Genomic DNA, 217,910 nt, shown 5'->3' on the forward strand with positions numbered 1-217,910 from the left:
TTAGTTTATGTTTCTAGTACCTGCAGGGCTATGTGGCCGTCATCTTATGGGAACCAGGGAGAATTTTTCTTTTTATCTTTATGTCTAGAATGGACCTTTTGGGTCATTTTTTGTTTAAGATTTTATTTATTTATTTGACAGAGAGAGATCACAAGGAGGCAGAGAGGCAGGCAGAGAGAGAAGGACGCAGGCTCCCTGCCAAGCAGAGAGCCCGATGTGGGGCTCAATCCCAGGACCCTGAGAACACGACCTGACCGAAGGCAGAGGCTCAACCCACTGAGCCACCCAGGCGCCCGGGTCATTTTTTTTTTTTTTTTTTAAATGAAGCACAATGTGTGCTTGGGGCAGAAACACAGCCCATGCTTTCAGGTTCTGCTGAGAAATCCTGACCTTGGTCACGGTCAAAAAAGTGCAGCCTCCCTGCAGTCCGAGAGCAGAAGAGTCCCTCGACCAGGTTCAGCTAGGGCCGTGGGGCCGCAGGTGTGCTCCTTCCTGCTTTCCGCCGAGCCTGGGAGGCCTCTACTCCCTCACCTGGATCATGTGGGCCTCCAGCCTTCTTCCTCTGTGTCTTCACCCTCCCCATCTGAGGTAGGTGCCCTTATTCATCCCTGGAAATACACCCGTGCCCTCTCCTTCTCAAGGGTGATGACGGCTTTATGAAGGGCCATTAACACCTGGGCTTTCCTTCCTGGAAATACCAAAGTGGGCTAGAAAACTATACTTCTGTCTCTGAGAGCATCAGCCAGCGACTCTGTACCAGAGTGGACAGGGAGACGCTTGTCCAAAGCAAGCCCCCTCGCCCCCAAGCAGGGACTCTCCACATGGCCCTGCCCTGAAGACACCGTTGGTGTGGGAGGGGCCCAGGACCAGGGTCTTCACAGAGCACCCTGGGGGGTTCTGGGCACAGGTGCATGCCAGCCGTCGCTTCCCTCGTGGGGCGTCCAGGGGCTGCCGAAGCTCCCCTCCTCCGCCTCGGGGAGCCAGCAGCACCTGCAGCATCTGGAGCACAACAGAAACACAAGTGAGCGATGCGGACCTGCCAAGACAGCAGGGCCGGGGCCGCCCCAGTCGGCTTTACAAGCCCCCAGGACCCGGGGCTGAAGCTGGAGAACCCTACCTGCACCCCCAGTGACGGGTGGGAGATGAGAGACATAACCAGGGCGCCCCGAGCAAAGCCAGGGCACAGAGCGCCCGGCCTCACACTGACAAGTACTTGGAAGAAGTAGGAGTGTAGAGAATGAGCTCATTAACCTGCACGCAAGGCTGGTTTGAGGGTTTCCCTAGATCAGTGTTCCCAAACTTCTCATGCATCACATGGAAGTAAGGCACCCCGGGAGCCCAGAAAAGCCCCAGGTGTGGACTCTCTTGGGGCGGGGCCCCCCGGGGAACGGTCTTCTCTGAAAAGAGCCCAGGCATTGCCTTTTTGGTGGCAGCGGGTGCCCGCTATCGAGAGCCCACAGCTAGCTGCCCCCTGGGGGGTGGCTTCACCTCTGTCTTTTCCCTGTTTGGAAGATGAGGACTGATCTTTTGAGCCCGCAGCCCAGCATGGTCGGGGTGGCCTGGGGCTGGCTGGCCAGGGCACCATCTATTTCCCACATCCTCTGCCCATCCCCTTTGTCTCTTCCTGAAATTTCTCCAGCGTGTTGTCCCCTTCCTGCAGACCCACTGTCCAGCACGTACTGGAAAGCTCCTGGAGAAAACACGAGACAACCACCTCTTTTGGTAACGAGAAAATTGCTAGAAAGTAGCTCATCAGTGGGCCACAGGCACACTGGACTCGAGGTTCCCTAGTTCCAGCTGCGGCCCGGCCCCTTGCCTTGCCGGGAGCCCCTTCCCCATGGCAGCGGGGCTGGCCAGCGGCTGACTGTAGGAGGCGGGTGTAGGAGCCACAGCTTCTCCTCGTGAGGGGCTCCCTGGCCCACAAGTCGGGGGGTGTAGCAGAAGTGAGAGCTGCCGGCCAACCCTGCCTCAGCGCCCTGTTACACGGCAAGTCTGATAATGGCACCTGCCTCCCAGCGCCAAGTAAGGGAGCGGAAGGGCTTTGAGTAATGCCACCGCGCCCGGGGACGTTAGCAGGTTCTGTTACTGTCCCTCTGGCACCGCACACATTGCTCTAGTCTCTGCTTCCCCAGATGACAGGCGGGTTGTGTGGACGCGTTACCATTGGGCTATTAGTGGCTAACAGTGAGCGAGCCGAAACCCCTTGCCGCCACAGCTGGGTTCCAGTCGGGGAATTCTCAGCGACTGTCCGGTTGCTTCTGCCGGATCCTTACTGGATTAAGTGAAGTTAAGATTCTCATCTCGCAGCATCTTGCCCAACAGGAGAGTGAAGGGAGTTCATTCTTGGTTCACACCCGTCCAGGCATGGCTTCCCACGCTGCCTCCCATCTGCCAGGCTTGTCTCCAAGCCATGGTGTCCAGAGGCAGGAAGGGGGGCCTTCTCCTCTCGCACCCCCACTTCTCACTGGCCAAGTGCCCGTTTCTAGACCCTGGCAAGGACAGAGCTGCCTCAACGCCTTGGCTCTTAGGAGGGACCCGTGCTGCCCCAACTGGATTCTGGTTAGCAAGGGAGCAGGTAGGGGACCCCAGCACCCCCACTCGCTGGAATGCCTCAGCCCCAAGGAACGCATCGCGAACGGTGCAGCTACGAACTGGGGGATAAGCCCAGACCCTCCAGCGGCCGAGAGCTCGGAACCTCAGCAGTGTCATCTGCACCTGGGCGGCTGTGGGGCACACCCAAGGTTGTTCACGGGAAGCGCCACCTGCGTGGTCACGCCACAGTCAGTAGTAAATGCCAACTAGTGTGATTGTCACCTCCTCCTTCCCCCGGAGGTCTGCCTCTAGTTGAGCTACTTAGTGTAAATATTTCGGTGCTCAACTGCCTAAGTACTGATGGCCCTGATACAGCGTGCGGCCTCAGACCCCAAGGAGTCCGGATAACAGACTGCAGACCTGCGTATGTTTTCCCAAAGTGCTTTAGCGTAAAGAAGATGAAACGTTGTCTTTCTTTAACCACCGTATGAGAGCTACTTGTACACTTTTTCCGTTTCTTTTTCTGCAGCATTTTTATTGTGGTAAAATACACGTAACAGAAACCTCACCGTCCTAACCATTCTAGCATCCAGCTCAGTGGTACCCACACACCCCGCAGTGCGGCCGTCGGCGTCATCGTCCCCGGAATTCCTCCCATCTCGCAAAACCGGCCGTCTCTGCTCACGAGCCCTCGCTACACCCCACTCCCCAGCTCCTGGCACGGCCACATGCGGTCTCTGATGCCGGCTCCTCAAAGCACCTCGTGTCAGCGCAACCCTACGGGATTTGTGTTATTGTGACCTCATTTCACTTAACCTGACCGTATCCTGGCCAATACTTGCATTTTTTTTTAGTTTTTCAAAAATTTTAAATAACTATATTTTGTCACGAATATTTAGCAGAGAATATGGTTCCCAATGACCTCACATCACTTATTCTACATACAAGTTTCATATTGTGTGTGTCTGTGTTTAAATTCCTCCCCCGATGTGGGACTGGAACTCACGACCCTGAGGTCAAGAGTTGCATGCTCTTCCAACTGAGCCAGCCAGGGGCCCCTCTTTGCTGTTTTCTAAATAGTGGCCCCCTAATGGGTGTGAGGTGGCACCTCACTGTGGCTTTGACCAGCACCCCTGATGATGCACCTTTTTGTGTGGCTATTGGCCCTGTGTATAGCAGCTTTGCAGAGATTTCTATTCAAATCTTTTGCCTGTTCTTTAATTGAATTGTTCATTCGTTGTTGCTGCTGACTTGTAGGCATTCTTTGTATATTTTCAGTATTGATTAGTTATCAGATATATGATTTGCAAATATTTTTGCCCATTCTGTGGGTTGCTTTTTTACTGTGTGGCTAGTGTATCTGTGTGACATTTAAAATTTTTCATGAAACTTGTCTTTTTCTTTTGTTGCCTGTGCCTTTTGGTGGTATCTGAGAAATCATTGCCAAATCCAAAGTCCTAAATCTTTGACCTGTATTTTCTTTTAAGAACTTTATATGGTGAAGTCTTGTATCTATGGCTTTGACCCATTTTCAGTTGCATTTTGTACATGGTATGAGGGAAGGGTCCCATTTCCCCAGAACCATTTCTTGAAAAAATTCCTTCCCTGTTGAACGATCTTGGCACTCCTGTCAACAGTCATGTAAGCACATGTGCAAGGGTTTATTTCTGGGCTCCTGATTCCGTCAGTCGGTCAGTCTGCTTTTAGGCCAGAACCACAGTGTTTGATTACCGTAGTTTTCTGCAAAGTTTGAAATTGAGAAGTGTAACTACTCCAGTGTTTCTTTTCAAGATTGTTTTTGTTATTCAAGGTCCCTTGAGATTCCATATGAGTTTTAGGAAGGGATTTTCTCTTTCTGCAAAAAACATCATTGGATTTTGATAGGGATTGAACTGAATCTGTACATCCCTTTGGGTAATACTGACATTTTAACAATATTAAGTCTTCCCATCCATGAGCACAGGATGTTTCCATTTATCTATGTTTTGTTTTGTTTTTTTTTTTTTTTAGATTTTATTTATTTATTTTGACAGGCAGAGATCACAAGTAGGCAGAGAGGCAGGCACAGAGAGAGGGGGAGGCAGGCTCCCCGCCAAGCAGAGAGCCTGATGTGGGGCTCGATCCCAGGACCCTGGGATCACGACCTGAGCCAAAGGCAGAGGCTTTAACCCACTGGGCCACCCAGGCACCCCGTTTTAATTTCTTTGAGTAGTGTTTTGTAGTTTTTATTGTACAAATCTTCACCTCCTTTGTTAAATTAATTCCTAAGTATCTTACTCTTTTTAATGCTACTATAAATCAGTTGTTATAACTTCCTTTTCAGATCATTCATTGTATACAGAAATGCAACTGATTCTGTGTTGACTAAATACTGCTGCTTTTCAGAATTTGTTAATCACATCTAACAGCTTTTTGTGAAGTCTTTAGGATTTTCTACATTTATGACCAGATTATCAGCAAACAGATAGAATTTTACTTCTTCATTTCCAATTTGAAGGCCTTTTATTTCCTTTTCCTGTTTAATTGTCCTGGCTAGAACTTCCCACACTGTGTTAACAGAAGTGGTAAAAACAGGCATCCTTGACTCCCTCCTGATCTTCCAGGAAAAGCTTTCTTTCACCATTGTTTGCTGTTTTCTTTTCACATACGGCTTTTGTTAAGTAGTTTCCTTCTATTCCTATTTTGTTGCATGTATTTTTTTTTTCATGAAATGTTGAATTTTGTCAAATGCTTTTTCTGCATCAAGATGATTGTGTTTTTCCCATTTTGTTTGATGGGGTATATCACATTTATCAATTTTCGTGTGTAGACCCATCCTTGCATTCCAGGAAAAAATGCCTCTTGGTCCTGGTGTATGATTGTTTTAATATGCTACATTGCTTGCTAATTATTTTATTGAAGATTTCTGATCAATCAGTGATCATAAGGGATATTGGTCTGTAGTTTTCATTCCACGTAGTGTCTTTGTCTGGCTTTAAGAGGGTAATGATGACCTCCCAGTGTGAATTGGGAAGTGTTACTTCCTACATTTTTCTTTTATGAAGTCTGAAGACTGGTATTAGTCCGTAAATGTTCAGAATTCACCAGTAACCCATCAGGTCCAGGGACGTTTCCCTGTAGAGATTCCTGGTTATGGTTACTGACTTAATCTTACTAGTTTTAGGTCTGTTCAGATTTTTTATTTTATTTTAGTGACTTAGGCTTGGCAGGTTTTGTCCTAGGAATTTGCCATTTCACCTAAGTCATCCAATGCTGGTGTATGAATGTTCATAGCACTCATAATCCTTTTTATTTCTGCAGAATTGACCATTTCTCCATTTTCTTTTCTGATTTTAGTAATTTCAATCTTTTGTTCTTCATCTGAAGTTTTGCCAGTTTTGATAATTTTTAAGAACGTACATTTAGTTTATTGACATTCCCTGATTTCCTGTTCATGACTCCATTTGTCATAGCTCTAATCTTTATTTCCCTAGTTCTGCTAGTTTGGGGTTAGGGTTAATTTTTCTGTATTTCCTTAAACTGTAAAGCTGGGTTGTTGATTTAAGATCTTGGTTTTTTTTACTGTAAGCATCTGTATCTATAAATGTCCCTTCAGCACTGCTTTTGCTGCATTCCGTTAAGTTTTGACATGTTGTTTTCATTTTCATTCATCTCTAAGTATGTTTTAATCTCCCTATAATTTCTTCTTTGATCTATTGGTTGTTCAGGAATGTGTTGATTTAATTTCCACATATTTGTGAATTTTCCAATTTTGTTACTGATTCCTAACTTCATACCATTGTGGTCATAGAAAATGGTAGAACAGCTGTTTTTAAATTCATTGAGACTTAATGTGTGGCCTAACATATGATCTATCCTGAAAAATGTCCCCTGTGCCTCTGAGAACAATGTGTGTGCTCTTGCTGGGTAGTGTCCTGACGTCAGGGTTAGCTAGCTTATTCTGTTAAGTCCTCTATTTTCCTACTTCTGTCTGGGTTTTGTATCCATTACTACAAGAAGGATATTAAAGTCTCCACATAGGGGTGCCTGGGTGGCTCAGTGGGTTAAAGTCTCTGCCTTCAGCTCAGGTCGTGGTTCCGGGGTCCTGGGATCAAACCCCGCATCGGGAGCCCTGCTCAGCGGGGAGCCTGCTTCCTCCTCTCTCTCTGCCCGCCTCTCTGCCTGCTTGTGATCTCTGTCAAATAAATAAATAAAATCTTTAAAAATAAATAAATAAAAAATAAAGTCTCCACATATTATTTTAAAACTATTTCTCCCTTCAGTTGTGTCAAATTGTGCTTCATGTATTTCAATGGCCTGTCATTGGGCATGTAAATGTCTGTAATTATGGATCTTGTTTTATGGAAATTTTTGTTAACAGACAGTGCCCTCCCTTATCTCTTGGAATTTTTTAAAATTTAAACTCAATTTTGTCTGATATTAGTGTAGCCACTCCTGCTAGCAACGATTATTTGCATGGAACACATTTTTATATCCTCTCAATTTTCAATCTATGTCTTTGGACCTAGAGTCTCTTGAAGACAGCATGTAGTTGGATGATGGTTTTTTTTTTTTTTTAAGATTTTATTTATTTATTTGACAGAGAGAGATCACAAGCAGGCAGAGAGGCAGGTAGAGAGAGAGGAGGAAGCAGGCTCCCCGCTGAGCAGAGAGCCCGATGCGGGGCTCGATCCCAGGACCCTGAGATCATGACCTGAGCCGAAGGCAGCGGCTTAACCCACTGAGCCACCCAGGCCCTCTGGATGATGGTTTTTTATCCATTCTGCCAATCTCTCTTTTCGTTGGGGAGTTTAATCCTTTTATATTTAAGGCAATTACAGATAAGGAAGGACTTCTGTTATTTTGCTGTTATGTGCCTTACTGCTTCGTTTTGTCACTCATTTCTTGAATTACTTACTGTCTTTTGTTTATTTATTTTGGTACTGAAACATTTAAATTCCCTTCTCATTTCCTTTTGTGTATATTCTGTAGCTATATTCTTGTGGTTAATGTGGGGATTATATTTAACATCCTGAAACTGAAACACTCTAATCTGAATTTATACCAGCTTAATTTCAGTAACACTCAAAAACTCTGCTCCTTTAACATTTCTGTCCCCAGCCCTTTCAGTTGCTGATGTCACAACACAGAAATTAACAATTATGTTAAATGCACTAGTCTCTCACATCCCATAGAAAAAGAATGTGGAGATACCAACTGTTGTTACAATACTATGTTTTATGATCGGCTGTGTGCTTTTCTTTATGGAGACCTTTCTCCCCCACACAGCTTGCAGTTGCTGTCTACTGCCCCCCGCAATCACCCTACAGGAGCCCTTCACGCACTTCCGGAAGGCAGGACTAGTGGTAAAAGCACTCCTCAGCTTTTATTTACTGACCAACGTCCTAACTTCTGCCTCACTTTGAAGGACATTTTGCTGAGTACAGAATTCTTGGTTGCACGTTTTTCTTTCTGCACTTTGCACGCATCAGCCCACTGCCTCCTGAGCTCCAGTTTCAGATGGAAATCTGTTAACCTTACTTGTGACCCCTTGTATGTATTGACTTGCTTCTCTTGCTGCTTCAAGATTCTGTGCATTTGGCTTTTGTGTTTCTTACTGGGGGGTCTCTAAGTTCATCTTAACTTGGAGTTCATTGAGCTTCCTCAATGTTTCCTCAAACTGGGGAAACTTTCAGCCATTTCTTCAAATACTTGCTCTACCTCTCTCCTCCTTCTGGCACCCCCCATAATGCATAGATTGGTGTGCTTGGTGGAATCCCAGAATCCCTTTGGTCCCATTTACTTTTAATTTTTTTCTTTCTGTTCCTCTAACTCAAATTCCTTTGTCTTATATTACAATCCACTGTTTCCTTCTTGTGCTTAAAACCTGCCTCTGAATTCCTCTAGTGAGTTATTTCATTTCTGTTATTGTACTTTTCAGCTTCAGAATTTCTTCACGGTTTCTTTTTGCTTTCTCTTAATGGATGGTTCCATTTTGTTCATTGTTTTGCCGACTTTCTCCACATCTTTCGTTAATTGAGAGTCAAGGTAGTCGCTTTCAAGTCTTTGTCTAGTAGATCTGCCATCAGGTCTTTCTCAGGGACAGATTTTCTTTTCTTTTCAATGGGCCATACTTTCCTGTTTCTGTGTGCCTTGTGCCTTTTTGGTGAAAACTGGACGTCTGAATCTAACCATGTGGTAACTCTGGAAATCAGATTCTCCCCTTTCCCCAGAGTTTGTTTCTTCCTGTTGTAGGCAGTCTCTATGCCAAGGAGCAGCAAAATCTCTTCCCCAAGCCCTCTTTCAATTCTGACACCCTCATGGCCTCCATTTACCACAAATGCACAAAGACCCTGTAAGAGGAGCAGTGTTGTGACCCAGGGATCAGGACAGACTCCAAACCCAACTTGTTACCACAGAGCCTGGGGAGGGGGAAGGGTGTCTAGACACTGCCGTGCATCAGAACATTTTCAACATTATTTCATTACAGAAAAGGGTTAGAACCCTCCAGTGTGTTTCTACCCAAAAAAGTACCACTTTTTAACAATAGAGGACCTGGTCTTCAAATCCTGCCTCCTCCCTAACCTTGATGGCTTGGAGACTTCTTAAAATGGAGCCAAAACCACAAGACAAATGGCAATGGCAATGGCCAGATAGCCCTGTTATGATGTTGTGCCTTAAGACCTCACAGCCTGGGACTCCTGGGTGGCTCAGTTGGTTAAGTGTCTGCCTTCAGCTCAGGTCATGATCTCAGGGTCCTGGGATCGAGTCCCATGTCGGGCTCCCTGCTTGGGCTCAGCGTGGGGTCTGCTTCTCCCTCTCCCTCTGCTGCTGCTCCCCCTGCTCATGCATGCTGTCTCTCAAATACTGGGGGAAAAAAGACCTCCTAGCCTAATGGCTTGTGAACAGGCATTCACACATACATGCACTTGCACATGTGCAAAAAGAACTGCACACACAGGCCTTCAGACACGGGCACACTCACACATGCACACACGTTCAGTACAGTGCTGAGGCTGCATGTGGCACACTTCCCAGCTCTGCTGGTTTCTATCAACAGAATTCAGGCAACAATCTGCCACAGACCTTCTGCCACTTCTCACTGACATTCCTAATGATTCTTCCTCTGTTCTTCTCCTGGTAACTAAAATACACTCAATTACTTTTGGCTCTGTGACCAAGATTAACATGCTCTAAGAACACCTGCTTTGAAGACCCAGGAGCTGAGCATGGGGGTAGAATGAGGCCAACTGCCTCCTCACAAACCGTCCTAACCTTAATGACGCGTGTGTGATGCGGCCCGTGCACCAGTGTGCAAGCCCCAGGCCTGAGCAGGGACCAACCCCAAGAATTCAAAACAGAATCTGAACAGAAGGTCCAGCCCACACAACGCGGACACCACCATCCCATCAGGCACTCTGACTACTGGCTCATTTCTACAGAGCCTGCATCGGGCACATTCCCAAACCCGTGTGCGAGCGGCCTGCACACAGAATGGCGGCACGGAGGCAACTGTATGTTTGGGGCTGAGCCGAGAGGACTGACCGGACATCGGAGAGTTTCCTGCACACACATTCTTCCCCAAACAGCCTACTTCAAAAGGCCGTGCCTCATCTCATGGCTCATGGTGAGAGATGCTATCCTAAGTGAGCCTGAAGATACACAGAAAATGATGCTGCAGGGACACGAACTCTAAACAAAATGGTATAGGCTACAATGTTTTGTTCTGTCTCCAGTTACTGAAAACCTACTTTAAAAAATAGATGGAAGGATGATGCCTCAGTGGCTCAGTCAGTGAAGCGTCTGCCTTCGGTGCAGGTGGTGACCCCAGGGTCCTGGGATCGAGCCCCACGTCGAGGGCGGGGAGGGTCCTTGCTCAGCGGGGAGCCTGCTTCTCCCTCTCCTTCACTCGTTCTTTGTCTCTCATATGAAATCTTAGAAACAAACGGAAACTAGACTGCTCCCCTCTGCAGCAGGTACTCTGGGTTTGAGCTCAGTGGCATCTGCATCCAGACTGTGTGTCATCCCAGCTTATTCTGCATGACACGATCCACGTCCATCTCCCGGCACAGGCCGCACTGAGCTGAGACAGGCAGTCGGATCCCTGACGCCGTCTGGGACGGTGTGCGCCCAGACAGGAGCAGAGTGAGACACTGGATGCTGGGAGCCACGTGTCTGCTGCGTGTGGTCATCCCAGCAGGTGCCTGGGTAGCAGAACTCGTCCTTTTCCAGGGAAAGAAGCAGCATGGAAGCTGTGGCTTTTAAGTTTCACGGGACAAGTCCTGGGGAACTGGGTGCACCCATGCCCGAGGGACACAGAAAATCACTCCTGACATCTCACTTTGCCACAATCTTGCCAGGAAACAGGCGTATTTGTATGGTTCCTGTTCTAGGATGGGAAAACCAAGACCCTGGCACTCGTCTCACCCAGATCCAAAGTTCCAGAAATCAAGGCTCAGTGGCAGGACGGCCATCAAGATTCCTGCAGAAACCACAGAGACCGGCAAGGGCCGGGGGGCTGAAAAGGGAACTGCCCTGAGATTCAGGAAGTGCAGACAGCTGGGGCGACCACAACTGCCGCAGAGGAGGGGCTCCCGGTGGAAGCCGCAAAGACCCAGCTCTGTGGTCAGGACCTGGAAGATCCAGCATGCCCGTGTCCTCCCTGAATGCGTGAAACCCCTCGCAACCCTGATTTTCTGCTACAACCCCAGTGACCAGTGGCTCCTTTGCGGCCCTGTTTCCGGCCCTGTGCTCCGCTTTGCCTCAGCTTTTCTCAGGCCCAGAGTGAAAAGGGGCCCCAGGCTGTGCCTTCGTTTGCTGTTCATGTTCCCCCTGAGCCAGCAAGAACACTTGGCCGTGACCTTGGAGCAGACCCCAACAGTCCATTAGTCAGTCGAGCAACACGTGCCACACTCCGGCCTGGGAAACCTTGGGCGACAGGCACGCAAGAGGCTGATTCAGCAGTCCGGCCATGAGGCCTCAGCTGTGGGGACGCAGGGGGCTGAACCGAGACCTGGGGGTTCACAAAGGCTTCCCCAGGTAAGGCAGGAAAGGGGAAGAGAATGTGCCAAGATCCAGCCTGAGGAACAGGACTGAGTGTGGCAAGACACCAAGGAACGCCGTGGCACCTGTGGCGCCATCAGGTCCCGAGAGAAGCTGGCTGGGAGGCTGGTGCGGCCGGGGGCCGGGGCTCGTGTCTGAAAGGGGAAGGGGCGTCAAGTGTGGAAGGGGAACGATTAGCAAGGAACCTCTGACTTGAACAGAAGGAACATCGCGACGCAAACCCGCGGGGGCAAGTGGACTCTGACGGGGGGCTGGGGGTTGGGGGGGGCTGGGACTCTGCCCTGCACTTGGCGTCTGCAGCCCGGCCCCTGCTCCCTGCCAACACGGAGTAACCTCCCCACTGCGGGGGCCCTGCCTCCGCCTCCCCCACCAGCGCCCCCAGGGCAACCTTCCCCACTACAGGGTCTTCCGGGAACGCAGCTCCACAAACTGTGCATCGGGCACCCGCCATGGGCACCTGAGTGCGGGCTGGGGCCAGGCGCCCCTGCAGCCCCTGCAGCCACATCTGCTCCCAGCCACGCCCCGCAGCCGCGCCCCCCGCCAGCCGCCCCCGCAGCCACGCCTGCCCCCAGCTCCGCCAGGACAGGTTTTAAGCCCCATCACGGAACTTACGCCGATCCTGTCAAACTTCACTTGGTTGGTTTTGGTTCTTTCTCTCAATCTACCGAAAGGCAACTTGGAGTTCTGCTTTGTCGCACGACACGCCGTCCCCAGGGCTACACTTTACATAATTCCAGTGACTCTCAATTAAGAAACGAGCAAACTGGAGTGCCTGTGGGGGGGTGGCTAAGGCCTCTGCCTTGGGCTTGGGTCATGATCCCGGGGTCCATATCGGGCTCTCTGCTGGGCGGGGAGCCTGCTTCCTCCCCCCGCCCTTCCGCCCGCTTCTCTGCCTACTTGTGACCTCTCTCTGTCAAATTAATAAAAAAATCTTAAAAAAAAAAAAAAAAAAAGAAAGAAAGAAACGAGTGAACCCTGGGACACGGGGTCTCAGCACCCAGTCCCCACGCCTCAACAGGCTGGCGCAGTGCCAGGAGGCCCGGGACCACACGGGGCAACTAGGGCCCTATTTCCCTCGAGAGCTCAGATGCCCCCGTTCAGCTGCGGTGCCCTGAACTTGCTTTTTGACAAATACTTTTTATTTTTTGAAAAATCCCATGGATCACAAACTCCTGAACAGAAAAGATGCCATAAAAAAGCAGATTTCCAATTCTCCTGATAGGACCCAGAAGGCCAAGACGGCAGACGGAGACTGAGGAACTCCTGCTGGAGATCAGGGCGCTTCCAGAGACGGACAAAGCTGTCCCCGAGGCCCCCCTCCCACGGAAGCCTGTCACCTTTTCTCCCCATTAGGTGTTTCAGTAGCTTAACGGTCCATCATTTTCAGTCGCTCTCCTGCTACTCGTCCTTTCTAGGATCTCCAGTCGCTCCGCAGCAGGTGGGAGAGTGGGCTGTGGCCGCGGCCCGGAGCCCCGGTGCAGACCACCAGCTTCTTGAGCAGAGGAAACGGCAAGACCAGCCAGAGGAAGGGCTGGGGAGGGCGCCGGGCAGCCACGCCCACTCCCCAAACCTCTACACACACACCAACCCCGAACTCTGTGAACACACGTCAAGTAACGGGAACTCCAAGTCCTCTTAAAAGCATCAGAGGTGAGGGTCTCCTGGGGGGCTCAGTGGGTGCAGCGTCTGCCTTCCGCTGAGGTCATGATCCCGGGGTCCTGGGGTGGAGCCCCGACTCAGCGGGAAGCCTGCTCCTCCCTCTGCCTCTGCTCTGGCCCTCGCGCGCTGTCGAGTGAGTGAGTGTTTTGAAACAACCGTGCAGAGGGCTGCATGCCAGCTACGTCCCAGTCCCTGCCCACCCCTAAACCCGGTCCACGTGGCGCACTGCACCTGACAGGAAGTGCAGAGGCGGCCCTGCTGTCGTGCTCCCTGGCCCTCAAGAACACAAGTGCTGGCACTGCAGGGTTAGGGTCTGTCCCTGGAGGGCGTGTCCCTGGAGGATGTGTCTGTGGAGGGCCAGTCCGTGGAGGACACCAGCAGGCTCGACACCGCCACAGGCTGCTCCTGGCCTGGAAGCTCTATTCCTTCTGTCTCTGCTCCAGCCCCGGCCCCCGACCCCGCGCACATGCTGCAATGACAGGGGACAAGGAAGAGTGTGGAGCTCGGCTTCCCACGTCTGAAAACACACCTTCCAGCCACCAGTGACTTTTCAACAGAACTGAGCCCGAGCATGAGAGGGAAGAGAAAGACCACGCCAGCGCCCTGTGCCCCCTACCCTCCCTGTCCCCAGTTCTGAGATGCAGCAATGCCACCCTGACGTGTGCGCCACACAACGCACGACCTCACGATCCCGCTGGCCCCAGGGCCCGGGCACTTTGGGCAGCGTGGACGCACAGCGGCCATCAGTAAGCGGGCTGCTGGGTGCCGCAGGGTCCTGGGTTAGTTTCTGATGCGCCATGTTTGCGATGTTTTAACATCCTGGGGCCTTGTTGGTGGGAGGTGCTGCCCCCGCCCTCCCAGGGCAGACTCCCAGGGACAGTGACCAGCTGACCCCAGAGCTCACCTTGGTATGCGCGAACCCACCAACCCAGAGCCCACACTCCAGCCACCTCCTTTACCTGGTTCTTGCTCACCAGAGAGCACTTACTCTGCCCCGCATCCCCCAGGCCCAGCACCCACCCCCACAGCCCAGAGCCTGCTGACGCTGTGCTCCCCAGCCCACTCACTCCCGCAGAAGCCCCGGCTTCTCTCTGCGTCCTGACCAGCCTGGGGCTTCCCCGAGGAGCCCTGCGCGGTGCGGCACGTCTCCACCCCCAGGAAACACTGTGCGCGGCCCACTCTCCTCTCCAGGCAGCCGTCTCAAGGTCTGTCGCCCAGCACACCTGACTAGAGCCGAGCACACGTATTCTCAGACAGGTGCAGCCTTCCTCTGCACGTTTCTTCTCAGGTCAGAACAGGAGCCAAGTCAGCAAGTGCACTCCTGAGTGAAATGCTCGCTACGCGTGCCGCGGGACAGGTGGGCTCACGAAAAGCCCACCCCTATACCACCATGCCCAGCGCTTCTGAGGTGGTCCTGCCTGTGACCTGTGATGTGTCCCTTCCAAGGGGCCACTCTGCGGGCAAAGCCAGCACTTCCCGGGGCCACCTGCCTGCACATGGTGCACGGGCGGTGTGCCCGGACAGCTGGGGGACCGCACGGCTAGGGGGATGGCACAGAAGTGCAAGTTGTGCTCCCTAAGCAGCCAAGCCACCAGCGCCCTTGCCCCGTCTCACTCCCACGAGTCTGACTGTGCGAGCTCCGGGGACACCCCATCAGCATTTGACACTGAGGACACCTGGGAAAGGGAGGAGCCCCACACTCAGGAGGTCAGACTCGGTAAGGGTTTATTCTACGTCCTTCCGACAGCACACATCTGACAGGGCACGTCACGGAGCTCTTGCCCGGGGAAACTGGACGTGGGGCCATCCTTCAGCAGACTGACCGTGAGGACAGCGTTTGGGGCGCGAGCGGACACCCATGCAAACACGGTGACGATGCTTGGCCGTCCCAACCACGAACCCATGTGTGGGGGCTGCACAACAGCGAGTCCCCATGAGTCCCTCACACAATCCGCACAGGGTGTGCACATGCGGGCACTCATGAGGAGGACCGACGGCGGCCGGGGTGCTGACAGACTGTCCCACGATTCCCATGGCCACCGCCCTTCTCAATGCAAGGTCCAAGTGCACCTGTGTCAGGGACAGCACAGCCCCCGAGGAGCCCTGGGTTCCGTCAGCACAGCTGACATTCAGGACCCACCCCCTCCCCACCTCCCGCTCTCTGCCCCTGGCCGCCGCCTGCCCTGCCGCTTGGGACCCCGGGGGCCTCCCAGGTCAGGGCTGGGGTTGCCGCCCGCCGCCCCCAGCAGGTGATTCCCGGGGCAGAGGTCCCCATCTGCACAGGGTGCGGCTGCCACCTTCCCCTCTCTCATCTCCGCCGCCAGATCAGCCGTCATCCGCGACTCCTCAGGACTCACGGTCCTGCGCCCTTGCTTCCTCTTGTACTCCATAATTTGTTTGTTGAGTGCCTCATGATCGATCCCACACAGACTTGAGCATGTGGCAGAGGTCGGGGTGCCTCGCGGAGCAGGAGCGTCCCGGGCCCCGGGGCCGCTGGAGGGAGAAGAGGCACCCGGTGAAGCAGGAGAGGTGGCAGGACCGTGAGGGCCTAGGGCCACTGCTCCTCCCCTTCCCCCTCCACTTGCCAGTGGGCTGCCCACGTCCGAGGAAGCTCCCCAGCCCAGTGCCCCTCTGCTGGTGCTGCCGGAGCCCGCAGGCGGGGCAGGCCCACACCGTCCCACGCAGCCCTTCCGCGAGATGGGTTTTCCATCTCCTCCCCCAGTTAACCACGGCGAGTGTGCTGGGCCGGTTTCACAGAATTACCGCTGCGGCCCTTTTAGATCTCCCACGCCGGCTCCCTGAGAAACCAAAGGAAAATATCTGACCTGGTATGACCCTCTCAAAACCCAAATTTGGCCAAGTCATGCCTCTCACCCCTTTCCTGATCAGCTCTAGAAGGTCTCACCCCCACGGGCTGGGCTCCCCATGGCTTGGGGCCTTCACTCCTGCTCCATGCTCCTGAGGCTGGAGACTGGGAGCACCGCCCGAGGTCCTGACGGGACCCCAGACGCGGAGGCACCCGGCGTTAAGGAGCAGAGGCTGAGCGCCGGCTGGAGCTCTTCCCTCACCTGCGACGGCCCCCAACTCGATCGTCTTTCTCAGACCGCGAGGGCCTGACTGAAAACCAACGCTGCCCCCACCCACCCGCCCACTGATCCGCCAACCAGACCTTCCAGACCCACGACCGTCTGTGGCCCCCTGGAGGCCTCGCCCAGCAGAATGCGAGCTCCGAAGAGCCCACTACGTGTTCTGTTCCCGGACCCTGGGTGCTAGGACAGGACATAGTGCACCCAAGAAAACCGTGCTGAGTGGACAGAGGCTAAGGGAGGGACAACTGCCCTCCCTTGATGAGTCGCTGCGGCAACCACAAAGGCCTTCCCAGCCACCATGCTGAGGTGCCAGCAGCTGCTGCTACTGGGAACGGCCACAGGCCTCTGACAGGCTGGGGGCCCGGGCAGGTCGCAGGGCATAACGCACCTGCCGCAGGAACCAGCAGCCCCACACCCGGACATCTATCCGAAGAACCAAAGTCACGTCCCCACGTACCCGATGTCCTCTTGTACAGAGTCTTCTTTCTCATCCCGGGGTCCCAGATCGGCCACAGCCAGCAACCGCTCAACCTGAGGAGGACGGACAGAGGGTGAGCCGGTGAGCCACACCACCCCGCCCCGGGCATCAGAGCCCGGCTGTGGTGGGCCGTGTGCAGCCGCGCCGTGCTGACTCGGACCCGGGCCTCGGCCGACACCTCCCGGCGATGGTGCTTTCAAACATCGGCCACTACAGTCATGTGTTCTCTGATGACCAACAGGTGCCTTCTTCAAAGGGCACTTAAAGCCTGCGATCGTCGGACTTGTGAAAGTCAGGTAAGCGTTAGTGCGCTCAAATGCCTAACTCCTAAGGAAGCGCAGAATAGTTTGATTTTGCCACGGAATCTGTGTTTGTGGAAAGAAAGCCTCCCAGCCCAGCGACAAAGTCACAGTCACGCGACTCCCAGATCCACGGTGGCCGAGGGGACTCAGAGGAAATGAAAGCTCTCCTCAGTGGCGGCAGCGCACAGAGCCCGGCTCCCTGGACATGGAGGGCAGCTCACCCCCTCACCTGCCACCCTGCACGCCCAGGACGTGCGCCCGAGACCCCAGCCTGCAGCGCGGCACGCCCAGGAGAGCCGGGGTCCAGGACCAGGGCCCGCCATTCCACAGCAGCACAAAGCGCCATCACAAACCGAGGACCCATAAAACCACGAATGTGAAAAAGCAGAACCAGGAGAAAATGTCAGTCCACAGAAAAGACCAGACACAGGTCCAACAACGCCACAAAACGAGCACTAACTGACGTCTCCTGGACTACTGCTCGCACCTGCCAAGGGACCTGTGCTGGACACACGGGTGTTCTGCACAACTCCACACGGCGTACCTTCAAGAACGGGCCAAGGCCCGGAACAGACTCCACAAAACAAAGAACAGCCAACAGGCGCACGGCAAGACACTCCCCAGTCCGAGTCGTCACACACACGCACGTGTGGCCGCCAGAGGGGCCACCACAAACGCAGCAGGACTCCTGATGTCCGGCGGGAGCTCGCGGTGGCCCAGACAGTTCCGTCCGACCCACAGCTCCGGAAAGTCAGACACGCCCGCCGCTTCTACACACTGACCTAGACACGCAACGACGAACACTGTGTACACACGGTTCCCAACACCTTTACTCACCGTTGCCAAAGACCAGACGAGACCAAGGTCCACGAAAGGTGAATGGGTCACTTAGCAGGAGGGAACCACTTACACGTGAACGACGCGACTCTCAGAAACAGCAATAAAGCCCAATGTCTGCCTCTGTCTGCAGAGCTCCAGGAATCTGAACAGGAGAAACCACCTGACAGCCGCTGGCTGGGGGGCCCCGAGGGCAGGGGTGTGGGGGCAGGGGCGGGGCAGGGCACAAAGGCACGCAGCCACCATCCCTGCGCATGGCCTGGAAATCAGGCGTCACCAAAGCTTCTCTTTGAAGCCTTTACCCAGCACTCCATGTGAAAGCAACCAAATCGCGACGTGTCCCCTCAGGCTGCGGGGACGGGAGGCTCCGAGCTGACCTCTGAGACAGGACATGGGCTGCTGGTACGCCCTCTCCAGGGAAGGCTCAGGTGCGACTGAACAGGAGCTGGCAGCCCGCGTGGGCTCTCCTGACACCTGCTTCTCAAGCCGGAAGACAAGCAAACGTGTAATAAATCACAAAGCCACTATCGGAGTTTACGCGTTTCAAGATTTTACGTTTTTCCCTTTAAAATCATGGTAAGATCAACCTTTTTTTTTTTTTTAAGATTTTTTATTTGATAAACAGAGATCACGAGTAGTCAGAGAGGCAGGCAGAGAGAGAGGAGGGGAAGCAGAGAGCTGAGCAGAGAGCCCGATGTGGGGCTTGATCCCAGGACCCTGAGATCATGACCTGAGCGGAAGGCAGAGGCTTAACCCACTGAGCCGCCCAGGCGCCCCTAAGAACCTTTTGAAAACCCTCTAATTGGAATGGAAGACACGGGGAAGAACACCAGTCGTTTCGTGCAGAGCCCAGTGACACTTCACCAGTGGACTGCACCCCTGGGCGTCCCCAGCGTTCCAGAGACAAACCCCAGGAGCCTCTTCACGTCCCTTCTACTCACTCCCTTCCCCAGACGCGGCCACCAGTTTGACTCCCGTCACCAGAGAGGAGCCACACTTGGCTCAACGTCCTGGAAACAGAACTGCAGGGAACGTGGCCTCTTCTCTGGCTCTGCATCACCTGCGCGGTGAGGGGAGCTCGTCCGCCCACCCACCTGTGCCCGGGGATCTGACCCATACCCAGGGGTTCTGACGCGTACCCAGGGATCTAACCTGTATCAGGGAGCCTGACGCATGCCCGGGGCTCTGACTGAGGGACCCTGGCCGCCGGTACCCTGGGTGCGTCTCTGGGGCACACAATCAGTTTAAGTGGCAGCCTGAGCGTCCCCTCAGCTCCCACTGCTAGCGGCTCGGCCCACAGCACGGAGGGGGTCCCGCGGCGTCTCTCTGGCCCGCTCTGTCTGCTCACTAGTGGAAACCCCCTGGGGGAAGGGCGAGCCCAGCATCTGTGAAGTTTTCTGTGCCGCTGGGCACCGCTTCGTGTGCTTACCGGCACTGACACCGGCACCGCTGAGGGCACTTGGGGCAGAGCTCATTCCTGCTCTTCTCCCGAGTGTTCCAAGGAGGCAGAGTAAGCTGCCGCAACCATGGCCAGCCCCCCGCGCCTCCAATCACCGGCAACTTTTCAACATGTGCAACCAACACGAGACAGAAGTAAGCGGACGGGCACAGAACTCCAAGTTTCATCCAATACCCCCATTCCAATGGCACGTGTCTATCCAAACTTCTTTACTACGGGCTGACTTTAACCCAATTTCAAAACCCGCTGCACTGACTTATGCAGGAGCCGATCATGGCTGTGCCCTCAGTGAACCACCTGCCCTGGTCGGAGGCCCCCCACGCCCCTGTCCAGCCTCTGCTTCTGACTATAGAACACAGACACCTGAGGACAAGACGAGCAGAAGCCCGCCTAACCTTCTCTGACCCCAGCACAGCGAGGACACGGGAGGACAGGAGCTGGGCAGGCCCAGGTGGCAAACAGCCCACAGCACACTCTCTAGGGACAGAACGGCTCTGGGGTGCTCTGAGCACTCCCTGCACCTCCCTCCTTCCAACAACTTTTTCTACAAAGGGGCCCACAGAGCCAGACAGGCCCTACCTCCCCAGAGAGGGACCAGCCATGAGGGAGAGAACTCTCCTCGTCGCTGAGAGGTACCACCTTTGGCCAGCTCCACCAACCGTGCCTGGGTGAGTCCCGTGCGCGTATGGACTCAGCGCACCCCGCAGCCTGGATCCTGCCCGGCTCTCTGAAGCTGGCGCTGGCCACATCAGTCTTCTAGTGAGCAAAACCATGCCTCTGTCAAGGTCTTAACTTGTACAGTACCTTCAGTATTGGTTAAATAACGAATAACAAAAAATGAAAACATCCAGTTAGATTTGTTTTCCTCTGTGGATCTAAATACCACCTGGTCCTGGGGCGCCTGCGCACCTGACCCTCGGTTTCGGCTCAGGTCGTCATCTTGGGGTCATGGGACTGAGCCCCGTGTCAGGCTCCGCGCTCAGCAGGCAGCCTGCTTAGGATTGTCTCTCTCCCTCCAACCCTGTCCCTCCCCACCCCAGCTCACATGCACCTGCCCTTTCTCTCAAATAAATCTTTAAACTAAATAAAAAAGTAAAAACAAAGAAAAAGACACTATTTAGTCCTGTGGTGAGTAACCGCTACCTGGCCATACCATCACGACTGCTACTGACTGGGGTTTTCGTAAATTTTTTAAAAGTATAACACACCTTAGTAACTACCCAGTAACTACCACCCAGAAAGAAAGCACATGTAACCTTACAGCCTGTAACCTTCATAATTAACTTACAGTTAACAGAATGTAACTTCAGTGTAAGTAACGTAGCTCAAATCCGGAGAGAAAGGCAGTTTGTAAGTCAAGAAGCTGACACTTGGTTTCCTAGCTAGAGATTTAGTGGTAAACATTAAAGACCAGGAGGAGTGGTTACCGCTGCGGAGTCTGATCACTCCTTGTAACTAGACCCATGATCGTTCCAGCATTTGAAGATGAACTACATCATCTGACTCGTCGGGTCAGCTTGTGACTCGCAGGGAGTTTCTCAGAGCCATACCTCCGCCAGAGCCGCATTTCCTTTGTCCCGAATGAACACAATTGGCGGCACGTTCCTCAGGGTCTGCTGGGACATCAACAGGTGCCTGGAGAGAGATGGTGCAAATGGTGCAGTTTAGCAGACAAGAAAATACACGTTCATCTCACGGAATAAAACAAGGGATCTGCTATCACATTATTCAAACCCGAAAACGTCAGCACAAGATAGTCGTCCTTCGCCCACTGCCACACCACACCAGGAATACGGAACACATCATAACTGCTTCACTGCCCAAACGCAATTCCTGAGAGCCTTACGAGCACCTGATGTTGGCCTGGATGCCTCCTGGGCATCGCAGTGGCCATGGGCTGCGTGGTAGGGCGCGAACAGCTGGCCCAGGCCTCATTCCTCCGCTCGGTGGACATTCCCTGACAACAAGGCCAAGAAGTGTGCCAAGGACCTCAGGCTCTGAGGGGGACGCACAGCCCCGTGTGCACGGCCGCTCGTGCAGGCAGATGGACGCGAAGCAGCAGAATTAGCACCCGGTGAGGACACTGCTGGGACAGCCTCTCTGCAGTGACAACAGGTCCTGGGACGCAATTATAGCCAAGCCTTTAGTCTAAACCTCAGCTCAGCACAAGAGCCGGGAAAAGGGATGGTCTGTTCAGCTGGGTTTTCTGATGACCTAAAACTAATCAGAAAATAATACTGTTTTCGCCAACACTTGTTGGAAATCTTTCTCCTGTTACTGTTAACAAAGAAAAAAATCAAATGAGTGCTCTTTGATGTAAGAGACTCCTCGGGCCTCCTGGGATAGACGTCAGGAGAACTGAAGCAGACAGTACGTAAAAGAACACTGGTTCCACGCAGGACTCATCCCCTTCTCTGAAAAACGGAGTACGATGGACAAGGGAGAGGTGAGGGGGCAGAGAAAGGAGGGAAGCAGGGGGGAGAGCAGCAGTTCTGAGAGTGCTGGTTGGTTAGGTTTCTGCATTTCCTCAAACTGAGGAGGAAACAGAGTAACCCTTTACTACCGCCCAGCTCCGCGGTTCTCCAGACCTTTGGTCTCAAGACTTCTTCACACCGCTAAAGATCACCGAGGACAGCAAGGAGTTTCTGTCAACGTGCGTCGTATCTGTCCACGTCTAGCACACTATAAACTGAAACTCAGAATTTGAGGGACGCCTGGGTGGCTCAGTGGGTTAAGCCGCTGCCTTTGGCTCAGGGTCCTGGGATCGAGCCCCACATCAGGCTCCCCGCTCAGCAGGGAGCCTGCTTCTCTCTCTCTGCCTCTGCCTGCCTCTCTGCCTTCTTGTGTGTGCTCGCTCTCTCTCGCCAACAGATAAATAGAAACAAACAAAAAACTCAGAATTTGAAAAATATGCATTAGTTCATTTCAATAACAAGCTTACTAAGTGTTCACATGGATTTTTTTTTAAAGATTTTATTTATTTATTTGACAAAGATCACACGGAGGCAGAGAGAGAGAGAGAGAGAGAGAGAGAGGAGGAAGCAGGCTCCCCACTGAGCAGAGAGTCCGATGCAGGACTCCATCCCGGGACCCTGAGACCATGACCTGAGCCGAAGGCAGAGGCTTAACCCACTGAGCCACCCAGACGCTCCTCACGTGGATTTTTATTAAAGATTTTATTTATTTGTCAGAGAGAGCGAGCACACACAAGCAGACAGAGCGGCAGCAGAGGCAGAGGGAGAAGCAGGCTCCCCACCGAGCAAGGAGCCCGACGCGAGACTCGATCCCGGGACCCTGGGATCATGACCTGAGCCGAAGGCAGCGGCTCAACCCACTGAGCCACCCAGGCGTCCCTCAAATAAGTAATTCTTAAAAAAAAGGGGGAGGGGACTTGAATTTTATCACTGGCGACAAAACAGTCCATTGTTTTCCCTGAAGTGACAGTTTGACTTTGCTCATTTTAGAGGAAACGTCCGCCAACTGCCCCCGTCTGAAACCGCGCAGCGCGCTCACTTGTCCCTTGAGCGAGCGAGCGTCTGCTTCAGCTCGGGGCAACTGCGCCTTTTCCCGAGGTGACCGTGCCATGCCAGCACAGGCTAGCGGTGCTCACTCTCCGTGACACAGGGCACTGGGATGACACGTGCCCAAGGGTCAGGACGGAATGAATTCAGTCACTTCTGCTTATTCTCCAAGGATGTCCTTGCGAAAAACTGCGCTGCTTCTCCCCGCGAGCAGGTGGCAGGAAGCTACAAGGACATCGGCGGTCGGGCGCCCCCAGCGTCTGGTCCACACCTTGACAACCACCATCCTAGGTTATGTCCCGCGTGAAAACGTAAATTACGCGTGGAAATTCAAGAGTACGCTTCCTAGAGTTTGCTCAAAAGCGAAAAGACTCGGGCAGACTGGAGAGGCGAGCAGAAGCCAGCCGGCTGAGGACAGGGCGGACAGGGCGTCTCACCTCATGTGGGCGGCGCTCCTCTGCAGGACGGCCTCTGTGCTTGTGTTCCGCTGGGTGGGGACCTCAGTCCTCCAGTACACGCGGCAGGCAGAGAAGTCTGCGGTCAGAGACACCTGAGCCCCCCCCACCGCAGCCGCCGGTCACCTCCAGCTGCCGCGCTTGCCCGCACCCGGCACGCAGGAGCAGAACAGATTCAGGCACCCGCCACCCTCCTCCCCCCTCGCAGGTGCTCCAGCCCGTCCCTCGCCGCAGGCCACGGGCTCCTGCTGCCCGAATACAAATCCTCGGTGTCCCCAACCCGCTCCCACAGCGCACATCAGAAACGCCTGACCTGCGGCTTGCCGCCTCCGTGGGTCCCTCTGGCTAAACTCCAAGCGCAGGAAGGCAGGCACGGAAGCAGCCACCCCACGCACCCAACAACACTGTGGGTGCCCGCAACCCACACCCGGACACGCGCACCCTGTCTACACTACGTTAAGTGGTGACACTTAATGGGGCTCCTGAGCTCTAAGACCTCAGGACCGACGTGGGGCCTCCTCCCCAGGCACCAGGCTGCAGCCTCGCCCGGTCCCCACGCTCTGGCCTGAGTCTACCTTGGACAGCTGCACGTTCAGGTCACAGATTTCCTGGCTCACTTGCGGGGTGCACAGCAGATCCGTGAGCGCTTTGTAGAGGAGGCCATTCAGAGCCCGCAGGCGCACGTGCTCGTCCCTCCTGGTCTTCTTCGAGGTGCTCTTCGTTAGGAACTCCAGCCGGGTCGGCTTGTACATCTCCACGCAGAAGAGAAAGGGCAGCGTCACGACTGCGCATGAAACTTGCTCTAACTGACAAGAAGGGGGCTGGGGAGGACTGCACGCTTGCATTAACGAGAAGCCGGCGTTACTCTCAGCCGTCTCAGCTCATGACGATGCAGTCTACAGACCTGGCTCCTAGACGTTACCTAGCGTCCCCCCAAGTTAAAAGTACTATCAGTACGTGTATCTGCATCTAAAAAATCTTACATAGTATGACATTCTCCTTCTTAAACAATTCAGGGTTAACATACAATGAACTTTTTCTAACAAAAGCCACTTAGTACATAAACTCCCACAGTCTATCCGCACGCACGGATGCTAACACCAAGTGGACGTTTCCACGTTACTATTTGATAACACAGACGACATTCCAGAATACTGCAGAATAATTTTCTTTAAAGGGCCCCTGGTGACTTGGCTGAGCGTCCGACTCTTGGTTTTGGTTCTGGTCGTGACTTCAGGGTTGTGACATGGAGACCTGAAGTTGGGCTTGATGCGTAGCGGGGAGTCTGTCTGGGATTCTCTCCCTGTCTCTCTCTCTGCCCCTGCCCCTGCTCACTCACACTCTCTCCCCTCTCTCAAATAAATAAACTCTTCTAAGAAGTAAAAATTCACACTGGCAGTGTCTCTAGTACCACCCCCGCAGACCTGGAGTCCTCAGATGTGGAAATGGAAGGACTGCCAGGCTGGGGCTCTGCCCACTTCTGGAAGCCTACACCCACCAGAGCCTGAAGCAGCCCCTTGAAGCCGCCCGGCACTTACCAAGTGAGAGCCCAAGGAAGGACCTTCGTACCAAAACTTCTTTCTATGGGGAGAAACAGAACGATGACACTGGTGGCAAATTAAGGAAAATACGTGTCAACTCAACAGTACGATACCACCATCCTTCCAAAAGGGCTAAACTTGGCACAGAAATGGATGTTACCAGAGGACTAAGAAATTCCGAATTCTAATCAACAACAGGGACTGTGGGGGAGATGATTTTAAAGACAATTTTAGTTCAACCTTCTAGTGTTTACTCAAGGTCTACCTCCAATCCCGAAAGCGGAGAGAGCACCTCAGAACACCTGCGAAACCGCAGGCGAGCCCCATACGCGGGGTGTGCGGCCCCACACTGGCTGGGCTGGACGAGGACAGCGGGTGGTGATGGGGGAGCAGTCACTGCTTCGCTGAGAGATTACAGGTAAGCAAGGAAAGCTAGCTGCACGAGCCCTGGGTGTGGACTGGGGCTGGACATCAGTGTGGACTCCAGTGTCCCTGAGTATCTGACACATACAGAGACCTTTGCAGGCGAGAGTACGTGCAGAGTTAACAAAAATGCATTTTCTGCTTTGTCAGCTGACAAAGCCTAAGAGACAGACACCCCAGCTCTCAGGTTATCATTTTTTTAAATTTAAGATTTTATTTATTTATTTGACAGATCGCAAATAGGCAGAGAGGCAGGCAGGGGGGGGGGGTGGGAAGCAGGCTCCCCGCTAAGCAGAGAGCCCGATGCGGGGCCCGATCCCAGGACCCTGAGATCATGACCTGAGCCTAAGGTAGAGGATTAACGCACTGAGCCCGGCAGGCGCCCCCAGATGATCATTTCTGATGACGTCCAGCAGTAACAGAGCTTCTCAGAGAACTGCTGACTGCAGGGCTGGGAGAGAAACTGGTAAAAAAAATGTTTTTAGGGGCGCCTGGGTGGCTCCATCAGTGAAGCGTCTGCCTTGGGCTCAGTTCATGATCCCTGGTCCTGGGGTCGAGCCCCCTCGGGCTGTCTGCTCAGCGGGGAGCCTGCTTCTGCCTCTGCCCCTCCCCACCGCTCCCGCTCCATCTCTAACAAACCTTAAGGGAAAAAAAAGTTTTTAGACTTAAAAGCCACCACAAACCCCGAAACGATGAGTGTGGCAGAGTAGAGACCCTAACCAGAGAGCTCCTAGAGGTCAAAGACAACCCGAGCGCAGCAGGGTTACTGGCTGGACACGCGACGTCCACGCGCACGTAAGCGCCCGCAGGACAAGACCCGCTCCGCGGTCGCAGACCCGCACACACGCCGGAGCACGACCCACCACCCCATGCGGCTGCCTGCGGGGCGTCCCCTAGAGCAGATAGGGAGCCACGGGCTGGGGAGCTCGACACGGGTGCGCCCGACAGACGCGACCTCGGGCAGCCGCCTGGGCCCGAAGCGACCGCCCGACGCAGGCTCCGTGGCAGGAGCACGAGAAGTCCTGCAACCCCACACGCGGCGCGCGCGCAACCCCCCGGGCCGCGGGGCACCGAAGCCGGGTCCAGAGGGCCTGACGGCCGGCTCGGCGGGACGCGGTCCCGGAGGGGCCCTGCGGCGGGAACAGGGCTCCAGTCCCCGGGACGCTGCTCCCCCCACCGCCGCGGCCACCAGGAAGCCGTCTCGGAAAACCGGTCTGCGGCGGGAGAGGCCGCAGACGGCAGCGCAGGGACCCTCTCCCTTGGGACCCCCGAGCCCGCGCCAGGCGCTCCGGCGCACAGAGCCGCTCCCGGGCTCCCCTACGACGAGCCCCGCCCCCGCGAGAACTGCTCTCGGGAAGCAGGCGGGCGGGAAACCGGACCCGCGTCAAACAGCGACGAGCGTCATTACTGGCAGCTCTTCGGCCACCGCGACCCAACGAGCCGGAGCGGGGCTGCCGACGTGCGCCGACCCCGCGCCGCGACCGGGCTCCCGCCCCCGCGGACCCACCCCCGCTCCGCGGACCTACTCCCCCCACCCGGAACCCCGTCCTCGCCCCTGGACTCCGCCCCCGCCGCCCAAGCCCGCCCCCCGTGAGCCCCGCCCCCGCCCCGCGGACCTGTTCCCCCCGGGAACCCCGCCCCGCCCCGCGGGAACCCCAACCCTTACCGCGGGAACCCCGCCCCGCCCCGCGGAGCGTCCCCCTCCACAGTGGACAAATCCCCCGCAGCTGCGTCCTGCGTCCTGCCCCCCCCAACCTGAAGTTAGTCGCCCTCCGCCACAAGGGCACCGCCCCCTCCGCCACAAGGGCACCGCCCCCACCCCCAGCGCCCCCGCGCACGGTGCGCATTACTTGGTTTTCGAAGCGAATTTCTTGAGTAGGTTCTTGCCGCAGGAGACCGGCGAGCCGCGCAGGGCCCGCGCCCCGCCCGGAGGGAGAGCCACGTGGCCACCGCGGAGGAACGCCCGGAGCCCCTCGCGAAACCCGCACCGGCGGGGCGTGACCGCCCACATGGCTGCGGCGGCAGAGCGGGCAAGGGCGACGCGGGGCGGGGCTGTGGGACCAGGCGGAAGCACGCGGCGGGAAGTGAATGCGGCGCGCGGGGTCATCCGGCGCCGGGCGACCCGCGTACGCAGCGACGTCGGGGCGGGGCGACGACCCCTCACGCGAGGTGCGCACAGGGCGGGGCGGGGTCTAGAGGCCGGGGCGCGCGGGGCGACGTCGGGGGGCGGGGCCTGCAGGCCCGGAGGGCGGTGGGAGCTCCCGCGGGTCCGTCCGACGCGCGGCGCGGGGCAGGGCGGCTGCGGCTGCGGAGGGCGGGGAGGCGAGGTGCGGGAGAGCCAGGGCTCCCGGAGCCTCCGCAGCCGCCCGTGCGGCGGGAGGGAGGCAGCCCCGGGACTGCGGGACCCCACCCGGCTCGACGCCCCGCGCCGCTGCAGGCCGCACCCCCGGGGCCGCAGGCCCGGCGCGAACGTGACGCGCGGACGCTGGCGCCGGCGGGTCGGAGGATCAGGGACGCTGGCGCCCGCGGCAGGAGGGAAGGCGGCCCCGGGAGGTGCGGACCAGCCCGGGGTTCACCCAGCGGCGGGCGTGGGGACGGGACGCCGGCCGCCGGCTCTGCGGGGCGACCCCTCGGGAGCGAATGGCGCGCGGAGCAGGCTCTCGGCGGACCGCGCTCCCGTCCGCTTCCGTGACCCGCGCTCCCGCGGCGGCCGGCGTTACCGTCCCTTTCCGTGACCCCCGACAGCCTCCGACCGAGCCCGCCGGGCCCCCGCGGCCTAAAGAAAACCTAACCGGGCTGCGGGCCGGCTCCAGTAATGGCGCAAAAAAATTCTCCCTGAGCCGACCGCGCACTGACCAGCCCCGTAGAGCTTCGGCGGGCCCAGGAGGGCCACGGGGACGCTCTCGGCGCCCACGGGCGGCCCTCGGGGCGCGGCTTCACCGAAGGGCGCGTCCCTGGTTGCCGGGTGTCTCGACTCCACGTTCCGGTCGGACGGGAGGCTGTGGTGGTCTCAGGGCACCGCCCCTCCTCAGACCCCAGTACGTGGGGGCGAGCCCGAGCGTCCCGGCCACACCCGGGCTCTCGGCACACAACAGCTCGCCACGGGGCGGCTCCCACGACACCGGCCCGGCCAGCAGAAGAGGCCCTTGGGGTTCCGTGACGCAGGTGCTCGTCTCCCTGTGGCGAGTAGCGGCGTTCCTGGAATCAGACCTCGGAGAAGGGAGAGGAGGGGACTCAGCCCAGAGAAAGAAGGAAGTGTTCGAAGGGCAGCAGGGGGTCTCAAACACGGACGCTGACCCTAGCCACCAGCACGAGGAGAGGGCAGCAACCTGACCCGGCAGAGCCTCTTGGCTTTTTTTTTTTTTTTTTTAAGATTTTATTTATTTATTTGTCAGAGAGAGAGAGGAAGCACAGGCAGACAGAATGGCAGGCAGAGGCAGAGGGAGAAGCAGGCTCCCTGACGAGCAAGGAGCCCGATGTGGGACTCGATCCCAGGACGCTGGGATCATGACCTGAGCCGAAGGCAGCTGCTTAACCAACTGAGCCACCCAGGCGTCCCCTCTTGACTTTTTTAAAGATTTTTAAAAATTTTATGTATTTGACAGAGAGGGAGAGATCACAAGTAGGCAGGGAGGCAGCCAGAGGGAGGGGGAAGCAGGCTCCCGGCTGAGCAGAGCGCCCGATGCGGGGCTCCATCCCAGGACCCTGGGATCATGACCTGAGCGAAGGCAGAGGTTTTAACCACTGAGCCCCCCCCCGGCGCCCCACCTCTTGACTGTTTGAATACAAAGGCCAAAGCCCACACGCTGCAGTCAGCCTCCATCCTCTAGGAATCTTAGGGACCCCAAACCTGCAGAAATTCTCTGGGGACACTTGTAATTTATGTCAATGCGCCCTGACCGTCCTTGCCCCCAGGCCTGACCCAAGTGAGGCAGAGCCTGTAACACCCTTAGCAAGGGTGGGAACTATTCAGAAGAGCGCTCCTGCCCTGCCAGTGAGGAGGTGGGCCCTACCATCCAGCAGCACTAGTGGGACACCAGTCTCAGCAGGAGGTGATCCCACGACTCAGACTCAGAAGCACCGGAGTCCTGCAACAGGCCGCCCACAGAATTTGGTGTCAAGGCCAGACGAACCTGAACCGCACCAGCACAACATTGCAACAGCAGTGTTGTTGGTATTGAGGTAACAGGATGACACTGACGACCTTTGGGGTAGACCCCTGGACTTGCCCTGTGACTTGTTAGTGAAGCCACCAAAAAAGCTTACTCGCAGCAGGTGAGCCCCGAGCTTCTAGGTTTCTGAGTGAGTTGACAACGTCTAAAATGCTCGTGCTTCTTACGGGTTACTGACACTCTTCTGTTCTACACTAGTGGTTCTCAAACATTTGGTCTCAGGTACACTCTTAGGTCAATCTTTTTTTTTTTTTTTTTAAGATTTTATTTATTTATTCGACAGACAGAGATCACAAGTAGGCAGACAGGCAGGCAGAGAGAGAGAGGAGGAAGCAGGCTCCCTGCCGAGCAGAGAGCCTGATGCAAGGCTCAATCCCAGGACTCTGGGATCATGACCTGAGCCGAAGGCAGAGGCTTTAACCCACTGAGCCACCCAGGCGCCCCAGGTCAATCTTTTTTTTGTTAAATTTTCTTTTTCTTTTTTTTTTTTTTAAGTAGTCTGCATGCCCAGTGTGGGGCCTGAACTCAAAACCCTGAGGTCAGGAATTGCACATACTACCAACTGAGCCAGCCATGTACCCCAGGACTTCTTTATACACTTCTTTAAGTTTTTTAAGATTTTATTTATTTATTTGGGAGGGAACAAGTAAGGGGAAGAGGGAGAAGGAGACTCCCCACTGAGCAGGGAGCCCCACTGGGGCCCGATCCCAGGAGGCAGATGCTCAACTGACTGAGCCACCCAGGCACCCTTCTTTACACTCTTAAAACTGAGAACCACAAAAAACATTGTTTTTATGGGTTTTATCTGTCAACATTTATTGTATTGGAGATTAAAGAAATATTAGTAGAGCAACACGCATTGCATTAGTTGTCGGCGACGCTGCCCGCAGGTGCACTGAACCATCCATGAGGAGGTAGCACATACATTCAGTGAAGATAACGGCGACTGTACAGACCCCTCAGAGGGTCTCCAGACCACATTCTGAGAAAGCATGCTAAATAAGCTTTTTTTTCAGAAATGTAAGTTCTGTGGTCAGTCTTGGTAAAGTTAGGTATTAAATTTGGTTGTAACGTCAGACTTCCAATGGACAGTAATTTGCTTACTAGACACAAAGCTGGGGGAATCAAACCTGGGAACCGTCACCTTAACGAACGACACCAAGATTCAAGGTAAACGACATGACGAAGACCCCAGTCCCCGGTCACACACAGAAACATGAGCGCCTGCGTGGCTCCGTCGGTGGGCCCTGTGTGTACGTGAGGCTCCCTCTCTCTCCCTGAAAAAATAAACAGGGCGCCCGTGTGACTCAGTCGGTCAAGTGTCTGCCTGCAGCTCCGGTCACAGTCCTGGGGTCCTGGGATGGAGCCCCGCGTCGGGCCCCCTGCTCAGCGGGGAGCCTGCTTCCCCCCCTGCCCACCCCTCGCTTGTGCGTGCTCTCGCGCGCTCTCTCTCTCTGACAAATAACTAAAATCCTTAAATAAAAATAAAATGTCCTTAAAACAAGACACAGAAGCAAGTTGGGCAGAAATAAATGTAAAATTCCACACATAAAAGACAGTTGAGGGAACAATTTCGATTTTTGCTGACTAAAAACCTAACACGCTGCGTGCGAACGGGCCTGCCAGCAGCGCGGGCCGAGGAACGCGCTCGCGGGCTCAGACCACAACACGGCCGTGCGCGGGTCCCGGGGCACGTCCTCAGAGGACCTCCTGGACCAGAGCGCCAGAATCGCAGCCGTCTGGGCTGCAACGGAAGGACCTGAGACAAGCTCAGACGCACGGAGCCGGGGTGGCGGCTCTGAGGCTCCGGGAGGCAAACCAGGGCCACCGGGTAAGGCGAGGGTGCTCTGGCTGGACAGGAGCCAGGCCGGCCCGCCCCCCGCAGGGGCCGCCGCCCGAGAGCCCGGAGCCCCCCCACGCAGACGTCCGGCCTTCTGCAGAACCGGACCGGCTGGCGGAGGCCTGCCCGGGCCCCTGCACGGCCCAGACCCCCCGGTCTGTGGCTTAACGGCTGCCAGGGGCAGAGAGCAGTGACTGTGTGGAGCCTCGGGAGAGACGGCCGTCCTGCCCGGCTCGCTCACCGGGCAGGGGCTGCAGCGCGCCGCGTCCAGCGCCACCGCTTTGATGGCCCCGGTCTGGAGAGTTCCACCAGCGCATCCTGATGCACCGACAGACCTGAGTTAACGGGACGAGGCCTCTGCATCACTACGGTCGGGCAGGACCCGGGAGGGACGCTGTGGTCACCGTCACTGCTACTGCAGGCCCGTCTCGATCATGCCAGCGGCTGACCAGGAGCTTCATTCTGCTGGTTCCTCACCAGACGTGCGGAGCCGGCCCGGGGCCAGGCGGAGCACTGAGCCCCGCGCACAGCTCGCCCCGCGCACAGCTCGCCCGCTGAACCCTCCAAGAAGCTGGCAAAGCCTGTGCGTCTCACACGGGAGGAACTGAGGCCTGACGCCAGGCCACACAGCTCCTAACCGATCAACCCAGGTTCGTCTGTCCTCAGGCCCGGGCCGGTCTCACACTACACAGCGCCTCCCCAGGTCAGGGACCCAGCCCCAGGCTGCTGCAAACACACTTTAAAAACGAAGCCACCACAATCCACAACTGTCATTTCAAATTCAGAAGGGCAGAAGCTGAGAAGAAAACCTTTCCTAGAGGCAGAGACCAGCAAGGAGCCTGATGAGTGGCCTCCTGATGGCTGACCGTCGGGGCAGGCCCGAGGGTCAGGACACAGAGCGTCCCTGGTGTGCAGGGGCTGCGGCTGGAGAAGCCGCGTCCCACACCCTTTTCTGGGCTGTTTTCCCAGCATCTTGAGCACACTCACCAGCCTCTGACGTTGCGGAAGCTGGTCCTTCCTGTTCACCTAGAGGGTCTGAATTTTCATTGAACCCTCAAGCATATTAGCTCAGCCCCGTGCGGTCTTCTCATCTTCCGGCACCAGCTCTTTTAGGGTTCCTGGACCCAGTTCCTGCATGGGGTAGAGAGAGAGAGATTCCCACATGTTCAAGGCTAAGCAGTCTTTGGGATACCAGCAGGGTGTCGGAGAATTCAACTCAGTTTTGACACTGTCTACCTTGGACACAGCATCCGATCCCACAGGTTAAGGACTCAGTCCTGTAAGACGCCCTCCTGCCCCCGAATTCAGACACTCTTCGGAAGTCCCCGGCTGGGACTCGGGCTTCTGACCGACCAGCTGCAGACTGGCTATTCCAGTGACCTCCTCCTGAATCTGCTGCAGCGGCTCACAGAACGCAGGAAGGGCTCACGGTGACCTGCTGGTTAAAGGGTGAGAGTCAGCAGCCAGACAGAGATGTGCCCGGGGACAGGTCCGCGGGAAAGGGTGTGGCGTTTCCATGCCCTCTCCTGACAGCCGCTCATCTCAGTCTCTGAGAGTTTGCCAGCCCAGAAGCTTCCAAACCCAGTCCTTTTGGGTTTTATGGAGGCTTCTTTGCATGGCCACGATGGATTAAATCATTGGCCACTGGCTGATTGAATGCCCAGACCCTTTCCCCTCCCCAGAGGTCAGGCATGGGGTGGAAAGTTCCAACCCTCTGATCACATGGTTGGACCTCCTGGTAGCAGCAGCCCCCGCCCTTGAGTGACGGGGTTCCAAAAGTCACCTTCATTAGCAAAAGACACCTTTGTCAGTCTCAACACTTGGGAAGTTTGGAGGGTTTGGGGAGCAGAGAGCCAGGAACTGTGGATGAAGACCACAACTGAATGACCAAATACATATTTCTTATAAATTACAATCTCAGGTGGCAAACACTGTTCTCCTCATTTTACGGATGAGATGTGGTGGCTCTTGGTAGCCCCAGGTGTCACGTGTCTTCTGGCCCAGAGCCCCACAGAGGTGCCTGGCTTGCATGTCTGACAGCAGCACGGATCCTTGGTTCTTTATAATAAACACACACCTAACAACCTGCAGCACACGCAACCACATCTTGTATGGAAGCACAAAGCGCTATATAAATGTCAAAAACCAAACTAAGTTACTTATTTTTTAAAGTGAAGGCTTAGAAAATTCATCTTCATAAATACTGCTTAATTACACCTGGAAAACCAAACTGTAATGCCTCTCCCCGGAGGAGCTGTCCAAAGCGGGCTGTGAAAGCCATGACTGTATCATTCTCATCCTCTTGTTACTAATTCGAGTTTCAAAACCACATGGAAACAAAAATCAGAAACACCTCCGACCAGGAGGGAGACTCCCTCGCATTAGAACCCCCTCCGCCCCCGCAGTGTACGTGGACTTTCGTTCGCCGTGGCCATCAGGAGGAAAGCAGATCAGAGGTGCTGACGGCCAGGGTGTTTCTTCCCACATGACCGTCCAGCCCCGCAGCCCGCGCTCAGCAGAGACCTGTACCTTTGCCCACGCTGATGACCATGGCCGTGGGCTCCATCAGACTCAGCTCCCTCTTCCCAGCCAGCCTCTGGGTCTGGGACGTCAGGCTCATAGCCAACAGCACGGAGTCCAATCACCGAAGCAGGTCATCCAGACTCTCGATAAGTGACACCAACAGCTCCCTCCTCCTCTAATTTCCTATGAAGGGAACAAGGAAGAAAAACCATGTTCTCTAATCAGAAATTCATCACGTTGCCCCAGGAAGGAGTTTCTGAGGGAGCCAAGGATGCAGCCTGTCGCTGCTGGGTCCAGGATCCATGGGAACCCTGTGGGCATGTCCGGGTTCTCTGGGGGCAGGCCACGGGGCCTGTAGAATTTCATACCACACTGGGGCTCCCTGAAGCCAGGAGCTGCTTGTCCCTTGAACCCCCAGAGCCTGGTACAAGTCCGATGGTCCATCAGACATACGCTCGGTGACGACAGGACATCAATGAAGGGAAGTAGTTCCCAGTCCAAGTTATAGCACAAGCACCTGCTTCTGGGACCACAGAGCACCCCCATGTGGGCAAACGCATCTGGGTTTCCCAGAAAACATACCAACAGAACCGGAGGGTGCCTGAGAATGCTGCTTCTCACACAGGGAGCAAGGCCCCCAGGGTTTGATAGAGGGAACCTTTGTGTTTTGCTTTGGTTCAGTCCTAACCCTGCTCTGGTCCCCAAACAGCTGGCTGTTCAGAGGGATTCCAAGGCCCAGAGGTTATAGGTTCCCAGGCAGCTGCCACGGCGCTACAAACACAGAATTCCAAATTACCCAAATTCTCCCCTAATGTGTTTGGGTCAAGGGACAGCCCCGAGGAAGGATGGATACCGTGCCCACATCACACACTCCATCACATAAGATCCCTGGCGTCTCTCTCTGTGCCTGTGTTCATCGCCCCGAAGTCTCTTCGCTGTCTGTGGTGCAAACGCTGGCTGGACACACCATCTCCCAGCTCACCAGGCCTCCACGACTTTCTCACCAGCTGGGAATGTGGTCCACAGGCAGTGGGAGGCCACTGAAAGGTTGTAAACAACGTCCATCATCTGGCTGGTTTGCAAGGGGGGCCGGAGGTTAAAGAGCAGCAATGAGAAGCCCCATAGAATATGTATTTCAGGTGAGAAAGGACAAAGGACAGGGCCGGAGCCAGCGGCATTGAAGAAGAGAGAGAGAACAAGCAGGTCTGCCGCTGTGTGGAGGCGATCGTAAGCCCGGGCATCGACCGAGAAAGGAGCCCGCGCACGTCACGGAGGGCCAACACGACCTTCCGTATTAAAGGGATCAGGCAAGTTGCCCAGTGCTATGGACAGCTTCTCCCTTTCACTTCAGAAATTAAAGCCTCTTTTCTGATGAATGTTTTCAATTAAAAAAAAAAGGTCTCAGCCACATTCCCAGGTAAGCACAGCCGCTTTCTTGACCATCATTCTTATTTTTTGGAGAGAAAGAGCAGGGGAGTCTTGTGACTTATGGGGGGATCCTATATCCAAGCCATACGGAAGGCAGGGATGGTATGTTAGTTTCAGGTCCACTTTCTGAATGTTTACCTGCATCTCCTGTTGTGGTAGAGAATCCTCGTGTCGAACGCTCTGGCTCTCTGAGTCATCTTACAGCCACTGCTGCCCACGCTAACGATTCCCAGAGTGGCCCCGGTCACCTCCTAACCCATCCAGTTTGTAGAAAATGTCTCTGTATCTGGCGCACTGGCCAACATAGGACCTAAAATACACAGGGGACAGAATGAGCAGCGGGGACGGCACCACACACAGAAAGCCACCTTCCCACACCACAGACGAAGGCTTCCGCTAGGCTGAAGGGAGGGACAGATGGAAGTTTCCTCCTAACAGCACCGGAGCGTCCTGGTAGAGAGCTTTAAAACACCAACTTCTTTTACGTTAAGGAAGGCCTCCTGGTAGAAATATGTCAGTGTCGGCACGCGTGTGCTTACAAAGAGCCTGGTTCTCGCTTCCTCCTTCCTCAAGCGCCGTCACACCCAAGCTCACCAGGAGGATGGGGCACCCTCCCGGAGATGGCCAGGGGGTGCAGAGGCCCGGTCCTGCCTTCTCACTTGGAGGCCTTCACCCCAGGGCAGCATGCTGACGGACCAAGGAATGACCCCAAGGGCATTTCCACAGAGATGCTGAAATTACTTCAGCCGTCAAGGGAACGCGTGGAAGCTTGTGGGGGGCGGACATGGTGGCTGTTGGACAGACTGCCCGTGCCAGGTGCAGGCGAGCTGGGCTCGAGCCCCGGGTGGGCTGCCGAGAGTGGCTTCAGTTCCCAAGTGCAACAAAGCCCTGAGTTCGGTGTGAAGAAGTCAGGCCCGGCGCAGACTTGCAGTTTGAAGACAGGAGCACGTCATTGCGCCTGGTATTACGTGTCTGTCATGTGCACTCCTTGGAAAACCAGCAACTCCAGTGGCCGTTTCCCTGCCGCGACTCTGCGAGCTGCCCCCAGCAGTAAGGCCATCCCCATGTCGGCCGTGGGGCTGGACACGGCCAGTGGTGCGTCGGCCACCTTCACACCAAAGCTGGCCGCGAGCTTCAGGTCCAGGGGATCCAGACCTACTCCGCACACTTCCGCCCCAGATATACACAACTTGGATCTTTGGGCCAAACTGCATTTCATTTTCCAAAAATTCTTGCCCAGTAATGAGATTACAGTGTTTCTGCAGATGTCCAGCACGATCTTCACATACACCGTAGGGCCCTTCCAGTGCAGAGGGACAGGCCAGGCACGTCCTGACTCGCCACGGCCTGCCGGAAGACAAGCGCACGTCTGCGACCAGCGCGTCTTCAACAGAACAATCAGTGCTCCTCCACGGCCCTTTTCGGGTTCTGAGCGCCCAGTTCCCAACATGGTGCCCCCCAGCCCGCCCTCAATTCCACGCCGTCCTCAGGGTACCAGCTGAGTGTCTGAGTGTCCAAGGGTTCAACTCAGTTGTGACACTCCCTGCCCAAAGACGGCATCAGCTCCCGCAGAGGGCTCAGTCCTCCACGGCTGCCCCACCCCCACCTCCGACGCCCCGCACAGGCCCCAGGCCGCTCCCTGGGCTTCCGGCCGGGTCTCGGAGCTCGCGAGAGGCGCACAGAACTCAGGGACGCGGCCTCCTGCTTCCCAGGTCCGCAGGGGCTGTGACAGCGCACAGCGAGACTGAGACGCCGACAACCGAGTTTCTGTCCCCGTGGAGCTTGGGGCCGGCTCCCCGAGGAAGGGTTCTGGTTCCCTAAGCGTGGAAGGTCTCCAGAAAGGACCCAAAAGCCGACCTCTTGGGGTTTTATGGAGGCTTCGCTGCGGAGCGGGGACTGATGAAATCACTGGCCCTCGGCTGAGTCCACCTCCAGCCTCTCCCCAGGGGTCGGCGCGGTGGTCACGAGGGGCTTTACCCGACCTGTCGTCAGTGCCAGGCAGGCCCCGTCAGCCTCAGCGCGGCGCCACGGTGCCCCGGGGGTGCGGAGGGGGCAGCTGGCTGGGCGGACCAAGGAGGTCCCCACCCCCGTCCCAGGGGTCCCCTCTGTCCAGTCCCCACCACCGTCCCAGGGGTCCTGTCAGTTCGGACGCGAACCCCACCTCCTTGGTCCGCCCAGCCAGCTGCCCCCTCCGCACCCCCGGGGCACCGTGGCGCCGCGCTGAGGCTGGGTCTGTCCGACGGGGCCTGCCTGGGCCTGACGACAGGTCGGGTAAAGCCGGGCCCCTCCTGCCCACCGCGGCGCCTCCGAAACGCGAGCCCGCGGGCTTCGCCCCCGACCACCTACCGCACGCGCGCCGCCTGGAGCCCGGGGCCTCGGGTGTCGCGCGCCTCCCGGCGCCGGGCGCGCGCCCCCACGTCGGCGGACACGCGCACGCTCACGTCGGCGCGCACGCAGCGTCCGGCACGCGTCCACGCCCGGAAGGACTGCGGCGCGGGACGCTCTAGTCGGCAGAGGTGCGAGCGGCGGGAGCCGGGGGGCGGGGAGGGCGGCGGGGCGAGGAGGGAGGGGGCGGGAGCCGAGGAGGGCAGCCCACACGGGTTCTCCGCGCCGGGGCTGGGGTCCGCGGGGCGTCCGCGAGGTCCCGGCGCCCTTCCAGGGGTCGAGCTCGGGGGTCCCGGCGGGGAGCGGGGTCCCGGCCGCCCGCCGTGGGACCGAGCGCCGCGGGCGGGGTGTCGCGCGGCCCGCGCCCCCGTGCCCGGCAGCCCGCGGGAAGGAGCGGGTGCGCGCAGTTCTCCTCGCAGGCGCCCGGACCCGCCCCGAGATGTCGTACATGCTCCCGCACCTGCACAACGGCTGGCAGGTGGACCAGGCCATCCTGTCGGAGGAGGACCGCGTGGTGGTCATACGCTTCGGGCACGACTGGGACCCCACCTGCATGAAGATGGACGAGGTGCTCTACAGCATCGCCGAGAAGGTAGCGCGGCGCCCCGCGGTCGGCCTGGGACCCGGGCGCGGCCGGTCCCCCCGCTTGGCGCGCTGGCGGGGGGCTTGGAGGTGCGGTGGTCTCGTTCGCGCCCCAAGTTCGGGCGCGGTCGGCAGAGGGAGGAGGAGGTTCCCGGCCGCGTTCTTACCCTGCGGCCCCCGGGGGTGTCCTCACGAGCTTCCGCCTTTCCCGGGAGAAGCTTCGTGGTGTCCCGGTGTCGAGGGGTTGACGGTTCCTCGCCGCAGGGTCGCGAACAGGACACCCCTGGGGACTAGTGAGCTGGGTAGCTTCGCGGACGAGGACTGTGCGTTCCTGGTGCCTTGTTTCCTGGTGTGGGAGCCCCCGCCCTGCCGGAGCATGAACCCTGCCCCCTGCTCCCGGCCCTTCCGTCCACCCCAAGTGATGCTCTGCAAGTCGCTTGGCTCCTGTCTCCGAGCCAGCGCGTTGCAGGAGGCGACAGGAGAGGAGAGAATCGGGCTCCGGGTGTTTCCCATCAAGCATCCGGCTCGTGGGTGGTGGCGACGGTGCCGATGCCGGCCGGTTCTGTAACCGGGGCTCCGTGCTTCTCTGTAGCTTCTTCATGGTGGTTTGGAGGTAACTTTAATTTGGGGTTTTGCAATTGTAGCAACAAGACAAAGAGCCAATATTAGGCTGTTAATGAAACACCTAACTCACCGATATTCCAAAAGTAATTTGAGAGGCCACTTGAACGAAGAGTGAAAGTGATGGAAACATTGAAGCCATGTTTTGTCTCAGAGGATAAGGGGTTAGAGGAACGGATGTAAGAGCGTATCTTGCATTGAGGACAGGAAGACTGACCTTCTGGGACATCTCGTGGGCTCGTCCGTAGAGTGTGAGATCCTTGCGGTCCTGCATTCAAGCCCCACATTGGGTTAGTTTACTTAAAAACAACTGACCTTCCACTGCTAATTTTTACTATCTCTTACTTGGTAGGAGAGTCAGACCGCAGCAGGGGTGGTGGCACTGGGGACACGGGAGACTGTTCTGTGTCAGTCATCATGAGCGTCCCTTGGAATACTTGCTGAAGTGCGTCTCCAAGGTTCCCGTTCTGCTGGTCTGGGGTGAGGTCCAGAAACAGCCCTTTTCAGAAGCCGTCCTGGCAGTTCTGATGGGACTTTCAAAGCCCCTCAGCGGCAGTCAGGATCAGAGTAGGTGTGCTGTGGTTGCCAGCCGCTCCCTTCCTCCTCCAGCAGCTTGAGAGCGCATCCCGGAAACTCGGGAGAGCAGCAGTTTCCTGACATGGGAATCCTCCCAGCTGGGGTCCGAAGTCATCAATGAGGTGATGCCAGGACATCTCTCTTATGCCTTTGCTTAGGTTGTGGTGATCAAGGGCAGACACAGCCGAGGTCAGTGCTGCCTGGGAGCACCTCTCTGAGGAGCACTGGCTGTGGCCCGGCTGTGTGTTCTGAGTCCTGAGTTGCAGCTGCTGGTGTGAACACCAGGTGGTGACCAGCTCCTGCTGCCCTCAGCACAGGGTCAGGGTACTGAGAGATGGCAGGGTCGCTTCACGTCTGAGCAAAACCAGCAAAATGCTCTTAGCTAGGAGACAGATTTTGTGTGTTAATATAAGCTTTTATATTATATAACTGTGGAAGTCCACAGTTCTTTTCTCATCCCTTCCTGTCGGGTACAGACTGAATTCCTGTATCAGTGGACGCTCTCTTTTTTGGTATTGAACCTATTGATAAGAATAGCTTAACTGGGCTCACTTTGAGTGTTTTTCTTTGTTTTTTTTAAGATTTTTCTTTTTTGTTCAAAAATTTGGATTTCTGTTTATATTAATAAAGTTTTAGTAAAATATTACATAGTACAGTTATTAAAAATGCAAACTTAAAATGTATCCCAAGATTATTGCTTTATTTTTTTCTTAGTATAAAGGCAGAATATGAGTTTATGATTCTGGAAGCCCTTTTTGGGGAAGCTCAAGGGGAATTTTTGAAATTTAAGGTTTTAGTCCAAAGAACAACTTAACTCTCCATTTAAAAATCTCCCTCTGGGGGCACCTGCCTGGCTCAGTGGGTTAAGCCTCTGCCTTCGGCTCGGGTCATGATCTCAGGTTCCTGGGATCGAGCCCCACATCGGGCTCTCTGCTCAGCGGGGAGCCTGCTTCCCCCTCCCCCTCTGCCTGCCTCTCTGCCTACTTGTGATCTCTCTCTCTGTGTCAAATAAATAAATAAATCTTAAAAAAAAAAAAAAAAACCTCCCTCTGCAGAAATGGCAGAGAGTGGGGGATCTTCCTCATATTGTTACAAGCCCTGTTTGGATACCCCAGCTGTTGTAGAGTGAGTAAAAGTTCCACTGCTTAGGCTGGACTTGATGCGATCATTTCTCCTGGAACGTGGTGTGTTGACTTCTCGCCCCCCACCTCGTGCTGGGTGTTTTGAGCCACACTGAAAACAGAAGAGATCTGCGTGACGGTTTCACAGACGCCTGGAGTTTGGTAGAATGAGAATAACAAAGTTTCCTGTTCAGCTGGGTTTTTTTTTTCTTTAGGATTTTATTATTTATTTGCCAGAGCACACAAGCAGGTAGAGAGAGAGGAGGCTCCCTGCTGAGCAGAGAACCCGATGTGAGACTCGATCCAAGGATCCTGGGATCATGACCTGAGCCGAAGGCAGCCACTTAAGCCACTGAACCACCCAGGCGTCCCTGTTCAGCTGATTTTATGCACAGCCTCAAAGAGAGACTTTTTTGTGTACCTCTGTGCTGTCTTGCCATTTTTTTTTTAAAGATTTTATTTATTTATCTGACAGAGATCACAAGCAGGCAGAGAGGCAGGCAGAGAGAGAGAGAGGAGGAAGCAGGTTCCCCGCCGAGCAGAGAGCCCGATGCGGGGCTCGATCCCAGGACCCTGAGACCATGACCTGAGCTGAAGGCAGCGGCTTAACCCACTGAGCCACCCGGCGCCCCTGTCTTGCCGTTTTGTACTAACAGTTTGTCACAGCTCGTCCCGTGATGGGAAAGAATAGTTGGGACATTTAGATTTTTTGTGTTAAAAAAACTCGTACAAATGAGTTTAAAATATGCAAAACCTCAATGATATCATTGATTCGTGATCACACGTTCTCATGAAGTTGTAAATAGTGCAAATATATGTATGGAACTTTTAGAAATGATTTTAAACGATCATTCTTAAGCATTGCATAAAGTAAATTGAACCTTACTGGAAGTCGATGTTCAGTCAAATGAGAGATCTTATGAGTCAGGAAGAAGCTTATGTTTGCTGTGGATTTGCGTGTCTGGGTATGACGCCTTGAAGGTGGCAGCAAGCTCTGAGGGGCGGTGTGGAGTCTGGTTAGGAGCAGGGACCAGGCTAGCTCCTGCTACTTACTCCCTGTGTGATCTTTTTTTTTTTTTTTTAAAGATTTTTTATTTATTTATTTGACAGAGAGAGATCACAAGTAGGCAGAGAGGCAGGCAGAGAGAGAGAGAGGAGGAAGCAGGCTCCCTGCAGAGCAGAGAGCCCGATGCAGGGCTCGATCCCAGGACCCTGGGATCATGACCTGAGCCGAAGGCAGAGGCTTTAACCCACTGAGCCACCCAGGCGCCCCTCCCTGTGTGATCTTAAATAACTTGTCTCTGTGCCTCATTTTACTCGTCTGTAAGAAAGGGACAGTAGTGTCTAAGTAGGGTAGTTGTGAGGCTAGAATTACTAGAACGCGCTTCTGGAGCACTTTGGTCACACAGCCGGTCACGTATTCAGTAATCATGCACCACTCTTACAGCGTCATCATGCGCATCACAACATTTGCAGGAGTTGCTGTGATAGAGCTACTGGGGAAAATAAAGTTATCATGCAGGTTTTTAATGGCTTCTACATGAATGACCTAAGAATTGGTTCCTCGGAAATAAAATACAAAGTGGCAATTGACAGTCTAGAACATGTTTTTCCAGCATTTTACGTGGGTTCTTAGCTGGAGGAGGAGCTCTCTTAGAAGGCTGGAAGGGTGGTTGGTCTCCTGTGCGGTCCTTCAGTCTCCCTGATTCGAATGAGTGACTTTCACTTGTAGACGCATCCTGTAGAAGGGCTGCTGGACAGCTGAGTCAGTGACCTGCTGGAGGAGAAGATGTCCAGCAATAGGGCAACTGTTATAAATGATCAGCAGAATATATACACTAAGAAACAACTTGATAATAGAAATGAAATTTGTGCATAAAGTTCTTGGCTTTTAAAAAATGCTAGTAACAACCAATTAAAATTATTGCAAACATAGCAGGCAAAATATTACTTCAGATCTAGAAGACTTATGCAAATAAGTTTGAAGTACCATTTGAAAAGATGACTCCCATGGGTAGAGAGGCAAAGAACTTTAAAAAGAGGAAATTCTAATGGTTAAGTGAACTTGAGAGCCATGCACGTGAAAATAGTACACACTGCTACTTAGACTTCTCAGAGATGAGAAGGTATTTACTGTGGCGTGGGGAACGTTAATACTGATGATATTCTTTTGGAAAGCAGCTTGGCCTTGTTTGAAAAGCCTTAAGAACTCAGTCATCCTACTTCTTCAGTAGGCAAAGTTTTATGCTCCACAGGACTTTTGGTATCATTTCTAGCAAAACTGGGAGCAATGACCATGTCTAATGGTAGGAGAGCATGGTGATGACTGTAATCTCTGGTTTTTGAACATTTAGACCAGTCACCTTGTCTGGTGGGAAACAGACCTCAGCGTAGTTGTTGTGACGACCAATGAAGTAGGTGTGCCAAGTAATTTGTCCAGACTCGGAAATGGAGAGTTGGGATTTGAACGGGGAATGTCCTCTTCACCAGATGGAATACTATGTGGCCATTAAAAATGATTTTCTAAGCTTTTTAAATACTGTGGGCATTTGTTGATGACGTCAGCTCGAGAAAGCAGAACGTATGTGATTTCCTCATGAGTGAACATGTGGGTCTGGGGAAAGGGAAACACTTTTCACTGTAAGATACTCATACTCTGTTAATTTTATTTGTCATATATTTTTAAGTTACATAACTTGTTTGAAGAACACTGGGCTGGAGCACCTGGCTGGCTCAGTCAGAAGAGCACGCGGCTCTCAGTCTTGGGGTCGTGACTTTGAGTCCCATGTTGGGGGTAGACTTCACTTAAAAAAGTGGGCTGGTCACGTGACAGTGGATTTTCCCTTCCTTTTGTATTTTTCCAAAGTGAGCATTTTTTAAATGGAGAGAATATCGTAGACACCTAGCTCCTTTTCAGTTTTCTAAAAAATACACAGGGTTGTAGTTAAGCACGGATTCCTTAATGGGTGCGAAACGTTGAGTAGAAATAGTTCAGCTTTGACAAGCGGAGGCTTTTCCAGAGGAGGGAGACCGCAGGGAGGCAGAGGGTCGGTGGAAGGCCTCTGGGCGCCACCCGGCTGGGCCGTGGTCCCCGCACAGCGATTCCTCGGAGGTGGCACCGCACCAGCTCTGAAGGCCAGTCTCTCCGAGCCCAGGGTTACGTCGTTAAGCTCACGCTGTCCCAGAACACATTTTTAGTGACAATAATGTGTTCCTTGCATTTCGAAATACGAGTTTCTTGTTAGAAGTTCATGCAGCGAACATGACTCGTGCTTGTGAGTCGGGCTCTGCGTCTGAGGACACGTCGGTAAAGACAGACATGGTTCTGCAGGGCCATCGTGTAGTCCACACGGGGGGAGAGAAGAACTGAGTACCAGGGCACCACTTGGTTGTCTGCTATTGTTTTGAGAGGGCCTGTGAGGGAGGGGAGGGACGGGGGCATTCTTAGGCAGACCGCGCTGAGCTCTGAGCCTGCCGCGGGGCTCACAGCCTGAGTGAGATCAAGAGTTGGAGGCTCAGGCCAACTCTGCCACCAAGGCATCCCTGTCCCTTTTACTTCAGACGGAGCTACAGTTTTCTTACTCATCCTGGGAGGCAAGAGGAAATTGGGCCTCTCCTAAAGTCTCACTGTAAAGACCAGCATTTACAGTGTGAAAATTGTCTCATCCAGTTGGGGTCGCTGAGTGCCCTCATACATAAAATAGAAGCGATGTATCTTGATCACTTTTAGGAGGATGTGGTTTCTGGTGTCAGTCTCTGCTCTAACTTGGGAGGTTTGGAGGTTCCAGGAACCAGAACCCATTGGCTGAAGAATCCATGTCGAGCCAGAAGGCACCCGGGCAGGCGCTGGCTAGGCTGCTGGTGCCACAAGAGGCAGATGTGCGCCTGGTTACGCCGGGACGTAAATACCGTTCCCTGTAAGTTACGGTGCGCAAGGAGCGCTGCTGCCCAGGGGCCACGGGGACAGAGGCTGTTTGGACCAGTGCCGCACGGTGCACGTCACCGCACAGCCGCCTTCTCTTTCACCCGGAAATGCGGGCATTGGCAGTGGCAGGGGAGGACCTGCCTCTCCACCTGAGACCCTCGGTGACGTCCCTCTTTTCACAGCCAGGCTCTCTGCAGGGTCTGTCCGTCCTTCGTGCCTTGTGCGGGTTTTGCACGGTCACTGATGACCTTCCAGTAGCCAGAGTCACAGAACCACAGGCTTCGTCTGACATGAGCTCTCTGGTCCCTGACCCAGCTCCCTCTTGGGTGGTCCCTTGACTTGGTCTGTGAGTGTGCCTCTCTGGCCACTCCTGCTGCCCTTGGCCCTCCCGTGGGGCAGCTGGACTGGCCGCTGATGGATGCAGATGGCAGTGGTGCCCAGAGCACAGCCATGCCAGCGTTCCTTGTAAGTAAGCCCTTCTCCCTAGATGCTCCTCAGTTTTCCCAGGTCTCCAACCCCTCCTTGCTTGGAGACAAACAAGTAAATGACCTGAACTTGGGCCTCAAAGGGCCCTGTCTACGTTTCCAGGCTCACGTTCCACCTCTAACCCTGCATCCCGGCTGCTGCTGCTGCCCTTGCCTTGTCCTCTCCAGCATCGTCATCTCGCACACGCCGCCTTTCTAGCCTGGCCCATTCCCCGTCCCCCTCAGGGCCTCCTGCCCCCTTTGGGCAGCCTAATTCCTTCGAGACTTGGGTAGGAATCCCATCCAGAAGTTGCACTGTGGAGCCAGACAGGGTGAGTCTCAGCTTGGCCGCTTGCTTCCCGTGTAGCTTACGGTCTTTCTGACTCATTTCTTAGAGTCACTCTGTCTTCCTGAGTCTTACTTCATTAACTGTGTCTTCATTCGGGGGTTAGAGTTAGACGTAAGGAGTGAGGAGTACCTTGTAAGTGAACTGACATACTTTGCTTCTGCTAGAACTCAGAGTGGGGGTTTAGATAGATGAGATAGAAGGCAAAGGAGATCGAGACTTGTATCTTTTTTTTTTCTTTTTTAAGATTTTCATTTATTTGACAGACACAGTGAGAGAGGAAACACAAGTGGGGGGAGTGGGAGAGGGAGAAGCAGGCTTCCCGCCACGCAGGGAGCCTGATGCGGGGCTCGATCCCAGGACCCTGGGATATGACCTGAGCCGAAGGCAGAGGCTTAATAACTGAGCCCCCAGGTGCCCCAAGACTTTTCTTAGTCGCCTTCTGGTTGTGGAATGTTCATTGCTGTGAGTCCTTATGTTTTTAGAGTTTTTTGCGCACAGCAGTTTGTTGTGGCTCCCGGATTTGCCTCAAGCCCTAAAACCTCGCCCATTGCTTCATGCGTCCTGAGTGCTGTTGACGGATGCGTGAGGCAAGAGAACTTTGAAGTTTGCCGTAGTTTACGTTGTGACTCGGGAAGTCTGTTGTGTCGCGGGCAGGACTTCAAGTCCACACACAATACTGGGAAGTCAGTGAAAACCGGGCAGTAGCCAAAGTTCCCATCCTCGGGTGCTTGTGTGCTGAGGCTGACAGACCCTGGAAATGCAGTTTGAGGCCTCTGGGAGGGGCAGGGAAGAGGACGCCTGAATTTGCAAAGTGGCAAAGCGAATCCGTGGGACACAGATGCCAGAGTCATCTTGGAGGGAAAGTTTTGGGGACTGTGAAGTGGACGGCAGTAATAATTTGTAAATTATTACTAATCTTTTGCGATTCTTGGTTTCTGGAGAATTATCAGTAAAGCAAAACAAAGCAAGATTTTTTGCATACAATAAAAAGGACAAATTTATGATTTTACTTTTTTCTAAAGTACATAATTTATAACCCTGCCCATCTGATTTTTAGACTAACTGAATATTTACATGGCGATTCCCTAAGTTAATATTTACTCGCTGTTACTGGTATCTGTTTTGCGCATCAGTCAACAGAGCAAGGCATTGAAGGGATAAAAACGGGTCAGGGCTACTGCCTGACCACTTTGTGTATTTATACACACTGTTTTATAGTCTGAACTTCTGTGCTGCAGTTTCTGTTTTATTTTTAAATAAAATCAGAATACAGTTGATGAGTTAACCCGGAAAGTAAAACTGGGTTCTGGTGACCTGACCAGCATGTTCCCACTGTTGGCACAAGAGACCAGAGTTTCAGGACGGGGCTCGGCCACACGAAGGTGCTGCTTTAGGGCTTTCAGGACACAGTGTGTAGACCACAGCGCATGGCAGCGTCAGAGCCCTCAGGCAGAGAGCCGGGGCATGACGGTGTTCAGGGTCTCTCCCGACCAGCGCTGGGGCCGAAAGCAGTCCTTGTGAGATGCCAGCTTTGTTTGGTGTTGGTAGCTTAATTTTCGGTGTTAACTATTAGTTAATAGTTCCAAAGCAGAGAGGAGGGTTGTAGTGACCCCTCTGAGCCTCTCGCTCAGGTCCAGCAGTCCCTAGTACCTTTCAGTCTTCCGTCAGCTGGCCCCGGACATGTTTTACGCTGCAGTATTTAAAGCAAATCCCAGATACCACTTCATTTCATCTGCAAATTATATTCAGAATTTTAGAATTAGTTTTATATGCATTTCCTGGGGCTGTAGTAACAGAGCCCACAAACTGGGCAGAGAAACGAATAGAAGTCTGTCATCTCACAGTCTGGGGGCCGAGAGTCCCAAGCCAGGGTGTCCGCAGGTGCAGCCTCTGAAACCTTCTAGGGAGACCGCCTGGCGCGTCTTCCTGCTCTGGGGTTGTCTGCCGTCTTCGATGCCCTTGTCTTGTGGGTGTCTCCCGCCCTAAAAGTCAGCCATAGCCCCTTCTCTGAACAACACCGTCTGGAATGGCCAGTCTGATCCTAGCAACAACCTCCGTAAGGACCCTTTGCCGAACAAGGCCCCATTCTAAGCACTGGGGGTTAGGACTGCAGCGCGTCTCTTTCTGGGGGGAAGTAACTCAGCCCATAACATACAGGGTTGTCTAGCTTCCCGGAAGGCACCGAGACAGCACTTGTAAGTGTTTAAAATGTCATGTCCTTTGTTGTAGAGATTACATTTTAGGAGTTTATCTTTGGAAGTAATGAAATATGTACACAAACGGGTAGCAGTGTTCACAGGTGAATAATTGGTATTGATGAAAAAAATCTGAATTATTTTCATGAAAAATCGGGACATAATAGAAAACGTAAAATAATGACCTAACCGTTTGATAAAGCAATTATGTAGCTGTAAAAATTGTGTTTGGGGAAAATGTATAATTTGTGTAAGAGACTGTCCATAATTAAAGCAGGATATAAGGTACTGTGGTATGACCACATTTTACTTAAACAGCATAGACACGTGTATGTGTGTAACAGAAAAAGTGGTAAAGAATTTACTAAAAATCTACTTGTGGCAATTAACTCTGGTCATTGGGATTGGAGGTGATTCCATTTATTTATTTATTTAGTGATTCTGTTTTATGGACCATTTTCTGAGTTTTCTAAATTCTCCGATGCACTTAGAATCAGGGAGAAAGAGGAAGGTGTGTGTTGCGCGGCACCACTCACAGTGCTGGGCTCTTAGCACCGGCGGGTGTGCGGGGCCACGCGATAGGAGCGCCCGGCCGACGTCTCAAGGCCTGTTTTCCCGCCGCTCTTGGCGGAGCGCACACACTGTCAGGAGAAGCTGGTGTAGGTGGTTGTCGCCGCAGGGGTGGCGCGACCTGCTTTTCCGGAAGGGGTGCAGGGTGGGACCCAGGGGTCGGCGCCCGTGTGTCGGCGTTACTGCGGAACGACGTGGGGGAGTTGGTTTGGAAATTGTCCTCTTGCACACAGATTCTTGTGCTTGCTTTTCAGTGTGCTTTTGCAGAGTAAAAAACAGATGTGTTACTTTATAGGGCTTTTTCAATCTCTTACTTTTAGGTTAAAAATTTCGCAGTTATCTATCTTGTGGATATCACAGAAGTGCCTGACTTCAACAAGATGTACGAGTTGTACGACCCGTGTACTGTCATGTTTTTCTTCAGGTACGTTCTCTTAAAGCTCTCGTCTCAGTTGGTTATCGTTGGTCCGGAAGTTTGATGTAGTCCAGATGGCGTCACATCGGAGGGCATTTCTGTAATAAAGTTGGGTAACATGACTCAAAAAAAAAGTTGTGGAGATTTAATTCGGAAAGAAATCACCATTTGGCATTGTTTCTACTTGTCAAAATTTCTGTTTATTGTTAGTAGAAAGGCTGGTAAATGGCAGTATTAAGTCTTAGACATCCCCGGTGCCTGACAGGTGAGGGATGTCTGGGTGGGTTGTATGGGGCGGGTATTGGCTTATATCCTGTGCAACAGGTAACGCCATGTGAGTAGCTAAAAGCCACATTGATGAGCTCAGTGTTCTGTTGCTCCAAGTTTGGGTCGGCTCAGTGGGTTTCCTCTCGGGGTCTCACAAGGCCACAGTCACGGGCTGGGCCTTTTTGGGGCCGTCAGTCGGGGAAGAAGCCACTGGCTCATTGGGTTGTTGGCCGAATCCCATTCCCTGTGGTCACGGGCTGGGGCCGCTGACTCCTGGCCCGCTGTGTGCCGGGCCCTCCCTGCTGCCTGAGGCCCTTCAGTCTGCACAACCTGCACCATCTCTGCAGTTTCCTGTTCTGCTTCCCCGAGGCTGTGACCGGAATAGACCCACCAAATAATCCAGGATTATCTCCTTACTTTAAAGTCACTTGATGAGTAACCGTTGGGGCATCTGCCAGTCTCCGTTGTCTGTAGCGTCACTGGTGGCTGGCGTCTCATTGCAGCACAGTCCCAGGGATGAGGGCAGGAACTTTGCAGGGTTGAGTTTAGGGTTTTGTCTTCTGCCCTCTGCCCTCCGGCTCCAAAGACTCACATCCTTTGGGTGTACAAAAGCAGGTATGCATGAGGCTGCTTAGGCTGGTGGACACCCCTTACCTGTGGCCCCAGCTCTGCCAGCACACATCATGGGACAGCATTGCAAACAGGTCTGGTTTCTCAGGGGGATGTGAGGAGAAAGGGGCTGACTCCCCAGTGGGAAGGTCTGCCCAGGCTTTCCTGCCTTTTCTGGGAAAGGCGTGTGCAGCCAGGCCATTTTCCGCCGACTTCAGCAGGTAGCATTTTGGGGTTCTCCCGCCTCCTTTCTCTGCACCGTTGTCCTCTGCAGCCCGAGTGCCTGTCCTGGGCGTCCATGAAGACCCAGGAGGCGCGCCGCTCATCACTTGCGACTGAACATTCCGCCTGGGCTGCAGCACCAGGTCATGGGCCTCTTCCGTGCCCCCCGCGCCCTTCTGCGTGGCAGTGTCTTCTGCCGTCTGGAGGGGCCAAGAACTCCTTCTCTCTTTCCGCGGCTCTAACCCCGCGTCATCTGTCGTCACCGTCCGCAGCAGGGAGAAAGCAGGTGGCCGCTCCAGGGCTCAACAGCTCCTCAGGTGCACATCCAGGCGCATCCTGATGACTTCTGCAGGACCGTGTCCCCGAGGAACAGGGGCCCTTCCCTCCACCCCGGTGGTGTGCTCCTTCCTTCCTCCAGCACCTGCCCCGGCCATGCTCCTCCAGTCTGCGAGTCCACGAACAGGCTCTTCAAGGCAGTCCGGGCCTTTCCTGTCGTGCTGCTCGCAGTGCTCCCCACACCCTTAGGGTGCAACTCATGAGGGCCGTCTTGGGTCCAGCCTCCCACCACCAGTGGCTGGCCCGACCAAGGCACAGAGGACGCCGTGGCGGACGGGGCTGCAGAGAGGAGGATGGTGGGGTGGATGCCGGGGCGCTGGACTGAAGAGAAGACGAAGTGCCTTCCGCTCTTTCTGCGACGCCGGAATCCAAGACGGGGCGCCTCTCTGCTTGAGTTAATGTTTTCACCAAGTGCGTGTACTGAGTCCTGCCTGGTTTCGTGGTCTAGTGCCCGGACGTTAAGTCAGACAAGATGGTTCCTGCTGTCACCGGGCTTTGCAGATTGGCAGCAGCGGAGTAGATGAGCGAAGGCGAGCAGGTGTTTGTAGAGACACAAGTGCTGGGTCGGGGTGGCGGGGAGCTGAAGGACAGACGGAGGAAGTCTAGAATGAGCTCGTGCCTTTGCAGGGGTGGGCACGCGGGCGCGGGCGCGGACGGTCCGGCCATGGGGGGCAGACTGTAAGAGGCTGACAGGTGATGGGACAGGGAGGGACAGGGTCCAGGGTCCAGATTCCTGGGCCCGAGTGCAGATGTGGAGAGTTACAAGTAGAAGTAGATGTTTGCAGCAAAGCAGAAACGTTGCATCTGCCTTTTGGATGCTCCCTGTGGTGGGACAGACGGAGACTTGATGTGCTGCTCTTCATTCCTGTGGAAGTGAAAACTTGAATAAATGAAAACTGTCTCCAACAAACTTGGAGAGATCAGTGTACCAATGACAACAAGGGTTAGTATCTCTGTAAAGTGCACATATCAATTCATTTTTGAAAGTAGCCTCTTAAAAATAAATCTGTAAAGTATCACCTACTTCCCTAATTATAGAAATGCAGACATACTAATTTCACAGTTAGGACTTTGGATAAAGTGTACGCTAGGGTCAGGGTATTGTGTTTCCTAGGTAAATCGGTACAGCCCTTTGGGAAACAGTGTCACTTTCCAAGTGACTCACGCTGTGTCCTGTAGGACGTTTGTCCCGAGGGAGTGGCTTAGCCGTGCAGAGGGAGCTTGTGCCCTGCATGGTGTGTGCTTTTACACTAGTGTTCAACTGGTTCTCGTCTTCTAAATCGCGGTAGAGCCTCCTGACTGTGTGTTTTTGTCTTAACTGTTTTTTTTTTTTTTAAAGATTTTATTTATTTGACAGAGAGGATGACAAGTAGGCAGAGAGGCAGGTGGGGGGAGGGGAGCAGGCTCCCCGTTGAGCAGAGAGCCCGATGCAGGGCTCGATCCCAGGACCCTGAGATCATGACCTGAGCTGAAGGCAGAGGCTTAACCCACTGAGCGCCCCCGCCCCCAGGCGCCCTTAACTGATGTTTAACAAGAGCTTGTGATGGTGGGAAACAGAAGGCATGGAACATGGAACTCTTAGGAGACTGTGAACACTGACCCGTCTCCTCTTTGCAGGAACAAACACATCATGATCGACCTGGGTACGGGTAACAACAACAAGATCAACTGGGCCATGGAAGACAAACAGGAAATGATAGACATCATCGAGACTGTGTACCGGGGTGCCCGGAAAGGCCGCGGCCTGGTCGTTTCTCCAAAGGATTACTCCACAAAGTACAGATACTGAGCTCGGCCTGGTCTCCGTGCACAGGAGTGGCGTGGAGTCGTTTTCATGTGGAAATATTGGAAACTATTTAAAGCCTTAGCGCAAGCGTTTGGAAGAGAATATGAAGATCACAGGGTTGGTTGGAGGGTCCTTTCTGTAGGGGTTGCATGGCCTCAACTCTCCGCCTGCCTGGCTGTTGTATTTTTTTTTTTTAAGATTTTGTTTATTTAGTTGACCCAGGGAGAGAGAGAGAGACCACAAGTAGGCAGAGAGGCAGGCAGAGAGAGGGGGAAGCAGGCTCCCCACTGAGCAGAGAGCCCGATGTGGGGCTCCATCCCAGGATCCTGGGATTATGACCCGAGCCGAAGACAGGCACTTAACCCACTGAGCCACCCTGGCGCCCCTGGCCATTGTATTTTTATATTAGCAAATATCTGTAAATATCTAGCTGAAATAGATAAGATACTCAGTGATGGGGAAGTTGTAATTGCTTGTTCCTTACAAATTGCCATGCAGGGGCGCTGGGTGGCTCAGTGGGTTAAGCCTCTGCCTTCGGCTCAGGTCATGATCTCAGGGTCCTGGGATCGAGTCCCGCATCGGGATCTCTGCTCAGCGGGGAGCCTGCTTCCCCCTCTCTCTCTGCCTGCCTCTCTGCCTACATGTGACCTTTGTCAAATAAATAAATAAAATCTTTTAAAAACAATTGCGGTGCAGGTTACTGATTTTGGCAGTCAGAGTTCCTGGGCTTCTTTCCCATCGGAGTGGAATTCAAGTGTATGTTCTGTGGGACCCTGTGTTTGCTGCGCCCTGTGAGGGGTGCATGTGAGTCTCCCAGGGCTGCCATAGCAAAGTAGCCCAGACAGGAGTGACAGCAGACATGAGCAGTCTTCCAAATCTGAAGGCAAGAACTCTAGATCCATAGGTGGTCAGGGCTGGGCCCTCTGGGGCTGTGCTGGAGAATCTGTCCCCTGCCCCTCTCCCAGACCCTGCTGCTTTCTGGTGATCGTTGCCTGCTTTGGCTGATGCTTCCACCGATCTTGGCCTTCATCTTCACGTGGCCTTCTCCCGTGTGTGTGTCTGTGTCCACATTTCCTTTTCTTATAAGAACACTGGTCACTGGAGAGGGCCATCCTATCTCCAAATAAGGTCACATTGTACTGGGGATTGGAATTCCTGACGTAGGCAGGGTGCGCCTGGGCAGCTCTGTCGATGTGAAGTGTCTGCCTTCGGCTCTGGTTGTGATCTCAGGGTCCTGGGATCGAGCCCCGCATCAGGCTCCCTGCTCAGGAGGAGCCTGCTTCTCCCTCTCCCTCTCCTTCTGCCCCTCCCTCTGCTTGTGCTTTCTCTGTCAAATAAATAAAATCTGTTTAAAAAACTCCCGACATGGGAATTTATGAGGAGGCACAATTCAACCCACAGCAGAATCCGAAGGCTTGAGTTCAGAAAGAATACACTTGAGGAAGAAAGTGTCTTTTATTCTGGTTATAAAAACAGTGCAGTAGGATAATGATTCTGGGCGTCCTCCTTTTAAATGGGAAGAGTAAGTTGTTCCTCCTTCCTCTGAAGATGGAACCTCATGTACTCAAGCAGGCTGCATCTTCTGTGGAAACCGCGGTCCTGCCGCACGTGTAGCTGGTGTCCTCTTCTCAGGCTTGCGCCTCTCCTGCCCCACAGCTTGGCGGTGGGTGGGCGGTCGGGAACGTCCCTGGCACATCTCGTCCATACAGGCTCTGCTGCGACAACTCCCGTTTTCTCTCAGGTGAGGAGGTGGCGGTGTCTGCTGTCCCGCGTGTGTCTCAGAATAGAGCCTGGTGGGCCTCTGTGCAAAAGCCATGGCCAGATTGACCGTGCTTGAGACACGAGTGCAGACCAGCACATGCACACGAGGCACGCTTGAAGTAGATCTAAAACTCCAAAGCAGATTTACTGCATTGCTCCAGCCTTAATTTCCCACCTATGAAAGAGGGAGTACAGTGCCCTGACAGATGAGGGGTGAGTGGAAAACTCATCGTGACCCCAGGTACCTGGCACATAACAGACATTCAGTGTTCTACTTCTGATGTTTCTCCAAGAGAGAACAGCCGAGGATCCCATGACAAACTCACTGTTTTTTGGCATCAAGGACATGCAAATCAAAACCTGCAGGTGCCATTTCCCACCCATTGGAGTGGTGTGACTAGATCCAAAGGGTCTGATTTTTTTTTAAAGATTTTATCTATTTATTTGACAGAGAAGGGGAAGCAGGCTCCCTGCCAAGCAGAGAGCCTGATGCGGGGCTCGATCCCAGGACCCTGAGGTCACAACCTGAGCTGAAGGCAGAGGCTTTACCCACTGAGCCACCCAGGAGCCCCTAAAGGGTCTGATCATTGAAAGAGTCAAGGACATGGAGAAACTGGATCACTCAGACCCTGCTCGGGGAGAGGAGTACGGGCAACCCTTTGGAAAATGAGGAGATAACTTGCATGTCCATCAGCTGCAGAATGGGTAAACAAAATGTCCATCTGTACAATGGGATGTTATTTGGTGCTAAGACATGAAGTACTGATGTACAGTATGTTGAACCTTGAAAACATGAGGGTAAGTGAGAGACTAGGCACCACATATCGTATGATTCCCATTTTTATGAAATGCCCGGAATAAGCAATTCATAGAGACAGAAAGTAAATTAGTGGTTAGGGGGAGGGGGACAGAGGGAGGTGATAGCTGATGGGTATGGGGTTTCTTCCTGAGATAATGAAAACGTTCTAAGACTGGTTATGGTGATGGTGGCACACATCTGTAGATATACCAAAAACCACTGAATTGTGTTAATTGGTTAATTGTGTAGCATGTGAATTACATCTTATTGATAAAGCTTTATTAGCTGCCGAAAAATAAACAAAGAAAATTACATCCCACATTTGTAAACTTACCCTGTAGTAGTGCTGTAAATGTGTTGTTTTTCTAAGTTTATGTCTTATTTTGTATCTACTGTCTACCTCAGCCTGAACTAAGTGATTTACAAGCCATTTTCTCAAATCCTTCCAACCACCTGCCAGTAGCTAGTGTGCAGAGAAGGAGTAAAGGTTAGGTTGCTCAGAGGTCCGTCTCATCCAGAGGACGTGGCTTCAAGGCTGGATCTGTGCGGCTACCGGACCTGCCTCATTGCTGCACGCATTGCCTTATTCAAGTAGAAATTAACTAGTGCAGAAGGTGCACCAGTTCCCCCGGTTCCCTGAGCACTGAATGATTTCTGCTTCTCCTCCTCCCCAGGGCAGCTTGTGCAAAGTCCAGGAGCAGCTTGGCAGCTTACACAGAGGCAACAAGCCTAGAAGGTACAGCATATATTCAGGGGGGCAGTAAGTAATCAAGTACCCCGAGAAAACGGACACATAGGAGATAGGAAAGACTTCATTGCAGCATGACTGGAAACAGTCAAATGGAAAACAGAACTCAAAGGGTTACCACACAGCTATCAGTGACTGAAGCAGAGCTACACACACCAGCGTAGACAACTGTCCCGAAACAGAGCCGCTAGGTATGGCAGGCACCACGGCATGACGGCATCTACTTACAGCTTTCAGACATTTGAAACACAGCTCTGCAACATCGAAATAACCAGAAACCGCGTGTGTTTGCAGTAGATTGTTCTGTGTGGGTTCCTGGGGTAGACTGCCTCTTTCCTACTATTGTGAGCAGAGAAGCAAGGCTTTGGGGTCACTGATGGAGTCAAAACTACAACAATCCTAAAAACTGTCCCTGGATTTTAACAAAAACTGGAGTTTGGTTCCTCGGGTGGCTCAGTTAAAACGTAGGTTATCGAGGCAGCTTGGGGGGCTCAGTGGGCGAAGCATCTGTCTTCGGCTCAGGTCATGATCCTGGAGTCCTGGGATGGAGCCCCACGTTGGGCTCCCTGCTCAAAGGGGAGTCTGCTTCTCCCTCTGCCTCTGCCTCTGCCTGCAGCTGCCCCCGCTTGTGCCCTGTCTCTCTCTCTCTCTCTGTCTGTGTCAAATAAATAAAAAAGAGGAAGAAAATACAGGATGTGTCCATGGCCTCACCAGGTTTCTGATCTGAAAGTTGAGGTGCTAGTTGGGAAAGTCTGATATCTTGAAAATCAGAATGGGGGACTTTGGGAGAACTCACTTATATGGTTGCCATTTTGAATAGTTTTTCTACATCATCTTTACTAAAGGCTTTTAAAATACATCTAGTTTTAGTATTCTTTTGTGGCATTTTTACATTTATCATCAAAAGCTATACAAGGAACACTAATGGCTTCTTAATGAGACTTGTACTGTCTTGCACACTGTGTTGGGATGACATCCCACTAGTCTCCCCAACCACAGCTATAACCCCATCCTCCAACTGGGCTTTGATTTTCTTGTTTAGTAGAGTAGTTAAGCTCTCACACATCTCCATGGACAAAAAGTACCATATAAAGGATTGCAAAATTATTTTGAAACTCTAGCAATTCAATTATTAATTTATTTTAAAAATATTTAAGTAGTTCCTGGACCCGAGGACTGAGCAAAACCAGTCTGGTTGCTTGCTGCCTTGTGAAGATAACCAAATGATCATGTAAAAAGTGAAATTACGACTGTGATAGTCAACAGCAGAGTGCCAGGAGATCATATACCGAGTAGATCTGACCCAGATGGGGATTCAGGGAGAGAATCTCTGAGGAGATTATTTTCAAGCTGATATCAGATATTAAAAAGCTAACTATGTGGGTGTAGGGGTAATTGCATTCCAGAAGGGGACCTGCAGGAACAAAGGCCCATGGTGGGAGGGAGGCGGGCTCATCTGAGAACTGTGGTGGCTTAGGTGGAGTGGGCACAGGTGGGACACTTTGCCTTGGGAACCAGGTGTAACATGATCAGATTTTAGTTCTGAGATCTTTCTGTCCCCTTGGAAGAGCTAAAAGGGGATTGGGAAGAGAGTTGAACGTCTATGGTGATAGATCAGGCAAGAGACTGTAAAGAACGGAAATTAAACATGAGAATTTAAAACTTCACACAACTGCTTCTAGAGCTGCTGACTGACAGATTTAGGCCTTTATTATTAAACTTGAGGTTTTCATAAGTCCCTAATTTTGAGGTAAATGAGTTTTAAGTTACAAGTTTATGAATATAACATTTGATATTGAATTCACAACATTTACTTAAGTATTCTGTGAGTAAATTGCTTGCTGCTAAAAGTCATGTTTGTCTAGTTTATGTTTGAATAAGTGTGTTTAAGCACATTTAACTTCATCTACTACTTTCCCCCTTTTCCTTATGGAAGCATTTTGACTTCATTTAAATATATGTAACATGGAACTGGAAAATACCAATCCTTTAGGAATATGTTAGGGAACTAGATGAGAAAAATATGCAGCCAAGAATATTATATCCAGCTAGGCTGTCATTGAAAGTAGAAGGAGAGCGAAAAATTTCCAGGACAAACATAAACTAAAAGAATTTGCGATCACCAAACCAGCCCCACAAGAATTACTGAAAGGGGTCCTCTAAGCAAAGAGAGAGCCTAAAAGTAACAGACCAGAAAGAAACAGAGAGAATACACAGTAACAGTCACTTTACAGGCAATACAGTGTCACTAAATTCATATCTTTCGGTAGTTACCCTGAACATAAATGGCCTAAATGCCCCAATCAAAAGACACAGGGTATCAGATTGGATAAAAAACAAGACCCATCGAGGGGCACCTGGGTGGCTCAGTGGATTAAGCCTCTGCCCTTGGCTCATATCATGATCTCAGGGTCCTGGGATTGAGCCCCGCATCGGGCTCTCTGCTCATCAGGGAGCCTGCTTCCCCCTCTCTCTCTCCTCCTGCCTCTCTGCCTACTTGTGATCTCTCTCCCTCTCCCTCTCTCTCTCTCTGTCAAATAAATAAATAAATCTTAAAGAAAAACAAAAACAAGACCCATCGATATGCTGTCTATAAGAGACTCGTTTTAGGCAGAAAGACACCTCCAGATTGAAAATGAGGGGAGTAGAAAGCAGTTTATCATGCTAATGGATATCAAAAGAAAGCTGGGGGGCACCTGGGTGGCTCAGTTGTTAAGCTTCTGCCTTCGGCTCAGGTCATGATCCCAGGGTCGTGAGATTGAGCCCTGCATTGGGCTCCCTGCTCGGCAGGAAGCCTGCTTCTCCCTCTCTCACTCCCCCTGCTTCTGTTCCCTCTCTTGCTGTGTCTCTCTCTGTAAAATAAATAAATAAAATCTTTAAAAAAAAAAAAAAAGAAAGAAAGAAAGCTGGGGTGGCTATCTTTCTATTAGACAAATTAGATTTTCAACCAAAGACTGTAAAAAGGGATGAAGGACACTATATCATAGTTAAAGGGTCTATCCAACAAGAATGTCTAACAATTGTAAATATTTGTGCCCCTAACATGGGAGGAGCCAATTATATAAACCAATTAATAACAAAATCAAAGAAACACACTGACAATAATACAATAGTACAGACATTAACACACCCTTCACTGCAATGGACAGATCATCTAAGCTAAGGATCTACAAGGAAAAAAGGGCCCTGAATGACACACTGGACCAGATGGGACATCACAGATACATTCAGAACATTCCATCCCAAAATACACATTCTTCTCTTCTGCACATGGAACATTCTCCAGAGTAGATCACATCCTGGTTCCCAAATCAGGTCTCAACTGGTACCAAAAGATTGGGATCATTCCCTGCATATTTTCAGACCACAATGCTCTGAAGCTAGAACTCAGTCACAAGAGGAAAGTTGGAAAGAACCCAAATACATGGAGGCTAAAGAGCATCCTTCTAAAGAATGAGTGGGTCGGGACCCCTGGGTGGCTCAGTGGATTAAGCCTCTGCCTTCAGCTCAGGTCATGATCTCAGGGTCCTGGGATCAAACCCCACATTGGCTCTCTGCTCAGTGGGGAACCTGCTTCATCCTCTCTCTCTTTGCCTGCCTCTCTGCCTACTTTTGATCTCTGTTGGTCAAATAAATAAATAAAATCTTTAAAAAAATAATGGGTCAACCAGGAAATTAAAGAAGAATTGAAAAAATTCATGGAAACAAATGATAATGAAAACACAACGGTTCAAAATCTGTGGGATGCAGCAAAGGCAGTCCTGAGAGGAAAGTATATAGTGATACAAGCCTTTCTCAAAAAACAGGAAAGGTCTCAAATACACAACCTAACCCTACACCTAAAGGAGCTGGAGAAAGAACAGCAAAGAAAGCCAAACCCAGCAGGAGAAGAGAAATAAAGATCAGAGCAGAAATCAATGAAATAGAAACCAAAAGAACAGTATCAACGAAGTCAGATCAACAGATCAACGAAACTAGGAGCTAGTTCTTTGAAAGAATTAATAAGACTGATAAACCTCTGGCCAGACTTATCAAAAAGAAGAAAGAAAGGACTTAAATTAATAAAATCATGAATGAAAGAGGAGAGATCACAACCAACACCAAAGAAATACAAACAATTACAAGAACATTTTATGAGCAACTATATGCCAACAAATTAAGTAATCTGGAAGAAATGGATGCATTCCTAGAAACCTGCAAACTACAAAACTGAACCAGGAAGGAAGAACTAGAAAACCTGAACGGAGCCATAACCAACAAGAAAATTGAAGCAGTCATCAAAAATCTTCCAAGAAACAAGAGCCCAGGGCCAGATGGCTTCCCAGGGGAATTCTACCAAACATTTAAAGAAGAATTAATACCTATTCTTCTGAAACTGTTCCAAAAAATAGAAATGGAAGGAAAGTTTCCAGATTCATTTTATGAGGCGAGCATTACCTTGATGCCCAAACCAGACAAAGACCCCATCAAAAAGGAAAGTTACAGACCAATATCCCTGATGTACATGGATGCAAAAATTCTCACCAAAATACTAGCCAATAGGATCCAACAGTACATTAAAAGGATTATTCACCACGACCAAGTGGGAGTTATTCCAGGGCTGCAAGGCTGGTTCAACATCTGCAAATCAATCAATGTGATACAATACATTAATAAAAGAAAGAACAAGAACGATAGGATCCTTTCAATAGATGCAGAAAAAGCATCTGACAAATTACAGTATCATTTCTTAATCAAAACTCTTCACAGTGCAGGGAAAGAGGAAACATACCTCAATATCATTGGAGCCATCTATGAAAAACCCACTGTGAATATCACTCTCAATGGGGAAAAACTGAGAGCTTTTCCCCTAAGGTCAGGAACATGGCAGGAATATTTACTATCACCACTGCTATTCAACATAGTACTAGAAATCCTAGCTTCGGCAATCAGACAACAAAAAGAAATGAAGGCATCCAAATGGGCAAAGAAGAAGTCAAACTCTCACTCTTTGCAGATGATATGATACTGTGGAAAACCCAAAAGACCTCACTCCAAATCTGCTAGAACTCATACAGGAATTCAGTAAAGTGGCAGGATTTAAAATCAATGTAGGAAATCAGTTGCATTTCTTTACACAACAAGACAGAAGAAAGAGTAATTAAGGAGTTGATCCCATTTACAATGGCACCCAAAACTGTAAGATAACTAGGAATAAACCTAACCAAAGAGGCAAAGAATCTGTACTCAGAAAACTATAGAATATTCATGAAAGAAATTGAGGAAGACGCAAAGAAATGAAAAACCATTCCATGCTCATGGATTGGAAGAATAAATGTTGTTAAAATGTCTAATGTACCTAGAGCAATGTATACATTTAACGCAATCCCTATCAAAATACCATCAATTTTTTCCCACAGAAATGGAACAAATAATCCTAAAATATGTAGGGAACCAAAAACGACCCCGAATAGCCAGACACATGTTGATTTTATAGTTTTTTTTTTGTTTTTTTTTTTTTGTCAGAGAGAGAGAGAGGGAGAAAGCAAGCACAGGTAGACAGAGTGGTAGGCAGAGGCAGAGGGAGAAGCAGGCTTCCTGCCGAGCAAGGAGCCTGATGTGGGACTCGATCCTAGGACGCCGGGATCATGACCTGAGCCGAAGGCAGCCGCTTAACCAACTGAGCCACCCAGGTGTCCCCACATGTTGATTAAAAAAAAAAAAAAAAAGCAAAGCTGGGAGCATCACAATTCTGGACTTCAAGCTCTATTACAAAACTGTAATCATCTAAAGACAGTATGGCACTGGCACAAAGACACACAGATCAATGGAACAGACTAGAGAGCCCAGAAATGGACCCTCAATTAATCTTCAACAAAGCAGGAAAGAGTGTCCAATGGAAAAAAGACAGTCTCTTCAACAAATGGTGTTGGGAAAATTGGACAGCCACATGCACAAGAATGAAACTGGACCATTTCCTGACACCACACACAAAAATAGACTCAAATTGGATACAAGACCTAAATGTGAGAAAGGAATACATCAAAATCCTTGAGCAGAACACAGGCAGAAACCTCTTTGACCTCAGCCTCAGCAACTTCTTCCTAGAAACATCACCAAAGGCAAGGGAAGCAAGGGCAAAAATGAACTATTAGGACTTCATCGAGATCAGAACCTTATGCACAGCAAAGGAAACCATCAACAAAACCAAAAGACAACTGACAGAATAGAAGAAGATATTTGCAAATGACATATCTAGATAAAGGGCTAGTATCCAAAATCTATAAAGAACCTTTCACTCAACACAAAGAACAAATAATCCAATCAAGAAATGGGCAGATGGGGCGCCTGGGTGGCTCAGTGGGTTAAGCCACTGCCTTCAGGCTCGGGTCATGATCCCAGGTCCTGGGTTCGAGCCCCACGTCAGGCTTTCTGCTCAGCAGGGAGCCTGCTTCCTCCTCTCTCTCTGCCTGCCTCTCTGCCTACTTGTGATCTCTGTCTGTCAAATAAATAAATAAAATCTTAAAAAAAAATGGGCAGAGGACATGAACAGACATTTCTGCAAAGAAGACATCCAGATGGCCAACAGACACATGAAGAAATGTTCAATGTCACTCGGCATCAGGGAAACACAAGTCAAAACCACAGTGAGATCCCACCTCACACCAGTCAGAATGGCTAAAATTAACAAGTCAGGAAATGATAGATGTTGGCGAGGATACAGGGATAGGGGAACCCTCCTACACTGTTGGTGGGAATGCAGGCTGGTGCATTGGAGGTTCCTCAAAAAGTTGAGATAGGGGTGCCTGGGTGGCTCAGTGGGTTAAGCCTCTGCCTTGTGCTTGGGTCATGATCTCAGGGTCCTGGAATCGAGCCCCGAGTCAGGCTCTCTGCTCGGCAGGGAGCCTGCTTCCCCCTCTCTCTCTGCCTGCCTCTCTGCCTCCTTGTGATCTCTCTCTCTCTGTCAAATAAATAAATAAAATCTTAAAAAAAAAAAAAGTTGAAAATAGAGCTACTCCATGACCTAGCAATCACACTACTGGGTATTTACCCTAAGGATACAAATGTAGTGATCCGAAGGGGCACGTGCACCCGAATGTTCATAGCAGCAATGTCCACAATAGCCAAACTATGGAAAGAGCCTAGATGTCCATCAACAGATGAATGGATAGAGAAGATGTGATCCATATACACAATGGAATATTATGCAGCCATTGAGAGAAATGGAATCTTGCCATTTGCGACGACGTGGATGGAACTAGAGGGTATTATGCTGAATGAAATAAGTCAATCAGAGAAAGACAATTGTCATATGATCTCCCTGATACGTGGAATTTAAGCAACAAGGTAGAGGATCACAGGGGAAAATGGAACAAGACGAAACCAGAGAGGGAGACAGACCATAAGAGACTCAATCTCAGGAAACAAACTGAGGGTTGCTGGAGTGGAGGCAGGTGGGGGGATGGGGTGGCTGGGTGATGGACACTGGGGAGGGTATGTGCTAGGGTGAGTGCTGTGAAGTGTGTAAGACTGATGATTCACAGACCCGTGCCCTGAAACAAATAATATACTCTATGTTAATAAATTTAAAAATCTAAAAAATTAAATAAAATTGAAAAAAATGTTAGGAAGATGTTAAAACAGGAATGATATTATAAAATGCCAAATAACCTCTAAAGGCAGGTGTCTGTTGTTTGAGTAAATAATTGAGATATTAAATGTCAAACTATGAAAGGGGATCAGCTTGGAACTTTCCTTAGAAAGAAGTTAGTGTTTGGGAGAGTATAAATGTTTCTTTTTCATTTCTTTTTTTTTTTTAAGATTTTATTTATTTATTTGAGAGAGAATGAGTGAAAGAGAGCATGAGAGAGGAGAAGGTCAGAGGGAGAAGCAGACTCCCCAAGGAGCTGGGAGCCCGATGCGGGACTTGATCCTGGAAGTCCGGGATCATGACCTGAGCTGAAGGCAGTCGCTCAACCCACTGAGCCACTCAGGCGCCCTCTTTTTCATTTCTTAAGTAGGCTCCACACCCAATGTGAGGCTTGAACTCGTGACTCTGAGATCAAGACTCGCATACTTACCAGCTGAGCCAGCCAGGCACCCCTAATGTTTTTATTTTAGTTATTAACTAATAGAAGCTTTCTCCCACCCCCTTTTTAAAAGATTTTCTGTATTTATTTTGAGAAAGAGTGTGAGCAGGGGGAGGGCTGGGGGAGAGGGAGAGAGAGAGAATCTCAAGCAGACCCCCCTCTGAGTGCGGAGCCCATCTTGGGACTCAATCCTGTGTCCTCGAGATCATACCCTGAGCTGGACTCAAGAGTCAGATGCTCAACCGACTGAGCCCCCCCAGGTGCCTAGAAGCTTTCTTTTCTACGTACTTAAAAATCCTGGATTTTGAATTGTGGTCTGTGTTATTAATGAGGACTCAGATCGGTTTGGTTTACTTCAAATATCCACTTTAATTTCTGCTGAGATCATGACAGGAGCAGAGGTGCTTTGAGACTGTTCACATACTCCAACGGAGCTACTATGATTTTAAACCACCAAGAATACTGAATCTAAATGATGCCATTTTAAAACTTTGGGTTAAAAAAAGAAAGACATGGGGACGCCTGGGGGGTTCAGTCAGTGAAGTGTCTGCCTTCAGCTCAGGTCATGGTCTCGGGGTCCCGGGATTGAGCCCTGTGTCGTTCTTCCCGCTGATTGGGGAGTCTGCTTCTCTCTCTGCCTGCTGCTCCCCCTGCTCGTGCTCTCTCTATCTCTCAAATAAATAAAATCTTTTAAAAAAATAAAATAATAAAACGAAAGACATGCACCCCTTTTGGGAGTATAACATGACGCTCCCTTTCTTAGATGCGTTTGACTAAATGTACTTCTGACCCCAAGGAAATGTGCACAGAATTCATGGTAACAGCGCTCCCCACGGCATTATTTATAACAGCGGGAAAGTGGGGAGCAGCCTCAGTGTCCGAGGGGTATTATAGGAAAGTTCAGTTTATTACATACGATAGAATAGTAGTCAGACATTTAAAAAAAAAGGTATGAAAAGTGTATGAAATTCTCACAAAATGTTTATGATATGAAAAGAACAGGGTATGAAATTATAAACAACATGATCAAGCATATATAAAATAGTATATGCACAGAGAAGTGCTTACAGTGGTTAATTCTAAATTGTAGAATTCTGGGTAATTTTGACTTTTATATGAAGAATAAGTTTTATTTCATATGCAGGTATAAGGTTATTTTATACAATGAGAGCCTATTATCAACCCTATTTAATTTTTTTAAAAGATTTTGTTTATTTATTTGACAGAGATCACAAGTAGGCAGAGAGGCAGGCAGAGAGAGAGGGGGAGGCAGGCTGCCTGCCGAACAGAGAGCCTGATGCGGGGCTCGATCCCAGGACCCTGGGATCCTGACCTGAGCCAAAGGCAGAGGCTTAACCCACTGAGCCACCCAGGCGCCCTTAATTTTTTTTTTTTTAAGAATTTTTATAGGGGTGCCTGGGTGCCTTGGTGGGTTGGGCCTCTGCCTTCAGCTCAGGTCATGGTCTTGGGGTCCTGGGATCGAACCCCATGTTGGGCTCTCCACTCTGTGGGGAGCCTGCTCCCCCCTCTCTTTCTGCCTGCCTCTCTGCCTGCTTGTGATCTCTCTCTCTCTCTGTGTCAAATAAATAAATAAAATCTTTAAAAAAATTTTTTTAAAATATTTGACAGCACAAACGGGGAGCAGTAGAGGGAGAGGGAGAAGCAGGCTCCCTGCTTGGCAGGGAGCCTGGGACCATGACCTGAGCTGAAGGCAGATGCTTAACTGACTGAGCCACCCAGGGACCCTGAAAAAGAACTACTTCCAAAAAATGATTGAGAAGCTGGTGTTGTTTGCATAGTTACCACCTGCCAGCCCCTTTTTAGATGATCATAGCTCTATTTTACTTTAGCTTAGGCAAATCACACAATTACTTGATTGTCTCTCTATAACCTACGAAGTGCCCTGAAGTACGTCTGCTTCTCCTGGGTAACTACCCTCCAGTAGCCGGGCGGGCGAGGCTGACCAAGCTCCCGGACAAGCTGTTCTCTTGGGTTGGGTTGTGTCTGGAGAACACTGCTGACCGAGTCTGTTTGGACTGGACAGATTAAAATGAGTCTTCCTAAACACTGTGGGAGTGGAAAAGTTGTGTTGGAATGCAGTTATTTAAAAAGCAATCTCAATCAGAAAACAGCTTATGACGCTTTTTTTTTTTTTTTTTTAGATTTTATTTATCTATTTGACAGAGAGATCACAAGTAGGCAGAGAGGCAGGCAGAGGGAGAGGGAAGCAGACTCCCCGCAGAGCAGAGAGCCCAATGCGGGGCTCCATCCCAGGACCCTGGGATCATGACCCAAGCTGAAGGCAGAGGCTTTAGCCCACTGAGCCACCCAGGCACACCCTTATGACACTTTTTAAAAAGATCTATGTAGAACTTAATTCAGGAAAAAAACATTGACCTAATGTAGCTTATGCTTTTCTTCCATGATTTATAAATACAAGGTATGTATTGAAAAAAATTTACAACCATCTTTGTTAATCATTTTCTGAATTATGTTCTTCCTGGATTGTTCTTTTAATCTTTTTTTTTTTATTAGAATGAATTTTTAAATTAAGTAATAAAAGTCAGAACTCATGCAAATTATTATTTTAAAAGTACAGTTTTGACTTTATCACATTTTCAAGTGACTGGTCTACCATCCTCAGGTCTGTAAGAAAAAAAAAAAATCGAAAGAGGTAATGGTTGATTTATATACCAATCAATGTACAGTTAAATAAACAGGAAGCCAAAGCTTTCAAGAAAAATGCCTTAATTTCCTATAATTATTAAAGGATTTGTGGATAAGAAAAATTCAGTATATAGAAGAACAAACATGTTAAATGCTTTTCCTTTTCCACTGATGGAGTCAGTGCGGGTTCACGACGGAAGGTGAGGAAACAGTGTGTACTCTTGAAACAACAAAACACTGCTTCTCATCAGTGTCCCACTGCCGTGACCGACCCTCCCAGGCAGCCCGGACAGAAACCCCGTGAAGTACACTGTGTCTCTGCATGGAATTAACTGCAGGAAGGGGGCCACGGTGTCGTGCAATGGGGACACTGACAAACTGAGAACGTCTCCGACATTTTGGGTTCACCGACTCTCCCTCCTCCCACCACCCCTCCCCAGGACAGCAACACGGGTTTCAGAGGTGTGCAGAGTCCCCCCAAGTCCCCAGCACAAGCCCTCTGTGAACCCTGACCTAGTGCAACCAGCAGACCCAGATTTATCCAACATCTCTATTTAGGTCTTTCTGTTCGTCTCAGCAGCAGGACCCCTCTGAAACAAACTTGGGCGTCTGACCTCTCAGGCCGCAGGCGCCTCCAACAGGGAGGCTTCCACATCTACTCAGTCATTTAACTTGATGCCTAATAGTTCGTGGTTTTGACTAAATTTAAAACAGCAGCTGGATCTGGGTGACGAAGGGAAGGGCCCGGGTTCCTAGGCTGCCATCCCCAGCCTGCAGCGGGCAGTGTCCTCACGCCCAGTCTTAACCACCAACTCAGCCCAGCGGGAGGAGGGCTTGGCTGGGAGGCTGGGGGGCAGATGTGCCCTGAGTGCACCCTGCACACAGAGCGCCCCCTGCAGTGTTTTGCACGCCTGGGCAGCAGGGCACGGCCTCAGGTTACCGTTTTCCCCAGAAGAGGAGACACAGGTATTTCTAAGTCACTGGGAGCTGAACCAGCCCTGACTCAGCAGGTCAAGTACAGATCATTTGCCAGCTGACTGAAGATAACAATTGTTAAGGAAAATGGCAAAACAAAGGCACCTTAACTATTCAGTCAAAATTGGCTCAATTAATCAGAATATTTTGGAAACAAAATATGGGTCAATATCTTCATAAAATAAGGCTGTGTCTGTCCCCACGTCACATGGGCATAAATCTAGTCTGAGCCCTGAGGTCAAGCACGGGTTTGCATCTGCAGGTTAAGTGCAACGTTTCGCTGGACAAGAAATGTTTGCATTGTGCGGGCCGGCATGGGACCCTCAGGAACCACCATGAAACTGAGGGCTTAATGCACATGCATTTTCTTTAAATGGTCATAGAAATATATTGTCCCAACAGAAACTACTAGTTCTACGCCCCAGCCTCTACTCCGTCCTAACTTGTGCTTTGATTGAAGACTAATTTGAGGGGTAGTAGGGAAAAGTACTGTAATAAAAGCCAACTGTTAAATAACAGAGCCTGTGATTTAAAAATACACTTTTTAAGGAATTATGATGAGGAGCATTCCAGATGGTCTATTTAGAAAAAAACACTTGTAAATGTCTTATTATTCCTGAAGGTTTTCTGTGTAGGATAAAGGCAGTAATCCCCACAGTGAACAAATATGGGATCGTATTTTTGAAGATGAAAGCAATCAAAAGATAATGCAAAAGGCAAACATATTTACTTTCTTAATGATGACCTTACCATTTGTTCTTTAACAGAATTTTCGATCCCAGCTTGCACCATTAGGTCACTGACATTCTTCTGTAGATCCTCAATGCGATTTCCCATTTCTTCCAGTACAAGGTCAAGGAGACTTCAAACCACACCTACTCATCCAGGCGACTGAAGAAAACGCCCAAGGCTACTGATGCAATTTTAAACCGAGGGAATCACCTCTGGGTCAGCGCAAATTAACCATTTCCCTAAGGGTTTCGTAGTGTGTCTTTACCCTTTGTAGTGTGAGCTCGGTTCTGAAAACTTGGCTCCCTTTGTGTGGACACAGATTCAGACACATGAGATGGTCTTGTAGGTTTAACTATGTTTTAACCAAACTCTAATGAGTATGTATATATAATGGAAACTAATTCTCTTTAAAACCAACTTTCCTACAGTTTAATTTTACCATGTTTAAGGATTTTTTTTTTCCCTATGAGAACCCATCTACAGAATCAGAAGTTGAAGTAAATGGTTCCATATGCAAATACCTTACATATAATTGCTAAGGAATGACCTTAATGTTATAAAATGATCTCTAGCTCCCCAAGTCTTAGGGCAGAAGTTACCATTATCCAGGTTTGCTTGAAGTGGAAACAAACTTTCTATCCTAATTCTGTTTGAATTCATCTCTTAACAAAGCAGTAAGCTGACATTCGGTTATGTTTGCAAGTTTCTGATTGGTGGAGTACAAATGTCATTCATATTTATAGGGCTCCGTGGAAAGCCCCATCTGGGCAATATTGTGCATTGTGTCCTTGTATTTTATCATTGTCATACAAAATGCCCTGTTTTGCTGGTCAGGCAGGAAGTAATTACCTGTGAGTGGCAATTGCTACATCAGGATACCAGGGAGAGGCGCGAATGTAAACACCAGGCAATGCTAGGTCAATTATCCATTAGTAGCAGACAAAAAGATGTTCCATGATAATTGTAGAGTTCAAAAGCATCGCGGTATTTGTTATAAGATAGAAAAGGATATTTCTGAGGTTTAATGTTGCAGTCAGAGCTTGAAAATGTTCTTGAAGTTCCTGAAATAGATTTTCTGCCTGAAAAAATGAACCACAAAACTGAATGTAATATATATATGCTCTTGATGTCTGTAATTAAATTAGATCTATCGCCTTCCTTTTTTAAAGAATATTTACTCTAGATGTAGGACATTTTAGCCTCATGGAATAGAATCATCCTTAGTTAGTTGGTTAGATTTCTGACAAGGTGCCGAGGACTTTCCATTCAAACGGTAAGGAAACCCTTTCCAGATGCCGCTGGGACAAGGAGAGAGCCCAACGCGTAACAAGGTCACGCAGGCCTGCCCTCACCTCCCACTCCCCACATAAACTAGCTCGACAGGATCATGCACCCGAATGTAGGCGTTACAACTACCGATGGGCAGCAGGGGACGCGGGAGAATGTGACAACTCGCCCCCCCTCGCCGCGAGTCCCCGAGAAGCGCCGAAGCAGCCGCAGCACCTGCCCGCGGCCTCCCTCGGGCCGCCCTGAGCCGGGGTTGCGGACGGTGTCCACCCGCGGCAGAGGCGCGGGCGCGTTTACTGAGACAAGCCCTAGTCCTACGGGCTCCGGGGCTTGCAGACCTGCGTGCGCAATGCGGGGCGCGCGTGACCTCCGCGCGGGGACGAGAAAGCCCGGGCGGGGACCGTCTGTTCTCTGCATCTGCAGGTGGAGACGCTGCGGCGCCTTCCCTGCGGAGGGGCTCGCGTTCGTTCTTCCTCGCGTGGGCAGGATCACGCGGACAAGGAGGCGAAGACGAGCCCCGGGCCTGTCAGCCTGGCGTCCCGACGCGCGTCGGCCAGCGTGGCCGCGCGGGCTTTCCCGCGAATAGGGAGCGGGAAGGGGTGCGGCGCGAAAGGCTTGCAGGGGAGGGTGCGGGGTAGCCTGCCCAGTCCCCTTCCGCCACGCCCACCCAGGACCCGCCCTCAGTCCCGGAGGCGGTGCAGGTGCGGAGGGACGCGGAGGAGCGAAGGGAGGGGACCCCACTCACCGCGTCGCCCAGCGCGTCCCCGCCAGGGGTTTTAGGTCCCCGCGTGTCCATGTCCAGTGGGTCCCAGTGTCCCGGTGGGTCCCAGTGGGCCAGATGGTTCCGGGTGGACCCAGTGGGCCGGGTGGTTCCCCGCGGGCCCGGCGGCCCCCGGGCGTCAGCTGCGCTACACCCCGACAGGTCCCCGCGGCGGCGCAGGGCTGCTTGGGGGGCCGGTCGCCGGGATGCTCAGGCTGCGGGGGGGGGGGGCTTGGGGGGCCCTGGAGGAGCCCCGATGTAGGAGGCAGCGCAGCAGCTCGGGTCCCCAGAAGTGAATTCCAGGGCCGGCGCGGCCGCCTGTGCGGGGACAGGCAAACAAAACCGGGGCGGCACCCGGGACGAGGCCGGCGAGGTGCGGGCTCCTCCAGGCCGGATGGTCAGCTTCCCCGGGGAGGGAGGGGCCGCCTTGTGCAGGGAGGGGCCTGTGCACCTGCTAGGCCGGCGAGGCCAGCCCGGCCTTCTGGAGGACAGGACACACCTCCCCTGCAAGGGCGGGTCCCCTCGTGCAGGCAGACAGCCACAGGCCTTGCTCACCCTGCGAAGGACTGTTTGCTTTGTTTTCATTGCATCAGAGATGAAAGAGGAAGGCAGAGGGAGCGCCGCCTTATTACTATGGTAAAATGCACACAGTATCAACCTTACCATCTTAACCGGTCTGACGGGAGTCCAACTGGGGGTCCGACTGGGGGCCCGACTGAGAGTCCAACTGTGGGTCTGACTGAGGGTCCAGCTGGGGGTCCAACTGGTGTCTGGTGCGGCGGCCCTGAGCACATCCAGGTCGTATTGTGCCATGGTCCCCCCTGCCCGCCTGCAGGGCCCCTTCAACTCCCCAAAGTGGAGCTCTGCCCCCACTGCTGGTGACCTCCATGTTCCCCTCCGGGACCCCTGGCACCCACCATCCTCCCTTCTGCCTTTGTGTTTCCTGGTCACCTTTCTAAGGAGCTCGGGGAGGTCCAAGGTAGCTGAGCTGCTGCCCACACACAGTCCGAGTGTGCCCCCCCCAGCCCATAACCCCCCTCCAGGGGACGGCCATCTCTTTACGTTTCTGCCGTTCCTGTGGTCAGCCTTAAAACTGAGACTGTGACCAAGTCCTGGCACACTGCCAACACTCGCATCCCTGTTCTGATTTGATTGAGGGGCTGGAAGGAAGATCTTATGACCCATTCCCTCCTTCCAGTGCCTGTCAGGCCTGTCTGGATTGTGGCTCGTGGGTCACTTCCTGGGTGACCACCCCCCAGGACTCTGTTTTTAGCCGCTCCCTCAACAATAGGTGAACACCCAGGTTGTTGACTGTGTGTGTGAGACATGGTGTGCAAAGATGCCCAAAGTCGTTAATCATCAGGAGAATGCACATAAAACCACGGGGAGATCCCACTTGACACCCACTTCTAGGCTAGGATTGAAACAATGACGGGTGTGGGCGGCAGTGGAAAGTTCGAGCCCTTATAGGTTGCTGATGGATGGCAGCCAGTGTGGAGTTAAAGTTACCGTGGAACTTGAACTCCGCCTCTGGATATGTGCACAGGGAAATGGCAGCATACGCGTAACACAGATGTTCACAGCAGCACTGTTAGCAATAGCTAAAAGTGGAAACGGGCGCCTGGCTGGCTCAGGCCGTGAAGCATGGGACTCTTGATCTCAGGGTTGTGAGTTCGAGACCCCAATTCAGTGCAGAGATTTAAGCATAAAATCTGAAAAAAAAAAAAATGGAAACAGCCCAAATGTCCACCAATACATGACGCATGGACAAGCAGAATGTGGTCCATCGTCCAATGGGCTGTTACTGAGCCATGAGAAGGAGGCTGGATGGTAAGCAGGGATGAAGGTTGGGAACGGTATGCTGAGTGACAGGAACCAGTCACAAAAGGTCATGCACTGTAGGGTTCCGATTCCATGAAATGTCCAGAATCAGTGAATCCGGGGAGAAAGCAGACTGGTGGTTGCTGAGGGCAGGAGAGGATGGGCATGGGAGACACTGCTCAGTAGTTAAGGGATATCTTTGGGGGGGATAATCTAAAATTAGCTTATGGTGGTGGGCGCATAACCCTTGCAGTCAGCTACAGCTCACTGAATCGTGTACATTAAATGGGTGGGTTTATGGTATGTGAATCATATCTCAGTAAAGCAGTTATTAAAATAATAGCTTTTTAAAAGCATGGCCGTTTTGCTCCTTTTCATGTCTTTCCAAGCATCTTCCCTCTGAGAGGGGCTGAGGAGGAAAGGTGTGCAGTGTGAACACTGGGGTGTGGGAGATGGAGGGGGGCACCGTCTGGGTACTCCAGGGGGAAGAGAGGGTGCGGCAGGGAGGGTCGAGGGCTAAGCCCTGCGTGAGGGCTATACTGCTTCCGGCCTCCGGTTTCTCTTGGAAGAAGGCAGAGGTGGGGAACTGCCTGCAGAAGGAGAGGCCTCGTGCAGGGTGATCTGCGTCCTCTCTCAGCCACTGAGCACCCAGCAAAAACCTGCTAGGCCTGCGGGGCCAGCCCAGCCGTCTGGAAGACAGGGTGCACCTCCCGTGCAAGGGCGGGTCCCTCGTGCAGGCAGACAGCCGCACAGGGCCAGGCTGTGCGGCGCTGGGCACTGCTGACACCCTGGCCGGCTGACCTGGGGGTGGGCAGGCCTCGTGAGCATCCTGGGAGTGTGGATTGGGGGTGGGGGACTCTGGATGCTAATAACCGGTCCTAGCTGAGGTTCGTGTTCCTGCGCACCCCACGCTGGCTATGCCTTCCTTCCTTTTAATTACCGGCAGTAGACAGAAGGCAGTGAGCTTGGCCTGGCCCACGGGAGCCTGGGAGGGAAACACGGACAAGCAGAGGCTCTTGTCTCTGAAGCCACTGGCCTCCAGCCACTGGCAGGAGACCCTGCATGTGCTTCTCTTCCCCAAGGAGCCTGTCTGTGAGTCTGCCCAGCCGGGCCTTCGCTCATCTTTCAGTCTAAGCTTCCAGAACCCGGCTGACCGAGGCAGTTAGCACCCCTGTGCCCGGCAGGCCCCTGGGGAAGCAAAGATGGGGGAGGGGTCCCCTGCCTGACGGTGGCTGGAGGTCTGGGGGGTGGGTGGACCTGATACAGGTGGCCCAGGACCCCCTCCCCCCCCCCGCCATAGGAGGCAGAGCCTCAGAAACTCCCTTCAGAGTCCAGGGTGTTAGGCCTGGGAACCAGTCTCCTCACTGAGCTGGGAATGGTGAGAAATGGTGTGAGGTCTCCAGGACAGAGAATCCCTAGGTAGGTGGGAGGGTTCTAGAAGTGGAGCTGGTAGGGGGAGCGGGTGGCCAAGAATGGAGGCAGGAGTAACGGGTGGTGGGCGTTCAGAGCACACTCTCGGGTGGTCCTCCAGCCACAGCACCCACAGCCCGTGGTGCCCTTCCTGAGCCCAGGAGTCTGCGTTTCGGCAAACATATCAGTAATTCTTCCGTGCACCCGTGATGCGTGTGGTGTCGGGCCAGGATCTCAGTGGCCTCCACGGCTCCAGGACTTTTGGGGAGATGAACAGGAAGGCTTAGTCTTGGGGGGAGGGCGTCATAAACACTACAAAGTCCCCGCTACTCTCGGGTGTCAGCAGGACGCAACTGAGAGACAAAGCTGTGTCTGTGGACCTAGGAGGATAGGAGAAGCGTCATAGAAAGGGGACTAGCCAAACACTTTCTGGAAGAGATACTATAGAATATAGAATAAATATAGACTATTTAATACATAACATAATTTAATTAGCAATATAAAATAAATATAATATATAATAAGTAATAATACTTATTATTTCCACTTTTGTTCATTTCCCTGATAACCCACGCAAGGCAAATATTGTTACCCATTTCACACATGACCCTAAACTTCACTAAGTTGTTTGAGATCGTAGCGCATGGTCAGGAGCAGGGTGTCCGCACTGAGGACACATCAACAGAATGAAAGGGCAACCTAGAGAATGGGAGGAAATATTTGCAAGTCAGGTATCAGATAAGGAATCGATGCCAGAATATTTACACGGTTCCTAAAACTCAACAAGAAACAAGCCCATGACAGACTTGGGCACGGACTCGAGCAGACGTCTCTCCAACAAAGATGTGCATGTGAAAAGATGCTCCACGTTCCTGGTCAGAGGGAAATGCAAATCGAAACCCCAGTGAGGTCCATTTCACATTCATTATGATGGCTATTAGCAAAGACAGAAACGGCACATGTCAGGGAGGACGTGGAGAAATTGGAACTCTCGTGTGTTGCTGGTGAAAACTTAAAATCGGACAACAGGTCCTCAAAAGATGAAAACTAGAATCACCATATTAATCAGCAATTGCACCTCTGGGCATCTACCCCCAAAAGTGAAATCAGGGACTTGGAAGAGTATCTGTACACCCGTGTTCATAGCAGTGTTATTCTCAACAGCTGGACAAGGAAGCAGCCCATGTGTCCATGGACGGATGAGTGGATACAGAAAATGTGAGACACACCTGGGAATCTTATGCGGCCCTGAAAAGGAAGGGAACTCTGACACAGGTGCCACGTGGGTGAACCCAGAGGGCGTTATGCTCAATGAAAGGAGCAGTCACCACAGGGCTCGGCACCATGGGTGTCCCCTTCTGTGAGGCGCACAGACTGTTCCCATTCTCATGGACAGAAAGCAGAGTGGCGGGTGCCAGGGGCCAGCAAGAGGGAGAAATGGGAGCTGACGCTCACTCCAGACTGCATTTCGGTTTGGGAAGATGAAGTTCTGGAGATAGACGGTGGTGATGGCCGCCCAGCAGTGTGACTGTCCTTCCTGTTAATGGAGCGCTTAAAGATGGTGAAAATAGTAACATTTGACATTATATATATTTTACCACGATTGTTCTTTGCAGTACATTTTGCCAGCTTCAGGGGTGCCTGGGTGGTACAGTCGGTTGAGTCAGTGGGGGGTCTGCTTGAGATTCTCCCTCCCTCTGCCCCTTAAATAAATAAATAAGTAAAATATCTATTAAAAATATGTAAGAAAAGAAGGGTTCTTTTGGGGTATAGACTTGGGTACACAGATTTGAGTATAGAATTTTTTGCTTTTTATTCTAAAATAGTTGCAGTGTTTTCATAATTTTATTTTAACTTTTTAAAAGATTTTATTTATTTACTTGACAGAGAGAGACACAGCGAGAAAGGGAACACAGGAGGGGCAGTGGGAGAGGGAGAAGCAGGCTTCCCATTGAGCAGGGAGCCTGACATGGGGCTTGATCCCAGGACCCCAGGACCATGACCTGAGCCAAAGGCAAACGCTTCACTGACTGAGCCCCCCCAGGCACCCTTCTTTCAGTGTCTTTAAGACAGTTGCTCCAAGGGGATGCCTGGGTGGCTCAGTTGTTAAGCATCTGCCTTTGGCTCAGGTTGTAATCTCAGGGTGCTGGGATCGAGCCCCACATCAGGCTCCCTGCTCAGCGGGAAGCCTGCTTCTCCCTCTCCCACTGCCTCTGCTTGTGTTTCCTCTCTCTCTGTCTCTCTCTTTAAAAAAAAAAAAAAAAAAAAGAAGAAGAAGACGGTTGCTCTAAAGCCTGTCTAGTAGATCTGACTCAGGTCTTTTTCAGGGACTGACTCTGTTGAATTCTCTTTTTCCTTTCAGTGGGCCAGACTCTCCTGTTGCCTTGTGTGTCCTGTGATTTTTTTGGCTAACTGACCACTGGACGTTCAAGTCACATGGTGTGGTGACTCTGGAAATCGGATTCTCCCCCTTCCCCAGAGTTTGCTGTTTTGCTGTCGAAATTCTTTGGATTGTCGGCGGGCTGTCTCTGTGCCGAGAACCAGCCTGAGGTGTAAGCTGCTGTCTCCGGGTCTTGTCTGAGCCTTTCCGTGGGCACGCACAGTCCCTTCCTAATTCCCACCTATGCAGCTGTTTCTGAACGTCCTAATGTGTGGCTCCCAAAAGGGGGCCAAGGGGGCCCTTGCCCTTTCAATGCCCTTGGTGTCGCTAGCGCTGGAGCCGGAGGGGCGGCAGCGATGGCCGCCAGGCTCGGTGTCGGCACCTGTGTGATGGGAAGCCACCGTCAGTGTCAGAGCGTAGACCCTGCTACTGGGAGGACAGGTCCTTGCCCACCTGGCGTCTGCAGGCTGTTCCAGAAACACGTGCACAGCTGCCTACGGTGTGGCTGGGTGGCTGCGACCGTGCTGAGAACTCAGAGAGACCCAAACTGACGACTTCCCCTGGACAGTGGCAGGCTTCGGCAGACCCCACGGTCCCCAAAGAGTCCCATCAGACCCATCAGGTCTGCCCCTGGGGTCGTTGCCCGGGTGGGGAGAGATTCCTGGTGCTCCCTGCTCTGCCCTCTTCCCAGCATCCTCTCCAAGGTTACAAGTGATGTTGGAAAGAACGTTGGGGTTTGAAGATGATGGCCAAGAAAGAATTCTTGAGCCATTTTTTGGTGCAAAAAGGAGATTTTATTAAAGCATGGGGACAGGACCCATGGACAGAAAGCGCTGTACTGGGGTCCTGAGGAGGGGCCCACTATATACTTGCAAGTTGGGAGGGTTATAAGGGCATAAGTCTCTAAGGAATTTGGGAAGGAGATGTGCAGGACCTTGGGACTCGCCGGTGTTGGGAAAAGGTCATTTATTGCCTCTAGTAAAACCTTCGTCATGAGGCCCTTCAGATAGATGTGTATCAATGGACCATATGCTTGGGGGGTGATTACCAACACATATGTTGGGGATTTAGAGATAAAGTTAGTTTGCAAAAGAATTTTTATGTGTTAAAGTAGGCTCACAGGATTCTGGGGGTTGGGCTAAGATTGCCTTTTGCCCTCAGTGAGATGTCAGCATCGAGGCAGCTGAATCCCTAGAGGAGGGTCACTCTGCCTGTATCAGGGACTCGTCAAGGGGCTGTAGGTAAGAGGAAATTTAATCATTTTTCTTCTGCATTTCTTTCCTGCATCATTCCTCCCTGAACAATGTCGACCCTTAGATCGTCAAGGTTGCTGCGGGTGGACGGTCTCATCTTCCTGCTGAGTAGGGGCATGGAGATGGGTCCCCATCGGTCAGTCGGTCCGTATAGAGAGGGGAGTTACGAAAGGCAGAGGCACCTGAATCCAGGAGAGACCGCACGTGTGGCTCTTCCACACATGATCACCCATCGGCTGGAAGTTGTGTCGGCGAAGGCGTCTCAGCACCAAGTGGAGAGACGGGAGAAAATAGCCAAACCGGTTAGTGTAACAGAAAGATCAAGAAGCCGGCGCAGAGCCCTTTGACAGTTGACAAAAATCCTGTTCTGGTCCAGGAGTTTCACCAGTTGTTAAAGGACAGAGATGGGTCTTTTAAAGCACTGATTTGAGTATCCATGTCAGAAACCCGGAAACACTCTGTGACCATCGGAACATGGTGCGCATCGTATTTTGTTTTTAGGATCACACTCGTCCCACCTTGTGTAGCAGGTAGCACATCTAACACCGTTCTATTTCATGAAACTGCTTTGAGCATTCCTGTTACTTCGGTGTTTAGTAGACAGATGGTATTTTGAGTTTCACTTAGGGCTTTGACCGTGTACTTATTAAGTGCTTCCGTGTGCCTCCCTCCAATCCCAAAGAGGGAACAAAGAGGGATGTTAGGTGCTCAGACCAACGAGACACAGAACATGTCCACCATTGTTGTAAATCTGGAAGGTTGGCCGGGTTGGTCATGGTTTTAATAATGTGTCGGTGCATCCAGGGAAAACCCAGAGTCCAGTGGTCTCTCCAGCCTGGGGGAAGCCATGGCACGAGTTAGAGCTGCATAGCCACTGGGTCCTGTTAGGAGACCATCATCTAATTCTGGACCCTTTAACTCCAGTTGAGATGCCAAGGGCTGTTCAGTTTTGGAGGGCCGCATTTTGAATGTGTTACAAAAGACAGTCCATTGTCACTTTGTAGGGACCAAGGGAGTCCAAATCTAGGGACAGTTTCTCTTAGTGAACTTTTTGCCACCTCTGCGGCCTTTTTACCCAAATAAGTAGCCTGGTGTAAAGCCTGTATCGCTTTCCACTGGTTATTCTTGGGTATAAAGATTTTTCCTTCATTATTCACAAGCCAGTCCTCTGTCTTTCTTGGTCTGAGTAGGCTGGACTTGTGGACTTTACTGCCGGTAAAAGACTTTGTTCATTTTGTGCTGCCTACTTGGCTGCACAGTCTAGTGAATTGTTTCCTTCAGATTCTAAGGTCATATCCCTGATGTCCTTGACAGCTGCCTCCTTAGATAGGTGTGCCGCCATAGGAAGAGTAATAATTTCGGGCCCATATTTGATCGGGGAATCATGGCTTGATGAAAGTCCCCCTTTCTTCCAAATTGCTCCATGAGCATGCAGGACTGGGAAGACATATCTGGAATCAGCAGAAATATATATATATTTTTTACTTTTTAAAAACATTTTATTTATCTGAGAGAGAGTAAGAGTGAGGAGAAGTTCAAAGGGAGAAGCAGACTCCCTGTGGAGCTGGGAGCCTGATGCGGGACTGGTTCCCAGGCCTCTGGGATCATGACCTGAGCCGAAGGCAGTCGCTTAACCAACTGAGCCACCCAGGGACCCAGAAATACTAATTTTTAAGGCTTTGGGAATTGCAAAGCATGGGTGAGCACCAGGGCACACCCAGCTTTTCTTATTCCTTTTTTCAGGACACTATTGCCATCAGTAAACCGACTGTCATCTGTATTTTCAGTAGGGGCACCTTTTAAATCTCGTTGACAAGCATAAGCAAGATCAGTAAGTAGCCTCTGAAGAGTTATGCTCTGTGGAAGGACGACAGTCAGGCTCAGGCATGAGCGTAGCTGGTCTCACATCCGACAGGGGTCAAGCATTATTCCGGCGTATCTGTAAGCATAGCCAGGTATTTAATAAGCGTACCTCCATCATCTGTCAGTGGCCTTTGTCTCTAAGACATGAACCTGATGTGAAGTCATTGCAGCCATGGACCATCGCAGAGTGAGCCTGGAGGCTCCTTCCAGGGAGACTGCTGTGTGCTTGGCTCAAGCCTTTGCTTGCCGCTGCATCCCAGTAGAGGTGGCGATCAGTGTGACTAAGGGATGACACCACCGAGAAGCCCTCTGCGTTTGAGGCCCTGCGTCAGCAGTACCCTAATTACAGTGAATCACAGGCAACTGGGAGAAAACTTCTCTCAAGAGACAAGGGCATCCCCAAGTGCGTCACCCTATCCAGTCATAAAGAGAGTGGGGTCGTCCATTATCTCCACAAGACCGTAGCTGGCCCCGTAGAGTGGGGTGCACTCCAGCTTCTACAGAGCGATTTTGACATCCCAGCACAAAGAACTGGTCATGGCAATCACTGACTTATACGGCTGTTGGGGAATCTATCCCAGTTCCTGTTGTTCAAATAGTCATATGCCCATGGGGTCCTGCCATTCTCTCCACAGAACAACGAGCAGGGAGACGGTCTGTGCGTGAGCGACCGTGCCAGCTCCTCTGAGCTTTACCTCAAGCTGTCTAGCTTAGGCAAACAACAAACATTTACAGAGCATCAGATCTGGAATTTAACATCCACAAATGTGTTATTGAAACATAATTTTTCTCTCTAAGATAACCCTCATTTTTAAATCAGAGATAGCCAATTCAGGACTAATTTATCTTAAAAACAAGTGCAGTTTTAACAGACTTGGCCTAATCATTTCCATAAGCTCAGCAAGAACGGTGAGTGATCCTATAGATCTTTTAGAATCTGCTTTGCTGGAACTTTTTGTAAGGAACCTCTAGTTGAACTTTCAGTAGCCTCTCCGGGCCGGGAGCCAAGCCCCGTACTTGCCGTCAGACGTGCCTGATGTACCTGTAGATGTGGCAGATTCCTCTCCACAAGGTCCCCAGGACAGCACCTGGGAGGTCCTGCACCTGCCAGGAAGTGACATTCTTGACTCACCTGGTAAGGCTGCTGGGGAATCTGGAAACAGGTACCAGGCCAACAGTTCCAAGGGGCTTTATGGCCCCAGGTTTCATAAAGTCAACTTTAGTTCCTTAAAGCTGTTTGGTCATTTCTGAGTCTATGCACGTCTCTCAAATACGGCATTCCAGTCAAAGCCTTGGTAAAATGACCCATGTTTCCACTGACGTCCCATTACAAGGGAGAACAGATTCTTAGTGAACTTATGCAAATGACTATGATTGCCATGAAGAGAGAATACTTATTGAGACCTTTTGAATTTCAGAGGGCTCGGGAGAGAGAGAAGTTAAATGCTTCAATTTGTTCACAAATGAATACTTTGTTATGGTTCTGTAAGTCATAGATATCTTTTTTTAAAAGATTTTATTTATTTATTTGACAGAGAGAGAGATCACAAGTAGGCAGAGAGTCAGGCAGAGAGAGAGAGAGAGAGAGAAGCAGGCTCCCCGCTGAGCAAAGAGCCTGATGTGGGGCTTGATCCCAGGACACTGAGATCATGACCTGAGCCGAAGGCAGCGGCTTAATCCACTGAGCCACCCAGGTGCCCCCATAGATATCTTTTTTAAAAAGATTTTATTTACTTATTTGACAGAGAGAGATCACAAGCAGGCAGAGAGAGGAAGGGAAGCAGGCTCCCCGATGATCAGGGAGCCCGATGTGGGGCTTGATCCCAGGATCCCGGGATCATGACCTGAGCTGAAGGCAGAGGCTTAAAGACTGAGCCACCCAGGCGCCCCAAAATCCATTCATTTCAATCTTAGTCCATCCTGACCAAACCTAAAATTCCTTTCCAAGGATTTCCCTTCACAAGCCTTCTCCAACTTGCTTTGCATTCAGATTTTGTCCCAAGCCATTATTTAGGACAAAATCACCTTCTTTTACTTTCAACAAAAATGCATTCCCATTTCTTATATCTTTCTTACATGTCTCCTTCTTTTGTACATACAGAGTTGTTTCCCTTATTTCCATCAGTCTTAATTACATTTAGTAGAATTTTGCATTCTTTGAAAATCTTAGTCTCCAGTAAAAACTAAGTAGTAACCAGTTGTGAACTGTTAAACCAGAATTCTTTAGACGGCAAATTTATGAACCGATTAAGCACAAAGCATACCAACAGACCCAAACATTCTTGGTTTCTGTGCAGTAAGAAGTTGAAGGCACAAACCTACATCCAGTAACCAATGCTTTGCACTGTATCCTACTTGGAAAAGACCTACTTGTGCAACAAATTTCATCCCATTTATCATCCAAGCAAAGCTTTGAAGTTTCAGGTTACCAAAGACTTTGAAAACTCTGTTAACAATTACCCATGAACACTTGATTAATAAGTTTTAACAAGATTAACCATCATTTTAAGTCCTCTTTTTGCTAACAAACTGCTACAGAGATAACACGAGCTTCTCTTTGACCTTCAATAAACCTCGGTAGACTTAAGTTCCATGTTTAGCGCTGATAACATTAAAGACACGTCTATCTCAATTAAAACAACAAACTTAACTTAGTTCAAATACTGAATTATGTTGCTCCTGGGTCCTCCCCAGGATCATTTTCTACCCGACGCCCTGGCGGGGAAATCTGGAGTGGGTGGAGTGGGGCCCAGGGGGTGCTCCTTGGTGAGGGGAGCAGGCGCCATGGTGCCTGGGGTGTGGAGGATGGTCCAGGAGCCAGTCAGGCCACACCCAAGCCGTGCCCAAACAGGAGGAGGGGGAGACAGAAGAGGCCAAGCGGCCGAAGGTGGAGGAGGTTCCTGGTTCTAGCGCTCACGACCTCCAGTGAAGGAGCAGATATCGTGTTTTCCCGCCAGCAAGGGGGACTAGGCCGTCCATCTTGGGACAGGGAATCTCCCTGAAGCAAAGGGAGTTTCGGCAACTGCTTGGGAATATTCCCTAGAGTCCCCATCCGGAGGTAGACTGACACAGCTGGCTGCGATTACAGCCATTAACCCGGGAAATGAGGGAGAAGCCCCCACATGTATGAGGAGAGCAGTGAGACAGAGTCCCCTTTGCTAGGGACGGCCTGTGTGTCCTCCAGCAACGTGGGTCTACTGGGAGGAAGCCTGTTTAGATAATTATCCTCCCACGTGTCGGGAGGGAGTTCACCAGCCGCCGCACTGAGCAGACACCGTCTGCAAGACGCCCTCAGGTTGGGGTCCTTGTGTAGAGCAGCGACGACACCCTAGAGAGGGGCTCTCACTGACAGATCCCACCGAGGCCACGCAGGGTTACAGCAGCTCTGTCCTTTCCTAAATTTTGCAATCCGAATTGTTTCCAGTGGGTTTAAAGGGCACCCCAAGGGGAGCCGTGGGAACTGAGGAAAAGAGGAGGTCCATTACCTGCAAGACCCCCCCCCCTCCCGTGCCGAGGTTCCTCTGAGCGGCCCAAGGCGTCCCCCTGAACAAAGTCGCTGTGACCACTGCTGCTCATGAAGGCCCCTGCGGGAGGGAGGCCTGCCCTCCCCCCACTTCCCGGTCACATTCTAGACTGTGCCAGTATATGGACTGAAATGCCGAGGCTTGAGGGTCATGCCATGAAGGTCACACCTTATTTTACCTTGCCTTGAAGAACCTGCCACTTCCGAATCAGGGAGAACACTAGAAAAGTCTTACAAGGGGAAATGACCTGATTTTGTGATTTAAGCAGTTAGGGAAACAGTAAAGGAAAACAGCAAAGATGGAAATCCATCATGGTTTTAAGTGACACAGCAACACATGTGGTCCTTACAGCCAACTTCCCTGGAAAACAGTCCCCAGCTGGGTTTAATTCCATCGGGTACTGGTTTCGCCTGGCACCCAGTGGAGGTCCCTCGGGCAGAAGCCGCTAGGTGAGGGGTGTGGAGGGGATCACATTAGATCAGTCAGGAGGAAACATCACACGGGAGTCTTAAGACTGGCAGCTGTCCTTGTGACTTAGGTGGCTGTCCCGTGCCCAAGCAGACAACTGTGTATAAGAACAGCAATAAAGAGAGGGCTTGAAGTTTCTGGGTTTTTACCATTCCGGCTAGGGGATACTTCCAGCCAAAAGGCAGACCTTCTCCTCCCTGTAGAGTAGCCACGGGCTAGAGAATTACAGCCTGAGCAATGGACAGGAAAGCTTCCTGGTAAGACAGAGCTCTTTGAAGGGCCCCGGGAAGGAGGGGAAGGGAGAGGAGAGAAAGTACGTGCCAAGTTCGTGCCGCGGCTCCGAGTCCGTATGAGTCCGTGTGATATCCTGGACTCAAAGCCCCACGTTCAGACACCGTAGGACGCAGGAAGGAACGTTAGGAATCAAGGACAACAGCCAAGCAAGAATTCTTGAGACAACTTTGGTGCAAAAAGGTGATCTTATTAAAGTATGGGGCAGGACCTGGAGGCAGAAAGAGCTGCCCTGGGGTCATAAGGAGTGACCCGGTACACACTTTCAAGCTAGGAGAGGGGGTTAGGGATAAGGTAAGTCTCAAAGGAATTTTGGAAGCAAGGTTCCCAGGACCAGGCTAGCTGTTGTTGGGAAAAGTTCATTTATTACCGTCTAAAAAAACCTTAGGCATGAGACCCTTCAGATGTCGATCGGTGGGCCATATGCTTGGGGATGCCCGCCAGTGTGTATCTGGGGGTTGAGAGATACAGGAAGTTTCCAAAGGAATTTTTATATGTTAAAGTAGACTTACAGGATTCTGGTGGGGGGGGGGCTTGGGCTCGGATTGCCTTTTGCCCTTAGCAAAGCATGAACACCGAGGCAGCTGCGTCCCTAGAGGACCGCCACTCTGCCCATGTCAAGGACTTGTCAGTGGGCTGCAGGTAGTAAGGAAATTTAGTATTGTTTTCTGCCTCTGCTTCCCGCATCACGAGCACCTTGAAGAGCTTGTACTACATACTTTCATGAGTCCCCAGAAAGGTAGCCCCACACCTCCCCTTGACCAGCCTCGTGTCTGGTTTGCACTCCGCACCGTGCCCCTCCTGGGGGGCTTCAGCCCCTCTCCAAAGCCGCCCCCAGGAGCACAGACGGTAGAACAGCAGCACTGTGTGTGGAGTACAAAGTCGGCCCTGCTCCTTCCGCTCCTCGCAAACACAGCGCTTAAGAGACATCAGCCTTCCCACGTGTCTCGGCAGAAACTCTGGAGCTCTGGCTTGGCTTTTAAAGGCCACCGGCCCCTTCTCCCCTCAGGTAACCTCCTAGCCTGTCAGTGGGCTCCTGTCTGTGTCCCCCGCTTGCCTTGGGAACAAAACCGAAATCTGAGGAAAACAACATGAAGTTTCTTCACGTGACCCATTAACCAAGGCCCAGTCCTAATGAGGAAAAGCCACGGAAACAATCCGGCTGGGGTGTTCGCCTCCCTGGGAGGCTGGGGTGCTCATTCTAGTCAGAGTGTGGGGACCCCAGGAGAGGTGTGTGGAAGGAAGAGAGAGAAACCCGTAAGAATAGAGAGTCTTGGGGACTTGGTAACCAGTTAATAAACACTTGCTAATTAAACTTTCCTGGGGCACCTGGCTGCCTCCGTTGGAAGATCATGTGACTCTTGATCTCAGGGTTGTGAGTTCAAGCCCCATGCTGAGTGTAGATGTTACTAAAAAATAAATAAACTTAAAAAAAATTCTCTTTAGGGGCGCCTGGGTGGCTCAGTGGGTTAAGCCTCTGCCTTCAGTTCAGGTCATGATCTCAGGGTCCTGGAATCGAGCTCCGCATCGGGCTGTCTGCTCAGTGGGGAACCTGCTTCTCCCTCTTCTGCTCCCCCTGCTTGTGTTCCCTCTCTTACTATCTCTCTATCTCAAATAAATAAAATCTTTTTTTTTAAGATTTTTATTTACTTATTTGACAGAGACTGCAAGTAGGCAGAGAGGCAGGCAGAGAGAGGGGGAAGCAGACTTCCCACTGAGCAGAGAGCATGATGTGGGGCTCGATCCCAGGACCCTGGGATCATGACCTGAGCTGAAGGCAGAGGCTTAAACCACTGAGCCACCCATGTGCCCCTCAGATAAATAAAACCTTTTAAAAAATCTCTTTAGTATAACTTACTTTCCTTTTACCTTATGATTTTGCAAATAAAACAACTCTGCTAGTTTTTGTCACACTCGGGGCAACATCATAAAATTTAAAATACCTGAAGGAATGTGAATAAAAACAGAAAACTAAAGTTGCCTGGAGCATTTCTGGAGCCCATTAATTACCCTTTAACAAGTAGCCCACCCAGTAGGTGCGGCAGTAGGCCAGTAGGAAGAGGATCTCTGAGGGCCTGGAGCCGGGCTTCTGCTGGGCAGAGAATGGGTGTCCTTCCTCTCTGCTCCTGAAGTTTCAGTGTGGGCGTGAGACCAGCAGAAGAAACCAGATGCACAGAGACCCTCGTCGTAGGGTTCCATGCACAGGAAATATCCAGAATAGGTAAATCCCTAAAAGCAGAGAGCAGATGGGTGGTTCCAGGGAGGGAGGGGAGCAGGGGAGGCTGTGGTTTTCCTTGGGGGGTAGAGAAATGTCTGGGAGCCAGAGAGGAGAGGGGCTGGCCCAGCTTGCGAATGTACCAAATATCACTGAATCGTTCACTTCGACAGGGCTGAATTTGCGTTGTATGGATTTTGCCTCAATTTAAAGAATATAAGAAAGGGGGAGCTTCATAAGCAAAAGTGTGTATTTCTGGAGATGGATAGCCCAGTGCATGTTTGTCTGTGCAAGTGTCTGTGCACACAGTGCGTGCGCATGTGTGTGCACGTGTGTCTGTGCATGCAGTGCATGCACGCATGTGTGCACGTGTCTGTGCATGCACTGTGTGCATCGCGTGCAGGTGTGTGCGCACGTGTCTGTGCATGCCGTGTGTGTGTGCATGCGTGTGCGCACGCATGTCTGTATGCAGTGTGTGGATGTGTGTGTGTGCAGGCATGTGTGCACTACTTGGTTTAGCATGAAGCGTTGTCTTCGTCTGCCTTCCCGGTATGAATTTACCCCTCATGCCTGCGTCTTTTCTCCAGGAAGAGTTCTTGCTATGGGAGGAGCGAGCAGGGAGGCTGGCAGTTGTGAGCTTTCTCTTGCACGGTGACACCAGAGTCCCTACCGATGCATCAGTTGGCTTCCGCAGGCCTTCCTCCCCTTCTTCCGCACACCTTCCTCGGTTTCTTGAGTTCTGTCTGTAAGTTCTCACTTCCTTTGTTGCTAAGGAGCCTTGGGCTCATTCGCTATCATTGCTGCTCTTCCTGAAACACTCCGCTTTGTGGAGTCGTGTATTTCTGCAACGAGAGCTCATGCCAAAGCTCGACTCTTCGCGCTTCAAGATCTTGCATTCCTTTTTTCAGCGGGTTTTTATCAGAGAGTAAACAAGGGTTGTGCTCCAGTTTTTTTCGTCTTGTGTGGCTGGCATCTTATTACTCAGTTTGGATTGGAAATGGTGTCTATTCTGATTATTAGCAAAGAGTTTTGAGCAAGAGACAGCCTCATTTGCCTCCTCTTATCTCTCACATAACCTGCCACCCGGTCAGCAGGACAAACCACTTAGCCAGAACTTCCATTTCGCTTTGTGAAAAGTGAGTGAAAACTTTCGGAGGACTTGGAGGCCTCTGGTGTGAGGTCGGCTGTTCTCCGAGCTCTGCGCGTCACTGTGTCTGGGCTCTGCTTCTGCTGGCTAACACTGGGCTCATTCTGGTATTTTCTGTCTAGATTTGCTCAAATTCAAACTTTGTCTTCTCTTTACTCAGTGTAGTTTCATTGTGGGTTTTCTCTCTGAATGTGTTATAAATCAGTCCTTGAAAAATGTGTAGTAGTTAAAATCTTGTAAGAGTCCCACAGACCCTACCTCTTCTCTGGTACCGGACTTAGGAGAGTCCCACCTGCTCTGGTTCAGTTTCTTCACACCGCAGTTACGCCCTTCAGCGGCGTTTTCAGAGAGACCCCGGTTTTGTATGCGGTAACTTGTCCCTCACTCAGGGACAACGTCCCTGACAACATCCCTGACAACGATCTCTAACTGCAGGGTTCTGTCAGCTCCAGACACTGTGCGGTGCCCTTAGCTGCCGGCAGACGTCATTGTCATTCACGGTTCACCAGTCTTCCCAGGTAGAGTGTCTTTCCTCCTTCCTGTCTTCCTCCCCTCCCTTCGCTCCCTTTTTTCCTCCCTCCCTCCCTCTCTCCCGTCCTTTCCTTCCTCCCTCCTTCCTTTCCCTAATACTGTTATTGTCTGGCAAATTTTACGAATTGCATGTATTTCTCTCAAGATATTTTAAAACTTCACACACACTCTGTTGTTCAGTCACCGATACCTTTCACACTTTCTGGATACTGTCCAGAAGAAAAGCGGAAAGCACTCAGCTCCCAGCAAGGCAGTCGTGGCTCTGACCTCCCCGGGACCGGTGGAAACCAGGATCCTGCCTGATCCCTGGGCAGCATCACGGGAGCGCCGCCCCTCTCCTTTCCCCAGTCAGGCTTCTGGAGGCTTCGGAAATAGGATTCACGCAGGTAGTGTTTCGTGCTGTTGTTTTCTTTCTCTCTCTCTCCCTGTTTAAGATTTTATTTATTTGAGAGAGAGGGGACGAGCCCAGAGGCCGAGGGAGAAGCAGGCTTCCCGCTGAGCAGGGAGCCCAAGGTAGGACTCGATCCCAGGACTCCTGGGCCATGACCTGAGCCGAAGTCAGACGCTTCACTGACTGAGCCCTGGGTGCCCCCTACAGTTGTTTTCTCTTTTCTCTTGGTTGGCTGATGGAGCTTTTTAATAAAGATCTTATTTATTTATCTATTTATTTATTTTGCTTTAATTATTTTAATTTTTATTATTTATTTATTTTAAAGAGTACACACGCACAGGCTAGTGGAGGAGGGTCAGAGGCAGAGAGACAACAGACTCCCAGCCCAGTGTGGAGCCCATCGTGGGGCTCCGTCTCAGGATGCTGACGTCACCCCTGGAGCCGGCACCAAGAGTCGGATGCTCCGTGGATGGCACCGCCCAGATGCCCCCGACGGATGGGAATTTCAGTAGTTCTGGAATGTTCTCAGCACCAGCCTGTCCACTCTGCCCCCTGCTGCGAGTCAGGGGTTTCATTTTTGCACTCTGGGGGCCCCAGGGCCCACGCTCTCCGGGCTCTCCCTCCACCTGTGCCTCAGCGTCCTGCTTGCCTTGACTCATGCCGGACACTCGTCTATACCGCCAGGCGGTGGCCACCCATCGACTCCGCCGCTCAGTCTCTGCTCCCTCTGGATCTCACTGCGGGACGACTTGCCTTTCTGCTTACAGGGCTTTTGGGGGAGGGGCAATCCTTGTCGGGGCTGGGGGCTCTGCCTGGACCGGGTTAGCTGCCCCCCCACCCCCCACAGCTCCTTCTCAAGGGGAAAATCCATGCTGCTGCTGGGGCAGGAGCTAGACAGGAGCGCTGTAGGTCCACCCCCTTCTTTCCTGTTGCTCTGAATATGTCCTCCATTTTGTTGTCTTTTATCTGTTTTTGTAATTTGTCACTCAAAATCTGAAGTGCTAACAGTGTTCCTGCGCAGGGCTGCAGCGATCTGAGCAGGGATCCCCACACTCCAGGCTCTCAAAGGCAGGAGGAGGGCTGAGAAGGGTGGGAATATCTGTGACCTCTGACGACACCTCCGGAGCCTTTCCTGCGTCCAGAAGAGGCCAGAGAAAGGCCTGCAAGGACGGATCTCTGTTCCTCAGGGCGGGGGTCGTGGGGCGTGCTGTGGGTCCCGGTGCTGGAGCTTGGGTTTGTTGTCCCCACAGGCGGTCTTCATCCTAAGAACCATCATTGATGGAACTGACCGTGGAGCTGCTGTGTTTTCAGGGAATCTATATGGAGCGTTAACGAAAGGTGTCCTTGATGTCTGCTCTGGGTTTGGTTTGCGTGTGGCTGCGTGGAAGTCCCGGAGGGCTCACGGAGCCTCCTCTACTGGGAACAACACCGGTGTATGGGTTGGAAAGAGCAGAAGTGGGCTGCACTGGGTTTGTTGGGGCCCGTAGTCTGGGGACGTGTGCAGTGTGTCTGAGTGTGGTTAAAGGCCAGTGGGGAGGTGGTAAGGTGGTGGGAGTTTCAGAACCGGACTGTGCGTCACAGGAAGAAACGCTTGTCTGTAAGGAACAAACCCATTCCGGCGGCTGAGCCCAGTGACATTCTCGTGGATGTCAGGGCCTGACACTGCTAGGCTGCCATGGCGACTCCGCCCTATGCTGTCAGTCAAGCCTCCGGGATCATCCAGCCGGGGACCACGTGCCAGGCCATGTCCCGGTGGATTCTCCACTGCCCTGTTTGCACCTGGTCAGCAGGTGAAAGTGAGCACGGAGGGCCGGAGGAGACCCAGGGAGACGGGCCTGAAATGGCAGACGTCGAGTCCATCAGCCTTCACTGGCTGGTGCTCAGCCACTTGGCTGCTCCGAGATGGGGGTTGTGGGACTGGGGGCCAGTGGGGTCTAGCCTCGGCCGCAGCGGGTCAGCCTGCCCGAGGGAACGCGTGAGCTCAGAATGCACAGAAATACACGTTTGTCACACCCACTTCACGAGTGGAGGCTGTGGCTGGACTGTGAAGAAAGCCTCTGGTGGCAGGGGTGGGGGGGCTGTGGGGGAGGGTCAGCAGGGACGACCACTTCGGGCTTTGGAGCAGACTCTGGAAGTCCAGTATTCCTGCACTTTGCCACCCAAGTTCCAGAGTGAAGCCTCTGTCCAGTCTCCTTGCAGCTTCCTGAGATGAGGTGACAGCCACCTGGGGTCGGCCCAAAATGTCCCGACTCCTAGGACCAAGGTCACCTTGGTTTACATTTCATTTTAGAAATGCCGTTGGTTAGGCAGCTTCTGACAGGGCTCCTGGAGGAGTTGGTGGCTTTTGGTGGCACCCTCCCACGTGGGGGAAGAGCCTAGTGGCGTGGTCTTCCCCAGCAGCAGTGACAGGGTGGTCCTGCCTCTCTGGGCACAACTCCTACCATCTTGGGCCAATCCAGTCTTCAGGGCCACTTTTCCACATCTCTGCTCCGTCTTCACACAGTCTCCTCCGTGTGTCAAGTTTCCTTCCTTCTGCCTTCCTTCCTTCCTTCCTTCCGTCTCTACACAGGGCCCAGCCGGATAATCCTGGACCATTTCCCTAGAGCAAGACTCTGAACTTAATCACACCTGCATTTTCAAAAATATTTTATTTTTATTTATCTTAGAAGATTTTATTTTTAAGTAACCTCTACACTCCACGTGGGGCTCGAACGCACAGCCTCAGAGCAGGGGTCGCTCGTTCCACTGACCGAATCAGCCAGGGGCCCTGCATTTTTTTTTTTTTTTTTTTAATAAGGTAACATTGCCAGGTCCTGGGGGTGAGGATGATACGTTTGGGGGCTATTTTCCGTCCCAGCACAGCCTGGCTGGCTCCTTCTGTTTGGGACTACAGGAAGCCATGGGATGAGGCAGCATGTTGGATGAGCTGTCCTCCCTTCTGCTTGACTGACGGATGGTTCTAGGCCAGTGAGTACACCTCGGGACCCAGATGGTTGGTGTTTAAAAGGACTTAACAGTGAACTCTCCAGTCATCAGCTGGCCTTACTGGAGACCTTTGTGGGGTGCAGTCCTGGACCAAGGACGCCAGACTGTACCCACGCAGCTGGACTCTGTAGATACGGTCTGGTGTGGACGCTTCCCCTGACAGCCCTGATGGCTCCGAAACGGCCACGATGGCAACGATTGGCCCGAGTACGCCCGGATGAACAGGATCAGCAGCTGTGACTCCGGACGCTACAGTGAGAGTCAGGAGGAAGCTTCACTCCAACCCCCAGGACAGAGTGAAGCCTCCAGGGCCCCTGGAGCTCGGGGAGAGAAGGCTGGGTGGGAACACCCACTTTTCCCTCCTTGCCCTGCCACAGCAGCCTTGTCCGTGGTTGTGGTTGTGTTTTTCTCCCTCTACACATTCCTGATGTTTGTTTCCTGGGGATACTCTGAGTAGCCTCGACTCAGAGATCCCTAACATCAGCCCCGGGGATGGGAGGGGATTGAGAACGAGCCTGTGTTTTTCCTGCTCAGTGCACCAGACTTGTCTGGGCCTTAGTCTCAGGGAGGTTGGAGCTATTCCATGATTTCTCTGAGACCTGCCTGGTAGGAAGGAGGGCAGGCCGCACCTTGGAGTGGGAAGCTGGCCAGCCAGGTGTGTGGCCCCAGGACCACATTCCCTTTGGGGGTGTTTCAGGTCTGCTGTTGTGGAGATAGGAGCGTGAGGGGAGCTGCTCTGTAGACAGAGTCCTGGGGCCCTGCAGTTGGTCTTCTCCACGCTGAGTCCCAACTGTAAGGGTGCTGGGCACACGGGGCCGGCTGGCTTCTCACAAGTGTCCCCAGTGCCCCTCCATCCCACCGGGCCGTGGGCTTCACGCACGCCCAGCCCACCAGCATCTTTGTCCAGAGCACCTTCCTGAGGCCCCCGGGGCTCCCCTTGGTCAGGAAACTCTGGAATTCTTGTTTCTTTATGTCAGCGGACACCCTGTGAGTTCACCTCCAGGAACTGTGTGCCTCAGATGAAGCCCGGAGCACTTAGCAAGTTACAGCGTGGAGACACTCTGCGGCAGGCAGCCCCGGCTCCCGCCCTAAGTGACATCTTGGGCCTGGTTCCCCAGAAGGGCCGCCCCCTCAGCCTCACGGGAGACCAGGTTAGCCTCTGACATCTGCTGCTCGGGCTCGGCCTGCCCCTCGGAAAAGGGAGCCTGACACTGGTGTCAGAATACGCGGCCGTGGAAGGACCGCGGGGGTCCCCTGGGGGCGCTCAGGCACGACCTGCGGGGCGCAGACGCTGCCCCCGTCCCCACGAGAGGGGATCCCCAGGGGAGGAGGGCTCCGGGCCTCGCGCAGACCTCGGCCAGAGGCAGGCGCGGGTCCTCCGCTCTCGGGGGCGCGCCGCGTCCACAGGGCCCCTTGCCCCGGCGCAGGTGCGGACGCGCCCACGTGGGTCCCGGGCTCCGGAGGCGCGGCCTCGCCGGGGAGGTGCTTCCTGACCCCAGCCCGGGCGTGCGGGCGGAGCAACGTCGCCCCCGCGCCCCCGACGTCCGACCCTTCCCCCGCTGTGCGGTGCGCTCTAGGACCCAGCGCCGCTTGGCCCGGCGCCCGGGCGGGCGGGGCTCCTGCATTGTGACGTCACGCGGAGGCGGGGCTGCGGCGCTGGGACGGACAGACGGACGGAGGACGCAGGACAGACCGGGCGGGGCCGGCGCGGGCGCGGCCGCCGCGGGTGAGGATCGCGCTCCGGGTCCGCAGGCCGCGCGTGGACGCGGACGCAGCGCGAGGGCCGCCCGCCCCGGGGTCGCAGCTCGGGGATCGGCGCGGGCGGCGGGTCGCGGGACGGAGCCCCTCGGACCGTGCGCGCGTCCCCCGCCCCCGCCCGGCCGGGCGTCCCGCCGCCGAGCCGCCGGCCTCCCTCCCTCCGAGCGCGCTCCGCCCCGCCCGGGCCGAGCCGCCCCCCCAGACCCGCGGGCCCCGCCGTGCGCCCGGCGCCTCTGTCCCCTCGCGGGGTTGGCTCGCGCGCGGAGGGCTCGCGGGGGCTCCGGTGTCGGCGGGGGCTGCCCTGGCTCGGAGTTCTCAGCTCTTCTCTCCCGCCAGGCCCCGATGGCGGAGGGTCGCCGGGCAGCAGCCGCGATGCGGGGGTGACCGGCAGCGCGCGATCCGGGAGCCCGTGAGAGCAGCGGGGACCTGGGCCGGGGGGACGTCCGTCGGCGGGCAGGGCGACGCAGGTGTTCGGGATGGAAGCTGAAGGCTTGGACTGGCTTTTGGTCCCCTTGCACCAGCTGGTTTCCTGGGGGGCAGCCGGGGCCATGGTCTTCGGAGGGGTCGTGCCGTATATCCCCCAGTACAGGGACATCCGGAGGACTCAGAACGCTGAGGGCTTCTCTACCTACGTGTGTCTGGTGCTCCTGGTGGCTAATATTTTACGGATCCTCTTCTGGTAAGTTGGGGGCTTCCTATGGGGGTGCTTCCAGGGAGATGGCTTTCTCTTTTTGGGGTTCCGGAGTGGGGTGGGGCTGGTGGCAGGAGCTGGCCGGTTGCGCGCGATCATTTCCCAGGAAAAATGGGGGGCTGGAGTGGAGACTCTCAGCCTTCGTCTTCATTTCATGGCACTCATACCTGGGGAGAGATTTTCCCGCAGACGACTGGGTGCTGGGCGAGGTCCTTGAGCTCGGTTCCTTCCCTCAGGATTGCATGGGGGCAGGAGAGACGAAAGAGGGAATGAAGAAGAAATTAAGACTAACCAAAAGTGACGAGCTGTGGGAAGGGCATACCACTGACCACGGAGCCCCTCAGGAGGGGACATCAGAGCCCGGCAGGAAAGAGCTCAGGGGCTGGGTGCGGGGAGGGCCGTCCCCTCAGCCTTGTCTGTTGTGTGTGCAGTTTTGTTCCGTTCTGATAGGAAAGGCAATTTTCTGGGTACTACTTAAGAGACTGTGTTTTCCTTGCCAGTCCCAGTACCGCTTGCTCTTACTATCGTTTGCATTCTGGTGAGGAAGTCTGAAGTTAATTTTAATAGTTGCTAAAGCCACGCATGTCTGGGAGGGGGCATTTTTAGAGGAAATGAAATGGTGTCTTATGACTGCCTTTTTTTTTTCTTTAAAGAGAGGAAGAGGTGGCAGTTGGAGAAGAGGCAGAGGGACAGGAGACTATTGAGCAGACTGTGTGACCGGCGCAGAGCCGGATACGGGGCTTGATCTCATGACCTGAGTGGGGTCAGGTGCTTAACAGACAGAGCCAGCCAGGTGCCCCATTACAGCCCCATTCTAAGATGGAAGAGGTCTGGAACTTTCTTCTTGACTGTCCACACATATAGTGAGACAGGTTGCTCAGCCTGCTCAGGAGGAGGACGGCTGAGTGCAGAAGTGGGACAAGAGTTCCAGGCAACTGGCGTCCGGAGCTCTGCTTCTGGCTCCTCCTGTTGGCTTTTTGGTAATGGACTAACCACATTATTTGCTAATTCTTTTTTTTTTTTTAAGATTTTATTTATTTGACAGACAGATAGAACACAAGTAGGCAGAGAGGACCCCAGAGGGAGAGGGGGAAGCAGGCTCTCAGCTGAGCAGGGAGCCTGACGTGGGGCTCAATCCCAGGACCCTGGGATCATGACCCGAGCTGAAGGCAGCCGCTTAACTGACTGAGCCACCCAGGCGCCCTGCTAATTCATTTTTAAGTCAACTTTATGGAAGTATGATTTACATTAAATAAAACTGCCCATCATAAGTTCACAGTTTGAGGAGTTTTGACAATGTCCCCTTCCCATCATCATCACAACCCAGATAGGAGTTTTCTGAGCCCAGAGGTTTGCTCTCTCCTCTGTGTTCCATCCAGGATGGGGCCATCCAGTGGTGCCAGGCCCCAGGCTACCTTTGATTTATTTTCACTGTGTGTTAGTTTTGCCCTTGTCTGGGGCTTTTAAAAGGTGAGCCAGTAAGTCAGCCCCTCCAGGGAGAATTTGTCACATCCCCAGGTGTGTCTCTGGGTTAGGAGGCTACTTTGGAAGGAGGGCTCATGGGTGCTTATTTCTTTCTTTGGCACAAGTTGAAAACGCACATTTTGAAGATTCCTCCTTTCCCTCTCGCTGGGGGCAGAGATCACTCGCCTTACAGTGACATGTGGCTTTTTCTAAAGTGGCTTTAGGGGGCGCCTTGGTGGCTCCGCGATCTCGGTCAAATAAATAAAATCTTAAAAAAAAATAAAATGGCTTTAATCAAGTCTGAGGTTGAACAGAAGCCCCTCCTGAAATATAATTGTGTCTGACACCATTGTTAATCCCGAGTGCACTGGAGGGTCATTCAGGGGTCTCCCAGGCTGAGGTTGAGGAACAAGTTTTCTCTTGCACTGGGAGGAAAAAGATCAGTCAGGAGATCTCTTCCTAGTGTGCTTCTCCTTCACAGTTGCAAAAAGAGGATAGAATAGCTAATGTACATCCAAATACCTGGTTTGGAGAAGTCCGCAATTACACTAATTTCTTGAATGCCGAGTCTCAGGGCTTTTGGGTTTAACAGACATGTGGGCTGGAAGTCCTGTCCCCACTCCAGGGCCTGAGACTTTGGGAAGCAGAGTCTGGAGCTCTCCTAATGGAGCACTGGGCTTCTCAACTGTGGGCTTCTAAACTTCATCCACTGGCAAGTCTATTTCTATCCATCCAACTGGTCCTTTCCCAGAGTCAGCACCCTGTGCTGCCCCGGGTCACCCGAGCGGTTCTGTGGCGACATGTGAACACACAGGACTGCCCTCAGCCCACATTCCAGGAGACTGCAGCAGTGTGTGGGGTGGAAGGAGGGCTGGCCAAGGGCACTGGTCCCTCCTCCAGAGTGTCTCTGGCCCAGGGGTGTGCTTTTCCTGCATTTCACGCAGGACAGTCCTTGCGGTCACAGTGAAGCCCGGCAGACGGGCTGAGCTCTGTCCAGGACTTGGAGTCATGTGGGCTTCTCTGCCCACCAAGTCCTAGGCCCCACTCCTCGGAGAGGGGTGCACATCCTCCCTTTTATTTCTTCTCTGGAGCCTCTGAAACCCCCACTCCTGGGTCCTCCAGCCTTTACGGGTTAGCAGCAGCCCGTGGGTTAGCGGGTGTTGGAGGGTTTCCTGCGTTCCAGACCCTGGTCCAGATGCCATGGGGTTTGCATGTTAGCAGAAGTGCTGTGTGGGGTGTACCTTGTACACAACATGGGTTGTGGTGGGCTCCAGGTGAGACGGAAGCTGTGTCTATACTAGACCAGGGCTGGACTTAGAACTGAAGAGTGTGTTTCCCAAAGCCGGCTGAGACCACAGTCCTCAGAACTCTGGTCTGGGAAGACCCCTGCGGATTTGTGGTATGAGGGTTGTGAGTGGCTCGCAGTTGTGCGGCAGAGGAGAACTGAGCTGGGTAAACCCTGGGTTTTCCTTTTTTTCTTTTTTTTTTTAAACTTATTTTTTTAAAAGATTTTATTTATTTATTTGACAGTGAGAGAGAGAGAGATCACAAGTAGACAGAGAGGCAGGCAGAGACAGAGAGGGAAGCAGGCTCCCCGCCGAGCAGAGAGCCCAATGCGGGGCTCGATCCCAGGACCCTGAGACCATGACCTGAGCCGAAGGCAGAGGCTTTAACCCGCTGAGCCACTCACATACCCCAACATGGGTTTTCTAAAACTTGTGGAACTCTAGTGCCTTTCTTTCTTTTTTTTTTTTTTAATTTTAAAACTTTTTTTTTTCTTTTTAAGAATTTGAGAGAAAGCATGAGTGCGGAGGGGGAGAGAGAAGCAGACTCCCTCCAAGCTGAGTTCCCCCTCTGATGTGGGACTAAATCCCAGGACCCCGAGATCATGACCTGAGCCAAAGGCAGATGCTTAACAGACTGAGCCACCCAGGTGCCCCCTCTAGCACCTTTATTTCTTACAATTCTTATCATCCTTTCGCAAACGTAGCATTCAGCAGGTTATATTCTATGAAATGCTTACAGATAGTATTTTGAAGAGTGGCGTCAGGAGAAACCAGGCAAAGGGCTAAATGATGCCTCATGACTGATGTTTGCAGACTTGTGATTTTGTAGAGAAGGGCAGAATGAGGTGCAGGAGGCCGGGGTGCAGGTATCACAGGACCTTCCAGCCCTAGCCTTCTGCGTTCACAGAGCTGGTTCTCAAGCTCCATTCTAATTGGGTGAAAACACTGTAACAGAGACAGTAATGTGTTAGATGTTTAATAACATTGTATCAGAGATGCAGTGACATTGTATCAGAAATAAGGGAACACTAGAGAGGGCAACATCCTGTCAGAGATGTAGTAAGACTGTATTACATATGGTAACATTGTATCAGAGACGCAGTGTGCATCCTGCATCCTGCTCACATTGTATCAGAGATGTGGCCCTGTTGGGCACACAGTAACATTCAGCTAATGGTGTAGCAGTCAGTGTGACACGGGGAAGGAGATAGACAGCTTCTTTCTACTGGAGCTTTTCTGTTACTTGGAAGACATGAGAAGGTGTCCCGTGTAGAAACTTTTGCTCAGACTTGGTGAAACATCGCCTCTCCTGCAGTGTGTGTCTTCCTAGGGGGAAAGACAAACCCTTCAGACTGGCTTATCTGAGCAGCACGCCCTGCACTCATCGGGTGGGCTCTCCTATCATCTGCCCTCAGGAGAAGTTGTGCCAACACACATTCTCAGGCCAGAGAGGACAAAGTGCTGACATCTCTGTCAGTTTAGTTCTTAGATTTAAAGGAAAAAAAAAGTTTAACCAATTTGATAAGTAAAAAATGGTATCTTTCTATTTTAATTAGCCTCTAAAAGTTACTAATGACATTGATCCTCATTTCATATTTACTTTGTCTTTTGCATATTGCTTGTCGAAAGTTGTGCTTTTTGAAATTTGTATCTTGCTTAGCCTGTCTTTCCAAAATCAGTTAAATATTCACCTCTGTGCCCTCTTACTTTGCTTTAGATGGTCTTGTTTTTATTGTAAATACTGAGATCATCTGGATTCAGTTTTTGGTGTAGGGTTTAAGGGGAAGTGCAAACCTTGATTTCTTTGCCCACAGTTTTTCTGGTCATTGTTTCTGTTGAGAATTTAAAAAAAAGTGGCCTTTCTCACATAATGGCCAAAATTGCACATCTTCAGCCTCATAACTGGCAGTTAGCTTGGTGTGAGGAGCCCCAGAATACCCTGCTTTACTGGGGTCCTTCCCACCTGCTCAGGAAGCACTTCCTGTCTCCTTAGGCTGACACTGAACTTTTGCTGTCCCCTTGTCTGGCCTTCACCTTAGAGGAGTTGACCCCTGGGGTCAGCTGGGTAACCAGTGGGATCCAGTTCCTAGAAAGGACTAGAAGTGTCCTTAATGGCCTTTGGGGTAATAGCTGCCCTTTACGGAAGAGGCAAGGCCCAGAGGCGGTGGGTCCAGGCGCGAGGGCTGTGGAACCAGCCTAGGGTGGAGTCTGTGGGCTCTCCCGGTCTGTGCCGCTGGCTTCGAAAGCTCCAGGGCCCATTGGCCCTTTCTTGCTCTGACCATTTAGCATTTCAGCTCCTCTCCTGAAGGAGGGGTCCACACGAAGCAGCAGGATTCCCGGTGAGCCTAGGTGACATTTCCTGGGGAGGCAGGAGTAATCTCGTGGTGATGGAGTTGTCCTATCTGTGTCCTGGTTCCTCTGGGGCCCAAGGAGTGCGGGCCTGAGGCTTTGTGACCCCAGACTGCTCTGTCCTTTGCTCCGAGGACACAGGCCAGGCCTTAACCTCAGAAACCGTGCAGAATGCCGGTGCTGGAACTGGTGTCATGGTTCCCCGCTTCCCAGGGACTCTCTGGCTATTCCTGGTGACTGGACCTCCTGCGGGCTGGTGGCCTGGGTGCAGCCCGCTCCCGGTGGCCTGCTTTCTGCTGCTGGGCCAACTCACGCTGGCAGGGCAGACCCTGGGCAGAGGCATCCCCTCCGGAGAGGTGTGCGGGTTGTCTAGGACGCCGGCAGGGCGGTGCGTGCCCCAGACTCGGTCTTGGAGAAACTGACTCGCGCTGGAGTGGGGCCAGAGTCAGTGTCTCTGTGCGAAGAAGCATCATGTTTTCTCGACCGTGTAGGGACATGTTCTTGCTGTGTAGGCAAAGGTGTGCTCCTCGGCCAGGAGAGCTAATCTTGACCTTCACAACAAGCCCAGAGCTGAGTTTTTGTCTTCATTTCTCATTGGTTTGATGTTGGCGGTGTGGGGGAGCCCCAGCCCGTGCCCTGCCGGGAGCTCTGACCCAGCTCTGTGTCATGGGGGCGCCCCTGCCAGGCTTCAGTGGTCAGCTCTCGGTGACCGTCCCTCTCTGCAGGGCGCACGTTGTTGGCTCAGGCCAGAGTGAGGGAGAGGGCGGTGGGGAGGGGGCGGGTGGTTCTCTCCTCATCTTCTTTTCACGACCAGCTGGGAAGTCAGGCTGCCGTGCAGGGTCTCTTGACTCAAAGCTTGACAGCAGCTCAAGTTTTGGAGCTGCCCTCAGGCCGTGATGCAGCCAAACCTAGTGGGATTCCTGCTCCCCAGTAGCTGGGCTAGAATTGGGGTTGGGGCTTCAAGGGATGCCCTGTCCAGGCCTGGCCTTAGAGATGGGCCTGGGTCAACACTGATCCTCGTGGCCACGGCAGAGACCCCCTAGCTGGTGCACGGAGGGCAGCGCTGCTGTTCTCCGCCCCTGGGGTTTGGGGTCTGCTGACGGGCCCAGCTCGTGCTGGTCACTAGATCGAGGGTCTCACCTCCAGGAGCTTATGGCTCAGTTGGTGACACTTCACCACCAGGAAGACATCGGCAGGAAGGGCATGAGACCCGGGCAGGCTGGCGGGTTAGAGGAGAGTGGGCAGCGAGGCCTGGGAAGGGAGGGAGAGGGACAGCAGGCAGTGAGGCCTGGATGGGGGGAGTCAGGGCCTCAGGTTAGGAGTGGGAGGTTGTGCCCTCAGCTGCCTCCTCCTCTTCTCTGGTGGGAGGGACGGGGGGGTTCCCTGGCCCGCCTCTGCTCTGGCCTATTGACCCCACTCAGCCCAGGCAGGAGGCAGGACTTCCTGTCATTCCTGGATTCTGGTGTGAGTCTTCCCAGGGAATCAGGTGTTCTAGAAATTGGGCTTCGTGGGTGGCTGGGGCCTCTGTCCACGGGACGTCTGGCTGTGTGGTGAGGGAACCCGGGAGGCCCATCCCGCCCTCATTGCGGGTCCCGGGGAGGGGAGCGTGGCAGCCCTGCCCATCGTTCTGAGAGGTGCCCCTGCAGAGGGGCCGTCATGGTCCCTGGTCCTGCCGTCCCCGAGTGCTCCTAGCCCCTGCCCACCCTGCTGTGTCTCCCCACAGAGCCTGGAGGCCCAGGTGCTTGGGCCCGCAGCTGTGACGCATGTGTGAGTCCTTCTGGGGCTGCTCGGGAGGTGGCCACGGGGGCCATGGCAGGGGCCCAGGCAGGGAGAGGCGGTGAGGCCCTTGGTGCCCCGGGGCCCTCCTGACGCCGTGGTCTCTTTCCCTCCCCAGGTTTGGACGGCACTTTGAGTCGCCGCTTCTCTGGCAGAGTGCAGTCATGATCTTGACCATGTTACTGATGTTGAAGCTCTGCACTGAAGTCCGCGTCACAAACGAGCTGAACGTAAAACGCCGTTTCTTTGCAGGTTGGTGATCTGATCTGCGGCTTTGGGAACAAAGCACTCGGTCAGCAAGCAGAATTCACCCTGTGTGCGTGGGAGAGGCAGGGGCCGCTCCGTGTTGCCGGAGCCGTGCTCAGTTCACGCAGGGCACGGCAACGAGTGCCTGACGTCCGTGTTTCCCATGTGCTGCATGTTCCCTTAACACGGGGTCGTTTCTTCCCTGGAAGGTGGGCAAGTTACGAAGTAATCTTGACGTGTTCCTCTGCACCGTGGCTGTTTACCTGAGGGTTCTGATTGGGTTAGGACATACGTTTCGGTATCTTCTCTGGCACGGTCGGTTCAGAGGGGGATTTGCCCAACTGCAGTTTTCTTTCCGTGTGGGGCCGATGCCTCCCACATGCCCGTTCGGTGACCGTGTAGCTGCGGCTCGTTGCTAACACTGGGAGCTTCTTCTCATGCCTGGTAACCATTCACCCAATGTCCTGCTCCTGTGGGGCCGGCGGGGGGTCACCTGGAGCGGGCCCGCGGGGTCTGCGCGTCGGGCAGGATGAATTACACGCTCAGCCCACGCTGCTTCGTGACTTTGTGGCTCAGAAAATAGAAAATACTTCTTGTTTTTGCCTTTTCCTTTGAAAAAGCTCCTTCTGGGCTGATGTTCTGCGTGTGAACATACGGGAGCATTGTCAATGCTTTAATTCTGGTTTTCCAGTTACTAGACAGAACATAGCTCTCATTTGACTCTGTCTGAAGCGTGTGTTTCATCTCAGCTGTTGCTTAGCGAAGTGTTTTTGTGGGACTGTGTTTGGCTCCTGGGGACTTGAGGTCCTGCTCCTGTGTTTGTCCTGATGGTTACTTTCTCTCCATCGGAGCAGATCCTTCCCCCCGGTAGCTTCTGTTTTTAGAGATGAAGGTTTGCCAGTTTCAGTCTTTAAATAGGTCAGCCTCCAGCACTGATGGGCGGCCCGGACCAGTTCGTGTCACTCAAGTGGCCCCCACGGTCTGCTTCTGTTGTGGCTTTGTTCTCTCTCCCCCATTAACTTCTCTGCAATCTGTTCTCGGCTCTCACTGTTCACAGCTGAGGCTGTGCTCGTTGTACTGCGGGTCCTGCCTGAGAGCAGGGCTTCTCCGGCCACCTGGCCCTTAGCGGGGGAGGGGCTGGCCCGGGTTCTGCACACCACCACCCCCCACCACCGATCTGCAAACCTCGCCTTCAGTGTGGCCCAGGGTCTGCGCCCACCCCTGTGGGGGGAGGGTGGGGGTTGGTCAGTGGTCCCTAGAGCGTTCAGTTTCCGCTCCCCCAGGGAAGGACGAAAAGCAGGAGAAGACGCTTGGGGCCCACAGTTGCTCAGTGTTCCTATGCCTCACTCTGAAACGTGAGACCAGGTTTCATGATCTTGTTGGAAATAGTGTGAGGCTGTGCTGAGTAGGGTGCCACATACTGAGCAGGGGCGTGGGCCTCCAGGCCATGGAGCAGTCCTAGAGTCACCCTTCTGTGCCCTGCTTGAAAGACAGGCTGTTGGCTGCCCACACCTGCTGTCTTGCTTCCTGGAGTCACCGGCAGGAGGCCAGAGGCACAGGTGCGGCTGAGGGCAGGGGCAGACCTCGGGAGCGGGGAGTGGGGCCTCTTCCCACGGCCCTTTGGCGCCACGGTTCTCGCTCGTTCTGTCTTGACGCCTAGTGTTGTGTGTAAATTCTTCCACAAGGACTGTCTTTAATGCTGGTCGATTAGAATGGATTGAGTTAAAGTAGTGAATCCCAATTTCCAGGGATAAGGCCACAGTGTGAACTTTAACAAGAAGCCTCTCTGGGATGAGCAGATGAACGGAGCCCACACACGTCCACACCTGGGAGCCTGTGAGGGGCCATGTCAGGTGGTGTGGGGGCTGCAGGGGTGATGAGCGCTGAGGCCTCCCCGGGGGTTGCCCTGGACTGCCTGGGTGGGCCTGATGTCGGCAGAGGCCCTTAGAGTAGAAGAGGAGAGAGGACACGGCCGGGAGGGACTTGGGGAAGAAGTGGTTCTGGCGCTGGCCGTGGCGGAGGGGCAGGAGCGGAAAGTACCTCGGAAGCTGGCAGGGCAGGGACATGGGGAGCTCAGCCTCAGGTACACAGAAAGAAGAAAAGGAGGACAGCAGACACAAATCCAAACACATCAAAATAACATTAAATTTGAATGAATTAAACAACCCAAATCAAAGGGCATAATTGCCAGAGTGAATTTTTTTTAAGTTCTACTATATGCTGTCCGCAGGAAACACACTTTGGATTCAAAGATACAAGTAAGTTAAAAGTGGAAGAATGGAGGGACCCCTGGTGTCATCTGCCTTCGGCTGAGGTTATGATCCCAGGTCCTGGGATCTAGCCCGCATCAGGCTCCCTGCTCTTTGGGGGGTCCACTTCTCCCTCTGCTCCTCCCGCAGTCTCACAGCTGCGGTGGGCTTTGACCTTGCTTCTCGGAACAGCATCCCCCCCACCCCCAGGCCTGTCCCTGCCTGGCTGGCCTCCTCGCTGCAGTTCCGCTCTGGCGGAGGACGGACCGTGTCTCACGAGCCCTGGGCTCCTCCGGGGAGGTGGGGGTGCAGACAGCCTCAGACGGAGAGCCCATCCCCAAACTCCACATGGGAGAACACAGCAGGATGTGTTTGAGGGTTAGTGAGGTCCATCTCTAATTCTTGAATCCAATGAGATTTACGTATTTTTGTGTCTCCTATGTATGAGATACACAGCACACTCCTAAGGGAAACTTTTTAATGACGCGTGGTTTTCTCTCCTGTCCTCTGCCGGAAGTGGGAAGGTGGGGGACGGAAACACCGACTAGTTCAGGCTGGAAGCGCTAAGGTCCCATGACCACAGTGCCGGGGGCCTCCCCATGGAAGGCAGGCGGCCCCCACTTCCTGGTGGTTTTCTGCTGGGGCGTTGGGGTTGCCTGAGGAGGCTGGCCATGCACACCTCAAGTATTTCAGGAAGGAAATCTTTAATACCCCTGTTTCAGCGTTCTCAGAGGATAGAAAGCCTAAACAAATAACAACAACTTAAATGTTTTATACCTGTCTTTTGTAGAGGTTTTTAATTTTGAAGGTACTGGTTCATGTTGGAAGTTAAGAAATGGAATCAAAGAAGAAAAAGCAGGTTATTTACACAATTAAATATATAATTTCCTGTCTGATTAGAAGGAGCTGTACATGCTCATAGTCGACATTTTGGGGGAGGAGAGAGGAGTATGAAGTGAAAGCAAGTAGCTTTCCATCCAGCCACCCAGAGGTGACATCTGTGAACTCTGGGGACACTTCTGCAGTTTGTCTCCTATCACAAAACTGGGAGTATTTCAAAATGAGGCTCAAATTTTTAAAAATGTCTCCTTCCACTGGGGGTTCCTTCTGTGCCCTTGTTCAGACTCTGGTTGGGCTGGGGTGTGGGTCCCGGAGGTGGCTTTGGCCTCCAGGGGTGGCCAGACGCACGTGTTTAAGGAAGAAATCTTCCGGAGACGCTGCTGTTTACCCACCGCGTGAGTGAAGTCCGATGTGTCTTCTGTGCTGTGTTTTTCCTTCTCACCTGTCATGTTTTATTTGGAGAACGTGAGACATCTACAGACTCGGGGAGAGGTGTGGTCGTGCCCACCTCTGGCTGCTCCCCGAGGCCCTGTTCTCGTCGCCCGCCTGCAGTTTTTGAAGAAAATTCCTGACATACCCTGTTTGTGAATAGTTCACAATGTATCTCTTAAAGAGAAGGACTTTAAAAAAATACTGTCATGCCATTATCAGTCATAAAAAATGAGTTCCTTAATTATCTAGGACGCAGTTGCGGTGCAAGTTTCTAGCTGCCTCGTCACTTCCTCATTTTGGGCTGGTTTATCTCCTCGAGCCGGGGTCAGGTTACAGGCCGCACACTGCAATCAGCTGATGGTCTCTCTTTCTTTCTTTCTTTTTTTGGAGATTATTTTGGTTTGTTAGAATGTTTAAGCTGCAGAGGGGGAAATAGGCTCCCCGCGGAGCAGGGAGCCCAACGTGGGGCTTGATCCCACAACCCCAGGATCATGACCTGAGCCGAAGTCAGATGCTTAGCCAGGGGAGCTGCCCAGGCGCCCGCTGGTTGTCTTTCTCATCTGCAGGCTCTCCCTCCCTCCTGTCCTTCCGTGTGGCCTGTGTGCCATTACAGCAGGTGACCTGGTCTGCGGGTTGGTGGGTGGTGCCACCCCAGGCTCAGCCAGGGGCTGACAGCCCAGAAGTGTGCGGGGAATGCAGAGTCGAGAGCTAAGCCACATCCGCGCAAGGACGAGGTTCTTGCTGCTGCAGGGGACGTCCAGCCGCCCTGCACGGACGTGGTCCCAGCCTGGCTTCTGCTGGCCACACCCGTGGTGGTTGATTACATCTTCTTGTCTCTGGTGTGCCGTGTGGAAGGACACTGGAAAGAGATCTTTGGGTCTAGGGGTCTGGTCAGATCTAGGTTTAGTTCTTTCTGTTTTTTGCTGACTGTTGTGTTCTTCTACAAGGACACATGTATTGTTGGCTTATCTCTTTTTGGAGGTCAGTGGTGGCGATCAGTGGTCAGTGGTGGCGGGTGCCCGGTGCCTAACCCATGGGCCGTGAGGCTGCAGAGCGCTGATGTTCTGTCCGTCTCTGCTCACCTGTTACCTGGAGGGATTCTCTGAAGAAAAACTGCCCCTGTAAACGCTGTTCAGTTATCCAGTCTATAATTTATAAATGAAAGGCAGGTCATTGTTTCTCTTCTTTCTCTTTATTTGCCGGTTTTCAGAATTGGTTCCCCGGCATCTTGCAACCGTGATCACGTTGTTTTTCTGCTCTGAGTGTGTCGGTTTCAAATCCCATATTTGATGTGTTTCTCTGAATTGCCTTTTATTATATTTGGTGAAGGCCCCGTTGACTCCCGTCTGCCACTGGGAGCCTCTGCGGTTGGCTCCTGACCTTCTGGCACAGACGAGTGTCCCTCGGACTCGCGATCTCGTGACAAGAGGCTCCAGATGCTTGTCTCCTGTTTCTGCCGCAGGCCGAGAGCCGGTCATCTCTCCAAGGAGCCCGTGTGCTACGTGCGCGTGGCGTTTGGAGGCTGCACTCTGGTCCCGGGGACAGCTGTGGGACTGGGGGTGGTTTGGCTTTCTCAGTGGGCGGGAGGTTCTGTGGCAGATGGTGTGGTGAGACCTGTAGCCGACTCTGCCGTGCTTCCGTCTTGTCTCACGTCTTCCACCGGCTTCTCACGGACCCCGGAGCGAGACAGTGGCTGGCCTTCTTCCTTCTGCTCGCGGTGCTCTCCATAAGGAGTCTCCTGGAACGTTGTTTTCTTGGGGGTCCCAGGACGATATGTTCTTACCATCGATGACCTTGTGACCTTGTTCAGAGTCGCTGGGAAGAGTGGCTCCTTAGGGACGGGCACACACTGCTGGCTTCCTGGTTCCTTTTTATTGAAGAAAGAACCTCGTCTCTGGTTCAGAGTCAGGTGGTCGCCTTCATCTGACTTGGCCCCAGGTCTTGGCACTCCAAGCTCCAGGATGGAATTGGCTGGGGAAGTGGGTGGGGGAGGGTCACATACCATCCTTGAGAATGAAAGCTGAGGACCCGCCCCCCCACCAAGCCCCTGGAAGGTGTTTGTCTATGAGCCATTCTGCATTTCTCAGGGTTAATAGGTGTCCTCCTTGGACACGGGTCACACATCCTGTGTCTCCCCTGCCTACAGCCCTAACTGATGTCCGTCGAATCTCCATTTTGCTTGGACCCCCCTGGCGCCCTGGTCTCTGGGTCGTCCTGTCCATGGAACCCTCGCCCTCCATGGCCCCCATGCTCTGCTCCTTCCAACTGGTCTCTCCACATGCCTACTGCAGTGGCTCTCACACCACGACGGGGACCTGAAGCCCCTGGAAACCGCATGTGCCCTGGCTCGTGGCAGCTCCCAGCCTTCCCGCCCGCCATCCCCTAGCTGTCCTCTGGCGCTTAGGACAGCCAGTTCTCCTGTCTGAGCTCCTGCTGGAGTCTCTGTGGCTTGGGTCTCCTTCATTCTCTGTGTCCCTCCCTCCCTCCTTTCCTCTTAGCTTCTCACGTGCCTGGGGAGTCTGCTGGGACATGGTCATGTGGCCTCCTCACGTGGCCCATGCTTCCTTGCAACACGGCAGCCAGGCTTCAGGGGGTGGGTCTGGGAGAGAACCGGGTGGGAGCTGTGTCTTTCTTCTCATCTGGTCTTGGAGCCCATGCAGCATCATCTCTGTAGCCTGGAGTGGTCACGGTCCCCAGGAACCCAGGGGTGCATCCAGCGGGGAGCGGTGAGGCTCTGACGTCACTGTGGGCGCATTGCTGGGAGGCCTGGACCACGTGGGCAGCATGGACCGTGGGTCCCTACCTGGGCTCTCAGCTTCAGGACTGGCTCACCTCCAGTCTGTCCTGCACAGGGACGGTTCTCTGCTTTGTAGCCAGGAAACCTTAGGTGGCTTGACTCTGTCCTTGGGGTGAGTCTCCTCACCCTGACCCATGACTCCCTACCAGCTGCTGCTTTTCCTTCCCCCGTGGTGCTGCCCAGAGAGCCCGATGGGCCATGTTCTCTCACTCCTGGGCCTCCCCCTGGCCCCACCCTGCTCCCTGGCGTGCTTCCGAGCTCTGCTTGTCCGCTGGGCATGATGTGGCCTGAGTCAAGAGGGCAGATGGCGTGTGGGGGTCCGGCCTGCCCCCGGAGCCAACTTAAGCAGTGTGTCCTGTGTCCCCTTCGTCCCCTCCCGCTTGCACTTTGGAACCTGATCCTTAGAGGAAGTGTCAGTGAGTGGGGAAATCGGTCTCAGGAGAGAAATCGAATCACGAAGCTGAGGAACTCCGCAAAGCCTGGGTGTTCAAGGGCAGGAGCTGCCGGAGGGGAGTGGGGGAGGGAGTGGGTGCAGAGGTGAGGCGTGTGGCTGGGGCTGCTGGCCCCAGGGAGCCCTCATGTGGGCTGTGCAGCCACTACTTGTAAGCAGGGTCTGTGGGCACCTGCTCTCCCACGCACGGAGCCAGTCTGGCATTTTCTCCCAGCTGTTTGCTTGCAGTCTGTCCTTTTATGGGTGGAGCCTCATTACTTGGGGCAGGGGACAGGGAACTGGGCCCAGTGACTCTTCCCTCCGTCTTTCAGACTCCGTCCTGGGCTCCACTATGCAGGGACTCTGGCTGTGTGTTCAAGGGCTGTGGGCTGTTGTCTAGCAGCACCGTGTTGGGGGGTCTGCGGTGGGGCTGGGCTGCCGGAGGAGCGGGATCCCCCAGCACAGAGTCATCTCGTGCTATGTCAGGTGCAGCTGCCCTGACTCCTCCAGTTCCTCCCTGGTGGGGCGGATGCCGCATTGTCTCTGGGCCACACGCTTGTCAGGTTCTCGGATTGAACTGGCCCCATTCCCAGTGGGCGTTTCGTTGAGCGCGCTCCGGAAACAGCTTTCTGTGGCGGCCTTCTGAAGGCCGTGACCCTGGGACAAGAGCAAAGCTCGAGTATGGATGAGTTTTTAGGGGAGAATCGAAGTAGCATCTGCTTTCTCTTTCTCTCAGCCTAGCAGCCGTGCAGTGGCCTTTATGGCACCTCCGACCTTACAAATTAAGTGAAAATGTGGTGACTTTTCATTTTTCGGCCAAGATTTCCTCCTCCTGCTCCAGGCACTTCTACAGGAAGAGAATAGGGTAGGTTGGGGGTAAAATAGTTCAGGAAGTAAATTTCCTAAAACACAGAAGCCAAGGTCTGTCCTTCTGTTCCAATGTCTTTTGTTTTTGTTTTTGTTTGTAAAGAAATGCAAAGAGGGCTGGGAGCCACCGCTGCTGACCAGTGTTCAAACCAGTCTGTTTCTGTCTCTTCCTCCTTTCTGTTTCTCTTTCTTTAAATGTAGCTGCAGATAATAAGGATGAAGAAATCAAGGTCCCCCCCAGGCGGTCATATCTGGGTACGTACCACACCGCACAAGGCGGCCCCCTGGACCCTCTGCTTCATTCATTCTGTGCAGCTCTGTCCCAGCTCAGCCCTCACTGTCCTGCTGCTCCATGTGTGATTCATTTTACTAAGGCGGCCATGTCTCCCGCGAACTAACCAACCCCATAGCCTGCTATTTTTAAGCATGAGCTAGTTCTAGAAACCTGCCCATTTTGCACGCGTGCGTGCGTGTATGTGTGTGTGTGTGTGTGTTGGGGGGAACAGATGATCAAAGTACAAGTTTTGGAATGCTTTTGTTAAATTTGTTACAAAGTGTTCTATTCTTTTTGATGCTATGGTACATGGAATTGTTTTCTTAATTTCATTTTGGATTGTTCATTGCTATGTTGTAGGAATAAAATTGGTTTTCACATATTAATCTTGTATCCTGCAGCTTTGCTGGTCTCATTCTTTAGTTCTAAATTCTTTCTAGTACATTTTTTAGGGTTTCTCATCTGCAAGTCATCTGCAAGTAGAGGTAGTTTTACTTTTTCCTTTCCAATCTGAATGCTTTCTCTTTTTCTTGCCTAATTACCCTAGAATTAGGAATGGCTAGGAATGGTGGGCATGGGTATGCTTGTCTTGTGCCTGGCCTCAGTGAGAAGGCATTCTGTCGCCTTCGAGCCTGATGAAGTTGCACAGTTTACACAGATGTCTCATGTAGATGAAGCAGGAACCTTTCTGTTCTGAGTTTGTGGAGTGTTTTTTTTTTTTTTTTTTTTTAATCATGAAACGATGTTGAAGTTTGTCTAATGCTTTTCTCTGTCTTTTGAGATGATCATGTGGTTTTGTCCTTTATTCTACATTGATTTTTGTATGTTGAACCAACATAGCATTCTTGGGATAAATCCCATCTGATCGTGATGTGTAATCCTTTTTATAAGTTGCTGGATTCTGTTTGCTAGTATTTTTTTTTAAAGACTTTTTATTTATTTATTTGACAGAAGAGAGATCACAAGTAGGCAGAGAGGCAGGTGGTTGGAGGGGGGGGCGGGGAGAAGCAAGCTCCCTGCCGAGCAGAGAGCCCGATGCGGGACTCAATCCCAGGACCCTGGGATCATGACCTGAGCTGAAGGTAGACACTTAATGACCCAGCCACCCAGGCCCCACCTCCCCCCATTTTTTAAATTCTTGTGATGACTTTGGTTTTAGTATCAGGATAGTACTGGTCTTCTAAGTCAGGTTGTGAATGGGAAGTGTTCCCTCCTTTTCTATTTTTTTTTAAGATTTTATTTATTTATTGGACAGAGAGAGGGAGATCACAAGTAGGCAGAGAGGCAGGCAGAGAGAGAAGAAGGGGAGCAGGCTCCCCGTTGAGCAGAGAGCCTGATGCAAGGCTCAATCCCAGGACCCTGAGATCAAGACCCGAGCCAAAGGCAGAGGCTAACCCACTGAGGTGCCCCTTTCCTTTTCCATTTCAAGTTCATGAAGGATTGGTATCAATTCCTTGTTAATTAAAAAGATTTATTGAGGTGTAATTGACATATGTGGTTCGAGTATATAGTAAGTCTAGTTAACATCAGTCATTGTACTGACTGTCATTTGTTTCCTTAGATCCCACATATAAGCGCGATCATACAGTACTTGTGTTTTTCTGTCTGATTTATTTCACTTAGCATAATGCCCTCAGGGTCCGTCCATGTTGTTGCCAATGACAGGACTTTTTTCTTTTTTATGCTGAATAATATTCCGCTGTACATATACACTGCATGTTCTCTGTTCATTCAGCAGTGGACAGACTCTTGGGCTGCTTCCAGATCTTGGCTATGGTAAATAATGCTCCTGTAAACATAGGGGTGCATATATCTTTTTGAATTAGTGGTTTTGTTTTCTTTGGATAAATACCCAGTAGTGGAATTGCTGGATCATGTGGTAATTCTACTTTTAATTTTTTAAGGACCCTCCATGCTGTTTTCCACAGTGGCTGCACCAGTTTGCATTCCCACCAATGGTGCATGAGAGGCCCTTTTCCTCCACATCCTCGCCAACGCTTGCTCTCTGTTGTCCTTTTTTTTTTTCTTTTTAAAGATTTATTTATTTATTTGACAGAGAGGGAGAGAGAGAACACAAGCAAGCAGAGCAGCAGGCAGAGGGAGAGAGGAGCAGGCTCCCCACTGAGCAAGGAGCTCCATGCGAGGCTCAATCCTGGCACCCCAGAATCATGACCTGAGCCGAAGGCAGACGCTTAACCCACTGAGCCACCCAGGCGCCCCAGCTCTGTTGTCTCTTTGATTAAAATAGTCACTTGTGTGCTTTCGTGGTTTTCTTTGCTGTTCAGAAACTTTTTAGTTTGATGTCGTCCCACTTACTTATTTTTGCTTTTTTTCCTTTGCTTTTGAAGTTAGGTCCAAAAACTCATCACCAAGGCCAATGTCACGAGCTTACTGGCTATGTTCCTTTATGGCAGGTTTTTTGTTTTTTAATTGAAATATATTTGACCTATAGCATTATGGAAATTTAAGGTGTACATCATTTCACTTTGATACATTTATATATTGTAGTATGATTGCCGTCATAGTGGTGATTATCATATTACATAGTTAAAATCTTCATAGTGGTTAGAATAATTAAGTTTTAGTCTCAGCAGGTGTGATGGCCACAGTACGGCGTTGTCTGTGTTCGCCCCGCAATGCTCTCGGTCTCTGCGGCTTGTTTACTTCTCATCACAAGCTTATTGATTCTTTAAATGTTTGGTAGAATTGTCCTGTGAGGCTCTCTGGGCCTGGACTTGCCTTTGTGGAAAGTTTTAAAATTACCAGGTCAGTCTCTTCTTACAAGTCTCTTCAGACTTTCTGCTTCTTCCTCAGCTACTTTTCTTAGTGACTTTTACTTACTTAGTTACTTTTCTTAGTAACTTTTATTTAGTTACTTAGTTACTTTTCTTAGTTGCTTGGAATGTGTCCACTGAGTCTAATCTGCTGATGTGTACTTTTGTCTTATTTTTGTTTCTGGGCAGGTGGTTTCTCTTTCGTCCTTGACTTGAATAGTGTGAGTCCCCTTCTCTCTCTCTCTCTCTCGCTCTCTCTTTTGGTTGTTCTAGCTAAAGGTTTGTCAATTTTATTGATTTCCCCCCACAAAGAACCAAATTTTGGTTTTGTTGATTTTCTCTGTTGTGTTTCTATTCTCTCCTGTGTTTATTTTGATTCTAGTATTTCCTTCTCTCCTGCTTACAGCATTGGGTTTAGTTTGCTTTTTCTAGTTTCCTAAGAGTGGAAGGTTAGATTATTGATTTGAGATACTTTTTTCTTTTTTAGTATAGCATGTATAATCGTAAACTTCTAATAAATGCTTTCAGTTAACCCTGAAAGTTTTGGCATGTGGTGTTTTCATTTTCATTGGTCTTAAATACTTTTTAACTTCCTTTGAGATTACTTCTTTGACCCGTTTTTTAATTTATATATGTTGTGTCATTTGCACATATTTGTGAAATCCCCAGATTTTCATCTGTAACTGATTTCTAACTTAACCCATGTAGTTGGAAAATATACCTTATATCATTCCGGTCATTTTAAGCTGAGGTTGGTTTCATGGGGTCACAGAAGGTCTGTCCTGGAAATGTCCCACGTGCACGACACCCTTTGCTGGGTGGAAGTGGAGAGAGACTGTCAGTTTCCTAGAGCGCACGTCTTCCTTCGCCCTTTTGGTTGTTATACCCATGACTGAGAGCGTATATTGAAATCTTCCACTATTTTTGAACTACTTGGTTTTCTTTTTCACTTCTGTCGGGTTTGCCTCCTTTGTTTTGGAGGACTGTTGTTAGGCATGTCTGTGTTTGTTTATACGTTTATACTTTTATCTGACTGATGGATTGGCCCTTTATTATAAATTGTCCCCCTATTTCTAGTCATTTTTTTTGTTTTAAAGTCTCTTTCTTTTCTGATCTTAGTATAGCTACTGCAGACCTCCTATGGTTGCTGTTGTTTGATGAAAAATTTTCCCTTATTTCACTTAAAAAAAAAAGATTTTATTTGTTTATTAGAGAGAGAGAGGGAGGATACATCATACATGAGTGGGGCGAGGGCCAGAGGGAGTGAGAGAGGAAGAAGCAGGCTCCCCGCTAAGCAGGGAGCCTGGCTTGGGGCTCCATCCCAGGACCCTGAGGTCATGACCCGAGCTGAAGGCAGAGGCTTAACCCGCTGAGCCACCCAGGCGCCCCCCCCTTCATTCTTTTACTTTAAACTTACTTGTATCTTTGAATCCAAAGTGTGTTTCCCGTAGACAGCATATAGTAGAATTTAGAAAAAATTCGTTCTGGCAATTATGCCCTTTGATTTGTGTTATTTAATCCATTCGTATTGAATGTTATTTTGATGTGTTTGGACTTGTGTCTGCTGTTCTCCTTTTCTGTCTTCTATGTCCGCGTATGTCTTCTCCTTTCTTACTGCTTGCTTCTGGATTAAGCAGATGTTTCCTAGTATATTAATTCTTTTGATGATCTTTTATTTTTTAAAAAAAGATTTTATTTATTTATTTGAGAGAGAGAACAGGTGAGAGAGCACAAGCAGGGGCAGGCGCAGAGGGAGAAGCAGACTCCCCACCGAGCACTGGGGTCCTGGGACCGAGCCCCACATCCGGCTCCCTGCTCAGCAGGAAGCCCGCTTCTCCCTCTGCCACTTCCCCTGCTCTCTCTCTCTCTGTCAAGTAAAATCTTAAAAAAAAAATCTAGTGTTAAGCTTCTGTAGTGAAAATTTTTTTTCTTTTTTTTTTTTTAAGATTTTTATTTGTTTATATGATAGAGGTCACAAGTAGGCAGAGAAAGAGGAGGAAGCAGGCTCCCCACTGAACAGAGAGCCCGATGTGGGGCTCGATCCCAGAACCCTGAGATCATGACCTGAGCTGAAGGCAGAGACTTTAACCCACTGAGCCACCCAGGCGCCCTTGTAGTGAAATTTTTATTTCAGTTATTGTACTTTTCAATTTCTGAATTTCCATTTGGTTCTTTTTTATAATTTCTATCTTGTACTGCTTTTCTTTTTTTTTTTTTTTTAAAGATTTTATTTATTTATTTGACAGAGAGAGGGTGAGAGAGGGAATATAAGCGGGGTGGGTGGGAGAGGGGGGAGCAGGCTTCCCGCTGAGTGGGGGGCCCAATTCAAGGCACTGGATCCCAGGACTCTGGGATCATGACCTGAGCTGAAGGCAGACGCTTAACCCACTGAGCCGCCCACATGCCCTTGTACTGAAGAGACGCTGTCATTATGCTCTCCTTTACTCCTTTATGATTTTCTTTGGTTCTTTGAAATACTTTCAGTGACTGTTTTGAAGTCATTTCTGCTCAGTCCAGGGGCTGTGCCCCTTCAAGAACAGTTTTGTTTCCTCTTATTTTTCTTCTGTGTATCGGCCACTTTCCCATTTCTTTGCATTTCTCAAACATTTTTTGAAAACTGTGTGTTATAAAATACTGTAGCAACTGCCTCCTGGATCCACCCCGCCCCCACGTTGGTGGGGGGGCTTGTTTGCTGATGTGCCAGTGGGCTTGTCTGGTGCCATCTCTGAACCTGTCCTCCCCCAGGCAGGGCTGTGGGTCTCACTGTCTTTGACCCTCCTGGGTCCCCCCTGTTGAGCTTCTGGGTGGCCGGCCTCCGTCGGAATCACACTCCCCTGTGCGCCTCTGCCCATGGCTAGCAGAGCAGCTGCCCCGGGCGGGTCGATGGCTCTATTGGGTGGGTAGCGCCAGGGGGGCACGAGTGGCTCATCAGGTGGGGGGATCTCGAGGGCAGTCTCCACGGCTGCTGTGCCCCAGGAGGGCTGTTTTTGTCTGATGCACGCGGAGCAGGTCTGCTGGCTCACGAGCACCAGCTTCTCTGGGGTGACGCCCCTGTTCTTCTGCGTGTGGGACTGAGGGGACGGTTCGGCCCTCCCAGTGTGGGACCTCAGTCCCAGGAGCAGGTTGGGGGGGACGGTGTTCCCTGCAGCCTCTGTCGCTGAGTGGTTGGGGAGTAGCGCCCTGCGGGCTCTGCGTGCTTGCCTGGAGCAGTCAGCTGAGGGCTGGGAAGTGCTGGCGGCTGCTGCCCCTGGAGAACCCGCAGCACTGCGGGGCTGGGCGCGTAGTGGCCGCCCCCCTGGAGTGGTGGGGGCCGCGGGCCGAGTCTCAGATGCTCTTCTATTAAACAGAGGTTAGGACACTTCCCGGGACGCGGGCGGCCAGCTGTGTTGTTTTGCCGGGGAGGCGACAGCCTTCCCGTCGTGGAGGAGGTTTCAGGCCGGGAGAACAGGGAGCTTCTCTGGTTCTGCTTAGAACTGCCTGAAGGTGCACCTGCCCGTCCACGGTTGATTTTCTGTTCAGTGGGGGATAGGGCAGGACGTTCACCTAAACAGAAGGTCATGTCCTCCGGTAAGGATTTAGAAGCAGCCTTAAAACTTGAACTGAAGTGCTGTTTTGATTTGGGGAGAAGCTGCGTTTCCGGTGCTCGGCCTCTCTGCTACTCTTCCTGCTGCGTCCAGCACAGGGGCCTCGAGCACCGCCTGCGGCTCCGAGGGCCTGAGCCAGCAGCCTGCCGTGGAGGCCAGTGCAGGCCTCTCAGCCTGGGCCCTCCCGTTGCCCAGGGCAGGGAGCCCCGCTGAGCACAAGTCACAGCACAAAGGACTCCCAAGCCAACAGAGTAAGAAGGAAGGGTCCTGCAATTCAGGGGTGCCGAAGGCCAGCCCATCTGCTCAGAGGTCAACTCCGGGGGCATGGCGGGCCCCCCCTAGGACAGCGTTTTTGAACAAGGGCTGGTGTTCCTACTCACTGGTTAGTCATACTCCGCTCCCAGGGGGGCGCTCTGGGGCCTTTGGGTCCCCGGATCGCCCCCTCGCAGTGGTGGCCTGCCAATCGGCAGGCCTGCCCGGCAAGGCTGGTGTGTGGGTGGTCAGGGAAGGTGGGTCAGTGCGGTGAACCCCGTGGCCCACAGTTCTCTAGTCCTGCAACTGGATTGCATGGCCCTTTGCTAACCCGCTGCATCCCTTTCGGGCAGAGGTTAAGCTGGAGTGGGCTTGGAGGGTTGGGCAGAGTGGCCGTGGAGAGCCAGCTGCCTCCTGACCAGCCCCTCCCTCCCACCAGGAGCCTTGCAGGCCACCCACCCCAGGCTTCCTCTGGTGACCCCTGAGGCACTATGTGTTCCCCCATGGGGCCTGGCACCCCGTCTTCCTTGTTGGAGCGTGAGCCCGCAGATGTGGGGTTGGAGATCGGGACGGTGGCACCAGATTGAGCAGGTGCTCAGCAGTCACAGATGAGCAGTCGTGCCTGGGCGGGGGCGTGTGACCAGAGCTGCGTGTTAGTCTGATCCAGGGTTTTGAAGGAAGGAGTGAGGGTGGCTTTGTTTTCATGAAGACTTGATTTTTAAACATTTGCATTTTTTTGAAAGGCCACAAAGTTAGGGTGGGAGTGCACAGCTTGTTCTCAGCTATTTGCGAGAAAGTGTCTGACTTGTTCCCTGGTGACACCAGACCCTCCAGTGCTGGCTCTGGAAAGCAGGATTCCAGCGTCTGTGGGCCACAGTGAGGTTTGGCTCAGACCAGCCCACCAGCCTCAGCGTGCACTCGCCAGTGCAGGGACGGGTCCCCAGAGCCGCCCGTGTGCTCAGCCGTCCCATGCTCCTGTCCTGTGCTCACAGGGGTCAGTTCCAGACCTTCGTCCTGGGGATCCTGGGGGTCCTGGAGGGTCACAGGGGGGTGGTCCTGGGGGTTCCTGGAGGCTCCTCGGGGGTACTGAGGGCTCTGAGGCAGCTCATCTCATGGTCCCCTGTGCTCTCCCTCCACCAGGGGCCGTGTGGCGCCGTTCCTGGCTCCCACACCTCTCTCTGTGGTTTGTACCTATTTCTGGGGGACACTTGAAAGCTTGTGAAGATCCCACTCCTCCTCAGACTTCCACGCATCCCATGTTTGATGATAAGGGCAGGGATTCATGGCTTCTTGCCTCATTCAGTGACTAAACCCTGTGTCTGGTTGGGTTGCCAGTGGGTCCCTGCATCCTGCCACGATTCTTGGGGTGCTTCCTTGCATCCTGTCACCTCAGAAAGACCCGGGTGTGTCTGGGGCAGCCTCTGCCCCAGCAGCATGGACTCTGCCCCTGGGGAAGGGAGTGCTTTTGCAGACCTGAGTGGAGGGGGAGCCTGGCTGGTCCCCGAGTTCTGCTGAGTCTGGTTCCCAGATGGTGCGGGTCCGCTGCTGGGCTTGGGAATGGAGGACTTGTTGGGAAGCAGCACAGGGGGACTCACCCTGGAGCTGCGTGGGTACGTCTGCCCCCGTGTGGGCGGGGAAGACATGGACATGGTCCTCTGGCCACGAGGATTTCATGCAGTAGACTTTGTCATCGACGTAGCTGACACTGAGCGCTCGGTATGTGCCAGACGCTGTTTTTGTTTTTTTTTTTTTTTTTTAAAGATTTTATTTATTTATTTGACAGGGAGAGAGATCACAAGTAGACAGAGAGGCAGGCAGAGAGAGAGAGAGAGGGAAGCAGGCTCCCTGCTGAGCAGAGAGCCCGATGCGGGCCTCGATCCCAGGACCCTGAGATCATGACCTGAGCCGAAGGCAGCGGCTTAACCCACTGAGCCACCCAGGCGCCCCGCCAGACGCTGTTTTAAGTCTTTTACGAGAAGTTGGTTAATTTTCCCGTGGCCCGTGTGGAGTGTACGGAGATTCCTCCATTTTACAGATGCGGGGACAGGCCCAGAGAGGCTGGGTCGTTGTGCAGGAAGCCACACAACAGTAAGAGGCAGGCTGGGCCCTCTGATGGGTAGGCTGTCCCCGCAGGCCCAGGCCGTGCCCCACCCGGACCCCTCATCTTTTCCCATGGGGACCCTCGCCTGTGGGAGCATCCAAGCCTCCGGGGACTGGGGCTGACCACTCGATGCTAGGCTTGCTGCCCTGCCCGGCCCCCACTTCTGGGCAGAAGCTGCGTGGCGGGAGCCCCAGGCTGCATGCGGCACGAGGCTCTGTGGGCCCCGGCGGTGGGGGTGCCCGTTGGGACAGGCAGTGTCAGGGGCTACAGGAGGACGGAGGCCGGGGGGAGCTCGGCTTCTGGAGCAGGGGTGACGGGCCAGGGGAGTTCTTGGCTTCTGGTGCAGGGGTGATGGAGGCTAGGAGGGAGCTCGGCTTTTGGTATGCAGGGGTGACGGTGGCCAGGGGTGCTCAGCTTTGGTGCGTGATGTTGCTCTGGCTGCTGTGGCAGGCCCTCTTGGTACCTGCATTTCTCCTTGTCCTTGGGGAGTGGCCGGGCCTCACCAGGAGCCACCTGCTGCATGTGGCTGGGGGTCCTGTCCCGAAGGACAGAGCCAGCAGACCCAGTCCGGAGGCAGCCCCAGCTTGTCCCACAGCTCAGCCCTGGCTGTGCCCACGTCACTGGGCACTGTGTGTGTCGTGGACCGTGGGGCGGCAGCCCTCAGTTCACAGCTTCCCCCCTCCCCAGCTTCTGGGGACCTGGGGGCAGAGCTGGCAGAGACCAGGAGCCTGTGTCCAGGGCCAGCAGCTTCTGACAGACGGGAACAGCTATGGACCCCTGCACTCTCCGTGCTTCTCGGGGCACGTGGGGAGCCCGTGGCTATGTGGTGAGCCCGGACTCACCCTGCTTTCTCCAGCAACTTCTGGTTGTCACTTTGGGCCTGGGGAAGGGAGCACACCTGCCTCTTTCCGGCAGGTGGGACTCTGCCCAAACTGGCGGGAGTGGGCCACACGGGGGGTGCTCATGGGCTTCGAGTTCCAGGAGTTGGGTGGAAATCGCAGGAGCAGAAACCGCCCCGGGTGACAGAACTGTTCCATCACTGAGGGGTCCGCAGTGTAGCCCTGATAAGGACCAGCCAGCCAGGAAGTGACCTGTGCGGGCCAGGGTGTCCTCGTCCTCGGGGAGGGCCAGGGTCTCTGTGGCTCCTCCTCCTCAGGGGAGGCTGGGGACGGGGTCTTTTAGGGGCCAACTGATGCTACTGCCCTAGGGGTCAGGCTGCAGAGCTGGGGGCCAGCCATCCCCCCCGCGGCTGGGGCAGCACTTGGACTGGACTCGGCCTCACTCCCTGCCCGGCCAGGCCCTCTGCAGTCCCACGAGGCCCGAAGGCTCTGCGGGGAGGTGCCTAGGCCCCCTTGTAGGCACGCTGGCCTTCGCAGCTCTGCACAGAGCAATGAGGAGTGAAACCAAGTCAGTGCAACCCTGAGACAGCAGCAGCCTCTGGGCCCTCGACTCCCTCAGCCCTGCGGCCGCTGGCAGCTGTCCCTTGCCTGGTGGGGGCTGGGGGTTCCTGCTGTCTCTCTCTGCCTGGTGGGGGCTGGGGGGTCCTGCTGTCCCCCCCGCCTTGCATCCAGCCGGTGGCACTGCCCCAGTATCCCCCAGTGTTTGGTTTGGGGCGTTGGGAGCCGACACGAAGAGCCCTCTGGAGAGGGCGCAGCTCCAAACGGCACGGTTTCCTCCTGGGGGGCAGGCGGAGTCTGGGTGTGGCTCCGGGGTCCCCAATCTGGAGGGCATCTGCAGCTGTGCCTCCTGGACTCAGAGACGTGAAGGCTCCAGCTGAGTGAGGTGGGGGCTGGAGGGGCTCCAGGTCCCCAGATGCCGCCCCAGCCCCCGGTCGGCCCATGAGATGATTGAGAGCCTTCTCGGGCGTGAGGCTGTCCTGGGTTTCGGCAGCCCAAGGGGCTTCAGGCACAGTCAGCCCTGCTGTGTGGCCTCTGTGTCCTTAGAATGAAGGTGGTCAGTGATGACCCCCAGATGATTCCTTTGTGTGTGGGGCCCCCTCCCTCCCTTGAGAAAGAGGGTGCCCCATCTGATGGGGCATGGAGGGGCAGGGGGTCAGCAGTTGTAAGGAATGGCCGTGACCCCAGCAGTAGGGGATCTTTCCCAGACCACCTGTTCACGTGGAGCTGGCTTGGGCGGACCCTGGCTGTCCCTTGGGGACATGTCTGTGGGCCCTCAGGGGGCTGTGGTGAGGTGAGGGCCCAGGTGTAAGCAGGCTTCCCTGGTGAGGAGGGTTAGAAAGGCAGCAGAAAGGACTATAGTTTGCTCTTCAGAGTCTGCGAAAGGAAGGCAGAGCCTGGGGGTTTCCTTCACCTCTTGGACCATCAGCCGTGGGTGCGGTCAGCTCACAGGCCAGATTCCTTCAGGGACTGTGGGCCAGCTCTGGTCCCCCTGCTGGCGTGCTTCCCTTGTCCGCGTGGCTGTCTGAGCTATAAGGGGTCCCCTCCTTCAGCTGGACAGAGCTGGCCCTAATGCCAGAACTCTCGGCTGCAGAAGGAACGTCTGTGTCTCCTCCCAGCAGCCTGACGGACGGTGGTTAGAGTCTGTCCCCAAGAAGCCTTCGCTAACCTGACCTCCTGTCTCAGAGATGGGCTGGGGGACAGAGCACGTCTGGGGGACGGGGTTGGGGAACAGAGTCAGGCTTGGGGGAGAGAGGGGTTCTGGGGAAAGAAGGGGTGGGCGCAGGGGTTCCTGGGGATGGGGGAGCCTGGGGGACAGATGGCCCTGGGAGAGAAAGGAGGACTGGGAGACAAAGGGGGGCTTGGGGGATAGAGAGGGAGGGAACCAGGGGACAGAAAGGGGATTGGGTAAAAGAGAGGAGTTGCTGGGGATGGGGTGGCTGGGGGACAGGGAGGGACAGAGGGGATTGGGGGGCAGAGAGAGGGCTCGGGTTGGGTGGGAAGTGATGAGAGAATTGGGGAGACAGGTGGGGGTGGTGCTCAGGTCTGAGCTGGCCGGCGCTGTGCAGCGATCCGGGCCACTCTCACGCCCGCTGTTGAGAGTGCTTTTGGGCTCGGTGCATGTCACGGCCATCTGGGAACTCAGGCTGGGGACACGCAGCTCCTGTGAGGGCCTGCGCAGCGGAGCTTTCTGGGGGCAGAGTTGAGGGAGGGGGTCTGGCTGAGCGTCAGCCCCGTGTGGCACTGAAGGTGGGGGTGGCCTTGGGCGGGGCATGTAGGTATCTCCTGCTCTGAGGGTTTTGCGTAGCTCCAAACGGCACGGTTTCCTCCTGGGGGGCAGGCGGAGTTCTGGGTGTGGCTCCGGGGTCCCCAATCTGGAGGACATGGAGGCCAGGCCTCTTGGGATGGAAACCTGAAAACCCAGCTTAGGGTTAGGGCCTAGGGGCGTGGCAGGCCCGATCTGCCGGTGTGGAGGCAGGATACCCGGGGGTCTGAGTTGAGGACAGGGGTCACGTGGTGTGTCAGTCTCCGGGTTGGTGGCTGGGGGCGGCTGCCGAATTTGGGGGTGGCCTCAGGCAGGCAAGCAGGTTTCTCCAGGTCAGAGAGTTCTGTGCAGCTCTGGGGGGGCACTGCCTGGGCGAGTATGGGGAGGGGGTCTGGTGTGGCCGAAGCATGTAGTTGATGGGGGCTGGGGGGGCGGGCGTGAGCCGAGACGGTGACGGGGAAGGTTTTGCCACTCAGTGTGCACACCTGTTTTGTGGGTGGCGTCCACGGCGGGTGTGTGGGGCAGTCCGTGTCATCGTGGCCCCAGTGGGCCCTGTTCTCCCGTCTCCCAGGCAGAGTGCACCCCTGGGGCAAGCTGTGTATTCGTGTCTGAAGCCGGCGTGACCGTGTTCTTCCTGCACTCTCACTCCTGACTCAGAAACTCCCCCAAAGTCCCTGCTCTTTGCACGGTGGCTGCTCAGTGTCCTCCTAGAAGGACCAGCCTTCGGAGGGTGAAAGTGCACCTGATCAGAAACCAGGTCTTTCGCTCCCACGGGGGGACTGTCCCCTGCGCGCGTTCCCCAGATGGAGAAGTTGCTTCTGAATCTGGACGGCAGTGGACTGAGCGTGAAGCCTTGGGGGGCTGGTGGCAAGGGAAGGCATTGTGAATCCGGGGAGGCCACTGCCTTCCGACGAGTGGGGTTTTCGGACGTGTAAGTGATGAGGAAGTGTCTGTTCCCCTCTAAGAGGCAGTGGAAAAGCAGGAATCGCTGAAAGTGTCCTTACCCAGTCCCGGAAACCTCTGTTCAGGGCTAAACGCCTTGTTTTCAAGTCTTGTCTAGAAAACACGCTGCGTCTGAGTTCGGTGTGTGGGTCGTGAAAATACTGAGATGTGAGGTCCGCCGACCCTGTTGGGCACCTGGGGCATCCGTCCCGTCCTCGCCCTTCTGTTCCTGGAGCGCTGCGTCCTTCACAGCCACCTGCCTCTCTCTGGGGCACTGCCCCGGGGCGGGGGGGCAGGTGTCACCTAGGGGCTCCTGTGCCTAGGTGTAGCGCCAGTGTTTCTGGGAGGGAAGCCAGACTCTCTTCTCCCTCAGTTTAGTTTAAAAATATTTAACGAAGAGTCTTTCGACATAGGGATCTCTCAGAAGTTGGTTCCGATACAGATTGGGGATCGGTGCTTCTTACTAAGCATCTTCTTTCTCATTTCATGCCGTTTCATGCCTTCTGCATTTATCCAGTATTACCTCAGCTGACGTTTTTCTTATATAATTTCCACTTTTATATCCTTACTGCTTAATTCAGTGAAGTGTATCAGACACAGGTGATGGGCGGATGGGTTGCTGAGTTTATTTTAAATTGCCCAGGAAAAAAATGACAGCACCTTCTACTTAAAATTTAAGAGAAGTATTTTTAACTTTAGCATTAGAAAGTACACTTACTGAAGTGGATGTTTATATCTGTATCTCTCTGTATAAAACATTTTATATACGTTGAAACTGTTGTCCTCTACTAGATATTAAAATTTCTTCTTTCAGGTGTATTTCACATACCATAAACTTTACCCTTGAAGTCCTTTTGAGATAAATTTTGCATCAAATTCACCATTTTAATCACCTTGAAGTATATGGCTTAGTGGTTTTTAGTACATTCACAATGTTGTATAACCACCACCGCTATCTAATTATAGAGCATTTCTTGGGACACCTTGCTGGCTTAGTCAGAAAACCATGAGACTCTTGGGGTTGTGAGTTCAAGCCCCTTGAACTTCCATCCCCCCAAAAAGGAACCCTTTACCTCCCAATTTCTCTGTTACCCAAACCCTGGGAAACCCCTTGTCTGTGTTCTGTCTCCAGATTGCTAGGTCTGGACATTTCCTGTCAGGGAGTGACCCGTCTGTGAGGGAGTGACCTGTCTGTGGCTTCTTCCACTCAGCATAATGTTTTCCAGGTTCCTCCATGGCGCCTTCTGCCTTCCCGTGGCCGGGTGATTTTCTGTGGTTGACTGGTCCGTCACCCCACGTTCACCCCATCGTCCGTCGATGAAACCTTCGTGAATCCCATATAGCTGTGGATGTTTGTGTACAAGTTTATACGACGTGTGTTTCCGGTTCTTTGGGGACGTCTGTGGGGTGGGACTGTTGGCCGGGCAGCAACTCCACGTGAAATCATAGAGGGACTCCAGACGGTTTCCCAAAGGGCACCGTTCAGCCTTCCTGCCAGCTGCATGCCCACTTTCCAGTTTGCCCACATCTGCACCAAAACTTCTGTCTTTCTGCTCACCGTCGTGGTCGCTGCGAAGTGGGTCAGTGCGGCTGTGGCTGGCCCTTCTCTGATGACTGGTGCTGTTAGGTGTCTTTTCACGTGCTTCTTGGTCATTTGTGTGACTTCGAGAAAGTGTTTGGGTCCCTTACCCATTTTTTAATTGGGTTGTCATTTTGTTATAAACCATATATAGTCAGGAAGAATATTGCTTCTTGAGCTGTCCCAGGAATTCTAAATGATGCTTATTTTATGGATTGCTGAAAGTGTTGTTTCATTTCTCTTGGCCCTGCTGTCTTAGGGGATGGACCTGGACATGCGTCGTCTTCCCCACAGCGGCCGCAGGAGAACTGACCGGCTTGGTGTGGGGACAAGTCAGGTGGTGGGGCCCAACCAGGTCCTGGGAACCCCTCAGGGGCTACTGTCTGGGGTCCCCTGGTTCTGGCTGTGGCACTGAGGAGGAGCTGAGAACGTGTCCCGGTGGTGGTGTTGCTTGACTCCTGGAGTCCAGAAGGCAGAGGCGGTGGCGGAGGGGGCCCCAGAGGGAGCCCCTCTGACCTCAGGTCCTTCGTCGGGCAGCTGGGCCCCCGGTGAGCTCCGGAGCCTGACACCGGTGCGTGGCCCCTGCCTTCGCGCTGCGCTGGTCTTCAGCCCGGGCCGGCTGACCCCGAGGCGGCCCAACCGTCGCACACCCACGAGTGCGGCCCAGGTGGCCCTTGGCCACGGTGCGGGTGCGGTCTTGTGGGTGGGCGAGGCTGCCCGGAGAAGCCGGGCCAGGCCTCGGGGGGACATCGGGGTGGCGGGAGCGCCTTGAGCGTGGCTGCTGGGTGCACGGGGTGTGTCCTTCTCGCCTTCCTCTGTGCCATGTTTAGGGTTCCTTCGGCCTTGTTCTGCTTATTTTCTTAATGATATTCAAGAGAATAGTTGTCCTGTATTCTTGGGTGAAATTACTGACCAGGTTTAGAAATTGTCCTTGGGTTGCTTCTGTCATGGACAGAAGGTAGAGCCTTCCCGTTGGGTGGTGACCCCCCTCCCCCGCCCGGGGCAGAGTAGAGCTGTTGGGGGAGGGGCATTCGTCCGGGAAGGCTGCACTCAGGGGCTGAGGGTGGGCTGAGGTCTGTGACGACCTTCCGAGCTACAGTTCTGCTCCAGATTGGGACTTTGTGGAAATCCAGCCTTACGTCACTGACGGGGGATGGCTGGGTCATGCATCTGTTGGTGTTTCCTTGTTAAACCGGGAGAATCCGGGACAAATCCATGGTATTTGGTGTTCTGCGCTGAGGCACAGCCGCGGCGCTATTTGCAGAGACGTGTCACTGGTCAGGACTGTCCCGTGGGGTCCCTGGGCCATGGGCCTCTGCGGCTTCTGGGACTTCTGCGTGTGGGACGGTCACTTCCTACCCCGGCAAAGGACGCTGGCAGTCTCGAGTGGCACTGCCCCCCCCCCGAATTTCTGGTTGGGGAGGAATTGGGAAGAAGGGTGCCAGGTGGGCACAGGGAGTTTGGTGACGGGTGTGGTGTCCTCGGGGTCAGGGGCCAGACCTGGCTTCTGCTCTGTGGACACACTTTCCACAGTGCCATGCCCATGAGCACAGAGCTGGGAAAGCGGGTAGCTTGCCGCGTCCCCAGCTTTGCCGGCTGAGGCCCGTGTCACTTAGGGTACCTCTTGCACTTGGCCACGGGGCTACCCTCCCCACCCCGGAACCCCAGAGACTCAGGAACATCTCCCCCCAGAAAAGGTGGGGTCCGCAGTATGAGGGAAGAAAAGGAACTTGTGAACTGAGGGTTGTGTCCCACAGGAAAGGACGTCTGTCCTGTGGTCTGGGGAGTGTGTGCTCCTGAGAGCCCTGTGTGGCCAGAGAGCAGCAAACAGGGAAAGCCTGGATCATGGAGGCGGGGCTGCTGGGCTCCCCCAGTGAGCGGCTGTGTGGCCTGGGGCGAGCATCGAGGCCTGGCTGGGAGGGCGGGGAAGCTCACGGGATGTGCGGGGTATGTGAGGGGTGACAGGGTATGTGAGGGGTGACGGCCAGCCCAGACGGAGTGCCCGCAGGCTGTGCTGCGGGGGGAGGCACGTCCCTCCAGCCACTCGGGGTGGGGGATCAGGCCCGGGACCCTGGGCAGCAGCAGGGGTCTCAGCTGGGAAGGGGCTCTTCTCCACTTTTGTGGAAATCCCTAGGACAGCTGCCGTCCTGTGTAGTCGCCCCTGAATGTAGCTCGGGAGCCTGTGGTCTGGTGGTGTGGATGGGGCCCGGGGTGGCTCCTGAGCACTGGGGGCCCTTCTCCCTACTGTGTGGCTCCGTGGCTCCCCAGTCCCTGTGGGCCACCCCATGTTGCTGAGAGACAGTCAGCACACAGCAAGCCTGTATTAAGGTGTACGGTTTGGGTGAGTGTGGACGCATGCCTGTGACACCCTCCCCAGTGCGGTCTGAGAGCCCAAGCGTGCCTGCCCCCCCGAGTTCCCTCTGTCACCCCAGCTGCCTACCCCCAGCAGGCACCACTGATCGCTTCCCCTGCACGTCCACTTGCATTGACTGGACTTCAGCGTAGATGGAGTCGTCCCACGCGTCCCCTGTTCCGCTGGCTCCGTCCACACGGCAGAGCTGCCTGTACTATGTCCGAGCTGTGGCGTGAGCGGTCCGGTCCGCCCGTGCTGGTGTCGGTGGTACCGGGCCTTGGAGCTGTGCCGTGGGGCTGGTCCAAATAAGGCTGCTCAGAACATCTGTGGACGGGTCCTCCTATAACCGTGTGCCTTCTCTCCCCGGGGTACACGTGGGCGTGCACTGGCCGGACCTGACGGTAAGTAGGTTCGGCTTCCTCGGAAACCATCCACGGTGTCCGAGTGCCGCCCGGCGCCCCCCGCGGCGTGCGGTCTCCTGGCTGACACCTCTCACTGGTGATGGTGGGCACCTTGGCCCGGGCCAGCTGTCGTCTCTGCGTCTTTGCTGGTGAGGTGCCCCGATCGGCCGGCTGGAACACTGTTCTCACCGAGCTCTGAGGGGTTTTTTTTTCTTTAACATTTTTAATTTTAAGAAATCCACTTTACCAGTTTGTTCTTTTACGGGTGATGCTTTTGAAGTATCAGAAACCTTCGTATAACTGTAGTTTTGTCTTTTACACTTATTTATTTTAAAGATTTTATTTATTTATTTGAGAGTGAGAGAGAGTGGGCACACACAAGCGTGGGGTGAGGGGCCGAGGGCGACGCAGACCCCCACCGAGCAGGGAGCCCGACGCGGGACCCGATCCCAGGGCCCCGGGATCATATCCGGAGCCGAAGGCAGACGCCTCATCCACGGAGCCCCCCAGGCGCCCCTGGGTTCTACGTTTAGATCTGTGATCTGCTTTGAGTTCCTCTTTGTTGATGATGTGAGCTATAGCTACAGCCTGTGTCTGCATGTGGTTGTCCAACACCGACTTTTCTCTGCTAAATTGCCTTCGCGTGTTTATCGAAGATCAGCGTCTGATTCCTCCGTCCCTGGTCAGGACCACACTGTCTTGGTAATAAGTCTTAGAATCAGGTGTTGTTAGTCTTCAACTTTGTTCTGGATTCTGTGCATTTCTGTAGAATTTTAGAATCGGTCTGTCAATTTCTACAAAAAACATGCTAGGATTTGGGGATTATTTTGAGTCTTAGATTAATCTGGGGGAAACTGACATCTTCGCGGTAATGCAGAAGGTGTTCACACAGCAGCCTCAGAAGGGCCTGTGTGCGCAGTTGGCCCAGGGCTGGTGCCCGGATTTCTAGGAGACTTTGCCTCTGTCCCAGCACGGGGGCTGTGTGTGCCTGGCTGTGGGTATGACGGGGGATGTGCTGAACACCGGCTTCCTTTCTGGCGGTTGGGGCTGTGAGACGCACCAGGCAGGGTGTTTGCAGTAAGAACTCTGGGCTTTGAGTCTTCGGGAGCTTCCCTGGTGGAGCCTGACACCTGTTGTCAGTAGTTTGTTGCTGGAGGAGTTAAGCTCCTCCCGTGTCAGCCCTTCTAGAAAAATCACTGGACCCAGGGCTGGTCTGGGAACCCACACAGAGCACCGAGGCTTCCAGCCCATGAGCACCGTGTGTGTCTGAATTTCACTGTGTGCTGGTCTCACACATCACACTGGTCCCTGCGTGACTCACCCTCGGTAGTATCCTAGATGGTTTTGCTTTTTAAACTGTACTTTCTCGTTGTTCACTGCTCGTACGTAGAGACCCAGTTGGTTTTTGTGTGCTGAGTTTACCATCTGCAAGCTTGCTGAACTAATGGGTACTAGTGGATTCCTATCCACTAGTATTTGTAAAATAGGGTCATGATCACGTCACCTGCAAAGAGAGGTGGGGCTCCCTCTTCCTTCCCGGACAGATGTGTCTCATTTCTCCTGCTGCGTCGCTGTGACAAACTCTGGGGTAGAGTCGAGCAGCACTGGCGAGCCCTCCTGTCCCGATCCCGGTCTCAGGCTTCCCGGTCTCAGGGTGTCCGCACGAGTGTGGGATTAGCCGCAGAGTTTTTGTGTGTTTTGTCCTCAGGTCGTGGAAGTTCCCTTTATTCCTCCATTGTTCATCAGGACTACGTGTGGAGTTTCGTCAGATGCTTTTTCTTCACCTGTTGAGATGAGCGTATGTTTTCCTTTTTTAGATTAGTAAGATGTAGTGCATCGCGTGATTGGTTCCTGGGCAGTCATGCAGCCTTGTGCTCCCGGGATGAACCCTGCTCGGTCGCGAGGTGCTAACCCTTCTGTGTGCGAGTTTATTTGCTGCAGCCTCTTCCGAGTTCTTATGTCTGTGTTCACAAAAGCTGTTGGTCTGTGGTTTGCTTACGATGCCTTTATCTGGTGTTGGTGTCGGAGCGATGCCAGTGCCATGGAGTGAGCTGGGAGTTGCTCCGTACTTTTCGGTTTACTCGATGAGTTTGTAAGGTCCCTCGGGGAAGCCATCTGTGCCCGGAGTTATCTTTGTGGGAAGTTTTTAATTCACATTCAGCTTCCTGATGGGTATGTGGTTACTTGTTTTATTCATTTCCTCTTGACTCCTTTACAGTTTCTCTTTTATCCTGCCTAGAGATGGTGGGTCTCGTTTTGGTTTCACTGGTTTTCTCTTTTTTCCTGTTTTCTGGATATTGGTTTCTGTTATTCTTACTTCCTTTTATCTGTTCACTTTGGGTTTAAAGATTGATTGACGTGTTTTTGGAGGGAGCGTGAGCGGGAGGGGCAGAGGGAGAGGGAGAGACTTCCAAGCAGGCTCCCCACTGAGCACAGAGCCCGACGTGGGGCTCGATCCCACGACCCTGAGCTCACGGCCTGAGCGGAAACCAAGAGCTGGACGCCCCACCGACTGAGCCACCCAGGTGCCCGTTGCCGGTGGGTGTAACTTGACCTCCCCTGCGCTCCCGCACCCTTGCTCTCGGGCACAGGCACCGCGGCTGAGCCAGCGGCCAGGAGCCTCTTCACAGTGGCGCGGTGGACTTGGACGTTGCCTCCAAGTTCGTTATGTTCAGTGCAAAATACTTTCTAATTTCCTTTGCTGGCTTTAATTTCTCTTTTTCCGTATCCATTCATGGGCATTGGCTTGAGGCTTACAGTTGTCATCTTTCCCTCTGTCTGCCTGGGGGGACGCCCGGGCGCTGCGCGTGCTGCTGAGAGCCCGGCCCACGGCTGGGTCCCCTTGCCCCGTCTCTGCGGGCGATCGCTGGACGGCTCTCCTTTGCGTGTGCTGAACCCCTGCTCTTTCGTTCTTATTTTTGTTCGAGTCACTTATTAAAGAGAATGAAATTATGAGAAAAATATTGTATACATCCACGCACTTAGTTACCACGTCCTTGCCGGAGATGTTAGATCCGGATTTCCATCCGGTGCCGCGCTCCTCCTCCGTAACATTTCTAGCGCCATGGGTCTCTGGTGATGGATTTTTTAAGCTTTTAAATGTAAAAAAGTCTTTATCACCCACATTCATGTTGGAAGACATTTCCGTGAGGTCTGACAGTCTAAGCGGATGCGTTTTTCTCTCGGTCGGCGCAGGTGAGCTCTCACTGCCTGGGCTGCACGGGACAAGCGACCCGAGGTCGCGTTCTCCGTTCCTCTGCGTGTGAACTGTCTTCTGGCTGCCATCATCGTTCCCGTGTTATTACTCGTTTTGAGATGTGTCGTTACCATGACGCAGTTTTCCTCAGGTTTCTTGTGCTGCTTTGGTTTATGACTCACAGTGTCCATAAAATTTTGGAAAATTTTGGCCCTACTTCAACAATCTTGGCCCCTTTTTTCTGCCCTCCCCCACCCCAAAATTCAGGGTTCCATACCACACAGCTATGCTCTTTGAAGTTGTCCCACAGCTTACTAATGCTCTGTTAAAAAAATTCTCTTTTCTGTCATATTTTGCAGCTTCTCTTCCTTTGTCTTCAGGTTTCCTAATCTTTTCTTCTTTGTCTGATCTGATGTGAATCCCGTCCATATATTTTTCATCTCAGATCCCAGGTGGCTTTTTTTGGGGGGGTAGGTCTTAAAAAATGTGTATATGTGTAATATATATTCGGTGTGTACGTATGTTCTATAAATACAGGATTTTCTGTCTCTGACCTTTTGAGCATGTGTGGAACAGAGTTATAACGGCGGTTTTGATCGCCTTGTCAGCTAAATGCCAACATTCACGTCGGTTGTGCGTGTCTTTGCAGTCGGCCGATCTGTCGCTCCATCATAGGCCACGTTTCCTCTCCTTTGCCTGCTCCCCTGTGGCCGTCAGACCGCCCTTGGCGTCTGGGGCGTCCTCAGTTTCCACAGGTGCGTGAGCTTTGTTCTGGGGATGCGGTTAAGGAGCTTGGAAACAGTTTGGTCTTTTTAGGTCTTGCTTTTCTGATGAGTCGGCTGGGACCAGAGCGTTGCCCAGTCTGGACTGGTGACTCCCGGAGCACGTTCTGCCCAAAGCCCCGAGAATCGGGAGGTTCCCCTTCTGGCGGGCAGGGAGCACTCCTGGCCCTTTGCGGATGCTGGGCACGGTGAGCGCTCACCCACCCTGGTGGCTCTTTCCCCAGGCTTGTGGCCGGTGCTCCCCGAGGGCCTGGGCAGGACGCTCTGCAGAGCTCCGGCATTCTCCGTGCTGTCCTGCTTCATGGAGTTTTGTCCTGCCGACTCCAGCCGCCTTGTCACCTGGATGCAGCTCCGGGTTTCTGTGGGCTCGGCCTGGGTCCCCTGGAAACTCACTCTAGCCTGACCTGCGGTGGTCAGTTCTGGGCTCCCTTCACCTGTTTCCCATCTGCCAGAGGTCACTGTCCTTTCCTGCCTTGTACCCAGTGATCTGCAGACATACATTCTGCCCATTTCTCAGTTGTGTGGGGGAGTAAGGCTGGTCTCTGCGGCGACGGGAAAGGGGGTGGAAGCTCAGTTTTCCTGGTCGGGGCCTTCGCACGCCCCTCGCCTCCCGTGGCTGCTGCGTGTGGACACGCCTCTCACCGGGATCTTCCTCCCCCACAGCCCAGACTTCAGCAGCACGGAAGGATGCCTCAGCCCTCCTCCCAGCCGCAGCAGTGACGGTGGCGGACGGTGCCTTTTGCTTCCTTCGCTCCGGATTCGAATAGCTGCGCTTGGAGGCACGGGGACGCCGCTTCCCCTTCTTTTCTGTCCTGGGCTCGTTTCCCTCCACGTAGCGTCCTCCAGGTTCATCCGCGTTTTCACATGCTGCAGAATCTTCCGTTTCAAGGCAGACTAATGGTCCGTCGACGTGTCGGCCACCGTTTGCGTCTCCATCCACCTGTTGACGGACAGCAAGTGGCTTCCGGGTCCCGCTCCCGGGAGCCCCGCCGCTGGGACCCCGGGCGCAGCTGTCCCCGCGTCCCTGTCCCCGCTCTCGGGGCGCACAGCCGGGAGGAGAGTCCCAGCTCCTGCGGTGATTCCGTGTTTGCTGTTGCGAGGACGCCCTCTGCGCTTTCCGTGGGGGCCTCCACACCCCCACCAGCAGCCCGCGAGGGCCCCGTTTCGCCACGTCCTCACCCCCCGCCGACTTCTGTCGTTGGAAGGGTGAAGCGGTGGCGCCCTTGGTTTTGACTTGCGCTTCCCGAACGATGAGCGGCCCTGGGGACCTCCTCATGCGTTGCTGCAGGCCCTCTCGGAGACATGCCTGTTCGGCTCCTCTGACCCTTTGAAAATGGGTTGGTTGGCTGGTTTCCGAGCTGTGAGCCTTCTGTATATTCCACACACACGAGTTCCCCCTGGACCTGGGAGTCGCAGAAACCTTCTCCTGTTCCCTGGGTTGCCCTTCACTGTTGATTATGTCCTTTGAAACACAGATTTTTAAAAAAATTTAATGTTTTCAGCTCTATTGAGATAGTATTGATATATGACCATTTAAATTTAAGACACGCAGTGTGATGTTTTAATACATAGATATGGTGAACTAAGTGCATGGTAAGATTAAGTAATACTTCCACACCTTTACATGATTATTTTTATAATTTTTATTTTATTATATTTAAGATGTATTCTCTCAACACATTAAAACATTTTTTTAATTTTAATTTTAATTTTTTAAAAATATTTTGTGTATGTATTTGACCCAGAGAGCGTACAAGCAGGAGGAGTAGCTGACAGAGGGAGAGGGAGAGGGGGAGAAGCAGGCCCCGTGCTGAGCAGGGAGCCCGACACGGGGCTTGATCCCAGGACCCGGGATCATGACCCGAGCTGAAAGCAGTTAGTTGCTTAACCTACTGAGCCTCCCCAGGCGCGCAGCCTTTTTTTTTTTTTTTTAAGTTTTTTTAAAAACTCTGTACCCAGCGTGGGGCTTGAATGCATGACCCCAAGATCAGGAGTCACACGCTCCACGAGCCGAGCCAGCCAGGTGCCCCACCCGCTCTCAGGCATTACTTATAGGGTACGTTCTGTACATGAGACCCCAAACTGGAGGTCTGTACCCTGGGACTGACCTCTCCCCACCCCAGTCCTGGAAGCCACCGTTCTCCTCTCCGTTTCTCTGAGTTTGGCATTTTGGATTCCACATCTGAGGGAGAACATACAGTGCTTGTCCTTCTCTGATAGATTTTACTCACATAACGTCCTCAATTTCTATGTTGTCACTAGAGGCAAGATTCCATCCTCCCCGCCTTTTTAATGGCTGAACCGTTATCCCGTCCCCTCTCGACTGTCACTCAGGTTGTTGGCTGCTGTGAGTGACGCCGCAGTGGACATGGGGCCCGGATACCTCTTCCGGATGCTGCTTGCATTTCCTCAGGTTCTGTTCCAGAGGGGGCCACCAGAGCATAGGGTAGCCCTGCTTTCGACTTCTTGAGGAGCCTCTGTACCATTCCCCACGGCGGCCGCACCAGCCCGCCTTCCCTCCAGCGGTGTGTGCGGCCCCCCTTCTCCGCCTGCTCGCCCGCACCTGCTGTCCCTTGTCCTCCCGAGTCTCGCCTTCCGACAGCTATGGGGCAGTCTCTTCGAGGTTCTGATTTGCACTTCCCTGGCGCGGAGGGACTTGAGCATCTGTCCAAGTGTCCGTCGGCCATCGGAGTGTCTACTTGGGAAAAGACCTGGACTGCTAATCTAGTCAGTCCTATGACCGTTTTTTAACTGGATTGGCTTTTTAAACTTTTTCCCCTTTGTGTTGAATGAGTTTCATATGTGATTTGGTATAACCCCAGTAAGAGTGACAGTTCGCACATATTTTCTCCCACTCAGTAGGTCTCCTTTTCGCTTTGCTGGTTGTTTGTTTGTTTTGCTGTGTGGCTGCCGTCCAGTTTGATGTGGTTCCACTCATTCTTGCTTTTATTCCTTGCACATTTTTTTTTGAGATTTTATTCATTCATTTGATAGAGGCACAGTGAGAGAGGGAGCACAAGCAGAGGGAGCGGGAGAGGGGGAAGCAGGCTCCTTGCTGAGCAGGGAGCCCGATGTGGGGCTCCATCCCAGAACCCTGGGATCATGACCTGAGCCAAAGGCAGAGGCTTAATGACGGAGCCCCCCAGGCGCCCTATTCCTTGCACTTTTGATGTCATATCCAAAAAATTGTTGCCAAGACCAATAATGTCAAAGAGCTTTTCCTTAGGAACACAGAAGGCTCAAATTCTGATCTCACCACATTGAGTTTTGCTTTTGCTGCTACATCGCAGAGACCATCGAAAATCCAACACCCTGAAGCCTTCTGTATTTTCTTCTCAGAGTTTTGTTCCTCATGTTTAGGTTTTTGATCCATTTTGAGTTAATTTTTGTATATGTGAAGGTAAGGGTCTAGCTTCAGTCTTTTCCCAGAAGCTTCTGGTAGGATTTTCTGTTAGTCATTTGTTAACTGATGTGCTCCTTGAGAACCTGAAATAGAAAGGCTTCGGACAGACTGAGCTCAGGCCTTGTTTGCTCAGCTCAGGCCCCCGAACCGTCTCCCGCCGCTTAGCTCATCCCGGTCCTGGCCCCTGTCCTCGGCTCTGAGCATGCTCCCCCCACTCCCCGGCACAAGGGCAGGAACTCCCCAGGTCTGAGGTGCGTGTCCTTGCTGCATCTTCTCGTGATTCCATGTTTTCTGTAGGGGATGCCTCAGTGTCTGCCCCCAGCCTGGGCCCCAGGCCACCCCTCCCGGGCAGCGGGGCTTTGCTCAGGAAGCACAACCGCTCCCACTGTGCCCTGCTCTGGGACGTGTCGTCACACCTGCATACTGTGTCCACCCTCCTCTGGCCTCCTGCCCACACTCTGTCTGCTTTCTAGCTCAGACTTGGGGCGGTGTTCTCGTACAGAGTGAGGGAGTGGAGCTGGGCGGGAGGGCCCGGGGCGGGGAGGACAGGCACCTGTACGCGGGTTGGACATTCCCTTCAGGGTACTTCCCGGCCCCTGGGTGGCCAGCCCCCTAGCCCGCACCCTTGCCCACGCCCAGACCCTGCCAGTGAGGGCCAGGCCAGTCCTGGGGTGCATCATGCCCCCCCATGTTCTCTCTGTATTTGTCCCCATTTTCCTGACCTTCCCTGAAGCCATGTCTGTCCCCAGGGCCTCCCGTGTTTATCTGCCAAAGCCCAGGAACTTCATGTGGTTTGCTGATGGTGAGTGCCTGTGAGTTCGGTTTCTGCAGGACGCATCTGTCAAGCAGACGACGTTCTGTCAGTGATGTGTGTAGTGATGACAAGCACATAGCTTTGCTGGGCGCTTATGGGCTGGGCACTCTGTGCCCGGTTCAGAAGATTAACTGCTGAAACAACCCTAGGAGGGAGATTATATTCCTTTTTTACGTCTGAAGAAATGAGACGTGTGGTTAGCAGTGCAGTCGTGGAGGGAAGGGGCAAGGATTTCACCCAGGAAGAGGGTTCGGAGGCTCCAGTACGGTCCCTGCCTATGTCATCAGCGGATTGAAGGATTTTAGCGTCTTTACATTGAATTCATATCTGTATCAAGGCTCCCTCACCAGTGCCTTTGTCAAGAGCATATGGAGCCCCACAGCCCATATCTGTCTTCTGTACACTGACCTTGACCTCACTCAGTTCACATCCTGTCCTCATGCTGACCATGACCCGTGTGCCTAGTTTACATTTCTTTCTCCCTCTTGCCCTAGACTTTGACCCTCACCACTTCTGGCACTGGAGCAGCTTTGGGGACTATGTGCAGTGTGTCCTGGCCTTCACAGGAGTGGCGGGCTACGTCACATACCTGTCCATTGACTCAGCCCTGTTTGTGGAGACCCTGGGCTTCCTGGCTGTGCTGACTGAGGCCATGCTGGGGGTCCCACAGCTCTACCGCAACTACCGCCACCAGTCCACCGAGGGAATGAGGTAGGTGGGCCTGAGTCGCTCTCACTGCACCTGTTGGTACCAGTGTGCCGGCGTGTTTGGTAAAAACCAAATGTGTACAGACTTGGCTGCTGTGTTTTACGTTGTATCTGTGAGACGCCAGGTGGAGAGCAGACGTCTGGATGCGTGAGTAGACGTGTTTGTGTGGAACACGTAAGGGGATGCCGTGACCCCCTTGTGAAACAGATACGTGGTATAGGGTCTTCCGGGTTGAACCTGGAGCACTGTCGTGGGAGGATGTGTGGAGCACAGAGGATGAGAAGGGAGAAGGCTCTGCCCATGGAGCACAGGTGAGCAGAGGCGGCTCTGGTGCCCGGCGGTGGGGGTTGTGTCCCGAGATACATTCTTGGTGGTAGCCGTGTGTCTCCTCAGGGCCCTCCGTGTGTTCAGATGCCCTCCCGGTCACAGGAGGCCCGTGTGGAACGGGTCTCGAAGGCGCTGGGTGGAGCCCTCCACCAGCCTGTGAAAGTCGCCTGCGGCGTTGGAATAAGGTGTCGATGGGAATTCCAGGCCGTGGACGGGCTTGCTCTGTAGCTTTGTCATTCCTGCTGGGGGCTTCTCCCGTACTTACTTGCTTCCTGTGATGGGGAGCTTCCTCCCCAGGCATGAGGACCCCTGCACAAAGCTCTGCTCGAGGGCCCGTAGTAGCACCTGAACCTCTCTTGCCTTTTCCTCGAGATCCATGCAGCCCCTCAGCCCCTCCCAGGGTGGTCCTGTGTGTGCGAGGGCAGCATCGTGACCCCACTCCCCTGGGGGCCTCCTGTCTGTGCTGCTCTCCCTTGCTCTGTCGGCCGTCCATCCCATGATGGCTTACAGCCCCTTCCTTACCCAGTTCTCCCTGGGTGGGTCTGTTCGAGTGACGCATGACAGAAGTCTAGTGTGCAGCTTCAGATCGGAATGTGCTGTGGGAGACCTGTGCCGGGACTGGGGCAGGGTATCCCCTCCCTGGGGAGCCTTGGCACCTGCAGACTCCCGAGGCTAACCGCCTGGTCTGTGGCCACGGCACACGCTCAGAGTGAGCTCACACCACTCCTGTACCTACCGCTCTGTAGCCCACCTGTGTGTGCGGTGGCACCCGGGCTGCCACCATTCACTGGCTAGGTCCTGTGGCCACTCTTAGTATGTCCAGCACACACGGGACACCCTGGCAGTTGAATCTGACATTGTCTCAATTTTCCAAGTCTGAGCTGCTGTGATGGGGAAGGACTATCCGTGGGTCAGAGGTGGGTCGGAGTAGAGGCTGCTGATGCCTCTGGCTATAGACGATGGTCCATGGATGGAAAGCTGAGTTCACAGACGTCTCTAGAAGGCAGAGATTCAAGGTTTTTCTTTTAAGATTTATTTTAGAGAGCAGTGTGGGGGGGCGCAGAGGGAGGGGAGAATCCCAAGCAGACCCCCACTGAGCACAGAGCCCGGCACGGGGCTCCATCCCCGACCCTTTGAGCATGACCTGAACCAAAATCAACAGTTGGACCTCAGCAGACTGAGCCACCCGGGTGCCCCAGGATTCAAGCCTCGTAATGTAGGAAATGACGCAACAGCTCAATCCCCTGAGATGAGCAGAGCGCCAGGCAGTCAGGAAGTGACAACACTATCCCGTTCGTGGTGCTGTGGAGACTAACCAAGGAGGTAGCAGACTCGGGCAGTGGAAACTAGAGCAGTGTTGAAGGAACTTGAAGACATGAGTCCATGGGAAGACATTCCGCGTCCACAGCCTGGAAGATTCAGGACTGTTAAAATGTCAACACTTCCCAAGGCAACCTCAGGTTTAGTGGATCCCTTTCAAAATCCCAGTGACTTTTTTTTGCGGAAATAGAAAAACGTGTCCTAAAATTCACACGGAATAACAAGGGACCTGAAATAGTCAAAACAGTCTCAAAAAGGAACAAAACTAGAGGACACACCTTCAGATTTCAAAAATGGCTATGCAGGTGCCTCGAGGCTGTCCTGTTGGCGTACAGACAGACGCGTGGGGTAGAGCAGGAGCCCAGAAATGACCCTTACGTGTGTGGTTCAGTGGCTTTCGGCAGGGGTGCCAAGACCACTCAGTGGAGAAGGACAGTGTTCTCAGCCTGTGGTGCTGACAGTGGAAGGAGTTTGGCGCGCCCACAGAGCCGTGCGGCCGCCACCTCTGTGTCACGTTAGAACATTTTCCTCCCCCCACAGAGGAACTTTGTACCTGCTGGTCATCACCCTTCATTCGCTCCCAACCTCCCCCACCTCCGGCCCTTGGCTGCCCCGGACCGGCTGTCTCTGGGACGCTGGACGTAAATGGAGCCGTGGGGAAGCGGACCGCGCTCCCAGGCTCTACGGTGCACGACATATCCGAGCTCGGCTCCCAGGCCGGACCACAGTCTGGTCGTGCGGACGCACCCGCGCCTGTTCTTCAGCTGGCGGACATCTGGGTGTCCGGCATCCTTTGGCTGTTACAGGTAATGCTGCCGTCACGTACAAGTTTCTGCTGGACACTTGCATTCCTTTCTCTGGGAGCAGACCAGGTGGCACTATTGGGTTGGACGGCGGCTCTGGGTTTAATGATTTGAGGATGGTCATGCTGGGTCCACAGTGGCACGTGAGGGTTCCGACCCGGCATCTCACCGACGCCTGTTACCATGTGGCCTGTTGATTCTAGCCGTCCTCGCGGGTGTCCTGTGGGCTCTCCTGGCTCCATGCGGTTTTGGTTTGCATTTCCCTGTGATAATGAGGTTGAGCATCTTCTCACATGCTCTTTGGCCATCCTGTGTGTCTTTGGAGAAACGTCTGTTCTAGTCCTTCTGCCTGTTTTAAATTTGGTGGTCTGTTTTTTTATTACTGAGTTGTAGAGTTCCTTATGTGCACTGGCACTACAGCCGTATCAGGCGTATGATTCGTAATTTTTTTCTCCCCTCCGGTGGGTTGTCTCTTCACTTTCCTGATATTTTCCTTTTCAGCACAAAAGATTTTAAATTTGCTGAAGTTAATGAATTTGTGTGTGTGTCGGGGGGGGGGGGTTGCTGCTCATGCCTTTGTCATCATACCCAAGAAACCCGTCGGACCCAAGGTCACAAAAACCTGTTCCTTTGGGATGTGTTTTGGGTGGGTTTTGAATTACAGGAGAGCTTTTGATTCGTGGAAGGAAGAAGGTCTAGGTCTAGGCTGAGGGTAGCAGTGAGGGGAGGCTGGGGAGGCCACAGGAGTCGGCATGCCTAGTTGGGCTCTGGAGGAGGCTGGGCGGGCACAGGAGTGTGGCCATCATTTCTTGGGCACCAGCTGGGAAGACGCGTTCTGGACTGTAGGACAGGGCAAGGAGGTGGTGAGAGGAATCTTAGGAAGAGTTTGGGAGGAAAAATGCAGAAGTCAGGAATGAGGTAATAGGAGCCTGGATTAAAATGGTGGAAGAGGGCGGAGCGGGGGGTGCAGCCCCACCTCCAGCCAGGTGCAGGAGGCAGCCCCTGAATTGGCGATAGGCGGAGGGACCCAGCTCCCAGGCTGCCAGCCTGAACAGGAAGGCCACAGCTGGGGCCTGGGAGGGGCGGTCGGGGCTTCCTGTGGTGTTGGAGCTCTGGACTGGTTAAGATTACTCCATCCCAGGGGCCGCCTGGGTGGCTCAGTGGGTTAAGCCTCTGTCTTCGGCTCAGGTCATGATCCCGGGGTCCTGGGATCGAGCCCCACATCGGGCTCTCTGCTCAGCAGGGAGCCTGCTTCCTCCTCTCTCTCTGCCTGCCTCTCTGCCTGCTTGTGATCTCTGTTTGTCAGATAAATAAATAAAAAATCTTAAAAAAAAAAAAAAAGATTCCTCCATCCTGGTCCCCATTGGGGTGGGGACTCCAGGACTTCCCTGCACGTTGTGAACTGATAGCCCAGCTTCTGGGGCTCGTTCCTCCTTCCCATAGTTGTTGTGGGTGATGGGAATTCACAGCTTGTGGGGGCAGGGTGCCTCAGGGTCCTGGGGTAACGGCATGAGCTCGTACATCCCGAGCCCTTATTCCTGCACAAGAGTGCTCCTTCGTGATGAGCAGACCACCCAGGGTGGTGTTTGTTTCCTGCGCTTGGTATTTGATCCGGCGGCCATGCCCCCAACCCCGAGCCCCCCACCGAGGTGGCTGATGTGGGGCCGCCCTCGAGGCTGTCACATTTGTGACCCTGAGCAGAGGCCACATGTGCATTCAGGGCCTGGGGGAGGGGCTGTGACCGGGCACAGGGTGGGGGTCCTGGGACTGTCTCCAGGCCTTCATGTGGAGTGCCACCTTGCCTGGAGGGGCTGGCTTCCTGCAAGGTGGCCATTCCAGGGGGGCTGGGAGCACCGTAAACCCAGGAGCGGCCTGGCCCCGAGGAGCTGGAGACACTGGCAGGACCTTTCCAGGCTGTCTCGCTCCAGGCCTGGCTGCTCCCACCCAGGTCTGCTGCGAAGGCTCCAGCCCAACCCCCTGACGGACCCCGCTGCCAGGCCTAGAACCATCGCTGGGGCTTGTTAGGTTTTATTTGTGTTTGAGGGAGGTGTCTCCATCTCCTGCTAAAATGTGGGTGCCTCCGGCAGACTGTGTCTTGCACTGTTAATTCTGTAAGACAGAACTAGACTCCTCTGCTGGGCCCTGCTGCTTCCCTCCTTGTCCTCACGGCCTTTTGTAGAAACCTTGGTTGTTCTCGGAGCTTCTCCTTGAAATGCTTGCTGTGTGGGTGTGGGCTTTCTTTGGAAGAGCGCAGGGGTGAGCGTGGGAGCTGTGAGCAGCCCCTCCCGGGCAGGCTGGCCCCTCCACGGGGCAATCCGGTGGGCCATCTCAGCCTGGCAGGCCAGGTGCCTGCAGCCTGTAGGGGGGCCCCGGCCAGGTCCCCTGGTTGAGCTGCTTCCTTCCTTCCACTCGTTGCTCTGCTGTGTCCTTCTCTGCGGCCCCCACCAGCGCCGAGCATGCAAGTAGCCCCGCTCATGCCTGTGCTCCCCACTGTCCAGCCCCCAGGGGGCCCTTCTGCCGTGCTCCGAGTTCCCCTGCTGCTGCCCCAGACCAGGAGGTCCGGACCGAGCTGGAGGCACAGCCTTGGCAAGTGCAGGGTTTTTGGTCACCGCAGGCAGTGGATCCTGGGGGGACATCACAGCAACAATCACCATCCCTCTGCCCCGTCCGGGGCAGACCAGGCCAGCTATCCCCAGGGGCCAGTCTGGGGTGGCCAGTGGTGGAACGCATATGTTGTTCAGGGCCGTGGGGGCAAGCCCAACCCTCCCCTCGAGGGGCACAGAGAGCCTGGACAGGAAGCGCCCAGCAGCTGGGGGGACTCGACCAGGCAGCAGGAGGAAACCCCGGGAATGACGGACGTGGGTGATGCTGGTCTCCCTTCGGACCTGCCAGCCTGGAGCTCAGCACCGTGCCCGGGGCCGAGCAGGATGTGCTCCCAGCACAGCCCCTGCTGCTCCGTATGTGGGGAAGTGTGAGCTCGGCCCCCGCTGCTCTATGTGTGGGGAAGCGTGAGCTCGGGCCGCGGCTGTCGGTGTTCGCCTTGCCCTTCTTCCACGGACCCTAGGCAGGCCCCAGGCCCGGAGTCTCGGTCTTCAGAGCTGGTGGCAGCCCACGTGCCGCTTGACGATGACTGTGCCTATTGCAGCAGAAACCCGACGTTCCCACGGGGTTTGATGAGACTCGGAGTCTCGTTATGTAACGCTGACCGTGCCCAGGACACAGCGGAGGGAGCGTCAACACCAGCTCCGCAGCTCAGAGGAGGAGCCCGCCAGCCGACGACGCAGCACCAGCGAGGGCACCCGGGCCTGGGAATGGTCCCTGGGAAACTGGTCCAGGGAGGAGAGGAAACACGCTCGAAATGAATGGAAAACGGGACGTCTCAGTGAAGACGTGGAAGCTATAAAATTAAAAGAACGGAACAGAACATTTTAAATTAAAAAACACAGTAAGCCAGATAAAAATATATTCCGTGACTTCAGTAGTGGAATGCAGATGGCCTGGGAATGAGCCCGTGAACTTGACGACGGATCAATAAAAATACGTTCTCAACAGCAGAGAAAAACCAGGGGAAAAATAGCTTCAGGGAAAGTATCAGAAAATCTAACATTGATGTCGTCTGAGTCTGGAGGAGAGAAGGGGTGTGGAGCAGACAAAATATTGACAGAATGTCTGAAAACTCTCCAGCTTTGATGTCAGATAAACTTACAGATTTGAGAAGTTCCTCAGATCCCAATCATGGACCCCGTCACGGTTGGCCAAAAGCCGAAGTCAGATGTTGAAAGCAACTAGGAAAAGAGGGTCTGTCGTACACAGTGTGGATTTTAAAAATGCAGAATTAGTTACCAGCTCCCTCACAACAAAGCCTGAGAATACCATGTGAGCCAGAATCACAGGCCAAAGGGGACACATCTGGGGGCCTTTCCGGTCGTGGAGCGCCCGTCCGAGGAGAGGCTGCAGGGGCCCGCCAGGCCGCGGGCCGTTTTCCCCGTGACCATCCCGAGAAGCCTCAGGCAGCCCGTGTGCGGCAGGTCGGGAGGCCTCTCCGTCCCCGTCTGCGCCCTGCCGGCCGCGGCAGAGGAGGGGACGCAGAGCTACGTCCTCAGGCGGGGAGTTCCGGACACGGGGGTCCTCACCCTGGTTTTAGGAATGAGAACCAGCCTGGGGCTCAGAGGACTGTGTCCGTCCGCAAGCTCAGTGCCTGGGTGCGTGGCCCTTGGTCTGGTGCTGGCGGCTCTGGCGGCAGATGGCTCCCCGTCTGCTTGGGGATCCCCACGCCCCTTCCTTCATCTTCATGCCCCTTCCTGGAAGCAATTCTGCTCACACTCTGATCTGGCTCTCAGCTGGGAGAGGTTCAGGCCGCTGGTGGAAACGGGTCTGATTTAAATTTACTGGTAAGTTACCGGAAAACACAATAGTGCTTGTGCCTATGCCTTGGGAAGCCCGGGCGTTCAAAGCTGTCGGGGGAGACGTGGCAGTGACAGGTGCTCCCTCGTCACCCACTGAGGGCTGAGGGTCCCTGCCTCCCTGTGGACTGATCTGAAACATTGGAAGGGGGGTTGGCGTCGGCGACCAGAGACGGGATCACCCTCCAATTACCTTTTGAGGGAGGGGGTCTGGCCAGGCAGGGGTTCCCATGACCAGGGGTTCGCTCTGCTGCTGCTTGTGGCCTCCAGTTTCATCCTCAGCACGCCTGGGTGCAGATGGGGTCTGCCCGGCCAGGAAGAAGAAGCTCCTGGCAACAGGGCCTCCCCTCCTGGGCAAGGCTCCCATGGCCAGCCCGGCCCAGCCTGCCCATCCCCATGACCAAGTGCTGTTCTCCTGCAGTCCCCACCTGCCTCGGGGTCCCTGGGATGCCGTGTGGGAAGGGGTGGTCTCCCCTCTCCCGTCTGAGGCCACAGCACGCCTCCTGAGGGTCATAGCTTGCACACCTGCCGTCAGGAGGGACAGAACGCTCATGAGGCCACGTGAGCTGTGCCACGGTGTCCACGGTGTCTGCTTCCCTGCCCGGCAGCCACAGGGCCTGCCTGTCCCTACGGCTGTGCATGCCGTGGCCTCGTGGTGAGGACAGGAGGGGCGGGGGGGACAGGCGGGGGGGGGGACAGGTGGGGGGACAGGCGGGGGGGACAGGTGGGGGGACAGGCGGGGGCCTGGGAGGCCGCTGACTGCTGGCTTGTGTCTCCACAGCATCAAGATGGTGCTCATGTGGACCAGCGGCGACACCTTCAAGACGGCCTACTTCCTGCTCAACGGCGCCCCCCTGCAGTTCTCCGTGTGCGGCCTGCTGCAGGTGCTGGTAGACCTGGCCATCCTGGGACAGGCCTACGCCTTCGCCCGCCACCCCCAGAAGCCAGCCCCCCACGTGGCACACCCTGCCAGCGCCAAGGCCCTCTGAGGTGGCGGGGGAGGACACGGACGTGTGGCCTCCGCCGTGAGCACTGGCCCAGTCACCTGTCATCCCTGTGTGGGGCAGGTGGGCATCATGGCCCAAGGGGATGTCTGGGCCATCGGGATCTCGATCAGCTCTGTGGGTCTCGGGTGCACTGCCAGGGGGCCTGGGTGCCAACATTGATGCTCCACCCTGAGGACGAGTGTGAGTGGGCACTAGACCCCAGGGCTGGGCTGAGGCTGTTTTCCAGGTGATGGAGAAGCAAGTGTTCTCTTCTTTCCTCTCAAAAAACACTTGTCTGGAACGTGGAATGTGCTCACAGACCCAGGAAATGGCAGACTTCGGGCTGCTATGGGACAGGGCGCCAGGAAGCCCCTCTGGGACTCAGGCCTGCCGGGAGCCCCTGGGGCCTGCAGCCGGGCTCTCGGCAACCCTCGGCCTGGGCGGGTTGGGGAGCAGGAGTGAGCAGTGGCACCAGGAGAACCCGTGCACCCGGCGCACAGAGCCTGGTCTCAGAATGGCCCAAACGTGGACATCCTGGTGACAGCATGCGCGCGAGGGTGACTCAGAGCAGGGCCTGGGGTTTGAACACAGCTGATGCTTGTGGGAAGGAAGCTGTGGGGACGCACGTTACAAGTGCTCTTGGTGACCTGCCGGAGTCAGCCCTGTGAGGGCCACCTTCAGTGCGGCCACGTCACGGGACTCGGGACTTGGCCCTCAGCTTGGCAGTGGGGCCCAGAGTGTTCTGTGTACCCACGTACCTCATTTCTGCATTGGCTGCCTCCTGGGAGATGCCCGTGTGGACGCCGCTGGCAGGGAGGGGGCGAGCCTGTGTCCATGCTGGCTGGACGCTGCCAGAGTGAGCTCAGGGGTGTTAGCACCAGAGCCTGGAGTTCCCCATGAGTCCTGGGGGTATGTGGGGGGCACAAGTGGCCTGTGTGTGCCCCCAGGGAAGCTGGGGGCCTGGGACCAGGTCTGGGGGACGCACCCTCCGCGGAGGACAGGCGTGCTTCGGGCGTTCCCTCTGGGTTCCGGGAATTGCACATGCCTGCAGCCTGCTGCCCTGGACGTCTGTGTTCCAGGACGGCGATGGCCTGCGAGTCAGGCGAGGGGACATGTGATGCAGGTGTCCCCACGCTCCTCGGGCGTGGGGTGACGTGCCCGGGCGGGGCGTCCCTGGCCACCTGCTTTCCCCCCTCTCAGTTTTACAGGAGCATCTCCGCTGTGCCCAGCAGCCCTGGGCGAGCTCCCAGGCCCCAGCGCCTGAGTGTCCCAGCAGCCGTGGGGCTTCCCCTCTGCGGGGTGGAGGGCCGGCCCTGGGGCAGGTGTGCAGGGGCGGCACCGCTGTCCTGCTGCTCCAGCTGCTGCCTCCTCTGGAGCTTTGCTCACAAATGCCTGAATGTTTGAGTGAGGATCCTGCTTAGGCACTTGGGCTGTAAGACGCTTTGGAAATGTTTATTTTTAAACACAGGGGTGTCAGTAGCCGTAATTTCCTCCAGATTAAAGTGTCTCCCTCTGACTGCGGCCATGGCAGCATGTGCCCAGCGAGGGGAGCACTCGGGGTTGTCCGCGCTCTGACTTTAACCCAATAAACCGCTTGCGGATCTGTGTGGCCTTGTGAATGGAGTCCGAGCGGGTGCCCTAGGACACAGTGAATCATGGGTCCCCATCCTTCCTTCACTGTATGGGTCTTCAGGGAAGGGTGGGTGCCCTCTTCTTGGGGTCCAGCTCTGCCCCTGTGAGGCCCAGGCTACTGTCTTGGTCCCCCCACACGGACATACCAGCCCCCCAGACAGACCAGCTCCCTGGACAGACCAGCCCCCACCCCCCAGACAGACCAGACCACTCCCTCCCCCCAGATAGACCAGTTCGCTAGGAAAGACCAGTCCCCTGGACAGAGCAGTCCTCCCAGACAGACCAGGCTAGCCCCTCAGCACAGACCAGTGCCCCAGGACAGACTGGCCCCCAGGGCCAGACCAGTCTCCCGGGACAGACCAGCCTGGGCCAGATCAGCCCCTCAGCACAGACCAGTCCCCCAGGACAGACCAGCGCCCCCCGCCCCTTCAGATCAGCCTCCAGGGCAGACCAGCTCCCTGGACAGACCAGACCAACCCCTCCCCCAGGAAAGACCAGCCCCCTAGACATACCAGTCTCCTGGGACAGACCAGACCAGCCCCTCAGCACAGACCAGTGCCCCAGGACAGACTGCCCCCAGAGGCAGACCAGCTCCCCAGACAGACCAGCAGGACCAGGCCAGGGGAGGCCCTGACCACTGAATGCCTTGAAAAGGTAAGAGGTGTTTTGTTTAAAGAAAGGCCAAGGGAAGAGTTTGAAGAAAAGTGGACAGTCTGTCAAGCCTGTAGGGACGGAGCTGTGTGTACTGACCAGTTTTTTTTTTTCATGGAGACAATTTATATTTGGGGACAAGGTGTCAGAAATATCAAAGAGATACGGTGAAAGTACAAGGAAGTGATATTCTGAATTTTTGGATGGCCCCCCCAACCCCCTCCCGCACTGGCCCCGAGGTCCAAGAGTGAGTCTGGCCCGGAGCTGCTCCGTGTGGGTGACACCCACGCGGTCTCTCCGGCAGCCGGCATCCCCGCCTGGACCCTTGTCTTGCTCTGGGGGTGGATTTTTACTTTCTTTCTGATAATCAGTTCGTTAAAATTAACTGCTAATTCTGCATGCAGTAGAAATCCCGACGGCGAAATGAACACTGAAACACGTAGAGGCCTCTTTCTCCGTGAGCCCATCTCAGTTCTTGAAAAGTCACCTGTAGCCTCTTTCTTTGGTTCCACTCACAGCCACCAGGTGTGTGGGAAGGAGCTGGGGCCCCGTCGTCACACCGGCCAGCGGGGTTCAGGCTCCCCAGCCCCACGAGAAGTGGGGCTCTAATCAGAGTAGATGAAGGTCCCTTTCCGCAAGCTTAGACCTCTGATAAAGCTGTATGGCTTTTCCCCTCAGCAGGATAGTGGCGCGACTGCCCTGGCTGCTGGTGTGAGTGACATGGTGCGGCTCCCTGCGCTGAGCCTCTGAGAACTTGGAGCTGACGGAAGGTTGTCAGTGAAGCCGGCCCACCTCCAGCTGGGCGAGAAGAAACTGTGTGCATGTGTGCGTGCGTGTGTGTGCGAGTGTCGCAGTGGGACGCCCACGGTGGATGACCCTGCAGAAGCAGGAGCCCCCCCCCCAGACTGCCCACCGCGGACAGCTCCTCCAGGAGCTGCCCTGCCAAGGAGCAGGGAAGCAGAGGGTGCGGCCTGCAGACACAGGTGGCCTCCGGCATTTGCCACGGCCTTGGAATTTCTGGGCCAGGGAATCTGAACTCCAAAGGGAAGAAGGAGGAAAGAGGGAAGGAATGACCGGAAGCAGAGGATCAGTACCCCGCCCCCCCCATCAGGGCTGCGCCGGCTGGAGGGACGTGCGGCGGATACCGGGAAGGACCCAGGCCCCTCCACCCCGAGGTCGCCCGTGGGACGGGGCGGGGGGGCGGCGCTTCTATTCCTGAGGAAGCTCAGGAGGAGCGGCCTCTTGGGGGCCACAGTCGCGGCCACCCCCCCGCGCGGGGACCCCCGGTGTGGGCGGCTGCGGCGGGCCCCTACTGGCTGTCCTCGGTGGCCGGGGCCGAGCGCGCGCTGTCCTCGCGCAGGGCCGGCTCGGGGCTGGCGGCGCGCCGCCGCTGCTGCTCCTTGAGCTCGGAGTAGGAGCGCGAGAAGGTGTGGAAGATGGACGTGACCGGGAAGGCCACGAGCAGGACGCCGCTGAGGATGCTGCCGAGAGCCACCACCTGCCCGGGCAGGCTGCGCGGCACCATGTCGCCGTAGCCCACGGTGGTCATGGAGATGACGGCCCACCAGTAGCAGGCGGGCACGCTGGAGAAGTCGCGGCGCGCGCCCAGCTCGCGCTCGGCCAGGTGCACCAGCGGGGCGAAGAGCGCGGTGGCCACGCAGAGGAAGAGCAGCAGGAGCCCGAACTCGCGCGCGCAGCGGCGCACGGTCAGGCCGAGCGAGCGCAGCCCCAGCGAGTGGCGCGCCAGGCGCATCACGTAGAGGACGCGCAGCGCCCGCAGCAGCCGCAGCGCCAGCCCCGCGCGCTCCAGCAGCGCCGCGCCCCCCGCGCCCGCGCCCGCGCCCCCCGCCGCCAGCCCCGCGAGCAGCGACACGTAGAAGGGCAGGATGGCCAGGATGTCGATGACGTTGAGCGGCGTCCGCAGGAAGGCGCACTTGCTCTCGGCGCGCAGCGAGCGCAGCAGGAACTCGAAGGAAAACCAGGCCACACACACCGTCTCCAGCACGAAGAGGCTGCGGCACTTGGGGGAGCACTCGCCCTGCGGAGGAGAGGGGTGGGGTGCGGTCACGCCCGCGCTGCCCTTCCCCCACGCACCCCATCCTCCTCCCCCATGCGCGACTGCAGGGGGCCCGGTTTCCCTCCGAGGCAGGTTTCTCGCCTGGGAGCCAGGAAGAGCTCAGCAGACCAGCTCCCCGGCTCCCCGGCACAACTGGTGAAAGTCATTAAAAACAGCCATTAAAGCCTCTGGAAACAGGCCTAAGGGCAAACCGCAAACGGAACATCTATTCGAGCAAAGCTACAGAAATTCATTTTAAAAGGCGAGAGAAATACCACCGTCCCAGCTCAGTGAGGAGACCCTGCTCCAGAACACAGGCCGGGTCCCCCAGCTCCCCAGGACAGTGCAGCTTAGAAGGGGGCCCTTCTCCTGCCCAGTCCCCAGACCTGCTGAGGATGGAGGCTCCGCCTCATGCTGCTCTGAGAACACTGGGGTCCCCCGCCTCGCCTGGAGCCCTGGCTTGTGCTGGTGGTTTCACACCAGGAGAGGCAACCCAGAGGACCTGAGCTGCTCTGACCCCCTCCCCCCAGTTAGCTCAGAGAATGGGGTTCACCAGAGAAGCCAGGCACTGTCCCCACCCCCAGTTCCACAACCCTGGGGCAGAGGTTTTCCCCAGGGGAGGGGGAAGCAGGCTCCTAGAACAGTCATTTCTTGCCAAAGAAACGAAGTTCATTTGTAACTAAGTACAGAGTTGTTCTACCCCAGGGTATTCTCAACATTGGAGGTTGTCGTGAAGGAAACTGGGAGGAGAGTCATGGAGTTCATTCCAGGATGACTGTGGGTGTACCCAAGCTGTGGGTCCCTGAGGGGCAGCATCGGGGGCTAGTCCCGGTGTGCGGATGTGTGTGAGCATACGTGGGTGTGCATGTGTGTACACGTGCATGTATGTATCTGCACGTGTGTGCGCATGTGTATATGTGCACGCACGTATCCATGTACGCATGTGCACGCACATGTCCGTGTGCATGCGTCTGCGTGTGTGCATGCACGCGAGTACATGTGTGTACACATGCATGCGTGTATCGTGTGTTGTATTGTGTGCATGCATGTATCCGCGTGTACACGCATGTAAGCATGTACGTGTCTACTCACACATGTATCTGTGTGTGCGTCCATGTGCGCATGTGTGTATGTGCACATGTATGTGTCTATATACGTGTGTGCACGCACAGAGGGCAAGGACCCCTGCACTATAACAGGTAACAGGAGCGAAGCCCAGAGGAAAGGTCCATGTGACCCTGCGTCTTTCCAGTAAGAAACCCTGGAGCGGGCGTGGAAACCGTAAATTACGATCTCTGCCTCAGAAAAGAATCAGGAAATGGAAGCGACATTTGAGAGGACCAGATACCGGACTTTGGAGAAGCACCGTTGTGGAAATGTGCTCACAGACCAGAGGAAGATTGATGACGTAGAACTCGGGACGGCAGCCCATTGCACAGATGGGGATGAGCAATAAAGAGAACATGTTTAAAACGACCACTTGGAGCTTTTAGAGTTGAGACGTCACTGAGAACCAGTGAAGCCCCGGAGGAGCTCCGCAGCAGAGCCGAGCCGCCAGAAGGACGAGCTGGTGAGTGGGACCAGAGGCCGATCCTGCAGAGAGGCAAGAGAGGGAGGCCCGCGGAGTCTGAGCAGAATGTGGGCATGTTTGTGAAGCACTGGGGCCAGGGGTGCCCGGAGAGGGAGAAGGAGAAACACGTTCGACGCAACGATGGCTGGAAACTCACCAGATCGCCCGGCGCACCGTCACCCGCACAGCCGGGAGCACAGGGCAAATGTAGACTCTGGTGCGTGGTGGCAAGGAAGGGTCCGAGTGCCACTGGCCAGGCGGGAACAGCCCGTGGCCGGAGAAGGGATGCGCCTGAGCAGAGACGGCACAGGCCAGAATGCTGTGGGGCACGGACTCAGAACGTCAGAGAAAACGTCTAGCCAGAATCCCGTCTCCAGCAAAGCCATTGTTCCCGCAGGAAGGTGAAGCGCTTTCCCAGAGAAACAAAATCTGAAGAACTGGTTTCCGGGGTAGCTGCCTTGCAAACAGCCCCAAGGAAGCTCTTTGGTGAAAGCGGGGATCCCAGAATCTTCCTGACCTCGGATTTGGCAAAACATTCTTAGAGATGACTCCAAAAACATGAGCAAGCAAGATAAAATAGATAAGTTCAATCAAGATTTAAGACTTCTGTGCTTCAAAGGGCACTGTAAGGTCTGAATTGTTTTTCTTCAAAATCGTACATTCAAGCCCTAACCCGTGACCTCTCAGAAGAGGACTGTATTTGGACAGGGTCTTTAAAGAGGTGACGCAGGGACAATGAGGTCACACGGGTGGCCCTGGTCCAACAGGACTGGGGTGTCAAGACACAGACACACACAGGCATGAGGGCAAGGGCATCGATACGCCAGACAGAGGTCGTGGGAGAAACCGACCCTCCCGACACCTTACCTCCGACGTGTGATCTCCAGAACCCTGAGAAAATAAATTTCAATTTCAGGCCACACAGTCTGTGGCCCTTTGTTGTGGGAGCTCTGGTGAACCATTACAGACACCATCGGGGAAGGAAAAGACAGTCCACAGGATGGGAGGAAATACTGATAGTTGTTTATCTGCTGAGGGACTGGTATCTAGAACATATATAGAACTCCTACAACTCAACAGATGAAAACCCCATTAAAAGACAGGCAAGGAGGAGACATATCTGTGGAAAAGATACACAAATAGCCAAGAAGCCCATGGAAAGAGGCCGCCCAACCTCATTCATGAGGGAAATACAGATTCAAGCCACTGAGAGGAGCCACGTCGCACCCACGCTGGGCGGCTGGAGTGGGAGTGCAGGGAGGGTGCGGAGAAGTGGGACCCTTTCCCGCAGCTTCTGGGCCCTCCGGCCACTTTGAAGGAGAGTTGGGCAGCTCCTCACACAGACAGGGCATCGCCACGTGTCCCAGGGACCCCACACTGGGGGTGCACCCAAGAGAAGTGAACACACCCGTCCCCAAGGAAACCTGCCCCCGTGGGCCCCCCACACGAGATGCTCACGACAAAAGGTGGGAACACCCCACGTGTCCGCTAACGGGCTAATGGATAAGTACAGTCTTGTAATAAATGCACACAATGGGATCTCACTGGGCCATAAAAGGAACAAAGTCCCGGTTTGGGGTGCAGAGTGAAGGACGCCAGCCCCAGGGGGCACGCTGCATGACCCTGTTCTCACTGGAGTCCAGAACAAGGAAATGTATAAAGAGCAGGGCCTGGTGGGCGTGAGGGTGGGGACGAGGGCTGGTGGGACGGGTAGGATGAAAGGCACAGGTCTCTCTTAGGGTGATGGAAATGGGATGGTGGCACCGCCGCGTAATTATGCTAAAAACCATTGAATCTTCGCTCTAAATGGACAATCACACGGTATGAGAATTACAGACCAGTAAAGCTACTTTAACAGACTCCCCAGGCACATCTGTGAGCGTGGCCGCTGGGGCACAGGATGCATCGGACGGCCCGCGGGAAACCCCAGTGCAGGGCGTTTGGGGGCAGATGCTGACGGGAGAGAGTGGAACGTGCAGGCTTCTCCGTGTGCCTAGCTCCAGGCGGGTCCTGGTCGGGCCTGCCTTTGACCCCGAGCTCCCCGCTGGCCTGAACCTCCCGGGGGCTCAGCAAACTCCCCAGACTCAGCGGATGCTGGTGTGCACTCGCGGACCCCCTCTCACTGGAGGGGAGATGACCTGGGGGCCTTGGACTGCCCCCCCACCGGGCTCTCGTCCCTCTCGGCCTGTGGGGACAGACCCTCTTGCCCTCCCAGCTCCCGAGGCTGCTCCAGGGAGGGGCCAGCAGGATTGCGTCTCCGCCCCCAATGGACAGCACAGGGCTTCTCCCCAAGTGTGTCCTGCATGTCCAGATGCTAACTTATCTTGGTCTTCAGGAACCCGGGCCTCTGGGGCTCCCACAGACCTGTCTCCGCCATGCGCTGCTGTCCGGTGGCTCGCCTCCCCACAAATGAGCCGTTGGGGCCCAGGACCTCGGCTGCCGTGGTCATCGCCTGTTTTGTGCCCGGAAATAGTGGGCAGGTGCCGCTGCTTATCCCACATGCTCACATGCAGACACGGCCCGGGTGCAGGTGTCCAGACACAACGTGGCAGGTCTGTCCCCAGACAAAGGCAGTGGTGCCTCCACCCAGAGGAGGGGTTTTCAGACCCTCTGCTGGGGTGTGCGGACAACCTGGTCTAGGGTCTTCAGTGGCCTGTCTTCCCACAAGGCCCGATCCCCCCAGGGTCAGGGGTGGTGTGGCCAGTCCAGAGGCTTCCCAGCAGTCACCCGGCCCACCCTGCTACAGCTCCCAGCGGTGCGACTGTTCTAGAAAGTCCGCTGGTCTCGCTGCTGCCCTCGATTCCCAGACAAGCAGGGGCTGCAGCCTGACTGGAGGGGCCTGGTCTGCGGCATGGCCTGGGGTCCCGAGCGTGTCCAGTCTGTGCCTTTGTCCCTCTGTCCCAGAGCTGGCTCTGGGCCCCCAAAGGGTTAGGAGCTGCTGTGCGCAGAGCACTGTGGGGCTCCTGCCCCACCCGTGCCCTCGGGGGTACCTAAGCCTGTCCACCTGTTCCCACCTGCCAGCATCCCCCCTCCAAATCCCGGTTCCCTGGGGAACGCTGATGACATGGGGCCATCACCCACTCGACTCCTTGTGCGGCAGGCCGTTGGCTGCTCCCCTCCCTGTGGAGGCCACTGTGAGGGCTGGCTGACTCTGCTCATCCTGGGGCATCTGGCGGGTCACAGATCCTAGCAGGAGGGCTCCTGAGGGGCGAGGCCTGGCGACAGGACCGTGCACAGCCAGGGAGAGCAGCAATTGGGGCAGCAGAAGCACAGCAAGGACGCCTGCCACTCCCCCTTCTGGAAGGTTCCTTGGGACCAGGGCCAGCGCCCACTGATTTCCTTAGGACTGGTGTCCTAGGAGACCTGGGGAGCAGAGCTCAGTGCATCGCAGCTTTGGGCCTGACCGCGGCCCGAGTCTGCTTGTTCCATTGGTCTGTTGGTCTCCCCATGACGGCGTCCATGACAACCGGAGGTCAAAGCCCTGGGGCTCGTTGCTCGTGGAGGCCCCTGCCCCCAGGTGGTCCAGGTCTGGGGTTGGAGTTTTGTCCCAGCTCTTTGCTATAGGAGTGGAAATGCTTCTAGTCCACTCCTGGACCTTAGGGCGTTGGCCCGCCCTAGGGACTTGCCGCCCTTCCCCCAAGGATGGGGTCCCACCTCATCCGACCTGAAGCTGAGTCAGGCTCAGGGAGGCTATAGGACTCCCCCAGCGTGGTGCCTGACACCCTGCAGATTCCCGAGCCCCTGGTTGGGTCAGAGAGCCTTAGGGCACGGCAGCCCCAGCATCGGGGGTGACAGCGGGCAAACGGGGTTCAGGAGGAAAACCCCGGCTGATGGGCTTTCAGCAAAGAGAGGGCCGGGACCCAAGGGGCCGATGTCGTGAGACACCTGCAGGCTAAACGCTTCAGGACAGGGAGGAGGGGGGTGGGGGCCGGCCCAGCGCCAGGTCTGGGAGGTGACGGTGTCATGGCCCGGCTTCCCTTGCCCACTCCAGAGTCTGGTGGTCACAGCATAAAGAGTGTCACACCTGCCCCAGCAGCACCCATGTGACACCCTGTTTCCAGGCTCGCTGTGGCCCAGCTCCCATCATCTTGGCTAGGGGCAGCGGTGAGCCCCCATCTGGGCCCTGTCTGAGCACCGTGTTCAGAAGGAGGAGAGAAGGAGACCCCCTGGGGACGGCCGACCTTTGCCCCGGGCACAAGCAGGGACGCCAGTGCGCTCCCCTGGAGCCGGGCTGACCCTGGGGGCTCGAGATGAGGCGAGCTTGTCGGAACCACCCCAGCCCTGTGCCCGGCTGCCCCCTCCTGAAGACCAGCCACGGAGCTTAACTGGAAGAAGCTATTTCTGGAAATTTCAACGCAGAAAACAGACCCCAATTTATCAAAGTCTGACACATCTGGCCTGTTTGATCAAAATCAGGTCAGAAGTAAGTCTATGCTGGGCCCGGCTCCCCGGGGTCTGCAGGGCCCCCCTCCTCTAGCCGCTCGTCTGGCATTGGCCGGCGTCTCCGCACACATTGTTCATGGGCCACAGACGCCTCCTGTGGATACAAAGTGTGTTGTCTGCACACTGGCCTCGCTGAGTGGCCCCTACCCAGGCCAGTGGGGCTGAGGTCCCCAGACCCCACTCTGCCTGAGCCAAAGCCTTTTTTAAAAAAAAATTATTTTATTTATTTATTTGACAGAGATCACAAGTAGGCAGAGGGGCGGGGCGGGGGGGGAAGCAGGCTCCCCACTGAGCAGAGAGCCCCATGCAGGGCTCGATCCCCGGACCCTGGAATCATGACCTGAGCTGAAGGCAGAGGCTTAACCCACTGAGCCACCCAGGTGCCGAGCTGAAGCCTTTTAAACTCCATCTCTGCACAGGGCTGCAAGGCACCGTTTGTCTCCTGGTTGTGGTCACGGGTGCTCCCGTTTCGGGTTTGGGGACTGGCCTTCGGGGACTGGACGGGTGTCCTGCCGACGGTTTCTGCTTGTCTCCTGTCAGGGCAAGGGGAGAGGGTTCTGGTCCCAGGAGCTTGAAGGGGGGGTACACAGGGACTCCAGTATAGACACTTGTGGAGGGGCGGAGTGGACTTCCCACTCTGAGGTGGGCCTGGGCCGCGCCGGCGCCGGCAAAGCCCCCATGGGTTAGGGTTAGGGTTAGGGTTAGGGTTAGGGTTAGGGTTAGGGTTAGGGTTAGGGTTAGGGTTAGGGTTAGGGTTAGGTTAACCCTAACCCTAACCCTGTCCCACCCCCTCCACATTCCACGTGTGTTCCTGGGAGAACAAAGGGCGGGGCCTTTGTCAGCAGCACATCTCCCCCCACGAGCCCGGAATGTGCCCGAGAGCCCAGGCCACGTGGCCCCAGAACCTCCCCAGGGACCCCGAGCCCTTAGCTCGGTGCAGGAGATACGGAGGAATCATGACGGGAATCCCAGGAGCAGGAACCCTGGCCCGCCCTGTCTTGGGCCCGCAGCTCTGGGGGCAAGTACTGACTATAAAGAAAGCCTCTGTGGGTTCCCTCCAGCTCCATGTGCTGGCCAGTGCCAGGGGGCCGGGGACCGCTGCCAGGGGCGGGGGGATACCACAAGGGACAGTGACGGTGCAGGGCTCTGCATCGGGGTACAAGGGTCCAGCTGGGACCACACTCGTGTGTCGGGAAGGAGGGTCCCTTGCAGGTGGGCGGAGGTCCTAGAAGATGGGCGTCAAAGGGGAGGACGTCCGGGTGCCGTGGAGCTTCGGAGGGCTCCTATGGGTGGCGGCCCACGTGCAGGTGAGACGGGGGGCGGGAGGCCGGCTGGGGAGGGGAGGGCCCAGCCCTGCAGGGCCAGGAGAGAAGAGCAAGGTGGGAGGGCCAGGGTTTGGCGATGGAAGCTTTAGGGCCTGTGGAGGGGAGGGGACAGTCCCAGCCCAGACGGCTGGGGCAGTGCAGGGTGGACGCTCCCGCACACACATGACCGGGAGCTGCGAGCTGATGCTGTGCTCAGCGCTCGAGGCTGGGGCAGGCCCTGGGCGAGAACTCGGACGACTGCGGCAGGTGATGGGGGTGTGGGGAGCTGAGGGCCAGCGGAACAGAGCGTGGAGGAGACCGGGCCTTGAGGCCCAGAGCAGTGTGAAGCCAGGGCCAGAGGTCATGGCCGAGGGCTGGGAGAAGCCCCACACCCACCACCAGGAAGCCTGTTTGGCTGGGGGTGCTGGGGAAGGTTCCAGCAAAGGCTTTCCAAAGATGGTGAGGCCCAGTCAGAAGGGGGTCCACGCCAGCGGGGACAGGCCCGGGAAGGGACGAGCCCTGGGCCAGCGGCTGGAAGGGACGGCTGCGGGGCTGGAGTGGATGGGGCAGGGGGTGAGTCCGCACACGAGTCAACCAAATGCAGCAGTCGGGTCAGACAGGACGGAAGGGCCGGGGGCTCCCTGAGCTCTGGGGCAGAGCCTTTTGTTCCCAACTGCCAGGATCCCTGACGCCGCCCTTGTTGTGACCTCTCCTCCAGGATGAGCTGGGACTCCCTCGCTGGGCTCATCCCCCAGCCTCCCACAAGGTCCCACGGGCAAACCTCCCTTCTTGGGGAAAGGCCACAAGACACTGTGTGCCCTTCCCCAGTGACTGCCCGTGTCCTGGGTGCCGCCCTTCGTGGTCTGCACGGGGTGGGCAGGGAATGGAAAGGCAGCTCCCCAGGTATCTGAGCCCTTGGGCTGTGGGTCCCTCCCCTTTCTGTTTTGTTTCTGGAAGTGGGACCGGGCATCCTTCAATCACTTGTGGCTCCAGAACCAAAGGTCAGATGCCCCGAGGGAAGCAGGCTCAGTTAACGGTTACGTCTGAGCTGATTACAGACACACTCGTGAGGACACGGGGGTGGCCGGCCGCAGAGCCCACACCCCTTCACACCCCGTGTGTCCAGCCGCCGCTCAGCAGGATATCGGATTTGCAACATGTCTTTAAACCTCATGTAAGTGTTATCATTGCTGTTGCCGAAAACCAAAACCAAAACCAAACACAAGTGAATGAACCTGCTGGGAATGTTCTGCACACACACGCGTCAGAGCTGGTCTGGGGCCTTCCTGGGAGGGAAGGAACATTTTCATGCTGGTCAGGAATCTGAGCTGTTATCCTAACTAGCTCTACAGAGTTAACCCCCAGGCCAAGGATCTGGCGGTCTGGGCCGGTCCAGGCGGAACCCAGGTCACCAGGCAGAGGATAATGTGTACACGCTCTCACACGTGTATTTTAAAAGCCTTCACGTGTGTGTATGCTTGAACTGGAAATTCCAGTCTGGGGACCGGGCTCTCAAGAGACAGTGGATGCAGGCCACAGACTTCAGTAGGACAATGTGCACTCTTCTGCGCAGGCGTCCAGCCCTGTGACCGCCCCAAGGTCCCTACGTCCCTGTGCCGCCTCCTTGTAGCCAGACCATCCCTACCCTGACCCCGGCACTCACGGACCCTCTCGCCCCTTCCAGAACACCTCCCACATGGAAGTATGCTGTGTCTGGCTCTTCCCACTATGGTCTGTGCCCCAGTCACGCTGTCTCGGGTCTTGTTGCTTTGTCCTCGGTCTCCGATTAGCACCCTGGACGGATCTGTGTGCGGACACTGTGGTTTCCAGTTGGGCTGTTTCAGTACAAGTCTGTGAACAGACACACGGTCGTTCCTCTTGGGTGAAAACCTAGAGTGGATTGCGCTGCCTTTGGCTCCGGTCATGATCCCAGGGTCCTGGGACGGAGCCCCGTGTCAGGCTCCCTGCGTGGCCGGGAGCCTGCTGCTCCCTCTGCCTCTGCTGCTCCCCCGCCTGTGCTGCGCTCGCTCTCTCTCAAATAAAATCTTCAAAAAAACCTCCAAACTTGATGAATACTAAAAGGTTTACAGGAAAACAGAATACTCTCACCCAAGCTCTTAGCCCCAGAGGCAATAATTTTCAGCCCTGACCGGTTACACGGATAGTTCTTTCTGCCGCTCTAGACGACGCCCTCTCCGGTGACGTACGGGTGTCCTCACGGCACACGTCTCTGCCGACCTTGTGTGCCCCTGCCTCGCCCCACCTCACCTCACATCCTCACCTCCATGACCCCTTTCCCCCAAAACTAGTTCTGTCACACTTGGGGGTCAAGTCAGTAATTGATTTAAGGTAAACACTGCGCACTGCTGGCCCGGCTCGCGGTCTACAATCACACGTTTTCCCTCATAAGCGGTCCTGTTTTCCTGAGGTTTTATGGCTTCGCTCTAGAATGGCTATCGTGAATCACGGTGCATTTCTTCCAAACGCTCGGACACGTCTAACCGCCACAGGGTTGTTTCCTTTCCGCTTCCCTCCCCTGCGGGGACATCCAGCCGGCTGCCCAGAGCTGTGGTCTGGAGTTTCTCTGCCGGCTTTGATATCCTTGAACACGGAGTCTCCCCAGCACCGGCTGATTTATTCCATTTTTCCATCCAGAGCTTCTGAGAAGAGGCGTGTGGGGCACAGTCTCCAGCCTCTGCAGGTCCGGCCGGGTGTCTTCCCGCCCCATCCTGGACTGCGGTGACAGCTGGATAAGGAACGACAATTAGGGAATAGTCCCCGGCATAATCTTGACGGTGCTGCCCATTACGTCCAAGCTGTCTGTGTCACTCCTGCGGCTTACCATTCGCACGGAGAAGTGTGTAACTCATGTCCGTGCCCGTGCACACAGAGTGGACCACGGGACCCACGCAGAGACGGGGCCAGAGCAGCGCGGGCCCGGCCATCCTGAGGTCCAGCCTCGCTGGGCCCGCTCACCCTGCACGCACCACCCGGCTTGTCCCTCTCTTCCTATTAGAAGGACGTATCCTTTTTTTTTTTTAATTTAATTTTTATTATTAACATATAATGTATTATTAGCCCCAGAGGTACAGGTCTGTGAATCGTCAGGCTTACACACTTCACAGCACTCACCATAGCACATGCCCTCCCCAATGTCCATAACCCACCCCCCCTCTCCCTACCCCCCTCCCCCCATCAACCCTCAGTCTGTTTTGTGAGATAAAGAGTCTCTTATGGTTTGTCTCCTTCCCAATCCCATCTTGTTTCATTTATTCCTTCCCTGCCCCCCAAGCCCCACACGTTGCCTCTCAACTTAGAAGGACATACCCTTATTAACTTATTTACATTCATGAATGATGTTGTGTGCAGATTTTATCTTTAGCCTCCTGCAAGTGCCTGGAAGAATTGTTTATTAACTCATTTCACTATGAACTTAACAATAACTTGACTCTGAACTGAACTGAGATTCATTCTTTCCAATTATCTATGGAAAAAGCATCTTGCGCAAATAGAAAAGTGGGAGAACATTAAATACTTAAAAATAGCAGCCATTTACACAGAAATAATGAATGTACTCATTTCAGATTTTCTCCGCCAAAGCAGACTGTCAGGTCACTTGCCCGCTAACACTCCACGGACGAGTATCGTGCCGTCTCACGTGAGGAAGCAGATGCAGGGTGGTTATAAGCTGTCGCACACCTGGCCTGTCCCTCCTGCGCACCAGCCTGGTCTTCCAGCGGCCCCAGACCGATGTCTGTCGGCTTCTCCGGGAGCGACGTCCTGGGTCGGAGGCCTCGAAGGGTCTCCACACAGACGAGGGAACCCGGGACCCCAGCACCTTATGGTTTGTGGATGGAGACAGGGAGTGACAGCTGAGGACACATGCACGTCTCTGCACACGCGTTCATCCACTCGGCCGGCTTTGCTGGGCGTGTGCACGGGGCCAGGAGGCATGCGTGCGCCCAGCTGTGGTCCCTGCCCCATGTCCTTGGGGATGGGACCGGCAGGAGCCACAGACACACAGAGAGAACAGGGTAGCCGCACGGGACGGCACCTCCTCGGAACGGGCGGTGGGCGTCCATCTCAAGCAAGAGCAGCTCCAGACCATGGCTTTGACTTCTCTCCGAAGCCCACGCGTCGGAACGCTGTTTTCAGGCCGCGTCCTTATTAGGTTCGTGTTTTCCTGGTTGCTCTGCAGGGGTCCCTCTTGCCTCATGTGATCTTTGCCGGGGACAGATTTTCCCCTGAAGTCGGCTCTACCCTGCCTACCGCCTGACGCCGTTGGTGTGACGAGCTCCCATCCCTGACGGCGCCTCAGTCGGGGGACACTGACGCTGTGGCATTCCCCGTGGTTCTGTGGGGTACAGAGCGCCCTGACCAGCAACCCCAAGGGGTGTGCGGACCTGCTCCCTGACGTGCTTCTTCTGTGCTGTGGTTCCCACGTGTGACACCCGCACAGACACCCCAGCTCGGCCGCTGTCTTCAGACCCTTCGGCAACACCAGAGGGTGTCCTGCCAAGGGCCCTCAGGCACCCCGGGTGCGGCCGGTTCTTCCATCTCTGCTGCGGGGACCGCGGCGGTGCTTGGATGTGCGTCTCTCCCACAAAGCGAGCATCTCGTCCGGTGTGTGGGCCCTTGCTAATGTCCGCGTAATTCTGCGCTCACCGTCTTAGCCCTCCTCTGGACTCAGGTGCTGTTGTTTTCTTATTAATTCTTTGGAATTTCCCACGTATTAGGGATATTAGCCTTTCACCGTGTAGGTGTAGGCGGCTCTTCTGTTGTCAGACTTCAGATTGGTCACTGCCTGAATTTGGGTGGGGGGAGGATTCCATTAGTTTTAAGTTTTTCAGACACTCCCTTTCCTTGATGGTTTCTGGCTTTCCTATCAAACCTGGAGAGATTTGCTCATGAGACTGGCCATGAGATCTGCCTGAGGCCCCTGGACAGGCACAGGGGTGTCTCTGGACACCGTCGGAGAGGCCTGGAGTAGCTCCATGAGGGAAGAGCCGGCGGTCGTCTCCAGTGACCGCCGGCAAGACCCGCACACAGGCGAGCCCCGCTGATGCCTCGCCCACAAACCCAGCCACATGCCAAGCCACAGAAGGGCAGAGCCTAACCCACCGGGGTGTGGCATGCGTCGTGTCACAGGAAAAGGTCACTGATCTAGGGGTGCACACTTTTCGGACACGTCCTTCCTCGTTCTCCAGAATTCACGGGCTAATATTTGGTCTACATCTCTCTAGATTTCTAAGACTATTTTGTTAGGTTCTAAAACCCCCATTGGGATTTTATTGAGAGTGTAATAAATTTACATATTAATTTGGGGAGTAATTTTCTCATTCAGGAACATGATGTGTCTGTCTTTCCTTATTTAGCCAATTTTATGCCCCTCAGTAGAAGTACATCCCTTTTCTCTTTTATAGAGAGTGAACCTTTCTTAGTAAGGTTAGTAAAATAAATAAATTAATTTAAGACACTTCGTGGGCACCTGGGGGGCTCAGTGGGTTAAGCGTCTGCCTTCAGCTCAGGTCATGGTCTCAGGGTCCTGGGATCGAGCCCCGCATCGGGCTCTCTGCTCAGCGGGGAGCCTGCTTCCCCCTCTCTCTCTGCCTGCCTCTCTGCCTGCTTGTGATCTCTCTGTCAAATAAATAAATAAATAAATAAATAAATAAAATCTTTTTAAAAATAGACATTTCATGTTCTTGTTATGACAGTGACCAGATTTTCCACTAAATTTGCTATTACCGGTAACAGATGGAAAACTGACTGATGTTTGTGTATCTGTTTTGAAGTCAGCTTCCTTAACAAACTCATTTATTTATAATAACTTTTCAGTTAATTCTCTTGCGTTTTCATTCGATCTATGAATAACGCAGCAAATTAGATAATCCGGGGAGAACAGACAGCAGTCTCCACTGGGTGCTGGAGGGGCCCAGCGGCCCGGAGGACACCCACATGTCATGGCGTGGGCAGCGTGAATGCGGCCGGACTCGGAGGGTGGGAAGTGGGTCTGCTGCTCCCCTCTGTCCAGCTGTCCCAAAATGCACGTGCTCTCAGGGCCGCACGTCTGCGTGGCGGGACTGTCTCCACCTCGACACCCGTCGTCCCGGCACTTAGAACCGCGTGTGTCCAAAGAACACTTGTTTACTTTCTCACTCACATTTTACATTTTTTTAAATGAAGAACTTGTTTATGTCAATTTTACTAAAAGCTTATTAGAACTAAATGCTAAATTTTGAAGACTGTTTCTGCGGTTTTCCTTCTGTTGCCTGAGAATAAGAACAGAATCTGAGTGCCCCAGCCTGGTGACAGGAAGAAGGACCCCGGCTTCGGGGAGCCCGGGCTGGGCGGCCACAGTGAACTGGCAGAGCCAGAGAGCGAAGCTGGAAGTCAGACGAGCCGCACGCGGACGCCGGGCCACGAGAGGGCAGGAGCACACGCTGGGCCTCGCCCCTACGGTATGCCTGGCTGAGGGGCTGGCCCCACAGGCACCCCCAGCCGCACTCCGCCACGTCCTGCAGCCTCCCCTGCCCCCGCACGTCGGACCTTGGAACGCGTCCCGCGGCCGCTTCTGTGCCTATTGGGGCCGCAGTGGTGCGGTTCGCCATGGCCTGCCCAGGCCGCATGTTTCCTCGGGGAAAACGCCCGCTTCCAGATTCCCAGGCTGGCCGCTGGGGGAGGATGGCGGCGTCTCTGCCTCTCCCACTCACTCACTTTGCAGCGACCACGCACAGCTGGAACTCAGCAGCACCCAGCACGGCCCACCTTGTGTTTTACTCACAATGGACGCAAAAACGCCTCTTCACTGGGGGTCCCCGGTGTGAGGGAGGCACAGCCACACGTCAGGCAAGACCCAGCGCCTGAGGTAATTGAACAGGTGCAGAACAAGAGGCTTCGGCGACAGGGACAGTGTGGGAGGGCGTGTATAGAGGTGGCCGTGGGGGCTTGGCGGGGAGCAGCAGGAGGCCCGAAGAGAGGACACCTCGGGCACAGGAGGCGATGGAGCAAAGGATGGAGGGGCAGGGGGACAGGAGGACGGAGGCTGAGCCTGGGGCTGCTGAGGGCCAGCAGGGGAAGGACATGTGGGCAGGGGAGGACGTAGAGGGCTGCGTGAGGCCCCTGCTGGGACCCTTGTGGGGCTGAGACTGGCGGCAGGTCCCCTCGAGCAGTGTCTGGGAGCCTTCTGGGAAAACACTGGATGCACACAGACCAAGGGCAAGGCAGCCGCCCAGCGAACGGGGACGAGGAAGAAAGTCCTCAGCAGGATGAACAGCGTGGGAAGAGGTGGAAAGATGTCAGCCTCCTCTGGGTGGGGTGCGGATTCAGAAGCCAGGAGACGGCTCTCTGGAAGAGTCGGGCAAACTGGGGCGCCTGGGTGGCTCACTTGGTTGGGCGACTGCCTTCAGCTCAGGTCATGATCCTGGAGTCCCGCCTGGGGCTCCCTGCTCAGCGGGAAGTCTGCTTCTCCTTCCCACCCTCCCCTTCTCATGCTCTCTCTCTCTCTCATTCTCTCTCTTTCAAATAAATAGTCTTTTAAGAAAAAGAGTCAAGCAAACTGTTATAAGGACATGGCCCGCTGGCTGGGGACAGTCTGTGACGTGCTCACGTGGATCGCATGGCCTCCTCTGGGCGCAGAAGGGGGCTGGTGACGTCGCAGCACACTGGGTGGGCATACCCCAGGGTAATCCAGAGCAAGAGTGTTCATCCCGGCATGGCTCACTGCCAGGAGCCACAAACAAAGCAGGAAGAGGGACGACTTCAAGCTAGAAAGAGCCCGTTGGTTCGATGCTGCGAGGGTCTGGAGTCAGCACGCGGCTTTACAGTGTCATGGAGACACGTCAGGAAGCAAGGCAGGATGGCGTGTGCCGCTTTCCTAACGAGCAAGTGTCATGCCGTTAGGTTGGGAAGACACTTTTAAAGACGTGCATGTCCTCCGAGCTGGCTGGGGGCAGAGGGACAGGCGGCGTTATACCGGTGGGGCTGCGGGGGCAGCTGGCAGGATGCAGGGGTGAGGGGAGGCCCCGAGCTGACCCCATCCCTGGACAGGACACGAGGCTGGAGGACACGTTCCCCCAGCTCTGCAGCACGCCAAGGCCACAAACTCGTTCTCAGGGAAGCACCCAGCTTTCTTCTCCAGATGGACATTCCCGGGCCGGCTTGGAAAACAGCAGCCCTCCAGCCCCGTGAGTCCTCCCTGGAAGCCCTGCAGAGCCCCAGGTGGCGCGGGACATCGACATCACCCGTCAGAGTGCCCAGGACCTCCAGTGTACGGATTTCACAATGTATTTCCTTCCCGTGTCCTAACTCCAAACCCTTACCAACTGTTCACACGTGCCCACAAACTAACCCTTTGGTAAAATGAATGGCACAAACCCATTTGGAATAGCTCGTTTGCGGAGTTAGAATAGTTAGTGTCTCATTATCAAAAACGTCCCTTCAGGTCCTACTTAATATTTCAGGCTTACATGGAACCTAAAATCACCTGAATTCTCAGGTCTCTTCCCCCAGTCAGGGCAGTGCCTGATGAATTTGTGCTTGGATGAATTTAGGTCCCTTAAAAATACCGCTTGTAAGTCAAATAGTTCAGTCCTAGGACGGGAATGCGGGGAGGCAGTGGGGTCATACCCGTGGAGAGACCTTCCTATCTCCGCTATTTCCAATCAACCTTTACTGTTCTCATAGCTGCTCCCACGCAGGCAGCTTCAGGGGGAAGGAAGGGACAGCCAGACCCCTTCAGGATGCGCTCACAGTAACGCAAGGGATGTGCCCACATTCTCCCTCTCTGGTGGAGCCTTCTCAGGCTGCGGTGTGTGTGTGTGCGTGCGTGCGCACACGTGTGTGCTCCCGTGTGCGTGTGTGCCCCGTGTGCACTGTGTACCTGTGTGAATGTGCGCGTTTGTGTGTGTGCACGTGTTGTGCGTGCATGTGTGCGTGCATGAGCGCATGTGTGTGCACGTGTGTGCTCACGTGGGGGGGCGGCCTCTCATCTGCAGGCTGGAGGGGCTCCTGCTCGAGCTGCACCGTGGGCCACAGGCAGTCCCATGGATCCCCAGGGGTGAGGAGGGAGGGTGAGGACGCTTCTGCAGACAGCGGCTTCCCCACGGCGGGGCGGTCTCAGTCTCCCGAGTCCTCTGAGGAGAGGCAGAGGCAGTGGCCGCATCCTGCACAACACGGTCTCTGCTGATGGCCACGCGAGGTGGGCATCCGACTCTAATGGCCTCTTTGGACTGACGCTCCCTGCTGCTCTGTAGTCCGTTTGCTGAAACCGGGTTTTGGAGCGCTCACTGGCTGTTGCCCTCAGCCCTCCTGACTGTCCTCCTGCCACCCGACATGTCCTGCGCGATGTCAGCTTCCTCCTCATCCGCAAGAAGGTGAAAAGAGCTACGGCTTATTTAATTCTGAGAGCAAAGCACCATCCAGAGCAATTTCCACGAATGGCCCAGTTTCTTCTCAACAGTTCTGAAGTGTCTGCATTTACTAGAGGAGGTGACAGGCTGGGAAAGCTGACAGGAGGGTTTCAAGGCCTCGTGGCTGTCCTCCAGGCGGTGGGCCCTGGGCCCGGCTCCGTGTGCAGTGTCGCGAAAGTAACGAACAACCTGTTTGGCCTCTTACGATGCCCTTGGATAGACGATGGCAAAAAGAACCTCAGGACTGAGTCTCAGGTCTGCACCAAAGGGCTTGGGAGTCAGCACTGCATCCTAACAGAAGCCGGACAGACTGAAAACCAGCAGCTCTTCTCCAGTCTGAGGGGAACGACGCAGCCAAGTCCGCCCCCAAGATCAGAAGGACCATGGACCCAGCAGCCCCGCCAACGGGAGCACATCCTACGCTGGGAACTAGCGCCGGGGCAGGAAACCCCAGACTGTGTCGATAACTTGCTGGATGCTCAGTGTGGACAAGTGTGACACATAAAATTCCAGAAGGTCCAGCCATGGTGTGGCCCCAACATCTGTCCAGATTTACCTGCGGGAGCTCGACCATGTCCTCCAGGAGACACGCAGACGGCCAAAAGCCGAGGACGGGCTGTCTCGAGTTATATGTCATCGGGAAATGCTAATTTACTTTTTAAAAAAGATCTGTGTAGTTGAGAGACAGAGAGAGAGTGAGCGTGCGTGAGGGGAGGGGCGGCGGGAGAGAGACTCCCACGCAGACCCCCGCTGAGCGTGAAGCCCAATGTGGGGCTTGATCCCGCAACCCTGAGCTGGAACCTCGAGTGGGACGTTCCGCTGACTGTGCCGCCTTTGGGGAGACGCACACTGAGGTGACAACCAGGCTGCGCCGTGCCGGCCGGAAGGACCAAACTCCAACGGACCGACAGCGCCACGTTCTGGAGCCGGTGCGAAACCACAGAAACCGTTACCGACCGCCGTGGGTGAGGGTGCAGAATGGGGACGGTCGACGGCTCTTCACAACCAAATGTACCCACTGTTGGATCTCACAGTCATGCTCCCGTTCTCTCTGTGCATGAACTGAAACCGTACATCCGCACAAAGGCCTGCACACAACAGAGCGGCTTTATTCGTAATCGCCAGAGCTCGGAACCAACCGGTGTCCTTCAGGAGGTGAAGGGCAAACTGGTCGACAGACAACAGGACAGTGCTCAGCAGTGAAAAGGAACACGTGGTCGAGCCAAGAGAAGACAGAGAAACCTTGAGTGTGTGACACTAAAGAGAAGGAGCCAGTCTGAAAAGGCTACGTCCCGCGTGACTCCAGGCGTGCGGCATTCTGGAAAAGGCAGAGTCGCAGACACAGCACAGACCGTGGTGGCCGGGACCTGGGGATCGGATGACCAGGTGGACCACAGACCACATGAGTTTTCGGGCAGTGAAACCTTTCCATAAGATGCCAGTGGTGGACACGTCACTCCACATCTGTCCCAAGGCACAGAACAGACAGCACGGAGAGCAAGCCCTGATGCTGGCTGTGGCTTTGGTTGACGATGCCGTGTCCGTGTCAGTTCACCGACAGTGACAAGGGCACCACACTGGGGCCAGCGGAGGCTGTACGTGTCAGGACAGGGTCTACGGAATCTCTGCACCTTCTTCCCAGTTTTTCTGCGAGCTTGAAACTACTCTAAAAACTGGTTTTAAAAAAAGAAGAATCTTGTAGCCTCTGTTCTGGCCATTTGAGTACAACTCTTTTTTTCTTTTTTTTCAGGCTGAAGCACAAATCTAAAACACACCCCCTCCCCAGCACTTTTTTCCGTGCCCAATTCGTGCAGAAACGGAGGGAGAACGTCCTGACCTTTAAGTTCATCCCTTGGCCGTGCTGGCTGTTCCAGCGCCTGTGGCGGCCTCACTAAAGGGTCTCGCAGACATGGGGCTTGGACTGCCGTTCTGGGCAGAGGGGCGGAGCCTGGTGCCGGGCTGGGGGATGGGAGGAGCTGCAGCCGCGCCGCTGAGGAACCCGTTGGAGCGCCCGTCCCGCCCGGAGGCTCACCCGGCCCTTCTTAGAAGCCCTGGGCAATGATGTCCTCATCTCTCAGAAGAGGAAGGGAACATAGTGAGAGCCTGAACGGGCAGGCATGTCTGGCTCCCGAATGAGGCTTGGCTCACTGCACAAAATTTGCCACTGGATTTTGCCGATGATTGGATCACATCTTCGCAAACAGGAAAATAAACCAACCAAAGCCATTCTCTTTTTTGGGGGGGTGGGGTCCTGGAAGCCCCTAATCTTCCCTGCACCACCCCGCATCCCTGAAGCCCCGGGGAAGCCCCCAACGGTCTGTCAGGTCTGGCTGTTAAGCGCTGTCTCTCCTTCCTCCTTCCAGCAAGGAGCGAGCAAAGCTTCCCTTGGGCCTGTGGCCACCTGCCTGGGATGTGTCCCAGCCCCTGCAGCAGCAGGAGCCCACAGCACGCACGACACAGGCTGCTCACTGTGCAGCCATGTTTCCACAGGGAGCCCGGCTGTCCCCTGCAGGGGTGAGGTGGACACTGTGTGCCGAGCATGCCCAGTGGCCTGTGGCCCCTGCCAACCACCCCTGCTCAGAGGCCCTAACCAACGCTGCTTTCTCCTGCCACCATGGACTGGAGAAGCTCCTCTAGGAGCTCAAGATGAGAACCTTAGTCCCCTGCTCCGAACGGGGACCCCCTACCTGCCGTCTGTGCGTGAGGCCCGTGCTCAGGCCGTGCTCAGGCTATTTGCTGTCACAAGGTACCCCACAGTGGCGGCTGAAACCGTGCGTGTTACCCCTCATAGCTCTGGCCGCATGTCCAAGCCAGCAGCTTTGGCCTGTGGTGAGGACCCACCTCCTGGTTCACAGACAGTGTCTTCTCACTGAGTCCTCCCAGCGGAGGGCCTGAGGGGTCCCTCTGGGTCTCTTCTATAAGGACACGATCCCCTCACAGGGGCTTCGCTCTTGTGGCCTCATCACCTTCCAAGGCCTGACCTCCTAACACCGTCACCTCCGCCTCAACTTATGAATCTGGGGGGACAATCTTGTCCTTCTGACACGCAGGACACGCCTATTCCAACAGCCCAAAGTGTCATGTGTGCTAGCAGCAGCTCTGACATGCAAGGCCAAAGTCTCACTGAACCTTGACGAAGGAGACGTGGGTGATACTCCTGGTGTGACCCGTCAGAGGCAAAGTTCCCCCGCTGTGAGCCAGGGAACCAGACCTGTTGTGTCCCCCCAAATACAGTGGAGGGCTGGACACAGGACAGACATTTCTGTCCAGCAGGAAGAAAGGAGGAGAGGCAGGCACCCCACTTTCGTCGGTTCTGATTCTGTTTCTCCGGAAAACCCTAGCTCCCGAGCGAAGCTCTTGCTCTGAGAACCTGGCAAGACCCCACCCGTGTGTCGGGGGCCACACGCCTCAGAAGCTCGCTCCCCAGCTTTTGATGCTGTCACCAACACGTTCCTAGAGAATTCCAGGCTGAGCTCACAGCGGTGAAATATGGAGCTGATCATGCCGGTCTCGATTCGGTCGTGTGGGCTTTGAGGAGAAAAACTGACTGAGGCCAGGACCAGAGGAAGCGATGGCTTTGACAAGCACAGCCTCCCTGGGACACCCTGTCCTCCGACAGTCCGTGTGTGTGACCTGTCTCCACTGCCAGCCGCGGGGTCGCCGCTCAGCATCATCTCCCGGCAACGCCCCAGTGGCGGCCGCACAGAAGGGATGCAGCAGACAGTTCCTGTCCCCCGTCCTCCAGACAGTTCTGGGACCTCTCCACGAAGCACGGAGTCACTAGAACGGAGTCTCCCTTCGGTGTCGGACACCAGCCAACAGCTGGGCACGGCCTTAGCCTCTCCCGGCCACCTCGAGCATGCTGGGCCCCAGGGACACGTCACGTGGCCTTGTTTTCTCCAGATCCGGCGAGCCCTGATGATCCCACAATAATTAGGGCGTGTGATCACATGGGGCCTCCACGAGGGGTGGGGTGGGGTATCGAGGGCCTGTCCTCTCCTTCCCAAAGTCCCCCCCACCCCAAAGGTGAAGGCCACAGATGGCCTCCGGCTCAGGGCTCCTATAGCGACACGGAGTGGGAGCTTGGAGATGACCCCCGGCCGGGGGCCTGCGGTCTCCACCCTAAACAGTGGTGACCCCGCCTCACTCCGTGGGGCACACACCCCACACTCCGTCCGAGCACCTGGCATTAGAACATCAACCCACGTGCCGTGTGGAGCCCCTCCAGCGTGGTCACAGGGCGGCGGGGGCACCGCTGGGTTACCAGGCACCGAGGTGAAGTGAGTGTGCCTGGGTGTGTTCTGGCTTAGAGAGTACTTTTTGGTAATGAGGGAATTCATTGTACCTTTCTGTGGCCACAGATGGTTACATTGTTAACGTTTGTCCCTGCAGGCAAGCTGGCACCACTGAGCAGATTGGCCTGAGGCCTGTCCACAAGAAGTTTGGGGTTCAGGATGCCACCAAGATGCAGCGCTGGGATGAGCCCGGCTCACGGTGGGAGCACGGGGGAGCCGACCATGAGGGACAGGCTTTCTGGGACCAGGCAGTGTGAGTCCTGCAGATGGGACCAAGAAGCTGGCAGCCATGGGCCTGGGTGGGGGTACGGGGCATGGAGGGGAGGGGGCTGGTGCACCCCGAGACGCCTGGAAGCAGGGAAGCATGCCTCTTTCTTAGGTTCTAGAAAGCTGCTGGAGACACAAGGCCCGTGTCGCCCACGGATGATTTCAGATTGGAGTGTGTCCCCAGTGTTCTAGGCAGCTCTGTCTTCCTGCTACAGACACAGGTGTGTCAACAAGGTCTCCACCCCTACACGGACCGTCACCCCCTGAGCGAGATCACGGCTCTTCCCTGCAGACGCCGCAGGGGGCAGGTCTGACGACACGGCACTGAGGTACCACGTCTCACGGTTTCCAGGCCCAGAAGCCCTCACAGGAGGGGGGATTTCTCACGGAAAGAAGAGACATCTTACGACAGGTTGGTCTGAGATTGTGGCACACAGGCCAGCACCCCGTCCCCTGGGGACGGCCCTGGATCAGAGGCCCATAGTCATCTGTGTCCTCGGGAGAGGGAGGCCTGAGAGCCACAGGCAGAGGAAGGAGCCACAAGGAGGGCAGAACACCAGGGCTGGGAGCACGCCCGCCCTGACGGCTGGAAGGCCGGCAGGCAGACCACGGTGCCCTCCCGGGGTCCCGGCCAGGCCCACGCCAGGATCATGCGGGGAGATGTGTGGGAGCCTCTACCAGGCAGTCCGTGGCGTTTGCTCCAGTGTCGCCGGGAACACAGTGACCCACGATGTGGCTCCCGCCGGAGTCAGCGGTCAGGAGCTCCCGGGGACGGCACCTGCCGGCACAGGCTCCTGCGAGCAGCCTAACCGTGCACACGGCGACCCTCAGAAGGGCGGGTTTCCGTGGCCTGGGCTCAGCCCTGAGGGCGCTCCAGCCCAATGGCTCCGTGCTGGAGGAGACAGAGAAGGGCCCTCGGGTCCCTGAGGGCATTCACAGCCCGGGGGGTCAGGTGGGGGCACACACTGTGGGCAGAACGATACTTAAACTTTAAAAAGAAATCTTTTAGCCACTTTTAAAATCGGAAATCACATACAGAAAATATTGCAGCCCTGTGACTTTCAAGTTAAATTCTACTGGAAAAACTCCAACAAGAAAGTACTAAAAGGCTCCCAAGTTTCGTTTCTTCTGCTTCCACCCCATCTGCCTTGTTCCTGGAAAGAGTCAATGGTGTAGCCAATGCAGAAAACAGTAAGGAGGTTTCCCAAACAAGGAAACACAGAATTACGATATGATCCTGCAAGCCTACGCCTGGATGCTTACCCAAAATAATGAAGGACAAGGACTCAAGCAGGGGTTTTGATAACGGGGTCACGCCAGCATCCTGCGCCACGGGCCGGAGGGTTAGCAACCCGAGTGTCCACAGACAGATGGACGAATGAGAAAATGTGGTGTATGCGTAACAGTGAAATACTACTCAGCCTTAAGCAGGAAGGAAATTCTGCACCTGCTGGGACACGGGCGAACCTGAAGGACATATGTTCAGTGACGTAAGTCAGCCGCAAGCATAAATCCGGTGGGATTCCGCTTGTGTGAGGTCCTGAAGGAGTCACAGTCATAAAGACAGAGGGTAGACGGTGGGTGCCAGGCGCTGGGAGAGGAGGGGTCCTGTTTAATGGGGGTGGACTTCCAGTTTGGGAAGATGAAAAGGTTCTGGCCGTGGCGGTGGCGGTAATGACACAACGTGCATGCACTTCGTCGAGACGATGGTCGGCTCTGGGCAGGTTTCCCCTGAGACGGTGAGGAGCGACACCCGCTCTTTATGCAGCACCTGGTCTGTGCGGGGAGCCAGGCGCCCCACAGGTGTCTGTCCCCAGGCAAGGGCACACAAGACACAGTCCAGCATGTGCTCACCGACACTGGGATTCTTCTTCTGTAAACCCACAACTGACGGGATGAGGTGGTGCCTGGCCAGTGTGAAGTGATGTTTCAGGAAGTGGGGGGAGGGGCTGAGGGGCTCGAACTGGGGGAGGCACGGAGGCTGGCGGGCGCCCGAGGACTGCGCAGGGCCCAGCTTGACTCCCGAGAGGACGTCAGGAACGACACAACCCCGACTCCTCCAGTATCCCGACTCTACTACGTACATGGGTCCCCTCTGCGTACTGCCCGGGGTTACTATGGCTCAGAAAATCCAAACACGGCAAGTGGCTTTTTGAAGCAGAATCCGAAACTGGAGCTAAGACCCCTGGAAGCGACGGCTCAGGAATCAGACACCCAACTGCAAAGGGAACCGACCTCCTAAAATTCACGTTGAAATTGACTGTGCCGTCAGGGTCGCCATGCGCCCGGTCAGCCGGCTGTGTTTCAGGGGGAGGGCACTGGCCTTCAGCTCGTCACTGTGACTCTGGATAAGGGTGACCCCACCACCTGTGCTCCAGGCTGACCTCCTGACCTCTGAGGGGCTCCGAGGCTTTGATCTCAAGCTCTCTGCCCAAGGAAGGTGCTCGGAAGCCTCGGCCCAGCCCCTGGAATGGGAAAGCTGGGGACTGTGGAGGGTTTATAGCCTCCTGAGGAGGAAACGCTGGAATGCTCGACTCTGCCCTCTACACGCCGCAGGACCGTCTGTCTCGTCTTCCGGCGCCGCTGCCCCAGACACTCCAGGCCTTTCCGGAATGTCCCCTGGGTTTTCCACGGTGCGTTCAGTGCATAGATGCTGACACACGCTGAGCAACATCCAAACTGGGAACATTTCTGGCCACAAGTGCGGGCATTCTCACAGACCAAACAGGGACAGAGTATACCACTGTGCCCAGCCCCTCAGTACAGCCGACCCTGGGTTTGTCTGAGCAGACGCCGGGCCTGTCCCTCCTGAATGTGAGGTCGTGTCCCCATGGTTCAAGACCCAGGACTAGAGGTTAGAGCACACGACTCCCCAGGCCTTTATGATACTGTGTGCTTGGCTGCAAGTAGTCTGGGGGCTGCCGGCCTGCCCGCTGGAGAGGCTCCAGAAAGGGCTGCCCACCGAGGAGACGCAGCCCTGCGCTCTCCAGCTGTCTGATCCCGGCCCAGCCACCCGGCTGACGCTAGCGCCTCCTCCAGAAGGCCCACTCTGGGGGCTCCGGACCAGAGCAGGAGAGGATGGGCCCAGGTCCCGGGGTGTCAGCTCCCAACGGGGGAGGGGTTCCAAAACCAGCACGCCGCTGGCTCTCCCTTGGCCTAGCTGCCTCCAGGTCCCAGCTGTCCCCACCCTCCGCCCTGGCCACAACCAACCCTTCGGTGACCAGCAGCCCTTCCGCAGGCACATCTCCGCCCCCCGTGCCCCGCACCCTCGGGCCATCGCAGTCTGCCCCCACCTTCCCCCCATCCCCACTGCACCCTCCACTCCCCCACCCCCGACCGGCTCCCATCCCCCATTGCTTTCCCGGCCCCAGCCGCCCGCTCACCCGCTCCTCCTCCGCACGGATGTCCGGCATGGTGCTCAGGCAGAGGCCGACCGCCGTGGCAGCCACAAAGGCGACGGACACGCAGGCGAAGAGCTTGCCGGCGGGGCCAGAGCGCGGGTCGTCCAGCAGGTCCCGCAGGCGCCGGGGGGGCCCCGCGTCCCCCGGGCTCCCGGGTGGCCCGGCGCGCGCCTCGGCTGCCTCCTCCTCGCGGCGGCGCAGATGGCGCAGGCAGCAGCGCTCCAGCCGGGCCTCGTCGATGCCCCAGTAGGCCAGCTCGTCGCGGAAGGCCAGCGCGCAGGGGCCACGCAGCAGCCGCAGCTTGCCGGCCCGCAGCAGCGCCACGATGGCACGGAAGGCACACGGGCTGCGGTCGAAGAAGAACTCGTCGCGGCCCGCGTCATAGTCGTCGCACACGCGCAGGACCTCATCGCGGCCGCGGCAGGCCCGTAGGCGCTCCAGGCGCGGGAGGGGACAATGCACCAGCGCCGCCCAGGCCAGGCGCACCCTGCAGCCGCCCACATTGATGATGACCATGCGCCGGCCGCCCGCGGGCTCTGGGAGCCACGCCATGGCCCCCGGCGCCCGGCCGGATTGGGACGCAGGGCCTGCGAAGGAACAGAGGGGTCAGGGCGCGTGGGGGATCCGGCCTGGGAAGAAGCCTCGTTGTCCCACCTGCATGGAACCGGGGATCGGACACCTTCAGCCCCCGCAGGCCTGCTTAGGTGGTGCCCTAGTGTCAATTCACCTCCCCGGGAGGAGGGCAGTGGCCAAAGGTGGGCTACCAACCTGAGGCCCCGCAGGGGATCCTGGCCAGGCTCACTGGCTCCTCGAATAAAGGTCAAGAGGGAAAGACGGAGGGGATGTTTTCATCAAGCTGTGGGGCGGTGTGCTCTTGGGCTCTGGAAGGGGAGTTGGTGGCTGGAAGCGAGAGCCAGTGATCAAGTTTGAATCCTGTGTGTACTCGGCCGGCCGTCAGGGGCACGGGATGAACACGTGTGCCGGACACCTGACACGAAGGATGTGGCTCCTTGGAGTTCCAGTTTGGGGGACAGAGAGCCCAGCACCCCCGGCTGCAAGGTGAGGTCTATAGGAGAAATAAGAGGGTACTCTGGAGGGCACCCAGAAAGGTCTGGGAGAGCCAGGAGAGCCTCTCAGAAGCAAGGAGTTGGGGAAAAGTGGAAGCTGTGTTGAAGGAGCGAGCTTTCACTGGAAAGCAATCATCATTTGGGTCCCGGGAACTTGCTGCCAAGACTTCCTGTTGCTCCCCCAAATCGAAGACTCAGAGGGGTGCAGAGCTCTGAGAGTTCCCCGTCCCCCCACCCCGGGCTCCCGACCGAACCTCCTTCATGGGGTCACAAGGCACCTGCACTCAAAACGGCAGGAAACAGCAGCGATTTGTCAGAGAAGACTTGCAGGGGCAGCGTGTGGCCCTCACGGGGACACTGTCCCGAGAGCCTGGAGCCCCGTGAGGCTGACAGGCGTGGACTAGCGGCTGCAGCTCCCAGGAAGGTGCTGAAGGTCCCGCGCCCCAGAGGGAAGCACGGCACACCCTCCCCCGGGACTGCGGAACCCAAAGCAGTTTCTGCTGGGAATACTGGCATCCGGTCTCACCACGAGGGACAGAGAACTAACCCAGCTTACGTGACACGCACGTGCGGAAGCCTGTCTGGGCTGCCTGGGGCTTCGGTCCCTCCCCCTCACCCCCCTACACCCCTTTTGAGTCACATACTAAGTCCGTGGAATGGGATGAGGGAGTCGTTTTGTAGCTAAATCAGGTGCATGCTCCCAAGTGTCCATCAGTGCGTGCGCAGATGTTGAAAGATCTGGGTAATCCGCCGGACCCCGGGACTTCTGGAAACACGGTTCTGCATACATGTAGAACACACATGTTCTACAGAACGTGCATGTTCCCTCCAGAACGTACCTGTAGAAATAGAAGTATAAATCATCCCTCACTTTACAAGTGTTCTCAGTCGACTTCTTGCTCACTCGGGAGACCACCCTGTCACTTCCAAGCACCTTGAACACATCCCCACTCCCAACATAAACACAATAGTCCTGTAAGCGCAGCTGGTTTTAAGAGGATGGACGGCTCAATAGAAAAATGAGCAAAAGTCACAAAGTTTACAGGAAAGGAAAAAATAGCCTTTCCACATATGAAGAGATATGCAGCCTCATTCATAACCAAAGAGCTCTCCGGTCCCCACAAGGCAGCGTGTGGGAATGGATCAGGAAGTCTGATCTCTCTGTTGTCAAGGTGTGGGGTCTGTCAGACTCGTTCCCTTCTCACAGACCATCATTTGGTCCAACTGTTATGGCAGCAGCCGAGGGTGTGAACTCCGGGGACCTTAGCTAGCCCACGTGCTCAGGAAAAGGGTAAACTAGAAAAAAATCCATCTGCTGGTATGGGAAGACCATGAGATTTCTTGGCCGGGCTCTGGGTGTAGAATGAGAGCACGGACCTCAACGCCCACCGTCACAGTCGTTTGGGGCTGGGATTTCAGTCTGTGAAACTCGAAGCGCAGATACGATCACCCACAGAGGGTAGTTTCGGGTTGGCACTGTCCCCACGGCCCGTGTTAGAGCCGCACACCCTCCGTCCACAGCTGCGGTTCCAACCTGACACAGGTGGCGTTTGGTGGGGCTGGGGCCACTGTTTGCGCTAGTGACTGACAGCCGTGGGCGGAGAGCATGGGGGCTGCTGACCCTGGGATGCACAGGACGTCCCCAGAACCGAGGGTGGGAAGCAGCCCAGATGTCCACAGTGCCACGGCTCTCGCGGGACCAGCTCTCACGTCCAGCCTTGTGGGATTCCCACAGACGGAGCCTCAGTGACGATGAAGTCACAAAGCAAAATTACGAAACACACAGGGCTACAACCCTCAGAGCAAGAAGCAGCAGGCAGCTGAGGGGTAAGAGAGGGCCCCAGGGTCTTTAGATAATAGAGCTTCCAAACACACACAAAGACGTGAAAGAAGGGGTTAGAGACATCACGGAGAAAAGAGACCAGGTGGAGCGGAACAAGAAACAGCGGCCCTGGGCCCACATCCCCCTGGACCTATCTCTCCTTGTCCCCAAGTCTCCCTGGGCCCACATCCCTCTGGACCTATCTCTCCTGGTCCCAATGTTCCCCTGGGCCCTGGGTCTCCCTGGTCTCGTGTTCGCCTGGACCCCACCTCCCACGGGTCTGTGCCCACGCTGGGTGGACTCCTAGCTATCCGTGCCTGGGTATCTGTGCCTGTGTCCCCCTGGCCGCCGGGGCCCGCCCTGCCCGCCCTGCCGGCCCAGCACAGAACAAAGATGCTTGAGGCTCAGCGTCTGCAGGGGCACCTGTCACTAGGGCAGAGAGGCAGGAGTGAGGGGCCCCCAGAGCTCCCCAGTCCTGCGAGGGGCCTCCCTGGCTGACCTGCTCTGCCTTCCTCTCCTGGTCACTCGGGACTGGTGCTCCTGGGGTGGCTTCCTGGGGAAGCCTGGGGAGGCTTCTGCATCCCTTCCTCCAGGAACTGAGCTCAGACATCTGGGGAGTGTGAGGCTCTGTGTGTGGAGCCTGCGGTTCCCAGAACTTTAAAGAGCCAGGAAGATGCAAGGAACAGTGTCTAGAAGAGAATGTTATCAGTGGCTTCACGCGTGCACGCGTCCATGTCACTGATTACTCAAAGCCTCTGATGCATCAGACTCTTACATTCTAGAATGGAACCTCCTGCTTCTTGTAGGGAGAAAAGGGACTTAGAGCCACTATCTTGGGCTGCTTGACTATGTTTTTCCTTCTTTCTTTCTTTAAAAAGATTTTATTTGCTAGAGAGAGACAGAGAGAGTGAGCGCAAGCAGGAAAAGGTGCAGAGGGAGAAGCTGGCTCCCTGCTGAGCAGAGAGCCCGATGTGGGACTCGATCCCAGGACCCGAGATCAAAGGCAGACACTTCACCGACCGTGCCCCCCAGACGTCCCTCGACTGGGTCTTGCAGGGAAATTACTGCTCTTTTATGACACAGTCTCTGAACCTCACAGTGCCCACTTCTGCTCTGGCGATCACCTGCCTCCCCCACGTAATTTGTCATCCAAACTGGGACTCTTAGAAGGCACAAGGTGCTGTGAATGATGGTAGGGGACCCAGAGTCAACTGAGAGGGACGTTACCCTGTCCCAGAAGGGCAGAAATAGGGTCCCACAGGGGGCCCCGAGTGGGGACCGGCACCTGCTGGCCTTCACACCCCCACGGTCCGTCTCCCAGCTCCTCTGGGGACGGCTGGTGTGACAGCTCTGAGTCCCTAAGCACCTCTCCTGGCCATGACAACAGAAACCAGGACCAGAAGAGCAGGGTGGGGTGGGGAAGGGGGAGGAAGCCTGACCGGGGGGCACTAGGAGCTGGGGCGGGGTGTCCGCGGACAGGGACAGCCGCTCCGGTGAACGTCTGAGGGCCTGCCGGGTCTAGGGTTGCCATGAATCTTTTGTCACCGGTGGGCACCGACCCTCGGGGGCAGGTTTGAGGGCTCACTTTGCAGACTGCAAAGCACGTATCCCGGGGCAGGGTGCGGCTGCACTGCAGGGTCAAGGAGCCAGGGGGCTTGCTGGTCCCCCATACCCCCTTCCCTTCTGATTCCTGCTGACTCATGCAGAATGCAACAGGTCCTGCTAACCTGTCTGCCTCCGTCCGTTTGCCGGATCAGCCAATCTGGGATGGTGTTTGGCTGGGCTGGGTGCTCCTTGGGTGAAGTGGGAGTCCACAGCGCCGGCAGGCAGAGCCACATCTCCCCAAAGCACCATCGGGATGCGAGGGAGAGCCCCTCCTGTGTCCTGGCACTTCTGTGTTCACAGGGGCTGGGCTCGCCGCGGCCGGCCGTCCCCTCGGGCAGCTGTGAGCCCTCCCCTCCAGCAGGAGTGTGCCTGCTGCTCACGACTGCTTGGCAGGCAGACTCCTCTGGGTTCCTCCGGGACCTAGAGAGCCCGACCGTCCCCGAGGCTCCCACTGGTGTTCCTTGAGGTGACGGGAATCTGACTCCTTCTCATTTGAGAAGACAGTGCTTCTGAGACCGGAGAGCGCTCCCCTGGCATTCTGTGTGTGCTGTGGGACGGGTAAGACGACCTCCACCTCCTCGCTTTGAAGTCCACGTGTATTTCGGAACGTGCATAACAGGGCTCCCAGCTAGCGCATCTGGGGCCATGGGACAGTGGGGGCTGGGCTCTGGGTGAGGCCCAGATGGTGGGCGCTGCTGGGGTGCTCGGTGGCCGTCCTCGGGAGGCGCTTGGCCAGGGGCACTCCGCCACACCCTAACCCTAACCCTGATGCTGGTGCGATGCTCTATGATGTCACACGAGGAACCAGCACCCGCGACCTTCCACCCACGTCTGCACACACACTCCAAAGACTGACTTCGGAACCTAATGCCATTTGCTCACTGTGCACAGCTCACAGATTCCCGAGGAATGAGGTCTGAGTCAACCTCTTAGGGCATTTTGTATAACCAGACACACAAGGTCAGGAGCTGGATGAAGAGGACCCGTCTGCCCAGAGGCTCAGAGCGAGGCCAGGCTGGCTTCCCCGGAGCGGTGTCTGCCTGTGGGAAGGAACGCTGCATCTGGGCGCAGAAGAGAGTGAGTGCACGCTTGTCCCCAACCTCCTTGCCCATCAGCACAGAGCCAGCAGCAGCTCCACGCCGGCCGGTGGTCCCAATCCTGCGAACTTCTGAACCCCTCCAGGCTGACACCCGTGTCTGATGTTCTGGGGAATTCCCGACTCATGTGATGGGTGCAGTGTCCACCGCTGAATGGCTCTGGTCTGAGCCTCCATCCTCTCCCGCTGACGAGCCTCATCCTCTCCTGGCCGGTCTCCCTGCTTGTCCCCTGCACCCAGCACCAGCCAGGGAGGCTCCCGAGGCCTGGCCGTCATCCCTCCGACCACATCTCCCCTGGTGTCTGCTCCCCGGACGGAGGTCTGGCCCGTGTGGTGTCCTCCCCACCCCCCATGTCCTCCGGCCCCTCGCCTCCCTTGAGATCTGCCTCCATCCCTCAGCTCTCACCACACTATACACCCCGGCCTTCCCCGGCCTCCTGCCTGCCGAGGGCTTCCCTCCGCCCGTGGTGCTCTGCTCCCAGACGAGCAGGCAGTGTGCTCACTTGCTTTCGCCACTGATTGTTTTCTTTCTGCTCCTGCTGGGACAAAGGCTCCACGAGGGAATGGCTGCCATCTTGTGCCCACAGACGTATCAAACACCCCAACACGGTCCCTGGAGTGTGGCAGGTGGTCAGGTAGTCCTTGCCGAAGGGACAAGCTAGGGACGAATGGGCCTCAGACGTGCTCCAGATGTTGCCGGCCCATCTGCCCCACGCGTCACGTGTCTCCCGAATGGTGGCAAGGCCGGCATGAGTGTGGCTGGAGTGTGGTCTGGCCTGTGGCCTAGCACATAGGAGGTTTCTGGTGGAACTGGTCGGGGGGCCCAAGAACACTGATTTCCCCTGAAGAAACGGCCGGAGCCCAAGTCCTGAAGCAGAGGCTCAGGAAGACCGACTCAGGCTCGGCAGGCCAGGATGGCACCTGCGGCCCTGCTCCCGATCGCTCTGCCGTCCTCACGTCAAGCGTCCCCACCTGCAAGATGGCAGTCTGGCTCCAACGTGCCGTGGCCCACCCTGGCTCGCGGACCCCTCGTGGGTGTGGGAGGACCAGGGCGGCCATGTCCCTGTCAGGGACATGGCCGCCAGCCCCGGTGATCTGCCCGCTCCTCCGGACCGGCAGTCTGGGCAGTTGGTGCCTGCGACATGTCCTCCTCATTAACTAACGTCTGCCTCTCGGGGGTGACTCAGCACGTCCGGGCTGTACTCACCCTCCTGGGGGTGATTCAATGTCACAGAAACAGAGCAGAGACAACGCTGGATACAAGCCGTTCCTCAGGGAGCGAAGCGCTCAGACCATCCCGCTGAGTGCCAGGACCCCCGTGGCCCTGGCCGCAGCCTCTGGGAGGACACATCCTCTATGAGTCTTATCACTGAGGGACAGTCTGCTTGGTGGTAGCCATGGGGACTTGTGATCCCCTCGGTTCCAGCCCCAGCGTGGGACAGCGTGATGGCAGCCAGGCGGCAGGGCCGACACCGAGCTCCCGTGCCAAGAGCCATGCAAGCCCACGGAAGTCACAGATCCCACGCCCATGAACGGCAGCAGTGGCCTCGTAAGCATGGGAACATCCGTGTGAATGTGCAGGACAGTCTGGGCTCGGGAGTCCTCAGTCCGTGCCGACGCACGGCGTGTGTTCTCGGTGCCCTGCCCTGTTTCTGGGCCTTCCGGCTAGGGTCGCTGCGGCACCTGCTCTCAGCAAGGTGGACTTCCTGGTGGAGACAGTACCCCGGACGGAGGGCTGAAGCAGGAGGTGGACAGGACCCCATGTGTCCAGCGAGGCATAGTAGCGGAGGCTCAGCTATGCGGTCCCTGACAGGCCTTCCGCCAGTTCCCACCCTGTTGGACCCTCGCCATGGGGCCCGGTGCCAGGCCATGAGGAAGCCAGGATGACACAGGGAGCCACACGTGGCTTTCCGACCGCTGGACGTCGGGCAGGCCAGAAGCCCCAACTCTCACAGCCACCACAGCAGAGGGATGGAGCACAGACAAGCTGTCCACGTCAGGCCAGACAGACGTCAGTGCCATGTGCAGCTGTCATGTGCCCTGCAGAACCTGCGATCCCCACGCCGGGGACGGGAGGGCTTGGGGGCTCTCGGAGCTGCCATGAGCGCCGCACACTCACAGGCCTGCCCCGCTGCGCCTGGGTCCCCGTCTCTGGCTGGGTCGCGGCGCGGGGAGTGGCAGCTGGGGAGGGACACCTGTCTGCAAGCCCGGAGGGGGCTCCACTAACAGGTGGGCGCCAGGAGGCCAGGGCGGTGTCTGCTTTGCGTCACCGCCCATCCCCAGTGCCTAGAACACCACCGGCACTTGGCAGGTGCCTGTGAGCAGTGTCTGAGTTCTGGGGGAATGAGTGGAGGCCGAGGGTGGGCCGGAGGACGCGCGTCTGAGCGGGCCCGTGGGGTTTCGTGCCTGTGGCTGTGCGAGCAGAGCGAGGCCCCCTGGTCATCAAGGGCTCGGGGGACTCCGGGGCACTCACAGTTCTGAGCTGAGGTCACTCGGAGCTTCTGCGGGTGCTTGCGGGGGGACGCTGTGTACATGGCGGCCACCGTCCCCGTGTCCTGCCAGACCCCCATGGCCCAGGGATGCAGGCACCATCTGTGGGCATCGCACCGACAGCTGGAGGGGGGCTGCTCATCGCGCTCGGTCCGGGATGCCCACCCACCGTCGGTGGTGCCAGGGTGAGACCCAGCTCCAACCAGGCTCCTTCAGGCCACCACACGAGGGAAGTCGCGAGAAAGCCAGACACCCACGTGGAGCTGCAGGGGCGTCCACACCGCGGGGCAGGACACGGGGCGTCCTGGCGAGGAGGACGCTCTGAGCCGTGTGGTCTCCGCCTCACAGGCTCAGGGCCACACCGCAGATGCTGGAGGTCATTAATGCGGCGACCGCAGGCTCTGCTGCTCCCGCCTCCGTCTGGTTCCGGAGTCTTGGAAGAGCCGGCTCCCTGCTCCTCCCCGCAGGCCGCCGTGGCCAGTGGCCAGCAGTGTCTGTCCGCAGAGCGTCTGTCCAGCTCTCCCCCTCTCCCCTGCCGGGTCTTCTCCCAGGCACAGGCTCTGCTCTGTGGTGGAGACGCTTAGTCTCCGAGCGGGCCCGTGTCCACGAGACAGACCCGTGGACCCGGCCCTGGGACAACAGGGGAACGTGGTCCCAACAGAACACGCTCCCCTTCCACCAGCGGGCGCAGGGTGTACGGCCCACTCACCGCCCACCCCGAGTGCCCACAGGCCAGCGGCTGCTGCGGGTTCCCGTCTCAAACAAGCAGGATAGGAGGGACGGAGAAGACCACCCACAGTTAGAAACAGTGCGCCCGAAGTCAGTAATTTCAGGTAAAACATGGCTCTTCAGAGATTTTCAGTCTTAAAAATTAGTGCTCACTAGGATCATTCCTGTAATTCCTTTCTGGTTCTTCTGAAAGACTATTTATTTGAGAGAGTCAGAGGGAGCGCATGCGGGGGCAGCGGCAGAGGGAGAAGCGGGCGTCCTGCTGAGCAAGGAGCCCTTCATGGGGTCGATCCCAGGACCCCGGGACCACGGCTGGAGTCAAAGGCAGATGCTTCGCCATCGGAGCCCCCCAGGCGCCCCTGATTTTTTAAACTCACATGTGTTCAATTCTTTTGTTTTGAAATGGGTTTATTCTGTGCCAAAGCAGCATGAGCTCCAAGAGGCTTCTAACGCATGTATATGAACAGAACTGAAAATGTGCTGATTATACCCATTTTTAGCTGTGTTGTTGATAGAAAAATTGATAATTATTTTTGAGTTATGACTTACGGAAACCACATATAATCTCCAAACCTGTTAGACCTGGAATGTGGTAACTAACGGCCCTCACCCACAAAGCAAGGCATGTGCAGCGGAGTGTGCTTACATGTGCACGAGACCGCGGTGCGTGAAGCAAGGGTCACCGCTCACAGACTCTCCCTGCAGAGACCCCGGGTGCCCCTCCCCGGTCTGCTCCGCACACACCTGCAGCCCAGTCTCGCCACTGCCACGCCCGGGGCCCCTGACGCCCGCCCCCCTCCCGCCGCCTCCGTAACCCCAATGAACACCAACCCCACCCCGTCCTCTCCTTCGCCCCTCAACCCCCGTCCTCTGGTCAAACCCAGGAGTGGTGGGGGCGCCTGGTCGGCTCAGCTTGGGGCGCCTATGACTCTCCGTCCCGGGGTGATGAGCTTGAGCCCCCAACTTGCTTACATAAAGAAGTTAATAAACTTAAAAAAATCAGAACCCCAGGAGCGGCCTCTGGATGGACAGGCTGTGACCCTCCCGGACAGGTTCATCGGCTCTTCGATAGGCACTGGGCTCCTTACCTCTCCACATGCATTCCAGAATATGTTTCTCTTTATTTACAAAAATCACCTCACTGAGGACTTTGGAGGACCTGTATGGACCTCAAACCTGCTTTCAACCCAGTCAGACTCGACCCTGTCGGAGCTCCTGGTGCACACACGGAGCATGGCCATGTCTCCAAGCCTTGAGTCTCAGCCTCTCAAGTGTCCCTCTCTGCCCTGGCCTTCATGTCTGGCCCTTGTCTGCTTTATCAAATACAAAATACAGCCACTTCAGCTTCCCTTCGACGGGTGTTTGTGTGACACGTCAAACCCTTCCGTGGTCAGCCTGCTCCTGTCGTTATACGGAAGGGCCTTTCTTGCAGACAAATGCGTCTGGGTCCTGTTTTTCCATCCAGTCTGCTAATCTCTCTCGCCTTTTAACTGGTATTTGTTTTCTTTGTATCATTTATGCTTTAAAAAAAAAATCTCTTGTCTTTTTTTTTCTTTTTTTAATTAAGGAGCTCTACACCCAACATGGGGCTTGAACTCAGGACCCTGAGATCGAGAGTCATCAGCTCCCACTGACTGAGCCAGCCAGGGCCTTTATACCATGTAGGCTTCAAGTAATTATTTTTTAAGGGTTCGCTTGTTCATTTAAGGTGGGCAGAGGGAGAGCAGGAGGGAGAGAAGCAGAGCCCCACCCAGCGTGCGGCGTGGCGCGGGGCTGAGGTCATGGCCAGAGCGGGAAGCAGAGTGGGATGCTTCACGGGCAGAGCCCCCGGGCACCCCTGTGCCCGCGCCTCACACGTGCGCTGGAACTCTCTGTGGACGCGTCGCGGTGTTTCCGAGTGTTTCGGTGGCTGGTTCGGACCCTGCGCTATGTGCACACGACTTGTCAGGCGAGGGGGCATTCCTCCACAGCTGGCGCAGAGCATGATCCCCGACCATCCCCTACATGCCCAGGCCACACGGGGCGGACAGCTGTCCGCGGTCGTCCTCGAGGGGCTTTAGAAGCACACGGGCAGCTGTCCGGTTTTCTCTCCCGCCATCAAACTTCGCTTCGGAAGCCCCAGGCGCGAGGCAAAGCCGCCGCGTTTGCCCTGTGCTCACTCCCCATGCTCTCCCCTCGGGGCCCCTCAGCCTCTCCCTCTTCCAAGAACTTCTAGTCAGCGTGTGCTGGAGGGGAGGGGTCTGCTGGCAACAATTCTCTTAGTCCAGGTATCCTGAGAATGTCTTGATTTCACCTCAATCCCAAAGGTGTTTTTGCTGAATGTGAGATTCTGAACTGATACGAATTGTCTTAAACTAAGCCATTGAATCTCATCTCACTTCCTCTGGCCTCATGGCTTCCGATGAGAAATTTCCTGCCATTTGAACGGTTTCCCTCCAGGGAAGGCACGTTTTATCTCTACCTGCTTTCCAGATTTTTAGTTTCTTAGTTTTTAGAAATTTGATTACGGTGTGTCTTGGTGTGGACTTGCTGGTTGGTACTGTTTAGTACTCATTCAGCTTCTTGAATCTGTAGACTTGTGTCTTTTGCTAATTTTTTTTTAAAAGATTATTTATTTATTTATTTATTTGACAGAGAGAGATCACAAGTAGACAGAGAGGCAGGCAGAGAGAGAGAGAGAGTGAGAGAGGGAAGCAGGCTCCTTGCTGAGCAGAGAGCCCGACGCGGGACTCGATCCCAGGACCCTGAGATCATGACCTGAGCCGAAGGCAGCGGCTTAACCCACTGAGCCACCCAGGCTCCCTCTTTTGCTAATTTTTAAGTCATTATTTTCCCCAAGAACTTTCCGCCCCGCTGTCCTTCCCCTCCAGGACTCGGACGACGCCAACGCTGGGTCTTGTTATGGCAGCTCCGTCTCTGAGCCGCCGTCTGTGTTACCCTCAGTCTCTGTCCTCTCTGCCCTTCAGACGGCCTGGCTCGCCGTCCACAGACTCTTTCCTCTGTCCTTCTCGTTGGTGCTTGAATCTATCCACTGCGTCTTTTTATCATTTATTGTATTTTTCAGTTCTAAAATTTCTAGCTTCTTCTCCTTCATACCTGCTCTCCCTTCACTGAGACGCTCTGTCTTTGCTAAAGCTCAGCTCTCTTGTCTGTGTCAAGCATGTTTGTCATTGCTCGTTGACGTGTTTTTACGATGGCGGCTTAATTAATTCTAACGCGTCTGTCATCTCGATGTCGGTGTCTAATGCTTGTCCTCCGCTGGGTTTGAAACCATCTTGGCTCTTGGTATGAGAACTGATTTTCCAAAGAAACCTGGAGATTTGGGGCATGATGTTATGGAACGCTGGATCTTACTTAAACCTTCTGTTGTAGCCGCTCAGAACAGAACGGACACATCCAGCATATCTCCTAAGATCATACAGCTAAATACCCTCTCTTTCTAGGGAAAATGCTCTTAGCCATCAGGGACGGGCCCTTCCCACGTGAGCTGCATCTCGCAGGAAGTGCTGGTCCCCGAGGGGAGGCAGGCAGAATCCGGGGTGAGATCAACGCTTCGTGACCAGTGCTTCTGTGAGCAGCGCAGCAGTCCCGGGAAGCGGTGCGCGGGGACGGGTCCTACGGCCGACGCTGAGAGTGGACGTGTGACACGAGTGAACAGAGGCCGATGAGTCTGTAGAGATGCAGCAATAAAAGAGAGACATAGAGAAGAGGGAAAAACCTTTGCCATCCCCGGGGGACGGGCATCTGCCCGGCGCCGGCCACCCAGTCGCCGTGAGGGTGGATGTGGCTTTACCATGGGTGCCTTTTGGGTTCACCGGAGTCCAGCCACACAACGTGGCATGGCCCCGCTGACATCGTGGCCTCGAGCATGACGTGGTGTGCAGTGGCTGACACTGCCACAGCCACTGGGCTCTGCCCTGAGTGACGCGGAGACCCACGTCCCCGTGTCCAGAGAACCCGGGGGTGAGATGTGCTCGCACAGAAGCGTGAGCAGAGGCCACTCAGGAAAACTCCTTGGCTTCTTCGTGGAGTCAGTGACGTGGGAAATCAAAACGTGGAGGAATGTCCTAGAATCAGGGTTCAAATAGCTTGAGATAACCAACCGATGAGGTTGTAGACATGATTAATTTTATCCAAAACAGCAACAGGAGACAGTTTGGTGACAGCTGGGGAAATCTGCATTGGGACGCGATCCACTCACGATTGTTAATTTTCCGTAGTGTTACACATATTGTGGTCACAGAGGGAAGGGCCTTATTTTTTAGGAGACGCACAGTAACTGTTCAGGGATAAGATGCCTCGATCCCAGAGGCTGCTTCCAAGATGGGTCGTTATTTCTCATGTATGTGAACGCGCAGATGGCCGGGTTTTCACCGTGCGACTCCTTCAGCTTTTATGTGTGTTTGAGATTTTTCCCTTAAAAAAAGCTGGAAAACAATAGCAACAAACCCCGAGACAAAACTCTATGCCAACAAACGTAACTCTCCTGCTGCGACGCTGTGTTGGGCATCCACGGCCTGACCACCTGTGTGGCCCCCAGGCTGTCCTCCTCTTCCCGGGCCGCTCAGTGTGATGGCACCGGCTGCCACCGAGGCCTTTGCTAGGGCCTGGGCACCCTGGACGCTCTGACGGACGCGGGGCTGCTGGGTCGTGTCTCCGTCACAATGACCACACGGGGCTTGACCAAACTGGGCAGAGGAGTCTTTGTAAAATACATCGACACTGATGTGCCCGTTACTCACTCACGGATGCGGCACGCTTGGCCCGCTTGGCTCCCCGTCCATCTGCGGGGTGTCCTCATGGACATGCGCTTTTAAAACGACTGCAGCAGATTTGGGTTTTATTCTGTAAGTTCAGAGCTCCCGCTTTCTCAGTCCCCAAACACCACTAAGATGCGGGGGTTGGAAGGCAAACGGAACCGCAGGGGCCGTGCCCAGCAGCGCTAACAGCCGCATCAAAGTGCAGCGAGAGACCCAGGTCAGACTCCAAGAATCGTGGAGCCAGTCATGGAGGCTGAGAAACACGGAGACACCACGGCAAGGAAAACTCGCACGCTATCCCTCTCTGCCGGTTTTTATGGGAAATGAAGCTTCCACCTTCCCGGCCGGAGGGTGAATCCTGGCTCGCAGCCGAATGCCAACGAAAGGACTGGCCAGATTCTACACTGTAGCTCACGGCCGACCTGCCTCCGCTCAGGAGCCAGAGCAGGCACTCGGGGGCCATGAGGAGGGGGGACGTCCTTTGGAACCACACGTCTGAGTGTGCAAAGCTACTGGGACCGCTGTGTGCTGCACCCAACAGGACTCTGGGCACAGCGGCGGGAAAGCCCGAGGACTGAGTCGGGGGAGGGGAGGGTGTCCTGGTGCCCTTGGTGTGCGTCTGGGGCCCACCGCCCAAAACCCTCAGGGTCTCAGGGTTCAGGTAGCAAACCGAGGGTTGAATGGAATAATCTCTGGCTCTCTTCCAGGTTTAAGGTCTGTAAATGCCAGGTGAGAGTGGCCAAGAAGGGATGGGCAGGGTTCCGGAGAACAGCAGGGATGAGAAGAACAGGGAGGAGGAAAGTAGCAGCAAAAACTGGACGTGGGAGGCCCAGGCTGGTGTGGGACTGGGGTGCCTGGAGCTGGAGCAGGGTGGGAGCCGGTGACAATGTCCACCTGGGTTGGTGAGCTCCTAGACCCCTGCACAGCCTTCAGTCCGGAATCTTGGGGCAAAGCTCAAAGAATCAGCAGCTCGCAGGTCTGCTCCGAGAGTGTCCCATGAAGGGCGAGGCAGGCTCCGGGGTCTCACAGGACAAAGAACAGGCCTGGGGGACAGCGGACACAGGCTCTCTGGGGTCCCCCAGGTCATCAGTTTGCCGCTATCCCACTCCTCAGTTAGAACTCGGGGGGCCCCCTTGGCCATCCCCTGCTGGCCTCCCAGAGCGGCTGCAGGAGCTCCTGGGGGACGGGCACCCGAAGCTGCCAGGCTCAGCAGCTCGTCCCTGGGTTCTGTGCCCAGAGTTCACCCTCCTTCCCCGTCCTCATCAAAGCTCCAGGACGTCCGTGTGTTTACGGCGTCACACACTGAGACTCTTTAAATGAGACGGTTTCAGGGAAAAGATCTTCCCGTTTCCTCCCAGTGGGGTGTGGGGGGCAGGCACGCGTCTTACCTCAGGCTGGTGTCCCCGCATGGTGGCTCATCCCAGGGGCCCCTTCGCAAATGGTGCCGTCCGTCGGACCTCAGCCAGTGCGTTCAAGTCCCTGAAATGACACGTCAAATTTCCCTTTTAGTTCTTTATTTAAGAGATGGGTTTTATTTGAGAGACAGAGAGAGAAGAGAGAGCGTGTGTGAGCAAGTGCCAGGAGGGGCCGAGGCCGAGAGAATCCCAAGCAGATTCCCCACTGAGCACAGAGCCCACCTGATCCCAGGACCCCGAGATCACGACCTGAGCTGAAACCAAAAGCTTCTCGCTTAATCAGCTGAGCCTCCTGGGGGACCCTCCAATCCCTTTTAAGGCGTGGCTTCTTGACCTTGGTAGGGCCATGAACTTGTCAGAGAATCCAACCAACACAGCCCATCTCCTTGTGTAGAATTTATGTCGCCGCACACATCATCTTCGCTCAGGCTGGGGTTTCCCTGGACCCCATGAAATCCACCCGTGGTCACAAGGACCACAGCTCCCCAGTTCGAGAGCTTCTATTTCTGGGGGAATGTTTTGCATTTATCTCATTTACCAACTTAATTACATCATGATGGCAAACCACACTGTCACTCTCGTCTACCAAAGGTGGAGCCACCAGTGTAGCATTTGGACAAAGGAAAACACAAGAATTTTCCAGAATTTGCTCCTTTCTCCTATCTTCTCCTGGTCTCCCATTTGCAAACCGAACAGCTGCTCAGGAGCCCCACACCAGAAAGTGTGAGAAGTACGACCTGCAGGCCCCAGCACGAGGCCCTCATCCCCCGCCCCGACCACGACCGTCCGGCGTCAGGGAAGGAGGGTTCTGGAGGCCAATCGCTCGCACTGGCGTCCTCTGGAAGACCTCCCGAATCACTCTGTCGTTCTGCGTTTCTCACTTCCTCCTGGACATGTCACATTCCGCATGCCCAGAGCTGCCTCCTTCTCTTGCCCCAAGGGCCAGCTGCCCTCTGCTGCAAGAGGAGCCCAAATTCGCTGCGACACGGGCCGCACACTCACCCTGCTTCAGCTGGCCCCAGGTGCCCCCCAGATCAGCCATAGACCTGGACTTCGTTCATCGTCTCTCGGGATGTCAGTCCCCTTAGGGGCGGCCTGGCCCCTCGCCCATGGTGCCGTCAGAGTCAGCAAAGCTCAGCACGCACATCCTCGTATGCACAGAGGGACCCCTCCCTCAGCCCGCGCGCCTCTGTTTAAGAAGATCATTCATTCCAGGACACTTGTAACTGCTGAATCTGCCTCAAGGCACAGGTCAGAGGGTTATAATCAGTGTGCTTTATGCAAATGTACCGTCAAGCCCACCTTCCCTCTGAATAGCTATTTACATCTGCACTTTTGCTCATGGAGCCCGGAGAGGAGAGACCCCCTCTGCCACCACCGTCCACGTAAGCACATGGAGCAGCGGGCCGCGGGGTGGGTAATGGAGTCGCCCGTCCGCTTCCTACTGGTTTCTGGGCCATGGTTTGGAGGAAATGCAATCCTGGAGGGCATGGTTAACATTCCTGGGAGCTGTGTCTTTCCCCCTAGCATTTCCCAAATCCGTCCTGAGCGTCCCCCATCGGGGATGGTCTCTTGGAGGCAGGGCTGGACCATCGGTGTCACGGGACCCCAGGGCACAGGCCAGGCACGCCCTCAGGGGCTTGTTCTTGGCCCAGTGGTTTCTAACCTGGCTATGGTGATACACATGACCCACTTTTTAAAAAAAACTCTTTGATCCTAAACCATCCTTAAGGTGGAGAAGTCTGAGATCTGCTTTCCGAAGCTGCGGAGCCCCTCTCCGGGCCCAGGACGACGCAGGTGTAGCCGGGCCCAGGACGCGGACCCCAGAGCAGGCGTCTTCACGGCGCAGAGCTCCTGAAACAGCAGGGGGGCTGACAGGGACTTGGTCTGAAGTTCTCATGGGTTCCAGGAGTTCCCCTGTCCCGACCTCTGGCCCTCAGGATCCCCAGCTCCCGACAAACAGGTGGGCCGCGATCGGACCAGCTACAGGGCTTCTCCACCCACGTCCTCTGCCGAGTGAGGGGCCCCAGTCCGGTCCTCAGGGGGCCTGAGACCTCCGTGTGTCCTCGTAAAGACCAGCAGACACCAATGCTGGGCTCCCGTCCCCATGCCGGGGAGAGCAGACACAGAACAGGAAGGGAGCACATGTCCCAGATAATCGAATTTTACTTCTCAATCGGAACAACTCTTATTTGGTAATTTCTTTTTCAAATCAATTTTTAGACAAGTGATTAATCATTCCCATACCTCTGACCCAGCACGGAACACACGTAATTTAACTTTCCATGAGAGCGGCACACACCGTGAAGTTGCCACCCAGTGGGGCCGACGGCGCGGCTGTGCGGGAGGGGGAGGGGCCCTAATGTTGGCCTGGTTTCTCCGAGACCCTCGCTTCCTCACAGAGGGGCAGTGCGCCTCCCAGGTGTCCGGAGCTGCCCACTGGCTGCGAAAATAAGGCTTCGCGTCGAGGCGGAGGCAGTTGCTTCTGCGCAGCCTCAGGATCTGGACACTCCCTCCGCCGGCTGGAGGACAGGCTGTGGGACGTGCGGTGACACTGCTGCAGCCCTCGGCGGCCTGAGGGGCAGGGCCCGCCATCCCGAGCCCGCAGACCTCCAGCCTCCTCTCCAGGGAGCTCCCCCTTCCTCGTCTTCAAGTCTGGGCAGTGACATCTGTGACGAAGGACCAGGAAGAACAGCAGGTAACAGAATTGCCCAGACCTATGACCGACCATCTGTGCCCGGTTTCTCTCTCTGGGGACGATGCACACAGAAACCTCTGGGACGGAAGTCGTCAGCAGGCGGACAGCACACAGGTGCGCCAGCGGAATTTTAGGCGATTTTCACTTTGTTATGCTTTTCGATCCTGCTTCATCGTACCCATTCCCCAACAGAGGATCCAAGAACTCGAATAGCCAGAAAAAGGAATAAATCCAGTCTGATTTTAGGGGGGAGTCTCATCTTCTAGTGTTTTCATATGAGGAGACGGAAGTCTCCTGAAATGTATTGCGATGCGATGGCCCTTCGTGGGGGGCTGTCCTGGCACCGACCCCGGAGATCTGCTCTGCACGCCGTGTCGGCCGCACTAGAAGCCACCAGCCTCTGCGGTCACGGAGCCCCTGCGAGTCCCAGGCAAGGCCACCGCTTCCCACAGAGGGCAGCTCTCGGACCAGCGGCACGGGGAGACGCCTTCGTAGACCACCCAACGGCTTAGTCTTTGAAAACTGAGGGTGAGCAACACTGTAACATGCTGCTTTGAAAATAATAATGTTTGAAATTCTAGGATGATGATCTCTCCCGGTCACTCAAACTTTCTCCCCCCTTTTGTAACTACGTGATTATATTCAAGAAATTTCCTTCTGAAATGGAATATAAAATATCACGGGACACTTTGAAGTCTTCCATGCAAATAATCTGGAAACCTAGAGGAAATGGCCAACTTTCTCCGGAAATACAAATGATCAGAAATGATCCCACGAGAGTCAGAGACAGAGAAGGTGGTGAAGGAACTACCCCACAGGAAGTACCAGACCCGGATGAGTTTCTGGGAATCCTACCCGACTTCTTGGAAGACCAGACAGTCCCCATGTGCTGTGAGGTACTGCAGAGCACTGAAAAGGAAGGAAGGCTTCTGAGTCCCTCTCACGAAGGAGGTAAACCCTGATACTTAAACCAAACACGGTTAATACAAAGAAAGAAAACTCGAGTCCAGTATCACTCATGACTACCAGCGTAAAAAAATCTAAGCAAATATTATTAAACAGGAAGAACCCAATGTTCTTTAAAAAATACTAGAAAAATTGGAATTTGTTCCAGGAATGCAAGACAGGTTCAATAGTAGGAAGTCTACTAACATCATGTGCCATAAAAATAAACCCAAGGAGTAAACAATCTTCTGACCATCCCACAGATGCCAAGAAGCATCTGACAGACTGTCCAGAAACTGGGGATATTTCACTGGCACAATAGACCACTATGTTAAGCCCAAAAGCCATTCTCTTGGCTAATGAAGAACTGCGACAGGCATTCCCACCCAGATAAGGAGCAAGGGGGGACATGCACTGTCTCTGATGTTATTCGACGTTACCCTCGGGGTATTAACTGACCGAACCGGGCAAGAAAATCCATTAGAGGCGTGGAGTGAGCACAGGCAGTAAAACCGTCTCTACCCGGAGATGAGATGATAGTGTAGCTAGAAAATCACAGGAACCAATGGTAAAACATGTATTTATTGACTAAAAGAACTGAGTAAAGTAGCAGGCCACAAAATCAACAGCTTCCTTTACACAAACAAGAAATCGAGAATATGGTGATTGCAAGAGAAGACTAAATCTGTAGGAGCCTGTGTCACAAGGAAAGTGTGCACTTTCTACGAGGAAGGGTTTTAGAATACCCCGGATCAGAAAAGCAAAACCGAACCAGGGAAAGCCGCCCCGTGTTCTTGGATAGCGCGACTCGGCGTTTTACACGAGAGGTTTCTCCACTCGGGTCAACGTACACGTTTCATTCAATCCCAGCAAAATCAGAGCAAGCTGTTTTATGGGGTAGCATGTAGGACTCGGGTCAAACGTGCAAACGCGTCAGCAGCATTGTTCCAGTGGAGGGACAAAGGACCAAAACCCATAGAGAAGTGGGAAAAACCATGAAAAGGTGATTTGCTAAATAGATAAAATAGATAAAAATGGCCCTCGAACGTGTGGAGAGACATCCCAGCACACGCACGGCCAAGGAAGGACAGACGAAGACACCAGGACGTCACTTCCCGTCCACGCGACTTGAGAAGTTTAAAAATCTCTGCATGCGAGTGGGCAGCTGAGAGGACCACGTGAAGCCGGTGGGGGGTGGCGCTGCTGACCTGGGAGCTGGGGGTCACACACGCCCTCCGCACCCCTGAGAGCCCATCACCCCTGCGCTCGCGGAAGAACGTGGCCACGGCGGGTCCCAGGGAGGGTCCAGGACGTCGGGTCCAGCACGGCGGGTCCAGCAGAGAGGGTCCAGCACGGTGGGTCCACAGTGCCATGGAGTGGGGCGTGGTCACCAGGCGCGGGGCAGGGGGTGCGTTCCTGGCAGTCGCACAGCTGAGTGCGAACTGTACAGGACTGGCTGGGGAGCCACCCGTAGGGGACACAAGTCCACACCACGTGCGTCTGGTGGTCCAGCAGAACCCGGGAGGGATGAGCCCGAAACTGAAGGGCAGGAGGGACATGAGGGGAGGGTGGGGGGACCCCAGTGGAGCCCCCGGGGGCCGGGTGAGGGGCCAGACTCTGTGGGGAGCATGAGGGGCCCACCTGGGCCAAGGCCCCCATAGGTTAGGGTCAAGGTGAGGGTGAGGGGCAGGGCGGTTAGGGCTGGGCCCCAAGGGCTGCCCCAGACCAGCAAACCCTCGCAGGCCCAGAGCCAGCTCTACCCGCCCTTGGACATCTTGAAGGGCAGGGAAAGCTGCAGGCCAAGACAGGCTGAGGGACTGAGGAGGACACGCTGAGTGTGCTGTGGGGTCCCGAGGAGGCACCTGGAATGCAGACACATATGGGAAGAGGGCGCGTCTGGGCCAGGGCTCTAAAGCTGGTTCACATTCCCACTGGGTTACTGTCACGTAAGATAGGACGTGAGAGGAGCTGGGTGAGGGAACTCTGAGCTAATTTTATAGCTTTTCTGTAAGTCTAAAATAGTTCAAATAAAAAGTTTTTTATTTTTAGTCTAACTCTTTCTGCTTCATCCCTGGGGCACTGGAATGAACTGTACCTTGAGTCTGAATTTGACAAGTTTTACTGAAAGCATCACAATCTTCCCCAAATATTACCGCTGGGGTTTTCTTACAGGCAAAACCTACCAGAATGTTCCATGTACTTCTAGGATGGCCTATCAAATTCCCAACAGTGTTTTTTTCCAGAAATGGAAAAACTATCCTAAATTTCATAGGGAGCATCCACAAGGTCGGGAGTCTCAGACTTGCCAATTTCCAAACATACTACAACGCTGCGGGAATATGACTGTGGTCCTGGCGTGCCCACGGCTGAACATAGTGTAATAGGACATCCAGAAATAAACCCGTACACCTAAGGTCAGTTGATTAATTGATTGATTCTAAAGGATATTTATTTATTTGAGAGAAAGAGTGTGAGAACAGAGTTGGGGGAGGAGGGGCAGGGGGAGAAGCAGACTCCCCGCTGAGCAGGGAGCCTGACATGGAACTCGATCCCAGGATCCTGGGATCACGTCCCGAGCTGAAGGCAGACGCTTCACCGACTGAGCCACCAGGCTCAGTTTGGTCAGTTGACTTTAGACACGTGCCAAGACCACTCAACGTGAAAGACGCAGTGTGTCAGCACATGGCACTGGGAAAACGGTCCACCCACACGCAAGGATGAATTCAAACCCCACCTCACACCATATATAACCCAAAGTAGATCGATAATCTAAGTTCAAGAACTAAAACGAAAATTTTAGAAAAAAGTGTCGAGTCTTCAGAACTTTGGACTTGGCAATGGCTTCCTAAATACGACTCAGAAGTTCAGCCGGCAGACGGAAAAACGACCACGACCTCTGTGCATTAAAGGCACCATCAGCCACATGGAAAGACAGCCCACGGAATAGGAGGACATATTTCCACGTCGGATACCCAGTAAGGACTTACTAATAAGAGGAGCTCCTACAACTCAAAAACGAGAAAACAACCAGTGGGAAAAAAATGGGCAAAGGACTTGAACAGGCATTGCTACAGAGAAGACAGTCACGCAGCCAATAAACACCAGAAAAGACGCCCAACAGCGTCAGCGATTGGGGAGATGCAAGTCTCAGTCGCACAAGATCCCACTTCCCACCGACGGGGGTGGCTGGGACAGACAGTCACCGGCGTTGGCGAGGACGTGTTCACCCGAGCCCTTGGTGCGCTGGTTGTGGCCACAGTGGAAAACAGCCTGGCGGGTCCTCAAAAATGAAACACAAGTACATGACGAAGTGATCCCGCTGCTAAGTCAATACCCCATGACTGAGCGCTGGGCGCCAGCAGGTTTATGCACGCACAGCGGCCAACGGCGGGAGAGGCCGCGGCAGACGGACGGGTAAGGAAAGTGCTATATTCATACAGTCTTACGCTTTTTCCTTGAGGTTAGGAGAGGAAATGAAAAAAATGTTTATGGAGTATTTCAGATTAAACCACATATTTTTACCAAAAAGACAAGGAAAGAGAAGAAAATGTGGTACATGCGTGCAACGGGGTATTTTTCCCACAAAAAGCAGTGCTGACCCGCACAAGAACACGGAGGGACGAGCACGTCATGCTCAGCGAAGGACGCCAGACACAAAAAGGACGAGTCTTGTGTGGAACAGGCAAAGTTCTGGAGACAGAAGTAGCTGGGGGTCACCGCGGGCTGCAGGGAAGGGGAGATTCTGCTTAGTGGGTACAGGGTTTTGTTCGGGGTGACGGGAACACGCTGAAGAGGACGGTGGCTGATGCACGGCCCAGTGAGGTTGCCTGGGGCCGCCCACGGTCACTTCAGAAGCGGCTGGAACGGCAGATTCTGTGTTTTAGATGGTGGACAGCTCTGGCTCCGGCTGGCCAGCTGAGCCCATCTGTGAAGCGGGCCTCACACACACCACAGACCGGTCATCGATGTGACTCAGAACTCGTGAGGCTCAAACCAGCCCGGCCTGCCGCAGACCAGTCAGCGCAGACAGCATGTCCGGGACGGCGCTGGGCGTGGACAGGCACTGTCACAGCCTTCTCTCACCTCCCAGCCCCGAGACCTGAGCCCCAGCCGCTCCTGCATGACCACCAGAAGGTGGCCAGGTTGGTGCAGCCACGTGCCGGGGCGCAGGGCAGCTGTTCCGTGACAGCAGGATGGAAGACAGGCTGCCCCACCCTGCCCTTGACCTGCCGCGTCCTGGACCGCGCCCGGCTGTCCGCCTCCCCAGCATCCCACTGCAGGTCGCTTCCATGGCCCGCGTCCTGTGGGCGTGTGGTCTTGGCCCCCACCGGCTCGTGTGGCCACTGCCCCTCCCGGGCCTCGGAGGACCCAGCGTGTTTCTCCCCTTCCCCACCACGGCCACACCACCTCGTCCAGCCGGCCGGGTGCTCCTCTCCGTTCCTCTCCGACCTGATTTCGTTTCCTTCACCTTCTGTTCAAAGACACCTCCTTTCCCACTGAACACGTGAATGTTTGCTGAGCACCCAACCTGGCTGGGTGCCAGGCTGGGCCCTGGGCTCTGAGAGACCGGACCTTGAGTCCTCAGGGATCCCAGCCACGCAGCTCGACCTCAGGGCCACGGCCTCGTTGCAGCCGACCGGGCTGGGGGCCGTCTCCGGTGGCCAGGCGGCCAGAGACACACCTGTGGCTACTGTGGGATGGCCCACCCTGCCAGCCAGGCCCAGCGCCCTGAGCTCAGCGCCTGCAGGGAGGGTGCCTCAGGCTTCCTCTGGGCGTTTCTCCCCCTCGGACAAAAAGGTGCCTGGAGGTAGATGCTGCTCCTTACACGCGCGAATCGATTGTGGCGTCCACGTCTCCTCGGTGTAATCCCACTGAACTGTCCCTGCGAGCACCCTGCACCCCACAGCCCCGCGAGGACCCCGCATGAGACAGCTTCCCTCCGTTCCGTGTCATGGGCGTGTCGGCTGCTGTGACTTTTAGGCTTCAGAAAACAAACATTTTTACAGAAATGCTGTTTCCTGTCAGCAGCGGGAGGTCCCCTCTTCCCTTCGATCCATGGCTGCTACAGATGAAAACGCATCAGAGACAACAGGCTGCGCCTGCGAGGTCACCGGGCCCCCTGCGGCTCAGAGTCACCAGTGCACCCCAACCTTCTTCACTAGGACAGCACCCTGTGTGCCAGAGGCCATGAGGCTCCCGGAGGCGGTGAGCACCACCCCTCTTCACGGTGGCGGGCGAGACCTTCCTGGGGAGTTTCTGTACCAGTTACCTTTTCCTCTCCGAGAACTCTGGCCCATGGGGGCCCAGAGACATCGGTGGTGACGAGTCCAGCAGAAGGGGTCCCAACTGCTGTCCTCGCCTCCCTGGACAGGGTCCGCGGAGTGCCGCTGGACTAGAGCTGGAGGGGGTTTTGTCCTTGGTTGCAAAGCCCAGAGGGCCTCCTGGCAGAAGCAATAGGAGGGAAGCCGGGCAGCAGGGACCCCAGGAAGCAGTCGTTGGGGAGGGGCCCCAGACCCTGCAAGGCCCAGGCCATTGTAAATGGAAAACAATTCCACTTATGATAGCATGAAAAAGAATAAAATGCTTAAAAATACAGCTCCCCGAGGAGGTAAGTTTCGTTACCTACAAAGGCTGCTGGAAGGAATGAAAGACGACGCAGATACTGGGGGGTATACGCCATGTTCGGGCCTGGAAAGGTGTCTACACCACCTGGAGTGACGCACAGACTCTGGGCAACCCTCTGAGAGCCCCAACAGCACGAGTCTGCAGAAGCAGAAAATTCCATCCTCTGTCCATATGAGGTCTCTGAACAGCCAGACCAGTCTGGAAAAAGAACAAAGTTGGAGGTCTCACACTTCCCGGTTTCAAGACTACGACAAAACCAGAGTGTGGTCCTGGCCTCCAGGCAGAACCAAAGGAACAGAGCAGAGAGCCCAGAGACCAAAGGCACGGTCTGTGCTTACATGATTCTCGACAAGGAGGCCCAGACCATTCAGTGGGGAGACAGTCGTCTGGACACACGGCGCTGGGAAATGGGATGGAAGAAAGGGTGAGACCCTCCTCTTATCCCAGACAAAAACATTAACTCAAAATGGATCAAAGACCAGGATAAAAGAGCCAAAGCCACCAAACTCCCAGGAGAAAACACAGGGCAGAGTCTTCATGACATCGATTTGGTAACGAGTTCTTGGATAGGACACCAAAAGCACAAGTAACAGAAGAAAAAATCGGTTAATTGGACCTCATCAGCCTTAAATAACTCTGTGCTCCAAAACCAGTAACAACAAAGTGGAAAAACACCACAGATCAGATTATAGGGAGAAAATATTTTCAAACCATATCATCTCTCCAATAAAGGGCTAAGATCAGGGAGCGCTACGTATCCAGAGAACTCAGCTAAACAAAACAACTTTAAAACGGGCAAAGCAGAGGCGCCTGGGTGGCTCAGTGGGTTAAGCCTCTGCCGTTGGTTCGGGTCATGATCTCAGCGTCCTGGGATCGAGTCCCACACTGGGCTCTCTGTTTCCCCCTCACTCTCTGCCTGCCTCTCTGCCTGCTTGTGATCTCTCTGTCTCTGTCCAATAAATAAGCAAAATCTTTAAAAAAATAAATAAAATAAAATGGGCAAAGCATGTGAATAGATGTTTCTCCAAGTTCTAGCTAGCGGACGCCAGCAAGCACAGGAAGATGCCGTAGCACCACTGATCCCCAGAGCCGTGAAAATCCAAACCAAAGATACTACTCGGCGCGCGTGAAGATGGCTCTTGTAGGACACAGGCGGAAGCCCAGGAAGTCCCCCGAGCCTTCGCAGGGACGTGCGGGAGCTGGAAGCTGGGCCCTGGGAGGACTGTGGACACAGGACGGGGCTCCTCAGAAAACTACAAATGGAACAGCCGCAGGGTCCAGTGATCCCGCTCCTGGGCGCACACCCCAAAGAACTGCGGTATTTGGACGCCGTGTTCAGACGGAACCGCACGATTCACAGCAACCGGAAGGTGGAAACAGCCACGAGCCCATCAGCAGGTGAATCGACCGGCAAAGCGCGGCCTCTCCGCACCGGGATGTCCTTCAGCCTTAACAAGGGAAGAGCCTGCGGCCCCGGCCGCCAGCGCAGGAAGCCGAGGGCGGCTCTGGCCCGAAACCCGAACCCTGCAGGACTGCAGCGGGGGAGGCGCCCGGAGCAGCCACCGTCGGGCCGGAACGCAGACGGCGCGGCCGGTCTGGGGCGAGGGCGCGTCCGCATCCGATGACGGGGCGGGGGCTGCGGGGGGCCGTCCGCGCCCCGAACTGCGCGCTCAGAAGCGGCCGAGCCCTGAGTCCTGTGTCCGAGGATTCCACCCTCCGGGCCGTGCGGCTGCTGAAGGTCTGACCACCGATCGCTTCCGGATTCCGGGATCACAAAAAAGCGCTCAAAACACCGCACACCCCACATTCCTCAAGGAATTCTGCCCGCCCCCCCCCCCCCGCGGCTCCCCCTCCCCCACGCGGCTCCCCCGGCTCCCCACCCTGTCCCCCTCGGCGGTGGCTCTCCAGGCAGCCCTGCCAGACGCTGTCCCTCTCGGCCGACCGGACCCGCTCGGAATGCCTGGAACAGACTGTGCGCGGCTCTGCACGCGGAAGACCCTGGCAACGCCCCTTCCCTCAGATGTGGAGACGCAGGCGGCAACCCTCTGTGCGTCCCTAGAAGCCAGCTGTCCCCCCACGGAGCACCAGACCGCGACCCGCGGTCCCCGGTGTCTGAGGGGCCCCAGAGTCAGGCTTCAGGAAGGCCCCGGGCCATGGGGTCCATCCCGCTGCACCCCTCCGCCCCGCATTCTGCAGGGGATGTCGGCCTGGGTCCCCGAGGTGCCTGGCGGTGCTGCTGCTTCTTGTCCCTGCTCAGGCCGCTCGGGTCCTGCTCCTGCTCAGCGGGGCCGCGCTCAGAGGGCTGGACACGCACCTGGAGCCGGGGTTTTCACAAGCTGGGGAAAGTCCGCCGTGAACGTGGGAACATCGTCGTCGCCATGGTCCCTGCTTCCCAAATAACTCCGCGGTGATGATGTCACAAGCAACTGTACTTTTTTCTAACTATTCAGGATTCTCCGCATTCTCTTCAGTTCAGACGGCTTCCAAACGCCACGATGGGGTTTGGTGTGAGAACCCGCGGAGACGGGCTGCCAGGTCACGAGAGGAAGGGGGCTCGCCCTGGGCCCCCGAGCTTCTCCCAGGCTCTGGACTCTAGGAGCATCCTGCACAGGAGGGCGGCTGCTTCCCCTTGGGGCTGGGCTCCCCGCCCTGTGCACCCTCCTCTGGGGTGACAGGGAGCTCTCGCCGGTGAGGGACAACTTCCTCTCCGCGGCCTCAAGTCACCGCAGCAGGTGAACTGCCCGGTGGGTCTCGGGGAGGGGGTGGTCTGCCAGCACTTCAGGGTCAAGGATGAGGACCCGAGAGACAGAGCAGAAAAAGCAGTAGGGGGAGACGGAGCATGGTCCCGGACCCCAGGGCAGGGAGGCTGTGGGCGTGATGATGGGCAAGGACAGAGCACAGGGCGTCCCAGCTCATGAGGCTGTGGGTGGGACGCACGACCTGCTGACCGCTCAGGCCCACAGCAGCCGTGTGACAGCTTTGTGTGACAGCTGCATGTGACCACGTGGCTTTAAGGAGTCAAAGAGCCACAACAGCCACCTGCCTGCGCCCACCCGCCCGTGCCCACCCGCCTGTACCCACCACCTGCGGCCAGACGTTTGCTCTGTTCAGGAATAAAACCAGGGAATTTTCTATGTCTGACAGCCATGTTTTTTGTGGTCCTTGTTTTTTGTCCCCACATGGCCAGGCTGCCCCTCTGCTCAGTCACGCACCTGCTCTGTGAAGTGTGCACGGCCTCCCTCCAGTCAGCCAAGGCTCCCAACATCCTGCTGCGTTAGGCCTGTGAGTCTTTATGGGGCGATTTAACACTCACAACGGACAGCAGCCGCCGTATTAGCCAACCATGTGCATGTGTGGTGACAGACTTTGAAATCGGCCCTTTAGCCTTTTTGGGAAAAAAGCCGGTGACTCGAACCAACTCAAATGTCTCATTCCCACACCGTCTCCATCTAATTAATAACCAGCGTGACCCGGAGGCCATGCAGATGGGCCCCAAAGGGCGGAGAGAGGAGCCACCCCTGAGGGGACACACGGAGCCGCCAAATGCCGGTCAGGTGCGTGGCCTCCCCATGCGCCTCAGAGTCCCTGAGCTGACCAGTGGGCTCCAGGGCCTTTCACGGAAGGACGTGAAAGTAAGCGGCTGTGGCATCCTGATCACCAGACTACAAGCCCCGTCAGGGCTTTCCATCTGCCCAGGAGAAGCCGCCCTCCCCCTCCGCGCCCGCGCCCCTGCACGGCGGCTCCACGGAGTCCGCGGCTGCACCTGCACACAGTATCAGCCCGACCTCCAGCCCGCGGTCAACGAAGGAAGCACGCGAGTCCTCGCCCACCTGCAGAAACAGCACGTGCTCCTGGCCAGCGGCTGGCGGCGGAGGGAGGAGTCCCCCAGCAGATGTGACACTGGTCTCTGTTCTTCCAGGCAGGAGGAGGACATGCTCTGACATTTCTTATTCTTCTGTAGCTAATTCACCTAAATGCGTCTTACACATTCATCTTCATAAAGAATAATGTTCCGATTATAAAACTGACCCATGGGGAAGTGGACACTCGGGCGATACAAAGAACAGAAGGAGAAGACCTTTCATCCCATCGCCACAGGCAGCCGTGGGAACCTGGCTCTTCTCTCCCGATGTCCTATCTCGCGGCTGGCTGCCTCCGGCACCGGCTGGCGTCCTGGGCTCCGAAGGGGGCAGGGCGTGGCACACGGGGAGGATGGACATCCCCGTCAAGTTCTGAAAGCCTGGGGGGCCAGAGTTCCAGCGTCCTCAGATTCCACGCCCAGGCTCTCTTCTCCTCTCCTTCCCCAGGGGATGTCGATGGTAGAAGAAGAAGATTGAGCGAGAATTTCAAGAAGTTTGGGGCTGTGCTGTCTGGTTGGACGGGAACGGACAGGGACTGTGATGACGCCCACGGTTTTGTTAAATTGTGGCTCTTTAGTGACCCTGGGAGTCCCGTACGAATAGTGACGTTGGACCTTCTTGGCCTCCACCCCCACATCAGTCTGCAGTTGGGGAGCTCGTGATAGACATTGTGCACAGCCTCTCGTTCCAGGATGGCCCGTTACTTCCATCAGCGTTCCCCCAACACCAGGCGTTATTTTAATATTAACCTACAATCAGACACTGTGAATGCTCCTGCAAACTCAAGTCACTTGCTCTGAAAGCTTTCCTCATCCTCCACTAAGCATCTTTATATCAGCATATAGCATCTATGACAGCAAGGAAAGGGGACGGTCCATGTCTGTCTCTACCTTCCCCTTCAACAGCAAGGACAGTGGATGGTACGTGTCCAGTATCAAATTCCCTTCAAATCCACCTCACGGTGACTTTCAAGATGACACATTTGTCCAGAACATTTTGCTAAACCTTTATATGAAATATTTGCACATACATTCTAAAGATTAAATTTATTTTGAAATATCTGTGGGTTCATATAATATAAGGACATTCCGTGTGTCCTTCTCCTGGCTGGCCCAGTGTTGCAACCACCAGGACACTGACAGCCCAGATGCAGGACATCCGTTGCTACCAGGGTCCCTCCTGTCACCCAGGTACCTTCCCTCTCCCTGCCTCCTTAACCCCCGGCTACTGCTAATCTGTTCCCAATCTCTGTATTTTTATCATTTCAGAATATTACATAGAATGGTTACCTAGAGATTAGATTAGAGATTAGATTAGAATGATTACCTAGAGATTGGCTTATTTGACACAGAACAAGTCCCTGAAGATTCCTCCAAACTGTCCCGTGTCTTAATACATTCTCTCACTTCAGCTTTTCCTTTCATGCTGTTAAATGGTCCTTTGAAGAGCAGGTTTTAATTCTGATGAGCTCAAATTTATCAAGCCAGATATTACGGATCATACTTTTGGTATTAAGTCTAAGAACTATTTTGCTTAACCCCAAATCCAAATGGGTTTCTCTTATTTTTTTTTTCTTAAAGTTTTACAGCTGTACATTTTACACTTAAAATGTGATCCATTTTTAACTCAATTTTTATACAAGGTGGGTTAAGGATAAGGTTCTTTTTTTCCCACTTATGGATGACCAAGTTGCTCAAATGTCATTTGTTGTAGAGGCTCTGCTTCCTCCACTGAACTGGTTTTGAAAATTTGTTAAAAATTAGTTGGATATACTGGTGTGGATCTGTGTTCTGTTCCATTGTTCTGTGCATCTGTCTGTCCTCCTGCCAGCATCATGGGGTCCCGGCTCCTGGATCTTTATAATGAACACTAATACCAGGTTGTGAGACCTCACAATTTATTCTTGTTTTTCAAGATCGTCTTAGCTATGTTAGAGGTCATGCCTTTCCATATGAGTTTCAGAATAAGCTGTCTGTATCTACAAAAATTCTTGTTGGGATTTTTTTTTTAAAGATTTTATTTATTTATTTGACAGAGAGAGATCACAAGCAGGCAGAGAGGCAGGCAGAGAGAGAGGAGGAAGCAGGCTCCCTGCCGAGCAGAGAGCCCGATGCGGGGCTCGATCCCAGGACCCCTGAGATCATGACCTGAGCCAAAGGCAGCTGCTTAACCCACTGAGCCACCCAGGCGCCCCTCTTGTTGGGATTTTGATAGACATTTTATTAAATCCATAGATCAATTTGAGGAGAAAAAAAAAAGCTAAGCTACATGGAGTCTTCTAATCCATGAACATGGTATGTCTTTCCATTTGTTTAGGAGGTTTGGGGTACATTCCTTGGAATCTCCCATGTAGCTATTCATGCTATCTGCATATAGGGCAGCTGTACTTCTTCCTTCCTGACCTGTACCTCTTTTATGTCCTTCCCTGGTTTTATCTAACTTCTAGTACTATGTTGAGTAACAGCAATGAGGGTGGACGGCTTTGTCTTGTTCCTGATCTTAGGGGGAAAACAGTCAGCCTTTCACCAACGTGGGTTAGTAGTTTGAGGTTTTTTGTAGATGCTCTTTGTTTAGTTGAATATCTATTTCTAGTTTTCTGAGAGTTTTTCATTATGGGTGGGTGTTGGATCTTATCAAGTGCTTTTATTTTGCATGAATTGATATGACACTATGTCTGTTCTGTGGATGTGGATTATACTGATTGATTTTTTAATGTTGAGCCAGACTTGCATGCCTGGAGTAAATCTCACTTGGTCTGCAACTCTATACATCACTGGATTCAATTTGCTAATATTTTATTTAGGATTTTGTGCCTAAGTCCACGAAAAATATTGATCTGTATTTCCTTTTTGTGCTTTCCAGTGTGGTCTCCAGGTAAAGCTAACCTCATAAAGCTAGTTAGGAGTTCCCTCCTTTCTGTTGAATGTTTGATAGGATTAACTCTTCTTTGAATGCTTGGTAGAATTTTCTAGTGAAATTGCCTCAGCCTGGAGATTTCCTTTCTTAGGAGTTTTAAAGGAATTAACACATTTTCTAAGTTCTATTGATTTGAGACTGGTGAGGACTTGTTTCAGCCCAGGAACAGGACGGCCACGTGAGGCCGACTGAGCAGGCACCATAGGACCAGGCTGGCCCGAATGCAGGTGCCTGTTTACGGCACAGACACTGGCCATGGGCTCAGGGCCCTGTCTGCCCTGCAGGCTGGGTCCCCGCAGTGGCAGAGGAGAAGTCTGAAACCCAGAGCAGTGAAGGAGACAGGGAAGAAGGCTTTGGTGAAATCCCTTGGCTTGGGTGGGCCAGAGCCATTAGTGTCCTTGGGTGAAGCTCTTATGTTTTCTAGAAGAGGTGAACAGTCTCTCTTCTCAGGTAGGGTGCCCTGGAGTGCTGTCTGAAGAGGATGACTCAGTGGACGTGAGTATCCTCCCCTCTGGGGCTGAGGGTTAGGAAGGAACATCATAGATCGGCAGAATGGCATCTGTGTGCAGCTGGAGGCTGATGACCCCAGGCTCTCCTGTGCAGCTCGGGACCCGATCTGGGGCACTGCAACCAGGATCAGCTTTTCTAGGTGTGATACGAGGAGGGCCAGCTGCGTGAGGTGGTGCTGCCCTGACACCGCAAGTGCTGCCACGGCGCAGAAGGTGGAGAAGAGTTGGAGGGAAGGGAGCTGTCTGGGCCTGGGGCGAGCTGGGGAAGGGATCCTGAGTCACGAAATGTGTCCTAGTCATTTGCTTAGGAGAGTGTGTCCTTGAGCTCATCACTCAAGATGTAAACACAACTGCTTCAAGTTAAGTGTGTGACGTGTGCGAAGAGGCTATAAGGCTCAGAAGCCCCATAATGGGTCCCTGGAGAGGGAGACCCGTGCTTATGCAGGTGGCCATGACTATGGGCAAATGGAGATGCTGGGGAAGTTCTGGAATTGTCCCACGGGATGTGAGGAAAGAGCTGGGGCCCGTTTGAAGCCCCCATGCATACAGTCCTTACAAAACGCACCTCTTGGAGGCCCTTCGTAAGGAAGAATACGGACCGAGAGCCCGTGCCTCTGTGTCTGCAGGCCTAGAGCCGCCACACAGAGGAAGGCTGGGCGGAGCTGCCTTCCGTATCTTCCCCGGCTTTAAAACGCAAGCTGGGACAGTCTCTCCAAAGTCCTTTCCAGGTGGCTCCAGGTCTGGGGCTAATTCTGACATTACACTTAAAAACAGATGAGGGAGGGCAGCCCTGGGGGCTTCCTACACGGAGGACCGGGCCATGGGGAGGGACGAGAGAAAAGAAAATGGCAGAAGACCCCATTTATTACTAATTTCTAACTCCGGCCCCGAAGCAGCACACACGTGGGGACCTGGCGGTCTGCTGGTGACGAGAGAAGAACGCTGTTCTCATCTGCACTTGCCTCAGGAGGCTCCCATGCCCTTGTTTCTGGCCACAGCCTGAATGGGGGTCACTGCACAGTCCCAGGGGAGGTGCCGGCCCCAGAAAGTGGAGCCAGCGGTCACTCCATGGGTGGCCAGAAACGCCATAAGGACCCGTCAGAACCCACGTCCTGGAGCCTCTCCCCAGCAGCCCCATGTTCCGAGAGCTAACAGACGGCCCCGATTCCGAAGGGGCTCTTCTCCGGGCCTGACTGGGGGCACAGGGCACATTTGAAGGACCCCACAACAGTTCCCCTTGCCCAGGGCTGTGGGCAACGAGAGAGGGACTGGCAGGACCCACAGCAGGAGACTCCCCTGAGGTCCCGCAAAGTGCGACGGGCCCAGCCCACGGATGAGGTGGGCCAGGCCACCAGACAGACTGGCTTGGGGCACAGCCACCACGGGCAGCGTCCGGGAGAGGCCACCAGGCCCTCTGAGCACCGACAGATGGCTTCCTCTGGCCGCCCTTCATCTCAGGAGACGGCTGAGCCCACAGAGGCAGGGGTGTCCTGGGAGACAGGCTCCGCCACTCAGCGGAGACGAGGCCTGCAGTCGCCCTGGGAGGTGTTCTCAGGGCCCTTACATCCCTGCGTCACACAGACATCTGGAAGAGGGGTGTGAGCGAGACACCAACACGCAGAACGCCCAGCTTGGACCTCGCAGGTCAGACCATCCCTGAGGGATCATCCCAGTGTCTCCTCAGCCCGAGTCAGCTCTGGATCAGCACTGGCTTGACAGGATATGCCTGGTGACGCTTCTGAGTTCTCCCCTGGCCGCCAGGCTTGTGTACAAATGGGTATACACGCACGCACTCGAATAGCCACACAGGTGTGCACATGTGCACCCACGCAAAACATGCATGTGCACGCACGTGTACATGCACACTAACTGTATGTGTGCATAAACGCATGTACATGCCTGTGCACACGTATGTGTGTTCACATGCACACTGTGTGTGTGCTCGTGCATGCACATGTGCACTTGTGCACATGTACATGTGTCTATTTGTGCTCACGTTGCATGCATGTGGGTATATGTGTATGCACGTGTATAAGCACATATGTATGTGCATGTGTGTACATGTGCACATGTGCATTCGGGCATGCATTGTGTGTGTGCGTGTGTATATACGTGAACACATGCATGTGCAAATGTACACACGTGTGTCCACACACATTATGTGTATGTGCATATGCATGTGCACGTGCATGTACACGCACACATGTATGTACACACATGTGCGTGTGCATGCATGAGCATGTGTGCACATTGTGTATGGCATATGTATGTGCAGACACACGTGTGTGCACGCGTGTGTACATGTACATATAGGTGCATTCATGCATGCATTATGTGTGCAGGTGTATATGTACACAATGTATTCATGCACACACGCATGTGTATGTTCATATACATGTAAGTATCCATGCACATGTGTGCAGATGTGCACTCGGGCATACATGTACCTGTATCCATGCATGCGTCCTTGTGTGTCCGTGCATGTGTGTATACATGTATCCACACACACGTGTATATGTATGCACACGTGTACATGTGCGCGCGTGTGTATCCACACATTCATGTGTGTATGTGTATGACGTGTATCCCTCTGTCTCTGTCAACTGCTCCTCCTGCCCCGTGACCACACCTCGGTCTTCAGAGACACAGTTTCTCATCTTGCGCAGACCCGGCTCGCTGCCAACGCTCCTGTGTGCACATGCGGCCAAAGGCCTGGCCAGTGGCACCTATTCTCACTCACAACTTCTTCCTGCAATAATATTTTATGATGACCACGAACTGCCTTTACAACAAAAGGACATTTACTTTGGAAATCTGAAAAGAGAGGACAGTGAGGACACCCACTGTGATGACAAGGAGGCTGTGAAGGGGACCAGCCCCACAACTTCCCGAAGAAGCGATTTGATTCTTTAAAATTTATTTATTCATTTGAGAGCGTGGGGGAGCGGTGGAGGGCAAGAGTGAGAGAGACATTCAAGCAGACTCCGCCTTGAGCATGGAGCCCAGCGCAGGGCTTGATCCCATGACCCTGAGATCACGACCTGAGCCGAGACCAAGAGTGGGGCGCCAACCAACCGCGTCCCCCAGGTTCTCCTGTGAAACTACTTGACATTACATATCAAGAGCTTCAAGTGTTCATACCTTTTGACCAAACACCAAGTTTTCGAGCATTTACCTACAAAGATAGTGGTATTTAGACTTAGAAACAATCCACGTGGCAAACCACAGAAGGACACGTGGACAGACTGACGATTCCATGCAAAACCTTCCCAGTAGAACGTAAGAAAGTGTGAGGACTTACAGCGGTTGCCAGTGTGTACGTGACTATGGGCGTCTGTGCCGACACGTGGGACACGTGTGTGAGATGTGTGTGCAGACACTGAGCGACAGAGGACATGTCCTAGTAAACCTGGAGCCATCACCTCCAGAATGTGGAAATCACAGAGGATTCTAAAAATCTGCGCCTCTTTTCAATCTCATCCCCGAGTCTGCCATGGTAGCAGTGGACTTGCTTAATAACGAGGGAAAAGCAATCACAGGAATTTTCAAATTGCACGTGTTCCTTCTGGAAACACGAGAAACTACCTTTCTCCATGTCCCTTGGGCTCAGCGCTGGCTGCTTACCGTGCCACATTCCCTTTGCTGCAAAGTAATGTCCTCGCCGTTCCCAGAAAAGGGCGTAGCCCAGACGTGACCCACGGGCCAGCCCCGCTGGAAGGGTGGCCCTGTCCTTACATGCCCGCCAGATCCGGGACGTGGCTCTCCCAGTGGCCGGGGCGTCTGACTGCAGCTTGGCCTCAAGGCAGTGCCAGGCACGGAGCATGGGAGTCGTGGCCCGTCTCAGCCTCCAGCCTGGCCGGAGGCCCCACAGAAGCCCCACACTCCACACGCCCACCAGTGTTGTGGGCTCCTTGGGAAAACGATACGTCACGACCACCCAGAGGAGAAGCAGGGACTCGCTGATCCTGAGTGCTGCCCACCAGCTCCGACACCTGCGTCTTCTTCCAGACCCCGGGGTTCCTCTATGTGTAATCTGCCGCGTAATGAAGAAGCCGTATATGTATTTACTATCCGTCCTCACCTAAAAGATGCCTTTTTCTTCTGGCGGAAAATTGGGGAGTTCTGTTCATGGTCAGAAACTGTCCGTTTCTTGAAGGACATGTAAACCAGTCGAATGAGCGTGAGCTGCGCTAAATGCCCCAGGAAAGTGGCCAGACAGGGTAGACAGGGGTGCTGAGCCCGGTCAAATCTCACAGTATGCCAAGAGGACGGTTTCCGGTGACTAGCTAGTCCGCATAACGACCGTTAGTTTCTAATGCATTTGGTTTCACTGATGCATTTTACTCTACTGCTTTAACTGTTACCATGTTAAATAAAACATACGGATATAAAACCTGTCAGGCATTTCCTGTCAATCTACACACAAAGATGTCTCCTCCACACCCCAAACACACGAAAGAAAGGAAATAGGAAGGGAACCCTTCCCTGGCTTTTACCAGACAAGGGTTTGCATGTCTGCTCTGGGGGACGGTCAGAAACCGGCCATACGCGCGCACCTGCCCGGCCCAGGCGGATGGCTGGGCTCCCCTGAGCGCCCTGGCCCCAGCCTGCCCAATGGGCCTCCTAACTAAGAGCGTCTGGAAACATCCACACTAACTAAACTGGCTCAGAGACAGACCTGGGTGCCTCAGGATGTACGGGATCTGGATGGGGCTGTCCGTTACTGTGAACCCTCAGTGAGAAATATTGTGGCCCAGAAGACACATGTGAGGTAGGAAATCCTGATACTTTCTCTTCTCTGTCTTGCTACAGTGATGCCAGTTCCAACCCAAACCAGCATTTCCAACCTTCAAAACGATGAGACTTACTGATCCCTGGGCCCCACCCGACCCACCAAACCGAACCCATGGGGGTGTGGCCTGGATCAGGTGTCAACCCAAGGCCTTAATTTCACAGCAGCTGAGGGCCAAGGGCACGTGTGGGGACAGCCAGCCAGGGGCACACCAGCTGGGGGCAGACCCTCTGTTCACGTCCCCCACCCCAAGTCCCGCTAGGGCTAGGCAGGTGCATGCCCTGCCCATCACACAGCCTCTCCCGCCAGTGCTAATCATTGGGCGGAAACAAATCTGCCTCTTCCGGACAGAACTGAGTGAAAACCGCCGCGCTGTCCAGAACAGCCTGATCAGTCTGAGGTTCTGCGGGGAAGGTCCTCGCCTTTGATTTCCTGTGTCCAACACCACTCAGTCTAAGACTTCACCCTCATTGTTCAAACATCTGAAAAGGTTAAAAATACCCAGGAATTTCATTAAATTCTGGGAACTGTCATCCTGGGCTCTGGCCACCGTCTGCTTTCCTCACGGTGCGGCTTATCTGAGGAAGGCCGAGCCGAGGGCTGGCCCAGAGCAGGCGTGGCCTGGAGCGCAGGTGCACCCAGTGGCCGGTGTGAAAGAGACCCCGGAATGGTGGGGAGGATGTCCAGCTGCCCTGTCCTGGGCGGGAGGAGGCGAAGGACATGGAGCCCGGCCCTCATAAGTGTCGCCGGGAGCTGGGGCACGCGTTTCTGTGAACTCCTTCCCACTGTCTGCTCCCTTAACCGAAAAGAGCACGTAAAGATTGTCTGTTCTGTTTTCACTTCGATTAATCTTTTCCTACAATCAAATCAAAATATTGGGTATTTCCATTTTGAGTGAATATATTCCTTTTCCACAATACAAGTTTCTCCTCTGAAAATCAGAAAGCTAAGACATGGCTCAGTCCAGCCTTCTCACATGCCGCGGGAGGACTCCGTCCGTGGCAAGCAGACCGACGTCTCCTGGCCCACGAGGCCTAGGGCACCTGCACCAGCCCTCCCAGGAAGGCGCACCCTTACTTCTCAGCGGGAGTCGGTGACGGGAAATCTTGGGCAAGCAGTCTGTAAGTCTGACTTCCTAAGCCACAAGAAGAGGTTGAACAGGCTGGTCACTGGGTCCCTTCGAGGAGTTCTCTGACTCTGAGCAGACCCTTTGCAGCCTTCCTCTGGGGACCTGTTTCCCCTTCGGTTCACTTGCTTCTCAAGGTGTTTTCTGACTTAAGTGCTCTTCCAGACAAACCTGCTTGGTAAATGGAGCCCAGGGAAGGCTGCAGGTGCACACAGGTCAGACACCAAGCAAGGGGCTGGCCCAGAGCCCAGGGAAAGGAAGTGCTGGATGCCTATTTCTTTAATGCCTCTCAAGCTTTGAGGTGCAAGTCAATGGCTTGCCAGGAGGTGGGGTGGGGCCTGGGAGCCGGGCACCACCCTCCATGAGGACACAGAGAGCCCGGAGTGGCCCTCACCTCACTGTGCTGCTGTCCCCCTCCCTGCCTGCCCGGGGCTCCCTGATGTTGCCCTTGCTCAGCCCCACCGGGAGCCAGACGCCAGGCCATGAGGCCCCAGCCCTCAAACCCTCTGTGAGTGCCCAGGCGCTCAGGGATTCAGACACACGTGGCCATGCTTCTCGGACCCCCTGCGCCCATCTCTTCTGGAAAAGCCCACCTTCTCCGTCTTGCAGCGATGCTCTCGCGGCTGGCTATCCTGCGGCGGCCTCCGGACCAGCTGGCACGCATGCAAACACACACACACACACCCTGGTGGCGCCCCATCTGCTCCCCTTCCCTCCCACCCCCACATATCCGTGCTTGCAGCAGAAGCTGAGGACGCCCTCCCGCTCCAAACACTCCTCAGCTGGTCCTGCCCTCCCAGCGCCTGAGTGAGCGGCACGGCTTCCCGAAGAGCCGCAGAACGTGGGACAGGAGGAAGAGGAAGAGGCTGCTGAGCCCTGGGCTGCCGAATCCCCCCAAGGCACTCAGACCCCACCTGCTTCTGCCGGGCAAACCCCAGCGTTTTACCGTTGGCTCCCAGCCGCTGTGCTCCACGCAGACTGCGGGTCGAGGCGCGCACCTGTAACCATGCAGCGCCCACCACACACCGGGTATAAACTCCTCATTAGAGCTCCAGCGACCCACAACCAGCTCATGTCCTCAGAGCATCTGCCGCGCACGGGACTCGGTGCCAAACACAGAACAGAAAATCCACACAGCCTCCCGCTTCGGAGCCGGCTGACAAGGCGCGTCCCCTTCTTTTCTTCCCGTGCAAAAACACGCAATTTTTTATCTTGAATTATGGAAATCTCAAGGTATAAAAAAAACTTTTGCCAAGTGGAATATATACATTGTAAAAGGAAAGGAACCAGAACACTAGATGGCACCGGCCTTGGAAAGACTCTCAAAATTGTTTTCCTAACCTGTCTCCAACTGAAATACAAATATGTCTTTTCTTAGCCATAGCGTATAATTCTTTGTATGTTTGTAGCTGGTACACACCAGGGAACCACAGTCGAGGGGATTTCGTCCCCCAAATGGGCCCTAATGCACCCCCTCCCCCAATTCCCAGTTGAAAAGAACCCAGAGCCAGTTCATCCTTTGACTAACTGGGAATCATCAATGAAGGAAGCCTCCGGAGGCCCGAGCGCGGCGGGGTCCTCCACCCTGGCCGGACAGCCTCTCTTCTGCTTCAGCCAGTGCGGGGTTCGTGGGATCCCTCCTGGGTTTCAGGGATCTCATGACTTCCTCCACTGCGCGTCAGCGCCTTGTGCACAGGACGGCCTTGGAGGGCTCACCCAACTAACCTTTCCAGCAGCTGTCCGCGTCAGGGCTGGGACCCAACCGCTCTCCCACGTGTGCTGGTCCCTGGAAGCTGGCCATTCCGACTCGCACCCGCAGAGTCAGAACCCATCTCACACCTGCTACTTGGTCCAGACATCGGCCTTGAGCACACACTGGAGGAAACCATCGGTTTCTGCAGCCCAGGAAGAGGGAGGAGAAAGGGAGGCCTGGGACAGGGAAAAGAAGTACTTTCTGGAATTCTAAAGACCAAGTAGAATTCACAGGAGCCCGAGCTCTGGGCTGGGGTTTCAGTCCAGGTGACAAAGGGAGTAACCGTTCCTGACCGTGGCCCCACTCCCACGGCCAGAAACCAGAAACCGAACCCTCTGGAACAAGGCAGTCTGGAAGGGAGGCTCCACCGTCACCCCCAAACCGCCAGAGCACAACCACGCGCAGGCGCAGGGAACTCCTCGGAACTCCCCTCCCCCGCCCCGCTGGTCAGAGGGACCCCGCGCGGCTCCCCAACACCCCTCGCCCCGCGTCCCCCATCCCCGCCCCCTCCTGGGATCTGCTCTCCCCGCGCGGGTGTGGGAGGCCCCTCCCGCGGCTCGGGCTGCTCCTGAGTTTGCAGAATTCGCGGCTGACGGCGCTGGGACCCCCTCACCGGTCAGGTCTGCGCCCTGGGGAGCCGGGGAAGGCCGGCTGGGAGGAGGGTCGCGCGTGCGGAAGGTGTATGCGTGCCAGGTGTGTGTGCAGGGGTGGGTGTGAGGGGCGGCGAGAAGCGGCGAGGAAAGGGCCCCCACGAGCCAGCACTCGCCCACGTCCGCCTCCTCCTCGCGCGAGCCGGGTGCGCCCACCTACCAAGCGGGGCCGAGCGCAGCGGGAGCCCCGGTAACCCCCCCACGGGGCGGTCGCGGCTTCGGCCCTCCCGCCCTTCCTCTCACCCGGGCTCCCGCAGACCCGACGCGGACAGACGGGTCGGAGGCAGGAAGCAGGCTCTGGCCGCTGCCGCCCGGACCTCCATGGAAGCGCACCCAGCGGCCCGGGCCCGTGCGCGTCTCCCCCAGGGCGCCCGCAGGCCTGCGGGGGTCTAGGATCTCCGCGGGGGGCTGGGGGCGGCGCCCTGCACAGCCCCGCCCCGCCTCGGGTGGCCCCGGGCGTCCGAGGGCGCTTCAACGGGCACCCCCCGCCCCCATCTCCACGGCGCAACCGAGGAGCAACTGCGCGCGGGAGCAGCGCCGCGTCGGGACCGGCGCCTGCACCCCCCCTTGCCGTGCTCCGGCCCCTTCGGTGTAGACACCCCCGTCCCTCGCCCCGCTCTGGCCCGGAGAGACTCCAGTGTAGACCTGTCCCCCGCGCCGCGCCCCCTTGTCCCTGCTCTTGCCGGGAACCCTCCCTTGTAGACCCTCCCTCCCCGCTCCCCGTCGCCACAGTCCCCGGGTGTAGACCTCCGGCCTCTTCCGCAGGCCCCGCTTCTGCCCCGCGACCCGCCGGCGCAGACCCCGCTCCACAGCGCGCGCAACTTTACCTCGGGGCCCGGGCTCGGGGCCGCCGCTTGGCTGGCCTGGCCGCGGCCTCCTCGGGGCGGAGCGCGGCTTCTCCGGAGCCGGCAGCCCGCGAAGTCCGGCACCGCCCCGTGCGCCGCCCCCGGCCCCCCTCGGCCCCGGCGATCCGCCCGGCGGCGGTGGCGCGGCGCCGCAGGTCCCGGGGGCAGACACCTGGGCGCACGGCCCGCCGGCCCGGGCAGGGAGCGCAGGGCTGGGTCCGCTTGGAGCGGGCGCTCTGGGGCACCCGGCCCACACGCTCACACTCACTCCCAGACACGCGCGCTCACACACAGGGCACTGGCTGCAGCAGCAGAGACCCGCCCCCCCCGCATCCCTCCTAACCCACCCGAAGCAACCCTGTGGGAAAGCCGCAGAACCAGGGTCTGCCCTGTTGGGCGCGGCCCTGCGAACCCTGGGGAAGGCTCTGGAGTCTGGAGACGCTTGTCCCGGCCGGGAGCCGCTGTCCAGCCTCGCATACCGGTGACGTCTGTGTCATGGCTCTTGGACGACCCACGCCGCTCTGGTAGAGACGTTTCATCACTGGCATTTGCAGGAAGTGGCTTGAGCCTGAACGCGGAGACCTGGGAAGGAAGGTTTCTTCTCCATAGAAACACTCACAGAATGAGAAGCCTGGCCCCCCACAGGTGCAAGGCCACCTCTCCATGGGAAGGATGTCCCTGGGACCGTCCTGAGTTTGCACGCAGTCCTCCTTAGGTCTAGCAGAACCCCCTCCTGGGGCAGGTGCTGCTGGGCAGAATGGATACGGTTGCTGCCCAGACCAGGAGGCCAGGAGCATAACCCAGAAGCCTCTCACCGGGAGAAAACATGTAACGTAAGTGAGCAAACGAGAAAACTCTGGGAAAGTTCCCAGCATGTGGCAGCCGGGAGCCCCCCAGCTGCGAGTCATTCACACAGGTGCTGTCGTGGGTGGGTGCGTGATTTCTCAGACTCAGCATGACCCCTCGCCGGTCCTCCCAGGAGGACATTTCCACACTCGCTCTCCAGACCCTGCGCCTTTGACGGGGCCTCTGGGCCTCTGGGACTGTGCCGCCTAGCTGAGCCCCTCACCCCTCCCAGCCGCTTCTGCAGAACAGCGCGTTCTGTCAACCCTGGCTTTCCAGTCAACAGAAATCTCTAAAAGTAGTTGTTTTTTATTTTTCCTGATCCATAATTTTCAATCATTTGGTTCTTTAAAATTAGATGTCTCAGGGCGCCTGGGGGTCTCCGTTGTTAAGCCTCTGCCTTCGGTCAGGTCATGACCCCGGGGTCCTGGGATCGAGCCCCACATGGGGTTCCTTGCTCTGCGGGAAGCCTGTTCTCCCTCTCCCACTCCCCCTGCTTGTGTTCCCTCTCTCGCTGTGTCTCTCTCTGTCAGATAAATAGAATCTTTAAAATGAAATGAGCTGTCTCAGAAAACCGAATCGTATCATATTGGCTTGTTCCTCACCTTCAGCGGGAGGAACATCATTTGTTCCAGGCTTGGCGCCGTCCCGACGCCACATTCATATTTGGCTAACACATTCGTATTTGTGTGTAGCTTCTGTCTTGGAAAAGGAGCAAATATTTACAAAAAAATGTATCTATATTACATGCTCATTGTAGAAAATCAGAAAACTTTCTGGGAAAAATGCAAAGGGGAAAATAAATCATGTGATTTTCCCAACTCTGTCATCCAGAACCTATCACTGCTATCGTTCGAGAACCTGACGTTTGTACCAAGCATTTTGCTCTCTTTTGATGTAAAAATACATTTTTGTTAGTTTATATTCAAAAACAGCACCATAATGTATGCCGGATTGTCACTCCTTAACAAGAAATGAAACAATGTTTTCCAGGCACCAATGCCATTTTAAAAAAAATTTTTTTTTAAATTTTTAAGAGATTTTAGTTATTTATTTGACAGAGAGAGAGAACAAGTAGCGGGAACAACAGAGGGAGAAGCAGGCTCCCCACTGAGCAGGGAGCCCGATGCGGGACTTGATTCCGGGACCGTGACCTGAGCCAAGGGCAGACGCTTCACTGACTGAGTGCCCCAGGCGTCCCTCCGTCATTTTAAATAGTGGCATAGAGTCCCCTCCGGAGGCTAGTACTGTACCTTAACCAAAACTCCTTTATTTGACATTTACAGCTTCTCCTGTGTTTCGCTCATGAGAGACCATCTTGGCCAAGAGCATCTTTGCAGGTGTATCTCGACCACAGCGATGCTGGTGAGTCCGGACCGCTGAGCTCTCAGGCAGGTCCTGGTGGTGGATGGAACTGAAAACTCATTTCCTTGAAGGAGCAGAAGGTCTGTGCGCATATTTGCTGATCTCCGTTTTGGCAGAAGGGAAGCCCCCTGAGCCGGGCGCCGTTTGTTCTCACCTTCTGGGTCCTTGGCTCGGGGCCGGGCCCTGGGCGAGTTCATGCGGGCCGTGTGGCAGTGCGTGACGAGGAAGCGGGCGGTCACTCCCGCAGACGGACGTCTGGTGCCTTCCTCACTGACACTGTGGAGGGTCACTTTTACAGAGATTTATAATTTCATGAGTTTTCATTTCTTGGCTGTTTTCAAACCAAGAGGGGATATAGTCCTTCCTTTTGTTTTTTATTTTGTTTGTTTGTTTGTTTGTTTGTTTTTGGTTTTGGCCACAGCTTCATTGAGATAGGATTCCGACACCGGACGATTCACCTATTTAAAGTGTGCGATTCCGTGGTTTTTGGGGTGCTCCCAGGGGTGTGCTGCCACCACCGCAGTCGGTTCAGGCTATTCTCCTCTTGGCCACCCTGGCCGGGCAGCAGGGAGTGCCAGCCCCTCTGTTCCCTGCCTAGCCTGTGGGTCCCTGCGGGCTGGAACTCTGTTGTGCCCCCACAGCCCTGGTCTGCCCCGGCTCTCCCCTCTTGCGTCCCTGGCTGACCCGGCTGGCTCTTCACTCTTTGTTCTCTGCTTTCGTGACAGAGGACATGGCCTCGGACGCCTGCCCCACTCTGGGATGTGGGTCCTCCCCTGGCTTCACTCAGCTGTGACCGGAAACACTTCTCTGTCTGCATTTCTGTCCTCAGGCTTTTCTTTCTCCTAAGAGTGTGCGGCGTTCCTGGGTCTGGCCATCTTGCGGTTGCTCAAACCCTGGAGGGCGAGCGTGGCTCTGGCTGCATCAGCTTCTCTCTTGTCTGCTCGTCCCTCCCGCCTTTGAAGGATCAAGCGTCCCGCCTGCCTTTGAGCTTTCTCAGATTTTCTCCTTTGTTCATTACTTTTCATCCCAAAGTCCCAGGCTCCACATTTCTGTTACCTTAATCTGAGCTCCAGATGGGAATCCGTCTCCTGAACTGTGGACGCACTTACCTCGGGTGCTCCTGACGGAGCAGCGACCGCGCCATCCCCCTCCTCCCTGTGGTTCGGGGAGAGAACAGCATCGCCCGCAGGAAACGTGCAATTGCAGTTTTGTCCGTTTGGCCAGATATGTGGGCGCCGGCGAAGGCACCCACAGGGGCTCTTGGCCAGGCTTAGCCATCAGCTCCTTCTCTGCTCTTGGACAAGGCGGGGAGTTGCACGCACCACCCCGTGTCGGCGCCCAGCGGTTGGGATCAGGTCCTTCCCTCTGGGCCAGCAGGCAGGCTGTGCAGTGGCGGCTTCCTGGCTGGATGCTCTCAGGGTCCGTGTGCTAGTGGGCGACTCACACGCCGCTCCCCAGAGTTGCTCCGACGGTGACGCAGTGTTCCCAGCCCGGAGAGCACAGCGCAGTTCCTTTAGGGCCGCCTCCCAGCATTGACTTTCCACGCACCAGCTCAGCGTTGGAGTTCACTGGCCCTGCCTTGCGGAAGTAGCTCACAGTCGATGTGATCACAATTGAAACTGCTCGGATTGCTCCGTCCTGAGTAGAATGCTGGACAGGGTTTTGCATGACTAGGACTTACTTTTTCCCCAGAATTCTATGGCATTACTGATGTTCTGCAGAGAAATTGCTTGTCTGCGAAGAGAGCAGAGCCCTCCGCCCTTCAGTCGCCTCCATCCAGCTCAGCAAGGACTTGTTCAGGCATCAGAGAAACGGCGCCATGGCCCAGAGACGCATCAGGCCCCGCGCTGCCCTCGGGAGTACAGGAACTGCGCTGATGCACGCCCTGAGCAACCCCACAGGGCGGACGGGCTGAACCCGTGGCGGGCCCACGGGGGAAAGGGCTCCGTGGAGACGGGGGAGGGCTCCTCACGGTCGTCCTCCTGACACCAGCCACTCCGTGTGCCCACTCCCCCATCTTCAACCGCCACAGAGAGCGCAGGTCCTGGAGGCCAGAGCCCGTAGTGAGACCAAGTGAGACAGAGAGAAAGCGCCGTCGTCTCCCCCAGCACAACCACCTAGACAGAGCTGACAGCTGTCCTGGGACTCACAAGAAGCATGCGGCGGTGTGTCCCAGCCTGTGTGCCGCGTAGCTGCCGTCCTCAGGAACCCCTGAGCCGCCGCGGTCGCACGATGACAGGAACTGTCCTGGAGAGGACAGCCGCGTGGAGGAGGCCCAGGGAGTGGGCACGGCTATGGCACATGCAGACAACCCTGCCGGCCCCATGGCCACGGCTCCCCACGTCTGGTGGCAGGAAGGGGCAGACGGAGCTGTCCACAAGGTGCCTCGGGCAGAGGGGCGCCTGCTGTCCGTGTCCTGCTGGGGTCACCAGCTTCCGAGAGAAAACCCCAGAGCCCGGCTTCTTCAGCGTCCCGATGCTTTGTGCTTGCAGGGGGCGCCGTTAGTCACCTCCCTCGGCTGGCGACCTGAGAGCTGCCCTCACAGACCCCCTCCTGGCTCAGGTCAAAGGTCCGTTCGGGCCACAGAGTCCACACACCCACCGTGGTCTGGCTGTGCTGCTCTTCTGGGAAAATGGGCCCCTCCCCTCCAGATAAAGAGAAGACCGTTGCTGCTGCGGACGGGTAGAACCCTTAGACTTCTAAAGTGGAGTCGCCTTTCCGCTTGAATTTTCCCTGAGCTCATGTTCAGCCTCGCACCCTGGCTCGCATATCCCTCGCACGAACTCCTCCCGGCACCGTCCAGGGGCCGGCCGAGGCTGGGTCTGCCGGCCCCGTGACCACACCAGCCATGTGGCTGCAGGGAGCCCACGAAAGCCCTGCGTGGCTGCGGGCTTCACCCTCCGCACGCTGGCTCCTGGGGATTGCTAACGAGGAGCATGACGTCCCCATGGCGCTGACGACCCTGCCACCATGGCCGCCTCTGGCCTCTGCCGTGGGGAGTGTGCAGTCAGGCTCGCGGGGGCAAGGGTGGGGGCAGGCGCTGTCCCGGCGTATGGATACACGCAAGGAGGTAGCTTCTGTCGGGCCTCCTACGAGCCCAGAAGGCATCTGGCCCAGCCCATCTGGAATATCGGGCACACGATGAGGCCCCTGGACAAGGCAGCATCGGGACCTCCCTGCACGTCCGTGGATGGCGGCCGGCGGGGTGACAGGAAGGCTCTGGGAGCGTCACCCCCAGGCTCTGTGGAGGAGCGCTGTGAGTCAGGCTGGGGCTGGATGTGTCCTGCCCTGGGTTCGCAGCCAGAGATCCCCGCTCATGCGGTCCGGGTGCCCGACAGCCCTCCTGGGGGGGTCCGGCCTGATTCGCCACCCGTGGGGGTGCGAGGCCTGGGGGTGCCTCCACAGCGTCCACGGTCGGTGCCGTGCATTGCTGTCCTGTTGCTGGAACTTCCGAGAGCTGTGGTCCGCTTCTGTGGCTGGGACAGCAGCCTGCGCTCTGATCCGGGCCAGGGGGAGCAAAAGTGCAGACAGAGCCGCCTGTGCCTGGACGCCACTGAGAGCCACAGAACACATGTGCCCCATGCTCACCCCAGGGCACGGTGGCCCTGCCAGGCGTGCTGGGACTCCGGGCCCTTCGCGCCTGCCACCTGACGCGTTTTAACCGTGTGATTCACGTGTGTCTGTGGCGCGCGTGCACATGGCTGAGATGTGTGTGTGCATGGGAGACGTGTCGTGTGCACGTGTACGTACGTGCGTCTGTGTGCAGGCATGTGTGTCTGGTCCCGCATCCCACCTGTGTTGGAGGGCAGGTGCCTGTGTCGCTCACAGAGCCTGGGACAGCATCTTGCCTGTGGCGGGTCCTGCCTTATACTTGTTATGTTAGTTCGAAGAGCAAAGACGATGCTTCCTGTGGGAAGGCATAGGGTTCCTCTGGCTCAGGGTCGGGCTGCTTCTGTCTCCGTTCCCCACCCTTCCTGGCCTGCTGGCTCCAGAAACGGAGGAGGAGGCCTCTGGGAACCCAGGGACACTGCCCAGCGGGCAGGGAAAGGCCTCCCGCACCAGAAGAGTGAGGAACCGTCTGGAAAGCTTGGAAGGAGCAAAGGACAGATGGACGGATAACGGAGGCCCCTACTTCTGGGACCTTTGAAGACGGTGGGTGGCCTCATGGCTGAGGCGTGGGGACCACAGTCCTGCGGGCTTCGCTCCTGGGCGAGAACAACGGCTGTGCTTGGGGCTCAGAGCCCCTGTCCTTCACCACCGTCGTACAAGTTTTCTGAAGGAAAGAGTCATTTTACAGTTTGGTAGCAACGGGTCACTTTTCCTGCATTTGAAACAACTGATTAGAAAACATTTTAAACCGGGTGCAGGGGAAGGGAGATCCCTGCTGGCCAAAGGGGGTCAACTGAAACATTTTCTTCCCTTTCGGAATGGACCCATTGGCGGTCACCTTGCACCCTGGGAAGGAAGGAGAGTCAGGAGTTGCCTTCCCCACATCACACCCTGAGGAGCCTCTGAGGGCTTGGCCGGTGGTGTCTGGTCTCTGGCGGCAGCAGGCAGGTGTGAGGGACGGCTGCGATGCCCAGGGATGGAGAACCAGAGTCCACATGGACTCGCGTGTCCATAAAGGCTTTGGCAGAAACACAGCAAGCATGACGGGCAGCGGTGGATGGAAAGGGTCTACATCCAGGGCTCCTTGTGGCGTCGGGGGCTGGGAGCCCGGCGTGCACGGCCTGGGGTCTGTGGTTGGCGGGCACGGCCCTCAGAGCACTCCAACCGCGGGAGGGTGTGTCCTGGTGAGGCAGGTCACTGAGTTCCCGGGGTGC

General features: G+C 54.9%; 5 protein-coding genes and 2 long non-coding RNA genes across 23 annotated transcripts; 3 read left to right on the top strand and 4 right to left on the bottom strand.

Moving 5' to 3' along the window:
- Positions 1–300: 300 nt before the first annotated feature.
- On the bottom strand, positions 301–27,908 carry RBFA (ribosome binding factor A). 2 transcript variants are annotated; one of them, XM_047698477.1, is made up of 7 exons: positions 27,189–27,522; positions 24,913–24,955; positions 23,950–24,126; positions 23,357–23,469; positions 20,949–21,033; positions 16,780–16,853; positions 301–999 (listed from the first exon to the last, which is right to left on the bottom strand). In XM_047698477.1, exons 1-7 carry the CDS (start codon positions 27,443–27,445, stop codon positions 876–878), a joined length of 873 nt encoding a protein of 290 aa, XP_047554433.1. In that variant the 5' UTR covers positions 27,446–27,522; the 3' UTR covers positions 301–875. The 2 variants fall into 2 exon arrangements, with proteins under 2 accessions (XP_047554433.1, XP_047554432.1); XM_047698476.1 differs by lacking the exon at positions 301–999 and adding an exon at positions 14,942–15,726 and having other exon boundaries at positions 27,189–27,908.
- On the top strand, positions 10,708–32,341 carry LOC125082651 (uncharacterized). Its single transcript, XR_007122034.1, has 3 exons — positions 10,708–10,719; positions 14,791–14,798; positions 31,246–32,341. It is a non-coding gene; the product is annotated as an uncharacterized LOC125082651 (long non-coding RNA).
- On the bottom strand, positions 29,989–37,729 carry LOC125082650 (uncharacterized). Its single transcript, XR_007122033.1, has 5 exons — positions 37,648–37,729; positions 34,242–35,611; positions 33,880–34,056; positions 32,338–32,788; positions 29,989–30,787 (listed from the first exon to the last, which is right to left on the bottom strand). It is a non-coding gene; the product is annotated as an uncharacterized LOC125082650 (long non-coding RNA).
- Positions 37,496–51,781, top strand: TXNL4A (thioredoxin like 4A). 7 transcript variants are annotated; one of them, XM_047698482.1, is made up of 5 exons: positions 37,599–37,817; positions 38,094–38,278; positions 39,242–39,369; positions 48,410–48,513; positions 51,556–51,781. In XM_047698482.1, the coding sequence occupies exons 4-5, from the start codon at positions 48,470–48,472 to the stop codon at positions 51,725–51,727; spliced, it is 216 nt and encodes a 71-aa protein (XP_047554438.1). In that variant the 5' UTR covers positions 37,599–37,817; positions 38,094–38,278; positions 39,242–39,369; positions 48,410–48,469; the 3' UTR covers positions 51,728–51,781. The 7 variants fall into 7 exon arrangements, with proteins under 7 accessions (XP_047554434.1, XP_047554438.1, XP_047554435.1 ...); XM_047698478.1 differs by lacking the exons at positions 39,242–39,369; positions 48,410–48,513; positions 51,556–51,781 and adding an exon at positions 44,317–45,584 and having other exon boundaries at positions 37,496–37,817; XM_047698480.1 differs by lacking the exons at positions 37,599–37,817; positions 39,242–39,369; positions 48,410–48,513; positions 51,556–51,781 and adding exons at positions 37,904–37,922; positions 44,317–45,584 and having other exon boundaries at positions 38,021–38,278.
- HSBP1L1 (heat shock factor binding protein 1 like 1) lies at positions 48,174–70,061 on the bottom strand. Of its 6 annotated transcripts, XM_047698490.1 has the most exons (5): positions 69,508–70,061; positions 68,488–68,554; positions 67,494–67,588; positions 65,706–65,747; positions 64,323–64,371 (listed from the first exon to the last, which is right to left on the bottom strand). In XM_047698490.1, exons 1-4 carry the CDS (start codon positions 69,556–69,558, stop codon positions 65,742–65,744), a joined length of 219 nt encoding a protein of 72 aa, XP_047554446.1. In that variant the 5' UTR covers positions 69,559–70,061; the 3' UTR covers positions 64,323–64,371; positions 65,706–65,741. The 6 variants fall into 6 exon arrangements, with proteins under 6 accessions (XP_047554442.1, XP_047554447.1, XP_047554446.1 ...); XM_047698486.1 differs by lacking the exons at positions 64,323–64,371; positions 65,706–65,747 and adding an exon at positions 48,174–50,803 and having other exon boundaries at positions 67,474–67,588; XM_047698491.1 differs by lacking the exons at positions 64,323–64,371; positions 65,706–65,747 and adding an exon at positions 50,696–50,803.
- A 21,276-nt stretch (positions 70,062–91,337) lies between these two features.
- Positions 91,338–142,753, top strand: SLC66A2 (solute carrier family 66 member 2). Of its 5 annotated transcripts, XR_007121811.1 has the most exons (7): positions 91,338–91,527; positions 91,896–92,238; positions 99,244–99,377; positions 107,188–107,241; positions 133,098–133,314; positions 133,705–133,895; positions 140,946–141,059. XR_007121811.1 is itself a non-coding variant. In XM_047696765.1 (6 exons), exons 2-6 carry the CDS (start codon positions 92,036–92,038, stop codon positions 141,151–141,153), a joined length of 816 nt encoding a protein of 271 aa, XP_047552721.1. In that variant the 5' UTR covers positions 91,373–91,527; positions 91,896–92,035; the 3' UTR covers positions 141,154–142,753. The 5 variants fall into 5 exon arrangements, 4 of the variants coding, with proteins under 4 accessions (XP_047552721.1, XP_047552723.1, XP_047552724.1 ...); XM_047696765.1 differs by lacking the exon at positions 133,705–133,895 and having other exon boundaries at positions 91,373–91,527; positions 140,946–142,753; XM_047696767.1 differs by lacking the exon at positions 133,705–133,895 and having other exon boundaries at positions 91,373–91,527; positions 107,194–107,241; positions 140,946–142,753.
- Positions 142,754–143,223: 470 nt separating this feature from the next.
- KCNG2 (potassium voltage-gated channel modifier subfamily G member 2) lies at positions 143,224–210,959 on the bottom strand. Its single transcript, XM_047696764.1, has 4 exons — positions 210,862–210,959; positions 185,134–185,224; positions 170,159–170,763; positions 143,224–145,471 (listed from the first exon to the last, which is right to left on the bottom strand). Exons 3-4 carry the CDS (start codon positions 170,726–170,728, stop codon positions 144,743–144,745), a joined length of 1,299 nt encoding a protein of 432 aa, XP_047552720.1. The 5' UTR covers positions 170,729–170,763; positions 185,134–185,224; positions 210,862–210,959; the 3' UTR covers positions 143,224–144,742.
- Positions 210,960–217,910: the final 6,951 nt, after the last annotated feature.

The sequence above is a fragment of the Lutra lutra genome, chromosome 12 (genome assembly GCF_902655055.1).
Source record: "Lutra lutra chromosome 12, mLutLut1.2, whole genome shotgun sequence".
Lineage (NCBI taxonomy): Eukaryota > Metazoa > Chordata > Mammalia > Carnivora > Mustelidae > Lutra > Lutra lutra.

Bases quoted from the DNA above. Each gene is read 5' to 3' on its own strand.
- HSBP1L1 (XM_047698486.1), bottom strand. From the start codon at position 69,558: ATGGACACGCGGGGACCTAAAACCCCTGGCGGGGACGCGCTGGGCGAC. The intron at 67,589-68,487 runs ATATCCTTTTCT...TTGACCTTGTAC, and splicing joins TGCAACATTAAACCTCAGAA to TGGAAGAAATGGGAAATCGC. The intron at 50,804-67,473 runs GTAAATATGTTT...TCACTTCCACAG, and splicing joins GTAAGGTCATCATTAAGAAA to GAATGAAGAGCAGCACATCA.
- SLC66A2 (XM_047696765.1), top strand. From the start codon at position 92,036: ATGGAAGCTGAAGGCTTGGACTGGCTTTTGGTCCCCTTGCACCAGCTG. The intron at 92,239-99,243 runs GTAAGTTGGGGG...TTCCCTCCCCAG, and splicing joins ATTTTACGGATCCTCTTCTG to GTTTGGACGGCACTTTGAGT. The intron at 99,378-107,187 runs GTTGGTGATCTG...CTTTAAATGTAG, and splicing joins AAAACGCCGTTTCTTTGCAG to CTGCAGATAATAAGGATGAA.
- TXNL4A (XM_047698478.1), top strand. From the start codon at position 38,126: ATGTCGTACATGCTCCCGCACCTGCACAACGGCTGGCAGGTGGACCAG. The intron at 38,279-44,316 runs GTAGCGCGGCGC...GATCACTTTTAG, and splicing joins TCTACAGCATCGCCGAGAAG to GAGGATGTGGTTTCTGGTGT.
- KCNG2 (XM_047696764.1), bottom strand. From the start codon at position 170,728: ATGGCGTGGCTCCCAGAGCCCGCGGGCGGCCGGCGCATGGTCATCATC. The intron at 145,472-170,158 runs GTGAGCGGGCGG...TCTCCTCCGCAG, and splicing joins TCCGTGCGGAGGAGGAGCGG to GGCGAGTGCTCCCCCAAGTG.
- RBFA (XM_047698476.1), bottom strand. From the start codon at position 27,445: ATGACCCCGCGCGCCGCATTCACTTCCCGCCGCGTGCTTCCGCCTGGT. The intron at 24,956-27,188 runs GTAATGCGCACC...TTCTCCCCATAG, and splicing joins AAATTCGCTTCGAAAACCAA to AAAGAAGTTTTGGTACGAAG. The intron at 16,854-20,948 runs GTATGGCTCTGA...CGTCCTCCTCAG, and splicing joins GAAATGCGGCTCTGGCGGAG to GTTGAGCGGTTGCTGGCTGT.